Raw genomic sequence first — 288,358 nt, forward strand, 5'->3', positions numbered from 1 at the left:
TTGTGTGTTATTTGTTGTTTTTCCCTTGCTGCTTTTAATATGCTTTCTTTGTATTTAATTTTTGACAGTTTGATTAATATGTGTCTTGGCGTGTTTCTCCTTGTATTTATCCTGTATGGGACCCTCTGTGCTTCCTGGACTTGATTAATTATTTCCTTTCCCATATTAGGGAAGTTTTCAACTATAATCTCTTCAAATATTTTCTCAGTCCCTTTCTTTCTTTCTTCTTCTTCTGGAACCCCTATAATTCGAATGTTGGTGTGTTTAATGTTGTCCCAGAGGTCTCTGAGACTGTCCTCAGTTCTTTTCATTCTTTTTTCTTTATTCTGCTCTGCAGTAGTTATTTCCACTACTTTATCTTCCAGGTCACTTATCCGTTCTTCTGCCTCAGTTATTCTGCTATTGATCCTATCTAGAGTGATTTTAATTTCATTTATTGCATTGTTCATCGTTGCTTGTTTCATCTTTAGTTCTTGTAGGTCCTTGTTAACTGTTTCTTGCATTTTGTCCATTCTACTTCCAAGATTTCGGATCATCCTTACTATCATTATTCTGAATTCTTTTTCAGGTAGATTGCCTATTTCCTCTTCATTTGTTAGGTCTGGTGGGTTTTTATCTTGCTCCTTCATCTGCTGTGTGTTTTTCTGTCTTCTCATTTTGCTTATCTTACTGTGTTTGGGGTCTCCTTTTTGCAGGCTGCAGGTTCGTAGTTCCCGTTGTTTTTGATGTCTGTCTCCAGTGGCTAAGGTTGTTTCAGTGGGTTGTGTAGGCTTCCTGGTGGAGGGGACTAGTGTCTGTGTTGTGCTGGATGAGGCTGGATCTTGTCTCTCTAGTGGGCAGGTTCACGTCTGGTGGTGTGTTTTGGGGTGTCTGTGGCCTTATTATGATTTTAGGCAGCCTCTCTGCTAATGGGTGGGGTTGTGTTCCTGTTTTGCTGGTTGTTTGGCATAGGTTGTCCAGCACTGTGGCTTGCTGGTCGTTGAGTGAAGCTGGGTGCTGGTGTTAAGATGGAGGTCTCTGGGATATTTCCACCGTTTAATATTATGTGGAGCTGGGAGGTCTCTTGTTGACCAGTGTCCTGAAGTTGGCTCTCCTACCTCAGAGGCAGAGCCCTGACTCTTGGCTGGAGCACCAAGAGCCTTTCATCCACACAGCTCAGAATAAAAGGGAGAAAAAGTAGGGAGAATTAGTAGAAGTATGAGTAAAGAAAGAAGAAAAGGAGGAAAGGAAGGAAGGAAGAAAGAAGCAAAGAAGGAAAGAAAGGAGGGAGGGAGCGAGGGAGGGAGGAAGGAAGGAAGGAGGGAAAGAAGGAAAAAAGACAGAAAGAAAGATGATACAGTAAAAATAAAATAAAGTATAATATAGTTATTGAATTAAAAAATATTTAGAAAAAAAAAAAAAGGGACGGATAGAACCTTAGGACAAATGTTGGAAGCAAAGCTATACAGAAAAAATCTTACACAGAAGCATACACATACACCTTCACAAAAAGAGGTAAAGGGGGAAAAATCATAAATCCTGCTGCCTGAGACCACCTCCTCAATTTGGGGTGATTCGTTGTCTAAAGGAGGGAAGGAAGGAAGGAAAGAAAGAACGAAGGTAAAGTATAATAAAGTTATTACAATTAAACTTAATTATTAAGAAAAAGAATTTTTTAAAAAAAGTCATGGACGGATAGAGCCCTAGGACAAATGGTGGAAGCAAGAGTATACAGACAGAATCTCACACAGAAGCATACACGTACACATTCACAAAAAGAGGAAAAGGGAAAAAAATCATAGATCTCGCTCCTAAATTCCACCTCTTCAATTTGGGATCATTCCTTGTCTATTCAGGTATTCCACAGATGCAGGGTATATCAAGTTGATTGTGGAGCTTTAATCCGCTGCTTCTGTGGCTGCTGGGAGAGATTTCCCTTTCTCTTCTTTGTTCTCACAGCTCACAGGAGCTCAGCTTTGGATTTGGCCCTGCCTCTGCGTGTAGGTCGCTGGAGGGCGTCTGTTTTTTTGCTCAGACAGGACGGGGTTAAAGGAGCCGCTGATTCGGGGCCTCCGGCTCACTCAGGCCGGGGGTTGGGGGATGGGGGTAGGAGGGGCACTACGTGCTGGGCGGGCCTGCGGCTGCAGAGGCAGCGTGACGTTGCGGCAGAGGCCGGCGTGATGTTGCACCAGCCTGAGACCCGCCGTGCGTACTCCCGGGGAAGTTGTCCCTGGATCCCGGGAACCTGGCAGTGGCGGGCTGCACAGGCTCCGCGGAAGAGGGGTGTGGAGAGTGACCTGTGCTCGCACACAGGCCCCTTGGTGGCGGCAGCAGCAGCCTTAGCGTCTCCCGCCCGTCTCTGGGGTCCGCGGTTTTAGCCGCGGCTCGCGCCCGTCTCTGGGGTTTGCGCTTTCAGCCGCGGCTCGCGCCCGTCTCGGGGGGCTCGCGCCCTCAGCCGCGGCTCGCGCCCGTCTCTGGGGTTCGCGCTTTTAGCCGCGGCTCGCGCCCGTCTCTGGAGTTCCTTTAAGCAGCGCTCTTAAACCCCTCTCCTCGCGCACCAGGAAACAAAGAGGGAAGAAAAAGTCTCTTGCCTCTTCGGCCGGTGCAGGCTTTTCCCCGAACTCCCTCCCGGCTAGTCGTGGTGCACTAACCCCTTCAGGCTATGTTCAAGCCGCCAACCCCAGTCCTCTCCCTGAGCTCCGTCCAAAACCAAAACCCGAGCCTCAGCTCGCAGCCCCGCCCGCCCCGGCGGGTGAGCAGACAAGCCACTCGGGCTGGTGAGTGCCGGTCAGCACCGATCGTCTGTGCAGGAATCTCCCCGCTTTGCCCTCCGCACCCGTCGCTGTGCACTACTCCGCGGTCCCGATACTCCCCCCTCTGCCTCCCGCAGTCTCCGCCCGCGGAGGGGCTTCCTAGTGTGTGGAAACTTTTCCTCCTTCACAGCTCCCTCCCACTGGTGCAGGTGCCGTCCTTATTCTTTTGTCTCTGTTTTTTCTTTTGCCCTACCCAGTTACGTGGGGAGTTTCTTGCCTTTTGGGAGGTCTGAGGTCTTCTGCCAGCCTTCAGTAGGAGTTCTGTAGGAGTTGTTCCACGTGTGGATGTATTTCTGGTGTATCCGTGGGGAGGAAGGCGATCTCCGCGTCTTACTCTTCCGCCATCTTCAAGGTCCCCCCAAGGATAGGTTGTTTATTCGAGATTTTTCCTGTTTCTTAAGGTAGGAATTTATTGTTATAAACTTCCCTCTTAGAACTGCTTTTGCTGCATCCCATAGGTTTTGGGTCGTCGTGTCTCCATTGTCATTTGTTTCTAGGTATTTTTAAATTTCCTCTTTGATTTCTTCAGTGATCACTTCGTTATTAAGTAGTGTATTGTTTAGCTTCCATGTGTTTGTATTTCTTACAGATCTTTTCCTGTAATTGGTATCTAGTCTCATAGCATTGTGGTTGGAAAAGATACTTGATACAATTTCAGTTTTCTTAAATTTACCAGGGCTTGATTTGTGACCCAAGATATGATTTATCCTGGAGAATGTTCCATGAGCACTTGAGAAAAATGTGTATTCTGTTGTTTTTGGATGGAATGTCCTATAAGTATCAATTAAGTCTATCTTGTTCAATGTATCATTTAAAGCTTGTGTTTCCCTATTTATTTTCATTTTGGTTGATCTGTCCATTGGCGAAAGTGGGGTGTTGAAGTCCCTACTGTGACTGTGTTCCTTTCGATTTCCCTTTTATGGCTGTTAGTATTTGCCGTATGTATTGAGGTGCTCCTATGTTGGGTGCATAAATATTTACAATTGTTATATCTTCTTCTTGGATCGATCCCTTGATCATTATGTAGTGTCCTTCTCTGTCTCTTGTAATAGTCTTTATTTTAAAGTCTATTTTGTCTGATATGAGAATTGCTACTCCCGCTTTCTTTTGGTTTCCATTTGCATGGACTGTCTTTTTCCATCCCCTTACTTTCAGTCTGCATGTGTCTCTAGTCCTGAAGTGGGTCTCTTGTAGACAGCATATATATGGGTCTTGTTTTTGTATCCATTCAGCCAGTCTGTGTCTTTTGGTGGGAGCATTTAATCCATTTAATTTAAGGTAAATATCGATATGTATGTTCCTATTCCCATTTTCTTAATTGTTTTGGGTTTGTTATTGTAGGTCTTTTCCTTCTCTTGTGTTCCTTGCCTGGAGAAGTTCGTTTAGCATTCGTTGTAAAGCTGGTTTGGTGGTGCTGAACTCTCTCAGCTTTTGCTTGTCTGTAAAGGTTTTAATATCTCCATCAAATCTGAATGAGATCCTTGCTGTTTAGAGTAATCTTGGTTGTTGGTTTTTCTCCTTCATCACTTTAAGTGTGTCCTGCCAGTCCCTTCTGGCCTGCAGAGTTTCTGCTGAAAGATCAGCTGTTAACCTTATGGGGATTCCCTTGTGGGTTATTTGTTGTTTTTCCCTTGCTGCTTTTAATATGTTTTCTTTTTATTTAATTTTTGACAGTTTGATTAATATGTGTCTTGGCATATTTCACCTCGGATTTATCCTGTATGGGACTCTCTGTGCTTCCTGGACTTGATTAACTCTTTCCTTTCCCATATTAGGGAAGTTTTCAACTCTAATCTCTTCAAATAATTTCTCAGTCCCTTTCTTTTTCTCTTCTTCTGGAACCCCTATAATTCGAATGCTGGTGCGTTTAATGTTGTCCCAGAGGTCTCTGAGACTGTCCTCGATTCTTTTCATTCTTTTTTCTTTATTCTGCTCTGCAGTAGTTATTTCCACTATTTTATCTTCCAGGTCACTTATCCGTTCTTCTGCCTCAGTTATTCTGCTATTGATCCCATCTAGAGTATTGTTAATTTCATTTATCGTGTTGTTCATTGTTGTTTGTTTCATCTTTAGTTCTTCTGGGTCCTTGTTAAATGTTTCTTGCATTTTCGCTATTCTATTTCCAAGATTTTGGATCATCTTTACTATCATTATTCTGAATTATTTTTTCAGGTAGACTGCCTATTTCCTCTTCATTTGTTAGGTCTGGTGGGTTTTTTTCCTTGCTCCTTAATGTGCTGTGTGCTTTTCTGTCTTCTCATTTTGCTTATCTTGCTGTGTTTGGGGTCTCCTTTTTGCAGGCTGCAGGTTCGTAGTTCCCATTGTTTTTGGTGTCTGTCCCCAGTGGCTAAGGTTGGTTCAGTGGGTTGTGTAGCCTTCCTGGTAGAGGGGACTAGTGCCTGTGTTCTGGTGGATGAGGCTGGATCTTGTCTTTCTGGTGGGCAGGTCCATGTCTGGTGGTGTGTTTTGGGGTGTCTGTAGACTTATTATGATTTTGGGCAGCCTCTCTGCTAATGGGTGGGGTTGTGTTCCTGTCTTGCTAGTTGTTTGGCATAGGATGTCCAGCACTGTAGCTTGCTGGTCATTGAGTGAAGCTGGGTGCTGGTGTTGAGATGGAGATCTCTGGGAGATTTTCGCCATTTGATATTATGTGGAGCTGGGAGGTCTCTTGTGAACCAGTGTCCTGAAGTTGGCTCTCCCACATCAGAGGCACAGCACTGACTCCTGGCTGCAGCACCAAGAGCCTTTCATCCACATGGCTCAGAATAAAAGGTAGAAAAAGTAGAAAGAAAGAGAGAGAGAGAGAGAGAGAGAGAGAGAGAGAGAGAGAGAGAGAGAGTGGGAGGGAGGGAGGAAGGAAGAAAGAAAAGAAAGTAAGATGAAAGAGGATAAAATAAAATAAAGTAAGATAAAATAAAATAAAGTTATTAAAATAAAAATAATTATTAAGAATAATTTTTTAACAGAAAAACAAAACAAAACAAACAATATAACGGACGGATAGAACCCTAGGACAAATGGTGAAAACAAAGCTATACAGACAAAATCTCACACAGAAGCATACACATACCCACTCAGAAAAAGAGGAAAAGGGGAAAAAATAATAAATCTTGCTCTCAAAGTCCACCTCCTCAATTTGGGATGGTTCGTTGTCTATTCATGTATTCCACAGATGCAGTGTACATCAAGTTGATTGTGGAGCTTTAATCCGCTGCTTCTGAGGCTGCTGGGAGAGATTTCCCTTTCTCTTCTTTGTTCCCACAGCTCCCGGGGCTCAGCTTTGGATTTGGCCCTGCCTCTGCGTGTAGGTCGCCGCAGGGCATCTGTTCTTCTCTCAGACAGGACGGGGTTAAAGGAGCAGCTGCTTCGGGGACTCTGGCTCACTCAGGTCTGGGGGAGGGAGGGGTGCGGATGTGGGGCGAACCTATGGCGGCAGAAGCCAGCGGGACGTTGCACCAGACTGAGGCGTGCCGTGCGTTCTCCCTCGGAAATTGTCCCTGGATCCCGGGACCCTGGCAGTGGTGGGCTGCACAGTCTCCCCCGAAGGGAGGTGTGGATAGTGACCTGTGCTCGCACACAGGGTTCTTGGTGGCGGCAGCAGCAGCCTTAGCGTCTCATGCCCGTCTTTGGGGTCCACGCTGTTAGCTGCAGCTCGCACCCGTCTCTGGAGCTCCTTTAAGCAGCGCTCTTAATCCCCTCTCCTCGCGCCCCAGGAAACAAAGAGGGAAGAAAAAGTTTCTTGCCTCTTTGGCAGGTCCAGACTTTTCCCCGGACTCCCTCCCGGCTAGCCGTGGTGCACTAACGCCCTGCAGGCTGTGTTCACGCTGCCAACCCCAGTCCTCTCCCTGGGATCCGACTGAAGCCCGAGCCTCAGCTTCCAGCCCCCGGCCACCCCAGTGGGTGAGCAGATCAGCCTCTCGGGCTGGTGAGTTGCAGTTGGCACCGATCCTCTCTGCGCGAATCTCTCCGCTTTGCTCTCCGCAGCCCTGTTACTGTGCTCTCCTCCGCGGCCCCGAACCTCTCCCCCTCCGCCACCCGCAGCCTCCGCCCGCGAAGGGGCTTCTTAGTGTGTAGAAACCTTCCCTCCTTCATAGCTCACTCCCACTGGTGCAGGTCCCGTCCCTATCCTTTTGTCTCTGTTTATTCTTTTTTATTTTACCCTACCCAGCTACGTGGAGTTTTTCTTGCCTTTTTGTAAGTCTGAGGTCTTCTGCCAGCGTTCAGTAGGTGTTCTGTAGGAGTTGTTCCACGTGTAGATATATTTCTGTTGTATCTGTGGGGAGTTAGGTGATCTCTGCGTCTTACTCTTCCCTCATCTTCCCGATTCCAAAAAACTATCTCTTCAATCTTGGAGGCAGCGATTTGCCCTGTGTCCACCACCTTCTCTTACAGATCCAATAAGAGTTGTTGATTTTCTAGTTGTTATTAGGGTGGAGTGACAGCTTCCAAGTTTCGTACACGTGGAGCTGCTAGTGTTGGATGGTCTCCTGCAGAGGCAGAGGATGGCTGTGGCTCACCGTGGGGACAAGGACACTGGCAGAATTTCTGAGAAGTACTCCTTGGTGTGAGCCCTCCGAGAGTCTGCCATTAGCCCCACCAAAGAGCTGGGTAGGCTCTAGTGTTGAGGTGCCTCAGGCCAAACAACTAGCAGGGAGGAAACCCAGCCCCACCCATCAGCCTGGACTATATACTTTTAAAATACTATTTCTGGCCGTTTATACTTTATATAGATTTTTAAAAAACATGTTTTCTCTTATTTGGTCCTCAAATGCGGTAGGTTATTATTCCAATTTTACTGATGAGGCAACTAAGTGACTTGTGCAAGGTCAATAGCTAATAAAGAGCTGATCCTGGATCAGTATCTAGGTATGTGTGTTATTGTCCTTATTGAGAATGTCTTAAATCAACTGCTTAACATAAGAGACACTTAAATTTTGTTAAATCATTGAACTAATTTAACTGGGAACGTCCATATTAAAGGAATGACTGGGAGTTGCAGGGTGGTGGGGGTGGTGATGGTTAATCTTGGCTAGTATAACCATGAATATGAGAGGAGTAAGAGAGAAAATTAGCTTCACCAAGCTAGTTTGCTCATTCTGAGAGTTACACTGACAGTTATCTTTTCTCCTCCCAGCCTTGTCCCTATCATCAATGATTACCTCCTTCAGTGACTGTCAAAGCAGTGGGTTCCAAAATTTCCTTTTGTTGTAGTTTATTGGGGTTTATTATATGCGTCTACAGTTGCTTGGAGACTCAGCCATTCCCCCCCTGAGCCCCAAAGATGACCTGACGTCCCTGAAAAGACTGTTCACAATTGGATATACGCATTTACCTCTTTTACTTTTTTAGAGAGAGGAGAATCACCAAGCAAAGATATCTCCATCTTCACCTCAGGGACCACTCAAAAAGAGGTCAGCTTTTGAAGATCTCACCAACGTGAGTATGCCAGTCTAGTCCTCTGCCATGGTGTAGCATAAGGTTTAGACAGCCTCTTCCTTGAGGGACCTTTCCAGTTTACCAAACTCTGACCCTCTCTAGAATGTTGAGAGCCAATTTTATTTGGAATCAATGACCCAATTTCAGAAACTGCAGTGGCTCTTCTGCTGCCACATACCATCTGGATTAATTGATGGAGCTCTCTGGAAGCAGTATGAGTGATTATCAGGTATGAAATTGTAGAGAAATATGAGAACTTTGGGATCTTGCATTTAGATAAAGACCAGAGGTGGCTCAGCTGGTTGCATAGGCCTTGGAGGTAAGTACTTTGGTAGATTCATTGTAGTCTAGGGCAGTGTTTATCAATTCAAGCACTATGGGCATTTTTGAACAGCAAAGTTTTTCTATTGTATATGACTGACTTCAGCCAGCATTCCTGGTCCCTAGCATTAAGTTCCAGCAGCATCCAAGTCATAGTGACAATCAAAAATGTCGTCTGATGTACAGAACCATTGATGACCACAGTTCCATGATCTGGTTTTCAACTATGGAGATCTAGAAACTCAATTTTGACTAGAATTCCTGAGTTCACTTCCAAGTTACCTCCCTTCTGGTGTTATTAAGGCGCCAGCAAAAAAATATTTACTAGTTAGAAAGTTACTAGCTGAATATAAAATTGAGTCAGAGGTAATCTTTGGTCTTAGAAAATAATAATAACTGATGTCTCCTGAGTGTTTACCACGTGTCAAGCACTATTCTAAGCATTTTCCCCTGTATCCACTCACGTAATCCTCATAAAATCTTCTGAGGCAGATACTATAATTATCTCCACTTCACAGATAAAGACTTGCCCAATGTTGTTTTTGAAGTCTGTTTCATCTAGGTTACAGAGAACCCTAGTGGACCCTATCCTGCCCTCTATAATAGTGTCCTTCTGTGGCTACCAGAATTCTTACATCTGCTAGATAATATTTTACCCCCTTGGGCAGGATTGGATAAGCATTGGCAAAGTTCTCCCCTTTGTATCTCTGCTCTTTAGATGCTATGTGACCACCTTTGTGCTAAAACAGTCTTTTCCCCATGCAGATTACAACATGTATGATTGTGTTACAGCTTCCTGCATAATCAGATTTACTCTAGATTGCTTGAAAGAGCTACCTCCCACACAGACCTGTAAGGTTAGATTCATTTCCTGACTTATTTAACCATGGCTCTAGAAACTTGCTTGAAATAAGGTAGCCACAGAAATCAGAAGCAGATGCAGCTCATCTTAATGTAGCTTCCCTTGGCCTCCAGAGTCCCTGATGGGAGTCCAGTGACACTGTGCAAAGCAAAGTCTAACCACATATGAAAAACTTTCCTGCCATGTCTCAGTCCTCTTTTTGTTGTGAAGTTTATATCATCATTCATAAAGAACAAACACAAATAAATTAATAGGAAACATGCTAGGACCCTCCTGATTCTCCAACTGAATTCAACATCTGTTAGGCCACATACTTGTCCAGGGTTGGGGAATGCAAGTCATCCCTGAGCAGTATCTCTGCCTCTAGCTTTTCAGAAGCTCAGAAAGCCCATTTCCCTTTTGTGTTCAAGTCCTGGTCACCTTGAATGATCTTTGGTGCTTTCCAGACAAAGTTCTATCATTACAGTGTACCTAAGCCATTCCAGGGTTGGGCATTTCTGCAGACGTCTGAGCTCATTTCTTTGAGGGTTGAGGACTCTTTTCTCTCTGAATTTTGGGGTTTCCCTTTATGATGATTTGCTTCTTCCTGTCAGTATTACTTCGTTTCCATGTCCCCATATCTGTCTTCTCCTCAACATTCACCACAGTGAGGTCCTGGCTTGCCAAAAGAGCTGATCTGTTTTAATTAGTTAGTCTGCTGTGAGTGTTCTTTTTTTCCCTCTCCTTTATCCTTTCAGCATGGGAAGGACTTTTGATTTGTTAGAGCTTGTCCAAAGCCAGTGGATGAGGAGATAAAGTCTATTTCCTAAATTATTTTTTGCCAGTAGGATTGTCATCTCTATTTTCCTATTTTTTGGTGAAAGAATTATGGGGAGATACTGGTAAAGGTCCCCTTGAGCTTAGATCTGAAAATATTAGTGCTTTGAACCTTCACATATGGCAAGTTGAAAATTTCACCCCTGGGGATTAGGGTCTCCACCTCTCTCCTGCCAAGAACGCACATCTTTTCCAAAGCCGGATCTCAGCCTGACACATAAGGAGTTTGTAAAACTTTAGGTGAAATTAAAATGCAAACTGTGTCAAGCTCTTTGAAGAGCAGAAGTGGACAACAACTTGAGGGCCTAAGAAAGAATTCCCTGTTGGATTGTAGTTGCTTATTATGATATGATGATACAAAGGCATAATTTTTTTATACTTCATTTGGAAATGATTTCAGATTTATAAAAAGTTGCAAAAATAAAAAACAGTACAAAGAACACACATATGCTGTTTACCTAGATTCATGTATTACTAACATTTTATCCTATCTGCTTACATACATCATGGTCCTTTACCATGAAGTACTTAGGGTATTTCAGTGTATATAGAGAAAGAGTCTCTATATACTATTTCTCCTCAGAGAAATAGTCTTACATAAACACAGTGCAGTCAACAACTTTATACATTTACATTGATAAAGCGTTTTTATGTAATCTATTGTCCATATTCCAATTTTTTTCCATTGACTTTGTAAAATCAATGTTATAAGCACTTTTTCCCCTCCAGTAATGGATCCAGTCTAGGGTCGTTTACTTGTCATGTCTCTAGCTTCTTTTAATCTGGAACACTTCCATAGCCTTTCTTTGTTTTTTATGATATTTTTGAAGAATGCAGTCCCACCCAGAACATTCCTCATTTTGTGTTTGTCTGATGTTTCCATGTGATTAGATTGATGTTATATATGCTTGGCTGGAGTACTATATAGGTGATGTTCTGTCCTTAGAGTATCACATCTGGAGGCACATGACATCCATCTGTCCCTCATTGGTGAGGTTAATTTTGATCACCCAGTCAAGATGTTGTCTGGTTTCTCCGCTGTATAATTACTGTTTATTTTTTTCCTTTTGCAACTAATAATCTGTGGGACACACCCTTAAGAGCCTCCAAATAGCCACTCTTCATCAAAATGTCCCCTAGATTTAGCATTCATTGATGATTTTTGCTTAACAATCTTTTTGATGATTTTTCCAACTCTAGCACTTGCTCCCCATTTACCAGTCTACAAGCAGAGGCCTCCCTTCTTCCCTGTTTATTTATTATTGGTACAGACTTATGAATTCCTGTTTTTTCAGTGGTTTGTTGTTCAGTATTGTATTTTATTATTTTGGTGCTCAAATTGTCCCAAATTTGGTCACTAGGGTCCCCCTTAATCTGACTACTGTGTCTTTGTGACATACTATCATCATTTTTTTGAGCATTTTCTTTCCAGCATAACAGGATGTTCCAGGATGTTCTTGTACCTATTTTATTGGCATGGAGTCAACCATTTCTGTGAAGAATTCCTGTTCCTTTTAGTGGGGAATGGTATTAGAGACCAAGATCTCAGTGCTAGGTGTGCTACTGCGGTGTCTGCTTTTTCGGCCCTTTCTGCAGACAGAGTTAGGAAATGTCTGCATGTATATATACATATAGATACACACATATCTGTACTTAAACATATATATGTATATATATACACACATATATCTATATATACAAATACACACACTCCTGTATACTCAGATGTATATACACATATACCTATTTAAGAAATCATGAGTCCACACAGCTCCCATTCCAAAACGTACAGGGTTCTTTCTTGTATTCCTCAATCCGTGTTTATATGTTCCTTCTCTACAATGAGAACAATGGTTCACAAGATCATCAACACATTTACTCAATACTATAATACATCTAAAAGAGTTTCAGAATTACTTCTTCCACACCACCATAATAAACACACCTACTAAAAAGAGTTCTAGATTTATTTGCAATATTCTCTACCATCCCACAAACACATCCTGAATGAGGATGTATATGGTGAGGGTGTATAGTCTGTGTTTACTTGGATTAGTTGTTTATTATCTTGTATTTCCTTCTGTTTTCTTTCTTTTGTCCTTCAGTGTGGTTATGGTATTTATTTGGAATATAATTAGATTCCATTTGTTTCATTTTAAAGGCATAACCTTTAAGATTATTTTTACTGACATTATTCACAGTCCCATGATCTCTTCTACTGTTTAATAGAATTAGTCATGATTAGAGTTTCTGGTGGAGCTTTCCAGAGCCCCATGTTAAATAAATATCCCCTCAGTGAGATGGGATAGATGTATCACAGGTAGTGTTGTATTAGAGGTCTATCCTGAAAAGCTAGTTGATCTTGGTATACTCAGGCAGCAAAGCCAGTTATATTACCTTTTCCCCCCCTGAACATCTTATGGGGTCAAAATGGAATGTGATGTTTACAAAACATCTTTTTGAGAATTTGCCAGCCAATATGCCTGACATTGGAGATCAGAACTACATCATATGTATCTTGAAATCACTTAGGGCTGCTATTTAGCTAATATGCACCAGGACTACTGTACTGCTAGCTTCCATCATGACTAGTTGGCACCAGTACCATACTGGTTGTAAAATGTTTTGATCAATGTTCCTGGTAACACCCGAACAAGGTGTCCAGGGTGTGGATGTGTGTCAGGACCTTCCTGTGAGAACCACCTATTGGTTAATTTGAGGTTCTCTCTCTCTCTCTCTCTCTCTCTCTCTCTCTCTCTCTCTATTTCCTTGCTTCCTCCTCCAGACCAGCCCCCCCACCTTTATTTTTTTCTTGCAGGCTTCTCAAAGTCAACCTGCCAAGCCCAAGAAAGAAGCCAGTAATGAGTTTGTTAAAGATGTTTCCAAGAAGATAAACAGGAACACACGTGCTCGTGGGTGAGTACGAGGGCAGTCAGATGGCATTGTTTTATGTGGTAAAGGAGAGGGTGTGACATCCTTTTGACTGCCTTTTGTCCCCATTGAGAACATTTTTAGTGAGCTACAGTGGTGAGTATTACATTAACTCCAGGTACTTAGATGGACTAAATTGCTGAAGAATTATAGGCCTCATCTCACCACCCCCCAAATCTTTCTCTCTCTCTCTCTTTGCCCCTCTCCCTCTCCCTCTCCCTCTCCCTCTCCCTCTCCCTCTCCCTCTCCCTCTCCCTCTCCCTCTCCCTCTCTCTCTCCCTCTCCCTCTCCCTCTCCCTCTCCCTCTCCCTCTCCCTCTCCCTCTCCCTCTCCCTCTCCCTCTCCCTCTCCCTCTCCCTCTCCCTCTCCCTCTCCCTCTCCCTCTCCCTCTCCCTCTCCCTCTCCCTCTTTCCCTCTTTCCCGTCACCCACCCACATGGTGTGTGCATATTGAAAGAGCTGTTGTCATTGAGGAATTTGCCAAAAGTTCTTGTGCTCATCTGTCTCTATTTTAGTACTTCAGTCCTTGACTGAGCTACTCTGTGGTTGAGAGTGTGGACGCAACTTAACTTTTCAGGGGATTCTCAGCAGCTGGCTGATAGCTTGCCAGTCTGCTTATCCCATTAGAAACCTTAGGGGGAGGTTTGTTCCTTTTTACTGTAGAGAAATTACTATCTCCTTAGGCCAAAAATGTGTGTTGTCCAGCTGTTATAGGGAACTGATCACAGGTTCTGCAAGTAGATAGGAGTATTCTCATCTAGGATCGGGAAAAGGATTTACTCCTAGGAAATCTTCTATTAGAAGAAGAGTTAGAAAGTGGAGTGAGACCTTTTTATATCCTCTCCTCATTCCAGTGGGAATTACTTCTTTCTGGAAGAATAGAATAGATCAGCTAGATAGCTATAACCCAGCTAAGCATGGGTTCCAAATGGTAAGGGGAAAAGTTTGGGGAACTCCAAAAAATTAACATGCCAGGTCCACAGGACACTTTGCTAATTACCCAGCAGAAAGAAATCATACCAGAAGATTAGCATTTAGCCCACTCAGTTTCTTGCTGAAATGAAATTCCTGGGATTTGCATGTGTATTTTGACCTTAATTCCCTGTGTTATTTTCTTTTGAATTTCTTTCACCATTCTGACTTTAGCAGGGAAATCCTCACAAAATGCCATAAACATTCTTGTCCTCATTCAGAGTTCAGTGAAATGAACCCTAATAATAGTGCTAGAGCTAATAGCTAACATCTATTGAGAGTTCACTGTAATCACACATTATTCTAAGTGGGGTTTTTTTTGGTAACAGCTTTATTAAGATATAATTCACATACACAATTCACCCTCTTAAAATGTACAATTCAGTGGTTTTTAGTATATTCACAGAGTTATGCAGCCATCACCACAGTGAATTTTAGGATGTTTTCATCAACCCCAAAAGGAACTCTACCTTTAGCTACCACCTCTCAGTCCTCCCCATCTGTAGGCAACCACTAGTCTACTTTCTGTCTCTATAGATTTATCCATACTGGACGTTTCCCAGAAATGGAATTGTACAATGTGTCGTCTTTTGTATCTGGCTTCTTTCACTCAGCATGATGTTTGAGGGTTCATCCATGTTGTAGCAGGTATCAGTACTTCATCCTCTTTTATTGCCAAATAATATTCCATTGTATGAATGTACCATATTTTGTCTATCCATTCATCAGTTGATGAACATTTGAATTGTTTACACCTTTTGGTTATTGTGAATAGTGCTGCTGTGAACACCTGTGTACAAGTTTTTGTTTGAACACCTGTTTTTAATTCTTTTGCATATGTAACTAGAAATTGCTGGGTCATATGGTAATTCTATGTTGAACTCATTGGGGAACTGCCAAACTGTATTCCATAGTGGTTGCACTATCTTACATTCCTACCAGCAGTGGATGAGGGTTTTGAATTTTCCACATCCTTGCCATTTTCTGGGTTTTTTGTTTGTTTGTTTGTTTTTTAAACGGCCATTCTAGTGAGTGTGGGATGGTATCTCATTGTGGTTTAGATTTGCAGTTCTCTGATGACTAATGATTTGGGAATCTTTCATGTGCTTATTGGCCACTTGCATATCTTCTTTGGAGGAATGTCTATTCAGATCCTTTGCTGATTTAAAATATTTGGTTATTGATCATTTCATTATTGAGTTGTAAGAATTCTTTATATAGTTTAGATACAAGTCCCTGATCAGATATATGATTAGCAAGTACTTTTCCTCCATTCTATAGGCCTTTTCATTTTCTTCTTGGTGTTCCTTGAGGCATAAATGTTTTAAATTGTAATGAAATCCAATTTATTCTTTTGTTGCTTATGCTTTTGGTATCATAATCTAACAAACCATTGCCAAATCCAAGGTTATGAACATTTACTTTTAAGATTTTTTTTCTTTTTAGAGTTTTAAATTTTTAGCTCTTAACTTAGATTGTTGATCCATTCTGAGTTAATTTTTATTGTTGGTGTATGTTAGGGGTCTAACTTCATTGTTTTGCATGTATTGATAGATATCCAATTGCCTCGGCACCATTTATTGAAAAGACTGATCTTTCTCCACTTAATTGTCTTGGCACCCTTGTTGAAAATCAGCTGACTGTACATGTGTTTATTTCTGAACTCTCAATTTTATTCCATTGACCTACGTGTCTTTCATTATGCCAGTACTATGGTATCTTGATTATTGTTGTTCTGTAGTGTGTTTTGAAATTGGGAAGTGTGATCCCTCCAACGTTGTTCCTCTTTTTCAAGATTGTTTTGGCTCTTCTGGGTTCCCTGCAATTCCATATAAGTTTTAGAATCAGCTTGTCAATTTCTACTAATAAGCCAGCTGGGATTCTTATAGAAGTTGCCTTGAACCTGTAAATCAATTTGGGGAGTATTACCATCTTAATACTAAGTCTTTCAATCCAGGAACATGGGATGTCTTTTCATTTATTTAGATCTTTAATTTCTTTTAACAGTTTTTTGTACTTTTCAGAGTATAAATTTCTCACCTCTTTTATTAAATTTATTTCTAAGCATTTTATTCTTCTTGATTCTATTGTAAATGGAATTGTTTTCATAATTTCATTTTCATGTTCATTGCAAGGATATAGAAATACATGTGATTTCTGTATATTGATCTTGAATCATAGAACTTTGCTGAACTTGTATATTAGTTCTAATAGTATTTGTGTGTGGGTTCCTTAGGATTTTCTATGTATAAGACTATGTCATCTGCTAATATAAGTAGTTTTACTTCTTCCTTTCCAATCTAGATCCCTTTTATTTTATTTTCTTGCCTAATTGCCCTGGCTAGAACCTTTAGTACTGTGTTGAATAGAAGTGTTCAGAGTTGAACATCCTTACCATCCAAGAGTTGAATGACTGACTTATTCTGGTTTTCCTAGGACTTTCCCAGTTTTAACATTGAAAGTCTTGAATCCCAGGAACCCTCTCAGTCCTAGACAAACAAGGACAGTTGGTCACTCTATTGAGGAAGCCTACTCTGATCACCCCAGGCTTTAGACAACATAGACACTAAATACCTACTTTCTATACCAGTGTTTTATAGAGCTGGATTTGGAGACTCAGGCAGGAGCAAGATCACCAGGGCCTTATGGACCATGGCAAAGAGTTTGTACTTTATTCAGAAAACAGAGGGGTTCAGTTCTAAAGCGTCAGCAGTGCTATATTAGTTATTCACTACTACATGACAAATCCTCCACCCACCAAAAAGAGAGTTGGACATCCTTGTGTTCTCCTTGATCTTAGGGGGAAAGCATCAGTCTTTTACAATTAGCTATGACATTAGCTTTAGGTATTTCATAGATGTTCTTTCATAGTTAAGGGATCTCCTTTCTAGTCCTAGTTTGTTCAGTGCTTTTATCATGAAAAGGTATTGAATTTTGTCAAATGATTTTTCTAGATCTGTTGAGATGGTCATGTAGCTTTCATTTTTATTCCACTATATGGTGTGATAACATGAATTGATTTTCAGGTGTTAAACTAATTTTGCATTCCTGGGATAAATCCTAGTTGGTCACAGTGTATAATCTTTTTATATACTGCTGGATTTGGTTTGCTAGTATTTTGTGGAGGATTTTTGCATCTGTGTTCATAAGATATATCAGACTTGAGTTTTCTTCTGATGTCTTTGTTTTTGGTATCAGAATAATATTGGCCTCATAGAATGACTTGGGAACTATTCTTACCTCTTCCTGAGTTCATGAAATGTTGGTATTAGTTCTTTAAATGTTTGGTAGAATTCATCAGTGAAGCCATCTGGGCTTAGATTTTTCTTTGTGGGTAGTTTTTGGTTATTAATTCAGTGTCTTTACTTGTTATAGCTCTGTTCAGATTTTCTGTTTTTGAGTCTGTTTTGGTAGTTTGTATCTCCCTAAGAATTTGTCCAGTTTGTCTAAATTATCTGATTTATTGGCATGTAATTGTTCTAACAATGATTTGTTTTACGTGTTTTTATGCATATCAATTGCTCAAATCTTTACAATAATTCTATAGAGGAGGTAATATTATGACCTTAATTTTACAGGTGAAAAAAGTGAAGCATAGAGCATTAACTTGCCCAAGGTCACCCAGCCAGTAAATGGAGGAGCCAGGGTTTGGATCCAGGCAGTCTAGATTCAGAATGCATGCTCTATCATAACTAGACTATCTGAAGACTACTTCTAAAAGTTCTCATCAGGAGGGACCTGGAACCTATCTGGTCAGATGGAACCTTTTGAGGCACTTCCTTTTCTTTTTTTAAATAATTCAGTAATTTAAAAAAATTATATTTATAGAGTTGTATAGCCATCACCACCATCTAATTTTAGAACTTTTTCAGCACCCCCCCAAAGAAACTCATACCTATAGTCCCTTCTCTTTCCCAGTCCCTTTCTACCTTCCTCCCTACCCTTTCCCAGCTTCAGGCAACCACCAACCTATTTTCTGTTATGGATATACCTCTATGGATATGTCTCCTCTGGATGTTTCATATAAAAGGAATCATATAATATCTAGTCTTTTGAAGGTACTTACTCTTGTTCAGACTGATCATATTTACCTTTAATTCTCTCCCTTTTCTTATTCTGATTTCTAGTCATCCAGAGATTTGGTCACACCAGGTTAGTCACTCTGATTGGATATGCAGTCCTATTCAAAACAAAGCTTTGCATCTGACACATGTGAACAAATGTTTATTTTGGTCTTTTTTATTATCTCCACTAGGAAAGCATCTTGTGAATAGCCTAGAGTGAAAGGAATATGGTTAGATACCATGAACAATAAGTACCAGCCCAACTTTCTCTTATAAGCCTTTTATAAGCCTCTCTCTTATAATCCTCTCTCATAAGCCTTTAAACAATATTAATTTCAACCTGAATTTTATCAGATGCCTGGTGCTGATAGACAAACACAGATAAATGCAGCTAGTGAGGGAGACATATATAAGCCAATCACTCATACAATGTGGTAAGTATTATAATAAAAGCCTTTGTATATAAATAAAGTTAATAAATCATATATGAGAAAGCATAAATAACATGGATTTCAGGGGAAATTTTTTAGAAAAGTATGGGGACCTAGGTCATAGAAACTATACTGTGTGCTACTTAGTTGATTTACTATGGTACCTATTGATTTTTACCCTCTAGTCTGTCTCTTGGGGTTGAAGCCCTTTCCACTTCCATACATTTAGTAAGTAGAGTGACAAAACGAGATGGTAGGTGAGGATTCTAGGAACTACATTCTTCTTACCCAGACATTGTTTCCTTTACAGGTATAATAAGCTGGAACTCTCACCAGTAGTAGTCTCAACCACCATGGTACCAAATATTATAGATAAACCATTCATTCTGGAGATATCTACCAGCTCCAAGACACCCACTACTGAGGAGGCATCTCTTTTCAAAAAGCCATTCATTTTAAAAGAGGAACCCACTACTGAGGATACAATCCTCATCAAGAGGTCATTAAAGAAGAGCACAAATCAGAGGGAGGTGTCCCTCTTAGAGAAGCCACTATCCTTGCAGGAGGAGACTGACAGTGATGTTGTAGAGCCAGTGACTTTTGGGGAGAAGCATAAAACTGAGAAGGCAGCCATCAACAAGAGTACATTATCTTTAAAGAATATGTGCACACATCAGGGGAAGCAGTCCTGCACGAGGGAGGAGTTGGCATTGCAGGACATCAGTGTTGAAGAGGATTCCTTCTTTATGGAGCCCATGAACTTTAGGAAGAAGCCTAAAACTGAGGAGGCAACCCCCACCAAGAAGCTGTTATCTTTAAAGAAAAAGTGTACCACTCAGGGGAAGATGTCCTGTATGAAGAAGCCACTAGTATTGCAGAAGATCACCTCTGAAGAGAAGTCACTCGCTAAGGAGCTGTTGTCTTTTAAGAGAAAGCCTACCACTGAGAAGGAGTGCCTTTTCCAGGAGCCATCTGCATTGCCAAAGAAGCACACCACTGAACAAGAGGTGTCCATCTTGAAGAAATCATTGGCCTTTCAGGAGAAGATCGACACTGAAGAGGATTCCGTCTTTAAGGAAACATTGGCTTTTAAGAAACAACCTACCACAGTGGAGACAACCTTCACCACAAGGCCATTATCTTTAAAGAAGAAGTGCACTACTCAGGGGAAGATAGCCCACTTGAAGAAGCCATTAGTATTGCAGAAGACCATCTCTGGAGAGAAGGCACTCATTAAGGAGTCATTGTCCTTTAAAAAGAAGCCTACCACTAAGGAGGAGTCCCTCTTCCAGGAGCTATCTGTGTTGCAAGAGAAGCACACCACTGACGGAGAGGTTACCCTTCTGAAGAAGCCAGAGGCATTGCAGGAGAAAAAGGATGGCGAAGATGAATTTCTTATGGAGCCAATTTCCTCGAGGAAGAAGCATACTACTAAGGAGGCAACCCTTTCCAAGAAGCCATTACCTTTAAAGAAGAAGCATACTACTCGGGGGAAGAGGTACCGCTTGAAGAAGCCACTAGTATTACAGAAGACCACCTCTGAAGAGAAGTCACTCATTAAGGAGCCGTTATCCCTTAAGAAGAAGCCTACCACTAAGGAGTCCCTTTTCCAAGAGCCATCAGCATTGCAGGAGAGGCACACCACTCAGGAGGAGTTGTCCATCTTGGAGAAGCCATTGGTATTGCAGAAGACTCCAACTGCAGAGGAGTCCCTTTTAAGGGAGGCTTTGGCTTTTAACAAGAAGCGTACCATTGAGGAGGCAACCTCCTCTAATAAGCTGTTGTCTTTAAAGAAGAAGTGTACCAGTCAGGGTAAGATGTCCTGTTTGACCAAGCCACTAGTATTGCAGACCATTTCTGAAGAGAAGTCACTCATTAAGGAGCCATTATCCTTTAAAAAAAAGCCTACCACTGAGGAGGAGTCCCTCTTGAAGAAACCATCTGCACTGCAAGAGAAGCACACCGTTCAGGGGGATGTGGTCCTCTTAAAGAAGCTATGGGCATTACAGGAGAATATAGACAGTAAAGATGAATTTCTTATGGAGCCAGTGTCATTTAGGAAGAAACATACCACAGATGTGGCAGTCTCTACCAAGGAGTCATTATCTTTAAAGAAGAAAAAGTGTACCACTCAAATGATGATGCCTATCTTCCAAGAACAGTTGGACTTGCAGAATATGATTGGTGAAGGTGAGGACTCCTCCTTTATGGAGCCAATGTCATTTAGGAAGAAGTCTTCAACTGATGAGACAATTCTAACCAAGACACCGGTATCTTTAAAAAAGAGGCAAATCACTCGGGGGAAGACGTTCCTCTTAAAGAAGCCACTGGTCATAGAGAAGACTACCTCTGAAGAGGAGTCACTCTTTAAGGAGCTGTTGCCCTTTAAAAAAAAGTCTACAACTGAAGAGTTCCTCTTCCAGGATCCATCTGTACTGAAAGAGAGGCACACCACTCTGCAAGAGGTGTTCCTCTCAGAGAAGCCATTGGCCTTGCAGGAGAATATCACCACTGAAGAAGAATCATATATTAAGGAGCCATTGACCTTGGAGGAGAGGTCTACCACTGAGGAGGAATTTCCCTTTCAGGAGCCATTTTCATTGCATGTTAAACCTACCAACAAAGATGAGTCCCTCTTCAGGAAGTCTTTTGCCTTGCAGAAGACTGATAACAAAGAGGACTCCTTGAAGGCACTGTTGGCTTTGCAGGACAAAAGCACCACTGAAGAGGAATTCCTTTTCAAGAAACCATTGGTTCTGAAGGAAGAGCTCTCCACTGAGGTGGCAGTGAGCATAGAGGGGCAATTATCTTTAAAGAAGAAGCCCACTGCTCAGGGGGAGGTGTTCCTCTTGAAAAAGCAGTTAGCCTTGCAAGAAAACATCACCATTGAAGAGGAGTCCCTTATTAAGCAGCCACAGGCCTTGCAGGAGAAGCCCAGCATTGAAAAGGAGACCATCCTGAGGGAGTCCTTGACCTTGCAGGAGAATCTCACAATTGAGGAGGAGGCTATCCTGAAGGAGGCTCTGGCCTTGCAGGAGAATCCCAGCATTGAGAAGGAAATCATCTTGAGGGAGTCCTTGGCCTTGCAGGAGAAGCCCATGAGTGAGAAAGAGACCCTCTTCGAGGAGCCCTTGGCCTTGCAGGAGAATCCCACAATTGAGGAGGAGGCTATCCTGAAGGAGCCCTTGGCCTTGCAGGAGAAGCCCAGCAGTGAGAAAGACTTGTCTTCCAAGGAGCCATTGGCCTTGCAAAAGAATCTCACTCACAAAGAAGACACCTTTATCATAGATTTCATCATCCTCCAAGTTGAAACCAGCCCACTTGTGTCTACCACTGCCCCTGACTCTAGAACAGGCTTGTCCAGCACTGTCACCATGTCCAGTGTGGGCAAGTTCAGTACCACAAGCCAGTCCAGTACTTGTGAATCCAGTTCCAATGAACCTTTCTCATCTCAGGACAAGAGATCAGAGAAGGAGGTATTCTGCTTTCTTTCTTCTTAAATTAGATGAAGTGTTCTTTGTTGTCCTGGAGGTGGCTGCTAGCAAAGAGATTTTTTTTGCCTTCCTAAGCAATTGGTATTAAATCAAGTTGGCCTTGTAGAATCTCTTGACTTTGTGATTGGCGTAGTGATGTACCTGAGCAATTAGAAAGTGTTTATTCCAGGAATACCCCCAAGGGTCTGGAATACTGTGTGTGTGTGTGTGTGTGTGTGTGTGTGTGTGTGTGTGTATGTATGTATATATATTATATATATATATATATATATATATATAATATATACGCTTTTCAGTAGTGGTTAGACAATTTCTTTCAGGAAATTGCCTTTCTTAGTAATTGCAATCTGCATTACACTGGACCTTAGCTAAAGATGGGTTAAGTTCACAGAGGCATCTTCCAAGGAAGATGGTTTTTAAGTTGTTAATTGGAAGGACTAAGGGATGAAATTTGGCAAGCAGAAGAAGAAAGACCCCTCTTGTAGGCAGAACAACCTGGTTAAATGTGTAGAAGGGAGGAAAAGGCTAACAAGAAGATGAACTGGGCCAGATCAAAGCACTGAGACATAACAAGGGACCTAGGAAGACAGGTGACATAATTTGAAAGAGTAAGACAAGAATGTCTTTCTTGGAGAATCTTGAGCTTACCTGTAAAAATAGTGTCTGTTTCTTAGGGCAGAGCATGTGTGTACAGGAGGACTAAGCATTTCTTGGTTACTCAACAGTATGAGGATTACAGGGCCAAGGGGTGCTCTGTTATGGCCCAGGACATATAAGGCTTGAGGAACCTTAGGAGAAGATGACAGTGGGAAGAAAGGAGTCATTTTTTATGTATGTGTGCTAAGCTTTCCTTGGAATCTTTCTCTTAATATGTCTTTCTGGTGATTTCCAAGCAGATGACCCCACTGGAGGATATTGACAAGGACCACAGTGATCCATTTTTCAACTCAATATATGCTAAGGATATCTTCAGTTACATGAAGGAGAGAGAGGTGTGTAGGTGGTGAGGGTGAGGGGCAATGATTTCCAGTTCTCATTTTCTCATCACACATCCTTCAAATGCAAGTTTAAAGGGGAGGTAATAATGATGATGAAAACAATATTAGCAGCAACTGACATCTACTGGTAGCATACTATGAGTTAAACATTGTGCTAAGGGATTTATAAACATTATCTTGTTTAATTTTCCCAATAACTTCATGATGGTAGGTATTATTATCTCCTTTTTATAGTTGGAGGAAACTGCTCAGTCAACACAAATAGTATGTGGTAGATCTGGGATATGAACTAAAGTCTAATTACCTTGGAGACCATAAGTCTACACCTCTAATTGCTGAGGAGCTAATCTCAGACACAAAAATTGTCAAGCGGGCTCTTTCTGAGTGACTGCTCTTAGGGATCTTTTCCTTTCTCTGTGCAAGTTTCTGGCATCATATGTAAAACCAGACCTTTTATTCCAGCTCTCCAACCTGGTGAAATTTTCTTTCTCCTTTGAAATCTGCCAGTCTCTTTTACCACTAATATTCATCAATTCCAAATTTTCTTCTGTCTCAGTAGAACAGATGGGACCAAGGTTATCTACTAACTAGAATTTTAGCAAGCCATGCATAAGAGGAAGGATGAATATCTCATCTTCTCTCTAGAGACACAGCAATAGATTAACTGACTCCAGTGCCTGTACTTTTTCTAGTATACCTTGGAGGAAGCAAGAGATTACTATACTAAAAGTGCAGGCCTTAGCTCAGCAGTATTGGTTTCATTGGGGATCTTATGGGAGATTGGGATTGACATATATATTGACATATATACACTAACTAAAATCAATAACTAATAAGAACGTGCTATATAAAAAAATAAATAAAATTAAATTAAAAAAAAAGATATGCAGAAACCTAGCCTCACCCCAGACCTTCTAAATTAGAATGTGAATTTTAAAGATCCCCAAGTATCTTTCACATATGCATGTTAAAGTTTGAGAAGGACTCCTCTACACAGCCTGGTATTGTGCTTTAGACTGAATTGCAAAGAAGGGGCAGAATCTCTTTGGTATTCATCTATAGTCATAGGTGTATTCCTGCCCATATTCCATATTCTCCTGGACTCCTCGATATCCACCCTGACACTTAAATATCATGTGTGTCCATTTCCTAAGGATAACTGAAACTTGTCTGGAAAAGGATACTTTTATCTGCCTCTATCTGATACCAGCTGAAAATAATGATTGAGAACCCTGAGGAAATTACTTAGGTTACAATTTTTTTCTGAGATATTAGTTGCAAATATTTTTTCCCAAGTTACAATTTTTGAACTACAGGAAGGGTTTATTTGTTAACACTTCTTTCTTCTTGCTGCCAGGAAAAGTTCATACTTAAAAAATACATGACCAGGCAGAATGATATCAACAGTGACATGAGGGCCATTCTCGTGGACTGGTTGGTGGAGGTGCAGGTAAGCCTGACAACTGCTGCCTTAAGGGGCTGATATTCTCTTTATCAATTATTCATTCAGCATTGCCAGGTCCCAAACGTAGTAAAAATTTACTGGGTCTACAGAGCTGAATAAGCCATGATTCCTGCCCTCAGGGAGCTTATGACCTAGGGGACAAGATAAAACAAGCAGGCAGATAAGAACAATACAAAGTAGAATATACTAAGTACTATAAGAATGTTATTAATAAGACACTCGGAGAACCCAGTGGAAGGAGAGATATTTCTAGAAAAGGCAATGATGGTATGTCAGTTTAATCATTCTCAAAATCCTGTAAAAGTATATTTTGTGATTTGGATAGGGGTTAGTGACAAAGTCTCTCAAGCTTTGGATGGGATGGGTAATAGGAAGAACATTGTAGCCCCAAACAGGGCAGATGGCTGTTTGTTGAGGGTTGGATGTTGAGGGAATATTGTTATGAATACTTAATTATCACTTTATACTAACAAAGGTAGCCCAGAATAGTACCTGGACGTAGTAGGTGTCAATAAATATTTGTTGAATGAATGGAATTGAAAGGATTGCTGTGGAGTTTGCAAGGAAATGTAAAGCATAGTATATGCCCAGCAGAGGCTTACTATATAATTGGGAAGAAAATGTAATATAGTTTAATATCCTTTAAGTACCAGAGTAATGGTTCAGGCTCACTTTGGAGTGACAGACCAGGGAAATGTGGTAGACATGGTATATTTGAACATCAGCAAAGCATGAAAATGTCATCTTATGGAAATGATGCAAAATAGTAAATTAGATAAGAGTAGAATTTGAGTAAATCTTAAATAAGTAAAATTGATCACAAAGATTGCTGATCATTACCAAGCAAGAAAGAGATTTCTAGTAGACTGCCAGTGGACTTTGTTCTGATCAATATTTTTATAAGTGATGTAGATGAGAACAGAGAAGATCATCTCATCAAATTCACAGATGGCATGAAACTGGGAGTAAGGGTAGGAAATAAATGGATAACAGATAAAACATCTCTAGCAGCTGGAATGATGAACTGAATCTTTTAATAAAAAAGCTTTTGTTGTTATTTTTATTGCACAAAATTCACAATTATTATAGCAAAGTAAGAAATTATAATTACTTATGATCCCACAACCTACAAACAGTGTTAACATTTGTGCGTGTTTATTATCCCCCGCTTTTTTTTAAACATCTTTATTGGAGTATAATTGCTTTACATTGTTGTGTTAGTTGCTGCTGTATAACAGAGTGAATCAGCTATATGTATACATATATCCCCATATCCCCTCCCTCTTGCGTCTCCCTCCCACCCTCCCTATCCCACCCCTCTAGGTGGTCACAAAGCATCGAGCTAATCTCACTGTGCGATGCAGCTGCTTCCCACTAGTTATCTGTTTTACATTTGGTAGTGTATATATGTCAGTGCCACTCTCTCACTTCGTCTCGGCTTACCCTTCCCCCTCCCCGTGTCCTCAAGTCCATTCTCTACGTCTGCATCTTTTTTTTTGTTTGTTTTTGCGGTACATAGGCCTCTCACCGTTGTGGCCCTTCCCTTTGCGGAGCACAGGCTCCGGACACGCAGGCTCAGCGGCCATGGCTCACGGGCCCAGCCGCTCCGCGGCACGTGGGATCTTCCCGGACCGGGGCACGAACCCGCGTCCCCTACATCGGCAAGCGGACTCAACCACTGCACCACCAGGGAAGCCCTATGTCTGCATCTTTATTCCTGTCCTGGCCCTAGGATCTTCAGAACCATTTTTTTTTAAAGATTCCATATATATGTGTTAGCATACGGTATTTGTTTTTCTCTTTTTGACCTTTGTAACATTTTGGGATTGACTTTTATCACTCACCATAATTCCCTTGAGGTCTGTTCAAGTTGTGTGTATCAATAGTTCATTCCTTTTTATTGCTGAGTAGTATTCCATGGTATGGATGTACCAAGGTTAGTTTAACCCTTCACCCATTGAAGGCCATTTGGGTTGTTTCCAGTTTCTGAGACTGTGAAAAGAACATCTATAAACATTAATTTACAGAGTTTTATGTGAATATAAGTTTTCATTCCTAACAACAATACCCAGGAGTGGGATTGCTGTGTCATATGATAAATGTATGTTTAACTTAATGAGAAAATGCTACAGAGTGACTGTATCATCTTGCACTCTCACCTGCAGTGTATGAGAGTTCTAGCTGCTCTGAATTCCTGGTCAGCACTGGGTATTTTTTTTTTAAACTTTAGCCATATAGATGTGTAGAGGAATCTCACCATAGTTCTAATTTGCATTTACTAATGATGTTGAACATCATACTTGTCATCTGTATATCCTCTTTGATGAAGTGTCTGTGTCTTTTGCCCAGTTTTAAATTGGGTAGTTTATTTTCTTTGTGTCAAGTTATGAGAGTTCTTTACATGTTCTGGATGCAAATCCTTTGTTGGATGTGTGATTTACAAACATAGCCTACCAATCTGTAGTCTTTTGATTCTTTTATCTGTGTCTTTCACAGAGCAAAAATTTCTAATTTTGATAGTCCAGTTTTTCAATGTTTTCTGTATGGATTGCAATTTTTGTGTCATGTCTAAGAACTCTGCTTAAACCTAGGTCATGAATATTTTCTCCCATATTTTATCTAAAAGTTTTATAGCTTTAACATTAAATCTGTAATTCATTTTGAGTTAATTTTTGTATAAGGTATGCAGGTTTTGAAGTCAAGTTTCATTGTTTTGCATATGGATGTCTAATTGTTCTAATACCATTTGTGGAAAAATGTATTTTCTCCACTAAATTGCTTTTGCACCTTTGCCAAAAATCTGTTTGCCTTATTTGTGTGGGTCTATTTCTATACTTTTTAAAAATATTCTGTTTCATTGATCTGTGTCTGTCCCTTTGCCAGTATTGCAGCCTTTATTTCTATAGTTTTATAGTCTTAAAATGAGGTAACATGATTCTTCCAACTCTATTCTGTCTTTTTTTCAAAATTGTTTTAGCTATTCTAGTGTCTTAGCCTTTCTAGACAAATTTTAGAATCAGTTTGTCTATATCTACTAAAAAATCCCGCTGAGGGTTTGATTGGAATTGAATTACATCTTGTGCAGAAAAGAGTTAACATAACAGGCATGATGCTGCTAGCCTTAGAAAGGCCTGTTTGCAAGGTTGCCCTTTGGCTGGCATCTGGGAACTTGATTGGTAAGCAGTTCCCTACACTGCTGTAAAATTCTCCCCTAATGATAACTGTGCCTAAACTCTTTGTGCAAACACTATGGTTTATTCTGAACACCTGCTTTCCTTTTGCGAGTCTGGAACTTTGGTCCATGTTAGGCAGAGTGTTTATGTGACCAGCTCCCAGTAAAATGTTAGGCACTGAGTCATTAATGAGCTTCCCTGTTACACAACACTTTACACGTATTGTTCCAGCTTATTGCTGGAGGAATTAACTGCATCCTGAGAGACTCTGCGGGAATAGGACTCTTGGAAGCTTGCTTCTGGTTTTCACCAATTTTTGCCCATGCTCCTTTTCTCTTTGCTTTGTATCTTTTGCTATAATAAATCATAGCCATGAATGTGACTATGTGCTGAGTCCTGTGAGTCATCCTAGGAATCATTGTACCTGGGGGTGGTCTTGGGGACCCCCAATACACATTTATAGGTGAATTTGAATAGAATCAACATTTTTTTCTATGTTGAATCTTCCAACCCATGAACCATGAATGTAGTATGTCTCTCATGTATTTAGATTTTCTTTGATTTTTTTTAAAAAAAACATACAGATCCTGTACATGTTTTGTTAGATTTATACCCAAATATTTTCTTTTTTGTAAGTATTGTAAATGGTATTTAAAAATTTTTTTGGTTTCCATTTGTACAGTGCCAATATGAAATATTGATATTTGTGTGTTGACCTTGTTTTCTATGATCTTGCTAAAACTCACTTATTAAATCTTAGGAGTTCTTTTTTTGGTAGATTTCTTGAAGTTATCTACATAGACAATTATGTCATTTGCAAATGGAGACAGTTTGATCCCTTTCCAGTCTGTATACATTTAACTTCATTTTTGTGTTTTATTGCACTGTGCAGGACTTCATTATGATGTTGATAGAATCAGTAAGTGTGGACAACCTTGTCTTGTCCCTGAGCTTCGGAATAAAGCAGTTAATCTTTCACCATTAGTATGATCTTAACTGTAGAGTTTTTGCTGCTACCTTTGATCAGGTTGAGAAATTTACTTTCCATTCTTAGTTTGGTGATATATATTTATCATGACAATGTTAAATTTGTCAAACGCTTTTTTCCTGCATCTATTGATTTTGTTTTTGACTTTAGCCTATTGATGTGGTGGATTATATTGATTTTTAAATATTGAAGCAGGCTCATATTCCTGGGATAAACTCCACTTGGTTCTGGAGTATTATTCTTATGTATTGCAAATCTTATATTCTAATATTTTGTTGAGGATTTTTGCATCTATGTTTATGATCGATGTTGGTCTGTAGTGTTCTTTTTAAAAATATTTGTGTACTGTATTTTTCTGGTTCTTTAGTTCTTTCTGGATGAACTAAAGAGCAAACAATGAAGAACAACAAAATAAATGAAATTAAAAATTCTCTAGAAGGAATCAATAGCAGAATAACTGAGGCAGAAGAACGGATAAGTGACCTGGAAGATAAAATAGAGGAAATAACTACAGCAGAGCAGAATAAAGAAAAAAGAATGAAAAGAATTGAGGACAGTCTCAGAGACCTCTGGGACAATATTAAACATACCAACATTTGAATTATAGGAGTCCCAGAAGAAGAAGAGAAAAAAGAAAGGGACTGAGAAAATATTTGAAGAGATTATAGTTGAAAACTTCCCTAACATGGGAAAAGAAATAGTCAGTCACATCTAGGAAGCGCAGAGAGTCCCATACAGGATAAATCCAAGCAGAGACATGCCAAGACACATATTAATAAAACTATCAAAAATTAAATACAAAATAAAAATATTAAAAGCAGCAAGGGAAAAGCAAAAAATAATATACAAGGGAATCCCCATAAGGTTAACAGCTGATCTTTCAGCAGAAACTCTGCGAGCCAGAAGGGAGCGGCAGGACATATTTAAAGTGATGAAAGGGAAAAACCTACAAACAAGATTACCCAGCAAGGATTTCATTCAGATTCGACAGAGAAATTAAAAACTTTACAGACAAGAAAAAGCTAAGAGAATTCAGCACCACCAAACCAGCTTTACAACAAACATTAAAGGAAGTTCTCTAGGCAGGAAACACAAGAGAAGGAAAAGACCTACAATAACAAACCTGAAACAATTAAGAAAATGGTAATAGGAACATACATATTGATAACTACCTTAAAGGTAAATGGATTAAATGCTCCAACCAAAAGACATAGACTGGCTGAATGCATACAAAATCAAGACCCATTTATATATGCTGTCTACAAGAGACCCACTTCAGACCTAGGGATAGATACAGACTGAAAGAGAGGGGATGGAAAAAGATATTCCATGCAAATGGCAATCAAAAGAAAGCTGGAGTAGCAATTCTCATATCAGACAAAATAGACTTTAAAACAAAGACTATTACTAGAGACAAAGAAGGACACTACATAATGATCAAAGGATCAATCCAAGAAGAAGATATAACAATTGTAAATATTTATGCACCCAGCATAGGAACACCTCAGTAAGTAAGGCAAATGCTAACAGCCATAAAAGGGGAAATCGACAGTAACACAATGATAGTAGGGGACTTTAACACCCCAGTTTCACCAATGGACAGATCATCCAAAATGAAAATAAATAAGGAAACACAAGCTTTAAATGATACATTAAAGAAGATGGACTTAATTGATATTTATAGGACATTCCATCCAAAAACAACAGAATACTCTTCTCAGGTGTTCGTGGAACATTCTCCAGGACAGATCCAAACTATACAATGGTGGAAAGACAGCCTCTTCAACAAATGGTGCAGGGAAAACTGGACAGCTACATGTAAAAGAATGAAATTAGAACACTCCCTAACACCGTATACAAAAATAAACTCAAAAGGTATTAAAGACCTAAATGTAAGGCCAGACACTGTAAAAATCTTAATGAAAACATAGGCAGAACACTCTATGACATAAATCACAGCAAGATCCTTTTTGACCCACCCCCTAGAGAAATGGAAATAAAAACAAACAAATGGGACCTAATGAAACTTAAAAGCTTTTGAACAGCAAAAGAAATCATAAAGAAGATGAAAAGATGACCCTCAGAATGGGAGAAAATATTTGCAAAGGAAGCAACTGACAAAGGATTAATCTCCAAAATTTACAAGCAGCTCATGCAGCTCAATATCAAAACAACAAACAACCCAATCCAAAAATGTGAAGAAGACCTAAATAGACATTTCTCCAAAGGAGATTTACAGATTGCGACCAAACACATGAAAGGATGCTCAACATCACTAATCATTAGACAAGTACAAATCAAAAGTACAATGAGGTATTTCCTCACACCAGTAAGAATGGCCATCATCAAAAAATCTAGAAACAATAAGTGCTGGAGAGGGTGTGGAGAAAAGGGAACCCTCTTGCACTGTTGGTGGGAATGTAAACTGATACAGCCACTATGGAGAACAGTATGCAGGTTCCTTAGAAACCTAAAAATAGAACTCCATATGACCCAGCAATCCCACTATTGGGCATATACCCCGAGAAAACCATAATTCAAAAAGTCATATACCACTATGTTCACTGCACCTCTATTTACAGTAGCCAGGATATGGAAGCAACCTAAGTGTCCATTGACAGATGAATGGATAAAGAAGTTGTGGCACTTATATACAGTGGAATATTAACTCGGCCATAAAAAATGAAATTGAGTTGTTTGTAGTGAGATTGATGGACCTAGAGTCTGTCTTACAGAGTGAAGTAAGTCATAAAGAGAAAAACAAATACTATATGCTAAAACGTATATATGGAATGTAAGCAAAAAAAAGTAAGGTTCTGAAGAACCTAAGGGCAGGACAGGAATGAAGACCCAGACGTAGAGAATGGACTTGAGGACACGGGGAGTGGGAAGGTTAAGCTGGGATGCAGTGCGAGAATAGCATTGACCTATATACACTACCAAATGTAAAATAGATAGCTAGTGGGAAGCAGCTGCATTCCAGAGGGAGATCAACTTGGTGCTTTGTTACCACCTAGATGGGTGGGATAGGGAGAGTTGGAGGGAGATGTAAGAGGGAGGGAATATGGGGATATATCTATACATATAGCTGATTCACTTTGTTATACAGCAGAAAGTAACAAAACATTGTAAACCAATTATACTCCAATAAAGATGTTAAAAATATAATTTGGGAAGTATTCCCTTCTCTTCTCTTTTCTAGAAGAGATGTGTAGAATTTATGTTATTCATTCTTTAAATGTTTGGTAGAATTCACATGTGAAACCATCTGGGCCTGAAGTTTTTTCTTTTCTCTGAAGAATTTTATCTAAGAATATAATTTCTTTAATAGTTATGAGATTATTCAAGTTATCTATTCATGTCAGATGAAATTTGGAACTTTGTGGTTTTCAAAGAATTGGTCCTTTCATTTAAGTTGTTGTATTTATGTTCATAGCATTTCCTGATTATGCTTTCATTCTTGATATTTGGTAATGTGTGTGTTCTCTCTTTTTGTTTATCAGTCTTGCTAGAGTTTATCATTTTTATTGATATTTGCAAAGAACCAGGTTTTGCTTTTATTTGTTTTCTGTTTTCAGTTTTATTGATATCTACGCTAATTTTTATTGTTTCCTTTTTCTTGTTTTGGGTTTAAGTTGCTCTTCTTTTCGTAGTTTGAGGTGGAAGATTAGATTATTGACTTCAGACTTTTCTTATTTCCTTTTCATTTAATTTACTTTTTTATTTTTTAATTTAAAAATTTTTCACACACACACGCACAGTATTTTATTTTTTACAAGAGATAAATAAACTGCCACCAAGCATTGTAAATGGATGACCACAACAAAAGCAACAATGATTGCAATTACCAAACATGAAACACACTCATACTATGTCATAATATTGACATTCAGTCCAGTAATCCTCTGCTGTAACAGCTCCTTTACTTTGCAGTGAAAATTGATTTGTATATTTTTTGCCTCTGAGTCCTTGTGGGATTTTTATTTTATTCAAACAGAAAGTCACAAAAATTATAATCATCCTCATCAGTTCACTCAGTCCCATAAAATTAATTTTTTATCTTCATCTTTTGTTAGCACTTTTATGAATTCATCAGTTTTCCATTAGAGTTCTGAAAATGCTGATTCATTCAGTTCAGCAGTATAGTCAGTTACCAGAAACCTGTACTTGTCGGAGTCTTTTCCATGAATTCCTTGAAGATGAAACCCTTTTATAGGAACATTTTTGCAAAAGCATCAGAGTACACCCAGAACTGTCTGTAAATGACAAAAGACTTAAAAATGACCATGGTTAAAGATTTGATAAAAGTTCATAATAATGCAATTGACAAGGAAATTTAGTTATTTCTGAGATATACATTTTAAAGTAATAACTAGAATTATGACTTATAACATTATAACAGAACATATAAGATTTTTAGAAATTTCAGGTAATGTCTGAAACATTTATATTAACATATTTCCATACAAATAACCCAAAGAAATTTTAGTATTAGTTGTTTTTTTAGTTTAATTTTTTTATACTGCAAGTTCTTATTAGACATCAATTTTATACACATCATTGTATACATGTCAATCCCAATCGCCCAATTCAGCACTCCACCATCCCCACCCCACTGTGGTTTCCCCCCCTTGGTGTCCATACGTTTGTTCTCTACATCTGTGTCTCAACTTCTGCCCTGCAAACTGCTTCATCTGTACCACTTTTCTAGGTTCCACATACATGTGTTAATATAAGATATTTGTTTTTCTCTTTCTGACTTACTTCACTCTGTATGACAGTCTCTAGATCCATCCACGTCTCAACAAATGACTCAACTTCGTTCCTTTTTATGGCTGAGTAATATTCCATTGTATATATGTACCACAACTTTTTTATCCATTCATCTGTTGATGGGCATTTATGTTGCTTCCATGACCTGGCTATTGTAAATAGTGCTGCAGTGAACATTGGGGTGCATGTGTCTTTTTGAATTATGGTTTTCTCTGGGTATATACCCAGTAGCAGGATTGCTGGATCATATGGTAATTCTATTTGTAGTTTTTTAAGGAACCTCCATACTGTTCTCCATAGTGGCTGTATCAATTTACATTCCCACCAACAGTGCAAGAGGGTTCCCTTTTCTCTACACCCTCTCCAGAATTTGTTGTTTGTAGATTTCCTGATGATGCACATTCTATCTGGTGTGAGGTGATACCTCATTGTAGTTTTGATTTGCGTTTCTCTAATAATTAGTGATGTTGAGCAGCTTTTCATGTGCTTCTTGGCCATCTGTATGTCTTCTTTGAAGAAATGTCTATTTAGGTCTTCTGCCCATTTTTGGATTGGGTTGTTTGTTTCTTTAATGTTGAGGTGCATGAGCTGTTTGTATATTTTGGAGATTAATCCTTTGTCCGTTGATTCATTTGTAAGTATTTTCTCCCATTCTGAGGTTTGTCTTTTTGTCTTCTTTATGGTTCCCTTTGTTGCGCAAAAGCTTTGAAGTTTCATTAGGTCCCATTTGTTTATTTTTGTTTTTATTTCCATTACTCTAGTAGGTGGATCAAAAAAGACCTTGCTGTGATTTATGTCATAGAGGGTTTTTCCTGTGTTTTCCTCTAAGAGTTTTATAGTGTCTGGTGTCACATTTAGGTCTCGAATCCATTTTGAGTTTATTTTTGTGCATGGTGTGAGGGAGTGTTCTAATTTCATTCTTTTACATGTAGCTGTCCAGTTTTCCCAGCACCACTTATTGAAGAGACTGTCTTTTCTCTGATGTATATCTTTGCCTCCTTTGTCATCGATTAATTGACCATAATTGGTTATGGTTAATCAATTGGTTAATCAATTGGTTATGGTTAATCAATTGGTTAATCAATTGGTTAATCAATTGGTTAATCAATTGGTTAATCTCTGGGCATTCTATCTTATTCCGTTGATCTATGTTTCTGCTTTTGTGCCAGTACTGTATTGTCTTGATTACTGCAGCTTTGTAGTATAGTCTGAAGTAAGGGAGTCTGATTCCTCCAGCTCCGTTTTTTTCCCTCAAGACTGCTTTGGTTATTCGGAGCCTTTTGTGTCTCCATACAAATTTTAAGATGATTTGTTCTAGTTCCGTAAATGTCATTGGTAATTTGATGGGGATTGCATTGAATCTGTAGTTTGCTTTGGGTAGTATAGTCATTTTCACAATATTGATTCTTCCAATCCAAGAACATGATATCTCTCTCCATCTGTTGATATCATCTTTAATTTCTTTCATCAGTGTCTTACAGTTTTCTGCATACAGGTCTTTGGTATCCTTAGGTAGATTTATTCCTAGGTATTTTATTGTTTTTGTTGCAATGGTAAATGGGAGTGTTTCCATAATTTCTGTTTCAGATTTTTCATCATTAGTGTATAGGAATGCAAGAGATTTCTGTGCATTAATTTTGTATCCTGCAGCTTTACCAAATTCATTGATTAGTTCTAGTAGTTTTCTGGTGGCATTTTTAGAATTCTCTATGTATAATATCGTGTCATCTACAAACAGTGACAGTTTTACTTTTTCTATTCCAGTTTCTATTCCTTTTATTTATTTTTCTTCTCTGGTTGCCGTGGCTAGGACTTCCAAAACTGTGTTGAATAATAGTGGTGAGAATGGACATCCGTGTCTCTTTCCTGATCTTAGAGGAAATGCTTTCAGTTTTTCAGCACTGAGAATGATGTTTGCTGTGGGTTTGTCATATGTGGCCTTTATTATGTTGAGGTATGTTCCCTCTATGCCCACTTTCTGGAGAGTTTTTCCATAAATGGGTGTTGAATTTTGTCAAAAGCTTTTTCTGCATCTATTGAGGTGATCATATGGATTTTAGTCTTCACTTGGTTAGTATGGTGTATCACATTGATTGATTTGCATATATTGAAGAATCCTTGCATCCCTGGGATAAATCCCACTTGATCGTGGTGTATGATCCTTTTAATGGGTTGTCGGATTCTGTTTGCTAGTATTTTGTTGAGCATTTTTGCATCTATATTCATGAGTGATATTGGTCTGTAATTTTCTTTTTTTTTCTTTTTTTAACATCTTTATTGGAGTATAATTGCTTTACAACTGTGTGTTAGTTTCTGCTTTATAACAAAGTGAATCAGTTATACATATACATATGTTTCCATATCTCTTCCCTGTTGCGTCTCCCTCCATCCCACCCTCCCTATGCCACCCCTCTAGGTGGTCACAAAGCACCGAGCTGATCTCCCTGTGCTATGTGGCTGCTTCCCACTAGCTATCTATTTTACATTTGCTAGTGTATATATGTCCATGCCACTCTCTCACTTTGTCAGAGCTTACCCTTACCCCTCCCCATATCCTGAAGTCCATTCTCTAATAGTTCTCTGTCTTTATTCCCATCTTGCCCCTGGTTCTTCATGACCGTTTTTTCTTTTTCCCTTAGATTCCATATATATGTGTTAGCATGCACTATTTGTTTTTCTCTTTCTGACTTACTTCACTCTGTATGACAGACTCTAGGTCCAACCACCTCACTACAAATAACTCAGTTTCAATCGTTTTTATGCCTGAGTAATATTCCATTGTATATATGTGCCACATCTTCTTTATCCATTCATCTGTTGATGGACACTTAGGTTGCTTCAGTGTCCTAGGTATTGTAAATAGAGCTGCAATGAACATTTTGGTCCATGACTCTTTTTGAATTATGGTTTTCTCAGGGTATATTCCCAGTAGTGGGATTGCTGGGTCGTATGGTAATTCTATTTTTAGTTTTTTAAGGAACTTCCATACTGTCCTTTATAGTGGCTGTATGGATTTACATTCCCACCAACAGTGCAAGAGGGTTCCCTTTTCTCCACATCCTCTCCAGCATTTACTGTTTCTAGATTTTTTGATGATGGCCATTCTGACCGATATGAGATGCTATGTAATTGTAGTTTTGATTTGCGTGTCTCTAATGATTAATGATGTTGAGCATTCTTTCATGTGTTTGTTGGCAATCTGTAAATCTTCTTTGGATAAATGTCTGTTTAGGTCTTCAACCCATTTTTGGATTGGGTTGTTTGTTTTTTGATATTGAGCTGCATGAGCTGCTTGTAAATTTTGGAGATTAATCCTTTGTCAGTTGTTTCATTGGCAAATATTTTCTCCCATTCTGAGGGTTCTCATTTGGTCTTGTTTATGGTTCCCTTTGCTGTGCAAAAGCCTTTAAGTTTCATTAGGTCCCATTTGTTGATTTTTGTTTTTATTTCCATTACTCTAGGAGGTGGGTCAAAAGGATCTTGCTGTGATTTATGTCATAGAGTGTTCTTCCTATGTTTTCCTCTAAGAGTTTGATAGTGTCTGGCCTTACATTTAGGTCTTTAATACCTTTTGAGTTTATTTTTGTGTATGGTGTTAGGGAGTGTTCTGATTTCATAGTTTTACATGTATCTGTCCAGTTTCCCAGCACCAATTATTGAAGAGGCTGTCTTTTCTCCGCTGTGTATTCTTGCCTCCTTTATCAAAGATAAGGTGACTATGTGTGTGGGTTTATCTCTGGGCTTTCTATCCTGTTCCATTGATCTATATTTCTGTTTTTGTGCCAGTAGCATACTGTCTTGATTACTGTAGCTTTGTAGGATAGTCTGAAGTCGGGGAGCCTGATTCCTCCAGCTCCATTTTTTTTCCTCAAGATTGCTTTGGCTATTCGGGGTCTTTTGTGTTTCCATACAAATTGTGAAATTTTTTGTTCTAGTTCTGTGAAAAATGCCATTGGTAGTTTGATAGGGATTGCACTGAATCTGTAGATTGCTTTGGGTAGTAAAGGCATTTTCACAATGTTGATTCTTCCAATCCAAGAATATGGTATATCTCTCCATCTATTGTATCACCTTTAAACTTTTTCATCAGTGTCTTATAATTTTCTGCATACAGGTCTTTTATCTCCTTAGGTAGGTATATTCCTAGATATTTTACTCTTTTTGTTGCAGTGGTAAATGAGAGTGTTTTCTTAATATCACTTTCAGATATTTTATCATTAGTGTATAGGAATGCCAGAGATTTCTGTGCATTAATTTTGTGTCATGCTACTTAACCAAATTCCTTGATTAGCTCTGGTTGTTTTCTGGTGGCATATTTAGGATTCTCTATGTATAGTATCATGTCATCTGCAAACAGTGACCGCTTTACTTCTTCTTTTCCAATTTGGATTCCTTTTATTTCTTTTTCTTCTCTGATTGCTGGGGCTAAAACTTCCAAAACTATGTTGAATAAGAGTGGTGAGAGTGGGCAACCTTGTCTTGTTCCTGATCTTAATGGAAATGGTTTCAGTTTTAAACCATTGAGGAGGATGTTGTCTGTGGGTTTGTCATATATGGCCTTTATTATGTTGAGAAAACTTCCCTCTATGCCTACTTTCTGCAGGGTTTTTATCATAAATGGGTGTTGAATTTTGTCAAAAGCTTTCTCTGCATCTATTGAGATGATCATATGGTTTTTCTCCTTCAATTTTTTAATATGGTGTATCACATTGATTGATTTCCATATATTGAAGAATCCTTGCATTCCTGAAATAAACCCCACTTGATCGTGGTGTATGATCCTTTTAATGTGTTGTTGGATTCTGTTTGCTAGTATTTTGTTGAGGATTTTTGCGTCTATGTTCATCAGTGATATTGGCCTTTAGTTTTCTTTCTCTTTGGCATCTTTGTCTGGTTTTGGTAGGGTGATGGTGGCCTCATAGAATGCGTTTGGGAGTGTTCCTTCCTCTGCTACGTTTTGGAAGTGTTTGAGAAGGACAGGTGTTAGCTCTTCTCTAAATGTTTGATAGAATTTGCCTGTGAAGCCATATGGTCCTGGGCTTTTGTTTGTTGGAAGATTTTTAATCACAGTTTCAATTTCAGTGCTTGTGGTTGGTCTGTGCATATTTCCTATTTCTTCCTGGTTCAGTCTCGGCACGTTGTGCATTTCTAAGAATTTGTCCATTTCTTCCAGGTTGTCCATTTTTTCGGCATAGATTTGCTTGTAGTAGTCTCTCATGATCCTTTGCATTTCTGCAGTGTCAGTTGTTACTTCTCCTTTTTCATTTCTAATTCTATTGATTTGAGTCTTCTCCCTTTTTATCTTGATGAGTCCAGTGAATGGTTTATCCATTTGGTTTATCTTCTTAAAAAACCAGCTTTTAGTTTTTTTGATCTTTGCTTTCGTTTCCTTCATTTCTTTTTCATTTATTTCTGATCTGATCTTCATGATTTCTTTCCTTCTGCTAACTTTGGGCTTTTTTTTTTCTTCTTTCTCAATTGCTTTAGGTGCAAGGTTAGGTTGTTTATTTGAGATTTTTCCTGTTTCTTAAGGTAGGATTGTATTGCTATAAACTTCCCTCTTAGAATTGCTTTTGCTGCATCCCATAGGTTTTGTGTCATCGTGTCTTCATTATCATTTGTTTTTAGGTATGTTTTTATTTCCTCTTTGATTTCTTCAGTGATCACTTGGTTATTAAGTAGTGTATTGTTTAGCCTCCATGTGTGTGTATTTTTTACTGATCTTTTCCTGTAATTGATATCTAGTCTCATAGCATTGTTGTCGGAAAAGATAGTTGATACGATTTCAATTTTCTTAAATTTACCAGGGCTTGATTTGTGACCCAAGATATGCTCTATCCTGGAGAATGTTCCATGAGCACTTGAGAAGAATGTATATTCTGTTGTTTTTGGATGGAATGTCCTATAAATATCAATTGAGTCCATCTTGTTTAACGTATCATTTAAAGCTTTTGTTTCTTATTTATTTTGTTTTTGGATGATGTTTCCATTGTTGAAAGTGGGGTGTTAAAGTCCCCTACTATGATTGTCAGTTTTACTGTCGATTTCTCCTTTTATGGCTGTTAGCCATTGCCGTATGTATTGAGGTGCTCGTATGTTGGGTGCATATAAATTTATAATTTTTATATCTTTTTCTTGCATTGATCCCTTGATCATTATGTAGTGTCCTTCCTTGTCTCTTGTAACATTCTGTTTCCAAGGTTGTTCATCTTTGCTATCATTATTCTGAATTCTTTTTCAGGTAGACTGCCTATTTCCTCTTCATTCCCAAAGTCCACTGCCTCAATTTTGGGTGATTCATAGTCTATTCAGGTGGTCCAGAGATACAGGTTACATCAAGTTGATTGTGGAGGTTTAATGGGCTGCTTCTGAGGCTGCAAGGAAAAAATTCCTTTTCTCTTCTTTGTTTGCACAGCTCCTGGAGCTCAGCTTCAGATTTGGCCCTGCCTCTGCATATAGGTTGCCCTCTGGTGTCAACAGGAGGGAGTTAAAGGGGAACTACCATACGACCCAGCAATCCCACTACTGGGCATATACCCTGAGAAAACTATAATTCAGAAAGAGTCATGTAGCAAAATGTTCATTGCAGGTCTATTTACAATAGCCAGGAGATGGAAGCAACTTAAGTATCCATCATCAGATGAATGGATAAAGAAGTTGTGGCACATATATACAGTGGAATATTACTCAGCCATAAAAAGAAACGAAATTGAGCTATTTGTAATGAGGTGGATGGACCTAGATAGAGTCTGTCATACAGAGTGAAGTCAGAAAGAGAAAAACAAATAATGTATGCTAACACATATATATGGAATTTAAGAAAAAAAAAGGTCATGAAGAACCTAGGGGTAAGACAGGAATAAAGACACAGACCTACTAGAGAATGAACTTGAGGATATGGGGAGGGGTAAGGGTAAGCTGTGACAAAGTGAGAGAGTGGCATGGGCATATATACACTACCAAACGTAAGGTAGATAGCTAGTGGGAAGCAGCCTCATGGCACAGGGAGATCAGCTCAGTGCTTTGTGACCACCTGGATGGGTGGGATAGGGAGGGTGGGAGGGAGGGAGACGCAAGAGGGAAGAGGTATGGGAACATATGTATATCTATAACTGATTCACTTTGTTATCAAGCAGAAACTAACACACCATTGTAAAGCAATTGTACGCCAATAAAGATGTTAAAAAAAAAAGAGGAGTGGCTGATTCGCGGGCTCTTGCCTCCTCAGGCTGCTGGGAGGGAGGTGTATAGAAGGTGGGGTGAGCCTGTGGAGGCAGAGGCCCAAGTGACATTGCAACAGCCTGAGGTGTGCTTTGTGTTCTCCTGGGGAAGTTTTCCCTGGATCACAGGACGCTGGCAGTGGTGGGCTGCATAGGCTTCTTGGAGGGGAGCTGTGGATAGTGATCTGTGCTTGCACACAGGAGTTTTGGTGGCTTCAGGAGCAGCGTTAGCAATTCATGCCCATCTCTGTTGTCTGCGGTGGTTGCCAGCGGTTTGTGCCCATCTCTGAAGCTCTTTTAAGCAGTGTTCTGAATCTCCTCTCCTCGTGCACCCTGAAACAATGGTCTCTTGCCTCTTAGGCAGTTCCGGACCTTTTCCCGGACTCCCTCCCTGCTAGCTGTGGCGCACTAGCCTCATTCAGGCTGTGTTCCCTCAGCCAACCCCAGTCCTCTCCCTGGGATCTGACCCACCGGAGCCTCTGCTCCTAGTCCCCACCCACCCTGGCGGGTGAGTAGAGAAGCATGTCAGGCTGGTGAGTGCTGGTCGGCACCGATCCTCTGTGCGGGGATCACTCTGGTTTGTCCTCTGCACCCCTGTTGCTGCGCTCTCCTCTGTGGCGCCGAAGCGTCCCCCCCACCCACCCACATCCCGTCTCCACCAGTGAAGGGGCTTCCTAGTGTGTGGAAACTTTTCCTCCTTCACAGCTCCCTCCCAGAGGTGCAGGTCCCATCCCTATTCTATTGTCTTTTTTTTCTTTTTTCTGTTTGCCCTACCCAGGTACGTGGGGAGTTTCTTGCCTTTTCGGAAGTCTGAGGTCTTCTGCCAGCATTCAGTAGCTGTTCTGTAGGAGTTGTTCCACATGTAGATGTATTTTCGATGTATTTGTGGGGAGGAAGGTTATCTCCACGTCTTACTCCTCTGACATCTTGAAGATGTCTCCCTATTATCTGAATGCCTCTTTGAAGTGGATGCTTTGGCAATCAGAGCTTAAGTCAGGCACTTGCATTACAAAAAGTCAACCTTCAGGGTTTACACTACAAAGTAGCAAATGGGGAAAGCAAGAATCTAAGTTTTGGAGATGAAAGAGAGAGGGTGTGTTCACTCAAGGTGCTCATAGAGAAGGCAGAGCATCTCCCTCTGATGTAAGATTGGTCACTTACCCAAATGTGTAGGGATAGATAATGCCAGGGTCCTCAAAGGCACTAGAGATGTAGCCAGACCCCTAACTGAATGAGTTCTTGCATTCATAGCAGAGTTTCAGCTGGCCAGGCCTGGTAGCACCACTGTCCTCAATATCACAGACCAGGTAGTTACACCTATCTGGATGTGCCTTTGGAGTTGGACAATATGTGGATTCCTGCCCTGTTTGTGTGTTCCTCCAGATGACCTTTGAGATGAGTCATGAGACCCTGTACTTGGCAGTGAAGCTGGTAGATCACTACCTTATGGAGGTAATATGCAAGAGGGACAAGCTACAACTCCTTGGTTCCACTGCTTTTCTGATTGCAGCAAAATTTGAGGTGAGCCTGAGTCCATAGGACCTGGAGAAAACTAATCAATCGGTTTCTGTCCAAGCCAGATATATATGTATGTATGTATGTATGTATGTGCATTTACATATGTATGTATATGTGTGTATATGCATGCATGTGTATAATGTGTATGTATATATTATATACATGTATATACATATATATACGCATGTGTGTACATTCGCATGTGTATATTTGTGTGTGTATACAATTACATACATGCACACAAATAACTTTTCCTACCGATTTTTTGTCTTCCTAAACAGGGAAACTGGTGTTGGGTGCAAATGGTGGTGTATTTGTTTCCTGGCGTCAACAAAATTCTCCCTTTTCCTCTTTGAAGATGTGTGTAGGTGGACATATTACTAGTTAGATGGATTGTTCTTTTTAAAACTTCCTTCTGGACCATAATTTTCTGTCCCCACCCCATTTTCTTCTTCCAGCAACTCCACCTCTGTCTAGTGGAGTCTTGAATTGCTTATATAAGGAGGCATCTCCAAATCTAGGTGCTGGAGACATTTAAGAGAAAATGGCCTTGTGTAGATGGTAGTGAGTCCAAGTAAATTAGTTATTTTTGAAGTAGCAGTATAAAAGCAAGTAGCTGGCCTTTGCTTCATAACCATATCCATCTAACTACTTTATCTGAGTCTTTCCTCTTCCTTAGATGCTAAATGTTCTTGTTCTACTCTCATTTTTCCTTCAGATAGGCTAATAGTATAAAACCTTAGGGTTTAGGAACAGAGAAGTAGCAACTTTTATGAGTACAAAAACCTTTAGAACTGTGGATTTGTCTTTGTGTTCCCTACTCAGCTCTATCCCTAACTAGCTTTCTGTTTCCCTTCTTCATTCTCTCCTTTACTCACTAGCTCCTACCTCTATCAGTACCTCCCTCTCTAACTCCACCCCTCCTTTGCTCCTTACTTGCCTCCCTCTCTTGCCACTTCCGGCCCTCCACTTCCGGCCCTCACTGCACTTCCACCCTCCCTTCACTTCTGCTCTCTCTCCACTTCTGCCCTTGCTCCACTTCCACCCTCGCTCCACTTCTGCCCTTTTCCACTTCGGCCCTTGCTCGGTAGCTCCCTTCTTTCCTCCAGCCTTCTTTCAATCCCTTCCTTGATCCCTCAATCCCTGTTTTGTACACTTGCTCACTCCATGCTGGGTCCCTCCCTCCATCCCACCCACCCACTCTCTGTTGCTCTTTCTAACTCTCCTTTTCTCTATCCTTCTCTCGCTCACTCCTTCCCCTCCTCACTTGATCCCTCCTTCCATGACCCTCTCCCTTCCACCCTGGTTCTATCCCTCACTCCTCCATGCCTTCCCACCCACCTACCCACCCCATCACGCCTTCCCTTCTACTCCACCCTCCTCTCTTCCACCCTCCCTCCCTTCCTCCCTTCCTGTCCCTTTCCTTTGTTCACTCTCTTCTCTCCTTCCCTAGCTAATGCTCTTCCCTCTGTCACATCCTCTCTCCCTTCCTCCTCCTTCCCTCTCCTCCCTGTTGCTTCTCTAGTATGTGCTCCCCTCCCTCCTCCTTTGCTTCCTCCTCCCCTCCTCCCTCACCCTTCCTCTTCTGCTGGTTCCTTCTCTCCCCTTCCTGCTTGCTCCTTCCCTCCGTATCTCCCATCCTTGCTCCATGGTACTCTGGCACCATGACTCCCCCCACCTTAACTTCCTTACACCCTCCTTCCCTGTCTCCTTCCTTTGTCCTCCTTCTCTCTCTTCTTCCTTCCTCCCTCCCTCCCTCCCTTGTTCTCCCCATTTCCCTCTCTGGCTCACTTCCTTCTCTACTGTCTTGCTCCCTGGTTCCCTTGCTCCCCCTCACTCCCTGCTCCCTCTCTGCTCAGCTCCCTCTCACTCACTTCCGTGGTCACTCCCTCCCACCCACTCATGCTTGTTCCCTTCCACCCTCTTTCCCTCCCTGGCTCCTTTTCTCCTTGGTTCTCTCCCTCCTTCCCATCCTCCCTCCCTCCTGATTGCCGTTGCTCCCTAGCCTCCTCCTTCCCTTTCTTCCTCTTTCCCTTCCTCCTCCCTCACTCTCTCCCTTGTTCCCTGCTTCCCTCTCTAGCTCATTTCCTTCCCTGCTCACTGGCTTCCTGGTTCATTCCCTTGCTCCCCTTCCTTTCTCTTTTCACGTCTCTCCCTTTCTCCTCCTCCCTCCACCTACCTAGGGATGTCCTTGTGGCTTAAGCAAGTGCTCCCTGTCTCAGCCTCAAGGGGGTTAAAAAAGCAGCTGGGGGTTCCTGGACAACCAAGAGCAGGAGGGAGAAGGAGTGTGCAAGGTGCTCTCGTTAGCAAATTTTGGAACAAGGAGCACCCCCTTCTGGTTATCAGGACAAAGGACCTCCACTAAGTTTTTTGGAGCAGGGGTGTCTTCCCCTCACAGGATTGAGAAGTACAGAAAGACTTTTGCAAGGGGAGGTATGGAGATGATATGAGAAGAGAAGAAAGGAAGGAGCCACTGGTGAGTAGAGCAGTAGAAGGGAGAGTTTCTTGTCCTGGTCTTGTCACTAGGTTGCTGTGTGACCTTGAGCAAGTCACTTCCTCTCTCTGGGCCTCAATTTTCCTGTCTGCAAACCCAGAGGGTTGGTCCAGTTTGTGATCTGAAAATAAAGGTGTGAGAAGAAGGCTGGGGTGGGCAGTGAGGTGCAGCTAGAGAAAAGATTCAGGGATCTTCCCGCCTCCTAGTCCTTTCCCCCAAGCTAAGGTTCAACCTGTAGAGGGCAGGACATGGAAAGGTACCCCAGATTGTGGGGGGGGGGTTTCTTCTCACCCTTGGCTTGGCTTGGACCTTCCCAGTCTAGCCCCCTTGCACATCTCCCATCCCTTGGTCTTCAGTCTCTGCTTAGGTTCCCTCTGTGCCTATCTCTCTCTGTCTCTCACTGCCTATTACCCCGGCAGTGCCCCCTCCCAAACATCTTTATTCATTCCTTAGACAAGAAAACAAAGTGCGGGCTTATTTTCCATCTCTAGCTCCCTTCCTGTGGTCTCCTTCCCTCTGTTCCCCCAAGAGTAGGCCTTAGATTTCCCATTTCTGGCTCTCACTCATTAGAAGAGAGATCAGTGCTTCCAGTCCCTGTGCCATATTATGCCGCTTCCAGTGCTATAAGAATCTACCACAAGAGGCCCTATCCTCTCTCCTCCTATCTCTGATTTTGTTTTTCAGATGTACTACTCAAAAACCAGAAGCTGGCTCTCACTCATTAGAAGAGAGATCAGTGCTTCCAGTCCCTGTGCCATATTATGCCGCTTCCAGTGCTATAAGAATCTACCACAAGAGGCCCTATCCTCTCTCCTCCTATCTCTCTGATTTTGTTTTTCAAATGTACTACTCAAAAACCAGAAGCTGGCTCTCAGAGCTACCCTGAAGGTTCATGCCAGGGAATATTATTACCTCCTATCCTTCACCCCTCTCCTCCCCTGCCTTTCATCTCCAAGCAGAGAGGAGTGAGCTGTCTTTGCCTGGTTGTGACTGCCTCTCCTCTCCACCCATAGGAGCCCAGCCCACCTTGTGTGGATGACTTCCTGTACATCTGTGATGATATTTATAAGCGAGATGAGATGCTCGCCATGGAAATCAGCATCCTAAAAACCCTCAAATTTGATATCAACATTCCCATCGCCTATCATTTTCTGCGCAGATATGCTAAGGTAAGACAGGGCAGGTACATCTTCATTTTACCACTGCTGGGTTAGTCCCCTCCATTCCCAGAGTGGCTGCTTGAGTGGTAGGAAAAGGGAAAGGGACAACTGGGGACAGGGGAATTTCTTCTTCAGTCCACCCTCCTAGATTGGCAATCTTTATGGAGTGTGGGGGGAAGAAAATTGCATATTTCCATGGTATGCCTATAAAGTTTTGAGGTGAGGGCAGAGTAGGGGAGGGGAAGAAGATTCTTTGATCAGGAAGGGACACTTGGGAAGTTTAGGGGAGATGCTGTCAAAGTTCTCTTCCTTCACCTGAATATTGGTTACAGGGGAAATCACTTTGTATTATAAAAGTGTGTCTTGTTGTAGGATTTGTGTGTGTGCGCGCATGTGTGTATACACACATGCGCGCACACACACACACACACACACATATTCAAACAAGAAAAGGGAAGGAGTTCTTTTGGAGCATGAAATACCTCCTAGTCTGGAACCCAGTGAAAAGTCAACAGTTGGAGGCCTTCGGCTCTTCAAAGGATGGCATGTACAGAAAGGGGAGGTGGAGGGTACCACAATCACACTTGATAATTTGGTTTAAAACCCTGAAAATGGCAAGTACCATTGCCAATTTCATAATCGCCCCTCCTAAAGATTCTGTGCTTTGGGGGCAGGGTCCTTAGTGTGAGTCATGGTGGCAAAAGAGGTACATTGTTCAGGCAGAGAGCCATTTAGGCCCAAGGTGGGATAACTGGAGTGAGTGAGTGCAGGGGGTTTTCTGCTTGGTGCCAGTGTTCTGAATTGATTGCTGAGCCAGTCTTCTTCCTGCCTTTAGTGTGTCCATGCCAGCATGAAGACACTGACCTTATCCCGCTTCATCTGTGAAATGACCCTGCAGGAATACGACTATGTCCAGGAGAGGGCTTCCAAGCTAGCTGCTGGCTCCTTCCTCCTGGCCCTTTACATGAAGAAGCTCGGACACTTGGTAAACATTTGTGGGCGGTGGGGAAGAAGGAGTAGGGATTTTAAAAAACATATTTATTTATTTATTTTATTTTTGGCTGCATCGGGTCTTAGTTGCAGGATGTGGGCTCTTCATGTAGCACGCGGGCTTCTCTTTAGTTGTGGCACATGGGCCCCAGAGTGTGTGGGCTCAGTAATTGCTGCACGTGGGCTTAGTTGCCCCGTGGCATGTGGGATCTTAGTTCCCTGCCCAGGGATCGAACCCCCATCCCCTGCATTGGAAGGCAGATTCTTAACCAGTGGACCACCAGGAAAGTCCCAGGGATAGGGATTTAAAAGCACAGGGTCAGCTCAGGAGGAAGGTGTAAACTAGGGCTGTGGGAAACTCTGTGACAAAACTACTACATACCTGCCATTATGAATCCTTTAACATCTTGACATCTTAGGGGCCTGGCTGCCTAAAGTGTTTCTAGAGCCATGGTTTTAAAGTATTTTATTTCACTTTCTTCATCACAGTACCCTTTCTTCCAAAGACAGCTTACCTGAAAGCCCAGTATCACAAAACAGACTAATGTGAAATTATACTGATTGCAGCAGGCGGTGGTGTGGACCCACTTCTTGCCTGACCCCATTCCACCCCTGCTCCTTGCAGCCCCCTCAGCAAGGTTGGCCCCCCAAGGGAGCTCATTGGAACAGGATTTGGAAAGCACTGACCCAGAGAACAGAGTAGTGAAAGCAACTGTCCATGTGTATAACAGGGGACTCAGATATACAATTGTGCTCTTCTCTGAGGAGGAAGGCCCCCACAGCCTCCTTCCCCAATACAAATAAAATGCGTATTTGATACTTTCTCAATTTTATAAAAAATTGCGAATAAAAGTAACTTTAGAAAACTGTGAATTTTTACTGATGTGTAACATGCAATCCAATAGAAAAAGTATGCTTGCAAATGAGCATACTCTTCCCAACCACTCCTAAGACCCTGCGGCCTAGAAATTCTAGCACCACTACTGATGGAGAAACCTCTGTGTGCTGAGGAAGAACCCTATATACAGTTGTGTGAATTTGGACAAGGCACTGATATTTCTTGGGACAGAGAAAGCATTAAGTAAATGGCAGGGATGACGATGAGAAAGAATACGTAATAATAATGGCTAGCATTTATTGAGTGCTTAGACAGTGAACTAAACACTTTGTCTATTAACTCAATCTTCACAACAACCCTATGAGATCAGCACTATTATCCCTATTGTACAGATAAGAAATAATTTCCCATGTTTGGCTAATGAGAGGCAGAGCTAGGATTTGGGAACTAGGAGTCTGTTCAAAGAATATACCTACTCTATAATCAGAATGGATGTGGCCGTAGCCCTGGAGCCATGATCTTGGAGGCCCCATGCTGACCCAGGCTTTTACCCTTGGATCCTGGGGAAGGCTGGTAGGTCCTGAGGGAGGACAGTTGAGAGGCTCAGGGCAGCAAACTGCTTGCCAACCAGTATAAAAATATTTCAGTGTTTTAACACTTGGCATGGCTGTACCAGTGAGTATCAGCTAAGTGTCAGCCCTGATCTGAACCCAGGTAGTCTGGATCCATAGTCCTCTACACTATATATACTGCTATAGATGCGAAAGGCTTCACACAGGAGGTGACTTTTGAGTTGGGTCTTGAGAGGTGAGTAGGAACCTTGAGAAGAGACGTTCTAGGCAGAGGGAACAACAATTGAAAAGATGTGAAGGCAATATGAAAACAGTGTGATGTATTCAGGGCAGAATAAGACATTTCCTATGGATAGAGCAGAGGACGTATGAGTAGGGAATGGTGAGAGGTGAGACCAGAATGGTAGAGTGTGGTCAGATTGTGAGAGGCCTTTGATGCCATGCTGAAAGATCCATTTTACACTAAGGCATTGCAAGTTTTTAAGGCAGGGGAGTGACATCTTCCTGTTTGTATGTTTTGGAAACAGTACTAGTATATAGCAGCACGGAAGGTATATTAGATGAGAAAGCGTATTTGAACGTATCAACACCAGTGAGTGGGCTTTTATAATAATCAATGTGAAGTGTTGGGGCAGTGAACAATTAAACAATGTGAACAATTGGGGCAGTGACAGTAGGGCTGTTAATCTTAATTAACACACCCAATATGATGTGTTAATCCCATGTGTTACTCCCCTGCTCAGCATGCCAATGACTGCCCTTTGCCTGTGGCAGTGGTTTCCAAAGAGTATTCAGTAGAGCCCTGGGATCCTGCAGAAGTATCTCAGGGGCCATGTAAAAGGTAAAGGGATCCAAATTGGTGGGCTTCTTAGTTCCCACCCCCAATTCCAGGTAAGATATTTGGGCTTCCAGGTAAGATATTTGGGAAAACATGAGTTCAGGGAAAATAATTTAAGACATTTTAAGAAAACCACTTCCTCACAGAATAATGAATTTTCTTTTCTCTACCTGTGGAACTCCCACTAGACTTTCAGTACCTATTGCAGATGTGCCCTCCTCTGCAAAGCTTTTTGTGACTTTCCCAGCCAAAATTCATGGGTCCTGCAGCTCTGTTCCTCCACTGTCCCATGCTCCCTTCCATTGTAGCACTTCCCATATTTTGTAATTCTATGTGTGCATGTCTGTCTCCCCAACTAGACTACAGACTCCTCAAGAGCAGGAGCCTTAGTCATCTCTTAGTCATCTTTGTATTCCCAGCATCCTGTATGTGGCTTGGTAATATCCTAGCTAGCATTGTTTGGGTATGTGCTAGACTCTGTTCTGTGTGCTTTATGTCTATTAACTCATTTAAGCCTATTATATAATTACTGTAATCGTCCCTATTTGGCAGATTTGGAAACTGAGGCACCTAGAGGTTAAGTAACTGGCTCAAGGCCATGCTGTTAATGGAGCTGGAATTTGAACCCAGGCAGTTTGCCTCCAGAGCCTTTGCTCTTAAACACTCTGCTATATTCCTTTTGCCACATGATAGGCATCCTTAAAGTTAACTGAGAAAATGAATGCATGAAATGATAGCTGTTTGAACCAGAGAGGAGAAACAGCCTTAAGTTCCTGCTGGCTATTTAGTTGGGACCGCAAGTTTGTTCTGAGTTTTGCCTGGCCATTGGCTCTTAACCTGAGAGTAAGTAACAAAGTCAGTCCTGTTCCTTAAATTCTTTGGTGGATTTCAGTTTAAATACCTATGGCTAGGGCTAATATCCAGCTGGTACATATGGATATAGCCATACCACTAGCCTGCAGCTGGAACATAGTCTTCTAGGTAGTACCCTATGATTATTGGTCAGTGTCTGTGCTCTATGAGTCTTTGAATTGTTTGACTTTCTTCCCTGCCCGTACTATGGATAGGAAGTTTCGATTTGGGTATTGGAGACAGGAAGTATCTGCTTCCTGTTGTAAAAGTCACTGTCCATGTTGCTTCTTCCAGGCTCCTACCCTGGAGTATTACAGTGGCTACAAGACCTCTGATCTTCACCCCTTGGTCAGGCAGCTGAACATCCTGCTGACTTTGCGTCTGTGCAATAGGCTCAAGACTGTGCATTCCAAGTATTCCCACCAGTAAGTACCAAGCTCCAGTTGAGGCTGGGTTTGTGCTCAGTCATGGGGAGGCCCAGGCTAACCTCACTTAAGGGAAAAGAAAGATTCAGGTACTTTTTACCTTACTTTCTGCTCCAGAGTTAAAGCAAGATAGGGAACCAAGGGCATATGTCCCACTTATTCCATGGAGCCTGCTTGCTTTGGGCTATTTTACACTGAGCAGACCCCTCTTCCTTTTGCAGGGTCTTCTTTGAAGTCACCAAAATCCCACCCTTGGACGTGTTGAAACTGGAGGAGATTTTGAACTGCTGCTAATTCTGAGGCTGAGGGTCTGGTACTCTGGCAGCAGCCACCAGGGCCAGGCAGGCATGTAAATAAGCTGTATTTATTCTGTCCTTGAATTTGTCGTTTCATCACTTTTCTTCATTTTTACTGTTTGTCTATTCCCAAACTGATAATGTTGTAAATATTTGTGTTTTTTATGAAAGAGAAGAAATTATTGTATTTGATTAGAAATTTAATAAAAATTAATGATTGTTGTTAACATGGCTCACTTCCCCCCTTATTGCTCAGGAGCCCCACACGTAGCCCTGTTTTTTTTCCTGCCTAGTAAAGGCTGTGCCTCAGGGTCTAGCTTATCCAATTTCCCTCTCTGTTTGGAGACTTTCTCTTCACAGGAAGAGGAATTGAGCTAGGTGTGAACTGATGAATGAGTCTGTAGAAGGAGGATCCTGGTGGTGGGAGGGGTAGTCCAAAGAGACCCCACTACCCGACAGGCCTCAGTGTTCAGATCTGGGGCAGCTGGAAGCGTGGGCCAATACCCTTTGGTCCCCATTTCAGGTTGCCAGCTTTCCTTGCTTCTTCCTAGATGATGAAAAGGTAGGGATAAGGATTTTCACTGAAATGTACCCCTACTTTTGTAGTAAGGTGTCTTTCTAGAGTCTAAATTTGAAAAAAACTTTGAGTGGTGCACTGAAGTCTCTTTTGGTCCTTCAGTAAAGAGGAGAAATTTCCACCTGTGAAATCAGCAAGATGTCCCATGAATGTAAGCATCAACCAGTTGCTCAATCCTTCATTCATAAAGCTTTAAGGAGGTTCTACTCTCTCTCTCTCTACCCTATCTTTGGGGTAATGTGTACTGGTACAGGTACTTCAGTTGTTAACAGAGGACTTGAACATCTTCTGTGCTGGTTGATGAAGAGCCACTGCCTCAATCTTGCCTCTAGGACCTCTGGGACCTCCCCACAATCTAGCAACTGAATCAAGTAATGTCTGTCATAGCAGGAGACCTCCAAGACTCTGTTCTAGTACTGTGGCTGGCAACTGTTGTGATTGCTCTGTGGCTGATTGTTATCACTTGTCAAATATTTTGAAAATTAGTCCTGGAGGTGGATATCTGGTGGGGGGGCAGTCATTGAAGACTCCCCAATTCTGACCCAAGAATCTCTATGCTAGTCTGGTCATATCTCCTTTTCTGAAGGGTTGGACACAGGAGGGAGAGCATGTCATGACCTTAGATGTCTTAGTGCTTTCTATTTTTAAAAAACGTTTTATTTTTTTTGTTTCCTCAAATTTTATTTTTTAAAAACTTTTATTGGAGTATAGTTAATTTACAATGTTATGTTAGTTTCAGTAAAGTGATTCAGTTATACATATACATATATGTATATGTTCTTTTTCAGATTCTTTACCCATATAGGTTATTACAGAATATTGAGTAGAGTTCCCTGTGCTATACAGTAGATTCTCATTGGTTATTTTGTATATAGTAGTGTGTGTATGTTAATCCAAAGCTCCTAGTTTATCCCTTCCCCCTCCATGTTTCCCTTTTGGTAACCATAAGTTTGTTTTCAAAATCTGTGTCTGTTTTAGTTTTTAATTGGAGTATAGTTGATTTACAATGTTGTGTTAGTTTCAGGTGTACAGCAAAGTGAATCAGTTATACATATACCCGCTCTTTTTTTTTTTTTTTTTAAACTTTATTTTATTTTTGGCTGTGTTGGGTCTTCACCGCTGCATGCAGGCTTTCTCTAGTTGCAGTGAGCGGGGGCTACTCCCAGCTGCGGTGAGCAGCCTACTGTGGCGGCTTCTCCCGTTGCGGAGCACGGGCCCCAGCCGCCCGGGCTTCAGTAGCTGCAGCACGCAGGCTCAGTAGTTGTGGCCCGCGGGCCTAGTTGCCCCACAGCATGTGGGATCTTCCCGGACCAGGGATCGAACCCGTGTCCCCTGCATCGGCAGGCGGACTCCCAACCACCGCGCCACCAGGGAAGCCCCTACCCGCTCTTTTTTATTTTTATTCTTATTTTATTTTCTTTTTGCGGTACGCGGGCCTCTCACTGTTGTGGCCTCTCCCGTTGCGGAGCACAGGCTCTGGACGCGCAGGCTCAGCGGCCATGGCTCACAGGCCCAGCCGCTCCGCAGCATGTGGGATCTTCCCGGACCGGGGCATGAACCCGTGTCCCCTGCATCAGCAGGCGGACTCTCAACCACTGCGCCACCAGGGAAGCCCCCCACTCTTTTTTAGATTCTTTTCCCATATAGGTCATTAAAGAGTATTGACTAGAGTTCCCTGTGCTATACAGCAGGTTCTTATTAGTTATCTATTTTATATACAGTAGTGTGTATATGTCAATCCCAATCTCCCAATTTTATCCTTCCCTCCCTTTCCCCCCTGGTAACCATAAGTTTGTTTTCTACATCTATGCCTCTATTTCTGTTTTGTAAGTAAGATTGTTTGTATTATTTTTTTGGTTCCACATATAAACGATATCATATGGTATGTCTTTCTCTGTATGACTTTCTTAGTATGATAATCTCTCGGCCCATCCATGTTGCTGTAAATGGCATAATTTCATTCTTTTTTTTTTTTTTTTTTTTTTTTTTTGCAATACGCGGGCCTCTCACTGTTGTGGCCTCTCCCGTTGCGGAGCACAGGCTCCGGACGCGCAGGCTCAGCGGCCATGGCTCACAGGCCCAGCCGCTCCGCGGCATGTGGGATCTTCCCGGACCGGGGCATGAACCCGTGTCCCCTGCATCAGCAGGCGGACTCTCAACCACTGCGCTCCCAGGGAAGCCCCATTCTTCTTATTTATTTAATTTTTTGGCCATGTTGGGTCTTTGTTGCTGCGCACAGTCTTCCTCTAGTTACAGTGAGTGGGGGCTACTCTTCGTTGCAGTGTGTGGGCTTCTCATCGTGGTGGCTTCTCTTGTTGCGGAGCACGGGCTCTAGGCCCATGGGCTTCAGTAGTTGTAGCACGTGGGCCCAGTATTTCACTTAGTATGAGAATCTCTAGGTCCATCCACGTTGCTACAAATGGCATTATTTTGTTCATTTTTATGGTTCATTGTATATGTACCACATCTTCTTTATCATTTAGGTTGCTTCCATGTCTTGACTATTGTAAATAGTGCTGCAGTGAACATTGGGGTGCATGTATCTCTTTGAAGTATGGTTTTCTCTGGATATATGCCCAGGAGTGGGATTGCTAGATCATATGGTAGTTCCATTATTAGTTTTTTAAGGAACCTCCATACTGTTCTCCATAGTGGCTGTACCAGTTTACATTCCTACCAACAGTGTAGGAGGGTTCCCTTTTTCCCACACCCTCTCCAGCATTTATTGTTTGTATACTTTTTGATGATGGCCATTCTGACCAGTGTGAGGTGATACCTCGTAGTTTTGATTTGCATTTCTCTGATAATTAGTGATATTGAGCGTCGTTTCATGTGTTTGTTGGCCATCTGTGTATCTTCTTTGGAGAAATGTCTATTTAAATCTTGTGTCCATTTTTTGATTAGGTTGTTTGTTTTTTTGACACAGAGCTGCATGAGCTGTTTGTATTTTTTGGAGATTAAACCCTTGTTGGTCGCTTTGTTTGCAAATAGTCTTAGTGCTTTCTTACCCATTGTGTCAATTTTCCATTCTCCCTCCCAACTTGCTTTGCCTTGATGACCAGATATCATTAGGTTCCCTCTTGCCCCATCCCCCTGCCTTGCAGGATGACTAAAGGGTACAGCCACAGAGGTCCAAGCTGCTTGGCAGTGATTTAGCTGGTACAGCCAACTAAGTGTAAACATGCTAAAAGCACTAGGCTGGAAGCTGTCTTGCAAATCTCCAGCCTCACTAAAAGGAAGTGTCTTGTTTGTACCTGTGTTTTAATTCTGGAGCTTCATCAGGGAAACAACTGGTTTATTTCCTCTCCTTTTTTCCAACTCCATTGTTCTTTAGAGGTGCTAGTGGAACCATCAATCATTTTTGTTATAATCATTGCACATGTCTCAAAATTTATTTTACACTCATCGCTACTTCAGAGTTAAGGTAACTATTAGATCTGGATCTTGTTGTTTAATGCCTTTCTAAAGAAGCACATCTATTTCTTTATCAAGAATTTGTGTTTATATTTTGATTCTTCTAGTTCAGTATAACTGGTTTTCTTTGTAACCTTATGGATTTTTAACAGTTTTATTGAGATATAATTCATATATCATACAATTCACCCACTTAAAGTGTACAATTCTATAGTTTTTCATATATTCACAGAGTTGTACATATATCACCATGATCTAATTTTGGAACATTTACATCACCCCAAAAAGAAACCCCATACCCAGTTGCAGTCAGTCTCCATCCCCACCCTCCAACCCTAGACAGCTACTGATTTACTTTCTGTCTCTATAGATTTTTCTGTTCTGGACATTGCGTATAAATTAAATCTTACAATGTGTAACCTTTTGTGTTTAGGTTCTTCCACTTAGCATAATGTTTTCAGGGTTCATCCACATTGTAGCATGTGTCAGTATTTCATTTCCTTTCATTGCTGAAAAACATTCCATTGTATGGATATACCACATTTTGTTTATCCAGTCATCAGTTGATGGAAGTGTGGATTTTTTCCACTTTTTGGCTATTATGAATAATTCTGCTTTGAACATTCATGTACAAGTTTTTGTGTAGACATGTGTTTTCATTTCTCTTGGGTATATACTGAAGAGGGAAATTGCTGGACCACTTTACATTACCACCAGCAGTGTATGAGAGTTCCAGTTTCTCCACAGCCTCTGCAACATTCTTTATTATCTGTTATGGCAGTTCTAATGGGCATGAAGTGGTATCTTACTGTGGTTTTGATTCACATTTCCCTGATGGCTAATGATGTTGGACATTTTTTTTCTTGTGCTTATTCACCATATATGTATCTTCTTTGGAGAGATGTCTGTTCAAATTATTTGCCCATTCTTAATTGGGTTATTTATTTCTTTATTATTGAGTGGTAAGAATTCTTTATATAATCTGGATCATATATATGATTTGCAAACATTTTCTCTGATTTTGTGGATTGTCTTTTCACATTCTTGATTGTGTTATTTGAAGCATAAAAGTTTTTAATTTTGATGAAGTTTAATTTATCTAGAAACCATTACCTAGTTTAAGGTCATGAAGATTTATCCCCAATATTTCTTCTCGGAATTTTATAGTTTTAGCTCTTACATTTAGGTCTTAAATCTATTTTGAATTAATTTTTGTATACGATGTGATATAGGGGTCCAACTTCATTTTCTTGAATGTGGACATGTTACTGAATTGGTCGCCTGGACCCACGCCAGGGTCCTAGCCCAGGCCAAGTCCTGTTGTCTTGGCCAGGGAGGTTCTTTTTACAATCCGATTCGCCAGTAATGAAACCGATGCTGAGACTGGAACAGCACAAGCTTTATTCAATAGCCAAAGAATGGGGAAGTGGGAACCTCATTTGCAAATCACCTTCTCAACCCAATTTGGGTGGAGACACCATATATATAGGAGGGTTGATGTAAAATGGAGGGAATTGGAAAGAGAGGGAGGAATATTCATGATTTATCTGAGAACAGAAGTGTGGTTTGGACCAGAACTGAGGCAACACTCCTTTTTAGTCCTTGTATGGACTTTTCTGATTGTTGTCATGGCAATTGTTAACTGTCAAGGCACTGGTGGGTGTGTCATTTAGCCTACTAATGTATTACAATGAGCATATCGTGAGGCTCAAGGCCTACTGGAAGTCAAATCTTCCACCTTATTGGGCCTAGCTGGTTCTAACCAGTTCTCGTTTTTCTCTTTGCAGCTTCCTCCTGAAACTTAGGTAAGAGCACTTGGTTTACATTCAAGGAAGGGACAGGGGTATGATTCTGGGGCAACAGCCTTGGTAACATATCCAGTTGCCCCAGTACCATTTGTTGAAAAAACTATTCTTTCTCCACTTAATTATCTTGGCACCCTTGTTGAAGATTAATTGACTATAAATGTGAAAGCTTACTTCTGGACTCTCAATTCTCTTCCATTTACCTATATGTCTATCCTTATGCCAGTACCATAACATTTTGATTATTAGCTTTTTAGTAAGCTTTTTAGTAAGTTTTGAAATTGGGAAATGTGAGTTCTTCAACTTCATTCCTCTTTTCTTAAGATTGTTTTGGCTATTCTGGGTCCCTTGCATTTTTATATGAATTTTGGCATCAACCTGTCAATTTCTGAAAAGAAAGTTGAGATTTTGGTAGAGATTGCATCAAATTTATTGGTCAGTTTGGGGAGAACTGCCATCTTAACCATATTAAGTCTTCTAATCTATGAAAATGTCTTTTGTGCTGGTCTCAACCTGTTCAAAACCAATGTTGTGGCTTGACTTGCCCTGTGGTTCTTATGATTGCAAGATCCCCCCAGCAATAACCGTCAGAAAAACTTTGAAGGAGACAAGTTTTTTGCTTACAGGTCCTGGAAAATACACAGCACACCTGGGGCCACACAGCAAGGTCAAGTGTTGGGGGAGAGAGAGACAAACACAGAGACAGAAAGGGGAAGATGGAGACAGAGAGACATACAGAGAGACAGAGAATGAGTGAGCAAGCCTAGCGGGCTGCTTTTATTGAAGGTGGGAAACTAGGGATTCTGGGGCTCACTCATTATTGGTGAATTGAAAATAGAAGAGGGGAATTTGAAGCTAGAGAAGAGAAAAAACAAGCAGCCCAAATGGTCAGTTATCGAAATCAAGCAAGATTGCTAAAACAAAGGAGTAGGAACTGGGGTGGGGGTGACTAGCAATGTGTTTTTTGAGGTAGCCATCTTTGAAGTGGGTGCCTCTTTGAAGTGATGTCTGGGCAATCAAAGCTTAAGTCAGACATTTGCATTACAAAAAAGAGAAAATCCAAATGTCAGGACTTATACTGCAACATGGTATGTCTTTCCATTTATTTAAGTATTTCTTTTCAACAATGTTCTATAGTTATCAGAGTGTAACTTTTATATGTCTATTGTTATATTTATCCCTAAGTATATTTTTTTTAATGGAGCCATCAGTCTTGATCACTGTCAGTTCCTTTCTTACATATTTCAATTATGGTCTTGTAAGAGGGTCACCTCGTTAAGTCTCATCAATTTTACCTCCCAAATATTTCTTGAATTGCCATTTTCATCATAATCTCTATTATCACTGCCCAGGTTTGAGATCTCATCTATTGCCTAGATTACTAGAGTACTTTCCTAACTGGTCTCCACATCTTCAATCTTGTTCCCTTCTACTTCACCCTCCATATAACCACCAGAGTGATTTATTTAAAATTCGATTCTAGATTACAGTTCTGGGTAAGATGGTTAAGTACTTGCTACTCTTTATCTGTCACTGAGCACAATCATAAACCTGGACAGAATTCATGGCACAGCTGTTTGAGAGTTCTGAAAAGTAAGTAGCTGCAGGAAGATTGAATAAGGACACCAGCATTTGAGAAGCCAACAAACAAATGGTGAGTTTCCCACTCCCCCCACCCCATTCCCTGACCTGAACTTCATGCATTTGGAAACCTGGAAGTGAGTACTATACTACAGGCAGAGAACTCTAGGAGAAGCCCTCTAGTTCTTGCTTGAGAATGAGAGAAGGGGGGAAATCCTCCATTTTCCCCTTTATTTCTCTTCTCTCATATCCCAACCCTCAGGCAGTCATGCAGTGGCAGCAACAGTGGCAGCAGTGAGAGCCTTCAGGAACCAATACTCTTGGAGAGGGGAACCCTTAGTCTCTGATGGAGCTCTGGCCACAAGAGAGCTGAGCCACACACTGTTGCTTTTTTATCTCTCTTTTCCCACTGCTTGTTTCCAGATGTGGCACAGCTGCAGAAGTGAACAATTTCCAACTGGAGGACTGAAAGGGAAGTCCCAGGAATTGAGTAGCACTGGGGAGACTGTGGAGAGGTAGGAGGAAAGTGACCCCATAATGTTTTTTGTTAATGACCTCCTAGATACCCACCACTAACCTGTGCCTATGTTGATCAGATCCGAATGAGCATACCAAAGAACTGAGATAACAGGCATCCATCTAGATTCCAGACTGACCACTTAGTCACACACAAACACACACACCAGACAGATCTGAATAACACTGCAAAAGCTTTGAAAACTGAGCTGACATTGAAGCATCAGCCCACGGAAGGCTGGTGGGAACGTGTGACCTGAACCTAATCAGATTGACTGCTAAAGCAAAAACGTAAATGTTTTCCATACAATTTAAGCAAGATTTAGAGTTTTATAATGTCATATTCAAAATGTCCAGGATATACTCCAGGTTTACCAGGCATACAAAGAACCACGATCATCTCAAGTTGCATGGCAAGAGGCAATCAATAGATATTAACAAGAGGATGCAGATGTTGCACTTATCTGACAAAGACTTTAAATCAGCTACTATTAAAAACTCAAATGAATGGCACAAACACTCTTGGAACAAATGTTAAAATACAGAGTCTAATTAGATAAATAGAAGATATAAAGAAGTAGAAACCAAGTGGAAACTCAGAATTGAAAAATACAATAACTGAAATTTTAAAAAAACCTCACTGGATGGGCTTAATAGCAGAAGTGAGATGTCAGGAAAGAGTCAATAAACTTGAAGGTAGATAAATAGAAATTATATAATGTGAACAACAGAGAAAAAAAGATTAGAAAAAAAAATAAACAGCGCCTTAGGGACACATGGGACAATGATAAAATGTCTATCAGTCATGCCACTGGAGATCCAGAAGGAAAGGAGAAAGAAGCAGTGCTGAAAAAAAGAAATCTTTGAAGAAATAATGGCTTGAAAAATTTCCAAGTTTGGTGAAAGACACCAACCTACAGATTCAAGAAAATGAGTAAATCCCTACCAGGATAAGCCAAAGGAAACCCATAGATAGATACATCATAAGAAAACCACTGAAAAATAAAGGTAAAAAAATCTTGAAAGCATTCAGAGAGAAATGATGCATTATGTATAGGGGCACATTGATTTGAATGACTAGATTTCTTATCAGAAACTCTAGATCAGAAAGAAGCAACAAACAATTTTTCAGATGTTGAAAGATTTATCAATCCAGAGAATCCAGCAAAAAATACCCTTCAGGAATGAAGGTAAAATTTAAAACACAATTTTAGATAAAGGAAAACTAAGAAAATTCACAGCAAGCAGACCTGCGAAAAAGAATTGCTAAAGGAATTTCTTCATACAGAAGTGAAATGATACCAGAAGGGAGAGTGGAACATTACAAATGATGGAAGAAGACAAAAATGGTAAAAATCTACGTACATATAATAGACTATTTTTCTTCTCCTGAGTTTTGATTGAAAGCGAATTACAGCATTTTCTGATGGGATTTTCAGTGTATGTAGATGTAATACATAAGGAAATGATAGCATAAAGTGGAGAGGGTAAAGGGCCCAAAATGCTGGAAAGGGTTTTACATTGCAAATAAAGTGGTAAAATATTGATTCTAAATAGACTGTGAAAAGTGTGTGTTTTGTAATCCCTAGAGCAACTACTAAAAAAATTAGAGATGTCAAAGTGACAATAAATAAATTAAAATTTGTTACTAAAAAAGTTTAAATAATTCTAAAGAAGGCAGGAGAAGGGAAACAGGAATAATAATTCAGAGGAACCAAACAGAATATAAATAGTAAAATGGAAAACCTAAATCCAGTCATATCAATAAATATATTAAATGGTCTAAACACCAACGAAAAGACAAAAATTAAAATGGATTAAAAACACAACCCAACTGTATGTCACCTACAGAAACTCATTTCAAATATAATAGGTTGAGAGCAAAAGGAAAAAATAGCATTCAAAAATGAATGAGGAGGAGCTTCAAGATGGCGGAAGAGGGCTTCCTTGGTGGCACAGTGGTTGAGAGTCTGCCTGCTGATGCAGGGGACATGGGTTTGTGCCCCAGTCTGGGAAGATAAAACATGCTGCAGAGAGGCTGGGCCTGTGAGCCATGGCCACTGAGCCTATGCATCTGGAGCCTGTATTACGCAACGGGAGAGGCCACAACAGTGAGAGGCCCACATACTGCAAAAAAAAACCCCACAAAACAAAAACAAAAAAGATGGTGGAAGAGTAAGATGCAGAGATCAACTTCCTCCCCACAAATACATCAGAAATACATCTACATGTGGAACAACTACTACAGAACACCTACTGAATGCTGGCAGAAGACCTCAGACCTGCAAAAGGCAAGAAAATCCCCACGTACCTGGGTAGGGCAAAAGAAAAAATAAACAGACGAAAGAATAGGGACGGGACCTGTACCAGTGGGAGGGAGCTGTGAAGAAGGAAAGGTTTCCACACACTAGGAAGCCCCTCCGTGGGCGGGGACTGTGGGTGGCAGACGGGGGAAGCTTCAGAGCCATGGAGGAGAGCGCAGCAACACGGGTGCAGAGGGCAAAATGGAGAGGTTCCCGCACAAAGGATCGGTGCCGACCGGCACTCACCAGCCCGAGAGGCTTGTCTGCACACCCTCCGGGTTGGGTGGGGGCTGAGAGCTGAGGCTTAGGCTTCAGAGGTCAGATCCCAGGGAGAGGACTGGGGTTGGCTGTGTGAACACAGCCTTAAGGGGGCTAGTGCACCACAGCTAGCTGGGAGGGAGTCCGGGAAAAAGTCTGGAGCTGCCGAAGAGCCAAGAGACTTTTTCTTGCCTCTTTGTTTCCTGGTGCGTGAGGAGAGGGGATTAAGAGCCCCGATTAAAGGAGCTCCAGAGACAGGCCTGAGCTGCGGCTGACAGTATAAAATTACAGATCGGTATCGCCCATAAACATAGACTCAAGATCTTTAACAAATCCAATCCAGAAATAGTATGACTGAAACAGATGAAGTTCATCTTGGGAATGCAAACCTGGTTCAATATTTGAAAATAAAAGTCAATGTAATCAATCATATTAGCAGTTTAAAGAAGAAAAATCATACATCAATTGATATGAAAAAAGCATTCGACAAAATTCAGCATTCATCCATGATAAAAGTTATCAACAAACTAAGGATAGAAACGTTCTCAACCTGATAAAGGTTGTCTCCAAAGATCTACATGTAACATCATGTTTAATGGTGAAAGACTGAATACTTTCCCCTTGCCTTAGAAACAAGGCAAGGATGTCTAATCTCACCAGTCCTATTCAACATTATACTAGAAGTTTTATCCAGTGCAATGAGACAAGAAAAAGAAGTAAAAAGAATACAGATTTGAAAAGAATAAGTAAAACTGACTTCTTTTGGGCAGCTGACATAACCATATGTGTAGAAAATATCAAGGGATCTACAATAAAAAAGAGAGAAAAACTAGAACTAACATGTTTGCTTAACAAAGTAACAAGAACACAAAATCAACACATAAAAATCAATCCCATTTCTGTATCCTGACAATGTACATACAAGGAAATTAAAACTTTAAAATACCATTTATAGTAGGTCCCCAAAATGAAATGCTTAGGTATAAATCTGATAAAACATCTACAAAATCTATGTGGCGGAAACTACAAAATGCTGATAAAAGAAATCATGCAAATTGAGAAACATGGTATTCATGGAATGGAAGTGTCAACTGAGTAAAGGTGTCACTTCTGAATTGGTCTGTAGATTGAACTCAATACCAGTCAAAATCCCAGCAGGATTTTTTTTTGTACATACAGACAAACTGATTCTCAAATTTCATGGGCAAATGAACTAGAATAGCTAAGACAATTTTGAAAAAGAATAAAGTTGAAAGAATCACACCATCCAATTTGAAAATTTGCTACAAAGCTTACAAAGTAATGAATATGGTGTGGTTATTGGGGAAGAGAGAGACAGAACAATGTAAGAGAGTAGAGAGTTCAGAATTAGACCCACACAATTATGGCTGTTTGATTTTTGAGAAAGGTGCAAAAAATTCAGTGATAAAAGCAGTCTTTTTTACTATAATACATGATGTTGGAACAGTTGGATATCCATATGCTAAAGAATGAACCTTCACCTAAACCTCATTCATTATACAAAAATTAACTCAAAGTGAGTCATAGATCTAAAATTAAAACATAAAGCTATAAAACCTTTAGAAATCAATGTAAAAGAAAATCTTTGTGACATAGGGTTAAATCGGGGTTTCTGAGCAGCAGCACCACTGACATTTTGGGCTTGATAATTCTTTGTCATGGAAACTTTGCTGTGCATTGTAGGATATATAGTAGCATCCCCAGCCTTTACCCATGAGAGACCAGTAACACCATGCCCCGCAAGTCATGACAACCAAAAATGTATCCAGACATTGCCCAATGTTCCTGGGGACAAAGTCCCCCCTGGTTAAGAACCACTGAGTTGGAGAAAGAATTTTTAGATATAATGCAAAAAAGCACAGTCCATAGAAGAAAAAAAATGATGAATTGTTTTTTTATAAAAATGTAAAACTAGGGACTTCCCTGGTGGTCCAGTGGTTAAGACACCACACTCCCAGTGCAGGGGGCATGTGTTTGATCCCTGTTTTGGGAACTAAGATCCTGCATGCTGCATGGCGTGGCCTAAAAAATAAATAAATAAAATGGAAAACTTTTCCTCTGAAAGATATTGTTGAGAGAATGAAAAGACAAACTATGGATTGGCAGAAGATATTTCTAAATCATATATCTGACAAAGGATTTGGATCCAGGATATTTAAAGAATTCTGAAAACTCAACAATAAGTAAATGAAAAACACAATTACAAAAGAGAGAAAAGAATTTGCAGCCATTTTACCAAAGAGGATTTAAGTATGACAAATAAGCACGTAAAAAGATGTTCAACATCATTAGCTATTAGGGAAAAACTATGATGAGGTATCACTAAACACCTATTAGAATGGCTAAGATAAAAATTACTGAATTCCAAGAGCTGGTAAAGATGTGGAGCAAGTGGAACTTTCTAAGCATTGCTGGTTTGGATGCAAAATGGTACAGCCACTATGGAAAATAATTTGGAAGTTTCTTATCAAGTTAAACACAATTTTACTATATAATCCAGCAATCACACTCCTGGGTATTTATCCTAGAGAAGTGGATACAATAACCTGGATATAAATGTTCATAACAGCTTTATTCATAATTGCCAAAAACTGGAAACAACTTAAAGGTCCTTCAATGGCTAAATGGATAAACAAACTGGTAGATCAATACAATGGAATGCTATTCAGCAATAAACGGAACAAACTGTTGATCACAAAACAACAGAAGAACCTGAAAGGCATTATGCTGAGTTAAAGAAGCTTGCCTCAAAAGGTTACATATTCTATGACATTCATTCCTTAAACTATAAGGATGGAAAAATAGATCAGTGGTTAGAGGTAGGGTTAAGGTGTAGCTATAAAGGAATGATAGAAAGGAGATTAATGGGATAGTGGAAACTTCTGTATCCTGGTATTGGTGGTGGTTACATGAATATCTACATGTGTTAAAATTCATTGAATTATACACCGAAAGAAAAAAAAAGCAATTTTATCGTATGATAATTTAAAAAACAGACAAGTTCAATTCTGATGGTACTTTACTAGCTTTATAGGATGTAGTCTAAACTTCTTAGCAGGAATTACAGGGCCCACCCTGGTGGTAGCTCCTCAGAAATAGGGCTGTTTCCCTCATAAAGCATAAGAATGTTGTTTTTATGGAGGTAGACTGTGGTCCTGAAGGTCACAACTGTTTTGTCTCTAAGTAAGAGACAGTTTCTAGTATTGGAAAGTCGAGGATTTAGAATATCTGAGTTCTCACACCGGTGTAGCATTTTGTGGAATCCTGGTCTAGTACAGCCTCAGTTGCCTCCCTATTAAATGTGACAAATAACTGGTTCCCTCGGGGTCACTGTTAGTAGGGCAGAAATTGAACCACTTTCGATCCCAGGCCTAGCCAATGTTGCATCTGAACAGAATACTCCTTCCCACTTCAACCTTTATGGAAGGGAGAGGAGTATGTGATGTATGGTTTAGGGGAGCAGATTTTATTGTAGAAAGTTTTTCGAGGTACTTTTTGCATGTATGCATCTAGTTAGCCATCTGGGTTGTACTCTACCTCAGTTCACCTCCCCTGTAACTAATTCATTTCATTGGAATCTGGATCCTGCAGAGAGTTGGCTTCTAAAACAAAAACAGTGGCGGGTATTCCCCCATAGGATTGTCCTGAGTTGTTTCAGGTTTTAGAACTTTTTGTAGCAGCCCTTTTAGTGTTATGATCACCCTGATGGAGAGTCCTGGTTTGTGCTGCTGCTGTTCCCCGCCCCTCGCCACCTGCCATCCCTACATGCATGCGGCTTGTTTAGAGCTTGGATGACAACCCAAGCCCACTCCCCATTTCCACCACCATTCAACTCCTCCCATGCTGAGGTAAATGATGAGACACTGGTGTTGATTATATTTATCCATTTATTAAAATACTTTAAGAAGCAAAACTTTATTAACTTTGAAGACTGGTGTTCCATTTTGTGGGGAGGAGGAATAGGCACACTTTGTGGACCTTTTCTTTCTGCTTTTTCCTGTTACCCCATAAATACCCCAGTTTCCTCCCCCAATCAGCCCCTGGCCCTGCTGCTTACTTGCAGAGGCCTCTGAGGGAACAAAACAAATAAACAAAATAACAGATTAAAGATTAGCAGACAAGTAGACAAATGCAATTCCACAAACCATAAAGCCAATCAAGGTCCTTTACAGGATGGAATGGTGCTAATGGGTTTGGTTGTTTTGGTATTAGTTTCTACTTCTTATGAAACTAAAATTCTTCTACTTGTGTCCTGAGGGAAGATGACATTAACCCCAACTGTTTCTTCTGATCAACTTTAACCTAATTTATTAAATTGAAAATGTCTTCCTTATTCTTCCCTTGCCCCTTTGGACACAACACAGGCCCTTTTCCAGTGAGGTGGATGATAGCTTCTGACCTCATGTAGTATTGACACCAAAAGCAGATGATGGCAGTCCAAATCCACTGGCATTCTCCTTCCCCACTGTTCTTCTTGCTAGGAATTGCCCATTCAATCAGTCCCTCAGAAAGTGCTCCAAAGATGCAACCAAACCCCAGAACTTTGGCTCTTGATGTCAACTTTGAACATAATCGAGATGGATATTTGCTGTCTGGTCCCACCACCTGAACAATTATATTACTGCAAGTAGTTAACCATGAAGTCCTGAAAGGAGCTTATGCTTCCAGAGGATGGGCCACCTCCCTTGAGAAAGAGATCACCACTTCTTGCTTTGTTTTCAAGCTAGTATGTGCAAGAACAGGTGCTCAGCAAAGCTGTCTTCCTTGTTTTGGGAAACAACTGGTAACTAAGCAGTTTAGGAGGTAACCAAGGGATTTAGCAAGCCACACCTGCTCCTGGGCCTCATCCCCTATCAATTCTGCTCCATGAGTTGACTCCAGCCTCCAATCTTAGTGGTTTCATTCAATATCATTCTGATTCAGGGTGGGAGGATAGGGTGGGTGAAAGGGAATCCAGATGGTACAACAGAGCAAGAGTAGCATTACAACATACAAAGATGGATAGTAAGTCAGCAAAGTAAACACAAGAGTTGGAGTACTATTACAGTTTACTGTCATTGGTGATAAAAATAATTACAAGACACAGCCCTGCTTAGGCACTGCCAAGTAAAAGCTACCCTCTCCCAGGACTTCCTTTTGTTTCCTTAAATTTGCTCGTTTGGAAATTTTTCATTTTGAAAAAGGTTCTTCTGAAAAATATGCAACTTGGTTCCCAACTCTGTGAGTGAACATGTGTGTGCAGCTGTTAATGTGTGCAGCCACGGAGGAGCCAAGTTGGGCTGCAACGGTGACCTTATTGATTTGATCTAATACCTCCTCCTGGGAAGAAAGAGTAATACGGAGAAAGCCAAAGACACAGCAACAGCACATTCCCCACTTAAATACATACAGTAAGTTAACATATTCTGATGCTTAAATAAGTTTTAATTGTTTTCTCTCAATGTTTTTCCATTAACTTTCTTCCCTAGTTGTAGAGCTAGGACATTTTTGTTTGTTTGGCACAGCAATCAGACGTCTGGGGACTATCCCCTTGTTAGTATTTTTCTCCTCACCCCTGCAGAGGTGGAACACAGGTGGCTGGTTTAAGTGGGCTAGGCTGGTGGAGTTCCAGAGTTGAGAACCAGTGCTTAGAGTTGGATTGTGCACCTCGATAAACCAGCGATTGGACTGAGTCAGGTAATTGAGCACGCTGTTTTTCTGAGAAGTAGGGAGAGGCCAGTTTCCTGGCTTTCTGTTGATAAATGGGAAGGGACACTTACTCAAAGGTATAAGTTGAGGGTGGGTGGGGATACAAGGCAGACATGAGAGAACCACTGGAGAAATACTGGAGTTTGATTAGATTTGCCTGACTGGGCGCAGGCATTCAAAAAAATGCTAATTGGGATCTGGAGCAATTTTGGCCTGGTTTGTTTTCATGAGAAATTTGGAAGAAGAACCATGGGAGAAGCAGAAGCTTTTAGTCTCCATTTTCCCAGGCCCGTGTTCTTTCTGGTCACTTTGAATGTCCCTCTGTACTCAAGGGAAATGAGCAAGAAGGGAGATTCAAAAGTGATTTGGGGACTTAACCAACAGCCTGCCCAGAAGATGCAGGCCAAGATGGAGCTTGTGGGGAAGGGCCTAGGCTGTGACTTGATTGTCAGGCAGTCCCTAGCTCAGACATCTGAGTCACACAGCTCAAGGCCTGGTTGCTCCATATAGTGTTTATTGGGGAAGGGGACAGCACAGGTTGGGGCAGTTGCTGATGTAGAGTCCAGGACAGATAGAGCGAAAAAGGCAGCATGCCAGCTTAGCCCCCTTCTCTAGGGCATTGGTGTTTTTGTTCCCCTTTCTGTGGCCTGGCTCAGAATTTTAAGGGGGCATCAGAATCAGCTGGGCCATAGGTAGATCCCAGCCACTTCTAAGACACTGAAAATGCACCAAAAGATTAGAAGCTCCACCAAGAACTAGGGCAGTTGGTAGAGGCATATGTGTGTGTAGGGTAATGGGGGTGGAGGATGGGATCAGGGTGGGGAGGGATTCCTGGGTTAGCACAATAAATTATAGGGTCATTTAGAGGTCGAGTTGTATTTTCAGTTCTTAAAAATATATATATATATATATATATTTTTATATATATACATCTTTATATGTCTCTATACATAACTATACTGCAGCACAGCAGCAAAACATTTAGTTTAAAAATCCAGCGAGAATGCAGGCAAACACTCCATGGAGGCATGCAGGCTAGGATCAAGGCAGTAGGAGGGGAGCCTGTATGGTTGCCATAGGGGTGAGTTCCAACCAATGGGCCCACCCAGCCACCAGAGCACCACCTGGACATGTGCAAAGACATACATGCGCACATGGACAAACAGAAAGGGTCTGCAGAGAGAGCAGTCACCACAAGAAAAGATTTCACATGGTCATTGTAAGAGGCAAGTGGACAAGCCCCCAGGACCTAGTTCTCATCTTAATAGGCCAACTAGGAGAGACCTTCTGAAGTCACAATTTGCAATTGACAGGGATTGGGGGAGAAACACCACCAAGCCTGGCTGTCCTGACCCCACTCCTCATCTCCCTGAGAGTATTTCTTTCATTCATTCCCTAGCATCAGCAGTTTCTCTGCCAGTCAGAGAAAAACATTCCCCAACTCCCTGAAAAGGTGAACTCCCTTGAATCTTTTGTAGATCCCAGGCCATTCACAAAAAGCTTAGTTCAATTAAATACTGTAGTTGCTCAAGATGCACGAAGAGAAGGAGAACTGAACAAGACAACTCGGAACAAGAATCTTTGGCCAATGAGAAAATGTAAACCTCTAAGGAGACCTGATTGAGTCCAGGAAAAAAATGTATTAGTGTAAAGAATTGGAGGATCTTTCTTGGTGGTGCTCATGTTTGTTCTGAAATAATTTAGTCTAGCCTGTATTGAGGTTTCAAGAGTTTTTAGTAGAATCCTAAATGTTGTGAGTTCTCCTTCCAGCTTTCAAGGGTTATAGTTGAGATCCTGATGGTGTTGGAGGATCATCATCTTTTGCTTCATCTTCATGATGTCTGCGGTGCCACAAATTTCCTTTATAGAAAAAAAAGCAAGTATAGAAATAATGAGGTTAGCACATTGCCAGATGCCTAAATTTACGGACACTAAAGAGAGCAAACAAAGAGTCCTTTAGGAGACAGACTGGTTTGTTCCTATTGTACCAACCATTTTTAAACCATCTTAGAAAACCAGCTGATGTCATGCAAGCCAAACACAAATGGGATGAGTTCTCAGAACCTGATAATCCATGAAACTGCTATTGACCCTTTCAGAGTCTTCAGAAAGACTCTCAAGCACCATGGGTCTCCCAACTGGCAGATTCTTAGGGACTCAAACCAGTTGGACCAAACATAACTTGGTCCAGGAGATTCTCTCTTGGCATCTGTATGAAGTCTCAGTTCCTCAAAAAACAAAACAAACTGCCACCCTCCATCCCTTTCCTCCCATGTCCACTATGGTCATCTCTCTCAAGCTTCCAGGTCATCTAGGCTCAGAATTTAGGAGAGACCATTGACATCAGAATTGGCATAGCTGACAATTCTAAGAGAACCTTCTTTTGAGCCCCACTGATATATCAAGAACATTTAAGTCCAATTCTGAAGAAGGGGTGGAACCAAAATTCAAATAATGAAACAAATTTTGCATTTCCAGGGATTTACTATAAAAGGTAAAGAATAAGAGTGTTTAGATAGGTCATGGAACCTGTTCCTGACCCTGTAGGTGCCCAGCACTGACACCCCCAACCCATCTCAAATAATAGTGCTTTCTGGAGCAGGACCAAAAGCTTTTAGTTGTATTTGACTGGGAAATAGATCTAAATATGACTGTTTTGCCATACTTTATCCACTGAGGAAAGGAATGGGTCAAGCAGAAAGGTAACTGGCTGTTCTCATTTTTCTCTTCAGCTGTTTATATCACAGAGATCACAAAGCAAGGTTGCCTCTCAGGTTCTCGGGATCTTAGTTCCCCAACCAGTGATGGAACCCGTGACCCTGCAGTGGAACCGTGGAGTCCTAACCACTGGACAGCCAGGGAATTCCCTCCATATCACTTTCTAACTCACACCTTGTCCAAGAGACTGCTTGGCATCCCCTAATGTTGGCTCCCAGCCGGCCACCTCCTCCATCACCACCATACCCGTGCACATTTCTGATGTGAGCTTCAGGTCTTTGGGAAGTACCCAGGCTGCTGGGGAATTCTTTATGACCTCGATGCCTGTGGGAGAAACTTACCAATAAAGCCCTGGATGCCTTGGCCTGATTTAGGTTTGTCTTCCTCTTCTGGCTTCTTCTTTCCCAATTTGGGGAACTTAACTTTCAATCCGAGGCTTCTATTGTCAGTATCTGAAGACTTTTCCTGGCAAACCACAACAAGAGGAAGGTCAAAATGTTAGTTGCCTAATAGAAACAATTCCTAGAGGCCTGGCAAGGTGGTGAACAAGGATGCTGCAAGAAGCAGGCAGATCTGCTATCTATCCAGGTATGGGAGATACCTCTACTCACTAGTCTTGTGCCCTAGAAGGCATCTGATCTTTACCAAGATCCTACTCTGTGCCAGGTACTTTGCTAAATGCTTTAATAAATGATCTCATATTAATAAATGCTCTTCTGAATTGCCTTTCAGAAGAAACCTAAAGGAAGGGCACAGGACCTTCCCTTGGAACCAAAGCTTTGGAAAGTCCAATAACTAATTGACTCTCCTTCTGCTTTTCCCTACCAAAGTGGATCTGCGCCTTCTGTGGCCTTAAGGTGAGCAAGTTTGGTATCAAGTGAATGAGCAACATCTTCTTGTCTTTCTTTCAACCTACTCTGCCCTTCTTTAGAGCCTCACTTCTTCATCTTTATGGAAATGCTGAAGTCCAGAAAAGAGATTATGCCCAGGCCAGGCAGACTCCCATATCGAGACCTCAGAGCATGGACTGTTTGCTTCATTTCTCTCAATATCCAGTCTGTTTGCCTAGGTCAGGAGCTTGGTGCAAGATAGCTGAACTGAGTAGGAACGGGGTGCTACAAGAGTGTGCTTCCTTTTCTGCATAACAGCATGTTTTTCTTCCCCAGGGGGCTACTGGTCAAGAGCAGCAAAGGCATATGAGAAAGTTATTAAATCCTTTAAGACCTGAATTTGCCTATGGCTTTTTCTCTTAAATGGTAGCCCAATTGCTGCACTAGTGCAAACATGCTTGTATGGCTTGCTCACATGCATATAACTGGTGTATGAAGCCAGAAAACAGGAATAATGAGTAGGAGAACCAAGTATCCCTACAGGTTGAAGTGAGCAGTTCCATGGTGGAGAAATTTAAAGAAAAACCCTGTCAGACCGTAAAAGGTATAATTTACCTGGTGGTAGGTGGACATCTTTGAGTCATTTGATTTATGAAATGGGACTATTTTTCAATCTCAGGAGAGCACTCAGAATTGTCAAAAAATGATGACATCCACACAGCTATATTATAGCTACAGCTGCCATGCTTGATTTTCTTTTAAGCCACACACCTGCTAGGGGAAAGCATTGAGATAGCCTACTTTCCTCCCAGAGTGGGAGGGGCAGAAAGCAGCAAGGAGAGGTGATATTTGGTAGATTTAACCACCAGTATGGCCTGGGCACCAACTATTTAGAACAGATGTTGGCTGTAAACACCTGGTATTGGCCATAATGGTATGTACCAGACAAAATTCAGTCCCAGCAGCAGGTACTGAGCAGGGGAGGGGAATTGCAGCCAGGAGAACGGCACAGAAAAAGACCATTCTTCCTTATTCTTTCCCAATCTTCTGACACAGAGTGGTTCTTCTTTCTGGTTATGTTCTCATGGTCATCTAGTTTTTCAGTGTGCCTTCTGCCTTGTCCTGTATACTTATGGTGGGGAGATGGGAGGAGGAGGCTCCATTGAACTCAAGCTGAAAGCCACTACTGGCCTCCCTATGCTACATCAGTCACTGTGTCCTGGCCCACACTGGAAGGCAAAGCGCCAAGGAAGAATCCCTCTTCCCCTTTATTTCCCAATCCACAGGTCACATACCTCTGGAGAAAGGATTGAATTCATCCAGTCAATCTCGGATAGCTTTTCAAACTCCTTATTCATGGCATCCAGGGAAGTTTGCAGTGTGGCCTCATACTCAGCATTTCTCAGCTGGTGAAGACAGGAAAACGAGTGAGTATCCAATGCTTAGCACCCTACCTTCATAGACTCTTGCCTTCTCCCCAACTCCCAGTCCCTGCTAGTGGCCATGAGACCACAGGGTGCCAACTTATATCTCCTTTGGCTCATGGTGTCGGTGGAAAGTATAGCCAGCTCTTTACTTTCTCAATAGGGAGATCCAGGAGACAACCAGACAGTGATGCTTTCCTTAGGGCTTGGCATGCTCACAGTTTGGCAAGCAGAGAGGCCCTTTGACCACTATCAATTAATGCTGAAGTTGTACCCCTACAGCTTAGGGTCCAGGATAAGGGTCCTACCCTTGACCCTCAAGCCTCTGGAGACACCTAAGTGGCCCCCTAATAATAGCTACCAATTTTTGAGCAAATACTATATGCCAGGCACTGTGCATACATAGTTTCATTCCATCTTCCCAATAGCTCGATAATACCTTACAAAGTACTATTGTTCTCATTTTATAGGTAGGAAAACAGACTCAAAGAAGTTTAGTGCTCAAGATCACATGATTAGACAGAAACCCAGATCTATTCAACTCTATAGCCTACCCTCTATACCACACCATCCCAGAAAGGGTATGTGGGGTGGCCAGATGCTGGGGTGGGGGGAATCTTTATTACACAGTTACCATAATTTAAAGGCTGCTTGTGAAGCAAGGGGAGGGCTAGAGAGAGATTGGCTCAAATTTTCCCTTCCTGGCAAAGAGGGTCTGCCTCCCCAGGCTGTGCTTTTAGCCCCTAGCTATTCACTCTTAGTGAATGATGGCTTGTCCCATGGGTCTAGGAAACAAAGCTCAAGCATTCCCTAGTAATCCCCAGCACCCACAGGATGAACTCTGTATGCTCCATGGGAGAGTTAAAATAGATTATTCTGGGACCATCTCCAACTCAGAAGAACCAAGTTCTAAACCAACAACATAAGTGAGATAGTTCATGTTCCATCGAACAGTGAGCTGGGAGAACAGATGCATGCTGATATCATCAGCTCTGACACACTTTCCAGCCCACCTACTTTGGCTTCATCTCTCCTCTCTGGCATGTGCTCTACTTTCACTCTGGCACTTATGTAGCTTCTTGCTGTGCATGGGCCAGCCTTAAGTGGAACCCTGCTGTCTGTCACAAATAGGTGACAGGTGAATGAGCGAGGGATGGGATTGGAGGTTATGACCAATCAGGATGGGATATGAGAGTGGAACAAGTCATGTTGACAAATAATCTCTTGCTTTTGCTTTACAATGAATGATTTAGGACAGTACGGAGTAGCCCAGATGCACAGGACACGTGTGTGTACATGGTGGTGGGATGGGGAACAGTGGTATCAAGTAGAAATGGCCATCACTTCAAGGTAAGGGGGAAAGGGGCAGGGATTCTTAGGGGCATATTTACCAGCAGTGCTCAAAAGGGATTTGATAGTCAAACCCAAAGCCACAGAGAAGAAAGAGGAATTGGGGTCTTAGAAAATGATTCCTAATCATAATAGGAGAGGAATAAAATGGCTTCCTAATGACTTCCTATTTGGCACCTAGAGTCTCGGGCTCTGAAAAATAGTATATGGTTGGGCCTGAATCTTATGCTCTGTTCTCTTGTCCTTCTGGCTTCAATAGAGACCTTGTTCAGGACTCCTCTCTGAGATAAATGTGCAAACTGACTCAGGGGACTTCGTTACTCACTTCCTGGTTTCTGTTCTAACACATCACTAAGCCAGTTTGCCACATAAGGGAAGTGGGAGTTACTGGGTGGGATTTTCTTCATCAAAAGGCTACATCCCGGGCTTCCCTGGTGGCGCAGTGGTTGAGAGTCCGCCTGCCGATGCAGGGGACACGGGTTCGTGCCCCGGTCTGGGAAGATCCCACATGCCGCGGAGCGGCTGGGCCCATGAGCCATGGCTGATGAGCCTGCACGTCCAGGGCCTGTGCTCCGCAACGGGAGAGGCCACAACAGTGAGAGGACCGCGTACCGAAAGAAAAAAAAAAAAAAAAGGCTACATCCCTCCCCCAACACTGACTGTTCTCCTCCTTCAAGGGGAGGAATAACAATATTCAAATGAAATAAACCTGGACTTCCCCGGTGGTGCAGTGGTTAAGAATTCGCCTGCCAATGCAGGGGACACGGGTTCGAGCCCCGGTCCGGGAAGATCCCACAAGCCGCGGAGCAACTAAGACTGTGTGCCACAACTACTAAGGCTGCATGCTGCAACTACTGAAGCCTGCATACCTAGAGCCCATGCTCCACAAGAAGAGAAGCCACCGCCATGAGAAGCCTGTGCACCGTAATGAAGAGTAGCCCCCACTCGCCACAACTAGAGAAAGCTTGCATGCAGCAACAAAGACTCAATGCAGCCAAAATAAATAAATAAAATAAAAATAAATTTAAACAAATGAAATAAGCCTTACATCCATGCCACCTCTATGATATGGCCTTTCTGGAGATACATGGTCATTCTTAGCAGCCGTTTGCACCCAGGTCTCATTTGGATGTGTGTATGTGTGTGTGGGGGGTCCTTACCAGGTTCTATATTAAGTATGATATGTGCTCAATTTGGGTTGTTGGCTGGCACAAACCAATTTTCATGAGCCCATGAGCCTCGAGAAATCCTGAGTGGCAATAAGAGGCTAAGCTTCCATATTTCCTGCTGCCCAAATTGGCAAGGCCATTTAGCTCTGCCTATATATAGAAGGTACTTCTGTTGCTGTCGCTGAAGGCTGAAGGACTCTAGCCTGGGGCTCAGATGCTGGGACAGCCTGGCCTGACTGCCTCAACCACTCTTCCACCTGTGCAGTGTGCCAGTTAGATGTGCAAATGGAAAAGGGGAAGTGGCTGCACTTCTTGCAAAAATCAACTCAGAGGCCCCTCTTCAAATAAACCTTAATTAGATGAGAGGCAAGAACAGTACCTTCCTAGGGGCCTTAGCAGCAAACCTCAAAGTGGAGTGGTCATGATCAGTTGACTCATTAAAGCACACTCACCAGGTGTGCCTATGGGCTTCACATTATGAGAAACAGCAACTCTTCCTGTAGCTCAAAAACTGAGCCTCAGTCCATTTTCCCTAACACTAATAAAATCTACCATCTGTCAAGCTGCTAGGAAGAGCTAGGCACATAATATACAGTAGTTTGTTTAATCCTCACAACAACCTGGATAGGTAGAGATTTTAATTCCTATTTTGTAGGTAGGGAAACTGAGACCCAGAGAGGTGAAGTTACCTCACGTACCTACTGTTATGGATTCATTTGTGTCCCCTCCAAAAAGATATCTTGAAATCCTAACCCTCAGTACCTCAGTTTTTTGGAAATAGGGTCATTGCACATGTAATTATTAAGATGGGATCATTGGTCTGGTCTGGACTCTGGAGTGGGGTGGGCCCTGATCCGGTAAGACTGGTATTGTTTAAGGAGATGGCCATGGGAAGACAGAGAGACACAGGGAGAGCACCATGTGAATATGGAGGATTGGAGTAATGCATCTACAAGCCAAGGAACACAGCAAAGATTGCCAGCAAGTCACCAGAAGCTAGGAAGAGGCAAGGAAGGATTTCCCTACAGGTTTCAGAAGGAACATGGCCCTGCTGACACCTTGATTTCAGGCTTCTAGCCTACAGAACTGTGAGACAATAAAGTTCTGTTGTCCTAAGTCACCCAGGTTTTAGTGCTTTGTTACAGCAGCCTTAGGAAACTAATATAGCTAGTAATGGGCAGATTTGGGATTTGAACTCAGAGACCCCCAACTTTTCCCACTATTCCTTACTGTCTTTCCACATGGTGAGAGACGTATGTGGAAACTTGGGAGATGCAGAGCAGCTCAAAAGAGCTCACCCTTTTCTACTGAAACTATATGAGGTATGATGAGAAAACGCTGCTTTTGTTTGGCCTAGTCTGGACCCAAGAGACATTTGCCAAAGGAGATAGACTTTTCTTCAAGAATATGGTAGTCCCTATAGATTCGCATAACTTATAAAGTGACATGATCAATGACAACTCTGGGTGAAGATGACACAGCAGGGACTGCCAGGTAAGCACCTGGCCAAAATGCTCCTACATGTCTTCCAGTGCTCTAGGACCAAGCACAGGCTGTGATGGGATACTTTGCCCTCCCTGTTCCAACCCCATCCACTCACCAAGTTTTCATCCAGGAAAGCTTTGGTGTCATCGTAGAGCCCTTTAAGACTAAATGTAACATCTACTGCGTCATTTCTGGTTAGAGTCTGAGAGGAGAAGAAAGGAAAAGAAAGGAAGGGAAAGGACAAAGACAGAGGAGTTGTTGGTTAGTAAGCATGCAGCTGGCTTCTCTGTGGGAGGGTAGGAGCAGGCTAGTAGGATGTGGCTATAAGTGAAAAAGTAATATTCACAATATAGCACAACTAGTAGTTCAGCATGGGCACCAACCAGTCAAAACTGATGCCAGCTATCAACTACCAGTACAGCTGTATTGGTGTGTTGTATGCTGTGGCACAGCACAACTTGGCATTTGGCATCACTGATTGAGTGCTATGGGTATAGGGAAACAGGGAATATGCAAACCAGATAGTAAGTTTCAGGCCACTTGTTGCCACTAGGCTGAAGCCACCTTTCCCATGGTACATGAAGTTAGGCCTAACCATCTGTCTTCTTGAAACTCCAGGCCTGGAGCTCCAGGCCTCTTCCAACTAAGATCCGGCCCCAAATAAATAGGTAACCTACATTTTAGGAGGCCCTGACCCTGTATGTGGCCCTTTTGTATTGTTTGCCTAGCACTAAAGTTACTTTATAAAAGCATCACTTAAAAATCTTCTGCCAGTGGGTAAAGTCACAGGATGGCACATTTAACATCAGGAATCTAATCTAGACCTTCCCCTCAAGAGGAAAACCAAGGCAGCCTGGAGCACAAGTTTCAATGACAAGTGTCACCTTAACAGGTTATATAGGGATCCTCCTGGAATGAGGAAGGGCCTAAGCCAAGTTCCTCCCCATTCTCAGGCTATTTCTCCTTGAGGCCAGTGTGGTAGATAGCTATCAGGCTGATGAAATCTGCTATGGGATTCTCCCAGTAACCACTCTGGACCAGTAACCATTCTCCCAGCAACCATTCTCCCAGTAACAAGTCAAACAATATCTGCCTCCCCCTCTACTCTATCCATCAGTTTCCTGCCACGTCATTTGCCCAGTTTCTCTACCCAGCCTCCAGCTCCTCTTCCTTCCCTTTCCTATTTGGTTTGACTCCTTTCCTTCATCTGCCCCTTCCCCCCTTACCTCAATGGGAGTGCAGGAAGCTGCACCTGCCTCATTGCTACTGTCTTGGTTGTAAAATATAACATTCAGGATGTTAGCACTGGCATTCACAGAATCCATGAGGACAGACACATGCTGGTGGACCTTACTCAGGTCAGTAAGTCTGTAATAAAGCAAGGACAGATAAATGAGTCTAGAGTTCTGAAGGATGTCTGGCCTGAGGTGCTGGTGAGGGTTGGGATTAAGGGTAAATTGTATTCTTTACTCTCTCCTGTTATTTCTTCTCATTTCTAGGGAGGCACCTATGCCAGAAAATGTTTCTACTCTTCTCTAGGTATTCACTTTTGTCCATCCTTGTCTCACCAGAATTAGATACTGGGTGCTTTGGGAGAGTGGGAGGCTAGAATAGAGGAAGGAGCTGACTCCAGAAACTCTAAGGCCCTCCTGATATTTAAGGGCAAGGATAAGCATTTTTAGTCCTGTTGGGTCTGGGGCAGCAAGAGGAGATCAAAATTTATCTCTGGGCCTAATGGGAGAGGTCCAAGCTGGCTTACTGCTGACCACAAAGACTATTTCCCACCTAGAATGTCAGAGTCCCTGTCAATCCTCAGAGCTCTGAGCAATACTCCTTTCTGAGGCCAGGCTCTCCAGTAGCCAATAAATACAAGTTGGCTTCTTCTCCCTATCTCTTCTTGGGATTCCCAGCCCTGTATCTGGGCCAGTCCACTTACCTGCTGATGAGGTTTTCTGCAAGCTGAGCTAAGTGCTGCATCTGGGCATACTCCTCATCAGAGAGGCTATCTTGAGATTCCTGGGAGTCCAGCTGGGGTTGAGAGGCAGCCTGGATTTCAGAATGCTTGCACTTCCACATTTTCATTGAGTTCTCAAAGTCCTGGTGATAAAGACAGAGGCAGAGCCTAAAGATTGCTGTAGCTAAGACGGCATGTGACAGATCTGTCTGTGAGTCTGATATTTGTGGGTACTGTGGGGAAAGGGGAAAGAGGGCCTCATCCATTCCCCCATACACCTATCTCCACACCCATACATCTGTCCAACATTTTATTCAATGTCTCTTTCATACTAAGCAATTTTAGTTTTTTGTTGTTGTTGTCGTTGTTGCTGTTACCATGCCAAGCCTTGGGACAACATACTTGAATCAGACAGATGTCTGCCTTCCAGAAGCTCCTATAGGTAGGTATCATGACCAATAAGAAAGTGGAGCCCTTTTCAGCTCCCTTCTTTGCCAAATCTAGGCAATATATTCTGATGGATTTTAGAGTTAGACATATCTCATTTAATTTTGAATTGTGCTTCTGTCATTGACTAGCTGTGTGACCTTTAGCAAAGTATTTAACCTCTCTGGTCCTCATTTTCCTCACCTATAAAATGGGAATAAGTGTATCTACCTCATAGGATTGTTGAGAGGACCTGTTTGAGAGAATATATGTAAAGTGCCCAACACAAAGTAGGTAGCTTATAAACTAGACATCGCATTCCTTCTCTATTGCTGTGTCTATGGACTGTCCACAGGCCAGAGTGGAAGAAAGCCTCTAAGCATTGAACATCTGATTAATAATCGCTCCTTTCTAGCGTTAGGTGGTTTAGCTGAGGTGAGTGACATTTGTGAATGCAGTATTTTAAGACGCCTTAGAGGAACCTAAAGACCATATTCAATGAAGACTCTCTTGTTGAGGGAGCAGATTTCTCCATAACCACCTGAGGCCTTTAACTCTGTGCAGTGGAGGGAGGAGTACAACTTTGTTGAAAACTACAGAAGGGAGCTTCTTGTCTCACTCTCTTGGACAGTGCTTTGCAAGTGTCTATGTATATCAGAATGTCTCAGGGAGCTTGTCTGCAAATGCAAGTTCCCAGGAAATACCCATCTCCATTCTGATGCAGTGGGCCTGTGTGGGTCCCAGGGATGTGCATTTCTAACAAGCACCCAAGGTGACTCTGAGATAAGTATCATGCAGACCTCTCTTTAAGGAATTCTGCCTGACTGGAAGTATTCAGTACTCAAGTGATAGCTATAGATGAGACAACGTAGGAGCCCCAGATGAGCCTTTCCCTTCTTACCCGATCTCTTGCCAGCATCTGGGCAGTGTTCTTGTATCTAATCTTGATAAGGCCTGGCCTCTGAACCCAGGCCTCCCCATCCACCTGCACTGGGATACCTTCTTCACCATCGATGGTTATCATCAACTCACGGCACTGCCAGAGAAGAGGAGGAGGGAGAATGGGGGAGAAAAATGAGGTAACGACTGTAGACCAATCTGATAATCTCACAGTCATGGCCAAATGTGTATCTGAACAGGACTGGCAAAAATGTGAATCAGATTGTCCCAGGGAGGAAACACATGTTTGCTATGGGCTTTTTGCTCCTTTGGTCCCTACCACCTGTTTCCAACTTCAGCCAGTACCTTGCTTCCCACCAGATAACCTGCTCCCTCCACCCTGTCATTCTTATACCTGGTTAATTCCTGAGACTACCCCACATCCTGGATTGTAGCCACAGGGCTCAAACCCTTTCTGGTGCCCACCAGGCCCGTGCCTACCTGGGCGATGCGATGATGATGCAGGTTGATGATACGGGACATTGCCATCTGTACAGAACCAAAGATTGCCACTACCTCTAGCTTCCCATCATCTATCGCAGGAGCCTCATATTCCTGAGGAGGAAGAACTGTGTCACACATCTCACCCTTGAGAAACCACACCTTGCCTATCACAAGCAGGTATGCTTTGAAAGCTCCTGGTGAGAATTTTTCTAGCTAATGAAAAGTGGAGAAACTACTATATTATTAAGAGGAGAAGAATGAGGTCAGGAAGCCAACTTGGGAAAAGGGCACTGAGATAAAAACTCAGTCCCTTTTGAGATCACAACTCTTAACTGGTTCTCTCCCTGTCCAATCTAGCATCATAAATCCCCAAGGCCAGTCCCACTGGTCCCATGACCTTCTTGGGTGAGCTCAGATGAAAGGATTCATGGCCAATTTCTCAGGAGATTTTATTGACAGACCTCCTTAGAGAAAAGGGCATGGCCTAGGTAACCTTTCAAGGATCTTTCAAACGTGAGGAATGGAAAATTCAAAGTCCAGGCAACACCGAAGAATTTATCTGATCCTGAGGTTTTTGGTTGATTCTTGTGCTCTGGGGTGGTAATTGCCTTAAAAAAAAAAAACCTCATCATACAGCTGCTGCCAATAAAGGTCCCCAGCCCACCTCCTCTTCCCCTACACTCCAGTCTGTTCAACTCTCCTTTCTGATAGACTTTAGAGGGGTCAAGCCTTTCTTCCTCCCTGTTCCTTGTTCCATACTCACTGTGGTAGCTGTGCTGCTTCCCCAAAAGTTGACACCTCCAGCATAGCTGGTAATGTTGAGCACTACAATGCCTTGCAGGTTTGGCAAGGAGATGGCTTCTCCATCACACTGAAAGAAAAGAGTAGCCCTTATTGGCTGGCTCTTCAGATACCAATGTGAAGGGCCATTTACAGAGATGGGGGAAGGGCTCTGTCTTCTCTTCATACTATTATTTTCTCATCCATAAAATGGAAATCTATCTTCGTGATTTCCTACCATGAGCAATGAGTGAGGATCAGAGTTAAAGCTTGGGAAGAACTAAGGATATAGAGGAAAGTTGATTCCCAGGGTCATGATATTTCCTTTCTTCATGCCCAGGAAGGATCACCCTCTTTTCCACTAACCTCCAGGTGCACTCGTTCTTCCAGTTTTCTGTAAGAGCGCTGAAAAAGTTCCTTGCTTCCCAGAAGGCCATACCACATCTTGTTCTTAAGGCGGCTACTACAGGGAGATAAAGGTAGAGAAAAGTAGTCAGAGGGTGAATAATATAAAGATAAGTGGATGAAGAAAAGTAAGAGGAGACACCATCTTATTCATCAAGTGCCTTCTTATAGAGAGGAGTCATGTTTAATGGTAACTGGACACAAGAGGGAATGCTAGGATAGTGTAACTGGTATCCTTATGCGAACACCAGCTGCAATGGGTTCCTGGGTCTCCTTGAGGCATCAGCATCCCATTGATTTGTCACTTTTACTTGCTTATGATGTTGGTTCAGGCTTGGAAGAGACAGGCTATATTTAGAAAGTAAGGCTCATAAAAAGCTGTGAGCATAACTGGCTAGTACACATCAACTACCCTGGCAAGTACCATTCTGGGAGCTCAAGATTTCAGCCACTTGGAATCAATTTCATTTGAAACATGTGACTCTTAGACTGCAGTTTCTTTGAAGCATAACTTTTCTGGCAAAGTGGAGGGATTTCCAAGACCTGTATGTTAAACACTTAATTCAATGCTACAGAATAGAAATAAGCTTACTAGGAAGACTGTAGAGTAGGAGCCAGTGGAGAGAATATGGGACAGGCAAGAATATCAGGAGACCTGTGGTGGAGGTGGGAAGGACAAGGTCCTGTTGACTGCAGAGTCTCTGATAAAAACAGGCAGGGTACTTAACAATCACTATAAAGGCTGGATAGAGTTTACTGTGAGCTTTTAAAGTAGAGCCACAGAAATGAGCCACCACAGGGCATGGGTTTTGAAATGTAAGAAGGCTAGCACATAGCACAAAGTTATTTGCACTCTGTTTTAAACCATAAGTTCTCTGGGCACTTCAGTTTCCTTATCTATTAAAAATTGGAGTTTGGTTATGTGGAAATGCAAAATACCTAGAACAACCAAAACAATTCTGAAAAAAGAACAAAGTCGGAGGACTTTCATCTCCCAATTTCAAAACTTACTATAAAGCTACAGTTATCAAGACAGCGTGGTGCTTGCACAGGATAGACACATAGATCAATGGAACATGGTGAGAGTCATAGGAAAACAACCCTTACATTTAGGGTCAATTGATTTTCAACAAAGGTGCCAACACACTTCAGTGGGGGAAAGGATAGTTTTAAAAGGTGGTGCTGTGGTAAATGGATATCCATGTGCAAAAAGATGAACTCAGATTCTTACCTAATACCATACATAAAAAGTAACTCGAAACAGATCACAGACTTAAATGTAAGAGCAAAACCAAAAATTTTAGAAGAAAACAGCAAATTTTTAAGATCTTGGGTTAGGCAAATATTTCTTAAACATGGCATCAAAAGCATGGTCTGTAAAAAAAAAATTGATCAATTGGAACTCATCAAAATTCAAAACTTTTGTATTTCAAAAGAGACCGTTAAAAATGAAAAGACAAGCAATAATAACAAAAAAGACAAGCAACTGGGAAGCAATATTTGCAAGACACATCTGATAAAGTACTTGTTCCTCAGCCCAGGCCTGCTCTGAGAAAGAAGTTCTGGTGGCAGGTGGGCAGGGGGTGGTGATGATGGGTGGAGGGTGTGCTTCTTTTTACTCGTAATTTCAATTTACCACAAGAACTCTGAGGCTGCCTTAGTGTATGTCTGTAGTACAAAAGTACCAGAAGGTGCCAAGCAGAGCAAACAAGATGGGGTAAAATCAGTAGGTCCTGGGGAACCAAGTTAGGAACACTAAGAACCAGTAGGGCGATCTTTGATACTTTGCAGCCTTGCCAAGCAAACAGACCTAAAACCACTACTAGGACCTCATCAAGTTCTTGGAGACAGAACAAAGATAGGCAATTCGCTGAACTGAGTCAATGTAATCTGTTTTCAGTAACAGTAACACAGTTAGCTGAACACAGGTCAAGACTATGAAAGCAGCTCCAAGTTCAGGATGCCAGTGCAGCATCATCACCGATCTGGTCAATATTTGGGGCGAGATATCCCACTAGACTAACCTTGGGACTAATGTGTTTTACTTCCAAAGGATGGACTCTTTCTGTTTCTTGTCTGTAAGGTAGGGGATGTGGGAATACATGTGTATATTGTGATTGTGTGTTTGTATGTAGGGAGGGGAGTTTCTTTTCCTTACTTGTATTGTCCTGGGTGTTCATCTCTTCTGGTGTTGAATTCCAGAGAAATTTTAGCATCTAGTCCAATTCCAAAATAGTTGTTCATGACACACCTTTCTTTGAAGCGTCTGAAATTAGCCAAAGGGAAGAAGAGAATAGACACTGGTGCAGGAAAGAAGTGCTGTTATCATTGGGCTGCAGACTTTATCTGCGTGATCAACAACCACTGAGGGAAGTCCCCCTCTACACTGGGCACGAGGCTTAATGTTCTTGAGAGGCACATGTAGATGTCCTATTGTGTTAACAACGAACTTGTTAGCTGTAAGAGAGGACACCCAGCCAGTAGGGTGGATTCAGTGGAATTGGGATTCATAATAAAGAAGTCATCTTTGGAGGCTGTCAGATATGAGTGGCCATTATCTTCTCCACATAAAATAAAGGGAAGTAAGAGTCATTGACTGATTCCCATAAAGAAAGAAGATTTAAGTATCTCAGATAAAAATATATGATGAGAGTAAAGTCTGTATTACTGTTTCCAGAGATGTCTGAACTCCTTTGTAGCACTTTCACATCAAAGGGCAAAGTGATCATACATTTGAAGGAAAAAAAAAACTGTTAAAAGAGGGTAGATACATATACAACAACAACAAAACCAAGCAGTTTGTTTTATTCTTCTGCATCCATCCATTAAAACCAGTGGTGTGCTGGAGCCAGTTCATACCAGTTTATGTAAGCTGATTATGCCTATAATTCCCAACTCTGCATTCAATGACACTATATCAGTAGCTTGAAATAGGCCATGATGGAAAGGTTTACGCCAGGAATAAATCAGGGCTTTCCTCCCCACAGAGAGCTGGTTGTTAAACATTTTCCAGCACACCATTGATCAAAACTCATTAGGTAGGTCCATTGAGACCTCATATATGAGCTTAAGCCAATGGTAAAGTGGAGGGGAATGGGAGTTGAATATAGGAATAACTGGGAAGCTGCAGAAAACTTAAATAATTGCTAGCTGTGTCCTTCTTTTGAGAAACTGAAAATAGGTACAATTTAGCTACTTAACCACAGATTTTTTTTATTCATTACTAAACTGACCTTACATCTCTCACATGAGATTTGCCTTCCTTGACCACGGTCCAGAAATTGGGGATTCTCTAACTGATGTAACTGATTTTCTTAATGGAACTCAAAATAAGTGAATGTGACGGAACTTGGCTCTAAAGAGGTAGGGCTATTGAGACAGATGTCTTTAGATTTGCTAGCTAGTCCCCTCAATGCCCACTTACTTCTTAGCAACTCCAATCATTTACTGTTAAAGGCAACAGTGAAAAACAGGTTCTTTGAAATGAAATGAAGTTGTTTTAATTTAAAAAAATAATAACAACTGTAACACATATAGCACCTAACTATGGGTGCCAAACACTGCCCAATGCAAGTACTTTGGATATATAAACTCAATAAATACAGCAAACCTATCTGGCAAGTTCTACAATTATCTCCATTTTATACATGAGGAAACTGAGGTTTGGTTGAATTACTTGTGTAAGGTCACACAACTAGTAAGTATAGTCAGCATTTGACTCTGGGTATCCTTAGACTATTCTCTTAACCAGAGAAAGGGAGAAGCCACAGGAAGGTGATAGGCTTAAATACTTACATAGTTTCAGGTGTAAAATATAAGTGCTCCAAATTGAGGTTATCCAGGTCTTCACTTTTGAGAGAAGATATAGAAGACAGAGTACCAAGACGAGAACCTAGACACAAAAGATGTCACCTTGGTGTCAGATACAAACAAGAAAGCCCTTCCCCCCAGTTGTATTTCACCCCACTTTCTCTGTTGGAGCAGAATCAAGCTCAATGACTTTCTCCTCGATAATATTCAGGGTTCTCATTCCAAAGAGGGATCATCTTGGATGGACAGGGACTTCCACTGACAGAATAGTAAGGTTGGGCTGCTTGCTTGCTGGCAGTGAAACAGCTTCAAATCTTGGGTTTCATCAGGCCAGCCTTTTCAAAGTATCTAATGGGGTCATTACTTCTGGACATAGGCATGGGGTCTTATAGTGTGAGGTTTCTGGAGAAGAGGGAGGGATATCTACTGCAGAGTAGGATTATGGCTAAAGGAAGATGCATGAAAATACATCTTTATTCTTTGGGAACTAGAAGACAGAGATGAAGCTTAGAGTAAAGGAAGGAAGGAGAAGAGAAAGATCATTACGGTGTCTTGGGCTCATCTGGTTAATATCTTCTGAGTCATCTTCCAGGAAGAAAGTTGAACTAAAGTTCTTGACTGATATTGTCTGTCGGCTTTGCTCATCAAGAACTATAGAGAAAAAGTGGAAGGAAGGAGGGAAGGAAGGAAGGAGAGGAAGGAAAGGAAGGAAGAAAAGGAGGAAAGGAGGGAGGGAGGGTTGGTCACATTTCTTGAGCATCTCTTTTGTTCAGTTAATACCAGTCAGTGTGTGGGGAGACAATGGAGACTCCCATTTGATCATCACATCTCCTCCATGATGCTGTTTGTGGTTTCAGCTTTCTTACAGTATTGCCATGTCTCTTCACATCCGTGCCTGAGCTTTCTCTGTTTTACTTGTTACTCTTTTCCTATCGTCCAGTAAATGTGGCTGTGAGTAGAAGCTTGGGGCCAGGGGTAGGGGGAGCAGGGTGGGAAACTTTCTGTTCTTCTACCTCCATTCTCGCCTCTTATTTAATTCATTTACTCACATGACCTTTGTTCTAAACTTAAGCCTCTAGGAACAGGCCGTTCTTTCAAGCAAATGTCTCACCAATACCCAGAATATTTGAGAAATCTCCTTTCTTTTACCAGCCTATATATTGTATAGCTCAGGTGCTCAGCCTATGCCAAAGCTCATAGGTTCAATCCCTGGGCTGCCAGGGGAGCCTTTCTCTGTCCCAGGGCCACAAGTTGCACTCCTAAATCTGATTTATGTATTGATGGAGCAGGCTGAGGATTAGTTGTGACAGGGTTATGGCTATATCAGATTGATCTGATCCCGGCTACTTGGAAACTACCTACAGAAATAGAGGCAAACTGGCTGTTTAATGATTTCACAGTGCAGAAGGGTTATTTCCTTTCTTTCTTAGAAACTTGGCTGAGGTTGTACCTAAAGGTACCAAGGCAGGAGAAGGTACTCTAGCTAAAGGTACCAAGGCAGGAGAAGGTACTGTAGCTAAAGGTACCAAGGCAGGAGAAGGTATTGTAGCTAAAGGTCAAAGGCCAGCCAAAAGGACTTCCCTGCTACATGGACTTCTGTTCAATTCCAATAGCTCAGGTAGAACACACTTGGTGTTATATTTTCTGATCTGTTTTCCAAAGAAGCATTGTGGAGAAGTGGGAGCCAAAATGTTAAAGTAAGAAGTTGGAGGAGTTGAAAGAGTTTTCTTACTGAGTTGGAAGCTTGCAGATTGTCATGAGTTATGGGAAATGGCAATCAATGCTAGAGCTGCCAGGACCACTCTCAGAGCCCTTGTGCCTGATTAATACTGTGCGAGACATGCAGAGATAAACACTATTTTCTTTCTAAAATCATCATAGGCTCAGTGGTTGGAAGATTCCATGGCTGGAGGTTGAAGCTGACAGACCTTTGCGCAAAGCCACTTAACAGCTGTAATTGTTTAGGATGATTGTTAGTTCCAAAAATAAATAAGTAGCAAGAGTTGAGTGCCTGGGAGGTAGGAGGAGCCAAAGGGGCAGCTTATCAGGACTGAGGCTTTTCAAATCAGTGGAGACTGAGGATGGGCTTTGGATGCTTTATGAATGCAGAATCTAGTCAAGTTTTGGTAGTGTTGTCAAATAGTAGACCCAGAGCGAGGGAGACCATTAAACTACCCACAGGAACCTTCTCTTTACCCTGCCTCAATCACCACAACCCTGGGGCCTTTACCTTGTTCAACTTGGAATATGATGAGTTTCAAGGACTTTTGGAGATTCTGGGCCTTTGTGGCCAGCTCCAACTTGCACTTGGCTATGTGGTCTATTTGAGGGATGAAGGGCTTTCCATCTGCCTTGGCACTGTCTGCATGTGCTGTGGTACTCTTCTCAACTGCTGCATCCTCAGCAAGGATATCAATCAGGACACTGAGCTTGTCATACATTAAGTCGCTCTATATGGGGAAGGAGACAGGGCATTGTTATGAGGGATTTGTGCCTGAAAGGACAGAATGAGGAGTCAGATGGTATGGGGAGAGGTAGGGAGGGGTACTAGTTGGCCGGAAACACTGCGCATAGAAAGCTACATGTGGGGAGATGAAAGTTTAGGGAAAGAACGGCTTGGGTAGATGTGATAAGATAGCCAAAGGGTGTAAGGGGGTCAAAGAGACACTATTTGTTACAGAACAGCTGCAGGCATCAATATATGTTGCCTAGTCTTTCTCATGTCAGAGTGGCCTGTAAAATGATGTGTAATATGGCAAAACTAAGGAAAGATAAACATTTCTGGATTGGTGTTTTCATGGGCATGCTCCTATGAATGTGGATGTGGCTCTGCATGGGTTCCTTGTGTCTGCCTTTGTCTGTGTGTATGTTTGGGGGTGTACTACATGATTCCCAGCTCCATCACTTAATAGTTTGTAAACTTAGGCAAGTCACTTAATCTATTTGTGCTTTTATATTCTAGGGTAGTTGTGAAGATTAAATAAGTTAATACATTATAAGTGCTTAGAACAGTTCCTGGCACAGAGTAAGTGCTATATAATTGTTAGCTGTTATTGTTACTGTGGTTGTTATAGAGGTGACTGTGGGTGTATTTCTAGCATGAATTTGTATGTATTTTCAAGAATGTTCTGGTATACAACCATGTGCCTACACGTTGGTGTACGCTTGTGTCTCGGTGTGGACAGATGCTTGGCATAGGCTTAGGTACATGGTACATGGATAAGTGTGTATAGTGCCACTCTTCATTTGGTGAAAGGTGGAAGTTTGATGAGGATTTCCCCCATCAGGGAGGCTTACCAGCTGCTCCTCCTTGCTCTTTTACAATTCCCAGTGAGAGGCACATTTGCTTTTATTAAAAATGGGGCCCTGGCACCACAAAGAGTACAAGAAAAAAGGATGGAAACTTACTTTCAAAATCACAGACTCTATTGCTGTATTGTTCTGTTTTATCCGGCTCCAGGCCTTTACAATATCAACTACAAAATCTTCCACTGCTGAGCACAGGAATCTGGAAATATAAGATAGATGACACAATGTGACATGGACCATGAGGTCCAGAGACCTTCTCTCTTATAATGTCATTAGTTTCCATCTTCCTCCTCTTCCTTCTCCCTCTGTCTTTCCTGATCTCTCCTCCCTCCCTCTCTTTGTCCCTCTCCCCCCACTCCCTCTCCCCTCTTTGTTTATTCTGATTCTTCATGTGTATACGGTGAAATATGCCAGTACCTAAGAGAATTTAACTAGCATTTCTTAGCCCAAATTCCAAATTTCCAGGAAACAGAATTCAGTCAGTCCAACATGGGTCAGGATTTCACCCTGGGTCAAATCAGCTATGGTTCAAGGGCCTGGCTAATTTAGTACAAACATAATGACTTTGGGACGATGGTCCCTGTAGGGACTGTTTCTCAAAAGAGAATGTGGTAGATTTGGAAGGAACCCACCAGAGTCCCAGGAGAAATGAATGACCCACGTATTTAGAAGGGGGAGAATGTATTGCTCAGCTATGAGAAAGCAGCTGTAGCAGGTACTACAGAGAATTTTCCAGGTATTAAATGGAAAACAAAGTCTCCCTACTGTAGGGAGCTATGCTATGCTCTTGAATGGTATGGAATGTTGTGTTTCCCTTCTGTAACGCTTCTTCCAAATCTGTGGCTTACAATTTTGTCTTTTTGGAGTAGCAAGAGCCCTCACCCCAATCTCATCTTTTTTTTTTCCCCCCGTAAACTTTCTATTCAGGAGGTTTGAGTTGGAAGAAATTTGATTTGGGAAGGTAAACATATGCTTTCCTTGGCCTCAACCCCCCAAGCTATTAAAATGAGCCCCATCTCTGACTGAGGAACAGCCCATGAGGGGCAAAAACATCCCAAAGGTAGAGAGCCAAAGGAAGACTGACCTGGTTGCAATGATCATCTCTGTCGGGTACTTGGCCTTCAGGATTTTATTCAACTCAGTGGTTGCAGATTCTAAGTGTTGGATGGCAGCAGCCTAGGGGGAAAAGGAGTGTTTGGCCCTGGAATCTTAGCGCTGTGACATAGTGTGCTACCCATCCTCACCCCCCTCATTACTTCCTACTGATGCTTTACCAGCAACCCAACTGTCTCTCTGAAAATAATCACAATTAAAGAATTCTTGTGGAAGATCTCCACAGATAATCTTAGATCTGTGGTCATTCTAAAAATAAGACGTATATTGTTTCCTCTCATTTAAATTAATACTCAAAAACTCATATGAAGGAGTTACTATTTGTTCCATGTTTCAAATGAAAAACCAATCTCATATTACATAGCTAGTAAATAATAGATCTGGGATTTGAACCCACATCTTTCCAACCAGAGGGTCACCTCTTATATATAATGTTAAATATAATAATAGTATCCACTTATATAGAAGTTACTATGTGCTAGGTTCTGTTCTAAGATACATATATATTTTTTCAGGTAACCCTTATAACAATCTTATGAAATAAGGATTATTATCCCCATTTCACAGAACAGAAAACTGAGGCATAGGGAAGGGACAGCTGATAGATGTCACAGCCAGGATTTGATTTTAGGTAGTCTGGCTCTTGAGTCTGTACTCCTAACTACAACTTATACTCATCCCTCTCCATCAGCCCCCACATTCAAACATCTACCAAGTCCTGATGATTCTATCTCTTCAATATGTTTTTTTTTTTTTTTTTTTTTAAATTATTTATTTATTTATTTTTGCAGTACGCGGGCCTCTCACTGTTGTGGCCTCTCCCGTTGTGGAGCACAGGCTCTGGACGCGCAGGCTCAGCGGCCATGGCTCACGGGCCCAGCCGCTCAACGGCATGTGGGATCCTCCCGGACCGGGGCACGAACCCGCGTCCCCTGCATCAGCAGGTGGACTCTCAACCACTGCGCCACCAGGGAAGCCCTTCAATATGTTTTAACTATGTCCACTTCTTCTTATTCCTATTACCACTTCACCAGTCCAAATCACCATCATCTTTTGCCTAGACAATTACATCACTGCCTATCTTTTTCCCTTGCCTCTAGTCTTTATTCCTTCAATTTTTTCTCCACGTAACATGTAAATATTCTGTTTTAAACCTTTCTATTAGATAGAAGAATAGATAGATGGATAGATATGTGATAAAGAAAGTATAGTGAAATATTAATGATAGAAGCTACCATTTAAAATTTCCTATATATTTGAAAATTTTATAATAAGAAAAATCCTTATATAATTCTTATTGCTTTTAGATAGAAGTTCAAACTTCCTGGGGGAAGATATCAAGATGGCAGATTAGGAGGACATGGAACTCAATTCCCCCATGAACACATCAAAAATGCATCTAAATGTGGAGAAATTATCACTGAAAACTAACTGGAGACTGGCAGAAAGACTCCTGTACAACCAATGTTGTAATAAAGATCCACACAAAATTGGATAAGAAGGGAAGAGAAGTGATCAGGTTGGGACCTGTGCCCCTGGGAGGGGACACAAAAGAAGGAGAGGATTACAAAGACAGAGAGCCTCCCTGGGGAGTGAGCAGCTCCAGCCACATATTGGGCACCACAGCCCTGGAATCTGACATCAGGAACACAAGTCCCCTTAGCTGGTTAGAAAACCAGTGGGACTAACAGGAGGGCTGTAAGAAACTTAGACTTGGAGGGACTCAAGATGGAGGAGTAGGAGGAAGTGGAACTCACCTTCCCCCATGAATACATCAAAAATACATCTACATGTGGAACAATTCTCACTGAAAACTAACAGGAGACTGGCAGAAAGACTCATATACTCAAGGCTGTAAGAAAGATCCACATAGAATCAGATAGTAAGGGAAGAGAATCGATCAGGTTGGGACCTGTGCCCCTAGGAGGGGACTCAGAAGAGAAAGGGGATTACACAGGTAGAGATCCTCCCTGGGGAGTGGTGGGTTGAGCCACAGATTGGGTGCCACAGACCTTGGGTCCAACAAAGGGAAGATGAGCCCCCTTGGCTGGTTGAAGGACCAGTGGGACTAATAGGACAGCTATGGGATGCCTGGACTCTGCTTAGGAAGAGGCCGTGAAAACTTGCTAGCTCCCAAAGCAGGGCAGAAAGGGTGGATTGAAACCACCCAGCTGGCTGACTGGTTTCCTGTGACCACTCTGGCATGCATCCTAGCCTGAGCCAAGCAAATGCTCCAGCACAGTTTGCCTCATATGGCAGCTCCACATGGGACTAAGGGCTGCCACAACAAGGAAAAAGCTTGGCTGTAAGATGCTATGGTGTACCAACTTATACTGGAAAAGAATCTGAAAAAGAACATGTGTGTGTGTGTGTGTGTGTGTGTGTGTATTACACCTGAAACATTGTAAATCAACTATACGTCAATAAAAAAAAAGATGTTATGGTGACTCAAACCCTAAGTGGCATCTGGGCACAGGGGGCAGCTGTTACTGGCAGTTGCACAGGTGTAGCATCAGGGGCAGACCAGATCTCTGATGGCAATCAGACTACCACAGCCCATGCCCCCACCACTGTTGAATACCCACACCAGCCCCTCTTTCTCCAGCATTGCTCCACTCGGGTGAGGGTGCCAGTGCTGGGAGGGAAAAGAGCACACACTTAAAAGGAACTGAGCCAGCTCAGACCCAAACCTCAGGGCTTTTGCTCCAGCGCCTTGGGACCTGACCCTGCTCCCAATAGGGTGGTGATGACCACTGAACAGAGGGGAAGCCCTGACTCACACATTGCTCTGGCCCTAGCATCTCCACCTCCAGCCCCACCTCCTATCAAGGTGACAGCTACCAGCACACCCTGAGGAAAGGTGTGACTTGTGCTCACATCAAATCCAGCTCTGCCACCAAAGCCACTGGGGCCTTGTAGACTGTATAGGGATACTCCCACATAAGGACATCCCTCTAAAACCACCATAGGTAATTGTTTCACCTAATTTCACAGAGACAGAGAAAGATAAGCAAAATGAGAAGACAGAAGAATTTGTCTCAATTGAAAGAGAAAGAGAAAAGCCCTGATAAAACAGCTAATGGAACATAAATAACTTACTAGATAAAAAATTCAAAGCATTCGTAATAAGAAAGCTAACTGAATTAGGGAAAAGAATAGATGAACACAGTGAGAATTTTAACAAGGAATTAGAAAATATAAGAAAAGAACTAGTCAGAACTGAAGAATACAATAACTGAAATGAAAAACACACTGGAAGGTATTAACAGCAGACTAGGTGATACAGAAAAACACATTAGTGATCTGGAAGATAGAAAATGGAAATCACAAACAGAACAGCAAAAAGTATATATACGTGTGTGTGTGTGTGTGTGTGTGTGTGTGTATGTGTGCGTGTGTGTGTGGAATTTTTCACATTATAGGGGTCCCAAAATGAGAGGAGAGAGAGAAGACTGAAAATTATGGCTGAAAACTTCCCAAGCCTGAAGAAAGAAACAGATATCCAGGTACAAGAAGCACAGAGCGTCTCAAATAAGATGAACCCAAACAGACCCACACCACACCAAGACACATAATTAAAATGTCAAAACTGAAAGAGGATTCTAAAGGCAGCAAGAGAAGAAAAATAGTCAGTTACCAGGGAACCCCCATAAGACTATCAGCTGATTTCTTCACAGAAACATTGCTGGCCAGAAGGTAATGACAAGATATATTCAAAGTCCTGAAAGGGAAAAAGCTGCAACCTATAGGACACTCTACCCAGCAAGGTTATCATTTAGACTAGAAGGAGAGATAAAGAACTTCTCACACAAGCAAAAACTAAAAGAAATGAGCAATACTAAGCCTACTCTAAAAGAGATGTTGAAGGGTCTTCTCTAAATAGAAAAGAAGTAAGAATCTATAGGAAACGGAAATTCCCAAATAAGAAAGGCAAATATATAGTAAGGATTTAAGATCAATTAAATAAGCAAGAATGTAGATTAAAAGAAGAAAAAATGCAAAATCAAGTATAAAGACAATTAACAGTAAAGGGATAAGCATGAAGATATAAAATATGATTAAAAAAACACAAAATGTTGGGGAGGGGAATAAAAAATGTAGATCTTTTAGAATGTGTTTAAACTTAAATGACTATCAGTTTAAGTCACATAGACATAATTATGGGTCAGTATACTTGAACCCCATGGTAACCACAAATCATGGTAGCCATGGTAAAGACACACAAAAACCAAAAGAAAGGAACCCAAGCATAGTACTAAGGAAAATGATTAAATCACAATGGGAGAAACAAAAAGAAGAAGTGACCAGAGAAGAACTATAAAAACAAGTGGAAAACAAGTAATAAAATGGCAATAAGTACATACCTATCAATAATTACTTTCAATGTCAAGAGACTAAGTGTTCCAATCAAAAGACATAGGGTGGTTGACTGGATTAAAAGACAAGACTGTTCAATATGCTGCTATAAGGGAATCTCTTCAGGCCAAATACACACAGAACAAAAGAGAGGGGACAGAAAATGATATTTCATGAAATCATTAATGACAAGAAAGTGGTGATATCAATATTCATAAAGGACAAAAAAGACTTTAAAATAAAGACTATAACAAAAGACAAGGGCATTGTATAATGATAAAGGGATCAATACAAGAAGATATTACAATTGTTAACATATATGCACCTACATAGGAGCACCTAAATATATAAAGCAAATACTAGCAGACATAAAGGGAGAATTTGACAAAGATACAATAATAGTAGAGGACTTTAACATTCCACTGACATCAATGGACATATCATCCAGACAGATAATAAGACAACAGTGGATTTAAATGACAATGTAGACTAGTTGGACTTAATAGATATCTACAGGACATTCCATCCAAAACCAGCAGATTACATATTCTTTTCAAGTGCACATGGAATGTTCTCCAGGACAAATCACATGCTAGGCCACAAATGAAGTCTCAATAAATTTAAGATAGAAATTATATCAAGTATTTCCTATGACCAAAACAATATGAAACTAGAAATCAACTACAGAAAGAAAAATGGGAAAAGAACAAACACATGGAGACTACACAACATGCTACTAAAAAACCAGTTCCACTAAGATCAGGAGCAAGACAAGGTTGCCCACTCTCACCACTCTTATTCAACAGAGTTTTGGAAGTTTTAGCCACAGCAATCAGAGAAGAAAAAGAAATAAAAGGAAACCAAATTGGAAAAGAAGAAGTAAAGCTGTCACTGTTTGCAAATGACATGATACCATATACAGAGAATCCTAAAGATGCTACCACAAAACTACTACAGCTAATCAATGAATTTGGTAAAGTAGCAGGATACAAAATTAATGCACAGAAATCTCTGGCATTCTTATACACTAATTATGAAAAATCTGAAAGTGAAATTAAGAAAACACTCCCATTTACAATTGCAACAAAAAGAATAAAATATCTAGGAATAAACCTACCTAAGGAGACAAAAGACCTATATGCAGAAAATTATAAGACACTGATGAAAGAAATTAAAGATGACACAAATAGATGGAGAGATATACCATGTTCTTGGATTGCAAGAATCAACATTGTGAAAATGACTCTACTACCCAAAGCAATGTACAGATTCAATGCAATCCCTATCAAACTACCACTGGCATTTTTCACAGAACTAGAACAAAAAATTTCACAATTTGTATGGAAAAACAAAAGACCCCGAATAGCCAAAACAATCTTGAGAACGAAAAATGGAGCTGGAGGAATCAGGCTCCCAGACTTCAGACTATACTGTAGCTTCAGACTACAAAGCTACAGTAATCAAGACAGTATGGTACTGGCAAAAAAACAGAAATACAGATCAATGGAACAGGATAGAAAGCCCAGAGATAAACCCACGCACATATGGTCACCTTATCTTTGATTAAGAAGGCAAGAATATACAGTGGAGAAAAGACAGCCTCTTCAATAAGTGGTGCTAGGAAAACTGGACAGGTAGATGTAAAAGTATGAAATTAGAACACTCCCTAACACCATACACAAAAGTAAACTCAAAATGGATTAAAGACCTAAATGTAAGGCCAGACACTATCAAACTCTTAGAGGAAAACATAGGCAGAATGCTATATGACATAAATCACAGCAAGATCCTTTTAGACCCACCTCCTAGAGAAATAGAAATAAAAACAAAAATAAACAAATGGGACCTAATGAAACTTCAAAGCTTTTGCACAGCAAAGGAAACCATAAACAAGACAAAAAGACAACCCTCAGAATGGGAGAAAATATTTGCAAATGAAGCAACTGACAGAAGATTAATCTCCAAAATTTACAAGCAGCTCGTGCAGCTCAATAACAAAACAACAAGCAACCCAATCCAAAAACGGGCAGAAGACCTAAATAGACATTTCTCCAAAGAAGATATACAGATTGACAACAAAACACATGAAAGAATGCTCAACATCATTAATCATTAGAGAAATGCAAATCAAAACTACAATGAGATATCATCTCACACTGGTCAGAATGGTCATCATCAAAAAATCTAGAAAGAATAAATGCTGGAGAGGGTGTGGAGAAAAGGGAACCCTCTTGCACTGTTGGTGGGAATGTAAATTGATACAGCCACTATGGAGAACAGTATGGAGGTTCCTTAAAACACTAAAATTAGAACTACCATACAACCCAGCAATCTCACTACTGGGCATATACCCTGAGAAAACCATAACTAAAAAAGAGTCATGTACCACAATGTTCATTGCAGCTCTATTTACAATAGTCAGGAGATGGAAGCAACCTAAGTGTCCATCATCAGATGAATGGATAAAGAAGATGTGGCACATATATACAATGGAATATTAGCCATAAAAAGAAAGGAAATTGAGTTTTTTGTAGTGAGGTGGATGGACCTAGAGTCTGTCATACAGAGTGAAGTAAGTCAGAAAGAGAAAAACAAATACCGTATGTTAACACGTATATATGGAATCTAAGAAAAAAAAAAGGTTATGAAGTACCTAGGGGTAAGACGGGAATAAAGACACAGACCTACTAGAGAATGGACTTGAGGATATGGGGAGGGGGAAGGGTAAGCTTTGACAAAGTGAGAGAGTGGCATGGACATATATACACTACCAAACATAAAATAGATAGCTAGTGGGAAGCAGCCGCATAGCACAGGGAGATCAGCTAGGTGGTTTGTGATCACCTAGAGGGGTGGGATAGGGAGGTTGGGAGGAAGGGAGACGTAAGAGATATGGGAACATTTGTATATGTATAACTGATTCACTTTGTTATCAAGCAGAAACTAACACACCACTGTAAAGCAATTATACTGCAATAAAGATGTTTAAAAAAAACACAATGGGACATGATGAAACCAAAGAGGAAATCAGAAAATACCTCAAGACAAATGAAAACGGAAACACAACTTCCTAAGATCTATGAGATGCAGCAAAAGCAGTTCTAAGGGGGAAGTTAGAACCAATACAGGTCTTCCTCAAGAAACAGGAAAAATCTTGAGTAAACATCTTGCCACCTAAAAGCATTAGAAAAAGAAGAACAAACAAAGCCCAAAGTCAGGAGAAGGAAGGCAATAATAATAATATAATAAAATAATAATAATATAATAATAAACATAATAATCATAGGGGAAATAAATAAAATAGAGATCCAAAAAAACAATAGAAAAGATCAATAAAACTAAGAGCTGGTTCTTTAAAAAGATAAATAAAATTCATAAACCTTTAGCTAAGGTCACCCAGAAGAAAAGAGAGGGGATCCAAATAAACAAAATAAGAAATGAAAGAGGAGACATAACAATCAATAACACAGAAATGTAAAAAATCATAAGAGAACACTATGAGCAGTTATACGCCAAGAAATTGGACAACCTAGAAGAAATGAACAAATTTCTAGAAAGATACAGCCTGCTGAGACTGCTTCAAGAAGAAACAGACAATTTGAACAGACTAATCACTACAAGTAAAATTGAATCTGTAATAAAAGAAAAAACTTCCAGCAAACAGCAATCCAGGACCAGATGGCTTCAGAGGGGAATTCTAACAAACATATAGAGAAGAGCTAATACTTATCCCTCTCAAACTATTCCAAAAACTTGAAGAGGAAGGAACACTCACAGATTTATTCTACAAGGCCACCATTACTCTGATACCAAAACCAGACAAGGAAACTACACACACACAAAAAGAAATTATAGGTCAATATCTTTGATGAATATAGATGCAAAAATCCTCAATGAAATATTAGCAAACTGAATACAGCAGTATATAAAAGGGATCAAACACCATGATCAAGTTGGATTTATTCCAGGGTCAAGAGGGTGAATCAACATTCACAAATCAATCAATGTGATGCACATTAACAAAAGGAAGGATAAAAATCAAATTATCATCTCAGTAGATGCAGGAAAAGCATTTGAAAAATTTCAACATCCATTCATGATAAAAATTCTTATCCAAGTGGGTATAGAGGGAACACATCAGCATAATTAAGGCCATTATGATAAACCCATAGCCAACATCATACTCAATGGTGAAAAGCTGAAAGACTTCCCACTAAGTTCTGGACGAAGACAAGGATGCCCACTCTTACCACTTCTGTTTAACATAGTAATGGAAGTTCTAGCCACAGCAATCAGAGAAGTAAAAGAAAGAAAAGGCATCCAAATTGGAAGGGCAGAAGTAAAACTGTCACTATTTGCAGATGACATGATACTTTATATTGGGAACTCTAAAGTCTCCACCCCCAAATATTAGGACTAATAAATGAATTCAGCAAGGTTGAAGGATACAAGATTACCATACAGAAATCTGTTGCATTTATATACACTAATAATGAAATTTCAGAAACAGAAAGTAAAAAATCACCCTGTTTAAAATCATACCAAAAAGATGAAAATACCAAGAATAAACTTAACCAAGGAGGTGAAACACCTATAATCTGAAAACTATAAAACATTGATGAAAGGAATTGAAGATAATTCAAAGAAATGGAAAGACATCATCCTGTGCCCTTGGGTTGGAAGAATTAATATCGTTAAAATGGCCATAATACATAAAGGAATCTACAGATTTAATGAAATCCCTATAAAAATATCCATGACATTTTTCACAGAATGAGAACAAATAAAAATCCATAGGGAACCACAAAAAACTCCAAATTGCCAAAGTCATCTTGAGAGAAAAGAACAAAGCTGGAGGTATAACCCTCCCAGATTTCAGAATATACTACAAAGCTACAGAAATCAAAACAGCATGGTACTGGCACTAAAACAGACACATAGATCAAAGGAGCAGAATAGAGAACCAGAAGTGAACCCACGCACCTATTGTCAATTACTTTATGACAAAGGAGGTAAGAATATACAATGGAGAAAAGACAGTCTCTTCAGCAAGTGGTAGTGGGAAAACTGAACAGCCACATGTAAAACAATGAGATTAGAACATTCCCTCAGAACATGTATAGAAGTAAGCTCAAAGTGGTTCAAAGACCTAAATGTAAGACATGACACCATGAAACTCCTAGAAGAGAACATAGGCAGAACACTCTTTGACAAAAATCGTAACAATATTTTTTTGGGTCCGTCTCCTAAGCCAAAGGAAATAAAGCAAAAATAAAGTAATAGGGCCTAATTAAGCTTAAAAAGCTTTTGCACAGCAAAGGAAACTATCAATAACATGAAAATACAACCTATGAAAAGGGAGAAAATATTTGCAAATGGTGTGGCTGACAAGGGGTTAATATCCAAAATACACAAACAGCTCATACAACTCAATATCAAAAAAATAAAAAACCCAGTCAACAAACGGGCAGAAGACCTGAATAGAAAGTTTTCCAAAGAAGACACACATATGGCTAACAGGCACATGAAAAGATGCTCAACATTGCTAATTATTAGAGAAATGCAAAACAAAAATGAGATATCACCTCACCTGTCAGAATGGCTATCATCAAAATGTCTACAAATAACAAATGTTGGAGAGGATGTGGAGAAATGGGAACCCTAGTACACTATTGGTGGGGTTGTACATTGTTTCCAGCCACTATAGAAAATAGTACAGAGTTTCTTTAAAAAACTAAAAATAGAACTATGATATGATCCAGGAATTTCAGTGCTGGGTATGTATTTGTAGAAAATAAAAACACTAATTTGAAAAGATGCATGTACCTCAATGTTCATAGCAGCACTATCTACAATAGTCAAGATATGGAAGCAACCTAAGTGCCCATCAACAGATGAATGGATACAGATGTGGTTTATATATACAATGGAATACTACTCAGCCCCCCACAAAAGAATGGAATTCTGTCATTTGCAACAATGTGATGGACCATGAGGGTATTATGCTTAGTGAAATACGTCAGTGAGAAAAATCAAATACTCTATTTTATCGCTTACATGTGGAATGTGAAAAACAAAACAAATGTATATTTATTTAAAAAACAGAAACAGACTTATAGACGTAGAGAACAAACTAGTGGTTACCAGTGTAGAGGGAATAGGGAGGGGTGAGATAGGGGTATCAGATTAAAAGATACAAAGCACTATGTATAAAATAAATAAGCAACTTTGATATATTGTACAGCAAACAAACAAACAAAAGAAACCTACACTCTGCTAGTGAAGAGCACACACACACTTGCTTATTCCTGAAACAAGGCAGAAAAAAACAGGTTGAAACTGAATGGGACTCTGGCCAGTTTCCTGCAACCACTCTGGCACACAGCCAGCCTGAACCAAGCACCTGTTCTACCCCACTTGCTTCACCATAACAGCTCTACGCTAGGGTGAGGGTGGCTGAGGGGAGTGCTCAGATTTGAGGGACTATGCCAGCCCAGACCCCAAATGGCATCTGAATGGGGCAGGGGCAGCAACCTGGCATTTATGGAGGCACCACATCAGAAGTATTCCAGGATTCCAAGTGGAACTGGGGACATCACAGCCTGAGCCCAGGCCCACACCCATGCAAAATGCCTGCTCCAGCCCCTCTTGCTCCAGCACTGTTCCCCTCTGGGGCTAGTGTGCTGGTGCTGGGATGGGGGAAAGAACACACTTAGAGGGAATGGAGCCATCATGGACTTGACCCTCAGTGCTTCTGCTCCAGCAATTTGGGACCCACCCCCAGCCCCAAGAGGGTGGTGTTGGCCACTGAAAAAGGGAGAAGCCCTGGCTCACACATGACTCTAGCTCTCGCTGCTCCATCTGCAGCACCACCTCCTACCAAGGTGATAGCTGCCAGCACACTCTAGGGAAAGACATGACTTGTGTTCAAGTCAGATCTCGCTCTCTCACCAAAGTCACTGGGCACATGCAGACTGTATGGGGATGCTCATACACAAGGACACACCTTCAAGACTGGAAAAGGTAACTGTTTCATCTAATTTCATAGAATAGAGACAGCAAAAGTTAAGAACAATGAGAAGACAGAGGGATTTATTTCATTGAAAGAACAGGAGAAAACCCCTGAAAAAAAAACAACTAATAAAACAGAAATAAACAATTTACTAGATAAAGAATTCAAAGCATTAGTAATAGATAGGCTAACTGAATTAGGGAAAAGAATAGATGAACACAGAATTTTAACAAGGAAATTAAAAAATTTAAAAGGTGAAATGAAAAACACACTAGAAGGAATTAACAGCAGACTAGGTGATACAGAAGAATGAATAAGTGATCTGGAAGATAGAATAATGGAAATCATGCAATCAGAATAGTAAAAAGTAAATTAAAAAAAATGAGAACAGTTTAAGGGACATTTGGGACAACACAAAGCATACCAACATAAGCATTATAGAGGTCCCAGAAGAAGAGAGAGGGAGAGGGGGCTTAAAAATGTTTTTGATGAAGCTATGGCTGAAAATTTATTGAAACTGAAGAAGGAAACCAATATCCAGGTACAAGAAGCATAGAGTGTCCCAAAGAAGATGAACCCAAACAGATGCATACCAAGACATAATAATTAAAATGGCAAAAGTTTAAGATAAAGAATTCTAAAGGCAGCAAGAGAAAATCAAAGAGTCATATATAAGGGAATCCCCATAAGGCTATCAGCTGATATTTTGCAGAAAACTTGCAGGCCAGAAGGAAGGACATGATATACATATAAAGTTCTAAAAGGGAAAAACCTGCAAGCTAGGATGCTCTCCCAGCAAGATTATCATTTAGAATTGAAGGAGAGATAAAGAACTTCTCAGACAAGCAAAAACTAAAAGAATTGAGCAATACTAAACCTACCCTAAAAGAAATGTTAAAGGGTTTTCTCTAATTGAAAAGGCTATAACAAAAAGTAAATTTCTATGGGAAAGGAACAAATTCCACTAGTAAAGGCAAAAATATAATAAAGGCTGAGGATCAACCAAGTAAGTAAGCTAGTACAAAGATTTAAAGAAAAAAATTTTAAATCAAGTATAACTACAATAAACTGTGAAGGGATAAATATGGAGATGTAAAATATGACATTAAAAACACAAAATGTGGGGGAGGGGAGTAAAAAAAGTAGATATTTTAGAATGTGTTTGAAGTTAAATGAGTAACAGTTTTTAAAAAGTAGATACAGCTGTAGGTCAACATATAGGAACCCCTTGGTAACCACAAATTAAAAACCTACAATAGATATATAAAACTAGAGAGAAAGGAACAGAAGCAAACCAATAAAGAAAACCATCAAACTACAAAGGAAGAAACTAAAAGAAGAAGAAAAGAACAGAGAAGTACAAACACAACCAGAATACAGCTAACAAAATGGCAATAAGTACATACCTATCAATAATCACTTTAAAGGTCATTGGACAAAATACTCCAATTGAAAGACATAGGGTGGCTGATTGGATGAAAAAAGAAGACCCATCTATATGCTGCTTACAAGAGACTCACTTCGAGTTAGACACACACACAGACTGAAAGTCAGAGGATGGAAAAAGATATTTCATGTAAATGGAAACAACAAGAAAACGGGGGTAGTAGTATTCATATAGGACAAAATAATCTTTAAAACAAAGTCTATAACAAAAGATTAAGGGTATTATATAATGATAAAATGATCAATACAATAAGAGGATATAACACTCTTTATCATATACACACCTAATACAGGAACACCTAAATATATAAAGCAAATATTAACAAACATGAAGGGAGAAATTGACAATAATACAAAAATGGTAGGGGACTTTAACACTTCACTTTTTTTTTTTTTTTTGCGGTACGCGGGCCTCTCACTGTTGTGGCCTCTCCCATTGCAGAGCACAGGCTCCGGACGCGCAGGCTCAGCGGCCATGGCTCACGGGCCTAGCTGCTCTGTGGCATGTGGGATCTTCCCAGGCCGGGTCACAAACCCATGTCCCCTGCATCGGCAGGCGGACTCTCAACAACTGCACCACCAGGGAAGCCCAACAGTTCACTTATTTTAATGGACAGATCATCCAGAGAGAAAATCAATAAGGAAATGGTGTCTTAAATGACACAATAGAACAGTTGGACTTATCTACAGGACATTCCATCCAAAAGCAGCAGAATACACATTCTTTTCAATTGCACATGGAATGTTCTCCAGGATAGATCACATGCTAGGCCATAAAACAAGTCTCAACAAATTTAAGAAGATAGAAATTATATCAAGCATTTTTTCTGACCACAACAGTATGAAACTAGAAATCAATTACAGGAAGTAAAATGGAAAAACACAAACAGGAGACTAAACAACAGGCTACTAAATAAACCAATGGGACATAATTCAAAAAGAGTCATGTACCACAATGTTCATTGCAGCTCTATTTACAATAGCCAGGACATGGAAGCAACCTAAGTGTCCTTCATCAGATGAATGGATAAAGAAGATGTGGCACATATATACAATGGAATATTACTCAGCCATAAAAAGAAATGAAATTGAGTTATTTTTAGTGGGGTGGTTGGACCTAGAGTCTGTCATACAGAGTGAAGTAAGTCAGAAAGAAAAACAAATACCGTATGCTAACACATATATATGAAATCTAAAAAAAAATTTTTAAAAGGTTCTGAAGAACCTAGAGGCAGGACAGGAATAAAGACACAGACATAGAGAATGGACTTAAGCACACTGGGAGTGGGAAGGGTAAGCTGGGATGAAGTGAGAGAGTGGCATGGACATATATACACTACCAAATGTAAAATAGATAGCTAGTGGGAATCAGCCACATAGCACAGGGAGATCAGCTCAGTGCTTTGTGATCACCTAGAGGGGTGGGATAGGGAGTGTGGGAGGGATACACAAGAGGGAGGAGATATGGGGATATATGTATATGTATAGCTGATTCACTTTGTTATAAAGCAGAAACTAACACACCTTGTAAACAATTATACTCCAATAAAGATGTTAAAAAAAAAAAGATGAGACAATGATGAAATCAAAGAGGAAATCAGAAAATACCTCGATACAAATGAAAGTGGAGGCACAACATTCCAAAATCTGTGGGATGCAGCAAAGCAGTTCTAAGAGGGAAGTTTACAGTGATACAGGCCTACCTCAACAAACAAGAAAAATCTCAAACAACTTATATTACCAACTAAAAGAATTAGAAAAAGAGCAAACAAAGCTCAAAGTCATCAGAAGGCAGGAAATAATAAAGATCAGAGAGGAAATAAATAAAACAGAGACCAAAAAAACAATAGAAAAGATCAATGAAACCAAGATCTGGTCCTTTGAAAAGATAAAATTGATAAACCTTTAGTGAGGCTCACCAAGAAGAAAAGAGAGAGGACCCAAATAAAATAAGAAATTAAAGAGGAGACATAACAACCAATACCACAGAGATTCAAAAAAATCATAAAAGAATAGTATGAACAGTTATATGCCAACAAACTGAACAACCTAGAAGAAATAGACACATTTCTAGAAGTATACAATCTTTAAAGACTGAATCAGGAAGAAATAGACAATCTGAACAGACTGATCACTAATAGTGAAACTGAATTTGTAATTTTAAAAACTCCCAGCTAACCAAAGTCCATGACTGGATGGCTTCACAGGGGAGTTCTACCAAACATACAAAGAAGAGTTAATACATATTCTTCTCAAACTATTCCAAAAGTTGAAGAGGAAGGAACACACTGTAGTTAATCCATACTTTCCATAAATATTTTGAGTGAATGCATAAGTAGATGGCTGACTGAATTATATCCCCAACACCTAACACAGCTTTTGGTAAATAACTGCTAATTGAAATGTCCCCAATCCTGAATGATCTCATCCTTATCAAGCCCATGGACTATACAAAAGCTTCTCTCTGGGTTTAGCCTATTATTTCAATGTGTAATAAAGATGTTGGCCTGAATTATAGCTAGGCAGTTGTTACCTCAAATCGGGGTACATCCATTTCAACTTGTCCTCTTAGCAATGGGGTTTGTCTGGGAGTCTCACGGATCATCACACTCCATCTGAAATGAAGTTTAAAGACAGATATTTAGGGCTCTGTTTCATCACAGGTTGGCACCAATGCTTCACATGTCACGAAAGGGGTCAAAATATTTATGTGATGGGTAGGGATGAGTTGTAGGGGTTGCCCAAGTTATCTCAGGTCACCTGATCTCAAGGTATACCCCAAGAGAGACCTCTGCTTCATGACTTCTCAAGGCCAGTGTGATGGAAGGAATTCCACCACAGAGTTCTCAGAGAGCAGTGCTTCTCAAGCAGTGGTAACTACCAAGATCACCTGAGGTGCTTTTGTAAAATACACATACCAGGGCTCTACCCAAGACCTACTGAATAAGAATATTTGTGGTAGGGCCCAGCTTGGTACCTTGAAAAAGCTCCCCAGGTTATCCTTATGAGCAGCCATAAATCAAATACTATGCCCCCACATAGAAAGTCTTTCTTCTCAGAGGATTGGAGGAGAATACTGTCTCTTCTCTAGGGCACAGATAATCCAGGCCAGTTGTTTATGAGCCCTCTTTTTTTGAGTTTCTTTGAGTACCTGATGAAGCTATAGAATAGTTTCTATACTATCCTAGAATAGAACAGAAAGATGGAAACTTTCCCAAGGAAAAAATATGCTTACATGGATAATTAGCTATGCAATTTGAAGTAGGTTTATAGAACCCTTGAAATTTACCAATGGGTGCTCCTGCTCTAGGATCTTTTAAGTTTGAAGAGGGGCTTCAGTGATGTTTAAAGGATACACAGTAGACCCTGGCTTCTTAATAGGCAAAGTCCCCCAAATTTCCTTGCACCGAAGCCAGAAAGGCAATGAAGCTCTGTGAGGGAGTTTAGAACATTCCTGATTGAGATGATGTCACTGGGAGTAACTGGCAAGGGAATGGAAGAGCCACAACGACCTCATCTTTCAGCTACTCACCTGTCTAGAATCCTCACACTAGCTTGCTCCACTCTGTTGAGGATGTTCAGGGGTGATTTGTTTTTGTTCCAGAACGCACCCCAGCCGAGGACACGGGCCAGATCATTACCGGTTCCAAGAGGGATGACTGCCAGCTGACACTGCAAGAACAAAACCGGGCACCCTTTTCAGACAATCCTACCAAGATCCACCCATAAAAGAACCCAGAAGGTGCTTTTTGGGGAAAAAAATATGGTCTCAAAACTAGTGGCAATAAGGGACCTATGATTTTAGGAAGTGTAATAGGAAGATGTTTGAAGTTGAGTGAAATTTTCCCTAAGGAGTTGGGTCCCACTCTTGGCAATACAGAACCTACTCAGTAAGGGGACACGTTGCTGGAATATGACAATATTTGTAGCCATGCTTTTAAAAGAGATATATAGCCACAAATTTCTATCTAGGCTGGGCCAAAGAGGTAAGGTGCCTTAAGGAGACAAAGCCACTGCAGTCAGAAGAGCAGGGGGCTGCTTAGGGAGAGGGGGGAGAGGTACATTTCTGCTACTCTAGAGACTCAGGGAAGAAACTCAGTGGCCTCAGGAGGGGTAGGGAATTGGGAATTGAATGCTGCCTGATGCCACTTCTGTTTTTCTTGCTTTCCTCCCCTTCAAATCTTCATTTTGGGGCTTGGGAAATAGAGCACTGCTCATTTTTTTCTGCTAACTTCCTCTTTCTTCCTTCCTACTATTAGATAACCAGAAAATGGTATAGGTGAGCAGGCTTAGATTGGGAATCTACCAGTCAGGTTGACTGTGAAACCAGTAGGAAACGTGTATTTTACAGACAAGGAGAGTAAAGACCAGGGACTTCTTGGGATAAGCAGCTCCACACTGCCAGTCTCTTTAGCAATGGCTAAATTAAGTCAGCTAGGGACTCACCCGTTCCTGTAATCCAAAGGCATCAATCAGAGATAAGACCCAGCTCACGCTGCCATCTCCACCACAAACCACAATGCGAAAGCGAACAAAGTTCTTGAACATGCAGAGCCTGGAAGGAAGAGGGGAAAGGGGAGTTATTTCATGAGCTGATGAGTTTTACAACTCTTTCCTACAATGTGCCAGGAGCTAAGGACTGCTGCTTCTGCACCCTGCTATCAGGCTACATGTTTTCCTTTCCCTTAACCCCTATCTCTCTGTGTACCTAAGATCATAGGGAATGCTCCCACAGGCAATCCTGGAAATCAGGCCTTGCCTCAACCTACACTCTTCTTTGCCCAACCTTGTTCTGGAAGTTACTAGCTGCCTAGCCTAATCTACTTGCTGAGGCCCAGGAAGAATATCTTGCACAGTTGCCAGTGGGTTCACAGAAACCAGGGCTGAACAGCCAGATGGTCTCTAAATAAAACAGGCCTGTAGTAGAGATGTATCTACTTGCCCCCAAGAAAAAGAGTGAGTGACAGGAATGGTGGAAAATAATATCCATTTGCCTCCTCCTCTGAAGTCAGGAGACATAGTTACCTTTTCCAACTGGAAAAGGTGAAGCAAATCTGAGAGCAGGACATAGGCTTGAAAGGATTTCTGGGAGAGGGCTAAAAGTCCTCCAGCCAGCCAACTCAAGATGCTGTGGAGTTGTGTTTGTGTCCTGACTTGAGAAAATAGAACTTTCCTGCCCAGGTATTAGAACTAATTCCAGGAAGCCTATCCTACTCTAGAATGTGTAGAGGGGGGAGTCCCTTCTATACCCACAACTACATCCCTTACCCCATGCTTACCCGGCTTCAGGTCCACCCTTCGAAAGGTCAAACACTTGAGACGGGTTAAGGTATTGCTTGAATTTCCGGAGGAAGACGATCCCTTGGTGATCGCCACTTTTGGAGTTGATGAAGATGAGAAGGGGGCATGAACAGGCTGAAGACCAATCAAGATTCCAGAAATCTGGAGATACTACTAATTGGCCTAATAATGCATACAACAGAAAGAAAAGGGAAAAAAAGAAAAAGGCCATTTAGATGGAAGCAAGGCATGACTTAACATCAAATTTTGCAAAGACTTTTTAAAAACAACTTTATTGAGGTATAATTGATATACAAAGAACTGCATACATTTAATGTGTACAATTTAATGAGTTCAGACATATGCAAACACCTATGATACCATCACCACAATCAAGATAATAGACATCCAACACCTCCCACAGCTTCCCTGTGCCTCTGAGACTGAGGGACAGAGGGGAAGTTAGATGCAAACCAAAGGGGCTTTTACTTAAGAAAACAACAATAGCTGGTCTTTGCCCAGCTGTTGCCAGGTAACCAACATTTGCTGAGCAACTACTATATGCCAATCATCATGCTACATACTGCTAGGGGTCTAGCTCTTGCCCTCAAGCTGGGGAGACAGATTCATACACAGCAGTGTATTGGAACACAAGGAATAAAAATAATTAGTGCCACAACCAAAGATCAATAAAATGTCAAGGGAAAACTGAAGAAGGAGAAGGTTGAGAGCCCAGGAGGAGGATCAGCACACCCAACTTGTCCTCTCTCTGCCTGGGATAGCTCAGTTCTTACACTGAGAAGATACAAGGTCAGGAAAGATGGGGAGAAAAGGCTGCCTTTCAGCCAGGAGCTAATGACAGAACATATCAATGTGGAGTGAAGCAGGGAGCTTTAATCGCTCCTCTAATGTTCTGGCAGAGCAATCTAAGTTATCATACCAATTATCAGGGGAAACAAGACTATAGGGAAATTGTCTGGACAAGAGAGAGGCTTTTAATAATCCCCAATGCTGAAGTTCCCCATAGAGAAGTGGAGTTATAGCAGTCTAAATTGCCATAGCCTGCCAGCTCATACTGGGTCATAGAGCCTGTTGGCAGGGAGACAGGCAGTGAGCAATGGCCTCATAGGAGATGCAAGACAAATTGTGAGCCTCCAAACCTCTGAGCTCGTGGCTTGCCAGGGATGCCCAGCAAAAATAAATGCAAAGCGAAAAAAGCATGTGGCTTGCTCCTGAATGGTGTGTGCCACAGGGAGAGAGGCAAGTTGAAGTGTCCCATTTGTTGTAACCTGGGTAAAAGGGAGCCTGAAGAGGAAGACTGCTGACTTGAGCAGATTTCATGGCTGTTTTGCCTGGAAAAATCTAAAGCAAGCTTCCTCTATGGGCCAATTTCTACTCACTGGCCAGTGGAACTTGAAGACCTCCTAAGCCAGCTAGCCTGTCATGCACCAAACCTTCAGGGCTTGCCAGGGCTCATAGCTGCAAGGGGAGTCTGCTATGTCCCTTCAGTAGCATAGCTTGGAAGTAGTTACCCTCCCTGAACATGTTATCCCTTTTCAACATTTTATTTTACAAAATATATGTTAACACAATGGTAGTTAAGACATTCATTCATTCATTCAACATATATGTATTGAGGGCATTCTTTGTGCCTGTCCTTGTTATGTTCCGATATACAGTGATAGACAAGATATAAATGATCTTTGCTCTTGTGGAATTTATATTCTAATGGAAGGATGCAGACCATAAATAAATACACAAATAAATATAGAAAATAATGCGATATGAAGAAAAATAAAGCAGGAAAAGGGGAATGGAGACTGATGGGGGTGTTGTTTTAGACAGGTGGCCAGGGATGGCTTCTCTGGTGAGATGACATTTGAATGAAATGAGGTAGTGAGCAATGCAGGTATCTGGGGGAAGAGTTTTTTGGGGGTCAAGAGGAAGAATAAGAACCCGCCCAGAGAAGGGAGACTGCCTGGGATGTTTGTGGACAGTGAAGAGAATAGCATGGCTGCTGTGGAGTAAGTGAGGGAGGGAGGTCACAGGGCCCACATAAAATGACAACAAAATGTTAGACGAATCTGGTGAACAAGGTGACAAAAATGGTATTGTGGGCTGGAATATAGTGATATTAGGCAGATTCATAACCAGGTAAATGATCATGTCCACAAGGTTGCTTTTGAATAGGCTGATGTTAATTGTAAGGGAATGTCCAGTACTATTCAACAATTTTAAGCAATTTAAATAAAAACATGGAAGGCTAGCTTGTCAACTTTGAAGTACCTAAAGCAGGAGGGAGAGCCACTGGATGACAGAATGGTCATTGAAAAATGACCTTAACAGGCAGTAGGGTCAAAGTCAACTAGCTGAAAAGGGGATAAATGTGAAGCTTGGCCTTTAGGCATAAGGACGTAAGTTGCAGCAGAACAAGACAATAGGAACTTGGCTTGGCAGCATCAAGCGTGAAAAGGGCTTAGGGGATTTACTTGACTTTAAGCTCCAGATGAGTCAACAGTCTGAAAGAGCTTAAAAAAAAAAAAAAGGATCGTGCTTCTTTGAGCTAAGTTAATATAATCACAGTGTCCAAAACCAAGGAGCCAAGAGTCCCTCTCAAATTTGTTCAGTTCATACCACAGAAAGATGCTAAATTAGCATAAGGTTGGCTTCCTGTTCCCCTTCCTGTATTTTAAGATCCTCTTTTAAGATACTTACTCATTTAACACACATAACGCACTTGAGTATAACTTTTATTCCCTATTGGCAGAAAACGAATGATACATGAGGCACAGAGAGGTTAAGTAACTTGCCCAAGGTCACACAGATAGTAAATGATGGAGTATGCTCCCGGGAGTAGTAGTATCAGCATCATTTCTTGTAAGAAATGGAAATTCTTGTGCCCTACGCAGATCTACTGAATCAAAAGCTCTGGGGCAGGGGCATAGGGCCTAGAAATCTGTGTTTTAAAAAGCCTTCTGGATGATTCTGAGGCATTCTTGTATTTGACAAATACTGCATTATACTGTTTTGCCCCCATATAAATCAGGGATCCTGTCTTAGTCATATCTTTTTCTGTACATTGTTCATCACTGAGCCTTACATATACACAGTATTCAGTAAATGTATTAATGAATTCATGTAACAAATCTTGACTGTGGATATACCATGTATCGGGTTTGAGTTAAGTGCTAGTGATACAAGAGCTCACAGTCTGGAGTGGGAGACATACATGTGACGAACTATAATATAGTGTGTTAAGTGCTCTGAGATATGTGTTCTGGGTTTACAGCAAAGGAAGTGATTTATTTGTCTGGAGAAATGGGGAGGGGCAATTACAGAAGCCTTTAAACAGGAGACAATGTTTGACGTTGTTCTCACCCTCTAGGATGAGAGAAGAAATTTACCAAGCAGATCGGGTAGGAAAAAGGGAAATTAGAAGACATCAGAAATTAGAGTTTGTTGACTGAATAAATAATGAATGAATGCTAATCAGCAATGGCATGTGCTACCTCAGAAAGTCATCAAATGGATGCCTCCACCTTGGATGCTGGAGAAGGGATTCCCTAGCCTGGCCAGAGGGTTGGACCAGATCATCTTTAATGACCTCATCATCTCTAAGATGGGTGAGACTTCCCAACAGGGAACATTAAAGAGTGTATTTGCCTAGGCCAAGAAGCCAGAAGGAGTCAAGAAGATATGGAGGTTTCAAAAGATACTCCTAAGAAACCACAGGCCAAGTAACACATGATAGAAAGAAGGGCTCTCAAGAGTGACATTCAATTGGATCAAGATTGCAGATGACTAGGATGAAAGGCTAAAAGTTAACTCATGGGGCATTGTATGAGACATTACACAAAAAGAATGGCTTAGCACAGGTGCTTCTAAGCAATAATATGTCATTGGTGGAAAGCAAAAGAAAATAGTAGTGCTATCAGTTGACCATCTATAACAAGAATAAGAAATGATATAAGATGGGAAAAAACAAACTAAAAAACCCAATTTCCACAAGAACACAGAACCTGTTGGGCCAATTACAAAGGAGAGGTGGCAGCCCCTTAACACCTATTTGGGGGTGATTTATAAGATGCTGAGGCGGCCATCCTTCAGTCTGCCCAAAGACATCTTCCCCAGGTCCCTGTGGTGTTGAGCAAAGTCTCAGATTCAAGACTTCATTGACTTTCATTAGCAGCCTGAGTAGACTTGGCTGACTAGTTTGATACTTTTCCATCTTGCCCCTAGGCGCTTCTTTCTCCTAGCCAGTCAAGTGTCTCTTATATACCAAGTCATCAATCTCATCATCTCTCTAGTCAGCTATCTGGTAAGTGACTCTATGTGGATAAATATTTGAGTAGTTCTGAGAATAATATATGCATGCATCCCTGAGTGAGGTATGTGTGTCTGTGCATGTCATTATGGGGACATATGAGTATGCTTGCCTGCAGAAAACTGTGTGAGTGGCTCATTCCATGTACCAATGTCTGTCTGTATCTGTGTTGGGGTTGGGAAATGAACTGGAAGAGACTAGAGTGGCTCAGAGTGTATGTACATGTATGTGCACACACGTACACATGTGCTGTATCTAGTTCTAAAACTGTTGTAATGGTTACAGGAATCCTTGCCCCCTAGCTAATGCTGGCTTTTCCTTGGCAATGAAGTAGGCAGCAAGCAAAAAAAAATATTTCATGGATTATCTACTGTCTCGAAATCATGTAAAAGCTGAAATCAATTCTGATCATTTGGAAACAATTTTGACAGAGGCTACAAAGAACATGCCCACATACATATACACCATAAGCAATATTCACCATCCCAAAAGTCTAAAGGAAAACATGAGCTGTCTATACACATATGCACACTCGTACTCCCGGAAATGTTTGATTGGTTGACCAGATTAATTTAATTGCAGTCTTTTTCTCTAGGCTTTACATCTTCCCTCCCTCCCCAGTGTATTCCCCAATGTATTAAAGTTTAGCTACTCACCATCACCCTTGGGGTCGCTGAGGGCAGTGGGAGGAATGACTGATGATCGATGACTTCCAAACCAGCATTCCTTGGAAAACCGTCTCCTGCAGTCATCATGCACCTGGAACAACAGGAGAAGAAAGAAAAAACTTGAGTGGGGTGAGAAAAGGATAAGATAGATCAGCATTTTGTCCCAATTCCAAAATTTAAGTGCTCAGTATTCAAAACTCCCTTTCTGAGATTTGGTGCCATACACATACCCCTGACTCAATCTCTCTTTCCACTCTGAGCCTGCACCATCCCTGAGTGTGACCTCTGAACTCTGTTCCTTTCAAAGGTGGCTTTCAGAAGATACATATCACAGGCACTGCATAGATGCCAGTCCTAGGGCACAATTTTAGTGACCTACAGAATGGGTAGTTTACTTGCAGTATAAGAGTGCAAATCCTGATAACATGTTGTTATGCTTCATTCCTTACAACAACTGTGTGCTGTAGGGAAGACATATTAAGTTTGTTTTAGAAATGAAGAAACCAAAGCTCAGAGAGGTAAAGGATCTTGCTCAAGGTCACGCAACTGGGAAGTGAAAAGGTGGAGACTCTGCTGCCTTCCCCACTAATGGCATATTTCCCAGATTTCTGATATCTTCAAGCATCACTTCCTGGAAAACTACACAGTTCCTAGAAGACATGAATCTGGCGTAATTATGCAAAACAATTAAAAGAGATCCAGAGGACAATCAGAGTCATCTTCTTTTTTATTACAATATAACTGAGATAAGCATTACACTAATTTCAGGTGTACGGCATAATGATTTGATATTTGTATAAACTGTGAAATGGTCACCATAATAAGTCTAGTTAACATCCATCACTATACATAGTTACATTTTTTTTCCTTGTGATGAGAACGTTTAAGATTTACTCTCTTTTTTAAAAAATTTTAAATTTTATATTAGAGTATAATTGATTAACAATGTTGTGTAAATTTCAGGTATACAGCAAAGTGATTCAGTTATACATATACATGTATCTATTCTTTTTCACATTCTTTTCCCATTTGGGTTATTACAGAATATTTAACAGAGTTCCCTGTGCTATACTGTAGGTCCTTGTTGGTTATAAAATTTACTTTCTTAAGGAAACCTAACATCATACTAAAGGAATCCATCAAAACACAAGGAAAGAAACTGGGAGGAGTAGACAAGAACAGAGAAGAACTACAAAAACAACCAGCAAACAATGAACAAAATAGCTATAAGTAAATACCTATCAATAATCACTTTAAATTTAAATGAACTAATGCTCCAATCAGAAGACGTAGAGTGGCTGAATGGATACAAAAACAAGGCCGATATATATGCTGTCTGCAAGAAACTCACTTCAGATCTAAAGACACACACAGACTGAAAGTTATAGGATAGAAAAGGGTATTCAATGCAAATGGAAATTAAAAGAAAGCCACGGTAGCAGTACTTATATCAGACAAAATAGACTTTAAAGCAAAGACTGTAACAAAACAAGGAGGGACATTAAGTTATGATAAAGGGGTCAATCTAACAAGATGATATAACATTTGTAAACATTTATGCACTCAACAGAAGAGCACCTAAATATATAAAGCAAATATTAACAGAAATAACTGAAGAAATAGACAGAAATACAATAATAGTAGGGGACCATAATACCCCAGTTACACTAATGGATATATCATCTGACAGAAAATCAATAAAGAAACACTGGTCTTAACACATTATATGAGATTACCTTAATATATACACCTATAGAACATTCCATCAAAAAGCAGCAGAACACACATTCTTTTCAAGTACACATGGAACATTCTCCAGATACATCACATGTTAGGCCACAAAACAAGTCACATTAAATATAAAAAGATTAAAATCATATTAATCATCTTTTCAGAAAACAACACTATGAAACTAGAAATCAACTACAATAAGAGAACTGGAAAAAACACAAACACATGGAGACTAAACAGCATGATGCTAAACAACCAATGGTCAGTGAAGAAATCAAAGAAGAAATAATAATATACCTTGAGACAAATGAAAATGGAAACATAACTGTCCAAAATCTATGGGACATACGGTTAACAGCTGATCTTTCAGCAGAAACTCTGCAAGCCAGAAGGGACTGGCAGGACATACTTAAAGTGACGAAGGAGAAAAACCTACAACCAAGATTACTCTACCCAGCAAGGATCTCATTCAGATTTGATGGAGAAATTAAAACCTGTAGAGACAAGCAAAAGCTGAGACAATTCAGCACCACCAAACCAGCTTTACAACAAATGCTAAAGTAACTACTCTAGGCAAGAAACACAAGAGAAGGAAAAGACCTACAATAACAAACCCAAAACAATTAAGAATATGGGACTAGGAACATACATACTGATAATTACCTTAAATGTAAATGGATAAAATACTCCCACCAAAAGACACAAACTCGCTGAATGGATACAAAAACAAGACCTGTATATATGCTGTCTACAAGAGACCCACTTCAGACCTAGAGACACATACAGACTGAAAGTAAGGGGATGGAAAAAGATATTCCATGCAAATGGAAACCAAAAGAAAGCTGGAGTAGCAATTCTCATATCAGACAAAATAGACTTTAAAATAAAGACTGTTATAAGAGACAAAGAAGGACGCTACATAATGATCAAGGGATCGATACAAGAAGAAGATATAACAATTGTAAATATTTATGCACCCAACATAGGAGCAACTCAATACATAAGGCAAATACTAACAGCCACAAAAGGGGAAATCGACAGTAACACAATCATAATAGGGAACTTTAACATCTCACTTTCACCAATGGACAGATCATCCAAAATGAAAATAAATAAGGAAACACAAGCTTTAAATGATACATTAAACAAGATGGACTTAATTGATATTTATATGACAATCCATCCAAAAACAACAGAATACACATTCTTCTCAAGTGCTCACGGAACATTCTCCAGGATAGATCACATCTTGGGTCACAAATCAAGTCGTGGTAAATTTAAGAAAATTGAAATCATATCAAGTATCTTTTTGGACCACAATGCTATGAGACTAGATATCAATTACAGGAAAAGATCTGTAAGAATACAAACACATGGGGGCTAAACAATACACTACTTAATAACCAAGTGATCACTGAAGAAATCAAAGAGGAAATCAAAAAATACCTAGAAACAAATGACAATGGAGGCACGACAACCCAAAACCTATGGGATGCAGCAAAAGCAGTCCTAAGAGGGAAGTTTATAGCAATACAATCCTAGCTTAAGAAACAGGAAACATCTCAAATAAACAACCTAACCTTGCAACTAAAACAATGAGAGAAAGAAGAATAAAAAAAACCCAAATTTAGCATAAGGAAAATCTATGGGACAAAGCAAAAGTAGTCCTAAGAGGGAAGCTCCTACTGATACAGCCCTACCTCAAGAAACAAAAATCTCAAATAAAGAATCTAAATATACATTTAAAGGAATTACAAAAAGAAGAATAAGCAAAGACCAAAGTTAGAAGAAGGAAAAAAATAATAGATCACAGAGGAAATAAATGAAATAGAGACAAAAATACAAGAGATCAATAAACGTAACAGTTGGTCTTTTGAAAAGATGAACAAAATCAAGAAACTTATTTAGCCAGCCTCATTAAGAAAAAAAGAGATTACCTAAATAAGTAGAATCAGAAATTAAAGAGGAAAATTTACAACTTGACACCACAGAAATATGAAGGATCATAAGAGACTACTATGAAAAATTATATGTCAACAAATTAAACAACCTAGAAGAAATGGAAAAATTTCTAGATCATATAATCTTCCAACACTGAATCATGAAGAAATAGAAAATCTGAATAGACAGATTATTAGTAATGAAATTGAATCAGTAATCAAAAAACTCCCCCAAAACAAAAGTTAAGGTCCAGATGGCTTCACAGGTGAATTCTACCAAATATTTTAAAATACTTAATATCTATCACTTTCAAATTATTGCAAAAAATGAAGACAAAGGAATACTCTCAAACTCATTCTACAAGGCCACCATTAACGTGATACCAAAACCAGACAAAAACACTGCAAGAAAGAAAATTACAGGCCAATATCTTTGCTAAATATAGATACAAAAGTTCTCAACAAAATATTAGCAAATCAAACTTAACAATACATTAAAAGACTTATACACCATGATCAAGTGGGATTCATTCCAGAGATGTGAGGATGGCTTAACATCCATAAATCAATAAATGTGATATGCCAAACTAACAAAAGGAAGGATAAAAATCACATGATCATCTCAATAGATTCAGAAAAGCATTTGATAAAATTCAATATCAGTTTATGATAAAAAAAATTCTTAACAAAGTGGGTATAGAGGGAACATACTTCAACATAATAAAAGGCCATATATGACAAACTCACAGTTAACATTATATTCAATGTGAAAAGCGGAAAGCTTTTTTTTTTAAGATTAGGAATGAGACAAGGATGCTCACTCTTGCCACTTTCATTCAACATAGTATTGGAAGTTCTAGCCACAGAAATGAGGCAAGAAAAAGAAATAAAAGGCATCAAAACCAGAAAGTCAGAAGTAAAACAATCAGTATTTTCAGATGACAGAATACTATATACAGAAAACACCAAACACTCCACCAAAAATCTATTAAAGCTAATGAATGAATTCAGAAACTTGCAGGTACAAAATTAATATACAGGACTTCCCTGGTGGCACAGTGGTTAAGAATCCACCTGCCAATGCAGGGGACACAGGTTTGAGCCCTGGTCCAAGAAGATCCCACATGCCACAGAGAAACTAAGCCTGTGCACCACAACTACTGAGCCTGAACTCTAGAGCCTATGAGCCACAACTACTGAGCCCTCGTGCCACAACTACTGAAGCCTGCATACCTAGAGCCCACACTCCACAACAATAGAAGCCACTGCAATGAGAAGCCTGCACACCTCAATGAAGAATAGCCCCAGCTCACTGCAACTAGAGAAAGCCTGGGTGCAGCAATGAAGACCCAATGCAGCCCAAAATAAATGAATAAATAAATTTATTTAAAAAATTAATATACAGAAACGTGTTGCATTTCTATACAATAATGATGAACCAACAGAAAGAGAAATGAAGGAAACAATCCCATTTATAATTGCATCTGAAATAATAAAATACCTAGGAATAAATTTAACCAAGGAGTTAAAAGACCTGTAGCCTCAAAACAATAAGACAATGATTAAAGAAATTGAAGATAACACATCAATAAATTGGAAAATATGCCACACTCATGGACTGAATGATTCAATATCACTAAAATGTCCATACTACCAAAAGAAATCAACAGATTCAATGCAATCTCTATCAAAATACCAGTGGCACTTTTCACAGAACTAGAAAAAATAAATATAATTTTTAATGAAAACACAAAAGGCTCCAAATAGCCAAAACAATCTTGAGAGAGAAGAACAAAACTACAGGTGTCACACTCCCATACTTGAAAGTATACCACATAGCTATAGAATTCAAAACAGTATGGTACTGGCACAAAAACAAGATGCATAGATTAATGGAACAGAACAGAGAGTCCAGAAATAAGTCCACACTCATACAATTAATCTATAATAAAGAGAGACTATACAATGGAGAAAGGACAGTCTCTTAAAAAAACGGTGCTGGGAAAACTGGACAGCTACATGTAAAAAAATGAAATTACAACATTCCTTAACACCATACACAAAAATAAACTCAAAATGGATTAAAGACCTAAATGTAAGACTGGACACTATAAAAGTTTTAGAGGATCAATGGTGAAAAACAGAAACCATTTCCACTAAGATAAGGAACAAGATAAGGTTGCGCACTCTCACCATTATTTTTCCAACAGAGTTTTGGGAGTTTTAGCCACAGCAATCAGAAAAGAAAAAGAAATAAAAGGAATCCAAATCGGAAAAGAAGAAGTAAAACTGTCACTGTGGGCAGATGACATGATACTATACATAGAGAATCCTAAAGATGCTACCAGAAAACTACTAGAGCTAATCAATGAATTTGGTAAAGTAGCAGGATACAAAATTAATGCACAGAAATCTCCTGCATTCCTATACACTAATGATGAAAAATCTGAAAGAGAATTTATGGAAACACTCCCATTTACCATTGCAACAAAAAGAATAAAATACCTACGAATAAACCTGCCTAAGGAGACAAAAGACCTTATAGAAAACTATAAGACACTGATGAAAGAAATTAAAGATGAAAAAAACAGATGGAGAGATATACCATGTTCTTGGATTGGAAGAATGAACATTGTGAAAATGGCTGTATTCCCCAAAGCAATCTACAGATTAAATGCAATCCCTATCAAACTACCAATGGCATTTTTTCACAGAACTAGAACAAAAAAATTCGCAATTTGTATGGAAACACAAAAGACTCTGAATACCCAAAGCAATCTTGAGAAAGAAAAATGGAGTTGGAGGAATCAGGCTCCCTGACTTCAGATTATACTACAAAGCTACAGTATTCAAGACAGTACGGTACTGGCACAAAAACAGAAATATAGATCAATGGAATAGGGTAGAAAGCCTAGAGATAAACCCATACACATATGGTCACCTTATCTTTGATAAAGGAGGCAGGAAAGTACAGTGGAGAAAGGACAGACTCTTCAATAAGTGGTGCTGGGAAAACTGGACAGCTACATGTAAAAGAATGAAATTAGAACACTCCTTAACACCATACACAAAAATAAACTCAAAATGGATTAAAGACCTAAATGTAAGGCCAGAAACTATAAAATTCTTAGAGGAAAACATTGGCAGAACACTCTATGACATACATCATAGCAAGATCCTTTTTGACCCACCTCCTAGAGAAATGGAAATAAAAACAAAAATAAACAAATGGGCCCTAATGAAACTTCAAAGCTTTTACACAGCAAAAGCAACCATAAACAAGATGAAAAGACAACCCACAGAATGGGAGAAAATATTTGGAATCGAAGCAACTGACAAAGGGTTAATTTCCAAAATTTACAAGCATCTCATGCAGCTTAATATCAAAAAAGCAAACAACCCAATCCATAAATGGGCAGAAGACCTAAATAGACATTTCTCCAAAGAAGATATACAGATTGCCAACAAACACATGAAAGAATGCTCAACATCAGTAATCATTAGAGAAATGCAAATCAAAACTATAATGAGGTATCACCTCACACCAGTCAGAATTGTCATCATCAAAAAATCTACAAACAATAAATGCTGGAGAGGGTGTGGAGAAAAGGGAACCCTCTTGCACTGCTGGTGGGAATGTGAATTGGTACAGCCACTATGGAGAACAGTATGGAGGTTCCTTAAAAAACTACAAATAGAACTACCATACGACCCAGCAATCCCACTACTGGGCATTTACCCTGAGAAAACCATAATTCAAAAAGAGTCATGTACCACAATGTTCATTGCAGCACCATTTACAACAGCCAGGACATGGAAGCAAGCTAAGTGTCCACTGACAGATGAATGGATAAAGAATATGTGGCACATATATACAATGGAATATTATTCAGCCATAAAAAGAAACAAAATTGAGTTATTTTTAGTGAGGTGGATGGACCTAGAATCTATCATACAGAGTGAAGTAAATCAGAAACAGAAAAACAAAGACTGTATGCTAACACCTATATATGGAATCATGGAAAAAAAAAGGTTCTGAAGAACCTAGGGGCAGGACAAGAATAAAGACGCAGACATAGAGAATGGACTTGAGTACACGGGGAGGGGGGAGGGTAAGCTGGGATGAAGTGAGGGAGTGGTATTGACATATATACACTACCAAAAGTAAAACGGAGAGCTAGTGGGAAGCAGCCACATAGCACAGCGAGATCAGCTCTGTGCTTTGCAGCCACCTAGAGGGGTGGGATAGGGAGGATGGGAGGGAGACTCAAGAGGGAGGGGTTATGAGGATATATGTATACGTATAGCTGATTCACTTTGTTATACAGCAGAAACTAATACAACATTGTAAAGCAATTATACTTCAATAAAGATGTTAAAAAAATAAAAATACAACTAAAAAACAACCAAAACTCTTAGAGGAAATCATAGGCAGAGCACTCTTTGACATAAATTGCAGCAATATCTTTTTCTAGCTATCTCCCAGATTAATGGAAATAAAATCAAAAATAAAGGAATGGGACCTAATTAAACTCTAAAGCTTTTGCACAGCAAAAGAAACCATAGACAAAATGAAATGAAAACCCACAGAATGGGAGAAAATACTTGCAAACAATGCAACTGACAAGGGATTACTCTCCAATATTTACAAACAGCTCACGAGGCTCAATATCAAAAAAACAGGGCTTCCCTAGTGGCACAGTGGTTGAGAATCTGCCTGCCAATGCAGGGGACATGGGTTCATGCCCCAGTCTGTGAAGATCCCACATGCCGCGGAGCAGCTGGGCCCGTGCACCATGGCCGCTGAGCCTGCGTGTCCGGAGCCTGTGCTCCACAACGGGAGAGGCCACAACAGTGAGAGGCCCGCATACAGCAAAACAAAACAAAACAAACAAACAAACAAAAGAAACAAACAACCCAATTGAAAAATGGGCAGAAAACCTAAATAGACATTTCCCCAAAGAAGACATACAGGTGGCCAGGAGGCACATGAAAAGATGCTCAACATTGATAATTATTAGGGAAATATAAATCAAAACTACAATGAGATATCACTTCACACCAGTCAGATTGGGCATCATTAAAATATCTATAAACAATAAATGCTGGAGAGGGTGCGGAGAAATGGGAACCCTCTTATACTTTTTGTCGGAATGTAAATTGGTACAGCCACTACAGAGAACAGTATGGAGGTTTCTTAGAAAACTAAGAATAAAGCTGCCCTATGACCCAGCAATTGCACTCCTGGGCATATACCCAGAGAAAACCATAATTCAAAAAGATACATGCACCCCAATGTTCATTGCAGCACTGTTTACAATAGCCAAGACATGGAAGCGACCTAAATGTATATTGATTTTGAATCCTACAACTTTACAGAATTTTTTTTAATGCTAACAGTTTTTTGGTGGAGTCTTTATGGTTTTCTCTATATAAAATTGTATCATCAACAGTCGGGATTGGTCAAGATGGCAGAGAAGGAACACCCTGAGCTTGCCTCCTTGAACAGGCACACTAGAAATTAGAACTACTTACAGAGCAATTATTGATTAGAAAGACCAGAAGATTAGCATGAAAGTGTTACAATTAAAGAGATAAAGAATGAACCACAATGAAATGGTTAGGGGAGTGGAGATGCAGTACAGTCGAGAGCCATATCCCTGTGTGGGTGACCTACAAGTGGGAGGATAATTATAACTGTAGAGGTTCTCCCCATAGAGCAAAGGGCCTCAGCCCCTCGTTGGGCTCCCAAGCCCAGGGGTCCTGCAGCAGGAAGACAAGCCCCCAGACAGTTTGGCTTTGAAGGCCAGCAGCAATTTTGGGGAGAGCCAGAGGAATGTGGGGAAAGAGACTCCACTCTTAAAGGGTGCACATAAAATCTCACATGCTCTGGGAATGAAGTCAGAAGTGGTAGTTTGAAAGCATCCTGGGTCAGACCCACCTGCTGATCTTAGAGATCCTCCCAGAGAGGGTCAACTGGAACTCATGCTGGGGACATAGACACTGGCAGCACCCATTATTGGGAGTGTGTTATACCACATGGACACTGGTGCTGGCAAGGGCCATTTTGGCATCTTCATTCCAGCTTATTAGCACACAGACGTAGCCCCAACTGTCAGCCTCTTGGCACCAGTACTGAGATGCTTCAGAAGAAATAGCTAGTCAGGCATGGACACTGCCCCACCCAAAAGCAGGGGGGCTGCATTAAGACCTCCTGAGCCCACAACCACCCTGTGATCCAACCCTTACATCAGAGGGCCCAGGACCCGGCCCCACACACCAGTGCACTGGACCTAGCCACTGGACTCCATAGGGGCGCTCACAGCTAGCCATAGGGACCCAGTCTCACCACCAATGGACCAGCACCAACTCCAGGAAAATCAGGGCCCTGCATCCAGAGACCCCAGAACTGGTCCTTCAAATCAGTGGTCCAGCACTGGGAGCAGCCTCACCAACGAGTGGGCACACACCAGCCCCAGGGCACCCTGGGCCCCAACTCTGCCCAACAAGGAGGTCAACACACCAACTCCAGGACCCCCAAGGCCCTGCAGCCAGAGACCCTGGGACATGGATATACCAAACAGTGAACTGGCACTAGCCCCAGAACCCCTTGAGCCTCAGCCCTGCCCAACAGCAGACCAACACCAGCTCTGAGACACCTTGGACCCCTCAGACAATCACCCTGGGATACAGCCACACTCAGCACACTGACACCAGCTTTGGGACACCCCAGATGCTGCAGTCAGCTGTGTCAGGAAGCAGCCCTGCCTACTAGCAAGCCAACACTAGACCAAGGACCACTGATTCTGCAACCTACCACCACAGAACCCAGCTTTGCTGACCAGTAGGCCAGCACTAGCCCTGCCACCCCCCAAAATGGCTTGATAGCCAGCTGCTTCATACACATGACCTGGTCCCACCCACCTGCAACTGGCAGTCTGCACACAAGGTGAGGCCTGGCAACCAACCAGACCAGGTGCCAACCAGCCTACCAGACCATGCACAGCAGTCAGCACACCACAACAGAAAGACCCATGAAGCCCACATAGGGGACAACACTAGAGCATATAGTTCTGATGACCAGAGCAGAGTGCACTGCTGGGACACATAAGATGTCTCCTACAAAAGGCCAGTTCTCTAAGGTCGGGAAATATAACCAACCTACGAATACATAGAAATAACAGCAAATTTTAGGCAAAATAAGGTGACAGAGGAACATATTCAAAATGAAGGAACAAGATAAAATCCAGGAAAAAGAACTAAATGAAGTGGAAGTAAGCAACCTACACAATAAAGAGTTCAAGGTAATGACGTAAAGATGTTCAATGAACTCAGGAAAAGATTGGATGAACAGAGTGAAAAGTTAGAAGTATTCAACAAAGAGTTACACAACATAGAGAAGAACCAAACAGAGATGAAGAAGAAAACAATAACTGAAATAAAAAATACGCTAGAAGGAATCAGCAGTAGCTTAAGTGATACAGAGGAACATATCAGCAATTTGGAAGACAGAGGAGTGGAAATCACTGAAGCTGAACAGAATAAAGAAAAATGAATAAAAAGAAATGAGGACAGTTTAAGAAACCTCTGAAACAACATCAAGTGTAGTAACATTCACATTATAGGGGTCTCAGAAGGAAAAAGAGAAAGAGGCAAAGAACTAATCTGAAGACATAATAGCTGAAAACTTCCCTAACCTGGGAAAGGAAACAAATATCCAAGTTGAGGATTAACAGAGAGTCCCAAACAAGCTTGACCTCAAGAGGACCACACCAAGACACATTGTAATTAAAATGGAAAACTTAAAGATAAGAGGGAATATTAAAAGCAGCAAGGGAAAAGCAACAAGTTACATACAAGGGAACTCCCATAAGGCTATCAGCTGACTTTTCAGCAGAAACTGCAGGCCAGAAGGGAGTGGCACAATATGTTTAAAGTGATGAAAGGAGGAAACCTACAACCAAGGATTTTCTACCTGGCCAGGATTTTATTTGGATTTGATGGAGAGATCAAAAGGGTTACAGATAAGCAAAAGCTAAGAGTTCAGCATCACAAAACCACCTTTACAAGAAACGTTGAAGGGACTTCTGTAAGCAGACAAGGCCACAACTAGAGATATGAAAATCACAAAAGGAAAAATCTCATTGGTAAAGGCAAATATATAGTAAAGGTAGTATTAATGATGTATAAGGGTAGTAGGAAGGCTAAAAGACAAAAGTAGGAAAACCATATATATCCACAATAAGCAGTTAAGGGATAAACAAAACAAAAAATGTAAAATCTGATGTCAAAAAGAGCAAACTTGAAGGGTGAAATGCAGGGTTGTTAAAATGCATATGTGCTTAAGAGATCAAAACCAAAATAATTATATATATATATATATATATATATATATATATATATATATATAATACACACACACACACACAGCTATATCTAAACCTCATGGTACCCTCAAACCAAAAATCTATAATAGATACATACAAAAAAGAGAAAGGAATCCAAACATAACACTAAAGGTAGTCTTCAAATCACAAGGGAAGGGAGCAAAAGAAGAAGAAAGGAACAAAATGAACTACAAAACACAACCCTAAAACAATTAACAAAATAGCAATAAGTACATACCTATCAATAATCACTCTAAGTTTAAATGGACTAACTGCTCCAAACAGAATATACAGAGTGGCTGAAGGGATACAAAAACAAGGCACATATATATGCACCTACAAGAAACTCACTTCAGATCTAAAGACACACACAGACTGAAAGTGAGAGGATGAAAAACACTATCCAATGCAAATGAAAATTAAAAGAAAGCCAGGGTATCAATACTTATATCAGACAAAATAGAGTTTACAACAAAGACTGTAACAAGAGACAAAGAAGGACATTATGTAATGATATAGGGATCAATCCAAGAAGAAGATATAATAATTGAAAATATATATACACTCAACATAAGAGCAAATAAATACATGAAGCAAATATTAGCAGGCATGAAGGGAGAAATTTACAATAATAGGAGGGGTTTTTAACAACCCATTTACATCAATGAAGAGATCATCCAGATAGGAAATAGAAAACCAATAAGGAAATGCTGTCCTTAACAAATCAGACAAAATGGATATATATATACATATATAAATTCCATTCAAAAGCAGCAGAAAATAAATTATTTTCAACTGCACATGGAAAATTCTCCAGAATAGATCACATGTTAGACTGAAAAAGAAATCTCAGTATATTTTAGAAAATTGAAATTATATCAAACATCTTTTCCAACCACAACACTATGAGACTAGAAATCAACTATGAGAAAAAACTGCAAAATACTTAAACATGTGGAAACTAAATATTATACTATTAAACGACCAATGGATCACTGAAAAAATTAAAGAGGAAATTAAAAAATACCTGGAGACAAATGAAAATGAAAACACAATGATCCAAAATCTATGGGATGCAGCACAAGCAGTTCTAAGGGTGAAGCTTATAGTGATACAAGCCTGCCCCAGGAAAGAGGAAAAATCTCATATAAACAATCTAACTTTACACCTAAAGGAGCTAGAAAAAGAAAAACAAACATAACCCAAAGTTAGTAGAAGGACATAAATGAGAAAGATCAGAGAAGAAATACATGAAATAGAAACTAAAAAATGGAAAAGGTCAATGAAACTAAAAGCTGGTTCTTTTAAAAGATAAAATTGATAAAACTTTAGCCAGACTAAAAAAGAAAAGGAGAGTGTCCAAGTAGATAAAATCAGAAATGAAAAAGGAGAATTTACAACTGACAGCACAGAAATACAAAGGATCATAAGAGACTCGTATGAACAATTATATGACAATGTAGAAGAAATGGACAAATTCCTAGAAATGTACAATTTCCCAAGACTGAACCAGGAAGAAATAGAAAATATGAATAGACCACTTACTAGTAATGAAATTGAATCAGTAATAAAACATTACTCTCAAAAAAAAAAAGTTCAGGACCAGATAGCTTCACAAGTGAATTCTACCAAACATTTAGAGAAGAGTTAACACCTATATTCTCAAACTATTCCAAAATATTGAAGAAGAGGGAACACTCCCAAATTCAGTCTATAAGGCCACCATTACCCTGATACCAAAACCAGACAAAACACTACAAAAAAGAAAATCATGGGCCAATATCTTTGATGAATGTAGGTGCAAAAAGCCTCAACCAAATATTAGAAAACCAAATCTTACAATACATAAAAAGGATCATACATGACGATAAATTTGTATTCATTCCAGGGTCACAAGAGTGGTGCAACATACACAAATCAATCAATGTGTTGAGATGGAGTTCTCTGGGTCTTGGTGTTGAGACGCAGTTCTCAATGGAACAGGATAGAAAGTCTAGAGATAAACCCACACACATATGGTCACCTTATCTTTGATAAAGGAGGCAAGAATATAAAGTGGAGAAAAGACAGCCTCTTCAATAAGTGGTGCTGGGAAAACTGGACAGGTACATGTAAAAGTATGAGATTAGAACACTCACTAACATCATACACAAAAATAAGCTCAAAATGGATTAAAGACCTAAATGTAAGGCCAGAAACTATCAAACTTTTAGAGGAAAACATAGGCAGAACACTCTATGACATAAATCACAGCAAGATCCTTTTTGACCCACCTCCTAGAGAAATGGAAATAAAAACAAAAATAAACAAATGGGCCCTAATGAAACTTCAAAGCTTTTGCACAGCAAAGGAAACCATAAAAAAGAGCAAAAGACAACCCTCAGAATGCGAGAAAATATTTGCAAATGAAGCAATTGACAAAGGATTAATCTCCAAAATTTACAAGCAGCTCATGCAGCTCAATAACAAAAAAACAAACAACCCAGGGCTTCCCTGGTGGCGCAGTGGTTGAGAGTCTGCCTGCTGATGCAGGGGACATGGGTTCGTGCCCCGGATGGGGAAGATCCCACATGCCGCAGAGCGGCTGGGCCCGTGAGCCATGGTTGCTGAGCCTGCATGTCCAGAGCCTGTGCTCTGCAATGGGAGAGGCCACAACAGTGAGAGACCCATGTACCACAAAAACAAACAAACAAACAAAACAAAACAAAACAAAACAAAAAACAACCCAATCCAAAACTGGGCAGAAGACCTAATTAGACATTTCTGCAAAGAAGATATACAGATTGCCAACAAACACATGAAAGAATGCTCAACATCATTAATCATTAGAGAAATGCAAATAAAAACTACAATGAGATATCATCTCACATCGGTCCGAATGGCCATCATCAAAAAATCTAGAAACAATAAATGCTGGAGAGGGTGTGGAGAAAAGGGAACCCTCTTGCACTGCTGGTGGGAATGTAAACTGATACAGCCACTATGGAGAACAGTATGGAGGTTCCTTAAAAAACTAAAAATAGAACTACCATCCAACCCAGCAATCTCACTACTGGGCATATACCCTGAGAAAACCATAATTCAAAAAGAGTCATGTACCAAAATGTTCATTGCAGCTCTATTTACAATAGCCAGGAGATGGAAGCAACCTAAGTGTCCATCATCGGATGAATGGATAAAGAAGATGTGGCACATATATACAATGGAATATTACTCAGCCAGAAAAAGAAATGAAATTGAGTTATTTTTAGTGAGGTGGATGGACCTAGAGTCTGTCATACAGAGTGAAATAAGTCAGAAAGAGAAAGACAAATACCGTATGTTAACACGTATATATGGAATCTAAGGAAAAAAATGTTATGAAGAAGCCAGTGTTTAGACGGGCATAAAGACACAGACCTACTAGAGAATGGACATGAGGATATGGTGAGGGGGAAGGGTAAGCTGTGCCAAAGTGAGAGAGTGGCATGGACATATATACACTACCAAACATAAAATAGATAGCTAGTGGGAAGCAGCCACACGGAGATCAGCTCGGTGCTTTGTGACCACCTAGAGGGGTGGGATAGGGAGAGTGGGAGGGAGGGAGATGCAAAAGGGAAGAGATATGGGAACATATGTATATGTATAACTGATTCACTTTGTTATAAAGCAGAACCTAACACACCATTGTAAAGCAATTATACTCCAATAAAGATGTTAAAAAATCAATGTGATATAGCACATTAGCAAAAAGAAACACAAATATCACATGATCATCTCAATAGATGCATAAAAAGCATTTGACAAAATTCAACATAACAATTCTCATCAAAGTGGGTATAGAGGGAACATATCTCAATATAATAAAGGCTGTTTATAGCCAACTCACAGCAAACTTAATACTCAATGGAGAAAAGCTGAAAGCCTTCCTGCCAAATTCAGGAATAAGACAAGTATGGCCAGTCTCACCACTTCTATTTAAGATAGTATTAGAAGTTCTGGCCACAGCATTGAGACAAGAAAAAGAAATAAAAGGTATCCAGATTGGAAGGGAAGGGGTAAAACTGTCATTATTTGCAGATGACATTATACTTTATATAGAGAACACTAAAGTCTCCACACAAAAACTATTAAACTAATAAATCACGTCAGCAAAGTACTAGGATATGAGATTAATACACAGAAATCTGTTGCATTTCTATACACGAATATTGAAATAGTAGAAAGAGAAAGCAAAAAAAAATCTTGTTTAAAATAGTATCAAAAAATACCTAGGAGAGGGGGAAGATGGCGGAAGAGTAAGACGCAGAGATCACCTTCCTCCCCACAGATACATCAGAAATACATCTACACGTGGAACAACTCCTAGAGAAAACCCACTGAATGCTGGCAGAAGACCTCAGACCTCCCAAAAGGCAAGAAACTCCCCACCCACCTGGGTAGGGCGAAATAAAAAAGAATAAACAGAGACAAAAGAATAGGGGCGGGACCTGCACCAGTGGGAGGGAGCTGTGAAGGAGGAAAGGTTTCCACACACTAGGAAGCCCCTTGGCGGGCAGAGACTGTGGGTGGCGGAGGGGGAAGCTTCAGAGCCGCAGAGGAGAGCACAGCAAAAGGGGTGCCGAGGGCAAAGTGGAGAGATTCCCGCCCAGAGGATCGGTTCCGACTGGCACTCACCAGCCCAAGAGGCTTATCTGCTCACGTGCCAGGGTGGGCGGGGCTGGGAGCTGAGGTTTGGGCTTCGGAGAGAGCGCAGGGAGAGGACTGGCAGCATGAACACAGCCTACAGGGGGTTAGTGCACCACGGCTAGATGGGAGGGAGTCCAGGAAAAAGTCTGGACCTGCTGAAGAGGCAAAGGACTTTTTCTTCCCTCTTTGTTTCCTGGTGCGCGAGGAGAGGGGATTAAGAGCGCTGCGTAAAGAAGCTCCAGAGACGGGCGTGAGCTGCGGCTAACAGCGCAGACTTCAGAGACAGGCATGAGACCCTAAGTCTGCTGCTGCTGCCACCAAGAAGCCTGTGTGTGAGCACAGGTCACTAACCACACCTCCGTTCCGGGGAGCCTGTGCAGCTCGCCACTGCCAGGGTCCCGGGATCCAGGGACAACTTTGCCAGGAGAATGCACAGCGTGCCTCAGGCTGGTGCAACGGTCCCATCAGCCTCTGTAGCCGCAGGCTCGCCTTACATCCGTACCCCTCCCTCCCCCCGGCCTGAGTGAGGCAGAGCCCCTGAATAAGCTGCTCCTTTAACCCTGTCCTGTCTGAGCGAAGAACAGATGCCCTCCGGTGACCTACACGCAGAGGCATGGCCATATCCAAAGCTGAGCCCCGGCAACAGTGCGAAAAAAGAGAAAGGGAAATTTCTCCCAGCAGCCTCAGGAGCAGCAGATTAAATCTCCACAATCAACTTGATGTACCCTGCATTGGTGGAATAACTGAACAACGAATAATCCCAAATTGAAGAGGTGGACTTTGAGAGCAAGATTTTCCTTTTCCTCTTTTTATGAGTGTGTATGTGTATTCTTCTGTTTGAGATTTTGTCTGTATAGCTTTGCTTTCATCATTTGTCCTAGGGTTCTGTCCATCGGTATTTTTTCTTACATTAAAAAATTTTGTTTTCTTAATTATTTTTTTTATTTTAATAACTTTATTTTATCTTACTTTATTTAATTTCATTTTAACCTCATTCTTTCTTTCTTTCTTTATACTTTTTCTCGCTTTTATTCTGAGCCGTGTGGATGAAAGGCTCTTAGTGCTGCAGCCAGGAGTCAGTGCTGTGCCTCTGAGATGGGACAGCCAACTTCAGGATACTGGTCCACAAGAGACCTCCCAGTTCCACGTAATATCAAACGGCGGAAATCTCCCAGAGATCTCCATTTCAACACAAACACCCAGCTTCACTCAATGACCAGCAAGTGACAGTGCTGGACACACAATGCCAAACAACTAGCAAGGCAGGAACACAACCCCACCCATTAGCAGAGAGGCTGCTTAAAATCACAATAAGGCCACAGACACCCCAAAATACACCACCAGACGTGGACCTGCCCACCAGAAAGACAAGATCCAGCCTCATCCACCAGAACACAGGCACTAGTCCCCTCCACCAGGAAGCCTACGCAACCCACTGAGCCAACTTTAGCCACTGGGGACAGACACCAAAAACAACGGGAACTACGAACCTGCAGCCTGCAAAAAGGAGACCCCAAAAACAGTAAGATAAGCAAAATGAGAAGGCAAAAAAACACACAACAGAGGAAGGAGCAAGATAAAAACCCACCAGACCTAACAAATGAAGAGGAAATAGGCAGTCTACCTGAAAAAGTAATTCAGAACACTGATAGTAAAGATGATCCAAAATCTTGGAAATAGAACAGAGAAAATTCAAGAAACATTTAATAAGGACCTAGAAGAACTAAAGGTGAAATGAGCAATGATGAACAACACAATAAATGAAATTAAAAATACTCTAGAGGGGATCAATAGCAGAATAACTGAGGCAGAAGAACGGACAAATGACCTGGAAGATAAAATAGTGGAAATAACTACTGCAGAGCAGAATAAAGAAAAAAGAATGAAAAGAACTGAGGACAGTCTCAGAGACCTCTGGGACAACATTAAACGCACCAACATTCGAATTATAAGGGTCTCAGAAGAAGAAGAGAAAAAGAAAGGGACTGAGAAAATATTTGAAGAGATTATAGTTGAAAACTTCCCTAATATGGGAAAGGAAATAGTTAATCAACTCCAGGAAGCACAGAGAGTCCCATACAGGAAAAATCCAAGGAGAAACATGCCAAGACATAGTAATCAAACTGTCAAAAATTAAATACAAAGAAAACATATTAAAAGCAGCAAGGGAAAAACAACAAATAACACACAAGAGAATCCACATAAGGTTAACAGCTGATCTTTCAGCAGAAACTCTGCAAGCCAGAAGGGACTGGCAGGACATATTTAAAGTGATGAAGGAGAAAAACCTACAACCAAGATTACTCTATCCAGCTAGGATCTCATTCAGATTTGATGGAGAAATTAAAAACTCTTACAGACAAGCAAAAGCTGAGAGAGTTCAGCACCATCCAGCTTTACAACAAATGCTAAGGGAACTTCTCTAGGCAAGAAACACAAGAGAAGGAAAAGATCTACAATAACAAACCTGAAACAATTAATAAAATGGTAATAGGAACATACATACTGATAATTACCTTAAATGTAAATGGATTAAATGGTCCCACCAAAAGAAACAGATTGGCTGAACAGATACAAAAACAAGAACCATATATATGCTGTCTACAAGAGACCCACTTCAGACCTAGGGACACATACAGACTGAATGTGAGGAGATGTTAAAAGATATACCATGCAAATGGAAACCAAAAAAAGCTGGAGTAGCACTTCTCGTATCAGACAAAACAGACATTAAAATAAAGACTATTACAAGAGACAAAGAAGGACACTACATAATGATCAAGGGATTGATCCAAGAAGAAGATATAACAATTGTAAATATTTATGCACCCAACATAAGAGCACTGCAATACATAAGGCAAATGCTAACAGCCATAAAGGGGGAAATCGACAGTAACACATTCATAGTAGTGGACTTTAACACCCCACTTTCACCAATGGACTGATGGACTGATCATCCAAAATGAAAATAAATAAGGAAACACAAGCTTTAAATGATACATTAAAGAAGATGGACTTAATTAATATTTATAGGACATTCCATCCAAAAACAGCAGAATAAACATTTTTCTCAAGTGCTCATGGAACATTCTCCAGGATAGATCACATCTTGGGTCACAAATCAAGCCTTGGTAACTTTAAGAAAACTGAAATCGTATCAAGTATCTTTTCCGACCACAGCGCTATGAGACTAGATATCAATTACAGGAAAAGATCTGTAAAAAAACACAAACACATGGAGGATAAACAATACACTAATGGATAAAGAAGAAGTGGCACATATATACAATGGAATATTACTCAGCCATAAAAAGAAACGAAATTGGGTTATTTGTACTGAGGTGGATGGATCTAGAGTCTGTCATACAGAGTGAAGTAAGTCAGAAAGAGAAAAACAAATACCGTATGCTAACAGATACATATGGAATCTAAGAAAAAAAATGTCATGAAGAACCTACAGGTAAGATGGGAATAAAGACACAGACCTACTAGAGAATGGCCTTGAGGATATGGGGAGGGGGAAGGGTAAGCTGTGCCAAAGTGAGAGAGTGGCATGGACATATATACACTGCCAAACGTAAAATAAATAGCTAGTGGGAAGCAGCTGCATAGCACAGGGAGATCAACTCGGTGCTTTGTGACCACCTAGAGGGGTGGGATAGGGAGGGTGGGAGGGAGGGAGATGCAAGAGCAAAGAGATATGGGAACATATGTATATGTATAACTGATTCACTTGTTATAAATCAGAAACTAACACACAATTTTAAAGCAATTATACTCCAATAAAGATGTAAAAAAATAATAAACAATACACTACTTATAACGAAGTGATCACTGAAGACATCAAAGAGGGAATCAAAAAATACCTAGAAACAAATCACAATGGAGACACGATGACCCAAAATCTATGGGATGCAGCAAAAGCAGTTCTAAGAGGGAAGTTTATAGCAATACAATCCTACCTTAAGAAACAGAAAACATCTCGAATAAACAACCTAACCTTACACCTAAAGCAATTAGAGAAAGAAGAACAAAAAAACTCCAAAGTTAGCAGAAGGAAAGAAATCATAAAGATTAGATCAGAAATAAATGAAAAAGAAATGAACAAAATGATAGCAAAGATCAATAAAACTAAAAGCTGGTTCTCTGAGAAGATAAACACATTTGATAAACCATTAGCCAGACTCAAGAAGAAAAACAGGGAGAAGACTCAAATCAATAGAATTAGAAATGAAAAAGGAGAAGTAACAACTGACACTGCAGAAATACAAAAGATCATGAGAGATTATTACAAGCAACTCTATGCCAATACAATGTACCACCTGGAAGAAATGGACAAATTCTTAAAAATGCATAACATGCCAAGACTGAATCAGGAAGAAATAGAAAATGTGAACAGACCAATCACAAGTACTGAGATCGAAACTGTGATTAAAAATCTTCCAACAAGCAAAAGCTCAGGACTAGATGCCTTCACAGGAGAATTCTACCAAACATTTAGAGACGAGCTAACATCTATCCTTCGCAAACTCTTCCAAAATATAGCAGAGGGAGGAACACTCCCAAACTCATTCTATGAGGCCACCATCACTCTGATACCAAAACCAGACAAGGATGTCACAAAGAAAGAAAACTACATGCCAATATCACTGATGAACATAGATGCAAAAATCCTCAACAAAATACTAGCAAACAGAACCCAACAGCACATTAAAAGGATAATACACCATGATCAAGTGGGGTTTATTCCAGGAAAGCAAGGATTCTTCAATATACGCAAATCAATCAATGTGATACACCATATTAACAAATTGAAGGAGAAAAACCATATGATCATCTCAGTAGATGCAGACAAAGCTTTCAACAAAATTCAACACCCATTTATGGTAAAAACTCTACAGAAAGTAGACATAGAGGGAACTTACCTCAACATAATAAAGGCCATATATGAGAAATCCACAGCCAACATCATTCTCAGTGGTGAAAAACTGAAACCATTTCCACTAAGGTGGAACAAGACAAGGTTGCCCACTGTCATCACTATTATTCACCATAGTTTTCGATATTTTAGCCACGGCAATCAGAGAAGACAAAAAAATAAAAGGACTCCAAATCGGAAAAGAAGAAGTAAAACAGTCACTGTTTGCAGATCACATGATACTACACATAGAAAATCCTAAAGATGCTACCAGAAAACTAGTAGAGCTAATCAATGAATTTGGTAGAGTAGCAGGATACAAAATTAGTGCACAGAAGTCTCTGGCATTCCTATACACTAATGGTGAAAAATCTGAAAGAGAAATTAAGGAAACCCTCTCACTTACCATTGCAATAAAAAGAATAAAACACCTAGGAATAAAACTCCTAAGGAGACCAAAGTCCTGTATGCAGAAAACTATAAAACACTGATGAAAGAAATTAAAGATGAACAAACAGGTGGAGAGATATATTATGTTCTTGGATAGGAAGAATCAACATGTGAAAATGACTATACTTCCCAAAGCAATCTACAGATTCAATGCAATCTCTATCAAACTACCAGTGGCATTTTTCACAGAAGTAGAACAAAAAATTTTACAATTGGTATGGAAACACATAAGACACCGAATAGCCAAAGCAATCTTGAGAAAGAGAAATGGATCTGGAGGAATCAGGCTGCCTGACTTCAGATTATACTACAAAGCTACAGTAATCAAGACAGTATGTTACTGGCACAGAAACAGAAATATAGAACAATGGAACAGGATAGAAAGCCCAGAGATAAACCCATGCACATACAGTCACCTTATCTTTGCCAAAGGAGGCAAGAATATAAAATGGAGAAAAGACAGCCTCTTCAATAAGTGGTGCTGGGAAAACTGGACAGCTACATGGAAAAGAATGAAATGAGAACACTCCATAACACCATTCACAAAAATAAACTCAAAATGTATTAAAGACCTAAATGTAAGGCCAGACACTATCAAACTCTTAGAGGAAAACATGGGCAGAACACTCTGTGACATACATCATAGCAAGATCCTTTTTGACCCACCTCCTAGAGAAATGGAAATTAAAAAAAAATTAAACAAATGGGATGTGATGAAACTTAAAAGCTTTTGCACAGCAATGGAAACCATAAACAAGATGAAAGGACAACCCTCAGAATGGGAGAAAATATTTGCAAAAGAAGCAACTGACAAAGGATTAATTTCCAAAATTTACAAGCATCTCATTCAGCTCAATATCAAAAAAACAAACAACTCAATCCAAAAACTGGCAGAAAAACTTAAATAGACATTTTTCCAAAGAAGATATACAGATTACCAACAAGTACATGAAAGGATGTTCAACATCACTAATCATTAGAGAAATGCAAATCAAAACTCCAATGAGGTATCACCTCACACCAGTCAGAATGGCCATCATCAAAACATCTACAAACAATAAATGCTGGAGAGGGTGTGGAGAAAAGGGAACCCTCTTGCACTGTTGGTGGGAATGTAAATTGATAGAGGCACTATGGAGAACATTATGGATGTGCCTTAAAAAACTAAAAGTAGAGGAATCCTATGATCCTGCAATCCTGCTCCTGGGCATATATCTGTAGAAAAACATGTTTTAAAAGGATACATGCACCCCAATGTTCATTGCAGTGCTGTTTACAATAGCCAAGACATGGGAGCAACCTAAATGTCCATCGACAGATGAATGGATAAGGAAGATGTGGTACATATATACAGTGGAATATTACTCAGCCATTAAAAAGAATGAAATAATGCCTTTTGAGGCAACATGGATGGACCCGGAGATTATCATACTAAGTGAAGTAAGTCAGACAGTGGAAGACAAATATCATATGATATCTCTCATATGCGGAATCTAAATAAAGTGATACAAATGAATTTGTTTACAAAATAGAAACAGATTCACAGACTTAGAGAACGAACTTATGGTTACCAGTGGGGAAGGGTCGGGGGGAGAGATAGACTGGGAGTTTAGGATTGACATGTACACACTGCTGTATTTGAAATAGATAACCAAAAAGGACCTACTGTATAGCACAGGGAATGCTGCTCAATATTCTGTAATAACCTAAATGGGAAAAGAATTTGAAAAAGAATAGATACATCTATATGAATAACTGAACCACTTTGCTGTATCCCTGAAACTAACACAACACTGTTAATCAATTAAGCTCCAATATAAAATGAAAAAATATTTTTATAGTGGGCAGAAGGCCTAAATAGACTTTTTTTTCCAAAGGAGACATACAGAATGCCAACAGGAACATGAAAAGATGCTCAACATTGCTAATCATCAGGGAAATGCACATGAAAACTGCAACGAGGCATCACCTCACACCAGTCAGAATGGCCATCACCAAAATATCTACAAATACTAAATGCTGGAGAGGATGTAGAGAAAAGTGAACCCTCCTACACTGTTTTTGGGAATGTTATTTAGTGCAGCCACTATGAAGAACGGTATGGACGTTCCTCAGAAAACTAAAAATAGAGCTACCACATGATCCAGCAATTCTGCTTCTGGGTATACATCTGAAGAAAAAGAAAACACTAATTCAAAAAGATACATGCACCCCAATGTTCATAGCAGCATTCTTTGTAATAGTGAAGATATGGAAGCAACCTTAGTGTCTATCAACAGATGAATGGATAAAGAACAAGTGTCACACACACACGCACACACACACACACACACACACACACACAATGGAATACTACTCAGCCATAAATAAGAGTGAAAATTTGCCATCTGCAACAACATGGATGGACCTGCAGGGTATTATCCTAAGAGAAATAAGTCAGACAGAGAAAGACAAATATTGTATGTTATCACTTATATATGAAATCTAAAAAATAAAGAAAACTAGTTAATATAACAAAAAATATATACTCACAGGTATAGAGAACAAACTAGTGTTTACTAGTTTGGGGGAGGTATAAAATAGGGGTAGGGGATTAAGAGGTACAAATTATTATGCATAAAATAAATAAGCTACAAGGATATACAGTACAGCACAGGGAATATAGCCAATATTTTATAATATATATAAATAGAGTATAATCTTTAAAAATTGTGAATCACTATGTTGTACACCTAAAACTTACATAATATTGTAAATCAACTATACCTTGATAAATAAAAAAATTCCATCAGAATATCATTAGATTAAAAAATATCTCCAGACATTGTCAAATGTGTCCTGTGGGTGGGGGAATATACCCCCAGTTGAGAACCACTGGTTTAAAGGCATGGTAATGTTGTAGTTAAGAGCACAGTTTTTACACAATTATGTATGAATCAAGACTCTTTTTCTTACTGGCTTCATGACCTTGAGCAAATCACTTCACTTTTCTGAACCTCATTTTCCTCTCTTCTGTAAATGGGAACAAGGAGGCCTGGTTTAGGGTTGTTGTAAGGATTTAATGAGATCATGTATATAAAACACTCAATACATAGTGGCAATAATAATGTGCTAATATTATTAACCATTATTAATTAACAAAGATTGCAATTTCCTAGGAAATGGTGAATGAGGAAAGGAAGTGGTTTCTTAAGGGTATACTCAGAACTAACTTTTTAATTGCCCCTACTGTCATAAGAGAATTCAGCTCTTCCCATTTGCTAGTAGTCCTCACCTTCAAAGATAAGAGGGAGTATTAAATCTTTCTCTCAAAGATTCCATAGCTAATTCTGGAAAGGCAGGATACTGAGCTCTATACTATAGAATCTGTATAGTCTATTTTGGGGTAAGGGTCTCTGAGATTTCTATCTATGTGTAGGCGCAATCAAACTCCAACCCACCCCTTCTCTAGAAGTGAGCTCTCTAAGTATCAAAGAGATGAGAAGCGTCTTACCGTAGAATTACACCAGAGACACTGGAAATCTTGAAGTCTCTGATAACTGCCACAGTTCTCGTGACATACTGCGCACTGAGAACTGACAGATATGTTTCCTTCTACCCACTGATGAGGCATAGTTTTCTGAAGGATAAAAAGAGACAAGAAGTAGAAGTTAGAGATATAAGGAGAGGAAGGGCCAGCTGGAATAACTATACTATCCCATGGAGGACACTAGACAACCCCAAGGAAGTTTCCCATCATCCTTCCCTCCCCACTCCCATGCTAGTGACAAATGACAGGTGGGAGCTGCGGGGGAGGCTTTCATTCTTCTAGATTTGTTGGATCATAAGCCTGGGAATGAAGCCTACTTGGGTTGTCTGGAAATAGGAAGAAGTCTTCCTCCCGCTGTGTGTCGTGACTGAAGGGGAGATGGAAAAGGGTGATTATGAGAAAGCATGGCTGGTACTCACTACTTCATCTGCAGGCATGAGGAGGTCATCAGTAATGGATAATGTATTCCATTTGCAATCTTTGCTTGCTCTTAAAGCACATAATCTGTGAGACTTTACTTTGCACACTGTGAAAGAGGAAGAAAAAAAGATGGATGTGAATCTGGTGACAATGAAGATTCTAAATTCCTTCCCTAAGCTGCTCTAAAAGTTAGAACCTAGATGCATCTAAGTAGTTGTGACTTAACTCCAAAGTCTTATTTTCCATATATTTCAGTTTCTTTGTATTCTTCCCGGCCAAATTTTCTATTACCTGACTTGAATTGAAATTGATGGTAAGAATGAGGTGATTTCTATTTTTCCAAACCTGTGACTGCACTGTCCAATCCTCCCAGACCCAACCCTCCCTTTTGATTAATGAGAATTCCCCCTCATGCCAGTTTCCTCCCGTCTCCTTTCCCCTGTCTGTTAAGTGTCAGGGTTAACCTTACACTAGAATCAGTGACCTAGTGTGAGTCAATGATACTAAAGCCTCATGAGCTCCTTCACACCCATCTCCACCCATTGAGCTCCACTTCCTAAAGGAATCAGAAATGTACCTTCACAGATGATAACATTTCGAGATAAGGCAGGAATGGTCCCTCGACAAACATTGCAGTGCTGGGTCCGGGGACTGTGGCTTGAGTACCAATAGTGCATTCCAACAAGAAAAGGGTTGTTTTCTGCTGCAGGTATCTAAAATAAATCAAAGAGAAGAAAGAATAGAGAGTTAATCACAGAGACGGATTAGGGAAGGCCAGAAGATCTGAATGCTAAGGCTGAAATGGCCAGCTACATAAGGTGTCAGAGCATGTGAAGAGGAAGAATCAAAGTTGAGCCAATGATTAACAAATCTCCCATCTCTGTTTTATCCCAGTGGTTTTAAAAAGGGAAAAGGAATGAGGGGGTGGTAGATCCTGGAATAGGGACTGAAGGCAGGAGTGATGATCTTTATACTCCTTGGCTAAACCATTTCATTGGTTTAGCCTAAGCAAAATTAGTTCTGTTAGTCTTGGCCTTGGCCCTCTTTGAGTAGTCAGCAAAAGGAGGTTGTGAGTAGGAAATTCAGTGATATCCAAGCCCTCTTGCCAGGCAAGAAAGGGAGGAGGCAGGGCTCTGACTCTAGGCTAAGGAATGCTTGTCAGGCTTTAGCTACCTCCTGGAGATATACATTACCCTTCCTGGACCTGCTGCTGCCAAGTGAGAAGAGCATTGCATTGTTGGGACAACAATTTCATTTCAGAGGCTTCTGGTTCCAGTATTCTTTTCTGAATAACATGTTCTGACTGCCTATAGCAATTTCCTGGTTAATCAATTTAATTTATTCAAAATTCATTAAATTTTTACTGAGTAACTGCTATGTGCTTGGCAATTTTCAAGGCACTGATGAACAAGATAAAGTCTCTGCCCTCATGGAATGGCATTCTGTTTGGTGTCCTCTTTCATGGTATTCAATTTGACATTTACTATTAACCTCCCTATAAATGCTACATTTGTTTATCACAGCCTGACTCTCATGACTGTGGGGCTGGCACAGGGCATACCAGAAACTAGTTTTGGGGTTAAAAGGGGAAGGGGAGGAGTGGGCACCAAAAACTTCCAAATTTGTTCTGGGTGTGCATTCCACAGGACACTTCCACCTTTTCTATAATTCCTGTGAATGTCTGATCTCTTCCTTCTCTGCCTTCCTCTGGAATGTAGACATAAGTATATGCATTCAGCTTTTTATTCTGGATGTTATAATCGGTTGGGTGTGTAAAGGCATAAGACTTTAAAATGAACTATATATTCTTCCTGATGCTAGCTGATACTGGTCCACTAGAGAGAGAGAGACAGAGAGGGAAAGAGAGAAAGCGCTATTGAGGGATCTGCCATATTTAGTGTTCAACCTTGATCAATTTATAGGAATTCATCACAAAACATAGCCTGTACATGGTATTCCCTGATCCCTCCTTCCCCCTCTGGCATGCTGTTTATGTGCTAAGCTGCTGTTGGAATGACCAGGAAGCTTCTGGAAGGAAAAGCTACTTTGATGCACTAAAGGCTCACCTAGTATGGAGTCACTTTGTGATTGTATTATTTTTTGCATACTGAAACCCTGGCAAAGTTCCGAGAAGATCAAAGTAGAGAGTGGAGAGTCCTGAGGAAGTGACATAATCTTGGCTTTGACATGCTGAGCAACTAGCACCTTACTACTTCCCACTAGATTATAACTTTACAAGTACCTTCCTTCCTTCCAACCTCCTTCTTTCCTCCAATAATTACTAAGAGCGACTTTGTGTCATCTATAAAGCTAGGCACTGGAGATTCAGAGATGAATGATCCATAGTTCTTGCCCTCACGGAGCTCATAGTCTACTGTAGGAGACAACTTCCTAAACAGATGACTCCAGTGTAGAGTGAAAAGTGAGCTCTCCTATAATGTTCAAGATTCTACAGGACAAATGAAAGAAATGATGAACTCTGCCTGGGTGGAATATTGAATGTCATGCTCCAATTATTTACAGAATATAAAAATATATAAAATGGACATTGCTTTGGTTCAGCAGTGGAGGAGGTGGGACTTTTATTCCTTAAGTGCATCCTATTGTATAAGAAAACTTTGGTGCATACCACCCTGGATGAGTACATGTTGTATGCTGAATTGTGTCCCCTGCCAAAATATGTTCAAGTACCTGGTACCTGTGAATGTGACCTTATTTGAAAATAGAATCTTTATAGATATAATCAATTTAAGATGTTGTCATAATGGATTAGTGACTGGTGTCCTTTCCCTCTTTTTTTTAAATTAAAAAAATTTTTTAACATCTTTATTGGAGTATAATTGCTTTACAATGGTGTGCTAGTTTCTGCTTTATAACAAAGTGAATCAGTTATACATATACATATGTTCCCATATCGCTTCCCTCTTGCATCTCCCTCCCTCCCACCCTCCTTATCCCACCCCTCTAGGTGGTCACAAAGCACTGAGCTGATCTCCCTGTGCTATGTGGCTGCTTCCCACTAGCTATCTATTTTACGTTTGGTTGTGTATATATGTCCATTCCACTCCTTTACTTTGTCCCAGTTTACCCTTCCCCCTCCCTGTATCTTCAAGTCCATTCTCTAGTAGGTCTGCGTCTTTATTCCCATCTTGCCCCTAGGTTCTTCATGACCATTTTTTTGTTTGTTTTTTAGATTCCATATATATGTGTTCGCATACAGTATTTGTTTTTCTCTTTCTGATTTACTTCACTCTGTATGACAGACTCTATGTCCATCCACCTCACTAAAAATAACTCAATTTCGTTTCTTTTTATGGCTGAGTAATATTCCATTGTATATATGTGCCATATCTTCTTTATCCATTCATCTGTTGAAGGACATTTAGGTTGATTCCATGTCCTGGCTATTGTAAATAGAGCTGCAATGAACATTTTGGTACACAACTCTTTGAATTACGTTTTTCTCAGGGTATATGCCCAGTAGTGGGATCACTGGGTCATATGGTAGTTCTATTTTTAGTTTTTTAAGGAACCTCCATACTGGTCTCCATAGTGGCTGTATCAATTTACATTCCCACCAACAGTGCAAGAGGGTTCCCTTTTCTCCACACCCTCTCCAGCATTTATTGTTTGTAGATGTTTTGATGATGGCCATTATGACCGGTGTGAGATGGTATCTCATTGTAGAAGAGGGAAATTTGGACAGACACAGGAGAGACGTCATGTGATAATAGAGGCAGAGATTGGAATGATGCATCTACAAGCCAAGGTATGCCTGCAATCACCAGAAGCTAAGAAGAGGCAAAGAAGGATTCTCTTCTAGAGCCTTCAGAAAGAGCACAGTCCTGCCAACCCATTGATTTTGTACTTCTAGACTCCAGAACTGTGAGAGAGGTATCTTAATTCACCCAGTTTGTGGATTTGATATGGCAGTCCTGGGAAACTAACACAGTATGTCATTACAGGCCTTTCTATTAATGGACACAGATTAAAAATTGACTTTGAAGACAGATGAAGAACTGTGGCATGTATACAAACCACTGATCTCTGAAAGTTAAGGCTTTTAATGTGTGGTTGTTGGGTTTTATGTTTGATTTTTATGCTCTCTAAAATACATAGGTTAATACATTCATGCAGAGATCATCACTCCAATCTGATTCTTCACTGTTTTAGAGCAGCTAAGGCTATTTTCTCCATCTCCTGAATCCCTTTCAGTATAATCCAGAACCCAGATAGGTTCATTAATTATTTGTCTATTCATTAAAGGAGATCTTGTCAGTCCAGGTGTTTGGTAAACTCTAAAACACTGTTCAAGCGTGAGGACTTAATAATATTAAGTATTTTCAAAGTGCATAAAAGTCTCAAGTGAAACATCCCATAAAGCATAAAATCTTCTAAAGATGTGTTTCCTTAAAAGAATCTTGTTTGGGATGGTTTATTTGATGAAAGGCTGTGTTTAGATAAAACAAAACTAGTAGTTTGTACTGTAACTTGAAGCCAACTTCTTTGTTATATCAAGGTTTTGGAAACTACAGAATGTTAGGGCCTCCCAGGTTGGCCATTGGTAGGGTGACCATATCATCCAAATCAGGACACTTTGAACAGTGAAAGGGGGAGGTATAGTATGTAATTATGCTGGAACAATAAGTGTAAATTGTGTTCATCCTGAGAAAACCACTAGCCATGGAGATGCTACACATGAGCTAGAGAGTCATTTATCCAATTTGAATCTATTTGTTGATCTATACAGCCTAGCTGTCTGGCTTAGTATCACTTAGTTGCCTATCGGGCTACCACATACAAGGGGTGGGGACTAGAGGAGAGAAAAGATAATTAGGTAAAATTTAAGATGTCTTTCCAAGAGCATGGATTTAGAGTTAGGAGAGCTAAGATCTCAATTCTGTCACAATAAATTACGTGACTTCAGGCAAGGCAACTGAACTCCTCTGAGGTTTCTTTCTCACCTACTTAATGAAATCTTAGAATCATAAGCTTTTCAAGTTGAAAGGAATGCTTGAATTCATCTAGTCTACCCACCAGAAAAACTAATTTTCTTTTTTAAATTGAATTTTAAAATTGAGGTATATTTGACAATTAAAATTGTACATATTGAATTTAATGATTTGATATACATATGTAGTGAAATAATCACCACAATCAAGCTAATTAACTTATCACCTAGGATAGTTACCACTTTCTTTCCTTCTTTTTTTCTTTTGTATGTGTGTTAGAGCACTTAAGATCTTCTCTCTTAGCAAATTTTAGTATAAAATAAATGATTGTTCCTTACGGTCACATTGTTGTACATTAGACCTTCAGAACTTATTCTCCTGCATAACTGAAACTTTGTACCGCTTAACCAACATCTCCCCATTTCCCCTTCTCCTCAGCACTTGGTAACCACCATTCTTCTCTCTGCTTCTAGAGTTCCAACGATTTTAGATTCCACATATAAATGAGAACATACAGTATTGTCTTTCTCTGGCTTATTTAATGTAGCATACTTTCTTCAGGTTTATCTGTGTTGTTACAACTGGCAAGATTTCCTTCTTTTTTTCAGGCTGAACAATATTTGATTGTATTTGTGTATGTATATATCTATATCTATACCACATTTTAAAAATCCATTTTATCCATTGAGGGACAGTTAGGTTGTGTCTGTATCTTGGCTGTTGTGAATAATGATGAAAGAAACATGGGAGTTCTGATATCTCTTCAAGATGCTGATTTCATTTCCTTTAGATATATACCCAGAAGTGAGATTGCTGGGTCATAAGGTAGTTATATTTTTAATACTTTGAGAAACCTCAGTACTACTTTCCATAATGGCTGTACCAATTTATAGTCCCATCAAAAGTGCACAAGTTTTCTCTTTTCTCCACATTCTTGCCAGCACTTGTTGTCTCATCTTTTTTTTTTTTTTGCCATATCACACGGCATGAGGGATCTTAGTTCCCCAACCAGGGATTAAACCTGCACCCCCTACAGTGTAAGCTCAGAGTCTTAACCATTGGACTACCAGGGAAGTTCCTCTTTTTTGCTTTTCTTTTTCTTCTTTTTTAATTTGAAGTATAGTTGATTTACATATTGTGTTAGTTTCAGGTGTACAGCAAAGTGATTTAGTTATACATACATATATATCTATTTTTTTCAGATCTTTTAAAAATAATTATATATTTTTTATTTTAGCAAAGATTCAGAATATATCTCTTTAAGAAAAAGGAGTTACATCATACAATCTTTTGAAAATATACATTCATATATTGGTTTTGTCCTATGATTAATTTGATTACTAAAAGTTGTAAAGTGCAGCTAAATTTGAGAGCCAAGTTATTAGTAGTTAAAGACTGATTTGCTTTTTTTAAATTGAAGTATAGAAAAAAAAATTGAAGTATAGTTGATTTACAATATTGTGTTAGTTTCGGGTGTACAGCAAAGTGATTCAATTATATAGATATATATTCTTTCAGATTATTTTCCATTATAGGTTATTATAAGATATTGAATATGGTTCCCTGTGCAAACAGTAAATCCTTTTTGCTTATCTATTTTATGTATAGTAGTTTGTATCTATTAATCCCATACTTCTTTTTGTAAGTTTATTGTGAAGTTATTTTACATTATTTTATCATTATGTGGCACTAGGAGATTTTCAAAAATTTATTTATTTATTTTCATTGAAGTATAGTTGATTTACAATGTTGTGTTAGTTTCAGATGTACAGCAAAGTGATTCAGTTATACATACATATATATCTATTTTTTCAGATCTTTTAAAAATATATTATTTTTATTTTAGCAAAGAGTCAGAATATATCTCTTTAAGAAAAAAGAGTTACATCATACAATCTTTTGAAAATATACATTCATGTATTGGCTTTGCCCTACAACTAATTTGATTACTGAAAGTTGTAAAGTGCAGCTAAATTTGGGAGCCAAGTTATTAATAGTTAAAGACTGATTTGCTTTTTTAAATTGAAGTATAGTTGATTTACAACATTGTATTAGTTTCAGGTATACAGCAAAGTGATTCAGTTATATATTATATATATGTTACATATAATATATATATTCATTCTTTTTCAGATTCTTTTCCCGTATAGGTTATTACAGAATATTGAGTATAGTTCCCTGTGCTATACAGTAGGTCTTTGTTGGTTATCTATTTTATATATAGTAGTGTATATATGTTAATCCCATACTTCTAATTTATCCCTCCCCACTCCCTTTCCCCTTTGATAACCATAAGTTTGTTTTCTATGTCTGTCAGTCTGTTTCTGTTGTGTACACAGATTCATTAGTATTGCTTTTTAGATTCCACATATAAGTGATACAATATTTGTCTTTGTCTGACTTACTCCACTAAGTATAATATTCTCTAGGGCCATTCATGTTGCTGCAAATGACAATCTTTCATTCTTTTTTTATGGCTGAGTAATATACCAATGTATATATATCTCACATCTTCTTAAGCCAATAGTTTGTTGATGGACACTTGGGTTGTTTCCATGTCTTGGCTATTGTAAATAGTGCTGCTATGAACGTTGGAGTGCATGTATCTTTTTGAATTAGAGTTTTCATCTACCCAGGAATGGGACTGCTGTGTCATATGGTAGTTCTATTTTTAGTTTTTAAAGGAACCTCTGTACTGTTTTCCATAGTGGTTGCACCAATTTGCATTCCTTTCAACAGTGTAGGAAGGTTTCTTATTCTTCAACCCTCTCCAGCATTTATTATGTGTAGACTTTTTGATGATAGCTATTCTGATGATAAGAGCCATTTTAACAAGAGTGAGATGATATCTCATTGTGATTTTGATTTGCATTTCCCTAATGATTAATGGTGTTGAGCACTTAACTTTTTATCCATTTTTATGTCTTCTTTGGAAAAATATCTATACAGGTCCCTCACCAATTTTAAAAACAGATTATTTGTGGGTTTTTTAAACTATTGAGTTGTAGGTGTTCCTTATGTATTTTAGATATAAACCTCATATCAGGTATATAGCTTGTAAATATTTTCTCCCATTTCTAGGTTGCCTGTTCACTCAGTTGATTTAGCTTGATGTAATCTCACTTGTTTATTTTAGTTTTTGTTCCTTGTGCTTTTGGTGTCATATCCAAGAACTCATTGTCCCAGTCAATGTCAAGAAGGTTTTTCTCTGTTTTATTCTGGTAGTTTTATAGTTTTAGGTCTTACACGTAAGTCTTTATTCAGCCTGAGTTGATTTTTTGTACATGGTGTGAGGTAATGGTCCAATTTCATTCTCCTTCATGTTGATATCTAATTTTCCCAACACCATTTATTGAAGACTACCCTTCCCCAATTTTGTGTTCTTGGCCCCCTTCTGAAAATCAGTTGACTGTAAAAGCATGGATTTATTTCTGTGCTCTCTATTTTGTTCCATTGGTCTGTATGTCTGTTTTTATGCCAGTACAATATTGTTTTGATTACTATAGCTTTGTAATGTATGTTGATATCAGGAAGTGTGATGCCTCTAGATTTGCACTTCTTGCTCAAAACTGCTTTGGCTATTTGGGGTTGTTTTTGGCTCCATATGAATTTTAGGATTGCTCTTTCTATTTATGTAGGGAATACCATTGGATTTTGATTGGGATTGTATTAAATCTGCAGATTGCTTTGTGTAGTATGGGCATTTTAACAATATTAATTCTTACGATCCATGAACATGGGATGTCTATCCATTTATCTATGTATTCTTTACTTTCCTTCATCAATGTTTTATAATTTTCAGTGTATGTTTTTCACCTCTTTGTTTAAGTTTATTACTAAATATTTTATTCTTTTTGCTGCTATTGTGAATGGTCTTATTTTCTTAACTTTCCTTTCAAATAGTTCATTGTTTGTGTATAGAAAACTGAGTGATTTTTTGTATGTTGATTTTGTACCCTATGACTTTACTGAATTTTTTTGTTAGTTGTAACAATTATTTTGTTCAGTCTTTAGGTTGTGCTACATATATGATCATGTTGTCTGCAAACAGAGACAATTTTACTTCTTCCTTTCCAGTTTGGGTGCCTTTTAATTCTTTTTCTTGCCCAATTGCTCTGGCTTGGATTTCTAGCACTATGTTGAAAAGAAGTGGTGAGAGTATGCAGACTTGCCTTGTACCAGATCTTAAAGGGCAAGCTTTCAGTTTTTTTCCCATTAATTATAATGTTGTCTATGGGCTTTTCATATATGGTCTTTATTGTGTTGAGGTAAGATCTTTCTATACTTACTTTGTTGAAAGGTTTAATGATGAATTGGTGTTGAACTTTGTCAAATGCTTTGCTTGCATCTATTGAGATGATCATGTGGTTTTTTTCTTTCATTTTGTTAATGTATTGTAAGACATTGTTTGACTATGTATATTGAAATATTATTGCATCCTTGGGATAAATCCCTCTTGGTTACAGTGTATAATCCTTTAAATGTGCTATTGAATTCGGTTTCCTAGTATTTCATTAAGAATTTTTGCATCTGTGCCTCTGAGGTGGGACAGCCGACTTCAGGAAACTGGCCCACGAGAGACCTCCTAAGTCCACATAATATCAAATGGCGAAAGATATCCCACAGATCTCCATATCAATGCTAAGACCCAGCTCCACTCAACAACCAGCAAGCTACAGTGTTGGACACCCTATGCCAAAGAACTAGCAAGATAGGAACACAACCCCACCTATTAGCAGAGAGGCTGCCTAAAACCATAATAAGTTCACAGACACCCCAAAACACACCACCAGATGCGGTGCTGACTACCAGAAAGACAAGATCCAGACTCATCCACCAGAACACAGGCACTAGTCCCCTCCACTAGGGAGCCTACACAACACACTGAACTAATTTTAGCCGCTGGGGACAGACAGCAAAAACAATGGGAACTATGAACATGCAGCCTGCAAAAAGGAGACCCTAAACACAGAATGTTAAGCAAAATGAGAAGACAGAAAAACACACAGTAGATGAAGGAGCAAGGTAAAAACCCACGAGACCAAACAAATGAAGAGGAAATAGGAAGTCTACCAGAAAAAGAACTCAGAGTAATGATAGTAAAGATGATCCAAAATCTTGGAAATAGAATGGAGAAAATACAAGAAACATTTAACAAGGACTTAGAAGAATTAAAGAGCAAACAAACAATGATGAACAACACAATAAATGAAGTTAAAAATTCTCTAGAAGGAAGCAAAAGCAGAATAACTGAAGCAGAAGAACAGATAAGTGGCCTGGAAGATAAAACAGTGGAAATAACTACTGCAGAGCAGAAAAAAGAATGAAAAGAATTGAGGACAGTCTCAGAGACCTCTGGGACAACATTAAATGCACCAACATTCGAATTATAGGGATCCCAGAAGAAGAAGAGAAAAGGAAATGGACTGAGAAAATATTTTAAGAGAGTATAGTTGAGGGGCAGAGGGGAAGATGGCAGAAGAGTAAGACACAGAGATCACCTTCCTCCCCACAGATACACCAGAAGTACATCTACACATGGAGCAACTCCTACAGAACACTTACTGAATGCTGGCAGAAGACCTCAGACCTCCCAAAAGGCAAGAAACTCCCCACGTACCTGGGTAGGGCAAAAGAAAAAAAGAAAAAAACAGAGACAAAACAGTAGGGATGGGACCTGCACCAGTGGGAGGGAGCTGTGAAGGAGGAAAGGTTTCCACACACTAGGAAGCCCCTTCACGGGCGGAGACTGCGGGAGGTGGAGGGGGGAGCTTCAGAGCCCCGGAGGAGAGCAAGCAACAGGGGTGCGGAGGGCAAAGCGGCGAGATTCCCGCCCAGAGGATCGGTGCCGACCGGCACTCACCAGCCCAAGAGGCTTGTCTGCTCACCCGCCGGGGTGTGTGGGGCTGCAAGCTGAGGCTCGGGCTTTGGTCGGAGTGCAGGGAGGGCACTGGGGTTGGCTGCGTGAACACAGCCTGAAGGGGTTAGTGCACCACAGCTAGCCGGGAGGGAGTCCGGGAAAAGGTCTGGAGCTGCTGAAGAGGCAAGAGATTTTTCTTCCCTCTGTTTCCTGGTGCGCGAGGAGAGGGGTTTAAGAGCGCTGCTGAAAGGAACTCCAGAGATGGGCACGAGCCACGGCTAAAAGCATGGACTCCAGAGATGGGCGTGAGCCGCGGCTAAAAGCGCGGACCCCAGAGACAGGCGCGAGCCGCCGCTAAAAGCATGGACTCCAGAAATGGGCACGAGCCGCGGCTAAAAGCACGGGCAGGAGATGCTAAGGCTGCTGCTGCCACCACCAAGGGGCCTGTGTACGAGCACAGGTCGCTATCCACACTCCTCTTCCGGGGAGTCTGTGCAGCCCGCCACTGCCAGATTCCCGGGATCCAGGGACAACTTCCCCGGGAGAACGCACGGCGGGCCTCAGGCTGGTGCAACGTCATGCTGGCCTCTGCCGCCACAGGCTCGCCCCACACTCCGCGCCCCACCCTCTCCCCGGCCTGAGTGAGCCAGAGTCCCCGAATCAGCGGCTCCTTTAACCCCGTCCTGTCTGACCAAAAATCAGATGCCCTCCAGCAACCTACATGTAGATGCGGGGCCAAATCCAAAGCTGAGCCCCTGGGAGCTGTGAGAACAAAGAAGAGAAAGGGAAATCTCTCCCAGCAGCCTCAGAAGCAGCGGATTAAAGCTCCACAATCAACTTGATGTACCCTGCATCTCTGGAATACACGAATAGACAACGAATCATCCCAAATTGAGGAGGTGGACTTCAGAGCAAGATTTATGATTTTTTCCCCTTTTCCTCTTTTTGTGAGTGTGTATGTGTATGCTTCTGTGTGAGATTTTGTCTGTATATCTTTGCTTCCACCATTTGTCCTAGGGTTCTCTCCGTCCGTTTATTTAAAAAAATTTTTTTAATAATTAATTTTAATAATTTTATTTTACTTTACCTTCTTTCTTCCTTCCTTCCTTCCTTTCTTTCTTTCTCTTTCTTTCTTTCTTTCTTTCTTTCTTTCTTTCTTTCTTTCTTTCTTTCCTTCTTTCTTTCCTTCCTTCCTTCTTTCCTTCCCTCCTTTAGACAATGAATCATCCCAAATTGAAGAGTTGGACTTTGAGAGCAAGATTTATGGATTTTTCCCCTTTTCCTCTTTTTGTAAGGGTGTATGTGTATGCTTCTGTGTGAGATTTTGTCTGTATAGCTTTGCTTCCACCATTTGTCCTAAGGTTCTATCCATCCCTTTTTTTCTAAATAATTATTTTGTAATTTAATAATTTTATTATATTTTACTTTATTTTATTTTACTGTATCTTCTTTCTTTCTTTCCTTTTTCCTTCCTTCCCTCCTTCCTTCCTTCCTTCCTCCCTCCCTCCTTCCTTTCTTTTTTTCTTCTTTCCTTTTCTTCTTTCTTTCTTTCTTCCTTTCTACCTTCCTTCCTTCCTTCCTTCCCTCCTTTCTTTCTTTCCTTCTTTGCTTCTTTCTTTCTTTCTTCCTACTTCTACTAATTCTTTCTCTCTACTTTTTCTCCCTTTTATTCTGAGCCATATGGATGAAAGGCTCTTGGTGCTGCAGCCAGGAGTCAGTGCTGTGCCTCTGAGGTGGGAGAGCCAACTTCAGGACACTGGTCAACAAGAGACCTCCCAGCTCCACATAATATCAAAGGGCAAAAATCTCCCAGAAATCTCCATCTCAACACCAGCACCCAGCTTCATTCAACAACCAGCAAGCTACAGTGCTGGACACCGTATGCCAAACAACTAGCAAAACAGGAACACAACCCCACCCATTAGCAGAGAGGCTGCCTAAAATCATAATAAGGCCACAGACACCCCAAAACACACCACCAGATGTGGACCTGCCCACCAGAGAGAAAAGATCCAGCCTCATCCACCAGAACACAGGCACTAGTCCCCTCCACCAAGAAGCCTACACAATCCACTGAACCAACCTTAGCCACTGGGGACAGACATCAAAAACAATGGGAACTATGAATCTGCAGCCTGCAAAAAGGAGACCCCAAACACAGTAAGATAAGCAAAATGAGAGTACAGAAAAACACACAGCAGATGAAGGAGCAAGATAAAAACCCACCAGACCTAAGAAATGAAGAGGAAATAGGCAGTCTACATCAAAAAGAGTTCAGAATAATGATAGTAAAGATGATCCAAAATATTGGAAATAGAATGGAGAAAATGCAAGAAACATTTAACAAGGACCTAGAAGAACTAAAGATGAAACAGACAATGATGAACAACACAATAAATGAAATGAAAAATACTCTAGATGGGATCAATAGCAGAATAACTGAGGCAGAATGGATAAGTGACCTGGAAGATAAAATAGTGGAAATAACTACTGCAGAGAATAATAAAGAAAAAAGAATGAAAACAACTGAGGACAGTCTCAAAGACCTCTGGGACAACATTAAATGCACGAACATTTGAATTATAGGGGTTCCAGAAGAAGAACAGAAAAAGGAAGGGACTGAGAAAATATTTGAAGAGATTATAGTTGAAAACTTCCCTAATATGGGAAAGGAAATAGTTAATCAACTCCAGGAAGCACAGAGAGTCCCATACAGGATAAATCCAAGGAGAAATACACCAAGACACATATCAATAAAACTGTCAAAAATTAAATACAAAGAAAGCATATTAAAAGCAGCAAGGGAAAACAACAAATAACACACAAGGGAATCCCCATAAGGTTAACAGCTGATCTCTCAGCAGAAACCCTGCAAGCCAGAAGGGAGTGGCAGAACATACTGAAAGTGATGAAAGAGAAAAACCTGCAACCAAGATTACTCTACCCAGCAAGGATCTCATTCAGATTTGATAGAGAAATTAAAACCTTTACAGACAAGCAAAAGCTGAGAGAGTTCAGCACCACCAAACGAGCTTTACAACAAATTCTAAAGGAATTTCTCTAGGCAAGTAACACAAGAGAAGGAAAAGACCAATAATAACGAACCCAAAGCAATTAAAAAAATGGGAATAGGAACATACATATCGATAATTACCTTAAATGTAAATGGACTAAATGCTCCCACCAAAAGACACAGATTGGCTTAATGGATACAGAAACAAGATCCATATATATGCTGTCTACAAGAGACCCACTTCAGACCTGGACACACATACAGACTGAAAGTAAGGGGATGGAAAAAGATATTCCATGCAAATGGAAACCAAACGAAAGCTGGAGTAGCAATTCTCATATCAGACAAAATACACTTTAAAATAATGACTATTAGAAACGACAAAGAAGGACACTACATAATGATCCAGAGACAGATCCAAGAAGAAGATATAACAATTGTAAATATTTATGAACCCAACATAGTAGCATATCAATACATAAGGCAAATACTAACAGCCATAAAAGGGGAAATCAACAGTAAAACATTCATAGTAGGGGACTTTAACACCCCACTTTCACCAATGGACAGATCATCCAAAATAAAAATAAATAAGGAAACACAAGCTTTAAATGATACATTAAACAAGATGGACTTAATTGATATTTATTGGACACTCCATCCAAGAACAACAGAATACACATTTTTCTCAAGTGTTCAAGGAACATTCTCTAGGACAGATCATATCTTGGGTCACAAATCAAGCCTTGGTAAATTTAAGAAAATTGAAACTGTATCAAGTATCTTTTCTGACCACAACGCCATGGGACTAGATATCAATTACAGGAAAAGATTTGTAAAAAATACAAACACATGGAGGCTAAACAATACACTACTTAATAATGAAGTGATCACTGAAGAAATCAAAGAGGAAATAAAAAAATACCTAGAAACAAATGACAGTGGAGACACAACGACCCAAAACCTATGGGATGCAGCAAAAGCAGTTCTAAGGGGGAAGTTTATAGCAATACAAGCCCACCTTAAGAATCAGGAAACACCTCGAATAAACAACCTAACCTTGCATCTCAAGCAATTAGAGAAAGAAGAACAAAAAAACCCCAAAGCTAGCAGAAGGAAAGAAATCATAAAAATCAGATCACAAATAAATGAAAAAGAAATGAAGGAAACGATAGCAAACATCAATAAAACTAAAAGCTGGTTCTTTGAGAACATAAACAAAATTGATAAACCATTATCCAGACTCATCAAGAAAAAAAGGGAGAAGACTCAAATCAATAGAATTAGAAATGAAAAAGGAGAAGTAACAACTGACACTGCAGAAATATAAAAGACCCTGAGAGATTACTACAAGCAACTCTATGCCAATAAAATGGACAACCTGGAAGAAATGGACAATTTCTTACAAATACACAACCTGCCAAGACTGAATCAGGAAGAAATAGAAAATATGAACAGACCAATCAGAAGCACTGAAATTGAAACTGTGATTAAAAATCTTCCAACAAACAAAAGCCCAGGACGAGATGGCTTCACAGGCGAAATCTGTCAAACATTTAGAGAAGAGCTAACACCTATCCTCAAACTCTTCCAAAATATAGAAGAGGGAGGAACACTCCCAAATTCATTCTACGAGGCCACCATCACATTGATACCAAAACCAGACAAGGATGTCACTAAGAAAGAAAACTACAGGCCAATATCACTGATGAACATAGATGCAGAAATCCTCAACAAAATCTAGCAAACAGAATCCAACAGCACATTATAAGGATCAAACACCATGATCAAGTGGGGTTTATTCCAGGAATGCAAGGATTCTTCAATATACCCAAATCTATCAATGTGATAAACCATATTAACAAATTGAAGGAGAAAATCCATATGATCATCTCAATAGATGCAGAGAAAGCTTTCAACAAATTCCAACACCCATTTATGATAAAAATCCTGCTGAAAGTAGTCATAAAGGGGAATTTCCTCAACATAATAAAGGCCATATATGACAAACCCTCAGCCAACATCATCCTCAATGGTGAAAAACTGAATGCATTTCCACTAAGATCAGGAACAAGACAAGGTTGCCCACTCTCACCACTCTTATTCAATATAGTTTTGGAAGTTTTAGCCACAGCAAACAGAGAAGAAAAGGAAATAAAAGGAATCCAAGTCTGAAAAGAATAAATAAAGCTGTCACTGTTTGCAGATGACATGAAACTATGCATAGAGAATCCCAAAGATGCTACCAGAAATCTACTAGAGCTAATCAATGAATTTGGTAAAGTAGCAGGATACAAAATTAATGCACAGAAATCTCTGGCATTCCTATACACTAATGATGAAAAATCTGAAAGTGAAATCAAGAAAACACTCCCATTCACCATTGCAACAAAAAGAATAAAATATCTAGGAATAAACATACCTAAGGTGACAAAAGAACTGTATGCAGAAAATTATAAGACACTGATGAAAGAAATTAAAGGTGATACAAATAGATGAAGAGATATACCATGTTCTTGGATTGGAAGAATCGACATTGTGAAAATGACTCTACTACCCAAAGCAATGTACAGATTCAATGCAATCCCTATCAAACTACCACTGGCATTTTTCACAGAACTAGAACAAAAAATTTCACAATTTCTATGGAAATGCAAAAGACCCTGAATAGCCAAAGTAATCTTGAGAACGATAAATGGAGCTGGAGGAATAAGGCTCCCTGACTTCAGACACTTCTACAAAACTACAGTAATGAAGACAGTATGGTACTGGCACAAAAACAGAAAGATAGATCAATGGAACAGGATAGAAAGCCCAGAGATAAACCCACACATGTATGGTCACCTTATCTTTGATAAAGGAGGCAAGAATATACAATGGAGAAAAGACAGACTCTTCAATAAGTGGTACTGGGAAAACTGGACAGCTACATGTAAAAGAATGAAATTAGAACACTCCCTAACACCATATACAAAAGTAAGCTCAAAATGGATTAAAGACCTAAATGTAAGGCCAGACACTATAAAACTCTTAGAGGAAAACATAGGCAGAACACTCTATGAAATAAATCACAGCAAGATCCTTTTTGACCCACCTCCTAGAGAAATGGAAATAAAAACAAAAATAAACAAATGGGACCTAATGAAACTTCAAAGCTTTTCCACAGCAAAGGAAACCATAAAGAAGACGAAAAGACAACCCTCAGAATGGGAGAAAATATTTGCAAATGAAGCAATTGACAAAGGATTAATCTCCACAATTTACAAGCAGCACATGCAGCTCAATATGAAAAAACAAACAGCCCAATCCAAAAATGGGCAGAAGACCTAAATAGACATTTCTTCAAAGAAGATACACAGACTGCCAAGAAGCACATGAAAGAATGCTCAACATCATTAATCTTTAGATAAATGTAAATCAAAACTACAATTAGATATCATCTCACACCAGTCACAATGGCCATCATCAAAACATCTAGAAATAATAAATACTGGAGAGGATGTGGGGAAAAGGAAACCCTCTTGCACTGCTGGTGGGAATGTGAAATGGTTTAGCCACTATGGAGGACAGTATGGAGGTTCCTTAAAAAACTACAAATAGAACTACCATATGACCCAACAATCCCAGTACTGGGCATATACCCTGAGAAAACCAAAATTCAAATAGAGTCATGTACCAAAATGTTCATTGTAACTCAATTTACAATAGCCCGGAGATGGAAGCAACCTAAGTGCCCATCATTGGATGAATGGATAAAGAAGATGTGGCACATATATACAATGGAATATTACTCAGCCATAAAAAGAAATGAAATTGAGCTATTTGTAATGAGGTGGAAAGACCTAGAGTCTGTCATACAGAGTGAAGTAAGTAAGAAAGAGAAAGACAAATACCGTATGCTAACATACATATATGGAATTTAAGAAAAAAAATGTCATGAAACACCTAGGGGTAAGACAGGAATAAAGACGCAGACCTACTGGAGAACGGACTTGAGGATATGGGGAGGGGGTAGCGTGAGCTGTGATAAAGTGAGAGAGAGGCATGGACATATGTACAATAACAAACGTAAGGTAGATAGCTAGTGGGAAACAGCCACATAGCACAGGGATATCAGCTCGGTGTTTTGTGACCACCTAGAGGGGTGGGATAGGGAGGGTGGGAGGGAGGGAGACCCAAGAGGGAAGAGATATGGGAACATAAGTATATGTATAACTGATTCACTTTGTTATAAAGCAGAAACTAACACACCATTGTAAAGCAATTATACCCCAATAAAGTTGTTAAAAAAAAAAAAGAGAGAGTATAGTTGAAAACTTCCCTAATATGGGAAAGGAAATAGTCAATCAAGCCCAGGAAGTACAGAGAGTCCAATACAGGGTAAATCCAAGGAGAAACATGCCAAGACACATATTAATCAAGCTGTCAAAAATTAAATACAAAGAAAAAATATTAAATGTAGCAAGGGAAAAACAACAAATAACATACAAGGGGATTGCACAGGAGGAGCTTCAAGAACGTGGAAGAGTAAGATATGGAGATCACCTTCCTCCCCACAAATACATCAGAAATACATCTACATTGTGGAACAACTCCTACAGAACACCTACTGAATGCTGGGAGAAGATCTTAGAACTCCCAAAAGGCAAGAAACTCCCCACGTACCTGGGTAGGGCAAAAAAAAAAGAAAAAACAGAGACAAAAGAATAGGGACGGGACCTGCACCAGTGGGAGGGAGCTGTGAAGGTGGAAAGGTTTCCACACACTAGGAAGCCCCTTCACGGGTGGAGACTGCGGGTGGTGGAGGGAGGATGCTTCAGAGCCATGGAGGAGAGCGCAGCAACAGGGGTGCAGAGGGCAAAGCAGAGAGATTACCTCACAGAGTATCGGTGCTGACCAGCACACACCAGCCCGAGAGGCTTGTCTGCTCACCTGCCGGGATGGGTGGGAGTTGGGAGCTGAGGCTCTGGCTTCGGTCAGATCCCAGGGATAGGACTGGGGTCGGCTGCATGAACACAGCCTTAAGGGGGCTAGTGAGCCACCACTAGCTGGGAGGTAGTCCGGGAAAATGTCTGGAGCTGCCGAAGAGACAAGAGACTTTTTCTTCCCTCTTTGTTTCCTGAGCGCGAGGAGAGGGGATTAAAAGCACCACTTAAAGGAGTTCCAGAGATGGGCACGAGCTGCCGCTATCAGCATGGACCCCACAGACGGGCATGAGATGCCAAGGCTGGTGCTGCAGCCACCAAGAAGCCTGTGTGCAAGCACAGGTCACTATCCACAGCTCCCCTCCTGGGAGCCTGTGCAGTCTGCCACTGCCAGCGTCCCGTGATCCAGGGAAAACTTTCCCGGGAGAACACATGGTGTGCCTCAGGCTGGAGCAATATTATGCCGGCCTTTGCCACTGCAGGCTCACCCCGCAATCCTTACCCCTCCCTCCTCCCGGCCTGAGAGGGCCAGAGCTCCCGAATCAGCTGCTCCTTTAACACCCTCCTGTCTGAGTGAAGAATAGACACCCTCAGGTGACCTACATGAAGAGGCGGGTCCAAATCCAAAGCTGAACCGCGGGAGCTGTGTGAACAAAGAAGAGAAAGGGAAATCTCTCCCAGCAGCCTCAGGAGCAGCGGATTAAATCTCCACAATCAACTTGATGTACCCTGCATCTGTGGAATACCTGAGTAGACAACGAATCATCCCAAATTGAGAAGGCAACTTTGGGAGCAACGATATATTTTTTTTTTCCTTTTTCTCTTTTTGTGAGTGTGTATGTGTATTCTTCTGTGTGTGATTTTGTCTGTATAGCTTTGCTTTTACCATTTGTCCTAGGGTTCTGTCTCTTTTTTTTTTATGACTTAAAAAATTTTGTTCTTAATAATTATTTTTTATTTTAATAAATTTACTTTATTTTATCTTCTTTCTTTCTTTCTTTTTTTCCTCCCTTTTATTTTGAGACGTGCGGAGGACAGGCTCTTGGTGCTCCAGCTGGGCAGCAGGGCTGTGCCACAGAGGTGTGACCGCCAAGTTCAGTACACTGGTCCACAAGAGACCTCCCAGCTCCATGTAACCTCAAAACAGCAAAAATCTCCCAGAGATCTCCATCTCAACACCAAGACCCAGCTCCATTCAATGACCAGCAATCTACGGTGCTAGACACCCAATGCCAAACAACTAGCAAGACAGTAACACAAACCCATCCATTAGAACAGAGGCTGCCTAAAATCATAAGGCCACAAACACACCCAAACACACCACCAGGCGTGGACCTGCCCACCAGAAAAACAAGATCCAGCCTCATACACCAGAACACAGGCACTAGTCCCCTCCACCAGGAAGCCTAAACAAGCCACTGAACTAACCTTAGCCACTGGGGACTGACACCAAAAACATCAGGAACTACGAACCTGCAGCCTGCGAAAAGGAGACCCCAAACACAGTAAGTTAAGCAAAATGAGAAGACAGAGAAACACACAGCAGATGAAGGAGCAAGGCAAAAACCCACAAGACATAACAGATGAAGAGGAAATAGGCAGTCTAATTGATAAAGAATTCAGAATAACGATAGTAAAGATGATCCAAAATCTTTGAAAGAGAATGGAGAAAATACAATAAACGTTTATCAAGGAACTAGAAGAAATAAAGAGCAAAGAAACAGTGATGAACAACACAATAAATGAAATTAAAAATTCTCTAGAAGGGATCAATAGTGGAATAACTGAGGCAGAAGAACGGATACGTGACCTGCAAGATAAAATAGTGGAAATAACTACTGCAGAGCAGAAAGAAGAAAAAAGAATGAAAAGAAGTGAGGACAGCCTCAGAGACCTCTGGGACAACATTAAATGCAACAACATTCGAAGTATAGGGGTCCCAGAAGAAGAAGACAAAAAGAAGGGACTGAGAAAATATTTGAAGAGATTATAGTTGAAAACTTCCCTAATATGGGAAAGGAAATAGTCAATAAAGTCCAGTAAGTGCAGAGAGTCCCATATAGGATAAATCCAATAAAAAACACATCAAGACACATATTAATCAAACTATCAAAAATTAAATACAAAGAACAAATATTAAAAGCAACAAGGGAAAAACAACAAATAACACATAAGGGAATCCCCATAAGGTTAGCAGCTGAACTTTCAGCAGAAACTCTGCAGGCCAGAAGGGACTGGCAGGACATATTTAAAGAGATGAAGGAGAAAAAACTACAACCGAGATTACTGTACCCAGCAAGGATCTCATTCAGATTTGATGGAGAAATTAAAACGTTAACAGACAAGCAAAAGCTTAGAGAATTCAGCACCACCAAAAAGCTTTACAACAAATGCTAAAGGAACTTCCCTAGGCAGGAAACACAAGAGAAGGTAAAGACCTACAATAATAAACCCAAAACAATTAAGAAAATGGTAATAGGAAAATACATATCGATAATTACCTTAAATGTAAATGGATTTAGTGCTCCAAACAAAAGACATAGATTGTTTGAATGGATCCAAACACAAGACCCGTATATATGTTCTCTACAAGAGACCCACTTCAGACCTAGGGACACATACATACTGAAAGTGAGGAGATGGAAAAAGATATTCCATGCAAATGGGATCAAAAGAAAGCTGCAGTAGCAATTCTCATATCAGAAAAAAACAGACTTTAAAACAAAGACTAATATAAGAGACAAAGAAGGGCACTATATATGATCAAGGGATCAATCCAAGAAGAAGATATAAAACTTGTAAATATTTATGCACCCAATATCGGATCAACTAAATACATAAGGCAAATACTAAGAGCCATAAAAGGGCAAATCGACAGTAATACAATCATAGTAGGGGACTTTAACACTCCACTTTCACCAATGGACAGATCATCCAAAAAGAAAATAAATAAGGAAAGACAAGCTTTAAATGATGCATTAAACAAGATAGATTTAATTGATATTAATAGGACATTCCATCCAAAGAAACACCAAAATACACATTCTTCTCAAGTGCTCATGGAACATTCTCCAGGATAGATCATATCTTGGGTCACAAATCAAGCCTTTGTAAATTTAAGAAAATTGAAATCGTATCAAGTATCTTTTCCAACCACAATGCTATGAGACTAGATATCAATTACAGGAAAAAATCTGTAAGAAATACAAACACATGGAGGCTAAACAACACACTACTTAATAACCAAGAGATCACTGAAGACTTCAAAGAGGAAATCAAAGAACACCTAGAAACAAATGACAAGGAAAACACGACGACCCAAAATCTATGGGATGCAGAAAAAGCAGCCTAAGAGGGAAGATTATAGCAATACAATCTTACCTTAAGAAACAAGAAACATCTAAAATAAACAACCTAACCTTACACCTAAAGCAATTAGAGAAAGAAGAACAAACAAACAAAAAAAACCCCCAGAGTTAGCAGAAGGAGAGAAATCATAAAGATCAGATCAGAAATAAATGAAAAAGAAATGTAGGAAACGATAGCAAAGATCAATAAAACTAAAATCTGGTTCTTTGAGAACATAAACAAAATTGATAAACCATTAGCCAGACTTATAAAGAAAAAAGGGAGAAGACTCAAATTGATAGAATTAGAAATGAAAAAGAAGTAACAACTGACACTGCAGAAATACAAAGGATGGTGAGAGATTAGTACAAGCAACTATATGCCAATAAAATGGACAACAAGGAGGAAATGGACAAATTCTTAGAAATGCACAGCCTTCTGAGACTGGATCAGAAAGAAATAGAAAATATTAAAAGACCAATCAAAAACACTGATATTGAAAGTGTGATAAAAAAAATCTTCCAACAAATAAAAGCCCAGGACCAGATGGCTTCACAGGGGAATTCTATCAAACATTTAGAGAAGAGACAACAGCTCTCCTCAAACTCTTCCAAAATATAGCAGAGGGAAATACACTCCCAAACTGATTCTACGAGTCCACCATCACTCTGATACCAAAACCAGAAAAAATATGTCACAAAGAAAGAAAACTGCAGGCTAATATCACTGGTGAACATAGATGCAAAAATCCTTAACAAAATAGTAGCAAACAGAATCTAACAGCACATTAAAAGGCTCATACACTATGATCAAGTGGGGTTTAACCCAGGAATGCAAGGATTCTTCATTTTACACAAATCAATCAATATGATACACCATATTAAAAATTGAAGGAGAAAATCCATATGATCATCTCAATAGATGCAGAGAAAGCTTTCAAAAAAATTCAACAACCATTTATAATAACCCTCCATAACGTAAGCATACAGGGAACTTTCCTCAACATAATAAAGGCCATATATGACGAAACCAGAGCCAACACCGTCCTCAATGGTGAAAAACTGAACCCATTTCAATTAAGATCAGGAACAAGATAAGGTTGCCTACTCTCACCACTCTTATTCAACACAGTTTTGGAAGTTTTAGCCACAGCAATCAGAAAATAAAAAGAAATAAAAGGAATCCAAACTGTAAAAGTAGAAGTAAAGCTGTCACTGTTTGCAGATGACATGATACTATAAATAGAGATTCTTAAAGATGCTGCCACAAAATTACTAGAGCTAATCAATGAATTTGGTAAAGTAGCAGGATACAGAATTAATGCACAGAAATCTCTTGCATTCCTATACACTAATGATGAAAAATCTGAAAGTGAAATTAAGAAAACACTCCCATTTACCATTGCAACAAAAAGAAAAATATCTAGGAATAAACCTACCTAAGGCGAGAAAAGAATTGTATGCAGAAAATCATAAGACACTGATAAAAGAAATTAAAGATGATACAAATAGATGGAGAGATATACCATTTTCTTGGATTGGAAGAATCAACATTGTGAAAATGACTCTACTACCCAAAACAATCTACAGATACAAGGAAATCCCTATCAAACTACCACTGGCATTTATCACAGAACTAGAACAAAAAATTTCACAGTTTGTTGGGAAACACAAAAAACACGGAATAGTCAAAGCAATCTTTTTTTAAAATATCTTTATTGGAGTATAATTGCTTTACAATGGTCTGTTAGCTTCTGCTTTATAACAAAGTGAATCAGTTATACATATATACATATTCCCATATCTCTTCCCTCTTGCGTCTCCCTCCCTCCCACCCTCCCTATCTCACCCCTCTAGGTGGTCACAAAGCACCAAGCTGATCTCCCTGTGCTATGTGGTTGCTTCCCACTAGCTATCTATTTTACGTTTGGTACTGAATATATGTCCAGGCCACACTCTCGCTTTGTCACAGCTTACCCTTCTCCCTCCCCATATCCTCAAGTCTATTCTCTAGTAGGTCTGTGTCTTACCCCTAGGTTCTTCATGACATTTTTTTCTTAGATTCCATATATATGTGTTAGCATACGGAATTTGCCTTTCTCTTTCTGACATAATTCACTCTGTATGACAGACTCTAGGTCCATTCACCTCACTACAAATAAATCAATTTCGTTTCTTTTTATGGCTGAGTAATATTCCATTGTATATATGTGCCACATCTTCTTTATCCATTCATCCCATGATGCACACTTAGGTTGTTTCCATCTCTGGGCTATTGTAAATAGAGCTGCAATGAACATTTTGGTACATGACTCTTTTAGAATTATGGTTTTCTCAGGGTATATGCCCAGTAGTGGGATTGCTAGGTCATATGGTAGTTCTATATGTAGTTTCTTAAGGAACTTCCATACTGTTCTCCATAGTGGCTGAACCAATTCACATTCCCACCAGCAGTGTAAGAGGGTTCCCTTTTCTCCACACCCTCTCCAGAATTTATTGTTTCTAGCTTTTTTGATGATGGCCATTCTAAATGGTATGAGGTGATACCTCAGTGTAGTTTTGATTTGCATTTGAGCATTCTTTCATGCGTTTGTTGGCAGTCTGTATATCTTCTTTGGAGAAATGTCTATTTGGTCTTCTGCCCACTTTTTGATTCGGTTGTTTGACTTTTTGTTATTGAGCTGCATGAGCTGCTTGTAAATATTGGAGATTAATGCTTTGTCAGTTGCTTTATTTGCAAATATTTTAGCCCATTCTGAGGGTTGTCTTTTGGTCTTGTTTATGGTTTCCTTTGCTGTGCAAAAGCTTTGAAGTTTCATTAGGTCCCATTTGTTTATTTTTGTTTTTATTTCCATTTCCCTAGGAGGTGGGTCCAAAATGATCTTGCTGTAATTTTTCTCATAGAGTGTTCTGCCTATGTTTTCCACTAAGAGTTAGTTTCTGGCCTTACATTTAGGTCTTTAATCCATTTTGAGCCTATTTCTCTGTATGGTGTTAGGGAGTGTTCTAATCTCATAGTTTTACATGTACCTGTCCAGTGTTCCCAGCACCACTTATTGAAGAGGCTGTCCGTTCTCCACTGTATATTAGTGCTTCCTTTATCAAAGATAAGTTGACCATATGTGCGTGGGTTTATCTCTTGGCTTTCGATCCTTTTCCATTGATCTATATTTCCATTTTTGTGCCAGAACCATACTGTCTTGATTACTGTAGCTTTGTAGTATAGTCTGAAGTCAGGGAGTCTGATTCCTCCAGGTTCGTTTTTCGTTCTCAAGATTGTTTTAGCAGTTCGGGGTCTTTTGTGTTTCCATACACATTGTGAAATTTTTTGTTCTAGTTCTGTGAAAAATGCCAGTGGTAGTTTGATAGGGATTGCATTGAATCTGTAGATTGCTTTGGGTAGTAGAGTCATTTTCACAATTTTGATTCTTCCCATCCAAGAACATGATATATCTCTCCATCTATCTGTATCATCTTTAATTTCTTTCATCAGTATCTTATAATTTTCTGCATACAGGTCTTTTGTCTCCTTAGGTAGGTTTTTTCCTAGATATTTTATTCTTTTTGTTGCAATGGTAAATGGGAGTGTTTTCTTGATTTCACTTTCAGAGTTTTCATCATTAGTGTATAGGAATTCCAGAGATTTCTGTGCACTTATTTTGTATCCTGCTACTTTACCAAATTCATTGATTAGCTCTAGTAGTTTTCTGGTAGCATCTTTAGGATTCTCTATGTATAGTATCATGTCATCTGCAAACAGTGACAGCTTTACTTCTTTTCCAAGTTGGATTCCTTTTATTTCCTTTCCTTTTCTGATCTCTGTGGCTAAAACTTCCAGAACTATGTTGAATAAGAGCGGTGAGAGTGGGCAACCTTGTCTTGTTCCTGATCTTAGTGGAAATGCTTTCAGTTTCTCACCATTGAGGACAATGTTGGCTGTGGGTTTGTCATATATGGCGTTTATTATGTTGAGGAAAGTTCCTTCTATGTCTACTTTCTGTAGGGTATTTTTTTTATCATAAATGGGTGTTGAATTTTGTGGAAAGCTTTCTCTGCATCTATTGAGATGACCATATGGTTTTTCGCCTTCAATTTGTTAATATCTTGTATAACATTGATTAATTTGCATATATTGAAGAGTCCTTCCATTCCTGGGATAAACCCAACTGGATCATGGTGTATCATCCTTTAAGTGTGCTGTTGGATTCTGTTTGCTCGTATTTTGTTGAGGATTCTTGCATCTATGTTCATCAGTGATACTGGCCTGTAGTTTTCTTTCTTTCCGACATCCTTGTCTTGTTTTGGTATCAGGGTGATGGTGGTCTCATAGAATGAGTTTGGGAGTGTTCTTCCCTCTGCTATATTTTGGAAGAGTCTGAGAAGGATAGCTGCTACCTTGTCTCTACATGTTTGATAGAATTCACCTGTGAAGCCATCTGGTCCTGGGCTTTTGTTTGTTGGAAGATTTTTAATCACAGTTTCAATTTCACTGCTTGTGATTGGTCTCTTCATATTTTCTGTTTCTTCCTGATTCAGTCTTGGCAGGTTGTGTATTTGTAAGAAATTGTCTTACAATTTCTTTCAGGTTTTCCATTTTATTGGCATAGAGTTGCTTGTAGTAATCACTCATGATCTTTTGTATTTCTGCAGTGTCAGTTGTTACTTCTCCTTTTTCATTTCTAATTCTATTGATTTGAGTCTTCTCCCTTTTTTTCTTGATGAGTCTGGCTAATGGTTTATCAATTTTGTTTATGTTCTCAAAGAACCAGCTTTTAGTTTTATTGATCTTTGCTATCATTTCCTTCATTTCTTTTTCATTTATTTCTGCACTGATCTTTATGATTTCTTTCCTTCTGCTAAGTTTTGGGATTTTTTATTCTTTCTCTAATTGCTTTAGGTGCAAGGTAGGTTGTTTATACGAGATGTTTCCTGTTTTTTAAGGTAGGATTGTATTGCTGTAAACTTCCCTCTTAGAACTGCTTTTGTTGCATCCCATAGGTTTTGGGTCGTCATGTCTCCATTGTCACTTGTTTCTAGGTATTTTTTTGATTTCCTCTTTGATTTCTTCAGTGATCACTTCGTTATTAAGTAGTGTATTGCTTAGCCTCCTTGTGTTTGTATTTTTTACAGACCTTTTCCTGTAAATGATATCTAGTCTCATAGTGTTGTGTTCGGAAAAGATACTTGATACAATTTCAGTTTTCTTAAGCTTACCAAGGCTTGATTTGTGACCCAAGATATGATCTATCCTGGAGAATGTTCCATGAGCACTTGAGAAAAATGTGTATTCTGTTGTTTTTGGATGGATTGTCATATAAATATCAATTAAGTCCATCTTGTTTAATGTATCATTTGGGGCTTGTGTTTCCTTATTTATTTTCATTTTGGTTGATCTGTCCATTGGTGAAAGTGGGGTGTTAAAGTCCCCTACTATGAATGTGTTACTGTCGATTTCCCTTTTTATGGCTGTTAGTATTTGCCTTATGTATTGAGGTGCTCCTATGTTGGGTGCATAAATATTTACAATTGTTATATCCTCTTCTTGGATCTATCTCTTGATCATTATGTAGTGTCCTTCTTTGTCTCTTATAATAGTCTTTATTTTAAAGTCTATTTTGTCTGATATGAGAATTGCTACTCCAGCTTTCTTTTGGTTTCCATTTGCATGGAATATCTTTTTCCATCCCCTCACTTTCAATCTGTATGTGTCTCTAGTCCTGAAGTGGGTCTCCTGTAGACAGCATATATATGGGTCTTGTTTTTGTATCCATTCAGCCAGTCTGTGTCTTCAAAGCAATCTTGTGAAAGAAAAACGGAGCTGGAGGAATTAGGCTCCCTGACTTCAGACTATACTACAAATGTACAGTAATCAAGACCGTATGGTATTGGCACAGAAACAGAAATATAGAACAATGAAACAGGATAGAAAGCCCAGATATAAACCCATGCACATATGGTCACCTTATCTTTGATAAAGGAGGCAAGAATGTACAGTGGAGAAAAGACAGCCTCTTCAATAAGTGGTGCTGGGAAACTGGACAGCTACATGGAAAAGAATGAAATTAGAACATTCCCTACCCCCATACACAAAAATAAACTCAAAATGATTGAAGACCTAAATGTAAAGACCTAATGAAACTTAAGCGCTTTTGCACAGCAATGGAAACCGTAAAAAAGACAAGCCTCAGAATGGGAGAAAATATTTGTAAATGAATCAACTGACAAGGGAGTAATCTCCAAAATTTACAAGCATCTCATGCAGGTCAATATCAAAAAAGCAAACAATCCAATCCAAAAATTGGTAGAAGACCTAAATAGACATTTCTCCAAAGAAGATATACAGATTGCCAGCAAACACATGAAAAGATGCTCAACATCACTAATCATTAGAGAAATGAAAATTGAAACTACAATGAAGTATCACCTCACACCAGTCAGAATGGCCATCATCAAAAAACCTACAATGAATGCTGGAGAGGGTGTGGAGAAAAGGGTACCCTTTTGCATTGTTGGTGAGAATGTAAATTGATACAGTCACTGTGGAGAAGAATATGGAGGTTCCTTAAAAAACTAAAAGTAGAACTACCATACGACCCAGCAATCCCACTACTGGGTATATACCCTGAGGAAATGATAATTCAAAAAGAGTTATGTACTACAATGTTCATTGCAGCTGTACTTACAATAGCCAGGACATGGAAGCAACCTAAGAGTCCATTAACAGATGAATGGATAAAGGAGATGTGGCACATATATACAATGGAATATTAATCAGCCTTAAAAAAATGAAATTGAGTTCTTGGTAGTATGGTGGATGTACCTAGAGACTGTCACACAGAGTGAAGTAAGTCAGAAAGAGAAAAACAAATACCTTATGCTAACACATATATATGGAATTAAAAAAAAATAAAAAGGTTATCAAGAACCTAGGGGCCGGTAGGAATAATGACGCAGATGTAGAGAATGGAATTGAGGACCTGTGGAGGGGGAATTGTAAGCTGGAACAAAGTGAGAGAGTGGCATGGACTTACATATACTACCAAATGTAAAACAGATAGCTAGTGGGAAGTGGCCACATAGCACAGGGAGATCAGCTCAGTGTTTTGTGACCACCTAGAATGGTGGGATAGGGAGGGTGGGAGGGATATGCAAGGGGGAGGAGATATGTATATGTATAGCTGATTCACTTTGCTATAAAGCAGAAACTAACACACCATTGTAAAGCAGTTATATAAATATGTTAACAAAATTATTTTAAACATGCTAAATTTCAATCAAAGGCCGATGGCCAAATAAATTATAGTTGATCTAACTAATGGAAAACAAGAAATTCATTAAAAATCACAATCTCATAAGCTTTAAATATTGGAAAACATCAAATGAAACAAAAATATAGTGTAAAGTCGATTACACAGTGTCATAGCAATTTATTTGTGCATACTTATATGCATATAAATTGTACTAGAAAATTTAAAAAAATTAACAGCTTTTAAATTTCTTTTGTTTTGTTTCTGTAGGTTTCAACATTTTCTAACTTTTTATTTATAAATTATATATCAAAAAGTACCATTATGATAATGTTTATTTTGTGTATACTTCCCCTAAGACCTTTTTCATCCCATTGGGTACTATTATGTCAGACTTTCATTGTAATAGAGAATAGAACATGCTGATATCTATGAAACAGAAGTATAAGTGATTGGTGTAATGTCTGTACAAGGCTTAGTAGATGGGCCGCCATTGTGAAGAAATGAAAGAGGTATCATTAAAAAGAAAAAAAAAGAATTTTTGCATCTATATTCATCAGGAATACTGACATGTATCTTTCTTTTCTTTAGTATCTTTGTTTAGTTTTGGTAACAGGTGATGCTGGCCTTATAAAATGAGTTTGGAAGTATTCCCTTTTCTATTTCTTGGAAGAGTTTAAGAAGGATTAGTATTAACTCTTCTTTGAATGTTTGGTAGAATTCACACATGAAGCCATCAGGTCCTGGGCTTTTCTTTGTTGTGAGATTTTTGATTTCTGATTCAATCTCCCTATTTATTATTGGTATGTTCAGGCTTTCCATTTCTTTCTGATTTAATTTTTAGTAGTTTGTATGTTTCTAGGAATTTATCCATTGCTAGGTTATCTAGTTTGTTTATAATAGGTCTTTATGATCCTTTTTATTTCTGAAGAATCTTTTGTAATGTCTTCTCTTTCATTTCTGATTTTATTTGAATCTTCTCTCCTTTTTTTTATCTAAGAGTTTGTCAATTTTGTTTATCTTTTAAATAATTGCCTCTAGTTTTGTTGACTTGTTATAATTTTTTTCCCTAATTGATTTAGTTCTGCTCTGATCGTTATTATTTCCTTTGTTCTGCTAACTCTGGGCTTATTTTGTTGTTTTTCCTGCTCATCAATGTGTAAAGTTATGTTGTTTATTTAAGATCCTTCTTTCTTAATGGAGGTGTTTACTGCTATAAACTTCCATCTTATAACTGCTTTTGTTACATCCCTATTTTTATTATGTTGTGTTTTCATTTTTGTTTTTCTCAAGATACTTTTAAAATTCCCTATGGATTTCCTCTTTGATCTAATGGTTGTTCAAGAGTATATTATTTAGTTTCCATGTATTTGTGAATTTTTCTATTTCCCTGCTGTTATTGATTTCTATTTCATTTTCTGTCATGGTCAGAGGAGATACTTAGAATTATTTCCATTATCTTAAATTTGTTGTGACTTGTTTTGTGACCTAAAATGTTATCTTTCTGGAGAATGTCCTATGTGCCCTTGAGAAGAACGTGTCTTCTGCTGCTGTTGGGCAGAAATTTCTGTCTATGTCAGTTAGGTCAATATTGTTATTCAAGTCAGCTGTTTGTTTATTGATTTTCTGTCTGCATGGCCTACACATTATAAGTGGAGTATCGAAGCTCCCTACTATTATTGTATTGCTGTCAATTCCTGCCTTCAAATCTGTCATTGTTTGCTTTATATATTTAGGTACTCTGATCTTGGGTGCATATATGTTTATAATTGTTATATTTTCCAGTTGAATTGACCCTTCTATCATTATATAATGTCCTTTGTTTCTAGAGACAGTTTTAGATTTAAAGTCTATTTTGCCTGATATAAGTATAGCCACCCCTGTTTCTTTCGGTTACCATTTGCATGCAGTATCTTTTTCCATCCCTTCACTTTCAGGCTATGGTGTCTTTATTCTAAAGTGAGTCTTTTGTAGACAGAGTATTTCTGATCTTGTTTTTTAAAATCAATTCAGCCACTCTGTGCTCTTTGAATGATGAGTTTAATTCATTTACATTTAAGATAATTATTGATAAGTGAGGGTTTACTATTACCATTTTGATAATTGATTTCTTGCAGTTCTTTTGACCCTCTCTTCCTCTCTTGCTGTCTTCCTTTGTTATTTGATGATTTTTTTTTTATAGTGATCTGCTTTGGTTTCCTTCTCTATGTCTTTTGTTTATTATAGGTGTTATTTTGTGTGTGTATGTGTGTGTGTGGTTAACTCGAGGTTTGCATAAAATATCTTGTAGTTATATCTTTCTATTTTAAGTTGTTAAAAACTTAAATTTAATAGCATATCAAAATACTTTTACTTCCCCCAGCACTTATACTTTATGTTCTTTTGGTCAGAGTTTGATCTTTTTATATTGTGTATCCGCTAACAAATTTTTATCTACTAACTTTTATATTAGGGTTAAAAGTAATTCATGCACCATTATCATTAATGAAACACTTCAGACTGATGAAAGGTGTGAGCCTGGGAGACTTAAAGAAAGAATAAAAAGGAGAAAATTGGAAATAATGAGCTGCTTAGAAGACTAGATTAAAAGGTTAGCTCCTTCTGATGAATTCTAATGGAACCATTGACTATGAGAACAGGAATGAACCTTAAAGTCATCTAGGGACTTCCCTGGTGGTCAAGTGGTTAGGATTCCATGCTTTCAGTGCTGAGGGCCAGGGTTTGATCCCTGGTTGGGGAACTAAGATCCTACAAGCCACACAGCTCAGCTAAAAAAATGTCATCTAGACTCCAGATTCTAGATTCTAAAGCATCTTTAGATCAAGTCATGTAGCCTTTATTTGAATGCTTCCAAGGTGGAGGACTAGGTTTCTTGCAAAAGAGTCCATTCAATGTTCCTAAAGCTCTAAATTTTAGAAAGATTTTCCCAAATCTTTGGCCTAGTAGAAGAACTTTCTAACATTCAGTGTGAGCTTTGAGAACGTCATCAGCTGTCTCTTGAGGTAGAAAGCTCCCTGTCATTGGAAATACTTAAAGCAAACTATGTACATAATTGCTTCTGAGCATGTTGTATAGAAAATTAATTTTTCATAGTGACATCAGCAAGATGATGGACTAGAAGCTCCCAATGCTCTTCCCCTCCCCCACAAAAACAACAAATAAACAACTACATGCCATCTAGAATATTCTGGAGTTGAAAGAGCTCCAGAATACAACAAAAAAAGCTGCAAAAACTCATGGAGCACAGAGACAGAATGGTCACATAGAAAAGTGTAGTAAGCAGTTTAACTTCATTGCTCCATCCCTCAGTCTGACAGAGCTTGGGGCCAAGAGGAACCCCCTTGGCCTGACCTCTCCCAACAAGTGGAAAGAAGAGCAGGAGGACTCCAGTAGCCTACATCATTGCTGTGGACACAAGCATCTTTCAACATGGTGGTGCCCTGAATTCTTCATTGCCATTGAATCCAGGTGATGTAGCTGCCTGGAACCCAAACTGCTGCGACCACTCCCCAGAAAGAGGTACTGCAGTATCCCTTCCCAGAGAAGCTGCCACCACTGCACCCCCACTGGGAAAGTGCTGATGCATCCCTCCAATCAAAGCTGACACCACTGCATCCTGCTCCCCCTGCCAGAGTCACAGTCCTCCCATCTGAAAGCATGTACACACCCAGGACCCCAGTTCCATGGCTGATCAGCACACACCCATGCCTCACATACTAAGGCTACCATCATGGTGAACACACCTGCCCAACAGCCCCAGGTACCAAAGTTGTTCTAGATGCTCCTGAGCTCCAACCCTGGTACCATGGCCACTTTGCAGGTGCCCACTCCCCAGACACCAACACTATTGCCTCCACAAATGTGTCTGTGCCCCTGATCCTGGCATCATTGCTACCACATGTGTAACTGTGTGCTGGACCCAGCAACAACAGGGATCCCCTTGGCAATGACTTCCTCCTGTGGAGGAAAAGGAGAATAGGAGGACCAAGCAGTCTTCACCAGCAAGGAACACAATAGCCCTTACCATCACTATGTAAACTCACAACCTTGGTCACTGAGGTCCTCTGCAGTTTTTGCTGACACTGACCTCAGCTGATGGAGCTCTACAAGGACTATGCCTCTGTGCCCTCCCTGAAGCCAGAACCACTGCTGCACACCCTGGAGCTGGAGTCACCATATCCAAACCAGTTGGCACTCTCACACCCACCTATAGGTAAAAGTCTTTACCCCTGAAGACAGTTCATAAAGTCCTGAAAAGGCAATTGCTCCCTCAAATGTGCAAACATCAACACAAGGCTACCAGAAACACACAAAAAAATCAAGGAAACATGACATCACCAAAGAATAACAATAATTTTCCAATAACTGATCTAAAAGAAATAGAGATCTATGAGTTTCCTGGAAGTGAATTCAAAATAATTGTTTTAAGGAAGTTCAGTGAGCTATAAGAGAACACAGATGGACAACTCAATGAAACCAGGAAAGCAATACCTGAAAAAATGAGAGGTTCAACAATAAGACAGAAATCATAAAAAAGAACCAAACAGAAATTCTGGAGCTGCAGAATACAGTGAATGAAATGAAAAAATGCAAAAGGGAGTTTCAACAGCAGACTTGATCAAGCAGAAGAAAGAATCTGAAAACAGGTCATTTGAAATTATCTAGTTAGAGAAGAAAAAGAAGAATGAAAAAGTGTGAAAGAAAGCAAACCTATATATACATTATGGGAGACTCAGAAGGAGAAGAGTGAGAAAGAAAGGGGCAGAAAGCTATTTAAAGAAATAATGGTTAAAAACTTTCCAAATCTTGAGAGGGAAATGGACATCCAGATTCATGAAGCTCAAAAATTTCCAAACAATATCAACCCAAAGAAGACTACACCGAGACACAATATAATCAGACTGTCAAAAGTCAAGAACAAAGAGAGAATTCTGAAAGCATCAAGAGAAAATTAGCTCATCACATGTAAGGGAACCCCCATAAGACTATAAGCAGTTTTCTCAACAGAAACCTTGCAGGTCAGGAAAGAGTGAGATGATGTAATCCAAGTATTGAAAGAAAAAAAACTTACATCTGAGAATACTATACCTGGCAAAATTATCATTTAAAATGAAGGACAAATAAAGTCTTTCCCAGACAAACAAAAACTGAGGGAATTTGTCACCACTAGACCTACCTTACAAGAAATGCTCAAGGGAGTTCTTCAAATTGAAATTAAAAAAACATGCTAAACAGCAACATGAAAGTATAAATCTCACAGGTAAAGGTAAATATATAGACATATACAGATTAATGAAGTTCTTCCCCACTCTTTATTCTGGCATTGATAATCCTCCACAATCAGGCCTGATCTACCTCTTCAGACATATTTAAACTTTCCCAAACTCTTCTGGTCAAATGGAGTCCCCATTTTACTCTATTCCAAAAAGGTTCTGTTTTGTTACTTAGCTTTTCCTTATACCAAGTCCCCTGTTCAGGACTTCCTCCTGTCCCTAATCCCCTACCACCAATAAAATCCTATTCATCTTTCAAGGTCAGTCTCAAATCTCTTCTTTATTAACTCTTCCTAGGGGACTCCAGACCATATTAATCTCTTCCTCCCCTGAACTCCCATATCACTATACTGTCTGTTTCATTCGTCTGGCAATCAAGCATCTGCCTTGTAACATCTTTGAAAACTTATTTGTCTCGAATATTTTCATTTAACTGTTTCTTTGGTGTGTATCTTATCTCCCTAACTATCTAAAAAGCTCATTGAGATCAGGAACCAAGGCTACACCTTCTTTTCAACTCTCTATGGAACAGAACTGGGCACCTAGTAGGGGCTCACTTCTTAATGTGTACTGACTGGTTTTAGATAGGTTACCCCATTACTTCACAGTGACTTTAGTAGTCCACTAAGTCCATGATTAACCTTTTTTCACCCCGTGTCAGGCATTGACAGCTGATAAGGTGCATATGAGAGAAAGCATATTTGACTCTTCAAGCCTCAAGCAGGACAAATTGCTAAGATGCGGGTAGTGAGATATTTTACTATTGGCTAAAAGTGTTCCTTAATAGATCTAGGTCCCTGGAGCAGCTCCACAGAGGTTGTGATTATAAACTGAAATTCACAACTCTTTCAAGAGAGTTAACAGGCAGATTTTTTTCCTTTCTAGTTTGTGCTGGGTAGTCAACAAGAAGGTGTTTAATTCAGTTGAGTCAGGAATGGCACATCAATGCTCTGATGGCTTTCTCTAGAAGTTCCTGCATTCCTGGACTGATGATAATTAAAATTCAAGATCTTCTATGTGACCTTTTATGACAAATTAAAATTGAGAAGTCCTCCAGTGTGGGTAGAGATAAGCCAAGGAAATGAAAGAGATTGGTCTACAGGGGTGAGAATAGGAGAGGAGTGTGGAAATCATAACTTTTTGTGGCTACCTTTAATGCTGAGCCATAGTGACTGTATTGGGGGTGGGCAGGAGGGACAGGATGTGCTTCTCCATTAGGAAAAGAAGAAGAAAATAACAAAGGAGTGAAATGCTGAGTGCTAAGTCATGTAAAGACCATCATCAGATTCTAAGCAAAGAAGCTCTCAATTAAGCATTTACAATGTGGGACTGGGAGAGGTCTCAATGATATGTGGAGACGTACCTAGTCCCTAGTTCAGTCAACTTGTCATATACTCATAGCCATGAGTAGTAGAATGAATAGTTATGAAAGTAAGTGGTCAAAAGCCTGAGAAGTCCTAGGGGAGTGAGGACAGATGGTTTTTCTCCATGGCATTGTTTTTATATCTAAAACCCATTATTACCCATTATTTTACACTGCTCCACCCCAAATGTTTACAAAAATCCTCTACCCTTTGCTAGTTACTTAAAACATCAGGTTCTTTTTAAGAGAGGATTCATCTCCCCCTTTATCTCTAAGACCTTCACAGCAGAACTTTGCTTTAGGATGAACCATGTATCATTCTCTTTCTAAATCCTGGCTCCAAGATTACCCTCAGATTCATTTATTCATTCAAAAAATATTTATTGAGCCTCTACTATGTGGCAGACACTGTGCTAAGTAAATAAATGACAAAATCCCTCCCCTCTTGAAACTTACATAACTTGTACTGTTAAGGAGAAAAGGAATCCTGCCATTCTTTGGGGAGGACTGCTCCTTGCTTTTCCCTCTACATTTCCTTTGTTGTAGATGGCAAATAGAGAGGCAGAATGGCATAATGGTTAAGGACATAGGCTTTGGAGTCACACAGCCTGGGTCCAAATCTTGGCTTTGCTACTGAGTAATTATTTCATCTTGGTCTGGTTCCTTCTCTTTTTTTGAGCCTCAATTTCCTTAGCTGTTACTGTAGTCACTCAGCAGACCCAAGTGAAGACTGCTGATTGCAGCTAAGCTAACAGAAGAACATCTAAGTTAGCTGCTCACATACATCTTGAGTGCCTCATACATTGAGCATACAGTGACATCTACATATCAAGTGGATGTGTACAGAGGTATCTAAACCACATACTTACCAAGGTTTGAGTCTAAGTGAATTACTCCTGTTTATAAACAGGTTTCCTAATGATATCCATCCACAATTCCTGACCAGATGGTATCTGCTTCCATCTTATTAGTTCCCTGTTGGAAAGGTGGCTTAGCTAATGCAATCAATTGTTTACCCGTGAGAGTTGTGTAGATTCTCTATTATTTCCCTTACCTTACGAATTTCTCCCTGTTGCACGGTTTTTATGACGTTAATCCATTCTTCCATATCTTTCCGGTTGGGTGCAGCCAGTGTAACTTTTCGTTGTGGTGTGATCACCTACACAAAAACACATTATTAGCTGGTTCCCACTCCAAAACTTTGCCCCCAAACAAAGCCTTTGAACTCTCCAAGAAACTAGACAGATCTACTAAGCACATCCCAAGCCATTTCTTAAATATAAGACAGAAGCTCCCAGAGCCACTCACAGTTCCTTAGATAACCACCCCAACTAATAATAATGGTAATAATAATAAACAACACTTTAATGGCACTTACTACGTACTGGGCATTGTTCTATTGTACTTTATGTATATTGTTTATTTCAATCTTCCTTACAACCCCTTGATCTGGGCATTATTATTTTTCCCACTTAATAGGATATTTTTCCATGGCAAAGGGAGTTAAATGACTTGCCCACGTCCACCTAGCAGGTAAAAAGCTAAGCCAGAATTCGAACCCAGATTCTTTGGCTCCAGCACACATGCTCTTAAACACTAAGCCATGTACCCATCTGTTATTCAAATGAGGTTGTGTGAAAATCCTACTTGCTTACTGCTGCTCTATCTACTTGAAAAGGGTGAAAGGGTATATTTTTCATCAGGGTGTGCCTCTTTCTGCTTGAGGGGAGAGTGAGAATGGAGTGGGGAAACTACAAATCCAGTTTCTTTCTTTCTTATGGTCTGGGACAACCTGAAGAGGATTTTACTATCATCTCTCTTAATCCCGCATGGTGCAAAAACCTTGCAGGAACAATGAGAAAGCCATGCTGAGGGTCTAGCAGAGGTAGGCCATGATCAGGGCTTCATCTTCTCACAGAGGACAGGAGGGAGCATGGATAGCTGTAGCATCAGTCATTGCTTCAATGGCCCTACTTGCCTTCACTACCAGCGGCCCCCACCCCAAGCCCAAATCTTGGAGCTAGAGCTTACCACACCAACAAGCAACTTCTTTCTCCTTGTGCATGTGTCTGTGATAAATGGCAATAGGAACTAGTGGGAATTGTGACAATAGCCGCTCCTTTGGTCCAAACCCATTCTTGTGTGGGGCTGATGAATAGTGCCTCTGTGTTTTAATTAGGCTAAGGGGCAACCTAACCCTTGGAATTTCTTTGTAGAATGGAGACCAAAAACATTATCTTGCATGTTCATCACCCAAAGGTTAAGATTTTTGGGACTGGGTCAACAGAACCCTCAGCTTTGTCCTGGGTCAGTATGATGTAATAAGAGAGAAATGAGAGTAGGATCTTCCTCTTATATCCAACTGCTCTCCCTTCAAAGGAGAATAGACTGTGGACCAGCCATGGAATCAGGGTATTGGGCCCATAGCTCTTTAGTCTGCTAAGTACCACTCTCTACCTGCCTGAAGAGGAACCCTGGTCTCCATAACCCACAACTGAGGCTGAGAAAAAGCATTTCTGGGAGGAGGTGGGTAGGAGGATTCCTGGGCCAATGGACTTGCTATTTTTCAGTGAGCTTTCTATTCTGGATTTACGTGAATGACCAAAGCCTTATGACATTTCAGCAGTGACAAGCCCTTGAATACTTCCCTAGAAAATCCTCTGCTTTCTTTGAAGTACTCTCATCAGTAATCTCAGCATAGGATAGCTTTCAGTTTGGATTTACGTTCTTATCTATTTCATCAAAGGAGAGAATGTCATGTAGTTTGATTATCCTGATATATTCTACAACATATTGGCAGTCTCTTGAAAGCCTCCCAATGACACTCACTTAAATTATCTTCACCAGGAGGATTGATTTTTGTAATAGTCACTCCTCCCGCCCCCAAATCAGCTCAGCTTTATATCAGGCTGGTAATAGGGAACAGGGCCATCACTTTTTTTCCCATCAGTGGGCTGGTAGAAAATATTCACATGAATAATCTTTAGCATTCATTTGCAAAGCTACTTTAAGTGGATTTCCATACGCACTTTGGGATCAAAGGAAACTTGGGAAATCTGAACTCTAAAGAGGCAACAGGTGGTTATGGCAACCCCTCCTCCCAGCTAGCTCCCACCCCTGCCCATTCAGTCGTTCCTAATCTTACTTACGCAAAAACTGTGGCAAAGGTTTCTACAGCTGCTTTCTGCCAAGGCAACTTGAGACAGATCAATTGTTTCAAAGCGTGCAAACTGGAAAGGTATAAGAGGGAGAGGGAAAAGGAACCATCTGGTTAATAAGGCAAAGAGACACTAAAAGGTAAACACACACACACACACACACACACACGCACACACTATTAGGCATTTTTGGCAGTCATGATCCCATTATTTCTTTGGCTTGAGCTGGGATTTATTTAGCATCATGGTTTTTATTGATATGTCATGGGACAAACAAAAACCAAACCAAACTAAACCAAAAACACAACTCTTCGCAAAACTTTTATGTGGATTTATAGGAAGGCTTAGGTCGTTCAGCTACCTAAAGGTTTACGCTGGAGAAGATAATGGGATATGGTCTATCTAGGGGCCTAGTGGAGCAGGTAAGGGTTAGCCACCTTAATGCTTGCCAACATGTTGGCCCATCTCCCCACAAAACATTTCCTGGTACCCACCTATTAACCCAATTGACAAGAATATATATATATATATGTATATATATATATATATATATATACATATATATATATATATATATGTTCTCTTACCGCAGGATGGTGTGCAAAGCAGAGCCTTTGTCCTCGAACCAGAAAATATCTGAGTTTCCACCTCTTGAAGGAGTTACAGTTCTTCAGCAGAGGTCCTTCCTTCAATATTTTCTGAAAGATAGCAGCATAGTGTTGAGTAATTAGATCAATTTGCAAGACCATATCATTTGTCCTCTCATTTGAGAAGATCAGATATCTGGAAAGCTCTCTGTTACATATCTGAGGAATGGCCCAAGGTCCAGGCAAGAAGACGAGGAAGTTAGTTCAATCAGAAAGGGTATTGGTTACCCTTGGATAACACATTCAGGATGATATAGGCTCTAAGTTTCTAAGGATACATGGCCCAAGAACCATGGAGGACATTGCCATTGGTGGTGGGAGGTGGGAAGGAGGGACGGAACACATAAATATAAGAACTACATTCCTAGGGAAGAACAAATGGTCGGGAAAGAGGCTGAATTCAGTAAAGGCAGATCTTCTGGAAGTCTCGATTGTAGGCCTGGACAGGGCCTTCCTCTCTGCTCTTTTAGAGTGTTCCTTTTAGAATGTTAAGTTGGATCACATTCCTTCCCTGCTCACAAGCCTCCTATGGCTTCCCAACACTTTTAGAACCAAATCTCAAGTCTTTACCATGGCCTTCAAGCGATTCATGATCTGGTGAGAGCAAAAAGGACACCAAAAAGGAACTACCATTTGATTACTTTCTTTACATATCTCATAGTCTGACCAACTGATTTTTCAGTTACTTGTCAGATAGACTGACTCTAACCAAGCATAGAGTCTACTTACCACTGTTACAATTGGGGAGGTTCTCAGTTACATTTATAGAATACAAATCAATATGCAAGTCTACCATTTGGGAGAAGTACTCAAACCCACCAAGCTGGAACAAAGCCCATGCTGAATGGATGAAGAGACAGACATTAAGTCATCGGATCAAAGCTCTACCATGAATTCCATCCAACATCTAAATTAGAATTCACCATTTGGTGGTTGTGGAAGGGTTTTATTTGGCCCATCTGATGTTTTTTCAGTTTTTAATTAGTTCATAATATTTAAAAGGCAGAAATTTTCAAATAAAAATCCAAGTTTCCATTTTTTTAAAAAATCAGAACAGCTGGTAACAGTGGACCTATCTTCTCACATGGCAACAATCTGCTGGAACAGAGTAGCAGCTGCTCCCTTCAGATGGGGCACCCGACTCCAGCAGGTATTTAAGTTTGGAACCCTGTCTGAACAATCTTTTACTACTCCCATTCTCCCAAATATACACACATCTATTACATTACCTGTTCAATTATTTAACCAGTAAGTTAGTACCAATGGACAGAACCTCTGTATGTCAATTGAAACGTAGTTCATAGCATTCAAAGTTTACGTGAATTGTCTTGATAACTTATGGGAGTTTCAAGGTTATTGTACCACCCTGGATATGTTTACAAAAGAATGGTGCCAAGGAGTCAAGACAAGAAATCAATAAGATCTTGTGGGAAGGTTGAAGGTGGCATGGAGACTGAGAAATTACATTTAAATTGTTGAAATTGAGTCATCAATGAGAAAACAACTCTTGTGTAGACACTGTGATTACATCACTCTTTCCTTTTTCTGGTCAGATAGCCTATGGAATACACTCTCAATTATGGTGTTTGGTATTCTCTATCCAACCTTCTCACCTTTATGCCATATATTCTTCTACACTAAGTCTTCATGAGACCTAGACAGTCATATTTACCCCTTTCTGCTAAAGACTTAAGTTCAAAATTTTAACTGCTCCAACTTTGTACAACTGAAGCCACACCCATTCTGCCCCTTTCCCAAGTTATTCTACTTTGTCAATTACTAAACGCTTCCATTGTTCTTATTTTATCATGTATAGTATCCCTCATAATAGCCCATTTACAGTTTTTGGCTGAATATTTTACCCTTCCTTCCATTTTCAACTATTTTTTGTTACCCTTGCTGCCATGCCTAACTCTCTTCTCCTCCTGTTGCTTTCAGGGGTAGGATGATGGGGTGAGGTGGCAATGATGAAACAAGGAAGAGGATTTGTTTCTCCAGAAGATTCCCACAACCCTGGGCCTTCTGGTTCCTTCAGAAAATTCCCATACCCTGTTCATTTGACATACTAAAGTAAGTAGAATTCAGCCTCTTCTCCCCAGCTACTTCCTTCTGTCAACCTGTAGTAATGAGCGCTATTTAATTCCCCTTCCTGGTACTTAAGAAATGTTCCCTTTTCTTCCCTTACTTGTGCCCTGCTAATAAATAACATCCTGTTATCCATCTAAGGACACAGCAAACCAATTAATTAATTAGTTAATTAATCCATTAATCTGAGGACACAGCAAGTCATCAAAACCTTCAGTTCTCATTCCATGAACTCAGCATTTGTCACAGTCAAGAAAACAAAGACTTCATGGTGCATCTATAATTGGATAGAGTGCTTCATTTGTATTTTCTGAGCTTCTACTATTGACTCTACCTTTTGCTAGGCCCTTCAGAGCAGCTAAAGAAGTTACAGGCATATTCCCTGTCACAAAGATATGGAGATATGGACAGTGGGAGTGGAGAGGGAGGGACTGATAATCCATGTAGACAAACACGAGGTTATGTGAGCTCAGAGAACAATTTGAAAAAGCCCTGGGTCTTCTCTGGTGGCGCAGTGGCTGAGAGTCTGCCTGCCGAGGCAGGGGACATGGGTTAGAGCCCTGGTCTGGGAAGACCCCACATGCTGTGGAGCAACTAGGCCCATGAGCCACAACTACTGAGCCTGCGCGTTTGGAGCCTGTGCTCCGCAACAAGAGAGGCCGCGATAGTGAGAGGCCCGCGCACCGTGATGAAGAGTGGCCCCCACTTGCCGCAACTGGAGAAAGCCCTCACACAGAAACGAAGACCCAATACAACCAGAAATAAATAAATAAATAAATAATAAATACAAGCAAAAAAAAAGCCCTGGGAGCTTCATGTTCATTGTGCTAAATGTTTACCTTCTGGTTCAAATGAGAGGTTCCACTAAGACAGTGGCTATCCACTCACACATCCTGCCATTGGGCACACCAGCCAAATCACAATTATCTCCTCTCCTTTCCATGATATTAAACTGGTTGCTTTGTATGCACTAGCTTTAAGTGCAGGACTGTCTACTCAATGCCCATAGGAGGCTAGCTGGTAACAGAAGTCAACAACCTAGCAGGGGAACTGAGGAGCCCAAGCCCAGCTGCTGCTAAGTTCTAGGTGATTGTGATTGAATGCTGACTGGTGTTACCAGTTCATTCCATTTTTCAAGACAAGCTGGCAATCCAAGTGAAAATTTGTGTGAAGTTTTGGAATATGGAAATACTAGCTACTAATTAAATTAAAACAACAAAAAACTTGTGAGGGCCAAACAAAACATGGATGAGGCCAAAATCTGCCCATAGGCAACCAATTTGCAATTTCTGAACTGAACTATAACTACTGTGAATTTCTCAAGATGACAAAGTGAGTGAGTGGTAGGTATTCCTGGCGATAGAAGAGGTTGCAGTGTATGAGTTCAGAGTTTGTGTGCGAGGAGCCTGTACATGTGAGATATATATTACCAAGTTGGTAACAGATAACTTTATTTATGTATTGGAGGGAGAAAGGTTAGAAGACAATATAAGAGTTTCTTAAGTTCTAAACACAAGCTCTATATTGTCAACTCTGAACTTCTACAAATGTCCAAACCTGGGTTGGGAGAAGGTAAAGTTCCTGTAGTTTCTTTCCCTTTAAACTCTGTCCCCCTTTGGGAGATGTTTCTAAATAAACCGTGGTTTACTTAAAAACCCAACAAGCATCCCCTGGAAGCCAGTTTAAACAAGCAGAAGCTAAAAATCACTCAATCAGTATATTACAAGTCAAGAAAATATGCATGCAAATGAACCTTTACCTGCCTAGGGTCACTAAGCTTAACAAGGACATGAGACAAAAATTGGAAGAGACAAACAAACAAACAAATACATCCTGTAAAGTGAGGCATTAGTAGAAGAGCCCTCACCTATCCTGTAACAGGATTTTCACAGTGCTTTCCAGTTCCTGGTTTCTTGCAGATAACATCATTTCATTGACTCCTTGCCACAACCATGTGGAGTGTTACTTCCAATTTCTAGATCAGTAGTTCTCCTGTTTCTTTAAAGTGACTGTCCAAGAATAACTAGAAGAGTAAGGAGAATTCACATGTATACAGCACTTTGGAATGGATAAAGTGCTTTTACTTTTGTTATTGAATCTTCCCAGCACCCCTCTGAACTAGGTAGTGAAAGGCATCTAACTCAGTTCTGTCCTGTGAAAGACACCCTGAACTCCGGTTTAAGTGGCATATATATATATATGCGTGTGTGTTTTTTTCTGGATGCTTTGGGTCTTCGTTGCTGCACGTGGGCTTTCTCTAGTTGTGGCAAGTGGGGGCTACTTTTCGTTGCGGGCTTCTCATAGCTGTGGCTTCTCTTGTTGCAGAGCACGGGCTCTAGGTGTGCGGGCTTCAGTAGTTGTGGCACACGGGCTCAGCAGTTGTGGCTCACGGGCTCTAGAGCTCAGGCTCAGTAGTTGTGGTGCACGGGCTTAGTTACTCCATGACATGTGGGATCTTCCCAGACCAGGGCTCGAACCTGTGTCCCCTGCATTGGCAGGTGGATTCTTAACCACTGTGCCACCAGGGAAGTCCAGGTGGCTTATATTTTTATTTCTAAGACATTATCAAGATATTTGACATTTTTCCTTTCAAGTAAGATTGTCAATGTTTGACATTTTTAAGATTTTGCAGCATCTTGGGGCTACAATATTTGTCAGAAGAATGCATCTCCAGTGTTATTATGGAAGGCAATGAGGAACAGGATTCTATACGGGAATTGTTTTTTGGTGGCCAAGTTTACAGGCACACAGCTAGTTCATAAAATGAGGCACACCTGTAACCCTCTTGGTCCAAGCTGTCACATTCCTGTAACAGTAGTTGTGATGCTGCAGATAGGAAGAAGTTAGGAAGGGTCATTGGATCCTTGTACATACTGAAATGCCACGTGACCCACCTAATGCTTCTTAAACCAGAACATATTGCAGGCAGTTCTATGTGATATTAAAATCCAAATAACACTGACGTCTCTAAAACTCTCAAGGCTGTAAGTTTAGTAGTGGGAGTGAGTGTGGTGCTGAATTCAATCACCACAGTCATCAATTGACTTCATTCAAATCCAAGAGCACAGGATTTATCAAGGCATGGTTCATTCAGGTCTTGAGTACAGCGTTCACACAAAATGTCTTTGCCTAACCTGTGGCAGCTCTTGCAGAGAAAGCAGTTTCTTTTTGCATCATCTTTAATAAGCCAATCCCCCAATTCATCATTCCCAGAAACTCCTGCACTCTGGTACCAGTGATCTCTCTCCCCAGTGCTCTGCAACTCAGCATGTACAAATTAATTGCCAACAGTGATGGTAAGCATTTCCCTTGCTCCATATTTATAAAATATATTCTATAGAATATCTCAACAGGGTCTATAAAGCAGTCCAATTGCCTATATATAATTAACACCTGCCTGCTGCTTAATTGGGAAAGGGCAAGTACAGCTGCTTCTATGACCTTTTCCTGTGCTACTCTGAAATCCCCCAAAGCTTCTACTATCTGCTAGGTCTGTTTTTCTGTGGCTCGGTGGGTTTTTGATGTATGAGGCTTTGGAGGATTCTCTTACCCTTTCCTAGCAAAAGAAGCCCCTATTACATAGCCAAATTGAATTCCACCCCCACCCAATCAAAAAGTAAGCAAGCATCATAACATACACCACTACCTGTTATTAGCTGGCTGCTCTGCTGTTTTACTTTCTCATGCGGCTCTTGGGAGGGAGGCTGGATCAAGTTGGGATGAGTAGGTTATCATTCCTCCAGTGAAAACCAGACTTCCACTATGAGCACAGCTAGAGAAGCCAGCTTTCTGTCTATGGCTCCAAAACCTGGAACAAGTATTCTCTTTGCTTTGGGGGCTGGGGTGATGGGAAGAAAGCCATTTCCTAACACAGGACTGCCAAAGTTGATTCAGAGAAACAATGTTTGATTTGGTTAAAATGCAACTATGGGTGCTTTAGGCTTTAAGAAAGGCCAGGCCCTCTGCTTTCCTGAAAGCTTTACATTCCCCAGGGTCCTGTTGACATAGCTGGAGTCAGACAGACTGGCTCCAGCACTTACTAGCTGTGTGACCTTGGGAAAATCACTTAACCTCTCTGAGCCTCAATTTCCTTGTCTGTTAGATGAGAATACCTTGCACAGCATGTGCCTGCTAGCCATTCTATAACTGTGAGTCCCTTGTGGATTGTGGAGGCAAGCACTCCATTCATCTCACTACTGGGAGCTCCCCTCTCTGGCACTAGCAAGCCGGGCTGGCTAAAGACTGAAGCAGAAGAATGAGGAATAGGGCGACAAACTGTCCCAGTTTTCCCAGGACTTTCAGTGCTAAAACCAGAAGAGTCATGGGCAAACTGAGACCTTTTGTCACCGTAGCACTCAGGTGCTAGGTCTTCCTGCTGCTCATGTCTGCAAGGGCTATAGCTGCAAATCCCTCCCACTGCTTCCTGTGCTAAGGAAGAACTATAGAGCCTCAACCACATCCCTGCTCTCTATGAATGAAATAAAAGACAGTTGAAAATGATGTTACATTTTTCTCTGACTATGTAAAAGCTTTAGCCAGTTCTTCCATATCATTCCAAAGATATTTTATACACATATATTCTTTCTTCACGTAAATCATAACCTTCTAAGCATGATGTTTTGTCTCTTGCTTTCTACACTTAATATATCGTGGAGCCCTTTCAATATCTGTACATACTGAGCTGCCTCATTTCTTTTTACAGTTGCATAGCATTCTGCTGTATGGATATAATATGATTTATTTAAACAGTTCCCTATTGATGGACAATGGTTTAAAATCTTATTCTATTACAAACAATACTGCAATGACTCTCTGTATATACATGTCATTTTGCATTGGTGTGAGTACATTGATAAGATAAATATCAATGGCTGGTAACTTTAAAACTAGTCCACTGGGACCATAAAGCCTAAAAAGATATGTCTTCTCAAATCTCTCTCTTTTCTTTTTCTGTTATTGGAGTTTTCTAGGAATGGTAAGAACCATTAATTGCTTGTGGATTGGGGAGGAGATGAGCAATTTGGACCCAGGATGACAAACTGCAGAAAGCAGTAACCTGGCTCTTGGTAATTGCCCTGGGACTAGCACCAGCCACAAAGTGGGAAGAGCTTGGCTGAGTCCTTCCAGACCTACACACAGGTTTGAACTGTGTAGCCTTGAACAAGCCATTTCACTGCTAGGAGAGATTATAAGTAACTTGGCTCTGGGTGGGGATACAAGCTTTGGTCTATGTAGTTCAAAGTCTGTGCTCTTGCCACAAAACAGCCTTTTAACTTTCAGAGCTAACCTGACCTTAGCAATGAGTAATATCCCTCCCCACCCTGTTAAAGATGATGAAAATAGGGCTGCAGAGGGGCTACACTTCAAGTCAAACAGCAAATTTGTGACAGAACCAGTACTGGGCTTCTGGCCACTCTATTTCAGTGATGTGGGGAATCCTCTCTGACCTCCTTCATGTGAGTGGAGGGGCCCTATAACCACAGCCATTGAGTTTGCTCTATATTGGCAGCACCTCCTGGAACGGGTGTATAGTTTTGAGGGGCTTCAGAGGAAGAGCATGGAAAGGGGTGCGAGGATACCAGCAGGAACATGGCTTGACTCCAAGACTGGGATCAAGAGGACAGACTGGGTCAGAGCTTTGGAAGTTTGAGAAGAGTGGCTAATGGGAATGCTTCCTGCCAAAATGTTGGTTTTGCTCTGCAAATGCAGGGAAGATGAAAGGTGTCAACTAGGGGGAGGAGGATTGTTTTTGAGCCTTGGGAGAACCAAAATCTCAGAAGTAGGAAATCCAGTTAAAGGAGTGGTATAAGAGAAGCTTAGCAGAAGGCCCCTGTTGCTACAGCTGCAGTTGCTGCTGCCTAGAAAAGGAAGTTCTGTGGTCACACAAAGTCCCTAAAGGAAAGATATCATGGAATTTTGGACATAGGTCTTCAGCTTAACCAAGGTCACAGAGGCCAGGACAGCAACTATCATATCTAGTGTCACTGAATTACAAGGAATGACAAAACATGCCTGCTTCCAACTGCTTTCTTCCCCATCCTTTCACCTGACCATCAGCAGCCAGAGATGGATAGGTTCTTTTAATATCCTGTGGATGTTTCTTCTCTCAGAGACACTCTCCCCATTGCTTCTAGCCCTTGGGTCCCACCACCAAGCCACATGCCTTCTTTATCCTAACCACCTTCTGTGAGACCAGTGGCTCCTGTTCAGACTCTGGCGATGTCCTCATAGAGGCAGACAAGGCAGCATCTTCTCTAAGTTTCTTTTCAATTATCCCACTCCAGAGGAAGAGAGTTGTTCCTGGATGACAAATGTCTGCTATTTGCTCTTGCTTTACATGCATTATCTCATTTAATGCCCACAGAAACAGTCCTGTTGGGGAGGTGGAGAAGTTGAGGATCAGAGAGGTTAAGTGATTAGTTCTAAGTCACAGTGAGTGGCAGAGATGGGGTTTAAAGCCAGGTCTGTTTGACTCTACTGCCTCTCCCCTCCAAATCCTAAGCATCTACAGGATGATAGTCATAATGATCTGGCTTGGGTGTCAGGTCCAACCTGAGGATCACTTCAGTCCACTTATTTCTTCCCCTAGGGACCACAATTTCACCTAGGAGGAAAAGCCATGGCCAGTAATATCTGCAGATTTCCCACTTGTTTAGCTGAGAGAGACCATGTACTACAAATGATTTCACAAAGGGGAGGAAAAAACTGTTTTTTGGAGAGATGCCTGAAATGTCATAATCCCATATTTTGCATATTTTGATACTTTGTGACAATATGCTGGACCATCTAGGAGCTCCTAAACGTGGGAACTTCAGCCTTTAGAGGTATTTTTAAATGTTTGCAACCTAAGGCCAAAATGAACCTTGCAAGTATGCAAATATGTAGTTCATTTGGCTACAACTCACTCAAAGAGCAAAGCAATGAAGACTCAATTGGTGCTTCCTGTGCTTTGGTCTTTAGAGCTACCTCTTTCCAATCGTGGCTTCAAGTGCCTATAATAAAGTAGGCGTGGTGAGCCCATATCACCTAACCACATGTTCTTAGGGAGTTGGGGACATTGTCTTATTGCCAAACTGGCCCCATGCAGATAGCCATCTGAAGATGCACACAGGATCTAAAACTACATTCACTAACAGGTCCTCTGGGGATGAAGTGGTTAGATAATAAAGAGGGGATGTGTGACTTTTCATTTTTTTCTCAGCCTTATGAACTGGTGTTGACAAGAATCATGAAGTTGGAAGACAGAAACTGATGCTAGAACCAGTTGGTTTGCTTGCTTCTTGCAGCAATAGTAGTCTAGGGAAGATTAAATTCAGTAATTCACTAGTGGTTGTGTGTTGGGGGGAATGGGCAACCTGTGTGCATGTGGTGTGTGTGTGTGCTTGCCCAATTTGCCCCATCAGTGGTAGGTGAGAGCAGGAACAAGGTCTCAGGTAAGGACACCTCAGGGGTAGGAAGAGCTTGGGGGCAGGGTGAGGGAGAGACCCATGGGAGACTCCACCCAATGCCTAAAGCTATGGATAGCCTTGCTGCCTCTGAGCAGAGGACTGTCCCTGGCTGAACAAAATTGCCTCATGTGGAGGCAAGAGGGTATGAGGTATGGTAATTTGACAGCCCACAAAACCTGGAGGGAAAATGGAGGAAAGAGCTGTGATTGCAGGAGACACTAATCTGTCAAGGAGGAAACTATGTTGTGGGCCTTGGTTATAGAGAAATTACTGGCCAGGTAACAAAGTTGAAAAGCTGTGCCAGTTGGTAAAAGGAGGCCACCAGGGATAAGCTTTCTTGAGTAGTAGTAGCAGTAGTAATAGTAGTAGTAATATGAATTACTAACAGTTGGTGAGTCTTCACTATGTGGGAAGCACTGTGTTAAATCATGTTACACAGGGTATGTCATTTGAGCCCAATAACAATTCCAAAAAGTAGGTGCCATAACAACCTTCACTTTATAGATTGAGAAACTGAGGCTTAGAGAGATTAGGTAACTTCCCTTAATAGGTTAATAAATGGCAGAGCTAATATCTCTCTTGGATTTTACAGGACATGGAAGACCAGTTATTCCTTCACTGAAAGAAAAAAAGTAAGGTTTAAACCACTGGTCTTATTGCAAGATATACCCTATCCTACGTCAATTGACTGAAGGAGGCAGAATGGCGGGGGGAGACTGATGGTGTGAATCGCAGGTATTTGGTTCAGTTCGGTTTTTTTTTTTTAACAACTTTATTGAAGTATAATTGCTTAACATTGTTGTGTTAGTTGCTGCTGTATAACAAAGTGAGGCCAAACCCTTTCCCTTCCCCAGGGGGTGCTGCTAAGCCCTGGTTGAGCTTGCTCACTCATCCACACCAAAGGATCTAATTTTGCTGGGCCCTGGGGTTTCACAGGAACAATTACCTTCAACAATAGCCAGAAAACAAGTTCCACCAGTCTAGGCATTTGCAAGTGAATACAGCTGTCTGGTGGGGGGCCCAGGGCCCAGGAAATGAGCTCTGTTGTGATTCTGGAGCAGAACTAGAAAAGTGAGCAGCTATGTGGCTAACAGGGTCTTGGTGCTCCAGCCAGGTGTCAGGCCTGTGCCACTGAGGTGGGAGAGCCAAGTTCAGGACATTGGTCCACCAGAGACCTCCCGGATCCATGTAATATCAAATGGCGAAAGCTCTCCCAGAGACCTCCATCGCAACGCTAAGACCGAGCTCCATTCAACAACCAGCAAGCTACAGTGCTGGAGACCCTATGCCAAACAACTAGCAAGACAGGAACACAGCCCCGACCATTAGCAGAGAGGATGCCTAAAATCATAATAAGGTCACAGACACCACAAAACACACCATCAGACACAGTTCTGCACACCAGAAAGACAAGATCCAGCCTCATACACCAGAACACAGGCACTAGTCCCCTCTACCAGGAAGCCTACACAACCCACTGAACCAACCTTAGCCACTGGGGGAAGACAGCAAAAACAATGGGAACTATGAACCTGCAGCCTGCAAAAAGGAGACCCCAAACACAGTAAGTTAAGCAAAATGAGAAGACAGAAAAACACACAGCAGATAAAGGAGCAAGGTAAAAACCAACCAGACCAAACAAATGAAGAGGAAATAGGCAGTCTACCTGAAAAAGAATTCAGAATAATGATAGTAAAGATGATCCAAAATCTTGGAAATAGAATAGAGAAAATACAAGAAGCGTTTAACAGGACCAAGAAGAAATAAAGAGCAAACAAACAGAGATGAACAACACAATAAATGAAATTTAAAATTCTCTAGAAGGAATCAATAGCAGAATAACTGAGGCAGATGAATGGATAAGTGACCTGGAAGATAAAATAGTGGAAAAAAACTACCACAGAGCAGAATAAAGAAAAAAGAATGAAAAGAATTGAGGACAGTCTCAGAGACCTTTGGGACAACATTAAATGCAACAACATTCGAATTATAGGGGTCCCAGAAGAAGAAGAGAAAAAGAAAGGGACTGAGAAAATATTTGAAGAGATTATAGTAGAAAACTTCCCTAATATGGGAAAGGAAATAGTCAATCAAGTCCAGGAAGCACAGAGTCCCATACAGGATAAATCCAAGGAGACACATGCAAGCCATATATTAATCAAACTAGCAAAAATTAAATACAAAGACAAAAATTAAAGGCAGCAAGGGAAAAGCAACAAATAACGTACAAGAGAATCCACATAAGGTTAAGAGCTGATCTTTCAGCAGAAACTCTGCAGGCCAGAAGGGAATGGCAAGACATATTTAAAGTGATGAAAGGGGAAAACCTACAACCAAGATTACTCTACCCAGCAAGAATCTCACTCACATTCGATGGAGAAATTAAAACCTTTACAGACAAGCAAAAGCTAAGAGAATTCAGCACAACAAAACCAGCTTTACAACAAATGCTAAAGGAGCTTCTCTAGGCAGGAAACACAAGAGAAGGAAAAGACCTACAATAACTAACCCAAAACAATTAAGAAAATGGTAACAGGAGCATACATACTGATAATTACCTTAAATGTAAATGGATTAAATGCTTCCACCAAAAGACATAGACTGGATTAATGGATACAAAAACAAGACCCATATATATATGCTGTCTACAAGAGACCCACTTCAGACCTAGGGATAGATACAGACTGAAAGTGAGGGGATGGAAAAAGATATTCCATGAAAATGGAAATTAAAACAAAGCTGGATTAGCAATTCTCACATCAGAACAGATAGACTTTGAAATAAAGACTATTACAAGAGACAAAGAAGGACACTACATAATGATCAAGGGATCGATCCAAGAAGAAGACATAACAATTGTAAATATTTATACACCCAAACAGGAGCACCTCAATACATTAGGCAAATACTAACAGCCATAAAACGGGAAATCAACAGTAACACAATCATAGTAGGGGCATTTAACACCCCATTTTCACCCATGGACAGATCATCCAAACCGAAAATAAATAAGGAAACACAAACTTTAAATGATACATTAAGCAAGATGGACCTAATTGATATTTATAGGACATTCCATCCAAAAATAACAGAATATTCTTTCTTCTCAAGTGCTCACGAAACATTCTCCAGCATAGATCATATCATGGGTCACAAATTGAGCCCTGTGAAATTTAACAAAAGTGAAATCATACCAAGTATCTTTTCCGACCACAATGCTATGATATTAGACATCAATTACAGGGAAAAATCTGTAAAAAATACAAACACATGGAGGCTAAACAATATACTACTTAATAACCAAGAAATCACTGAAGAAATCAAAGAGGAAATAAAAAATACCTAGAAACAAATAACAATGAAAACACGATGACCCAAAACCTATGGGATGCAGCAAAAGCATTTCTAAGAGGGAAGGCTATAGCAATACAATCCTACCTCAAGAAACAGAAAACATCTCAAATAAAAAACCTAACCTTACATCTAAAGCAATTAGAGAAAGAAGAACAAAATAATCCCAAAGTTTGCAGAAGGAAAGAAATCATAAAGATCAGATCAGAAATAAATGAAAAAGAAATGAAGGAAATGATAGCAAAGATCAATAAAACTAAAAGCTGGTTCTTTGAGAAGATAAACAAAATTGATAAACCATTAGACAGACTCATCAAGAAAAAAGGGAGAAGACTCAAATCAATAGAATTAGAAATGAAAAAGGAGAAGTAACAACTGACACTGCGGAAATACAAAGGATCATGAGAGATTACAAGAGGCAACTCTATGTCAATAAAATGGACAATCTGGGAGAAATGGAAAAATTCTTCAAAAAGCAGAACCTTCCGAGACTGAACCAGGAAGAAATAGAAAATATAAACAGGTCAATCACAAGCACTGAAATTAAAACTATGTTTAAAAATCTTCCAACAAACAGAAACCAAGAACCAGATGGCTTCACAGGCAAATTCTATCAAACATTTAGAGAAGAGCTAACACCTATCCTTCTCAAACTCTTCCAAAATATAGCAGAGGGAGGAACATACCCAAACTCATTCTATGAGGCCACCATTACCCCGATACCAAAACCAGAAAAAGATGTCACAAAGAAAGAAAACTACAGGCCAGTATCACTGATGAATATAGATGCAAAAATCCTCAACCAAATGCCACAAACAGAATCAAACAACACACTAAAAGGATCATACACCATGATCAAGTGGGGCCTATCCCAGGAATGCAAGGATTCTTCAATACACACAAATCAATCAATGTGATACACTATATAACAAATTGAAGGAGAAAAACCATGTGATCATCTCAATAGATGCAGAAGATGCTTTTGACAAAATTCAACACCAATTTATGATAAAAACCCTGCAGAAAGTATGCATAGAGGGAACTTAGCTCAACATGATAAAGGCCATATATGACAAACCCACAGCCACCATCATCCTCAAGGGTGAAAAATTGAAAGCATTTCCTCTATGATCAGGAAGAAGCCAAGGTTGTCCACTCTCACCACTATTATTCAACATAGTTTTGGAAGTTTAAGCAACAGCAACCAGAAAAGAAAAACAAATAAAAGGAATTCAAATCAGAAAAGAAGAAGTAGAGCTGTCACTGTTTGCAGATGACATGGTACTATACATAGAGAATCCTAAAAATGCTACCAGTAAACTACAGAGCTAATCAATGAATTTGGTAAAGTAGCAGGATACAAAATTAATGCACAGAAATCTCTGGCATTCCTATACACTAAAGATAAAAAAATCTGAAAGAGAAATTAAGGAAACACTCCCATTTACCATTGCAATAAAAAGAATAAAATATCTAGGCATAAACCTACCTAAGGAGACAAAGTACCTGTACGCAGAAAACTATAAGACACTGATGAAAGAAGTTAAAGATGATACAAACAGATGGAGAGATATGCCATGTTCTTGGATTGGAAGAATCGACATTGTGAAAACGACTCTACTACCCAAAGCAACCTACAGATTCAGTGCAATCCCTATCAACTACCAATGGCATTTTTCACAGAACTAGAAGAAAAAATTTCGCAATTTGTATGCAAACAGTAATGACACCGACAAGCCAATTCAATCTTGAGAAAGAAAAACGGAGCTGGAGGAATCAGGTTCCCTGCCCTCACACTATAGTACCAAGCGACAGTAATCAAGACAGTATGGTACTGTTACAAAAACAGAAATACAGATTAGTGGAACAGGATAGAAAGCCCAGGAATAAACCGTCACACACATGGTCATCTTATTTTTGATAAAGGAGGCAAGAATATACAATGGAGAAAAGACAGCCTCTTCAATAAGTGGTACTGTGAAAGCTGGACAGCTACATGGAAAAGAATGAAATGAGAACATTCTCTAACACCATACACAGAAATAAACACCATAGTCAAAATGGATTATAGACCTAAAATGTAAGACCAGATACTTTAAAACTCAGAGGAAAACATAGGCAGAGCACTCTATGACATAAATCACAGCAAGATCCTTTTTGACCCACCTCCTAGAGAAATGGAAATAAAAACAAAAATAAACAAATGGGACCTAATGAAACTTAAAAACTTTTGCACAGCAAAGGAAAACATAAACAAGATGAAAAGATATCCCTTAGGATGGGAGAAACTATTTGCAAATGAAGCAATTGACAAAGGATTAATCTCCAAAAGTTACAAGCAGCTCAATATCAAAAAAACAAACAACCTAATCCAAAAATGGGCAGAAGACTTAAATAGACATTTCTCCAAAGAAGATATACAGATTGCCAACAAACACATGAAAGGATGCTCAACATCACTTATCATTAGAGAAATGTAAATCAAAACTACAATGAGGTATCACCTCACACCATTTAGAATGGCCATCATCAAAAAATGTACAAAGAATAAATGCTGGAGAGGGTGTGGAGAAAAACCCTCTTGCACCGTTGGTGGGAATGTAAATTGATACAGCCACTATGGAGAACAGTATGAAGTTCCTTAATAAACTAAAAATAGAACTACCATACAACCCAGCAGTCTCACTACTGAGCATATACCCTGAGAAAACCATAATTCAAAAAGAGTCATGTACCACAATGTTCATTGCAGCTCTATTTACAATAGCCAGGACATGGAAGCCATCTAAGTGTCCACTGACAGATGAACAGATAAATAAGATGTGGCAAATGTATATAAGGAATATTACTCAGCCATAGAAAGAAATGAAATTGAGTTATTTGTAATGAGGTGGATGGACCCAGTGACTGTCATACAGAGTGACGTAAGTCAGAAAGAGAAAAATAAATACCGTTTGTGAACACATATATATGCAATCTAAAAAAAATAAATGGTTCTGAAGAACATAGGGGCAGGAGAGGAATAAATTCGCAGAGGTAGAGAATGGACTTGAGGGCACAGGGATGGGGAAGGGCAAGCTGGGACAAAGTGAGAGAGTGGCATGGACATATATACACTACCAAATGTAAAATAGATAGCTAGTGGGAAGCAGCCACATAGCACAGGGGTATCAGCTCAATGCATTGTGACCTCCTAGAGGGGTGGGATAGTGAGGGTGGGAGGGAGACGCAAGAGGGAGGAGATATGGGGATATATGTATATGTATAGCTGATTCACTTTGTTATAAAGCAGAAACTAAGACACCATTGTAAAGCAATTATGCTCCAATAAAGATGTTAAAAAAAGAAAAAGTAAAGTGAATCAGCTATACGACTCTTTTCCAGATAAGAACACTGTGACTCAGGGAAGTAAAGTGACTTGCCCAAGGTCACCATGTTGTAAACTGGCTCTGGCACAAGGCTCTTTTCACTGTATCTCTATATTTTATGTTTTCTGTGTTGTTTGATATCATTTTAATTAGTAGTCTGTATTTTCAAAGCCTAATTTTGCCTTCTCATCCCTTTTCTGCCATCCAGCAGTATAAATCTCTGCCATCACTGTTGGTAAAGAAGTATAGGCATAGTCAAGTGTGCCATTTTTATGCATACTCATGGTTAATGATGGTAGTGTCATGCTGGGCCCTGAGGGAAGCTCTTCTCTGACCTGGATGATTCTTAGTAGCAATAATGAAAAATTAACATGGCAGTGCATCTACTGCAGAAAAGCATTCTACAAGGATCTTACTAGGAAAGACTGAGAACATTGCTGGTACTGTTCCCCTCCCTTCCCAGGGGCCATTTCCCACGTCTTGTTCAGATACTTTAACCTAAGACCTACTGCTAAGATTTTCATAGTTTTAGACCTTCATTTATTTCCCTGTTGAAACACCATCCAGACCTGCATCCTTCTCTAATTTCTCCCTGCAGGCAAACACCTGGTAGAACAACACCACTCTCTCTAGCCAGGCTATGTTTAAGGGATTAAGACTGCTCAACTCCTAAATGTCTACTAACTACAGCAATCAAATTCTAACACCCACTGGCCAAGGCTTACAGCAATGCTGACTGTTATCATCTGGACTTTGTGCTGCTCAACTCTTGATAGCTTATACAGAAGGGGCCACATAAAAGTACAAATGCACTAAGAGAGAGGGAAAGAGAGAGAGGAATAAAGAGATCAGTGGTATTCTAAGTCAAGCTGACAGGCCTGGAAAGGGGGAAGAGAGGAGGAGTAGAAAAGAAATGACTAGTTTGAGCACGGAGGGGTGGCTGGGGGTGGCTTAAAACACTCACAGACTTACAGATGACACAAGAGGTTCATTTCCCCACCAGTGATGCATAGGACTCTCACTCGTCCTGGAACCATCTCTCAACCACCATTTCATTGGCTCTGAGACTGTGCCCTAACCAGTGTGTGCAACTATCTATTTTAAGTTTGCTGGGGAGAAGGCAGTGCTGACTAAAATGGGAAGAGGAGGATTATCAAATGAGATCTGGGGAACAGCTAGACCTGTAGGCAAAATTGTCTTCTTGTAGGGGGAGGGGACTGTCCTGTCATTGGAAACAGGACCTAAAAACTAGGATTGCTTAAGAAAGGGAAGGAGTAGAGGAGATGGCAGGGGAGAGTCAGTGTTAAACAGTCTCACTAATAGCAATATACATACACCAAAATTGATACAGAGAAATATGGAGACACAGCTAACCCCTTTGGCCCCTCATAATATGATTAACAAGTAATGTACTCACAGACATAAGTCTGAAATCCACACCTTTTCTGAAATATCCACTATGGTTAGGTATCCTGCTAAGCAACTTGTATCCATTAGTGCTAATACAATACTGCAAGGTAAGTATTATTAGCCTCATATTACAGATGAAGCACTGAAGCTCAGAATGATCTACCAAGTTTTCCAAGGTCACACACAGTTACAAAGGAGGATGACTTTGAACCCAGGTCTGTCTGATTCTAAAGCCTACAAGCATTTCTATTCATTATACTGTACACCTAGCCTCTCTCTCCTAGAAAGTGAGGATTGATTTGGGGTGAGAGAGAGAGTGGATAGTTGGCAAAACCACAGGAGATCTGAATGATCCAACTTGTGAGTTTTCACAGAAATATTTGTACATGGGTGCAGTATGGGCAGCGATGTGGCACTAGGAGAAGACAGTGGATTAATGGACTATGAATTGCATACAGTTTGGGTAGCTCCAGTAAACTGCTATGTAAGCAAGTCATGCCCCTTCCCCAAGCTGCCATCTCCTTACTAAGAGCTGCGGATAAATATGCTAAAATTTGGCACTTGCTTCAGCAAGGGAAGACAAAGACATAACAGAACAAAACTGCTAACGTTGCTCAGGTCTATTGCCATAAAGTAACCTCCTACCAAATTAAACATGGCAGCAAAAGATAGGGCCTGGGCCCAGGAATAGAAATTATTTCAAAACTGAGCAGGTCAGGAAGGCAAACCTCAGTATAAAGCTTTCTTGGTAAATCACAAAATATGTCATAGCCGAGTTATGTCCGATAGGCAAAGTGCCCAGAGTGCCACAACCTATGCATAGTAGGTACTTGATAAATGTTTATAAAATGAAATTGAGTGAAGTAAAACACACATAGGCAGGACAATGAAAAAAGTTGTTCTCAAATGTTCAGGGATCCATGTCCTATCACTTGGCTTCTAAAAGCCAGTTGCTGTTGTAGGAAACACATGAAGATCCTTATATTTCTAAGCACAACTGGCAAAACCCAATTTGTGCAGTGAAAAGGAGCGTAGATTTTGGAATCAGATAAACCTGGATTTGAAACTCAGCTCCATCTCTTATTATGTGTCTGTCTTTGGGCAAGTAATTTAACTTACAAACCTCAGCATTTTTACCTACAAAACCACATACAGTGACACTCAACTCTTAATAAAGATCAAGGGAATACATGAAAGTGCTTAGTGCCAAGTAGAAATTCAATACATATTTCTTCTTTCCTTCTGTGAATATGGTGGCAATATTTTTGACTCCTAAATTGGACCACAAGACTTATCAAGTGTAAGTATATATGTGGTTGCAATGGGGTATTGGGGGATTGATTTGAAATCAGTATTTGAGCCAAAATTGGGAGCATAATTTACATACTAATAATCTAAGCCCAGTGGGTCTTTAGTACCAGCTATTAGTGTGCTTTTGATTTTTGTGGATTATTCCATGCAAGCACAGACTCTCTCCTTCCCATGAGTAACAGAACACGGATGGCTGAGAAAGGAAACAAAGACTATAAATAGAAAATCAAATTTAAGTCTGGAGAAGAATCTGTGCCTGCTGTCCCCATAAAGATACTCATAATGCTGGGACTTTTGAACTCTCCTCTCTCAAAAAAAAAAAGAATCTTAGAACATCAGAAGGGCTTCTGATGGTAGGTTTGAATATTTAAGGCAAGTTAAGAGGAATGTTCTATTCAAGCCTGGAAGAGAAACCAGTGTGAGAACAAGTGGTGATTAGAAAAGTTAGGATTAGTGAATCCAAGTGTTTGTATCTTTTTAAATTTAGCACATAGACATTTCAAATCTAATCCTCTCTAGTGTTTATGTTAAAACAGCGAGGCAATTTTTGAAGGACAAGAAGGATAACTGAGTTGAAAACATCCTCTTCTGTTGTATTCCATTAACCACAACTATGGGAAATGCAGTTTCAAGAGCAGCTATAGTCTTCCATGTGTAAAGCACCACCATTTACCTGGTGGCATTTTATCCTACTGATAGTATTCTTAATTCAGGGCCAATTATCTAGGAAGAAATCATTTGCTTTTAGAGGTATAAACTTGCAAACTTAGAACTAGTTAAATGAAATAAAGGTAAATATCACAGGGCCATTTTCCCACATAAATAACTAAAATCAGGGTTTTATCATGCCAACTGACTAGATCTTTTACAATGGACAGAACGTAGAAATCTGCAACTACCCACATAACAGCTTCTGCCATGTACTTATCCTAAAGTAAAAATTCCAATCCCTTCTTATTCTACTTTGCCATTCATGTGCCTTGGGCTTTCAAGGGACGTCTAAATGCACAGCTATGCAACAAACACTGGCAAATGTATCTTTGCATTTTATCTGTGTTCCTTTCAAAAGCTTAAGATGGTTGGATTGGACTTCACAGTCAACAAATCCATCTACTTGCCCATGCTATGTGAGATGACTATATATGTAAGCTAGCCCCTCCAAATGGCTGTTCTTACTTTTCTTAAAAGTTACTTCTCCTCCTTTTACTCTTGATGCAGAGAAATGAGACGCTCATTCTTCTTAGCTCTCCATGTCTGCCTGCAATCCCTGGGGTTTTCCTGATGGGCAGAAATTCCCACATTGGTATGCCCAACTGATGGGCTTTTTGATTTCTCCAGGTCCTCCTCGCCTGGAGAAATGGTAAGACTCTTTTCCAGGCTCATGATTTGCTGAACCATTTTTAGCCAGGAGAAGCAAATTACATGATGAAAAATAACAAGGGAAATGCAAACTGAAAACCTCATGAAGCTTGAGTAAGTGTGAAAGGAGACAATTTTTATGACCCCCAAATCTGTACTTTACAAAATGTGTAAAATACATATACATGTCATCTCCTCACTCAAGGACCCAGGGGTGCCTTGGCATGCCCTTTGATCTATCTCAATTTCCTAATTTAGACCCACATATACATGTCCTCCAAATAGCATGTTCAGAGGTGAGAGAAGATGTGGATTGATGGCTTCAAACTAGGGTGGGTATATGGACATTTGGATGAAAGAAGGTAGTTCTGGAGTGAGTGGATAGGCGAATCAAAGAGAAAAATCTAAATTAGAGGAAAAAGTGTCAGTGAAGTGATTTTAGGAAGGCACAATTCAGTGTGTAAGCCAACATTATTCTCAATGGTGAAAAACTGAAAACATTTCCTCTAAGATCAGGAACAAGACAAGGTTGTCCACTCTCACCAGTATTACTCAACATAGTTTTGGAATTTTAAGCAACAGCAATCAGAGAAGAAAAAGAAATAAAAGGAATCCAAATGGGAAAAGAAGAAGTAAAGCTGTCACTGTTTGCAGATGACATGATACTATACATAGAGAATCCTAAAGATGCCACCAGAAAACAATTACAGCTAATCAATGAATTTGGTAAAGTAGCAGGATACAAACTTAATGCACAGAAATCTCTTGTATTCCTATACACGACTGATGAAAAACCTGAAAGTGAAATTAAGGAAACACTGCCATTTACCATTGCAACAAAAAGAATAAAATATCTAGGAATAAACTTACCTAAGGAGACAAAAGACCTGTACGCAGAAAACTATAAGACACTGATGAAAGAAATTAAAGATGATACAAACAGATGGAGACATATACCATGTTCTTGGATTGGAAGAATTAACATTGTGGAAATGACTCTACTACCCAAAGCAATCTACAGATTCAATGCAACCCCTATCAAACTACCAATGGCATTTTTCACAGAACTAGAACAAAAAAAACTTCACAATTTGTACAAAAACACAAAAGACCCTGAATAGCCAAAGCAATTTTGAGAAAGAAAAGTGGAGTTGGAGGAATCAGGTTCCCAGACTGCAGACTACATTACAAAGCTACAGTAATCAAGACAGTATGGTACTGGCACAGAAACAGAAATATAGATTAGTGGAACAGGATAGAAAGCCCAGAGATAAACCCACACACGTATGGTCACCTTATCTTTGATAAAGGAGGCAAGAATATACAATGGAGAAAAGACAGACTCTTCAATAAGTGGTACTGGGAAAACTGGACAGCTACATGTAAAAGAATGAAATTAGAACACTCCCTAACACCATATACAAAAGTAAGCTCAAAATGGATTAAAGACCTAAATGTAAGGCCAGACACTATAAAACTCTTAGAGGAAATCATAGGCAGAACATTCTATGACATACATCACAGCAAGATCATTTTTGACCCACCTCCTAGAGAAATGGAAATAAAATAAAAAATAAACAAATGGGACCTAATGAAACTTCAAAGCTTTTGCACAGCAAAGGAAACCATAAAAAAGATGAAAAGACAACCCTCAGGATGGGAGAAATTATTTGCAGATGAAGCAACTGACAAAGGCTTAATCTCCAAAATTTACAAGCAGCTCATGCAGCTCAACATCAAAAAAACAAACAAACAACCCAATCCAAAAATGGGCAGAAGACCAAAATAGACATTTCTCCAAAGAAGATATACAGATCATCAACAAACACATGAAAGGATGCTCAACACCACTAATTATTAGAAAAATGCAAATCAAAACTACAATGAGGTATCACCTCATACCATTTAGAATGGCCATCATCAAAAAATCTACAAACAATAAGTGCTGGAGAGGGTGTGGAGAAAAGGGAACCTTCTTGCACTGTTGGTGGGAATGTAAATTGATACAGCCACTATGAAGAACACTATGGAGGTTCCTTAGAAAACTAGAAATAGACCTACCATACGACCCAGCAATCCCACTACCGGGCATATACCCTGAGAAAATGATAATTCAAAAAGAGTCATGTACCACAATGTTCATTGAAGCTCTATTTACAATAGCCAGGACATGGAAGCGACCTAAATGTCCACTGACAGATGAATGGAGAAAGAAGATGTGGCACATATATACATTGGAATCTTACTCAACCATAAAAAAAACCGAAATTGAGTTATTTGTAGTGCGGTGGATGGACCAAGAGTCTGTCATACAGAGTGAAGTAAGTCAGAAATAGAAAAACAAATACCGTATGCTAACACATATATATGGAATCTAAAAAAAAAAAAATGGTCATGAAGAACTTAGGGGGCAGGATAGGAATAAAGACGCAGACCTACTAGAGAATGGACTTGAGGAACGGGTAGGGGGAAGGGTAAGCTGGGACAAAGTGAGAGAGTGGCATGGACATATACACAATACCAAATGTAAAACCGATAGCTAGTGGGAAGCAGCTGCATAGCACAGGGAGATCAGCTCAGTGCTTTGTGACTACCTAGAGGGGTGGGATAGGCAGGGTGGGAGGGAGATGCAAGAGGGAGGAGATATGGGGATATATGTATATGTATGGCTGATTCACTTTTTTATAAAGCAGAAACTAACACACCATTGTAGAGCAATTATACTGCAATAAAGATGTTAAAAAAATAAAGAATTCATTGCGTAAAATCTTTTATTGTATGGAAAAATGTTTCAAGCATACATTTTACCTGAAGCTTAAATATCCTTACAACATCACACAAAGCCATTGAGAAAGTAGGTTATCATCTTTGTAACTCATTGCCTCAATAGGTACACTTAGTGCTTTTCCTTCTCCAAGTTTAATGTGAGTAAAATGTCATATTTTCTCAATAGCATCTATTTCTAAGAAGTGTCAAAGTGTGTTATAGACCACGTTAATTTTGTAGTATCACCACTTATATGCTTTTTTCAAAATATGTGTGTATATATATATTAGTCAAAGGTATAAACCTTTTAGTAAATTGATATAAATAAATAAAAATGATCTCATTCTCCTAGGCCCAAATGCTTTCTGGAACTCATTGATAGAATTCAACAAAGAATCTTGAGAAAGTTTACTGATAACATTCTGTATTCTCTTCTTGAATTCTAATGCAACCAAAAGAGGCTTCTTGAATCAAAATGTTTGATTAATTTCCTCATGGTAAATGTCACAAAGCCATTTCTCCACGTCATAAACAACCAAGAGCAACTAAGAGCTAAGAAATATGTGAAATATACATTTTTCAAGTCTCAAGAAGGTATTCTGTACTTTGCATGAAATTACGATGTAATCTATTGCCATCTATTTTCTGAATGGAATATGAAGTCACTCAGGCTTATATAAGCATATTTAAGTGAAAGCATAAAACCAGTGCTAAAAGCCAAATATAAATGTATTTTAATTAGCTATAACACAACTGAGGACTGATCATTACAAAATCCTAAACAAAAAATCCTATTAAATTTGTCAATTACCGTTTAACAATGAGCTATAAAACTCTGAGTTTGGCTGTGTTAGATATCTCCCATTTCCACAATCACATCCCTACAGCAGAGAATTAACATATTTTTACATTAGAAGCTATATTTTAAAAAAATATTATGCTATATTTTGGCAAAAAAAGACAAAATTAATTTTAATACACAGGATTTATTTGTAATGCACAAAATAAAGAAATTAATTGTGCCTTACATATGAAACAAAATATACAGCATCCAAAAAATATTACCCTTGTTTTTTTAAAAAACATTAAAATTTTTTTGAAATAATTACAGATTCACAGAAAGGTACAAAGAAATGTACAGGGAAGTCCTGTGTACTCTTCACCCATCCTCCCCCACTGTTAACATCTTTTATAACTATAGTACAATATCAAAAGCAGGAGATTGACATTAGTACAATCCATAGATCTTATCTGGATTTCACCAGTTATACATGAACCCATTTTGTATGTGTTGTGTGTGTACCTCTATGCAATTTTATCACATTTGTAGCTTTGAGTAAAGATCATGCCAGTCAAGATATTGAATTGTGCCATCACCACTATTGTGGTACCATCACCACTCCCTTGTGCTACTCCTTTATAGCCACACCTACTTCCTCTGCACCCCTGCCTCCATCCTTGACCCATGGCATCCACAAATCTGTTCTCCATCTAATTTTTTATTTCACAATTGTTACATAAATGGAATCATTCAGTATATATCCTTTTAAGATTGGCTTTTTACACGTAGGATAGTTTCCTTGAGGTTCATCAAAGTTGTATTGTTGAATAGTATTCTATGGTATGCATGTACCACAATTTGTTTAGCCATTCAATCTAATGAAAGACATCTGGGTAGATTCCAGTATTTGGCTATTATGAATAAAGCTGCTATGAACATATGTGTACACATTTCTGCGCGAAAGTAAGTTTTCATTTCTCTGGCATATAGGCCCAAGTGTGCAATTGCCGGGCCGTATGGCAAACCTATTTTAGTTTGAAAAGAAACTGTCAAGCTATTTTTCAGAGTGCCTGTACCATTTTACATTCCTACCAGCGATGTATGAATGATCAAGTTTTTCTATATCCTCTCTAGAATTTGGTGGTGTCACTACTCTTTTATTTTATAGGTGTGTAGTGACATCTTACTGTGGTCTTAATTGTATTTCCCTAATGACTAATGATATTGAACATCTTTTCATACACTTATTTGCCATCTGTATATTCTCTTGGATGAAATGTCTATGTATGTCTTTTGCCCATTTTCTAATTGGACTTTTCTGGTTTTAAAATGTTGAGTTTTTAGAGTTCTTTATAATTCCAAAAACAAGTCCTTTGTTAAATATGTGATTTGAAAATATTTTCTCCCAGTCTGTAATTAGCCTTTTCATCCTCTTAACAAGTTTCACAGAGCAAAAGTTTTACATTTTGATGAGGTCCAGTATATCAATTTTTATTTTTATGAATCATGCTTTTGGTATCATATTGTTATATGCCTATTATATAACACCTTTGGAGAAACATTCACCATGACTTTCTGCTATCTTTAATGCCTTTGGACGATTTTCCGCGTGTGTGTGCGCGTGCGTGCATGCACGCTGACTGGCCTGACTAAAAGATTTTGAGCTTATTGCTTGTGCATAATTACTAATGCATTTGTACTACTATGCAGCTCCTGGAGCTGAGTATAATACTACAAAATACACATAGTGAATTTTGAGAGTTTATCTACCATGCCTGATGTGAGCAGGGGAGAAATAGCTCATAAAGTTACAATTCCTCTTTGAATTATACTGTCTTCCATTTAGAAAAAATAGAGAAGCATGACTAGTATATATACAATGTTATATAATAAATCTGTGAAATTTCTACCTTGAAAATTATGTAGTCAGACATTGGCAAAAAATACAAAAGCTAAAATTCTTTAGCTTCTAGGAGAAGCAGTGTATACTTTTGCAGAAATCGAGACTTGAGGGCTACTGTACAACAAATGCTTGAAACACCTACTTTAGTAAGTAGATAACAAGAATCAACATTGAGTAAAAAGAGACACAGCAGGACACTGGTTTTAGGTGTTCCATATGGGGACCGTCAGATTCCATGAGTTTATATCACCAAGCACTGACTAGTTGTCATTATCAGCCGTTGAAACTCAACTTAGTGTAAGGTAGGGCTAGATCTCTGATATGTTGCCTTAGGTTTTACCACTATTTGACCAATTCCAGTTATTTGAGCAATAATTCTTTGAGATCAGGGCAAACAGAGAGTCCAAGTGACTTACTCGGATTCCCAGTGGGAAATCTTTTCAGAGTCAGGAATGAAGGGGGCAGTAACCCAGCTTTTCTGTATTCTTTTCAGAAATCCTTCAGGACATAAATGCTGCTTTCTTCCAAAGGAGTGACTTAAAGGTGATCTAAAAATAACTTAAGTACCGGATAAACCTCCTCTACCTCGGTCCACTCCCAGATAAACATGGTGGAAATTTTATTCAGAACCCTTAGGCAAAAACATCAGCAAAGATCCTTTGACCCTTGGTTAAATGCAAAATAAATAGATCTCCAGCCACCTGGACAACTCAAATGCAAGAGCTATTTGTGTGGTATTTCCAAACATTGAAAGAGAAATTAAGCATCTGACAGGGGCTATGTCCTTTTTTGTTGTTCTTTTTAACCTTTTACCAAACCTCCTTTCTCTCCTCCTCTTTTTCCATCCCATCCTCAGTACCTCCATTTTGTAGGCTCTAGTCCCAATATCTTTCCCTAGACCACAAATGGCTGATCTGATATTGGGCTATTTGATCTTCTGGAAACTCCTCAAAGAGTTCTGATTTGAACTGGTCCTTTTTGTAATCAGCTTGGTCTGCTTAGGGACATCTGGAGGTGGGAAGTTCTTTTTAAACAAATTGCTCCATTAATTCTCCTGAGAATGCCCCTCACAGGACTTGACTTAAAAATATAATGCTGGACTCCTACACAAAAACACTAACTCACACTGGTAGGAAGAGAAGCACACATACATCAGCAGGGGCAAATCCATATGAATGTGCATAAGTATACAGCAAGCCACAAATGGACTCAATAATGCATAGAGGGGGTGCAGTAGCGGGTGGTGAGATTCAAAATAGATTCTCCTGTACTTCTTAGGGTCTGTAAAGTCTGCATAGCTATCAGGGGCTCATAATGAGCACTGGATGACCATGCTCCCTTAATAGTGGTGAGTCAGAAGATCAGGCGCCTACTATGAGTCACTGTGGAAGGTGCCCCAGCAGTAAACCAAGCTGCATTCCATAAAAGCTAAGGGCTCCATCCTGCCCCCTGACCTGCAACTCCTCCTGCAGGATTCGCTACAAATAATGATCTTCACTGCCCCAGAGGAACTGCAGGGGCATATGAAGTTGGGAGAGATGACTCTGTATCCAACCTGAGAAAATAATTGTCAGGATATTAGAATGAACTGAGTGCTATCTTTACCTATAATGATTTGTTGGGCCCTTTTTCTTAGAGCAGGGGCAGGTTAAGGCGGAGGTCATTGTCATCAGCCCATAGCATCAGCAGCCTGCCCACACTAGTTCTGTTTCTCACAAAGAATATCAGCTTCCTTCTTTGTTGAGGTCACCACTACACTGCTGCTGCTAGGCAGGAAGTCCAAGCTCTGGAGTATGAGTAACATGCTAAACCACATGGTGACACTAAAACCCAGGAACCATGTGCGCCTTAGGATGGCAGCCCAGGGAGTGGTCAGAAGGGGAAAATAGCAGAATCTGAGATATTACCCACTTGGAGCCTCCTCTCCTCCCTTACTCCTCCCACATTTCCCCTCCTCAAGCGGAAACTGGGAAAGGCCTGCCTGAAGGTGATTACATAGCCAAATGCCCCACCAACAGCCATCCCACAAAGGAAATGTCTGCTGTGGTGGAAGCCTTGATTAAAACAGCTAAGACAAAGTTCAACACCAATAGGACTAGAAGACACTGAGGAAAGAGAAGGCCAACTACTACTTTAATTGTTTGCTTTTCCTCCCTCCACTCCAGACTTAGAAAGAAGCTACATGCCAGAGAACAGATATCCTATGCCGTCACTGAGCAAAGAATGCAATGGGTCATGCATATACCCCAGTTACCAGGCTCCCTAGAAAGAAAAACCAATAATAAAGCACTCTGGTCATAAGAGCTAGGCTGGCTCACAACCACCCCAGTGCTGCTGTTTACACTGTTGGTATGATGCCCACCCTTGCTCAGACACACTTAGAGTGTAGAGTGATTAAACAGCTCCTACAGTGAGTTGAAGCTTTCATGCCTGACTTCTCCAGCTACACTACTGTAACTTTTTCCATAAAACTCCCCCTGGCAACCAAGAGTCAGTTCCTAGGATTGACTTCAGCCTAGAAAGGATGACTAGGTTTGTGTGGTGTTTTTTTCTTTTCTTTTCTCTTCCTCTCCACTTCCCCCAAGTCATAGAAAATGTGTATATCAGCCTTCTGAAATGTGGACTTGAGAAACAAGGCACACATAGTTGTCCTTCATGCTGGAAGGTGGCACAGGTGAGAGTAATGACTAGTCATGTATACACATGGCTGTAAATATTTAGTGTGGGGGCAATCTCTCCCATGTTCTACACATGAACCCTATCCTTGAGGCTGGCCTTATCCACTACTCATGCCAGGTGTTTTTCATAACTTTGCTACTAAGATTTATATTTGTAGTAGAAAATATCAATATGTAAAAAGATATGCTACTTCTGAGAATTCCTGACTAGAATGGCCTGTACATACACTCTCATTTGCTAGAAGTCCAAGGTCTAGTCATGCTATGCTTCAGTGTGTCTTGGAAGCTTCTCTTTATCCTGTAGGCTTCTGATTACCTCACCTCATCACATAACGGTTGTTGAATTTCCAGCTTCCATTTGTAATCCACAGAGTACCAACTCAGAGGAGTTGAGGTGTGATGGGAACTCAGATGTTGCTGCCCTGACTTTTTGATACTGCCCTCCTTGTTCCATTGGTGGATTTTAAGTGGTAGCTTTCCACTGAGTGTCATCTGTGGACAGAACTTGATCCTGTTGCAGGATGACACATAAGCTGGATTTGTTCATGCTTCCCAGAAGTGCAGTGCTGCATCTGTACTGTTATTTGTAATCATTTGCCTGTCTCCTGAGGTGTGTGCCTAGCAAATACGACCACTTAACCACGGCAGTATCTAAATGACTATCTTTGGAATTCTAATGTTATTTTTAAACTACAGAGTCCAAGAATTTCTCAGAAGACAGGAGACGTGCTCAGACATGAGCCTCCTCCATAAAATCTCAAGGCTACTTGGCACCATGGATTAAATACCTAAATCTGTCTTCATTTCACCTAGAGATGGAGAGTTGGTTATACATGATATTGTTCACTATGAGGAGCCTTAGGATCTGAGAGACCTTGTCAATGCAGCCAAACTTGATATCCGAGCTCAGGTCTCTTAATAGCAAATATTGTAGTAATATCAGTGCATAAACATCCTTGTTCCCTCCACTTCTCCTCGTAGATATAAATCCATGCATCAGAGTTTGTGCCTGCCATGTTTGCTATGCTGCAACCTCAAATTACAAAGCAATACTAGGAAAATCCTATCTGCTTGAAAAATCTCCCTAGGAGAGTCTCCAAATGAAAAAAGTCTCTTTCAGGACTTAGGTTTCTGCAGCAACTTCTTCAAAAGTTGGAATAAAGTTAACACTGGACTTTGTAAATTCTCATTCCTTTATCATGAAAGTTCATCATCTCCTTTGATGTTTGAAGGAAGATCACTCAAGTGTTACCGACATTCTTGCTGGAGGCCCGCCCAAATTAAATTGGTGCCAATTCTATGTACCCTGGAGATTATCTATCTATCTATCTATCTATCTATCATCTATCTCTATATCTATGTATCTATCTGTATCTATCATCTAGATCTATCTATGTATCTATCTATCATCTATATGTCACCTATCTATCGTCTCTCTTTATCATTTCTATGTATCTATGTATTGTCTATCATCTATTTATCTATTTATGTATCTATCTATCATCTATATCTATGTATCTGTCTGTATATCTATCTATCTTCTATCTATCTATCTATCTATCTATCATCTATTATCTCTCTCTCTCTTTCTCTCTGTCTCTGCAGGTCTGCAGAGATAGGGTGCTGCAGCTGAATGATTTTTGCCCTGCAGCTCTTCGGGGGTTCCTTTTTCCTCTCTTTCACTCATACATAAAATTGCTTTCAAATTAAAATTGCTGCTTTTCTGGGAGAAAAAATCTTGAGAGGTATCAGTGACTCAAATGTCAGGAAGGATTGAAATAATTAACTAGAAACTTAGAATTCTATAATTAATTAATATGAATGAAATACCTGTCCATTACCAATAAATTATAGAAAGAAGAGAGAACTTATTATGAAAGAAGTCAAAGATGCGATTACTAAGTCCTCAAAAATACTTGTTGAATTGAATTGCAAGTCTCTCTCTTGACATGCCCCTTTAACCAGAAGAAAACAGCAGTAAGTAAAGGGGGTCCATGACTGTGATATTAAGATGCAGTGTTAAAAAGCTATGATAGCCACTCTTGTCGTTCCCATGTTTTCCTTATTTTGCGTGGAACATTCACCCCTTTTGAACAGGAAGGGGAGCAGAGACAGTGAGCGAGTATAGTACTTGCTTGAAATGAAACCAGTGTCTTTCATATCATAGCAGCTACCATTTTTTTAAAAGAACTAACCAGGTACCAGGCACTGAACTTAAACACTTTCTATGCCATGGATCCTTAGAGCAACCACACAAAGTGGGAATTATTAATTTCATATGATAATTGAGGAAAATGAGACTCAGAGAGGTGAGTGAAGGTCTTTGCCCAAGGTCACAGAGCTAGGAAATGACAGAGCTGGAATTTCAACCCAAATGTGTCTGACTGTGAAGCTCACTATGTTACACTGCAACTCCCATGGTTAGGCTCACATATTGCCTCTGCAGGTAGAAGCAGATCTTAGTAACTCCATTTTATAGACAGGGACATTAAGGCATAGGACAGAGAAGTATTATTACAAAAGGTCTAAAACATTTTCCCTTCCACACAATCCAGCCTTCAAAGGGGAAAAATGAAATAGAGAATTAACCTTCTCCACTAGGCTTCTACCTTAGAAAAATCTCTACCCAGGGATATTAGTTGTAGTGACATGTGACCCTGCAGGAGATGGCATGCAGGATGAGCCAACTTGCTGTGGCAACACCACATTGTGGCAGATATGAAAGGGGAACACAGACTTCAGCTGTGCCTATTAAAAACAGTAGTAGACAGGCAGAAATCTGTGCTTTAACCCTGTCTCCATATACTCGTTTTTAATTAACTAATTCCACCGTGTATTGATGTCACAGTCATTTTGAAGCTGTGCAAAGTGCTTTACAGAAGTTTTAAGGCTTTAAAATACCTTTGAGCTTAGAATTTTAAAGTGCTTCCCAGTTACTATATGGTGGGAATTATGCTTATTTACCAATGGATAAATAAGTGAGAGGTTAAAGGATTTACCTCAAATCACAAAGGCACAGCTAGGAATAGAATCAGCCTCTTAAATCTCAATTCTGGGCCCAAACATCTAGACTGGTGTGTTTTTTAATCTCTTAAGAATTATAGAACCTTCTGAGCATTCTGATCTTAGGAAGTTCCAAACTATTTACACGATGAATCATCATTATAAGCATCCAAAAGAGTTTTATATGAAACAACCATTACAACCACCTTAAAACTGTGTCTCATCTTAAGCCTGTGGATTTTGTTAGCTTTAATGAAGGTAATTAGTCCTGAGATAAAGTCAGATGGCCCCCATTACCCTACTTTGTTTAGAGGAACCTAGATCATTTTGGGGCTCAAGAGGACTGCTTTGAAAACCTGGTACTAACTAGCCTGACATGGATTAGGGATTGGTTTTGGAGTCAGGAGCCTTGGGCTTGAATCTTGACTCTGATTATCCTTTAGCCTCATTTTTCTCATATGCACAATGGGGGTGAAACCAATACCACATACAGAGTTGTGGTGAGAATTCAAGGACATAGGACATGGGAAATATGGAAGCATTTTAGAAGGCTGTAGAGTATGATACAAATATCAAGTAGTAGTCTAGAAAGACCACTACTCTTTATGGCTATAACGTAACTGATTGAGAAGTGTCTCTGAAGGCTCAGTTTGAAATGTACTGAGAAACATATTAGGAACAGTTCTCCTTACACGCATGACAAGGCATTCCAAAGGTATGTGAAACAGGTATATACAGGCAGCAAAACCGAGACTGAGAGATGTCCCTGAAGACCAAAGATTGAATATAGATACTACTTAGTGTCGAAACTAGCCTTGTATGAGATGCATGCGGGAATCAGTTCCTTTCTCAGACTAGGGCACCTCTATCAGTCAGGACCTTATGCTCCCACATCAGAGAAGATGGTGCATAGAAGTGGGTAGGCCAGGGATGAAACAAAAGCATCCCAGACCCTTGGAAAGAATACAGACAGAGTTTGAGCAAAGTGTGAGTTGCAAAGCAGAAATAACATTAGAAATTATTAATGTCCTATGCTATCTTCCCTGACCATTTCCCCTCCTCCTTACTCATCCACCTCCATTCACTTGTCCTACCCCCACCTTCTCCTAGCTCTTCATTTCTGTCTGCATCCCCAAGCTTCACATGCTCTTGTCTCCAAAAAATACCCAGTGTTTTCTCACCTTGGTTCCTTTGCTCACACTGTTTTATTTGCCTAGAATTCCCTTCTTATCACTCTTCCCAGCATCTTTTCTCAAATAAGAAAACTTTTAGAATGTCCTTTTACTCATCTCCGAACTCAAGTCTACCCCATCCTGCTAAGGCTCCAATCAGTTCTTATCTCCTTTGAACTCAGAGTTTCTCTCATGGCCATTGTCATTTTCTACTTGGGGTTGTAGTTATTTGTATACTTGGTCTTATTTTCTTTACTTAGCTATAATTTCCTTCAGTTAATTTACAGTTACTGGCACAGTGCCTGACACAGAGTAGGTGTTCAAGAAATGATTTTAAGTGAATGAATGAATGATCATCATTGCTTTCAATAAGCAGGCCACCATCATCTCTCACCTGGATTTTTGCAACAGCCTAGGTAATCTCCCTGCCTCCTATCTTATCCCCCTCCAATCTGTCTTTCTCACTATCACAATATATATCAGAAAAATTACTTTTATTATGTTACTCTCCTACTCAAGAACATTAAATAATACTCTGCTGTACAGAATAAAGTCCAAATCCTTCTGCCTTTCTCTCAAAACTCTTTGATATCAGTTGAATAGAGTCCTTGCTGCATCCAAGTCTTTGTGTATGTTGCTCTCAGATCTAGGTTTGATTGATCTCACCTCCATCAGGAAGCCTTCCTTAACTACTCCATCCCTTATTGTTCCCCTCTTTTATAATCATACAGCATTACTCTCTGACCTACACTTGCTGTAACCTAATCGTATATTTTCTTGTATTGTTATGTACCTGTCTCTGGTGTACATGTTTTGTTTTCCAAGTGAGATTGCAGACTTCACATCTACCCTTGTTCTTTCCACACCAACTAGCAAAGGGCTGGGGTCTTACCAAGCTTTCGGTTCACACTTTCAAACATTTGTCAATTTATTCCCTGATTATTCCATCTGGCTTGCCCTTTGTTTCCTCCACTTTCTGCTGCTATGTTAAGGGGCTTATTATTCAGTTCATACCTAAAAGACAAAGTTTACCTGGTAAGAATAGTTTTCTTTAAGAAAATCCCTACCTCCCCTCAACATTTTCAGAGCTAATCTTACAATACCCTAAGTATATATTAGCTTGCTGTCTTTGGAGATATCTTAATATCTATATATTTATATCTCTATCTATCTATCTATCTATGACTGTTTTGTTATTTCTTATAAATTCAACAGTTATTAAGTGTCTACTATCTATGAAGAGCTTTAAAATAGAATCTTTGTTATAGAGAATATATTCTTCTTTAACACAAGAGAAATGTTCTCATGCTCCTCCTATTAATAACTAGATAACTGTTAAAATTACTGGTTTCCAAAAACACACTATATTCCTAGGCTTACAAATAAAGACTTGGGTAATAAGAGAAAAGCTACTTGCATTCTATCCGAGGACAACACATGAACAATATCTCCTCTCCTTTCAAGACCATTCAGAGGATTTTTCTCAACAAAGAGAAAACAGCCAAAGGAGAGGATAGAAAAGTTGTTGAAAAAAATTACTCAGGATTGACACTTTCAAAGAAAATGTTCCTGTAAAAAAAATTACACATTCTCTTCTTTCTCCCTTATTGTTCAATACTTCAACTTCAAAATCAATAACTTTTTCTCTGCCTATTTCCCCAAACATTATTTGTCCATGTTCATCTCTCTTCCATTATCTGATTCTATTGATTTTGTTCATTGCTTTCAATTAGTGTGTATGCAGTGAGGGGAGCAACAAACTTTTTCCACCCTGCTTACTTTTCATGGCAAAACATACATACTTTGGTCCTTTAACCCTTAAGTTCTCATCCTTCTCTCATCACTGTACTCATGATCTTCCTCTGGAAACTCTCTAAGCCTGCTCTTGCTCCTGTCATTTTTATAATTTTAACAACTCCAGGCTAGAAAGTTTAGAGTCACCTTCCATTCTTCTCTTTCCCCACCATCCACTCTTAATCAATTACAAACCAAATCCCAACAGCATCTCTTCTATCCACTTTTTCCCATACTGATTGCATTAGGTCCTCAATATATCTTGTATAGATTGATGCCCCTTTCTCTAGAGTCTTCCTGGCTAACCCATCCTATATATTGACAGTTTTCTTAAATCTAAGCCTAGTCATGTTACTCTTAATCAAAAACCTTCCATGATTCTCCACTGCTTATGGAATAAAACACGTGTTCCTTCACATGGCATTCAAGGCCTTCTGCAATTTACCTCCCAACTAAGTTTTCTAGCCTTTCTTCCCGATGCACTAAATGTTCCAAACGTCTTTGTGGGATTCTCAGAGCATCGTCCTTTCTAATTCTTCCATGTCTATGCTTAAGATAGTCCCTCTGCCTCCTGTCTGTTTTCCCAAATTTACTTATCAAAGTCCTACTTAAACTTCAGACACAGTTCAGATCTTACCTCCCTCAAATAACCTTCCAAGACTGAGTGGGTCCCTATATCTACTTAGCACAGTTCTTTGTCACTAGTACGCCCTAAAAGTGGTTTGTTGAAATGAACTCACATGAGAGCATGCAAACTTTAGGGAACTCATTGCCTTGTGGGAGTGAAACAGGCTGAAAATAGGTTAAATAGGAGAGCTGGGCAAGAGCTTGGCGCCACACTGAGCAGCCAGAGCCTCCTCCTTCATATGCTTCAATGTCCAACTAAATCTCTATTTCTGTGTGTGTGTGTGTGTGTGTGTGTGTGTGCGCGCACACGTGTGCATTTGTGCCTACCTACCAGGCTGTTCAGCTATTGGAGTATGTATACTTGGGTATGTTCCTGGGAGCAAATGTACCACTGTGTACCTGTGGATGCATGCCTGCCCACGACTGTGCCCTTATAAATTCCTGGTTCAAATCCTTGTCCCAATTTTTTGTTTTAAAATGATGGTCACACCTAGCAGAGTGGCACAGTGGAAGCATGCTGGGCCCATAAAATGATGCCTAAGGTAAATGTGATATGAAATAAAATAGGATATTTTGGAAATCAGTTCTGAGCATATGGTTTATAGGCTTCTAGGGAGTTACAAAGAGAGCCATTGTATTTAAATGTAAAGAATTAGTATCAGGATCAGCCCATAAGGCACATCAGGAAAAGGCACCATTTGCTAAAAATATTTTAGTTCCATTTGTCAGAAAATTGTCATAATACAGTTGACTCTTGAACAACATGGGTTTGACTGTGCAGGTCCACTTACACGTGGACATTTTTTCAATAGTAAATACTACAGTACTACACGATTTGTGGTTGGTTGAATCCACAGATGCGGAACCTTGGATATGGAGGAAGTGCATATAAGGAGGAAGCCCGGATGTGGAGGGCCAACTATAAATTATATGAGGATTTTCGACGGCGTGGAAGGTTGGTGCCCTTAACCTCAGAGTTGTTCAGGGGTCAACTGATTCTGTTAGCATGAGGCACTTGACTGCCATCTTCAGGAAAACTGTTTAGAATAAATATCTATCTATATCTATATCTATATCATCTATATCCATCTTTACGATGTCTACTTTGTGAAAGGTGTTCCCCTTAGTCATGGCAGCCTCACATAGTATACAACCTGTACAACTTTATGTGGTGATCCTGCCCAGTAGCTATTCTAGAAAGGGTAGAAGTTTTCTACCTCCTTTAATGGAAAAGTTCCTTCTGATTGGAAACAAGATGGTCATTAAGGTTTCCTGCTGTCTAAGTAGAGACTCTGTATTCACTTTCTTGATCAGACCATTTTCAAGCTCAGGGTGCTCAGGCATTGGTGACACAAATTAAGGCTTTTCCTGTAACTAGTAGAAAGCTATTTTGGATAAAACTTGGACTGCCAAGGGGACATCAAAGCTTAGTTGTTGCTTTTTATTCCTCACAAGAAAGGGAGAACCTCAGAATAGTCATATTGACACCTAGCTCCAAATTCAAGTGTCAGATACAGGAGAAATTTAACACCAAGGCAATGAGTCAGGAGCTTTTCAATTATGGTTAAAAGAGTACCATAAGTAGATTAAATCCTAATTAACAGTTAAGATTAGTGATAAGACTACCAACTGGTACCTAGTTATGTGTTTAACCCTGCTCTCTATATACTATAATTAAGTATAATATTCTTTAGTGTTGCTATACTTGAGTGTTTTAATAAATTTGCATTTTTTTTTTAAAAGAACTGACTAGATAACTCATCATTCTCATTTTTGTCAAGATTACTATGCATATAACCAAAGACTAGTAATTCAAATCCACATGATCAATACACGGCTGCTACTAATGTGTAGGGTCCCTCTGTCTGAGTTAGAAAAAACTACAGCCCTCTGGGAGGATATGAGGCAGCCCTGCCTACAATCACCTACAGGCAATGCACCTGAGTTGTTAAGTCCATGTTTTGAGGGGTGAATATATTAAAACTTACCTAAATACCTAAAGATAGAAAGTGATGATAGCAAATATCATGGCATATATACAAACGATACTAAAATAAGCTAGCATTTGCATATTTCTTATTTTTGAAATATATGTTTAAAATCTAATTTCTCATTCAGCCTTTATGGCATTTTCATAAAGTAGTTCAGACACCATGTATTGAGTGGCAGGCAGTATGTTAGGCCCTAAGAGCTTTATCCTTATAGCCCTAATGGGATATTCAAGTTGATAATCTCAGTTTATGAGAAGCAAATGAGAAGCAGAAGTTTGTACAGGGTTGTAGGGAGCCCAGAAGAGCACCCAGCCTAGATGGGATAACAGTGAAGACTTGCTGGAGGAGACTGCTGAGCTGAGCTGAGTCAGCTGCACATTATTGGCTTAATTTAAGAGACACAAAAGCTAAGCCATGGAAAGATTAAGCAATTTACCCCACATTACACAGCTACGTAAAGTGGAATCAGGCCTAGAATCAATGTGATGTAACTCCCAATCCAAGAAAGAGTCCAAACTATTGAATGTCTGGCTGCAAGGTACCATTTGGACTTATTTCAGAAATAAATTTTATTTGAAATAGAATTTTATTTGAGAAGGTCCCATACTCATATGCCTCACAGTTGCATACATGCATTAGAATATTAGAAAAATTCAGGCACACCAAAACAACCCAAACCTATGTTAATTAGGACAACTAATTAACACCTGTACCACAATCCTGGCAACATTTTGTTCTTCATTCTGTGGTTGCTGCAGCTTGCTACAGGAAGATGTATTGCATAAAAATGGGGCATTAGCTCAGACTTCCTCAGATACCAACTTTAAGAGGCCTGAGTCATTCAAATCATTCCCCAAAGTTTTTCTACCACCAAAGGCAGCAAACAAAAGTACTGCTAATTAAATGTGTCATTAGGGTTTATTACAACTAGCATATATTAAAGTCTCATTCACCACTGCTTTGAATTGGTTTTGTTCTGTTTTTATTTGTGCTTAATTGTCCTATTTTATATGTGTTTAATTTTGTAGGATACTTTATATCCTTTTTGGATGCGGGCAGAGTGCAAATTCTAAGTAAATAATAAAAATAGATTAAATTTATGTAGAATCGGCTCTTTTATGTGCTGCATGTACATTTTATAGTACACTGGGGTCCCTTACAAAATCAGTGTGTATGGTACATTTATGCCCATTTTATAGGTGTTGGAACAATTTTGCTGTTTTAAATTATTACAGAAGCTTACAGTTATATATTAGCTTTTATTACATATTTTTAGTTATATCTACAATTTACTTGGTGTGGTGTCCTTGGTCGGGAACACAATCCCCAATAATAAAAATGTTCCTACAAGCAAAGACAGTGTACATTATGACAACCCACTTTATAAGATAGTGGTAATACATTCCTAGGGTGAGTGAGGAGGGAGAAACTCTAAAATGACATGTTTCCAGGACAGTATTATCTACTCTCTGGAATATTTTAGGCCAAATGTTAAACTCTGACTTGTTTCTTTTTACTATATAGTGTATTCCTACCCCACCAGCATCCTTGCTAAGAAGCCAGTAATAAACAGGGAGTACAAACTCACTTTCCTGTTAGCTTAAAATAAAGAGCTGGGAAGGCATGTCAGTTACAAACCCAAACTAGCATAGAGGAGGACTAATGAAATACTTCTTGTAGGCTTTCACTTGATTTCATTGAGAAAAACATAAAAAGATTCTACGGCTAAAAAGGTTTTTAAAACACTGGACTAGCTGATCTCCAAAGGTCCCTTTCAGGACAGTCTGGAATTTGGTATACAAGGAAATTGAAAGTTCTGTAGTGTTTAATTATATGCCCCATCAGCCAACCCTCTGCTTCAGTCATTATTTTACTAATCAACAGCCCTCCAATGGTTATACCTCATCAATTAGATGATATACACAATTTTGCAGGTTGCCTTCAAAGTTTCAATAGGACTTTCCCCAATCTACTTTATTTTCCACAAGATTTCAATCTGTACTCTACAATTTTATCAAAGTCACCTTTTTTCTAAGTCCATATACCTCACTCTCCTGTCTGTAGGCCCTGGCCTAACCTGCCCAAATCAGGCATAGCTGCACCTCTGTCTGATACTTTTCACTGTCACTGCTTAATTTAATTTAATTCCACTTTTCTCTAGGTTTTAGGAAGATATATTGTTCCCACTTACCTCAGACAACTTCATTCTTTCCCCTAAATTTCTTATGTCAACGTGAATTTGCTATCAGGTTATCCCTCATATCTGAATCTAGTCCATCCCCGAAAACGCTGGATAGTGAATTTCAGATAGTGGGCAACTTTATTCCATTCTTCTCAATTGAAAAAGTAATAATGCCTTCCCATTGCATCTTCCAAACCCCCAACCAGTTTCCTCAAATACCAGTAAAGCACTCTAAAATACTTCTGTAACAGTCCTCCAAATATGTATCATATTGTAAAGCATTTAAAACACCAATGCCTAATTATTAACATTTAATGAATTAATTAGCAGATATGTGTAGTTCACAATGATGCTTATACTATAGTGGATACAAACCAAAATAAATAAATAAATGAAAAGCAGGCTTTCAAGCTGCCTGGGAATGTCTATCTTTGTTTTGCACCATTAGAAGGAAAGACTTTTTCATCTTTTTAAAAACTTTTAAAAGTTTAGTTCTGATGAGGGATGATGGAAAGACAAAATAAAGCTTTTCCAAGAACTTCTAGACAGAGGACTCACTAGTGAGAAGCAATATAATAGGAAAACCATGAAGAGAGCCACTGAGGGGGTGCTTTGATTCCATGTGAAACCAAAGTGAAGCCAAAAACAAAACTGCCCTGGAGGTCTTGTCACTGAGTTGAGTACATTAAAGCAAAGGAGACCACAGCAAACACCAAAATTATCATTTTAATTAGTCTTAACAGTCAAACCGATTAAAGTGAGGGAGAAAGTGACAACAATATCCAAATTATGGGTAAGAGAAAAGTTATGTTCTACTCAAGCCTGGCAGGAGGGAAATTGTCACAGTAAGCATTAATTGAGGTTAGTGAGAAGGGCACTAACTTGTTAATTTTCTGAAATCAATAATCTTGTTTTGTAGCCTCATTTACTTTCCTCTCTGCTGTTTATGCTTAGCTGTTTTAGTAAAGCTACATCACATTTTCCTTTTATACTGAAAGGGAGATGTACAGTGATGTAAGTAAACCATGAAATAATATGTTAAAGGTAGATAATGGATGCAAATGACACTTATTAAGGGAAAGCTAACAATCAAGGTAATTCTAAAATGGGATGCAGAGACTACTGTTAGAGTTGGGGTTTGGAGGATGGTGCTGTCATGCTGGAGCCACTTCAGGAGAATGGGGACTCAATTGACAAAGCCTGGGCTTAATGAAAATTTCCCTGGTTTCAAGTATCTGTACTCACAGCCAAGGAGATTAACAAATTTTACTCAGCAGGTACCTTTCATTTCCTGCCTCAAGCTGCAAAATCCCAGAAGGGATATTAGCTGCAGGAGAAAGCAAATGAATGAACATTCAGGATTCTGGATGTTCTTACTTGAGCCCTGCACACAGTGCTTCCAGCCCTCTCCTACTCTTGTAGGCAGGGGCCAGGCTCAGTCCCCATGCCCATCACCTCTCCTTTCAGAAGAACTGACAAAACTCTGGGTGGGAGCATCATGCCTATCTCTCAGAATCCCACAGTATCACATGCCTCGCCTTGTGCTGCTGGGAGGGAAAAAAGGCAACGGGAATCCTTGCTCTCAGGGGCCAATATCTCTTTTATAGGCTCTTTAAAAGCAAAAGGCTTAAACAGCAAATGCCTGTAATGCTTTGGAAGATGAAAATCTGTAAGTGCTGCAGACAAGGCTGAAGATTCTGATCTTAAAAGAAGTGCATTACACTCGCCTTTTAAATTACTGATTCAACCCTGGTTGGATTGTATACAGTTTATTAACTCTCTCAATTTTCTACCACATTTGGTTAATGAAAGCTGGATGAATTAAATAGCCTTTCTCCTAATAATTGTTGTTAATGTCCTCACACATACGTATTTCCCTTCTGGGTAGGAGGCACCCAGAAGAGCATGATGCTGTGACTTTGTGTTAAAGAGACAAAACCATCAGTACATCTTTGCATATGGCTAAAAGTGACCCAATAGAGTCTCAGAAATTTAGATTTTCCTTTTGGGAATTTAACAGTAGGAAGAAGGTGGATTTTGTTCTGGGTCTCCTTCTCGAAACACAAGTCACAAAAGCTAGCTGGACAAATGAAATCTAGATGACCAAGAAAGTGCTGTTAGTAAACGTGAGCTCAGTCAACTATTTATATATGGGACATTTGTTTGTGTAGATACAACAATTGTATCTACATAAAATGTATACTCTCATTGCTTTACACTGCAAATACATCCCTGAACAGTTATGTTTCAAGCACATGTTTATCAAGCAGATCATACAGGTAGATACACTTTAAGCTGAAATTAATTAGTGTTTCCTAAATATAATGTAGAACAATGTACATAATCTAATAATTAAGTGGGAAAGGTGACTGGGACAGGGGGAAGCCTCAGACATAATTGCACATTCCCTAAAGTCTTACTATTGTAGACTATAAGCATATATTCAGAGAAAATAAATGGAAAAAATATATCAAAATATTAACAGTAATTATCCCTTGAATGGCAGGGTGCTACATAATTTTTATTTACTTTCTGGAAGCTTTCATGATTTTCCACATTCTCTGAAATTAGCATATATCCCATTATTTTATTACATTACATTTTTGTTTAAGAAGAGGTATGCTGAGAGAATTGACTGAGTGAATACCTTGGTAAAGCACATCTGGTAAAACAAATAATCACTCCCTGTACATCTGTTTTGGTAATTGGGTCCCTCATTTACCATTGCTGCTTAAAGGAAATCTCATCTATGTGATTTTGCCCACCATGGATTTCTCAGTGCTAAGCATGTAGTACATAGAGCAGGTACTCAATTTAATTTTTAAAATATTTTAACCATTTTTAAAATTGAAGTACAGTTAGTTTACAATGTTGTGTTAGTTTCAGGTGTACAGCAAAGTGATTCAGTTTATATATATATATATATATATATATATATATATATATACATACATATCCTTTTCATATTATTTTTCATTATAGGTTACAAGATATTGAATATAATTCCCTGTGCTATACAGTAGGTCCTTCACTTTAATTTTTAAATAAGTAAATGAATTTAAAAATTTGGAAAACATTGAGTCTTATTCTCTGCTTATAAATCTGACTTGCAAATTGTATGTATTTGTGAGTCAAGCCCTTTATCGCTCTATGAGAACAGACATTTAAGTGAGCACATGATTAAACCACTGTCAGAACCCCATTATTGAATTGGCTAAGCTCCTTCTGTGCTAGGTAGGGGTGTTTATCTAATTTGAAAATTAATAGTAAGCGTGTCATTGCTTTAAAGTTTATCATCAACTCTTGAGTTTCTATAGTATTAGAGCAGAATGATGATGCAGCTAATTCCCAAATCACTTCTGTTTGGTCTGGAAAAGAGGTATATGATTTATCCTCAGAAGCTTTGCCTTCTTAATTCTGTTTTCCATGGACAGGGTTTTCCTTTCCTGAGTGTACAGCCTGAATGACGGATTGGAAAGGTAACCAGAAATGGGCTGGGGGCAGAGGGAAGCCAGCCTGGGATTAACCATTGACTACCCTTCAGCCTCACGTGCTGAATTTAAGGTTCACTGGTACTTTTCTGGAATGATATTACCTTTTCTTTGTATAACACTTTCTAGTCTTTAGAGTGGGGTGGGTGGTGAGGATACTTTTTCTTAAAAGACAGGCCTTTTTTTTCTCTTTTTGGCTCTTTCTTTAAAAAAAATTTTAGGGGAATAAAGTTCAATGGTGTTGGTGAGATTATGGCCAACTTGCCTTAGGAGGGTTTCTCTTCTTTTCCTGTTAAATTTCTCTTTTTCTTTTTTTCCTTTTGGGTGTGGAGAGGAATAAGGTCTATTGATTTTAGTGAAGGTGAAGGCATCTCGTATGATGGAAGTATTTTTCTTTAAAAATCATCTCTGGGGAAAAGGTTCATTGTTTTTGGTAGGGTCGAGGGAGCACCTGTCTTCAGGTTTGGAGGATTTTCATTTTTTGAAAACTAGGTTTTGTGGAGAGGAGCTATAAAGGCCACTGGCTTTAATGAGGTTGGGGAGCCCTTCTTAGGAGGATTTTTCTTTCCTTTTCTTTAAAATAAATTATTTGGAGGAAATAAGATTGGGAACATCTCTCTTTGAAAGGATTTCTTTCCCTTTCCTTTTATTAAAAAAATAAATATTTGAAGGCTGGAAGACAGATAAGGCACCTAGGTTTGGGTGAGATTGGGTGCATCTCCCTTTGAAGAAGCTTTAGGAGATTTTGTGGGTTTTTCTCCTTTTTATGGGGGGTGGAATGCGTTGATTATCAGGAATAACATTCATTATTTTCAATAACATTCATTATTTTCATTGGTTCATCTTCCCTGAGAATTTCTTCTTCTTAAAAATTATCCCTTAATTAATTTTCTTCTTCCTCCTCTTCCATCCGTTCCTCCCTTTCTACCCCCTTTTTTCCCTCCTTTCCTTTCTCTCCCTTTCCTCCTCCTCTTCTCTCACCTCCCTCTTTGTTTCTCTCTCTCTCTCTTTTTTCTTGGAGAAAAAATGTTCAGGGACTTGGTGAGTTTGGGGGCTTCTTCATTCCCTAAAAAGGAGGTTTCTCTTTTAAAATATATTCATTTTCTTCCTTCTTTCCCCTCTAATTCTAAATGTATGTACTTGTTTTGAGAAAAGGGAGCTTTGTGGAGACTGGGGACATCTTTCCTTAAGAGGGTTTTCCTGGTTTTGTTTCTGTTTCTCTCCTACCTTTCTCTTCCAAGTTAAAATTTTCCTATATCAAAAATAAAGCTTTTGGGTTTGGAGGAATTCAGGTCACCTCTCATTAGAGGGATTTCCTTTTATTTTTTTCTGCTTTTCTGCATTTGTCTTCGTTGTGTTTGAACAGAAAAGTTCATGTGTCTTTGCGAGGTTGGAGCACTTCTTTTTAAGAGGATTTTGTTTTCGTTTCATTGGTATTATCCCCTCCACCGATATACACATCCTTCCATCATTAATTTTCTTTTAAATCTTAAAGAAATTGTAAAATATTTCAATAAAGAAATTGAAATAATATTCACGTGCTTTGGTGAGGATGGGGCATCTCCCTTTGGGGGGATTTATTTCTTTTGTTCCTTTTTTTTCCTTTTATGGGAATTAAAAATTCAGGAGATTTGGTAAGATTAGGGACCCTATCCTTTAATATTTCATTCTTTTTGTTAAGTAAATATGTTTGTGTGTATCTGGGTGGAGGGATTAGTAAGTTTCATCGATTTTGATGATTTTGAAAGTATCTGCTCTTGAAGAGATTTCCTTTTTTGTTTGTTTTTCTCAAAAGAAAAAAAAATTGGGGGTGAATAAAAGTTATTTTTCTTGGTGAGGTTGGAGGCCCTTAAGAGGATCCCCTCTTTTAAAATTTCTTTTTTTCCTTATTTATTCATTTGTTTTGTTTGCTTATTTGTGGGAAGGTAGTAGGTTCATTATCATATAGTTGGATGAACGATCTTTACTTATTTTTTAAATTGAGATATAATTTGCATAACATAAAATTCACCATTTTACAGCATACAAGTCAGTGGTTTTTAGTGTATTCACAAGTCGTGCAAACATCACCACTGTCTAATTTCAGAACATTTTTATCATCTCCCAAAGAAACCCTGTACCCTTTAGCTATCACCCACACTTCCCCTCCCCCCTTCCTTCACCTCCTGGCAACCACTAATCTACTTTCTGTCTCTAAGGATTTGCCTATTTTGGACATTTCGTATAATTGGAAGAAATAACTGTAGGGAGCTTTGGTGAGATTGGTGAACATTTGGGAGACTTATTTTTGCTCCCATAATTTTTGTGAGAGATTGGGCATGGGCCATGAGGTGCAAATAAAGTTTATAAATTTCAAGAAAAATTTAGGGTTAAAAATACTGTTTACCTTGAGATGATTTCTCATCCTTTTCATTAAAAATTTTTCTCTTGGGGATATGTTTCATGGGCTTTGGAAAGGGCAAGGAGCTCCTCCTTTTAGAATTTCTTTTTTTTTTCTTAAAATAATTTTCAGGGGAGGTATAAGTTTCATTATCTGGGGTCACTGTCCCTTTCTTTTTTAAAAAATTTGTAAATTTGTTTTTCTATTTTGAGAATAAGGTTTATTTGCTTTGGTGAGGGTGGGGGCATCTCCCTTTAGGAATGGCTGCTTTCCTTTTTAAATGCTTTAAGTTTTTATTTTTCCACTGAGAGAATTACAGTCGGCGGGCTTTGGAAAGGTTGGGAACTGTATCCCTAGCAGAATTTCTATTTATTTTCTTTCCAAAAAAAAAAAAGGCCTTCTTTGGGAGTAATAGGTTCAGGGTCTTGTGCCCCTTCTTCTTCCTTCTCAGGCTCCTGTTCTATGATGGCCTCCTCTGGGAGTATCAGACAGGGAACAGCAATCACTGCTTTGGAAAAAAATCAAGGCTGATGGAATGTCAGCTAAAAGATTGTTTTTAGACAAATGAGTATCCTACATGTCACAGAAAGCCATATGTTGGATATTTTAAAAAATCCGTAATAGATAAATTAATAGTTATATCTTATTAGGCGTCAAGTTCTATTTTTGCTCTCTCCCACCCTGCTGCCTTCTTCAGGGGAATAAAAGAGTTAATAATGCAGAGGAAAGCATTCTGCAAACTGTAAAGTGCCATACTAGCAGTAGGGATTATATAATCCTTATTATAATGCCCCTGAATGCTTTCCTGGCCTCTATGGATTTTTCCCCTTTTCTTGGAAGCACTTTGGGTAACTGATGGCTCAGCCTTGCCTTTTGGGCTGCAGATCTGCAGAAGCCCCAGTTGGAGATTTTAATAAACATAAAAGAACTGTATTCTCAGAAAAGAAAGACCACTGGACAAATATCTCATTATCGTTTCTAAAACATCCTGCAGCAAATGCTCAGGAGCTCTCAGAATATACCAAATAAATCAGATGGTATCATCAAAACCTGGCAAGGAGGGGAGAAAGAATCTATGAGGAAAGAAAGTAATTTCATCCTGACCTTCAACAGGTTAAACATTAGAACTACATCCTGAAGTTGTTTACAGTCACTGCAGATATTCTGTTCACTTAGGAAAAAAATTTATTACCCCTGAAACCAACAACATCATCATTAGTCTGCTGCTGCCAGGACTGCAGGGGATAAGGACACTTTCCAAATCATTTTTTTTTAATTGTTAGTAATTTTCTTCTTAATTATGGTTCTAACATCCACTCTGAAAATGGAGAGATTGACTGCATTTCCTAAGGGCTATATATTCCAGGCTATTTAAATAAGCATTTACTTCTCACTCTGAAACGAGTGAGAATGCGTTTTTAAATTCATTCACAGCAGCAGTCTCTACGTCATTGTTGAAAATGGAATTGCTAGGTTTCAAGCTTCAGCAAGTGTATTGAGCAAAAATAGGGAGGGCTGAATTATATTAGGCACTGGGAAGGAGAGACAATATCTACCTTTGAGAAGCTCAGACGTAGGTAAGATATGAAGCATTCAGGCAAGAATTACCAGATGTCATATAAGCAAATGCTTGCTACTTTGCAAGAAAATGTGTGCAAAAAATACCAGGAAACTGTTCTGTTATAGTTTGGGATGTAATAGTAATTGCTGTGTAGTCATTAGGAGTGAGAGATACAGAGACCCCTCTCTAACCCAGAAATAAAAGCCATAATAGTGTATTTCATTAATCACCTGTATGGTGTGATTATAATTTCATAGCTGGTCAAAACCCAATGAATAAAAATATAAACTGTCTTTCTTCAACCACAGCTGAGTGAAGGGAAGCAAATATGGTGTACATGTAAACCCCCACCCCCAAAGAGAGTTATAGCATTGTTAAAGAACCAATTCACACATCTTTACTTACACTTGTTGCCACCAGGTGGGAGACCACGGCTCATTTCCTGGAAATTAAACCATTTCAGAAAGGAAGGAAATAGGTTTGGTTCACAGACTGTTATCCAAGTAGGCATTCAGAAAGAAAACATGCGCCCCCTTTTCTCAGTCCCTACCCTCATGCTTGTCATAGATTTGCAACCAGCAGGTTCTGAAACCCCCAAAGAGAGCAGACCACACACTGGAAGATGTTGGGTTTTTTACTGCAGTATTGGTCGGCAAAGTTATCTGGGAGAAATCTGTAGTCACATTCAAACCCTTTGTTTTGCTCATTTTATCCTTTGACTTATCAGGCTAGTTTCATGCTACTGGTACTGACTGTGTCTTACCACGTGGGATTTCATTGTACGATGAGAGCTATATTTAGTTTTGAGCTCTAAGATTCTGTGTGTGCGTGTGTGCGTGTACACACACACACACACACACACACACACACACACACACGTATGTCATTCCCTAAGCTTGCCTCAAGGAGGCAGTGTCTGAGAATAATGCAACCCTAGCTAAGATGGCAACCTGTTTGCCTTGAATGTTAAGATGCAAGTCAGCTGGCTATGGGTGCTATTTGCCTGAGGAGAATGCAGCAGAGAATGGTCCTATCACTGAAGATCAGATGTTCTCATCTGCATCAGAGAGCAATAGCATAGCAACACCTAAAGTGTTGGAGAAGGGCTCCTCCCAGGAATTTTAGCATTTACCCAGATCTTTGCATCCTTCAAAACCCTCTAGGGTTCATTTATATGGCCCTTTTGAAGCCCACTCTGCAAGATAAGTGACTGAACAAAAGACCAGCTCTACTTGGCAAAATGAAACTGGGGGAGGTGGTCCTGGTCCCCTGCCAGGGCTGCCAAGTGCCCGTGGGTCAGTTGGCCAGCACGCCTGAATGGATACTATGTAGAGGAAGCTAACCTGCTTCCCCTTACCTTGATCCTCCTTATCTGTCTGGCAATAGAAATTTTCTTGTCAAGCTGCTGGGAGATGCTTTCCCACTGTCACAGGGCTCATCTCTGGAGCTCCGGACCTCCAGTCAGTCTTCCAGAGGCCAAAGAGGCCATACATTCACTGACTATCCTGGTAATTAAGCCCTCAGGTATCAGTTTCTCAGTCACGTTCGTGGAATGTCACTTAAGAAGGCCACAAGTTAGGTGGTCCTTATTGGTCTCCCTCTCACCAGCTTTATGCAAACTCTTCCAAAAAGACAAGAGCAAGCACCTGGTTAGGGTGACCTCCCAGGTCTAGTTGCCCCGCCCCTTCTTGAGATCACTGAAGGGAAGGGCTGCTCTGATGCCAGAAGGGTGTGTGTGTGTGTGTGTGTGTGTGTGTGTGTGTGTGTGTGCGTGGAGATCCACCCTTTGGTGAGAGCGGGGTTGTTGGATTAATATATATATATTAGTTCCCTACAGTTCTATTTTATTTCTTTTGAAACCTCTGCACCCTTTTTTCCCTGTGAAACTTTTCCCTTTAGAGTTCCTCTTTCTCAGTCGTTTATCATTTCAGTTATTTTGCAAATTCAAGCCTCCCTAGTCATAACTCAGGAAGCAACCAGCCCTTCCATTTCCATTTAGAGATGCCAACCCCTACCCCCTTCCCCTACATTCTACAAGTGTACAGTCCAGAACAGAAGGATTCTGAGCTGTGTCCCTATGCCCTGCTAAGCAGCAGGATGGATGGGCATCATTGGTGTGATGTGTTGTTTCTGTGTTTTGTTGTTTTTCTCTGGGGGGAAGCTAAATGAAGGTGTATGTATGCATTATTATGATTTTCACAATCTTGTGGAACAAAGTTTAGGAAAAACGAAGAGTAGGGGGAGCACAGAGAAAGTAAGAAAGACTCCTTCTGAAGAGCATACTGGGTTTCGGGGTTTCAGGGTCCAACGCAAGGACTGAAAACCTTCTTCCTCCTCCCTCCCCCGTGGGCGGGTGCCCGAGGATTCTCCACTGGTCTTCTTCCAGCTAAGTGCAACGTTTAAGAAGTCGTCTCTGAAGACTGGAAGAGATGAGGGTTCCCATTCACATGCTCTCAAATACCAACTCATTTTCGTGTATCTAAACTGGGGCTCCTGTACCATTCCAATTGGCACCCGTGCGGGATGCCAGTTGACCGTTTGTGACGCGGCCCATCACTGTATCACCGTGTTTGCACCTACCTGCCGGGAATCCTGCAGACAGATGGAATGGTGGCTTCGACATACGCATGCTCTCCCCCTCCTCCCCTGTGAACCCTGCCCTTCCCCTGCAGTGCGCGTGGGCGCCGCCCAACCCCTCATCCCCACGCGGAGTACCAGCACCCAGCAGCCAACTGAGGCTCCGGGCCCCTCCCTGGAGCGTTGCCAGCTGTGCCCCAGCTGAGGAACCCCTCCCCAGTGGCAGGGAGGGGGCCAAGCAGACGCTGCTGTTCCGCAGCTTGGGCCTCTGCGGCAGTGACCGCGGCTAAGAGGTGTATCCCACCGTCCACCCCCTCCCCAATCCCGTCCCTGTGTACCTTGGGCCAGCCCCTAACACCTCTCTAGGTCTCTTGCGCTCCCTGGGCTTCCTCTTCTTTTTCAAGATATAGGCGCTCACCGCACTGTCACTTCTCCTCATGAGGAAAACTGCTCCGACTCCCAACCGGTGCTATCACCCCCGTTTCTAGCCCCAAACAGCCCACTCTCACTTCCACATGTTGCTTCCCGCCTCCCAACCGCTTCCCACTCCCCTGGGCTCCCCCATCCCCGCATCTTTCCCAGCATCTTTGCTAGTCGGTGGCAACCAAATGGGATGCTAAGGGTGCCCAGAGTCTCGCAAGCTGGATAGCCATCCGGCCTCGCCTGGGTTCTTTCCCTCCCGCCCCAGGGGATCTTTTTCTTACCTTTATATTGGACAACGGCACTGGCACTAGCGTTCGCGGCGATGGCGAGGTCCTTAGACCTTTCTCTGGAGCGACCACCGGACACTGCAATAGATGTGGTGCTGGGCTCGGCTCCGGACAGGACACTTGAGCCGGCTCAGGGCAGGACTCTGTGGCTGGTTCTGTGGCTGGTTCTGGGGCCGGCTCGGGGGCCGGTCCTACGGCTGGTACTGGGATCGGCTCAGGGGCCGAATCTGTGGCTGGTTCTGGGGCCGGCTCGGGGGCTGGTTCCGTGGCTGGTTCTGAGATCGCTTGTGTGTCTAGTTCTGGGGCTGGTTCTGGGATCGCCTCCGGACCGGGTTCTGGAGCAGGCTCTGGACAGAACTGCGGTGCCGGTGCCGGCGAAGGCGCGTGGAGCAGCTGAGGAGCTCGCGCCGGCGGTGACGGCGGCGGCTTCGGTGGTGGCCACGGCGGCGGCGGCTCTGGAGACTCCGCGGGCTGCTCGCCAACCTGAGGCGGGGCAGTGCCCTGGGCCGCGGCAACTCCGCGGTCCATGGCCGCACACCGCCTCAGGTCCGGGCAGCGGGGGACCCTGAATTCGGAGGGCTAAAGTACCCTCGGGCGCCCCGCCCACCCCAGTTTGACAACCCCTTCCAGGGTGCCAAACTTTCCCCCGCCCCGCTCCATGGCTGGCTCCGCTCTGAGGTCTAACCCGGGGGCGCTCGGCGTCTCCCAGTGCTGGAACACGCCCCTCGGTGAGCGCACACCTCTTCGTAAGCAGCCACGGGCCCGATGGGCGGGAAGCAGAGGGGCTTGCGAACGCGGACTGGACAGAGCGCTTGATGACCTCCTAGCGACGCGCGGGGTGGGGGGGGACAAAAAGGGGAGGGGGAGTGGGGAGGCGTTGGGGGGGGGAGTGTTTGAAGCCCGGCCGCGTTTAACCCTTTAGTGACGCGAATGCAAAAAAAAAAAAAAAAAAAAAGCTAGAGGCGAACTTGAGGGTCTTTGCAATCCCCCTAACCACTCAGTGTGAGCTGCTGCTCAGAACAGCTTCCATCCTGTGTCTGCTCTCTCACCTCAGCAGCAGGTGATCCTAGCCTCGGACCAACCTCTTGCCCCTCATCTCCAAGCCTCTGTGGGCAAGTAATCCTTTTTTCTAACCCGGGAAAAGAAATTAAGCGGCGCGGGGTTGGGGGTGTTGCATGTGTGTGTGTGTGTGTGTGTGTGTGTGTGTGTGCTCAATCCTTTGGATTGAAGTAAAATTTGTCCCCCGCCGCAGTTTTTGCATTTCTGAGCTTTGCCAGATCCGAGAGGTTTGCCGTTGGGTCCAGGGTTTGGGGGTGCTTCGGGAAAGGTGTATGGTGAGGGTGGGCGGCAGCCCTGGCTTTCCGCAGCCTGCTGATGTAGCCCAGAGAGCCAGGCAAGAGTGCCCGGGTAGCGGCGGCTGTGTTGCGCGCTCCGGAGCTGAGGTTGCGCGGGTCTCCGCAGCGATCCGGGCGTCTGTCTGGCTCGCCTTCGCCATGGGAGACTGCCTTTTGCCTTTAGCTGGACTTCCCAGGCATCACGAAGACTTTTTACTGAACTCCTTAATGTGTGTGTGTGTGTGTGTGTGTGTGTGTGTGTGTGTGTGTGTGTGTGTTGGGCTAGGGAAATTCACTGCAACACCCACACCTTTTTCACCTCCTGATACCTCGGAAGCACTCTGACATTAGGGATGGAAGATTCTCTTGCGAAGAGAACGGCCGGTCCCTGCCGCAACACCCTTCCCACCACATCGGGAGACTTCAGCAGCTCTCTCATTGACATATATACACTACCAAATGTTAGTCATGTACACGTTCACATACATACAAACCATCACTTCAGTCGGACCTAGACTTTAGATGCCAATATACTGCAAAATTTCAATTAAAAATTGAGAAAACCACCCGTTGAGCCACTGCTGTGTGGGGGTGGGGGACGGAGCACCTATAAACCTAATTTGAAATATGACAAGTGAATTTATCTCCGACACATATAATGCTGCAGTTGTGGATGACAGGCTTCCTTGTGCAGCCCCTCCTTTCACCCTGTCCTCTCAGACCATATCCTACTCTAATCCCTCTTCTTCTGCCAAATGACAGTGACCCACCTGGAATTTTCTAGAACCTGCAGCATTTTTCTGTTCCCTACACCACATCCCAGCAGTAGATAACACCGTTGAAGACAGTCTCACCTAGCCCCCTCCAAAGATCATAATCTCTGATGAGACCTGCGTTTCCCAGATCCTCACTAAAGCATCCCAGCTTAAGTCCACTCTTCCGGAGAAGGGTTACACTGGTTGGCAGCTACTAAGCTAGTGGGGGATCATCCTTAACCTCTGGGGCTGGGGAAGTCCAGGGGAGGTGAACCCTGTCTATCAAGTTCCTCACTGATGGCAGGTCTCCTTCCAGTAGACCCACACAAACGGCTCATCTTCTTCATCCTCCTTGTTGTCTTTCTCCTCTCTTCTATCCCACACTCCTCTTCTATCCCACACTCAAGCAGCCAAGCTGCTTTTAACCCTAAGGGTTCAGGACAGAAACATACAGATGCCAGGTCTGACCAGCCAGTAAACCTATGCTTGGAGCTCACTTCTCAGGCTTTCAGACTTTGGTGAAATCTTTGTCCTCAGAAGGGGCCAATATCTCACATTTAAATCTTATTTTCACTAAGCCCTGGCATATTAGTTAGGAAGGCTGAAGGCAGAGGAGTCACTGAGTAGAATGGACTCTTGGGTTAGAGAGTGATGGAGTGGGGTTTGGCATAGACCGGGTGTCATCAAGCAGGACACCACCAGGGGACAACTTGGAGCTATTGCTTTATATATGTTCATTGATACTCTTGTCTATAATTCTATACTTAATCACAAGGAGTCCAAAATGTATGATGTAAACTCTTGCTGCAAGATCAGTTTGAGGGTGAATGTTAAAATAATTTTTTGTGTCTGGCTTTTGCTCCATTAGGGTGGGTTACTAGACATATACTGGCTAGATTGTATTATGATTAATTTAATTAAAAAATTCTCAGCACATCACAAGCTGCCTTATTGCCTTATGTTACAGCAACATTTTGTTTTGCTTTTTATTCTTTCCTCAGACCAGTGTTGAACATAATGCTTTGCATAGACCATGGTGTGGCGGTGGGGGGGGGGGGAAGGGGAGGATGGTTAGAATGCATTGATTAGTGTCTGACTTAGGGAGACACTTTTGCCATATCTTGTCTATACCTTCCTCTCCTCCATAGTTTACTATTCTCTTAACAGAGGAAGCTTTACTTGGATGCTTGTGTATTTTCTTCAAAACCTAACCCAAGGCTGAGGCCATAGTAGGGATTCAAGAAATGTCTGATAGACATAGAGAATGGACTTGAGGACATGAGTAGGGGGAAGGGTAAGCTGGGACGAAGTGAGAGAGTAGCATTGACATATATACACTACCAAATGTAAAATAGATAGCTAGTGGGAAGCAGCCGCATAGCACAGGGAGATAAGCTCAGTGCTTTGTGACCACCTAGAGGGGTGGGATGGGGGGGTGGGAGGAAGGGAGACACAAGAGGGAAGAGATATGGGGACATATGTATATGTATAACTGATTCACTTTGTTATAAAGCAGAAACTAACACACCATTGTAAAGCAATTATATGCCAATAAAGATGTTAAAAACAAAAAAAAGAAATGGGCTTCCCTGGTGTCGCAGTGGTTGAGAGTCCGACTGCCGATGCAGGGGACACGGGTTCGTGCCCCGGTCCTGGAAGATCCCACATGCCGCGGAGAGGCTGGGCCTGTGACCCATGGCCGCTGAGCCTGAGCCTCCGGAGCCTGTGCTCCACAACGGGAGGGACCACAACAGTGAGAGGCCCGCATACCGCAAAAACACACACACACACACAAAACAAAATAAAAAAAGAAATGTCTGCTAAATAGATGATTCATTACAGGTTACTGGTTAGGGTGTCTTTTTTTTTTTTTTTTTTTTTTTTACTGCATTGCTTTCAAACAGTATTTGATATTTTAGATGATTGATGATCTCCTAAGAGGCTCTTTTCTAGTTGAACAATACTGACATATGGGCCAAGAGCTACATAAGAGTAAGAATGATGACCATCTCCACAGAGGCTTGTGTGGACATGGTTCTGGCTGTCCCGGGGCAGACATGGTCCCTAATCTGGGACTTTTGGTCATGTTATATATGTTGCCCAATCGCGCTGGATGAAGGATAGATCAGTACTGTGGGCTCATATCTTTGAGCATGCAATGTGCTATCTCACACCCACCCCCAGCGTTTATTTATCCTGATTCCACTCAAAATAAAGTCCATCCAAGTCAGAACAGAGATCCTTGATTTCAGGCATGTTAGGAGTTCTGGAGAGGCAAAGGAGAGAAAACCCGAGAAATGTGGTAAAATTAAAGCTCTTATCCCTCCTTTTTAAAAATTTTCTTTTCACTGTTGAATGAGAGTGTGACACTGCAGAGCTAGAGTGCAAGCCCTTTTTTCCTTGACCAATAGCTTCCATTTTCCTAAACCCTCCCTTTAGGGAAGAAATAAGTGCCTCTCCAGAGTCTTAGCAGCTGCCAACCTCCCCCACTTCTGCCACCTTGGCAATGTGCAAAGCCAAAATAGCAACATTTATAATACTCTACTAAATAAAATAAAGAGATGGGATGAAGAACAGCATTTACTGAGGAAGGTAGAGGATTCAGACAATTAATTTCAATGGGATTAACATGCAAACCCATCATCCTTCACTTGCTCTAGTCTCTTAGGATTTAATTGATCCAGGGTTGGGAGTTTAAAGTTAATACCTTGTATTCATATAATGCTTTTGCTTTTTAAAGTACGTTCACATATATTATCTCACTTGAGCCTCACAACAAATGTGTGAGGCAAAGCAAGTCTGGACTTCCATCCCACAACCCCACCCCCTAACCTTTTACAGACGAGAAAACACAAGTCCCTTGAGATTAAGTGATATGTCTTAGGTCACAGAGATAATTAGTGGTGGAACAGACATTTAGGACTTGTGTCACTCAACTCCCAGAGCATAGTGCTGAGTTGGGGGTTGTGAGACAGAGGCTGCATAAATCCTCTCCATGGCAAAGTGGGAAGCCTACCTTAATGCCTTCCTATTTCTCGAGTCTGTAAGAGGAGAAGTGATTCTTACATTTTTATCCTGAGGTTTCTCAGCTCTCACTCTTTCTCTGGATGGTAGTTAATGATCTGTAACCAAGCTCACTATAGGAGGTCACTGTTTAGAGGAACCTTTTTGAATATGTATATTATATAATAATCCACCCAGAGCATAATTCTTTTATTGGTTCTGTTTTTATATTTTCTTGAAGTGAAGCACTCCACAGTTAAGATGCATTTACTGCCAGTCTGAGGTATATACAGCCCTCTTAGGTGCCATGGGGAAAGAGAAGATGGGGCAGAAATATTAGACACTATCCCTTCCCTCAAGAATTTTTAGAACTTGGTGGTTGAGATAAGACAAATACAGGTGAAAAACAATCCAAACACAGATATCAGTTTACAATTATGACACCACACTTTGTATTGTGTGTGGAGGGTGTGACAGTGGGAACAAAGTGTGACAGTGTGGAAAGGAAATTGCAAAGGGAGTCAGGAACTCTGGCTTCAGATTAAGTTTCTACCATTAAACTCACAGCATGACCTTATACATATCATTTAATATCTTTGTGCCTCAAGTTTTCTCATCTGAAAAATGGGGGGGGGAGGATAAAGTTGAACTTGATCAGCTAGCTTTAAAGTCTTTTCTAGCACAAAATATCAGTGACACTGTGAGTGAATCAGGGAAAGCTTCTTGGAAGGGCGCATACTTGAAGTGGGTCTTGAATGATGCAGTGTAATATGGATCAGTAAGAAGGAAGTGGAAAGGAGAGGAGCAAGAACTGAAACCCGGTGGTGAGAATACGCCAGGCTGGTTGAGGTAGGGGAACAGACCAAGGATTGTTGAGAGATGAGGTTAGAGCAGAGTAAGTGGTAGAAAGAAGGGAAGATGTAAAAGGCACTGAATGCCAGACTGAAGGGTTTGAAGATTTGATTTTAAAGGTAATTGGGAGCCAATGAATATTGAGTATAGGGGTGACATGGTAAAACTAACTAGTAAAAAAAATTATCCTTGACAGTGTACTTAGTTTTGGAAGCATGTACAAATCTGCTTTGTTCCCCTTGAGCTGGCATCCAGTTAATTTGGGGTCATTTGTGAAATTATGATTCTTTCTTGATTTTTGTTTCAACCTCTAGTTTCGGGTTTGCATTGCCAAGGCTGCTGGCCTGACCTGCATAACCACCTGCCTATACATTTGGATTCAGTCCATAATGTGTCATTTGGCTTCAATGGACTCAACATGCTAATGGAATTCCTAATTTGAAATTCTAACTGATGATGAATGACCAGCAGAATGGAGGAGATGAGAGAAAAGTCTTCTTAGGCAGGCAGGAGTGGGATGGCTGTGGACCTGAAAACATATTAAGTGATCGAGGACAATTTGAAGGAGGATAAGAAAAATGGATCTTTGTAGAAGCTTTGACTTACTATGGTTTAGATATGGGGAAAAGCTGATGAGAAACAGCCATCCAGTCCAGAACTGCCAAGGACCTAAACTGAGCTTGGAGTAATAAGAGAAAACAGATTGCTCTAATGTCATAGAGAAAGTAGTGGTACAATTTGGTGTGACAGGTCACAGGTGTGTGGGAGGGTAGGATGCGGGTGAGGGAGAGCATAGAGCTGATAGTATTCCTGAGGTGATGGTGTTTAGAAAGACTGGAAAAGATTCTTAGAACCCTCGTGGTATGTATGTCTTTATCCAAAAATGAAAAAATATTCTTTTAGTAAGGATTGTCCCTACACAAAATTAATTTATTATGCCACCACTGTCCACAAACACTTCTTTCTGGCACCAGCCTGGTGGAGAGGGATGATGGAGGAGGAAGAAACAGGTAGGGAAAGGAAATTAAGAAAAAGAGAGGCTGGGGAGTTCCCTGGCTGTCCAGTGGTTAGAATGCAGAGCTTTCACTGCCATGGGCCCGGGTTCAATCCCTGGTCAGGGAAATGAGATCCTGCAAAAAAAAAAAAAAAAAAAAAAAAAAAAAAAAAAAAAGGAGACATTAATAAGCAGAACTGTTGTGATGAAAAGACTTGGGGAGTAAGGGAGCTTTCCTTTCCTCCAAAGAATTACCTACTGCGCTCTTAGGTGTCTCGTTCTCTCTCCCCCTGCAGTTCTCTTCTATTCTTGAGCATTAGCTCGAAATGCACAGTTCATTGGCTCTGTGGGAAGAGGGAATTTCAGGCAAGAGTCTTTTTTTTTTTTTACATCTTTATTGGAGTATAATTGCTTTACAATGGTGTGTTAGTTTCTGCTTTATAACAAAGCGAATCAGCTATACATATACATATGTTCCCATATCTCTTCCCTCTTACGTCACCCTCCCTCCCACCCTCCCTATCCCACCCCTCCAGGCGGTCACAAAGCACCGAGCTGATTCCCTGTGCTACGCGGCTGCTTCCCACTAGCTATCTTCCTTACATTTGGTAACGTATATTCTTTACACAATTGAAGTGACTTGCAAGGACAAGGTGTTACATAACTCAGTTGTCTTGGATGCAGATTAAAGCATTGAAAAGTCATTTCCAGGACGTCCCCATCATATTCACCTTTTAGTTTTAAGTCCCTATCCTGTAGTTGTAACCTTTGGGGTCACTCCCACTTTGAGTAGGTTTTATTCCCTTTAACCACATTCCAAATGCCAGAACGAGGCTGAGTTCCCTCTCCTTTTCCTCTCTCAACTTCACAGGTCTCTGCAATAACAAGACCCTTTCCCAACTGAGCCTCAGAACCTTAACTTAGCCCTAGGGGCAAAATTGCAGCTGCCTGACCATTGTTTCTACCCAAGGGTTTTGGGGATTGCTTCATTCATTCATTCATTCTACAAGTAATTATTGAACATTTATTATGTGCTAAGTAGGCACTTGTTTGAATCCTGGGGATTCGCAAGTAAATTAGACAGACACCATCTCTGCTCAAATAACATTTATGGGATAGGGGCTGACATTAAACAGACAAGCAAATACAAAAACAAAATAAATGTTTTAGAGATGATAAATATGATGAAGAAAACAAAACAGGATGGTGTGGTAGAAAGTGCCTAGAGGGCTACTTTGGTCGATATTTTTACTCATTTGCCTAATCCTATAACATATGCAAAATATCAGTAGTTTGGAATTACCTCACCAATACTACTATCAACAAACCTGCTAAATAAAGTTCGAGATTTTTTCCACCAACTTTTGATTTGGTAAGTTTTCAGTTCTACAGAAAAGTTGCAGGAATGAAACAGTGAACACATATATTCTTCATTAATATTCACCAGTTGTCAACATTTTGTCACATTTACTTGATATCTATAAACTATCAAATTTCTCTCTCTCTCGCTCTCTCTGTCTCTGCTTTGAATCATTTGAAAATTAGTTGCAGACAAGATGACACTCCACCCAAAAGCATTTCAGCATATATCTCATAAGAACAAAAACATTCTTGTACATACACAATATAATTACCATATTCAGGAAGTTTAACAATGACACATTAATATTATCTAATATACAATATATATTAAAATTTCTCCAATCATCCCAATAATGCTTTGTATAGCTTTTTAAAAATAGAAATAGTCAAATCATAAATTGCATGTAATTTTTCTTGTCTCTTTAGTTTCCTTTAATGGAGACTAGCCCCAGCTTTTATTTCTCTTTCATGATATTGACATTTTTGAAGAGTCCAGGTCAGTTGACTTTTAGACTGTCCCTCAGTTTGGATTTGTTTGACTGTGGAAGGCATCTCTAAAGGGGCAGCTTTTAGCTGAGTCCTGAATGAAAAGAAGGATCCAGCCATTCAAAGATCTGGGGAGAGTGATTCCTGGCAGAGGGAACAGCAAGCACAAAGGCTCTGAGATGGAGACAAGTTTGTTGTGTTTGAGGAAGAGAAAGTAGACCACAGGGCCTAGAGTCTAGATATTAGTGGAGCAGGGGAGTGGTATGAGATGAAGTAAGATAGTTAGGCATGATTCAGATCATGATGAGCCATATATGTCATGGGGAAGAGTTAGGATTTTATTCTAATTGTAATGGTAAACTACTAGGAGTTTTAAGCAATTTGGTAACATAATCTGATTTGAATTTTCTTTTAAAAGTAGTTTTTATTTTCTAAATTTTTTACTTTATATGCAGTTTAAAGAAACAAATAGTTATTTGTCACAGCTGTCAGTGTCCCCTCCCCCCATTATCTACTCCTCAAAGGCAACTACTTTGAACTCCTTTAGCCAAATAACATACTTATAAAGCTAATACATAATTTTCAGATTAAAGCATTCTATGGAAAAGGAGAGTTTGGCTCGTCATCACCATCAACTCCCATGCACACACAAACACAAACTTCCCATTTCACCACTCTCCCGGTATAGTTTATGTCATAATTTGATTATGTCCATATTCAGTGTTTACATTATTATTACTATGGAAATTCTATTCACAGTCAAGTTATGTAGCATGCTATGATTACCTTTCCTTTCTTGCACATCTGTTTGTTTTTAATGGAGCTGATAATTGTCTTGTTTATTCAATTTCTTAATTTTCTATATACTTAACATTACTTCATGTATAACTTGTTCTCCAACTGACTAAATCTTCTCCTAATATGTGAAGATTGAAAGATTGAGAACATTGGCTCTTCTATCAATTTCATCTTCTGGGACACATCCTTTTGAATTTCTCCAACATGACATATTTGCTCTCTAGATCTGTGGCACTGCGCTCATCCTGCAATATCCCTAATAATTTTGAAAGCATTGCTTCATTGCCTCTAGTTCCTAACTTTTGAGAAACCTGAAGCCATTCTTATATCTGATCTCTTATAAGTGACCTTTAATTTTTTTCTTCTCTGGAAGCTGTTAGGTTCTTTGTTTTGCCTTTAATGTACAATGTCACACTGATATACCTTAGTGCTTGTCTTCCATTGTGCTGGGCATTTTTGTGGACCCTTTAAATTTTAAAACTGTCTTTTAATTCTGATAAATTTTCTTGAGTTATTTACTTCATATTTTTCTCTCCAATTTTTCTGACTTCTTTTTCTAGAAGTCATATTATTTTTATGTTGGACTTCCTGGACTGATCCTATAATTTGCTTATATTTTATTTTCTGTTTCTCTTTGTCTGTTTGTCTGTTTGCTCTACTGCTAGGAGATTTCCTCAGTTTTATCTTCCAACCCTTCTGCAATACTACAATGCGATTCTGACTCTAACTATACAGAGTTAGCACAGACTTCACTGGTTAGGTGCATAGTTCCCAACAAAATTGCCCTCTTTTCATATACCAGCCGCAAATTCAGGGGTCCCCAGGTTACTCACATTTCTGACCAACTGACTACAAACTTAGGGGTTCCCAGTACCCCCTCAGATTTGGTAATTCCCTAGAAGAACTCACAGAACTCAGGAAAGTGCTATATTTACAATTACATTTTTATTATAAAGGATGCAAATCAGGACTAGTCAATTGAGGAGACCCATAGGTTGAGGTCTGAGAGGGTCCCAAAAGTGGAGCTTCCATGCCTTCCCTCCCCTGACTCCGTGGGATCAGTATGCGTCATTTTCCTGGCATACCAATGTACTCACCAACCAGGAAGCTCACCTGAACTTTGGTGTCCAGAGTTTTATTGTGGTTTCATTATACAGACATGTTTGATTGAATTATTGAACTCATTCTCCAGCTCCCCTTTCCCTCCCCAGATATCAAGTTGGGCTTATATAATCTGACTCAAAGCCCTACCTCTCTAATCATGTGGTTGGTCATTCGAGCATGAGCAGTGCCCATTCTGAAACCATCTAGGGGCCCACCATCAGTCACCTCATTAGCATAAATTCAGGCACAGTCCCAGAGGTCTACCATGAATAACAAAACACTCCTATCACTCAAGAAATTCCAAGGGTTTAGAAGCTCCTTCCCAGGAATCTGGGGTAGAGACCAGACAAATTCCTTATTATACAACACTTTCTAATAAGAAATTCAAGATCAGGAATTTTTAAGAGTAAGTTTTTGTTCTCTGAGTATCCTTTTCTTCCCTTTATATATCATCCAATTCTTGGTTGGTGGATGCAATAGCTTCTTGAATCTCTTTGAGGATAATAATGGTTATTTTTTTCTCTATATTTCTTTTAAATTTTTTGTTTATTTGTTGGTTTAGATCTCTATCCTTGACATCAGAGGCTTTCCTCAGATACCTCAGTATCCTTGGCTTTCTGCTCATATTTATGAGTAGGTTCCTAAAAAATGTGATTAGAAGTGCTTAGTTGAGACTTGTAGACTATGAGTGCGCTAGTTTTCAATTGCTGTGTAACAAATTACCACAAACGTTGTGGCTTAAAATAAGACACACTGATTTTGTCACAGTTTCTATGCATCAGGAGCCTGGCACTGCTGGGTCTTCTGTTCAGGGTCTCACAGACTGAATCAAAGTGTTGGTCAGGATGCATTCTTGTCTAAAAATTTGACTGGGGAAGAATTTTCTTTCAGGCTCATTCAGGTTTTTGGCAAAATTTATTTTCTTGTGCCTGTATAACTGAGGGCCCTGGCTTATTGCTAGCTGTTGGCTGAAGGTCACCCTTAGGTCTTAGAGGCCACCCACAGTTCCTTAAGGCTACTGGCAGTTCCTTGCCATGTGGGCTTACCCAGCATGAGCTCTTATTTCATCTAGCCCAGAAGAAGAGACCCTGTCTCAGCAGAACCTTATATAGCATAACTTAACGATGGGAATATATCTCATCACCTTTGCCATATTCTTTTAGTTAGAAGCAAGTCACAGGTCCAACAGCATTCAAAAGAAGAGAATTACACAAAGGTATGAATATCAGGAAGTGGGACTCATTGAAGATTACCTTAGGGTCTATTTACCACAATGGGCTTCACTGCAATATGATCTGGCTGAGTCATTTCATTGGACAACCCCTTATGCAAGCATCTTGAAGGCTTTTCTTGAATTTCTCATATTGCCAAAGAATAATATTCCAATACCCTGCCTGGTGGTTGTAAGTCTGACTGCTAGCATTCTGAGAACCAAGTGGGATAAAGGGCTAGAAGTCTCAACAATCAAAATGTAAAATTTTTAATTTTTCTGTTTCCCATATAGTACCTCTGCCTCAACTGTGCTCAATGTTCCCCCAGTCCAGAGAACCTCTGTTTTACTCTTCTCCAGAGAATAAACCTCACATCTTCTGGGGGGGGGAGGGCAGAGAAGTTGTAGAGGGGATCTTGGGATCTAACTGCTTACTAAAAATTTCAAGCAATATTCTTCTTTTCAGCCTCATGTTCACCTTCACTTACAGATGTACTTCTACCACCAATTGCTGAGCCTTTGGAAGTTTTTTGTTTTGAATTGTGTAGCTTATCAACTTTCCCCACTTTGGATTCAATTTCCTTAGGTCTGCTAAGGCAGTTTTACTTGTATTTCTATTTTCTAGCTTCAAAAATTATATTGTTATCGTCATCTCTCCCCAAGTTACTGTCATTTTAGTGAGTTTGCCAAAGGAGTGGAGGTAAATGCATGTGTTCAAATTTTTATGGTCAATGGGATGTCATAATTTACATGCTAAGCAGATTACACTGACCTTTTTTGTGAAGAATGGACTATGAGGGAGGAATAAGAGAAGTTGGGAGAACAGTTATGTATCTAGTCAAGAGATATTTAAGAGGATAAATAAATAGAGCTTCGTGGTAGATTGAGTGTGTGTATGTGTGTGTGTGTGTGTGTGTGAGAGAGAGAGAGAGAGAGAGAGAATGTCACTGATGACTCTTAAGCTCATGTAGCAGGATGGATGGTACATTTCATCTATTTCTTGCTTCTCTGTTTGTCAGGTTATTTTCCAGGACTGCTATCAACTCACTTGTATCCGCTCACTACCAAAACTGATGTCACCACAAAACTGACTCAGAGCAAACCTAACATTGCCAGGAACACAGTTACCATGGCAAGGAAAGCTTAATTTAAACACCACCACCACCAGCAACAACAACTACAACAACAGCTCCAATTTATGGAGTGATTACTATAAGCCATGCTAAACCCTTTCCATATATCATTTCATTTAATTTACCCAACAGCCCTGTGAGGTAAATACCAACTATGATTCATTACCATTGGATCCTTCAAGTGGATACTTTCTAAATCAATAAAGTTCTGGGGAGAATAGTTTTTACTACAAATTGTGTTCGGGTCTCTAGAAGTGATAGAAGGGCATTACATTGGCCACTGCGATTCCTACTATTTGCTGTACACTCCATACCTGTGGTAGAAGACATCTGCTCTTTATCAATACTGCCTCCCCCTCCCATTAACCACTTCCTCCCATTCTTGCCTTGCCATTCTTTCCTTTTAAAATCCTCTCTTATGCTTTATTCCAACTGCAGCACAGAACTGCAGCCTTATTCTACTCCACAACTTGTTCATAGAAGAAATAGGGGCTTGGAGTGGAGGAGAACTTTGCCCAATCTGCAAACTTCTGTACAACTTTAGGAATAAAAAGCATAAGAATGGACATTATTTAAATTGTTCATAGCCTAGAGGAGGAAAAACAAGGGGATCAAGAAGTGATTTTAATGCATTTTGAAACTTTTCCTGAGCTTCTTGAGAAATGGAAGAGTTGAGGGAACTGGGAGCACACAGTATACACTAAATTAACCCACTGCTAATTACTTGGGGTTGTAACCTGTGGGAAAGCCTAGGAGGATGTCTTAGTCAGCTTGGGTTGCAATAACAAAATGCCATAGACTGTGTGGCTTAAACAATATAAGTTTATTTCTCACAGTTCTGTAGGCTGGAAGTCTGAGATCAAGATGGTTGGGTTCTGGCGAGAGCTCTCTTCCTGGCTTGCAGATGGCTGCCTTCTCACTATGCCCTCATATGGTGAAGAGAGAGCAAGCTCTCTGGTGTCTCTTCTTTGAAGGGCATTAACGCCTCCACGCTCATGACCTCATCTAAACCTAATTACCTTCCAGAGGCCCCACTTCCAAATGCCATCACATTAAGTGTTAGGGCTTCAACATATCCATGATTCATGGCAAAGGATCACACTCTGCTTTTCTGGGCCCTCATTGAATCTTCTCCCTAGTATTAATCAATACAGAGAGAATATAGAGCATTGACAACAAAGTCAGTCAGCAAGCATAGGTGATATTTGCATGGATGTCCATGTTTTCCTAGGTACCACTAGCTATGGTAGTGCTTGTAGGGATGACTCACTCTTTGCCGTTAACCATTTTCTTTCTGCTGAGTTCTGGTTAGATTTTTACTCTTTCTCTGTAAATCTGTTTCTTCTGTGCTATATGAAGTTTCATCAAGACATACTTCTGGTATGATGATAAAAGAGGTGAGTAGATTGGCTGACTACATACTGAAATATCATAGATTTTCATCCCCTGATAAAGGTTCTTTTTTGTGTGACTAGTGAATGTTGGTGAGTGTAAGTCAGAGGATAGAGTTCTTAAAAGAGGTTTGACTTCTTTGGAGACAAGAATGACGAGGAAAGATTTTGTAGTCTTGACGACATCACACATGTGCTCTCTCTTTCCTCCATGGAAACCAAAAAGTGTGAATGAGACTGAAGGAGTCAGCTAATCCTCACTCCCCCCTCCACTCCCACTTCCACCACTAGACTTAAGGGTTAGTGTTTTTCTTCTTCAGTGCCGCCGAGCATGAATGTACTAAAGAATAAAAAGGAATACCACAGTGCCATAAGTAACTAAGTAACTTAGTTTCTTAGTTATTGTAGTTCTGGTTGCTGCTATAGAATCCTCCATTATTGCCCTAGGCACCTTTAGAATACAGTTCATATAGCCATTGACTGTGACCCCAGATGTTTGAGTACCACCTAATTCATGGGTCTCAATGCATACATGCAACTCTGGGTAGGGGGCTGTTTTATTACGTTATTATTTTTTTTATTTAGTGCCTTTCTAGGCAGCTAACCGTATTCATCCTTTCACCAAAAGTCTATTGAGCATCTACTCTGTGCCAGGCACTGTAATAGGTATTGAAGGTATAAAGACACATAACATACAATTTACTGCCTTCGATGCAACTACAGCTGTACAGACAGATCTCTCTTTAAGACAAGGCCACACACAAATCACTGAAATACAGAGTAATAAGTGTGATGATTAGTTGCCTAGACAAAATGTTAACTCAGAAGAGAAATAATCTATCTTTGCTGCAGGGGAACCAGAGAAGTGTTCACAAAGGAGGTGACATTTGAGTTATGTTTCAAAGAAAGAGAAAAAGTCATTCCAGGCATAAGAAACAGTATTTGTAAAGAAACAGAAATGTAAAGGGTCATAGAATGTTCAAGGATCTGCAAGAAGTTCAGTTTGACTGAAGCAATGTCAGGTGATCTTGCTAAAAAGGTAAATTAGGGTGATTATGAAGGACCTCCTTAAAGAGCTTGGATTTAGCATTGAATATTTGTGGACAGAAGAGTGACATAATATTATTGACAACTGATAAAATTCACTCCAGCAAATACATGGAGGACAGTTTGGAAAGAGGCAAGAATGAATGCAGGGAGACCGATTAGAAGCCTGTCAAAAATCCAAGTGAGAGGTGATAAGTGTCACAACAAAGGCAGTGACAGTGGAAATAATGAGGAAGGAATATGATTAAGAGGCAATTATAAAGAAGATTATAATAGTATCTTGTGGCCAATTGAATGTGCTTACCGGGGAGAAGAGAAAGTTTTGTGTGACTCCCAGATTTCCAGTTTAGGTGACTTGATAGATGACAGGGCCATTAATAGAGATCAGTTGAAGAAATCCAGTAGATAGTTGAACACATGGGTCTAGAGTAGAGGAGAGATGTGTAGGTTGGAGATTAAAATGTATGTATCATTAATGTAGTAGTTGTGGCCATGGGAGTGGAAAATATTTCCCTGGGAAAGTTTGCAGACATATGAAAAGGGCATTATGAATAGGACCTCAAGAAACAGCAACATTTAAGGGATAGGCACAGGAAGAGAAGTTGTTGAAGGAGGAGAATGAATAATGAGAGAGATAGAAGGAAAACCTGGAGAGATGAAAGGTCTTGTTCACAGTGTCAAATACTGCACAGAGGTCAAGAAAGATGATGATAGGAGCAGAGCCCACTTGATTCAGTACTTGGGGTTTTGGTGACCTTACAGAGAGCATATTCAGTAGAACTGTGCCAGAAGCAGCCCAGGCCAAGGGGGTTGAGACACAAATGGGAGGGAAGGAAGTAGAGACTGAGAGATTACCCTTTTGTTTTTACTTTGAAATATGGATTTATAAACATTCTAATAACAATGAACCTTGCCCTGAGGGTCTGTTGCACAGTGAGGTACAATGATTAGTAACAGATGCTTTTAATCTGTATCTCATATTTAGTATTTATTTTTGTATATTTTACTGTGGTTTATATAATATACACATAAATGAAGATACATATATGAGGGTGTCTTTTGTTTCTGATAGGGTAAGCAATCAGTTACAGTTTAGGAGCTCCCATCTGGAGAGTAAGGTCCACAGACTTACTGACTCCTTTGGTTTTGGAAAAGCTCCTACTTTCCTTAAAGCAGCCCCAGCCCCAGAATGGAGGGAATGTTATCCTGTAGGGTATGAATCCTTCCTGGGAGCATCTGAATTTATGCATGCTGGGAATTCTCCTCTTTCTGTGTGACTTTACTGGGCATAAAGATTTCTCTGCAAATCAAAACTAGGGAGCACTCCTGAGTCCAGGGATCCTCAAGGCAGTTATGAAAACTAAACTCTGAAATCCATGGAGACATCATCTCAGACAGTGGTACTTATTCCTTTTCTCACTCTAGCACACCTGGGGGAGGTAGTCTGACTTGCACTATCTGTAATAGTAATTCAGTGATAGCCAGGAAGAGAGATAATAATGATGGACTACTTTCATTAAATAGCCAGACATTGTCCTCAACATTTTACATCAATTATGTAAACTACTGTGTCCCCAGGATACAGGTGTGCAAACTAAGTCAGAGAGGTAGAAAGACTTGTCCTGACAGACTACTCTTTTAAGAAGTGTGGTGGTGAAGGAAGAGAGAAAGTGAAAGGAACAACTATGGAGAACATAGTTTTATTTTTCCAGTTAGCTGAATTCTTATTTGAACCCTGTCCTCTTCTTTGGAGAAGATGTAAGCAGTGTGCCTGGCCTAGTGTTGAGGAAACACTGGGGAGGGATAAGAGATGAAAATGGCAAGTTCCCTAACTTTGAGGTTCAAATGGACTATTTGATGAAGGAAGAAACAAACATATAGAAAAGTAAAGATTAGGTGGTGTCTTTAAAGGTGGGTTGTAAGGCGGTTGCTTAGAACTTAGAGTGCATTTTATATCAGGAACTTGCTAAAGATGGGCACTTTTATATGTGCATCTATAAATCCAATTTGTCCTGTGACATAGCTGAAATGCTGTACATTTGTTATAAAAATTAGTATGAGAAATAATGTTGTACTAATAATTAAATAAAATGAACTACAAAGTTGAATAAGATGTGGGTTTTAATGCTGGTACTTGAAGAGAAGCTGGTTTAATTAGGAGTGGGATAAATAAGGTGAAGGCTTCAGTAGAGCTTCTGAATAGGACTTGTGACACTTTCAAGGACTTTAGAAGATGATGCACATTTTTTTTATCATGTTTAATTTCACTTTAAAGCACATGGCTGTCAATTTGTTAATTTGGTTGCATCAGCACTGCTTTTACACTCATCAACCATAATTAGAGCTTTTGGTTGAATCACGAACATAACAAAGAAGAAAATGTTAAGGCCGTTATAGATTCTTCGATACCTAGGAGTGGTAACATTTTCACCTCCTAAACACTTGGTCCTTAGTTTCCATCCAGCCTGTTTTCTCCATACAAGAACCTTAGTTGCATAGCTGCTCCAATTTCTGCCTTGGTTTTTCCCTTCCCCAGACTGCTTCATCCATTTCTTTCATCTGGAACTCCTGGGGTGACTTCTACCCATTTTTATACCTAAGCTCTGCCCTCTTTTATGAAATTCCCAAGAACTCTCACACATGACCACAAAATCTTTGCTGCTCCCACTTTCCTTGAAGTAGCAACAGTTATGATCTTCCATCCTTACCCATTTGACCCTAATTTGGACAAGAGAAGATGAGAGAATCAGTGGAAAAGAGCCAGAAGAGAAAGAGCAGCTGTGCTTGAAGATATGAGAATATTTATGAAAAAAAGTACGAAAAGGAGAACTATGAGCGGTGGAAGAGAGACAAAAAGGAGGTAACACAGGACTCCTAAGTGGGAAGAAAATAGATGTATGGTAGAAAATCTCAGAACAGACGATGTAGTGAGGCAGGAAAGCTATCTTATTCTACAGAAAGGTCTTGATGTGGGTGGTGGTATGAAACATTGCTCGAAAGGTTAAAAACCAGAGAGTGTCCATGAGCCAAATGAGGAAATAAAGGTGCTGAAGGAATTTGTGGACTTGGAGATTCCAGTGAGGTAAACTGGTCAGAAATAGTTTCACAGAAGAGAGAGGGTATGATATTGGTCCTAAAAGATAGTAGGACTCAGATAAATAAAGAAGGGGAGGAAAAAAGCAGCATTGTAAATATAGGCAGCAAATTCAGATTTAAGGGAAGGTATTTCCGATTGAAATGGAGTTTCTTTGGGGAAGTAACTAATGTCAGAGTTGGAAGGTAGAAAGGGACTAGATTGTGACCTTAAGTGGCACGTCAAGGAGTTTATATTTTATCTTATATGGAATGAGGAGCTAATGATCATTTCTTTCTTTCTTTTTTTTTTTTTTTTTTTTTTTTGTGTTACACGGGCCTCTCACTGTTGTGGCCTCTCCCATTGCGGAGCACACAGGCTCCGGACGCGCAGGCTCAGCGGCCATGGCTCATGGGCCCAGCCGCTCCACGGCATGTGGGATCTTCCCGGACCGGGGTACGAACCCGTGTCCCCTGCATCGGCAGGCGGACTCTCAACCACTGCGCCACCAGGGAAGCCCTAATGATCATTTCTTGATCAAAGTGGAGGTTTATGAAACTTAGATCATCTATGGTTGTGAGAATCGATTAGAGTGGGTAGAGGACTGAGGCAGTGAGACCAGATAGGAGGTTGAGGCCTTGACCTCGGTTGATATTACAAGGGGTGGGAGAAGGAGAAATGTAAGAGACATTATCAAGTAAAAATTACCAAAACTTTGAAACTAATTGGATGGGGAGGAGGGCAAAAATTGGGAATAGTTAACAATGACCATGAGGTTTGAGCCAGAGCAGAGGATAAAGTGTAGAAAGGAATTTATCACAGGAAAACAACTGGACATGTGCAAAAGTTGTTCATTGTGACATTGTTTGAAGTGACAAAAATTCAAAAGCAACCTAAAGGTATATATTGGTTAGGATAATAAATAATAGATACTGTAATGAGCAACCCTAAAATCTCAGTGACTTAATGCCATAAAGATATATTGTTCATTCATATGGCAATGATATATTGTTTGCTCAGATGGTCCAATGCAGTCAGTGAGGGATCATCTACTCCTCACAGTCATTCAGAGATCCAGTTTCACACATCTTGTAATACCACCATCTTCCACACATGGCCCCCATGGTCACAATAGAAGGGAAAGAGAGAGAGCCGAGGAACTTGTTGTATTTTAGCACCAAGGCTTAGAAGTAGACTGTATTGCTTCCATCCACATTCCATTGACCAGAACTAGTCATATTGTCCACCTGTAACTTTTTCTGTGCCCAGGAGGAAAATAGAGTGCGTCTATTTTCACTGCTATGAGGACATAGTGTCTCTGACACAAGGTCCATCAATAGGAAACGACTAAATAAGCTGTGGATGTCTTTTCCATAGAATAGTTTTCAGCACTTAAAAAAAGAGAATGAGACATATCTATGTAGATTGACATGGAAAGATCTACAGAATATTTTGTTGATTGAAAAGAACAATTTGAGAATGATACATTGCAATATAACACTGAGATTAAAAAACCCAAATGCCGTTTTCTATAAGTACATATTCTGTGTGTATATATATATATATATATATATATATATATATATATATATATAAATGTGTAGAGAAAGATCTAGAAGTATACCAAAATCTAAACTGTCAACAAGGGTTATTTCTGAGGAGGAGAGGAGTGGACCTTGACTGTTGATGGTACGCAAAATGAGTCTTATCTGTAACTTCAAAAATTTTTATAAGGAAAATGAATTTACATATTATGCATATGATTAAAATGTATATTAAAAGACATATCTGGAGACGTGTAGTTTTGTTTATTTGTTTCAAAAAAGGATTTTAGGTATGAGTTTCATTTTTGACTTGTTGAGTTTAAAGAGCTAATGTAATATCCAGGTTGTTGATGGTGGTTGGGATCTAACAGGCAGCTAGAGATGCAGGTTTGGAGCTCTGGGGAGAAGCTGGGGTTAGAGATGTTGAATGGAGGCAGTACTGAAGCCATAACAATGTCAAGGACCTCAAAGGCAATAGTACTCATGGCACCAGACAGTGAGGAGAGGAGACGCTTTTGGCAGAATGTAAATCAATACACTGTTTACTTCATTGAGAAAGCTTTGTTACCAAAAAATACCAGCTGAACTAATCTATGTGCTTAGTGATGTGAGTGATTCTGGACAAGACTCTTATATCATTGTGGACTACTAACTAACAGTGTGAGGATCAGCACTGGTACATGGACTATGGTTTGAGTAGCAGTGCTCTATGGGAGAGACAATGTAGAGAGATAAGGGATTTCCATTGTGAACCTTGGGCTGTGACTATATTTTGAGGGGATAGGAGGAAAAGAGAAAAAACTTCAGAGATGGAAGGAGAGTGGTCAACAGTGTCAAATGCCACAAAGAGGTAAAGAATGAAAGAGGGAAAGTCATTGGAGTTGACCCTGTGTGTTTGTGTGTGTGTGTGTGTGTGTGTGTGTGTGTGTGTATGCACATGCATGGGTGCACACATATACTTGTTTATGTTTGAGAAAACCTACAGTGTCATCAAGCATGTATTCTGTGCCATGAACTGTGCTATATGCTCTACAACTGTCATTTCATTTCATGGGTTTACTGATGAAAGTAGAAGAGTATAGGAGAGTGGTGAGACTAAGAAGCCGGAGGGCTGGAGGTTAAGGAAAGGGCAAGTATATGGACATAGGCAGTTGTTTCCGAGAAGGTAGGTGATAAAAAAAGGGAACAGAATGTTGCATAGAAATGTAGGGAGAAGGGAATTCTATGGCGCTCACTTAGAATGACTTTGTTTTCAGTAAGGTGGGAGGCAAGATTGAGTAGAGGGGGCTTGACTGAGCAGAGAAGGTATGTGAAAGATACTCTAGGGAATGCAATGGAGGAGCCAAAATCTATGTATAAAATGACTTCGGCATAATTATATGACCTCTGCTATAAAAGCACAGAAGGGCAGAAATCACAAATGCACACAGTAGGGGTTATTGGCAGAAGGTTAAGGTGGTTGAGTAATCGATGCTACGTGCCCCCTAGCCATTTTTTCTTAATCTTGAATTTATAATACCTTGATTTCTTTCAGAATCGTATTTCAAACAGACAATTGTGACAGCTAAAAAATCCCTCCTTTCAATTGGGATGTCATTGATGTGTTGATAGAAAAAGCTTTGGAGCCTTTCAGTTCCCTCCTTTCCCCAAATAAATCTGAAAAGAAAACTAACTCATGTAAGTAGGTCCATGGGGACATTGTCTCTGCCCATCCATAAGTGGCTTTAACACAGAAAGGATAGATGGAAGCCTGCCTGACCCACAAAGAGACAGAAAATTGGGTAGGATTCAGTGTGGGGTGAAAGTGTCACATAGCACAGCCTGGGGATTAGGACAGTTGAAGAGATTATACTGGGGGATGGAAGACCAAGCTAAGGTGACTAATAGCAATACAAACATGACGGCGACTGAGCTCATGGATCGTATAGCTCCCAATAGTGTATGCAGTGTGACTCTCAAATAGTTTCTGTGCAGATTCTGTCCAGTTAGTAAGTATTGGAAATTTCAGACCTTCCCAGGTTCTTATCCCCATCTAAGCCCTTGAATCGTTTGAAATCCACTGTGTTTTCTTTTTCCTTCTCCCCGTTTTTCCTTTATCCCTTCTCTTCGTGTCCTTTCTTTTATAGCTTTTGTTGGGTACACTTAAGTACCAACAAGAGACAGAGCAGTTCTGGACAAAGTTGTGAGTCAAGGCAATGAATTGGCTATTTCAAGATTGGACTGAGGAGTCAGTTCTGCCACTAACTAACTGGCTGTGTAACTTTGTACAAGTGCCTTCCCTCCCTGGATTTCAGGTTCTACATTTTTAAACTGAAGAGCTTGAATTAGATCAACAAAGTGTGTGCATTAGAAGCAACAGGAGGTACGTTTTTTGCAGATCTGGTTGCCCAGGTCCCTTTGTTGGAGCCTCAGTAGATATGGAGTAAGGCCTAGGTGTCTGTGGTTTTAAAAAGTGACCTAGATGATTTTAATACATGCCTCCAATTGAGAAACACTGGCAATAGATGATCGTTAAGGAATTCCCAGTTGTAACATTACATGAGGAGATGTGTGTATGTGTGTGTGGTGTGTGTGTGTGTGTGTGTGTGTGTGTGAGAGAGAGAGAGAGAGAGAGAGAGAGAGAGAAAGAGTCAGAGAGGACTTTCACTCTCTGGAAAGCCAGCTATCTATTGTATATAAAATTCAAAACTGGAGACCTGGGACAGTAACGTAAAATTTCTACATTTTCAATGTACAGTGTGTGTGCCTTTCCCAAAGAAATAACAAAATATGAAAATAAACAGGGCAAAATAAAAGCAGGGCCTTCCTGGGAGTATGAATATGGAGATATGTCAATCACAGACCCAGCTCTCCAGAAGCTTGTGTTGTATGCCCCATCTTTTCCTAGTTTGCTGGCACTTGGAAAGGACTCCCAGAATCACTGACATTAAGGTATTAAGACTTATTGTGTTTTGGAGTGTTATTCTGCCAAGGATACTTGCATTTTGAGGAACCTATGCCCAAGAACTACATTTTGAACAAGGGTTTCTGAGAAAATTTGGGAAATATTGTCTATCAGTAGATCGAAATCTGGTTTCTGGTTGCCTATGATGGTGTTGTTATAAGGGGGAACTAAATAATTGAGGGTCTACAATAGAAGTGGGTAGCTGCTATGGGTATTAATCATAGGACAGAGGGCCTTAAGAAGCAGCGGGGAGAGGGACTTTGCATAAGCCCTGTGTGATGCATTATTAACTCCAATGGTAGCTAGACTAGAGATAGGAGTTTAGGAAGGGTGATATGAATGTTTCAGGGTGCAGAATTCCTAAGCATGGACTTTAGTTAGTGGGAGAACTGAGAAGGCCTATGTATCAAAGTTCTATCCTTTTTGAAATGAATTGTTGGTGAGGCAGTATTTTGTAGCTGTTGCACTGAAAGGAAAAGCCCATCCCAGCCAAAAGGATTCACTGTTAAAACAGACCTATAGGCTCCATATTTTCCATTATCCCCCAAATCCCCAAGGTGTGAGCTAGGGCTTGAACCAGTGCCAACAATGTGGTTTGGACATGGCTAGAAAAGACCCAAACACCTCCCCTCCAGGGTTGGCTGTTTGTCACTGTGGCTCCGAGGAGCAGTCAAGAGAAGATTCTCCCCTAGGGCCTTCTTATGTTGCACACAATAGCTGCATAGTCTCTGGATGAAGAGTGGGCTTACAGCTTTCTTTGACTGGAGGGGCAAGTTCCTGGCGCTAAAAAAGCTGCAGTTTCTCAGCTTCCATAATCCCCTATTTAAAATGCAGTTGCTCTGAAAGCATTCACACCTTATTATCTTGAGCCGCTTTTAGATGTTCTTTGAGAGCAAAGCTTCAACTTAGGAGTTTTGTGCAGTGGTCCTTAGCATGGTCCCCAGGCCAGCAGCAGCAGCAGCAGCTGGGAACTTGTTAGAAATGTAAATTCTCAGGCTCCACCCAGACCTAAAACTTTAGGGGTGAAGCCTAGTAACCTGCTCTTTAACCAAGTGCTCTAAGTCATTCTGATGCATGCTAAGGTTTGAAAAACCTGGGTATAATGGAAGGAATTTGGGCTTTGGGGCCTGACAGACCTGGGTTTGAGTCTGGGCTCTACACTACTTAGGTAACCTTGGAAATGACAACAGCTAATATTTATTGAGCAATGATGTACTATTTACTAGATAATGTGCTAAGCAGTTTCAAGGGATTAGTGTGCATGTGTGTGTGTGTGTGTGTGTAATCTCTGTGGAGTTATGTATTATTTTTACCCTGACTTTAGAGATGAGGAAGCTGAGGCTCTGAAGGGTTAAGTGATAGAGCTCAGCTCAGGTAGTCTGGTTTCAGAGTCTGAGCTTTTAAACTTAACTTGAGTCTCAGTTCTCTCATTTGTAAAATGGGGCCAGTATTATCCTACTTTGGAGAGTTTGGAGAAATAGAAGTAATATATCTTGGGGCCAATTCTTCATAGGTAGTCCAGCTCAGCCCTGCTCAACTAGTTCTTTTAGAAAGAACCTTTCTGTAAAATCTACAGTATAGATGGTGCTTTTCCAAAAGATGTCACCAATAGTGTAACTAGGGCAGCAGGGGAGAGATATAGCTATAGGAAGAGCCCCAGAGGTGGCACAGAACCTGTCTCTTGCTTCCCAAGTTGCAGCTTTAATCTAGGCTAGGCCCCTTCCCCCTTGCCATCCCTACCTTTCACCTAGGCCTAATGGAGTTAAGGGAAGCAGCCCTCTCCATGGAAACTCTTCCTCCGCAGCGATTCAGGTAGGCCTCAAGGGATCCCCTTACTAGAAAACTGGCTCTGTGCTGTATTCCTCCATCAGTGAGCTCTGGTGGGAACAAGATTGATGGAAAGGCCCTTCCCCAAACAGACCCCGTAAGCAGTTTGAAGATCCACAGTCTGTTAGCGGAAAAGAGAGGTGACGTGGAGCCTTGGAAAAAATTCTTCTCCTTTTTTCATCTATCTTTCTTATAGCTCCTATTTGGCCTGGGGAAAAGGTATAAGATAGATTCCTTCCTATGCTTTCTATTGAAAGGTTGCCATGGAGACCAGGCCCAGCCTCTGCCTTTGGCCAGTTGGCAGTCAGCAAATAGTTCCTGGGCTGCTTTTCTCGTTATTGTGGCCCTCTTCCCCAGTGGCTACCCCTATCTCAATGCTGCACACAGTAGGTACACAGTTCACTCCTTCATTTAACCATTGTTAGTTGAGCATCTACAATGTGCCAGGCCCTTTTCCTAGGTTCTGGAGATTCAGAGGTGAATAACACAAATAAATGCTTGCTGAACTAAATTAAATCGAATCAGATTGAATTTCTCAGCCTTTGGCAAGGCACTGAACTAGCTCAGTTACTGAAAAGGATCCCAACTGATTTTCACAATAATTTATTTCATGAATATTTATTAAGCACTTACTCTGTATGAGGCACTATTCTAGCTGCAGAGGATACAGCAATGTGTAAGGCCTCTGCTTTAATAGAACTTACTTTCTTAAAGAAGAAGACACACAATAAGCAAGTATATAAATAAGATAATGATATTAGACAGTGACAAATGTTATAAAGGTAATGACTTTAGAAAGTGACCAATGTTGGGATGGAGGGTTTCCCTAAATAGAGTGGTCAGGGAATGGTGTTTGACTGGGGACCCGGAAGATGGAAAGGAACTAGCCCTGGGAAGATCTAAGGGAAGAGCATTCCAGACAAGGGAACAGTATTTGCAAAGTCTCTAAACTGAGAATAGCTTGGCTTGTTCAAGTAACTGAACAAAAATCAGAGCGAGGTGGAAAACAGTTAAGAGAGGTAGGTAGGGGTTGTGTCAGCTGAGGTCTGCTAGACTGAGATAGGGAGTTTGGATTTTTGTTCTCATGTTATGTGAACCCATTGGAGAGTTGCAAGCAGTATACATATATGATACAATTTGTGTTTTCATTAGAACACTCTGGCAAACTGTATGGAAAATGGACTGTGTAAGGGAAAGTTTCTACTGGGAGACCAGTGGAGTAGAGATGGCAATGTTCCATTTAATTTTTCAAAGTTGTGACCAGACAAGTATGCAATATAAGCAACAAATTAAAAAGACTGAATATGCATGCCTTGACTTTAAATTAGTGCCTTGCAAAAGTGTCAGGCTATATTCATTATGCTGCCTCTCATCTAAGTTAACTGGGACCCTCTCAGGTTAGAGCTGAGACTAAAAAGTTCTCTCTAATTTATAACCCTTTTCCCATCTGTGTGTGTGTGTGTGTGTGCATATGACATCTCAGTGTCTTTTCATTTAGTTCTCTAAAATTAATTCTGTCCCTCCCTAATATATATATGCTAATTCTGGACCTTGCAAGGGAGGGACAGAATTAATTCCAAGAAGCCAAAACAGTAAAATAGTAAAATTGCAAAATTTAAAGTAATCACAGGAGTATGTTTCTACTTGCAAGAAGAAAAACATGTTTATGAAATATTGGATTTACAAACAAGATAAGCTAAGAGATAATTATTCACAATATACAACATTCTTTTTTTTCTTTTTCTTTTTTTGCTATCCCAAAACATTCGCTAACTGGTTCTTTTAAGTAGTAATTTCCCTAGTGCAGTTAAATTTTTGTTTACAGATCGTGAACCAATCATTACTAATCATTAACTGTGTGATAGTGGGGCTAGAGGGCAGAGAAATTCAATTCAATTCAACAAACATTTATTGAGGTCTACTTTGTACAAATAAGGAGGTCCTAGGGAAAATACAAAGATAAATAAGGTTAATTCCTTGCCACCTGGAAGCATGAAACATTGTGAGGGAAGACATCTAGTACACAACTAGTTATAACATGAGACAGCCTAGAATAGAGGTCTGTAAAAAAGTGCTATGAAACATGGAAAGAGCAATTTGTTCTGACTGGGAGAGATGGGGAAGGCTTCATAGAAATGAATTTTCTTTCATTTATTCATTCAACAACCTTCATTGAACACCCACTAAGTGCCAGAAACTGTGATGGATGCTGGGACTACTATGGTGAACCAGACCACAAGCAAGCCACTACAATCTGCTGTGATCAGGGCTATGAGAGAGGTAGTACAGGGTGCTATGGGAGTACAGAGGAATGGCATCAAGTCTAGCCTTGGGTAGCCTTCAATAGGCTTTTTGGAGGTGTCATTTAAGCTGAGATAGAAGATGAGTATAGGTTAGCCAAGTAAGAGCTGGGGTAGGAATGGGAGACAGTGTTCTAGGCAGAGGAAGCAGCATGTGGTAAGGATTAGAGGTGTATATAGGGAGGGGAAGACAGAGAGGATATGATGACTGAAGATAATAATTTCCTGATATTTTATTGTGTTGCCATAATTTGAATCTGCAGCAGGATATTTTGTACAACTGCTCCTTAGCAATCATGTTCTTTTCCACTAGCCACTCTTAATGAATTGTCTTCAGTTAAGACAAAGAAATATCTAATAACAAATAGTGCAGTAGGCTACCACTATTCTTATATTCCCAACTAGTCCTGAGTAGGTTGGGAAAGAGAGGTGATATGACCATTCTTGGATGTTTGTTTTTTCCATGGCAGCATTGTATTGAATTAGTCATTTGGCTCCAGATAATGTCAACAGGATCCTAGAGGACAGCAACACCCACACATACACAATTTTTTTCAGAGGTTTGTACCCCAAACCAATCCTTATGGATCTGCTAGAGGTGATTGCCTTCATTTAATAGGGGCAAAGTATGGGCTTTTATGGGCTTTCAGAGTTAATGGAGGTCTTATCATTTGTGACATGTTGTTCCAGAGATAATAAAGACAATTGATTACTTTTATATATTTCAGAAGCACTGTGTTATAATCATTTACTACATTTTAACACTTCAAACAATCTCCACAAGTACATACTTCACTTTGTCAATTGGAAACAACAGAACTTTAAAAATACTTTTTGTGTGTGAAATATAGCATACATACAGAAAAATGCATGAAACATAAATAAACAGCTTAACATTATTTTAATGTAAACTGGCTAACCCCCACCCATTCAACCGTTGGAAATATGGATTTGGAATATGTGCGCATGTGTGTGTGTACATGCATGTGTGCACATGTATGAGCATGTGTTTCTGTGTGTATGTGTCATATTTTCTTAAATGAAACATGGCTAATCACATAGTCTGACAACAATTGTTGTCATTGCTGTCAGTACTGTGCTGGAAGGTTGACGAGCATTGTCACACTTTATCCTCATAACCGCCCCATGGAGGTGAGATGAGGCTCATAGTGGTTAAGTGACTTGTTCATGTTCATCCAGCCAGACCTTACACAGACAACTCACCTGCATCCAAGAGAAAGACTGGGCCCTCCAAAAGAAGGCTAGTGGGTGAGGGGGATAAGCCAGGCTGTGGCTTAGACTTCTTATGGAGGAATAGAAGAGTTCCTGAAGGAAAGAGCTTTAAATCATAGCTTCAGAAGGGCATGACAAGCTGCTCTTGAAGGTGGGACTGGGCAGCAAAAGTTTCTAGGTAGGGCTGATCCTAGCAATATATGCAGCTTCAGATCCTACATCTACCATTTGCCCTCAAGTCACTTCAATTCTCCAAAACCTCAGTTTATTGAAGCATAGTTGATTTACAGGGTTGTTTTAATTTCTTTTATACAACAAAGTGACTCAGTTATACATACATATATATATATATATTCTTTTTCATATTCTTTTCCATTGTGGTTCAGTTTTTTTAAAAAATCTGTAAAATGGTAGTGTAAACTGTACCTCACATTTGCTGTGAGAATTAAATGTGACAATTGACATGAGGAACCTTTGCAAACTAGATTGTGTTACACAAATGTTAGGTGTCATTATCATCTCCTAATCCTATTTCTGTTAAGACATTTCTAAGGGCCATTTTGATTGTGTGCAAGATGAGATTCATCCCTGCAAACTGCATAGGAACTCTTAAACATAATACACAGAGATATATTTGTTTTCTTGAAAAAATAAGAATGCCTTAAAATTGGCCTTTGTCCTAAAATGTGAGGTCACACTGCATGTAGAAGAGCTGTCGTCATGCAGTAGGAATATATTAAGGGGTACGTTTAGGAAGGTAGGTTGAATAAGAACAGAGATTGTGATTCCCCATATGACCTTTGGGATCAGGATGCTCTGGGAGGAGAAGGTAGAGGGAGCGAGCAAGCAGCCCCATCTGCTGTGTTCTCTGAAGCAATAAGCAGCCTTCAGTCACCATTGCTGGGAAGTTGCCATTCCTTTTTACCTTAAGACAGTTTCTTGTTGAATCAGATCAATATGCTATTTATCTTAAAAATACTGGGATTTTCCACTTATTTAATTCACTCTATACATTTTTGTGAGTACCTACTATGTGTCTAGCTCTGTTCCAGGAAGTGCTGTGGGCAACTGCTCTCTACGCTCAATGACTGCACAGAAAAGGCAACGATCCATATAATCAGACTCTCAGAGCACTATGGATACCATTAACAGGGCAGCTGGGGTCCCAAGAAGGGGAGCATGATTGAGGCTTGATGTGATCTGGAGGACCAAGCATTCATGCAGATAGATACAGGAATAAACTCTGCTAGATTTGTCATATCTCTGAAGAGAATTTTATTTTTTAGCTCACACCTAACTTTCTACAGAAGTATGCATGTGTACGTGCATGCCCATGCGCACACATACCTATCCCGAATTGTACAAAATCCTTGTGAACACTCACAATGTGCCAGGCACTGAACTAGGCATTGAGGGCGTAATGATGACTAAGGCTGTGTCTCATTTGGCTCTCAAAATCAGGCACCTCTTAAAATAGCTGGACCTCAAGTACTTTTTAGCTTGAATCTTCACCACATGCTTCTCTTTGTCCTGGTCCCAGTCTCTTTAGGGTGGCGTTTTCTCATTTTCTTTTTACTCATCACTTTGTTTTACCATTTTTTCCCCATCTCTTGCTTGTCTTTTTAAATTTTGAGCCTGTTGAAAAATGAATGCAAATACCTATAGCTCATCCCTGTAGACGGCCCTGAACCGCCCCTTGCTAACTACAGTCACCCCAGAGTGTGTACTACCCTGGAGTCCCCTTCATTACCCTAGTCTGCAGCAGAAGTCTCCATCTTCATCATTGTTACCATCTAACATCCCCAGGGTGTCTACAAGTATTTCTCCCATCCCTTTTTCTTCTTCCCCTCCTTTCCTCTACCTTATTTGTTAGTTCTTCATCTCCCCACCCCAACTTCAGCATCTATAAATCTTTTATTTTTCAGTGGCAGTGAGCTTTCAGACCATTCCAATCTTTTTCTCTGGGGTTTTATCTAGTCCTCTGATTTCTAGTCTATTCTCAGCCAGATATCAAACGTGATCTACTTCTGGACAGCTACAATATATACAGTGCCTATTTTCGCTGCATGAATTTCATCAGATTACATGTTAGTATGTACCTCAGCGTGCCTTCAGAGAATCAAGCCCACTCTTAATTATATGCACTACTCGAGGTTATCATTGGTACTGATATGCTCTGAATTCTCTTCTTTTGGCTTAGAGATGGATTTAAGAATTTCTTTTATAGCCACTTCTGTTCCTAATTCTGTTTTTCTTGGGCCAGTATTAGAATGAGTTTGCATTTCTTGAGCACACATGAATTGTTGGCAAAGGGAGGGGGGTGGCCTTGTGGTTGGAAGTGGAGGTGCCTGGATGCAGCCTCTGCAATTGGGAGGAGGAGCAAACAAGGGCTCTAAATGACCACAGATAATTCACATAATAAATGATCCACAGGCTGATAATCAAGCGGCGAATGTGCTTTAAACACTGCGGCAGGCTTCAAGCCATGATGAAGTGTTTTTTGGAGCAGCTCTTGTCGCAGCTGTGAGGCTGATTTTCATAGAGGAGCAGAGCAGTACTGTGGACCCTAACTGGGCTGCAGAGGCCAGACTTTGAGGGATCATCAGTGGGTCTAATGCATTGTGTCCAAAGGATAGGGCACGCTTCAGGCCACCAGAAAAAGCTGGTTGAGAGTCAGAAACCCAAAGGATGTAGGGGTCTTCAATACCAGTATTAACTGTAAATTGCATTTGGGGACTGGAAGGTTCAGAGATCTGGGTTCAGTCTCATCCACATAGACTTTGGTTTTGGAGTAGGTCCTTAGCACCAGAGGAATAGAATCTTAAGAAACAAATGGGGAAGGACAGACACCCTGTTGTAGTGCCTGGACGAATATCGAGAAGTGGGAACAAGTGGGAAAAGGGAAATAAATTTTAATAAAGTGCTGTAACTCAGAGGTTATACAAAAGCTTTGTGTTTAGCCTTAGCATTGCCAATGGATTGCTAGTGAGGCTCCTTTAGGTCCCATCAAGTGGTAGGGCTAAGACTGCAAATACTCATGTTTTAACTGTAAGATGTATGCTTTTCTTTTCTTTGAAGAAAGAATGGGTCTTAAAGTCAATGGCATCTTACAATGGCCCTCAGCAATTTTTCATTTGATGTTTTTGAAATTTGGAAGTATCTCCCACTTGATGCCATCTTAGAGTTGCAATGTACTACCATGCCTTGCCTAAGTCAGGAAGGCTCATGATGAGGACAGAGCTGAGTTGCAGTGATTCTAGCCTTGAGGGGTTGAGCTAATGAGCATTGCCATTCCTTTATATTTTTGGACAGCTACATCATACAGTTGGCTGGATTGTGGGTCACTGTCAAACCACACATCTACATGGTTCTTATACAGGCTAGTGTGTGAAGACACGCTGCCCATCCTACATTGTATAGCTGGTTCTTGGGAGTCAAGAGAAGTTCCTTACATTCATTCCTATTAAATTTCATTTTGTTTCATTCAGCTCATTAACTCATTTCCCACTCAGAAAACATTTAATGGGCTGGGTCCTATGCTGGGGCTGGGATACAAAAACAGTCTCATAACTTCCATGTATTGTGGGAGAAATAGACAATAAAAAGACTGATAGATAAATGCCAAGTTAAAAGTGTGTTTATATTTTTTTAAACAATAAGTGTTGGAGAGGGAGTGGAGAGAAGGGAACCCTCTTATACTGCCAGTGGGAATGTAAATTGATATAGCCACTATGGAGAACAGTATGGAGGTTCCTTAAAAAACTAAAAATAGAACTACCATGTGACCCAACTATCCCACTACTGAACGTATACCCAGGGAAAACCGTAATTCAAAAAGACATATGCACCCCAATGTTCATTGCAGCACTATTTACAGTAGCCAGCTCATGGAAGCAACCTAAATGCCCTTTGACAGATGAATGGATAAAGAAGATGTGGTACATACATACAATGTAATATTACTCAGCCATAAAAAGAAATGGAATTGGGTCATTTGTAGAGACATGGATGGACCTAGAGACTGTCATACAGAGTGAAGTAAGTCAGAAAGAGAAAAACAAATATGGTGTATTAACGCATATGTGTTGAATCTGAAAAAATTGGTGTAGATGATCTCATTTACAAAGCAGAAATAGAGACACAAACATAGAGAACAAACATATGGATACAAAGGAGGAAAGGGGGAGGTGTGATGAATCAGGAAATTGGGATTGACATGTATACACCACTATGTATAAAATAGATAACTAATGAAAACCTACTGTATAGCACAGGGAACTCTACTCAGTGCTCTGTGGTGACCTAAATGGGAAGGAAATCCAAAAAAGGGGATATGTGTATACATATAGCTGATTCACTTTGCTGTATGGTATAAACTAACACAACATTGTAAAGCAACTATACTCCAATAAAAATTTTTAATAAGTATGTTGAGAGTTATGTAGAAGCACATAAAAGTGGTGCCAATTCTAAGCTTCAGTTTGGGAAGGATGAGCCTAGAGTGGTATATTCAGTTATCCTCTTATTAGTTGTGTGATCCTTCAGTGCCTCATTCTCTTTATCAATAAAATAAGGCTAATTATATCACCCATCCATGGAACAGTAAGAATAAAATGAGTTAATGCATGTGGAGATTTTAGAATACTTCCTGGGGCATGGTAAGCATTATATAAGCGTTAAATAAATCAAGGAAGGCTCTTCAGAAGTTTGAGTTTGAGTGCTTGTGTAGTTTCTTAAAAGATGGGAAGAGTTATTTTAAAACGGCAGGACAAAACCTTTCAGGCAGTAGGGATAGGAAGAACATGGTACATTCTGAAAGCTGCAAATTTATTAGAGCAGAGTATAGACTGTATTAGCAATGACAGAGGAGGAAGTGACAGGGAGGGTGTCAAAAGATGGGACTGAACCTTGTTTGCTGTGGTAATGGGTTTCAGATGATGAAGGAGGGAAAAGCTTTTGAAATTTATTTTTTGGGGGGTACACGGGTATCTCACTGTTGTGGCCTCCCCGTTGTGGAGCACAGGCTCCAGACACGCAGGTTCAGCAGCCATGGCTCACGGGCCCAGCCGCTCCGCGGCATGTGGGATCTTCCCAGACCGGGGCACGAACCCGTGTCCCCTGCATTGCAGGCGGACTCTCAACCACTGCGCCACCAGAAGCCCGAAAAATTTTAAGTCATAATGATCCATCCTACAACCTATGAGATAATTGCTACCCCACGTTTCAGATGATGAAGCTGATGTACTGAAAAATTAAATAACTTGCCCATAGCTATGTAGCTAGTAATAAACTGAACTTTGGAATCTAGGCTACAGAGTGTGTATGATTAACCACTATATCCTTAACTACCTCTCCAAGAATATGGGCAAAAAATCAGATTTCAGGTGAAAAATGATGAGCTTAATTTTTTTTAACGTTTTTATTGGAGTATAATTGCTTTACAATGGTGTGTTAGTTTCTGCTTTATAACAAAGTGAGTCAGTTATACATATACATATATCCCCAGAGGGTGGGAGGGAGGGAGACGCAAGAGGGATGAGCTTAATTTTTGATATGTTAAGTTTCCAAAACCTGTGAGATATTCAAGTGTTTATGTCCTGTAGGCAATTGGATATACGGATGGAGAGTTTGACCAAAGAAACGGAGCTTGATAGTTAGATCTGGAAGTCAATCTTGATAGGGCATAGAGTGAAAAATTAGAAATCAGATGTGTAACCTGGGAAACCCCCAAATCTATCAGATGAGTGGGGAAAAGGAGCCCATAATGTCAATAAAGAATGAGCAAGAAGATGATTCGGAAGAAAAGCAGGGAGTAGGATAACAATCAAAATATGAGAATTTCAAGAAGGAAGGTGTAGTTGACAGAGTTAAATGCTACAGGGAGGTCAAATAAGTCAAAGATATAAGATAATCATTTGGGATTATGGGACTCGTACTTCAAGTAAGATGGAGTAGACATAGTTTCCCCTATTCTGTCCGCTAAATGTAGCAAAAAGCCCTGGAAATTTTCTATAGAACAAAAATAAGACTACAAGGTAAAAAAAAGAAGGCAGGTTAGCTAGAGACCTTGGACCCCAAGGAATAATATAGAGGTGAATCCTCTGGGTTTACTTCGTGTTTCATATATCCCAGATTGGGTGCTGAAGAGGCCAACAACAATAGGCACAGAAAATAAAAAGGCCTAGAAAAGCTTGTTGTCTCCAGACAAAGGACCAGGAAAGAGGGAAAGTAGCAAGACAGAAATCTCCAGTCAAATACCATAGAAAAATCTGTGGACCACCTCCCCACCATTGTCAGCAAAGACAAAATGGGGAGTCCAGGCTTCCACCCTGGCCAGGCTATAACAAGGCACCCAACCCCACGCCACCACCTGCCAGGGAAGTGTCAGAGAATGTGAATGGGAAGCTGGGATTTTCATCATCACCAAGAGGTGACAGGACCACCCTTCCATGGTGTCAGTGAAAAATCACAGGGAGAGCTTGGACTTTCATTTCCACCTGGCAGTAATGAGGAACCTCACCTTCTACTTGCTGGAGTGATGTCAGAGGAAGGCTTGTGGAGAGTTGAGACTTTAAAAAATGCACCCCCTGAGTATCAACGTGGGCCTAATGGAGAACCTGGACTTTAATTCCGGTGTGGAAGTACCCGTCCCACACCAGAGTGGTATCAGAGAGGGCCTGCAAAACAAAACACTTAAGTAAGATCCTGAGTCTCATAATAAAATACCTTAAATGTCTAGGCTTCACTAAGAAAAAAGACTCATCATACTAAGAACCAGGGTGATCTCCACTTGAATGACAAAAGACTATCAACAGACACCAACAACACGATGGCACAGATGTTAGAATTATCAAAAAATTAAAAATAGATATTGTTAAAGAGCTTCAATGAGCAATTACAAATATGCTTGAGACAAATGAAAAAAGAGAAAGTTTCAGCAAAGAAATAGAAATTCTCAGCAAAGAAATGGAAGACATAAAGAAAAAGCAAATGGAGATTTTAGAACTTGAAAAATACAATAACCAAATTAAAAAACTCAGCGGATGGACTCAATATCAGAAGAGAGAAGGCAGAGAAAAGACTCTGTGGAATTGAAAATAGAGCAATAGAAAATACCGAATGTGAATAATAGGCTGAAAAAAAAAAAAAGCCTCGGGCTTCCCTGGTGGCACAGTGGTTAAGAATCTGCCTGCCAATGCGGGGGACACAGGTTTGAGCCCTGGTCCAGGAAGATCCCACATGCTGCAGAGCAACTGGGCCCGTGAGCCACAACTACTGAGCCTGCGCGTCTGGAGCCTGTGCTCCGCAACAAGAGAGGCCACGATAGTGAGAGGCCTGCACATCACGATGAGGAGTGGCCCCCACTTGCCACAACTAGAGAAGGCCCTCGCACAGAAACGAAGACCCAACACAGCCAAAAAAAAAAAAAAAAAAGGCCTCACTAACTTCCATGTCATTGGCGTTCCAGAAGGAGAGGGGAAAAAAGGGTGGGACTAAGAAAGTATTTGCAGAAAAATACAGCTGAAATTTCCTCTAATTTGGCAAAAGACACAAACCTACAGATTCAAGATGCTAAATGAACTCAAAACATCCATGCCAAGACACATCATAGTCAAACTTTTGAAAACTGAAGACAAATAAAAACAGTCTTGAAAGCAGCATTAGAAAAATGATGTTTCCTATAGGAGAAAAACAATTAGAATGACAGTGAATTTCTCATTAAGGTTGGGAGGAAATGGCACAAGATTTCTTTAAGAGCTAAAAGAAAATAACGTCAGAATTGGAATTCTATACCTAGTAAAATATCCTTTAGATATGATGGAGAAATAAAGACATTCTCAGAGGAAGGAAGCTAAGAAAATACATGGCTGGCAGACCTATTTACCTTAAAAGAATGGCAAGGGAAGTTCTCAAAACAGAAAGAAAATTATAAAATAAGTAATTGTGAAACATCAGGAAGGAAGAAAGAACAGCCAAAAGAGCAAAAATATGGGTAAATACAATAAGCTTTCTGTTATGGACTGAGCTGTGTCTCCCCAAAATTCGTATGTTGATGTCTTAACCCACAGGACCTCAGAAAGTGACTGTATTGGAGCCTTTAAAGAGGTGATTAACGTAAAATAAGGCCATATGGGTGGACACTGATCCAATGTGACTGGTGATCTTATGAGAAGAGGAGATTAGGACACAGAAATGCACACAAAGGAAAGACCATGTGAGTACACAGCAAGACGACGGTCATCTGCAAGCTAAGCAGAGAGGCCTCACAGGAAACCAAACCTGAAAAATGCCTTGATTTTGGACTTCTAGCCTCCATAACTGTAAGAAAATAAATTTCTGTTGTTTAAACCACCCAGTTTATGGTATTTTGTTATGGCAACCCTTGTAAACTAATACACTTTCCTTCTCACAAGTTTATAAATTATATTTGATGGTTGAAGAAGAATGGTAACACTGATGTTGTGCTCAATGTATAGAGAGGAAATATTTAAGACAATTATGTTATAAATGGAGGAGAGCAAAGGAACATAAAGGGAAGTAAGGTCTCTATATTTAACTGTAACTAGAAAAAATATTGACACCAGTAGAATGTGATGTTATACATGTATAGCAGAGAACTAAGATTAATCACTAAAATGCTATACAAAGAGATAAATTAAAAACTAAACTAAAAATGTTCAAGTAACTTACAGAGAGATAAGAAAAAAACAGAGAACTGAAAAACCAAATAACAAAAAACCAGATTTGTTAAAAATAAAATTGTAGGCTTAAGCCCTAACATCAATAATTACATTAAATGCAAATAGTCTAAACACATCAATTCAATGACAGAGATTGACAGAGTGAATTGAAAAAAAAATGTTCTAACTAAATGCTGTCTACAAGAAACTCACTTCAAATATAATGATATACATAGAGTGAAAGTAAAAGTATGGAAAAAGATATACCATGAGAACATTACTAAAAAGAAAGCAAGAGTGGCTAAATTAATTTTATATAAAAGTAGACTTCAGAGCAAAGAAAATCACTGGGAACAAAGAGGAATATTTCATAAAAATAAAAGGGTCAATCCACCAAGAAGACATAAGAATACTAAATGTATATAAACAAACCTACAAAGTACATAATATGTGAAGCAAAAATTGGTAGAGCTGAAAGAAGAAATAGACAAATCCCTCATAGTTGGAGACTTCAACACTCTTCTGTTAGCAATCAATAGAACAACTTTTCAGAACATTAACAAGGATATAGAAGAACTCAACAGGATCTAACTGATGTTTATAAAGCACTTTACCCCAAAACATCAGCATACACATTCTTTTCAAGTGTTCAAATAACATACACCAAAAAGAGCCCATGCCCTGGGTTATAAAGCAAACCAACATATTTAAAAGAAATGAAATCATACAGAGTTTGTTCTATGACTGCAATAGAATCAAACTAGAAATCACTAACAGAAAGACAACTGGTGTTTATTTCAGGTATTCAAGACTGTTTCAATATTTGAAAATCAATCAATGTCATCCACCACATTGAGGTTAAATAATAAAAATCACATGATCATATCTATTGATGGAGAAATACAGTTCACTAAATTCAACACTCTTTTACAACAGGAACTCTTAGCAAACTAAGAATAGAGGGAGATATCCTAAGGTTGATAAAGAACATATACAAAAGACCCACAGGTAATATCATACTTAATGGTTAAAGACTGAATGTTCTCCTAAGATCTAAAACAAGGCAAGGATTTCTGTTCTCATCATTGCTATTCAACACAGCACTGGAAGTTCTAATCAGTTCAATAAGGAAATAAAAGGCACACAGATAGGAAAGGAAGAAATAAAACTGTCTGTATTTGCAGAGGACATGATTGTCTATGTATCAAATCCCAAGGAAGCTACAATAAAACTCCTAGAACTAATGAGTAAGTTCAGCAAAGTCACAGGATATGAGATCAACTACAAAAGTCAATTTTATTCCTATATACTAGCAATGAACATGTAGAAACCAAAATTCAAAATACAAAACCATTTATAATATCATTTAAAAAATAAAAATTAAACACTTAGGTGTAAATCTAACAAAACATGTATAAGATATGTATGTTGAAATTACAAAATGCTGATGAAAGACTTAAAAAAAAGATTTAAATGGAGATATATACCGTGTTCATGGATTGGAAGATTCAACATAGTAAGGATGACAGTTCTCCCCAGAGTATTATATAGGTTTAACGCAACCCTATCAAAATCCCAACAAGATTGTTTGTAGACATTAGACAAATTTGTTATAAAATTTATATGGAAATGAACAGGTTCTAGAATAGTTTTAAAAACTTTGTTTTTAATATCCCCAAACTGGAAGCAACCACAATGTCCTACACAGGTGAATGGGTAAACTATAGTATATTAATATCATAGAATACTATTCAGCAATGAAAATGAATGAACTACTGATACATTCAACAACTTGGATGGATCTCAAAGGAATTATGTTGAGTGAAAAAAACGAATTTCAAAAAGTCACATACTGTATGATTCCATTTATTTGACATTCTCAAATCACAAAATTATAGAGATGGAAAACAGTTCAATGGTTAACTGAGTTAAGGATAACAGGGGTAAGGGGATGTTTGGAGTATAAAGGGGTAGCATGATGAACACCCTTATGGTGATGGTATTGTTCTATATCTTGATTGCAGTGGTTATTGCAGGAATACATACATATGATAAAATGACATTAAACTATCCACACACATTGTACCAATGTCAATTTCCTATTTTGATATTATACTATAATTAAGATATAATCATTGGGAGAAACTGGGTGAAGGGTACACGGGACCACTCTGTACTATCTTTGCAATTTCCTGTGAATCTGTAATTATTTCAAAATAAGTTAAACAAATTTTGAAGAAAATGACTGTGTCCAAGTTGAAGACATTGAAAATGGCCATTTCAGTAGAAAGGGAGATGTTGAAGGTAGAGAAGAGAGAAAAGATAATGGAGCAAGGTTCTTGAGGAAACAGAATGTGAGATAAAGAGCACTGATGAAGAAATAAACCTTGGTTAGAAGGAGACACCTCTTTTTCTCTGAGGCATGAGGGATGAGGTTAGGGTAGTTGCAGGTGAAGATAAGTTTCTAGGTAGAGGAATAAAGTTGAGAGAGTTTCTGTCCTGATGATGTCTGATTTCTTAGTGAAATAGGAGGCAAGTTCATCTACTGAATGTATTGGGAGATATGGTGGGTAGGGGACTTGAAGTGCTTGGTGAAAGTTTCAAATAGCCACTGAGGGTATTGAAAAGGGAATCTGATTAGGGTCACATAGGAAGATTTTCTGATCATTTGAAGATCAGGCAAAGGTTGGAGATCAAGATTTTATAGTGGTAGTAATCCACACGCTTGTATGATTTTTCTCCAGTCATACTCAGCCTAGGATAGGTGAAAAAAGGGCAGGTGCGTTGTTAGGGTACAGTGGAGGGACAAGTTGGAAAGGGAGTAGCAGAGAGAGGACAGTAAAGAGGCAAAGTTATTGCTCAGGGGTTCTACGCTGGTTGAAGAATGTAACTTAAAGTCTCAATGAGACTGAAGAATTGATATCCTAGGAGTAAGGGAGTGAGAGAGTTAGAAGCATAGGAAAGCATGGTCAGATAATAGGATATTCAAGTTCAAGTTTTAGAAATGGAGCAGTTCCAAGTGCCAACAAAGTCTAAGGCATGGTTACAATTGAAGCAGAAAAGAGAAGGTCACCAGAATTAAAGAGAGAAAAAAGAACTGTGAGACCACATGGACGAATGGGTTAGTGACCAATGAAGTCCCCTGAGGATGGCAGTGAACCTTGTGTGAGAGAGGGAGATATTAGGGGTAGGTTCCAAAGTCTTCAATAAATGTGGAAGAATGACCAGGAGATTTTTACATGGTACTGAAAATACGAACCTCAAAAAAGGATATTTACATGAGGAGTAATTCTTTGGAAGCAGCAGTGGAGAATTAGAAAGATACTTGATACCATCTCCTGACTGTGGCACACTTAAAAGGACTTAAGGAGAAGTGGTGTTCTTAGATGAGATTCATTCATGCATTTGTTCATTCATTCGTTTGATAAATTACTACAGATCAGGGACCGTATACCCCGGTCTGCCTGGGAGCAGTCCAGGTTTATGCATATTTCACTGACATAATTGTTAAAAATGACCCCTGTCACTCTCAAAATGTTCCAGTTTGGATGATAAATTATATGGTCATTCTAGTTATAGAGTACTTATGGCCTCATTTCTCCAACTGTTGAAAAAAATATATCAGGAGAGACTGTCTGGCACACAGATATGCCCTGCTTGTAGCATTTCCCTGAGTTAATAATTCCATAAACAGGGAAAATGAAGTTAGCCTGCCATGGGTAACACTTGGTGAGGTCTGCTTTGGTTTGTTTTTTTTTTTAAATATGTTTTTAAACTAGTCCATTAACAATACATTTAGAAATATGGATCTGGATTAACACGAAACACACTGGTCAATAGTTTGCAGAATCCTTCTTTTTCCATTTTTTGAAAGTCAAAATTATATTTGCCAACATCCGTTATTTTGGAATTTCTCCCAGACTTCATTCCTACTCACCGCCTCCTCCCCTGCAAAAACCCCTTTAGTTTCCCCTCTTTCTGATATACTTAATATTTGCAACCCACGATTTGACACTTAGTTGATCTTAAATAATTTCCATATTTTGCTTTCTTGCCTTGGGGACTTTGCACATGCTATTTCCTTTGCCAGGAATATCCTTCCATCCCCTTCACTCTCTTTTGCCTTGTTAATTTCTGTTTGTCCTTCAGTCTTTACCTTAGCCATCACCACCTCTCAGAAGTCTTTTCAGCCTCCAGGAAGCATGAAAGTGTCCCCTCCTCTATGTTCCTGTAGCACTGTTTAACTCCATATCCCATGACTGTAACTGTGTGTTTACTTGTCTGTGTCTCTCACCAGATTACGAGCTCCATGAAGCCAGAGACTTTGTCTTGCTCATCACTGTATCCCTAGCACCTTGTACAGTGCTTGTCACACAGCAGACACCCAATAAATATATGTTGAATGACTGAAAAGCCAAACTTTCTAAAACAAGTCATTTAAGATGCTGTTTTGCAGCTATGAATATACAATGGGGATCATGGAGCAGAATATTTTAAATGAGGACTGATCTGGAAAACCCAGGCCTTTGGTAGCCAGATTCACTTGCTAGACCTGTTTTCCCCACCCACATGGAGATCTCCTTTGAGAGAGCAAATTAAGTATTATGTCTCACCTACATCTCTCACAGACTTACACAGTATGGAACACATAAAAGCACCTTAAAAATACTTTTCAATTTATCAATGATGCTAGACTGTCATTTTGACTGCATATTATGTGATGCTGTTTCTATTTAATTAATTCAGATAATGAGATGAAAAGCCCATTTATCTCTCGCTATGATGGCCCAACCTTTCTCACAGGCATTTTTCTCTTTTGTTTACACCTATTTCAGGATCTATCCACTTCCTGATTCCTGGAGATGAGTTTGGTGGTGGGAGATTGCATTTGGTTCTAGTGTCTCTTTGTCCCAATTCTCCTCAATCCTAGACCCACACAGATGGCACCAGTGACCAATTGTATGTGGATGAGCACTGGTTCCTGGCTTAAAAGCCCAGATCTCACAGTAATTCACAAGGCAAATACCTTTCCCTTGTGAAACACAGTGTCTTTATCTGTCAAGGGGAGGATTCAATTAGCTGATTTCTTAGTTCTAAAATTTATCTGATTCTCTCCTTTGTAGCTTTATTTCTAACCCCACAATAGGCAGCCATCCCTGGGGCCTCCAACTTACATCAAATTCTGTCACGCCTCAGATTTGAATCGTAGCAAATAGATCCCTGGGAAGCAACCCAATGTATGAATTATTAATGTTCCCACCACACAGTCTCTGTGTGAATATTTACTTATATCACTGGGTATCTAATCCTGACAACAAATCATCATTTGAATGGTTTACTGATGTTTTCTCTTCCCCTCAGTGATTTGGCACATGTCTTTCTTTCACCTTGAGGATTGTATAATTCTTTCTTCCTCTGCAAGACTCTGACATTGAACAGCAAAGAAAATGTCAACATCTGAATCCCACCTTTAATGTTTGTTTTCTATTCTTTTACAGATTGTTGCATCTTTCCCTCTATTCTCTATCTTCCTCTACCCCCCGACCCCATCAAGTCATTCCCACATCCAGGAGATTGTCTTTTGCCTTCCCGGAAGGAAGCTCCAAGCGGCTGTAGCCACAGTTCTGCTCAATGAGGTTCTTAATATGCTCACTGATCTGGTTATTTCCCAGAGGAAAAAAAAAAAAACTTCCAGATATATTGGCTCTGTGCTATGGGGCTTGATCAGCAGCTGTTGCATCCTTCACCTTCTCTCTGGTCTTAGCTATCCAGTATTTCACTTACTCTCACCCTTCTCCATGAGCCTCTTATCTCCCTTCCCCCTCCCCCTTCCTCTCTCCCTTTCCTTTCACACAACACTTGCTGCAGGCTTGGTTTCAGCCAACACTTTTTTCTGCCTACAGGTTGGAGAAGCACTTTATTTCCTCAGAAATCCTCGGGGTTAACCTCCATTCATCACCTCTACCGGGGGTTGGTGCCACAACATTGGTTTAATTCAAGGTGTAATAAAGTCAAGCTGCAGAAAACACTTAGAATGGTAATTCTCTGGCTTGTTACAAACCACTCTCTGCACTGCCTTGCAGAATGGAAACTTGGGGGGCAGTGATCAAGTATATGGGCCATTTCTTATTCATGGTAGGATTAGGGAGTGCCCACTTCAATTAGTGTATGCCTTTCTGTAAGCCGGGGTATCCTAGTCAGCTTAGTCGGGATCTGGCAAGATGAACTCAATTCCGAATGTGTGGGGGAACCTGAGTTGAATGTCACTGACTGGCATGCAGCGTGTGATTGGTATATCAGATGGAAGTGCCTTTAGGAGGCACAGTCGGGACCAGCCCCTCCTGTCTGCTCTACTTGACTATCTATTAAAACCAACTAACAGGGCTTCCCTGGTGGTGCAGTGGTTGAGAATCTGCCTGCCAATGCAGGGGACATGGGTTCGAGCCCTGGTCTGGGAAGATCCCACATGCCGCGGAGAAACTGGGCCCGTGAGCCACAATTACTGAGCCTGCGCATCTGGAGCCTGTGCTCCACAACAAGAGAGGCCCGCGCACCACGATGAAGAGTGGCCCCCGCTTGCCACAACTAGAGAAAGCCCTTGCACAGAAACAAAGACCCAACATAGCCATAAATAAATAAATTAATTAATTAAAAAAAAAACTTTTAAAAAAAAAAAAAAACCAACTAACAAACATTACTGAAACTCATTTACCAAAGTGACCTGACAAATGTTGATGACATACAGTCAGCTACTTTGTCAAAAACCAAGGCAACAGAAGTGAAAGGTAAGTTGGATAGTGAGGGGGTCAGGGAAGACATTAATTTTGACAACCTATATGAGGACAAATCAACAGGCTCGTTGCTGGAAGGACAGTGAGTTCTCACGGGGCTTGCTTTGGTCTAGGACTTTCTTTCACTCCTTACCTTGGGTCCATGCAGTTCAGAACTAGAAAATGTCATGCTTCCCCTCAAACTTCCTTAAAGGGGACACCCCCATCATGAGTTAACTCTGACATTTCTCTTTGGCATGGTACATCCTGGGCAGAAAATAGGGCAAACTGAGGAGAAATTTAAGGATCCAGCACCAATCATTGTGCCTTTCTCTAGGATGAGGTTGAGGGGGTTCATCATGGAGTATCTCTAGAAAGATTGACTATGCCCTTGTTAGACTCAGCGACAAGGGTGAGGGAGAGGTTTGTGACCTCTGTGCCCCTTGGCTGCCACCCACCACCTCTCTGACCTTGGAGTAAAGCAGGGGAAGAAAAGAGGTAGTAAGAAATGCTGATTTCCCCTGCTGACTCCAGATCTCTTTTCCTATTCTCTATCATACCTACCCCAGTCACTCACCTTTATGGGAAGAATTTGCGCTAATGGTCTGGTAGAATTGGGAAGGCAAATGACTCCTCCTAGCTAATAAGGCCTAACATATTGGAAGCAGCCTAGTATACATGGTTTGAGAGACAGATGACTTGTGTTTGAATTCTGGATCTATCCTTTTTTGCTATATGATCTAGAGCAAATTGCTTAATTTCCTTGTGTTTCAATTTCATTCTCTGTAAAATAGCATGGTAATATTAGTACCTACCTCATTGGAGTGTTGAGAGGATTAAATAGCTCAATAAATGTAACACCCTAAGAAACATGTTTTGTAATTAATAAGGTCTATATGAGAGTTTGCTCCCAGTATTCATGGAAGAATCACTGAAACTGAAGTTAAACTGATCTTCACCATTTATAAATCACTTCACTTTCCTGTCCTCAGCGTTATTACTATAAAATAGTAGGAAAAACTCATCACTTCTGATTCTTTTGGGTACTAAATGAAATAATATACATCAAATATATGGCATGTAAGAGGCAACTGGGGATTCTTCTTTTATTCCCCCATCTTTTATTTCTTATAAAGAACCAATGCTTTAAGCCCTGGCAAATCCCATACCCTTAAGCCTCGAGATCCTTTCCCTAACTTGCTTTCACTAAGAATTCTAAAATCAAGTGATCTCTGCCAACTCTATTCCATTTCCATTATTTATTTAGGTAATGGTATTATTACTGCCATTTATTACGCATTCACTTATTGAAATGGCACTGCAGTGGCTGCTGAACGAGGCTATGCCACCGTCTATGAGAAATATTTTCTAACACCCTCCCCTTACCCACCCCACCCTCCAGTGAGTTCTTTTCTCTGTGCTCCCACAGTACCCTATGCATGATTTTACCTCTATTACAGTTTGTTGAATGAGTGAGTGAAGAAAGACAAAAAGAAGCTTATCTCAGGTTCCAGAATATGCAGACATCACCCTGCCACTAATGACTAATGGAAGTGATGATCAAGCCACACTCCCTTGCCTAATTTCATCCATAAACATGATTCATGTTTGTTTCTGTTTGATTTTCAAGGTGAAATTGTGGATTAAGTTGGAAGCCGATTCTTATTAAAGACATTTATGATACCCATTCCTTGCCAAGCACTATGCTACTAGGCACACTGGAACTATAAAGATAAATAAGACATGGTTGTTTCCTTCAGTCAGCTCAGAATCAAGCTAGGGAGCTGAGAGAAACATGTGAAGAGAAGCCTAAGGACACCAGCCAGTGGAATAGTATGGGGAAAAGTGTGGTCTTAGGGATCACATAGCCTAGATGGGAACACCGTCTCCTCCACTTATTAACCATGAACAAATAACTTAGCCTTCCTGAGCCTCAGTTTCCTCATTTATAAAATGAGGCTGTTAAAGTACTTAGCTCTGGGCTTCTTGGGAGGATTAAATGAGATCATGCATTTAATTTATCATGCTTAGCATGATATCTGAGCACACGCTAGGCACTCAGTAAGTGTTAGTCACTAGTAATAATGTCAGAAGTTTGATGAAGACACTGAGAATTCCAGAGTCGAGAGAAAAAGAGATCAGTGTGGGCTGGAGACCAAGTCACTGAGGCTCCATTTTGCAAGGTAGAATTTCATTTAGACTCTGATTAAGAGAGGTGTTAAGGAAGGGGAAAGGACATTTCAAACAAGGGATACAGTGTGTGCAAAGGTGTCCTGGGGAAAGGTACATTTGAGGACCAGTGGATATAATACTCCGAAGAAGGCAGTTCATGCAAGGGAGAATTAGGGAATAAGGGAAGGGAAAAAAGGCTCTAGGAAAAAAGTACATTCAGACTATGCTCAAATCCTGAATTCACCACTTCTAGCTATAAGATTTTAGACTAGTTACTTAATCTCTTTGTATTCCAGTTTCCTCATCTTTTTTCTTTTAACATCTTTATTGGGGTATAATTTCTTTACAATGGTGTGTTAGTTTCTGCTTTATAACAAAGTGAATCAGTTATACATATACTTATGTTCCCATATCTCTTCCCTCTTGCGTCTCCCTCCCTCCCACCCTCCCTATCCCACCCCTCCAGGCGGTCACAAAGCACCGAGCTGATCTCCCTGTGCTATGCGGCTGCTTCCCACTAGCTATCTACCTTACGTTTGGTAGTGTATATATGTCCATGCCTCTCTCTCGCTTTGTCACAGCTCACCCTTCCCCCTCCCCATATCCTCAAGTCCGTTCTCTAGTAGGTCTGTTTATTCCTGTCTTACCCCTACGTTCTTCATGACATTTTTTTTCTTAAATTCCATATATATGTGTTAGCATACGGTATTTGTCTTTCTCTTTCTGACTAACTTCACTCTGTATGACAGACTCTAGGTCTATCCACCTCGTTACAAATAGGTCAATTTCATTTCTTTTTATGGCTAATATTCCATTGTATATATGTGCCATATCTTATTTATCCATTCACCCGATGATGGGCACTTAGGTTGTTTCCATCTCCGGGCTATTGTAAACAGAGCTGCAATGAATATTTTGGTACATGACTCTTTATGAATTATGGTTTTCTCAGGGTATATGCCCAGTAATAGGGTTGCTGGGTCATATGGTAGTTCTATTTGTAGTTTTTTAAGGAACCTCCATACTGTTCTCCATAGTGGTTGTACCAATTCACATTCCCACCAGCAGTGCAACAGTGTTCCCTTTTCTCCACACCCTCTCCAGCATTTATTCTTTCTAGATTTTTTCATGATGGCCATTCTGACTGGTGTGAGATGATATCTCATTGTAGCTTTGATTTGCATTTCTCTAATGATTAATGATGTTGAGCATTCTTTCATGTGTTTGTTTGCAGTCTGTATATCTTCTTTGGAGAAATGTCTATTTAGGTCTTCTGCCCATGTTTGTATTGGGTTGTTTGTTTTTATGTTATTGAGCTGCATGAGCTGATTGTAAATTTTGAAAATTAATTCTTTGTCAGTTGCTTCATTTGCAAATATTTTCTCCCATTCTGAGGGTTGTCTTTTGGTCTTGTTTATGGTTTCCTTTGCTATGCAAAAGCTTTTAAGTTTCATTAGGTCCCATTTGTTTATTTATGTTTTTATTTCCATTTCTCTAGGAGGTGGGTCAAAAAGGATCTTGCTGTGATTTGTGTCATAGAGTGTTCTGCCTATGTTTTTCTCTAAGAGTTTGATAGTTTCTGGCCCTTTCCCGGGCTTTCTTCAATCTTTCCCCTGTCCCACTCAGTCTTCCTAGAAGGCATTGCTTTAAGGATTTTGTGTGAAATAGCCCACTTAATCTTCACCATGACCTTATCATGAAGGTGCTCTTATTATAATTTTTTTGTAAGCAAAGAAACGGAGACAGAGAGCTTAAGTAACTTAATGAATATCACACAGATAGTAAATGGTATGGATGCAAGTTGAATTCAAGTCTTTTTAAAAAAATTTGAAAGCTAAGGGGAAAGAAAGCAGCATGCCAGTATATTGAAAGAAATAAGTTTACAAATCATGGCTGTCTGATCTTAAGTTTAGGCATACTTTGTCTTGGCTCATACAGCTAATTAATTACCCTACCCCTTAGGTAAATAATAACAATAGCTACCCTTTATTGAACATCAAAGTCCTGTAAGTTAGGCACTGCATTAAGTCCTTTATAAACATATTTTTTTGTCACAGAAGCCCTAGGAAATAGGTACTGTTAGTCTCCCCATTTTACAGAGGAGGAAACGGGCACACAGAGGTTAACTCATTTGCCCAAGGCTCACATGGCAGAACTGAAATTTGAATTGAAGCAGCCTGGTTCCAGATACTGCTAACTGAGTCATAAGGCAGGATAGTTAATAACAGAGGAGTTGGGTTTTGGGGATACCTTTGAGAAAACAAAACAAAAACAATTATGAAAGATGATGAAGTTGGTTTCTTATTCTGTATGATTGTTCTGGTTTCCTAGTCCATTTCCCTTTCCTGATTACACATCGGACATTCCCTTGTCCGTATATTTGGGAGCATTTTAATATGTGTCTCACATGTCAGAACAGGCTTATAGGTGACTAGCATGTGGATGGGGGTTAGCTCTACAGGAGATTAGAAGCTACCAAGAATCAATTCACAGTATCAATGCAGGCCCCTGCCTGGCACCTTTTTCATACTCACACATTAGGACCATTGTAAATGGGCCTGGTAGGTTGAAGGCTTTGAATGGCATATATTGTGGTGTTTGGTTCTTTCCCTAGTGTAACTGCCTGTCAGCTCTATAAAGACAGCCTGGCGATGCTCAGTTGATGTCTTATCTTTACACGAATAAAGGAAAAGACATCCACTGCCTTTCCTCTTGTTGCTGAAATAATTAGGAAGAATAGTTAGGGGTAGTTTGAGGTCATATTCACCCAAGAGCCCAAAGTCTGGCTATTTGCATTTCGTAGTCATTATTCTGTTATATTCTGTTTAAGGAGCTTGAAAGGACACACAACTCATGGAAGAGCAAACAAACAAAGAAAATCTTACGTCTGTTAACAAGTAACCTCAGGAAAAATGAAAACTTTCTTTTAGCACACTTTGTATTTTGTCTTTGATGTCTGAACCATACTCAGGGCCCCATGATACTGATTAGATGAATCCTACAGTCCCTTCTCTCAATGATATGAATTATGAACCTTGCTATAGAGTTGTGAATTGGTTCCATCATTTGTTTCCAGCAATAATTTTAGTTATGAAGTCCAATATCCTTTGTATCCATTGAGAAGAAGCTATAGCTCTCTTAACTATATTAAGAAATACATCTCTAGTCTATTTCTGTAATATACTAATTTGACCATATGTGGAAAAAAAACAGTATTCTTATTCAACTGAGAACACTCAGAGATTATCTCTGTAGTAATAATTACAGCTCCATTCCTCTCTTCCCACGACTTCTAGTATTTCTGGAGAAAGGGGAGAAAAAGGGAAATGGAGCACTGGTCCAAACAAAAGCAAAGAGGATGCTTCAGAAGCATCTCCCTAAATGGGGCTCACTCCATGTGTTTTGGCACCTATTGAGTCTCTCCTAGAGACAAGAGGGAAATATAGTCACTTGCCTCAAGGAATTTACACTGTATAGTAGTTAGGAAGATCAGACTAATCCCTATGAGAACAACTTTTAAGTCAGTGTTAGGTAATCCTGGGAGGAAGACAATATAAGCTGAGAAATTCTTCATACCCAAACTTGACTCTCTGAGAGACCTCAAGATGTTTCCCTCAATAATAGAAGCTAAGTTCAAGAGAATCTCCAAGAACTGGTAAATCTTCAGACATTTCCTCCTCACACAAATTGTTTCAGATGGCTTCCCACTAATTTTCCAGTGATCTTCATTTTTCAATGGTCTTTCAAATTGTGCTATTGTATAATATAGACAGGTTTGGCTAGGTGCCTGGAATAACCCAATGTTTGCAACAAATATTTGTTGAGTACCAACTATATATCAGGTGCTGTTTTAGGAGCTGGGGATATAGCAGTGAAAAAAAAAACAGATCAAAATCTCTGCTCTCATGAAGCTCATATTTCACTGGGACTGTGTTAATAATCCTCACCATCACCTATAGCAACATTTTATGCAAGGGTTCACACCACGGATACTTGCTCAAAGGGGAGACATTTGAGCCTAGACCTGAATAATGCAAGAGAGTGAGTTGGGGGAAGAGTTTTACAGGTATGAGAACAGCAAGTGACAAAGCTCCCACATGGGAGTGTTCAAGGAACAGGTTCGTAGAACAGAAAGGGGGCTAATATAGCTGGAATGCAAGGGATCAAGGAGATTGGATTCAAATTTCTCTTGAGCATCCACTGTTATGTTTCTCACTGTGCTAAACATCAGTGATACAATGGAAAGTGAAACAAATACAATCCCTGCCCCCCCACCCCCGGAGCTTACAGTCTAATGGGGGAGACAGACATCAATTAAATAATCACTCAGGCAAATCTAAAGGTCCAACTTTGAAAGTGCTGGGAAGGAAAACTTTCACGTGCTGTGAGAGAATAATTATGAGGGCCTAATTGAGACTGGGGAATTGCTATGTAGTAGAGATCTGAAGAATGAATAAAAGCTAAGTAGGTGAAGAATGAAGAAAAAGAAGAACACTTTAGGCTGAAGGAACAACGTGTTCAAAGACCCCATGGCAGTTGAGGCATTGAAAGGAGGAAAGTCTGAAAGAAAGCTAGTGTGACTGAGTGTAGAGAGTAGGGGGTGTATGCTTTGAGGTGTGGTTGGAGATATAGCAGGGGACAAACCATGGAAAGCCATGTTAAGAAGTTTTCTAAAAGTAGTGGGAAAACACTGAGTAGTTTAAAACGTGTGTATCACGATCAGATTGGCTTTCTGTAAAGGTCACTCTGACTGCAGTGTGGAGTGGATTGGTCGAAGGTGGCAAGTATGAACGTGGGAGGATACTGAGGTAGTCAGATGAGAGATGTTGGTGACTTGGACTATGGAGGCAGCAGTGGAGGTTTGTATAGCAGGAGAGAAGTGGGTGAATATGTTTGTGGGGTTGAGCTTACAGGATTCGCCGAATGAAGCAGGAATGAAGAAGTAGGATGTATCAAGGAAAATTTCCTAGGTTTTTCACCTGGTACAGATAGGTGGGTGGTGGTATTATTTATTGAGTTTAGGAGTACAGGAAAAAGACAGACCATAATGTGGAGGGGAATGTAATGATTTCCATACACATATATGCAGAACACAGTATTGCCCTGTGTTCAATTTGGTTGAGAGTACTAACAGGGGAGATCATATAAATTCTGCATACTACTTCTATTACTTGCTGTAGTAAAGTCTGAGGATCTAATGTATAACAGGGTGGCTATATTTGATACATATATTTGACTACTGTATAATTGAAACTTGTTAAAAGAGTAGAACTTAAATGTTCTCATTTTAAAAAGGTAAATATGTAAGGTGATGAAGGGAATCCTTTTACAATGTAAATGTACATAAAATCATCATGTTGTACACTTTAAATATCTTACAATTTTGTTAATTATTCCTAAATAAATCTGGGGGAAAAAGACTAAAGTACTGAAATTCAAAACCCATTATCAGAGAAAATATTCTAAAATATTTCTTGAATTAGATAGTAATAAACATGTCTGTGTAAAAAAAAGAAAGAAAATCTTTTATAATTGATTTAGTTATGGAAACTTTTGTGATGCAAAAAAAAGAAAGTTATACTCTTAAATGAGTAAATGAGAAAACAATAAAATTGAATATGAAATTATTTTACCTATTTGGAATGTTAGTGCTTGAGGAAAATCAGGTTTAATTAGAGGAGGATGAAGTGGTAGATTGAGAGTTTTGTGGAAATTCTGAAGAGGACTTCTGAAAAGTTTCAAGTGCATTAGAGCCTGATGATGCTAGTTATACTTTATGTTTAATTTCACTTCAAAACTTATTCAAAAGTTATCCTGGTGCAGGTGTGTTTTAACACTATACATATGTGTATCGATTATGATTAGGGTTTCTTTATTTTTCAGTTTGAATTTTTCCTTTGCTCACAAAGGCAGCAAATGCATACAGATTTTTATTCAGGAGGTTATAAAATTTCTTTAATCTAGAAAGTACAATTATTTGTATTTTATCTCAGATTCTTTCTATCTGCTTATGGTCCTTCTCTGTGTTTATCTCTTTCTGACTACTTTTGGGCAGTATCATGTAGTCTTGGTTTTACAGTCCCACAGCAAAGTATCTCTTAGAAGTAATTAACCAACCAGACTCAGAATTCAGATCCATCCCCCACCTTATGTCCTGCCTTCACACTTACTAGCTTCTCTCATCTAGTATGACCTTCAGCCAACAGACTGGGACATTTAGGACCTTCCTTTGAGGCTAGAACAAGCTGAGGGACCTATTCCATAACGTGGTGTTATGCATCCTGATCCCCCTAAAAGTCAGCCTCAGGGAGTTAAAGGATGGGAAGTCACGAGCAAAAGCAGAAAGGGAAGAATCTTGGCGGTGGGGATGGCTCCCTGATGTTGATATAGAGATGCCCATAAGGGAATTTAAATCAGTTCAGGAGTCAGACACAGTTTGTACAAGTGAAATTACAGACATCACTCACAAATGGATCCTGCTCTTACAAACATTTAAAAATTTTGTACACTGCCATTTTCAATTTAGTTGTTAAAATTTAGGTTCTGTGAGAGCAGAGACTTTGTTTTGTTCACTGCTATATCCCCAGAACTTAAAACAAGGCATGGTATGGTGTAGTAACCCAATAAATATATTTTAAATAAGTCAATGAATGAATTCCACTTCTCAGTTAAAATGAGAGCATTCTCTTACAGCTTTCCTGATGACTCAAAAAATAAGGCCCTTTCTGTACAATTTTGAATATTGTAGTTTCCTACAGAATCAACTAGAGCAAAGCCCCTTCCCTATATACCAGCGCCTGAAGAAACTGGTCCTGTTTTAAAGCTTTCATCATTAATTTCAAAACCCACATTTTCTCCAACAGCTCTCATCTCTCTGTCTCCTCCTTACCAGTCTTTCTAGGTGTCACTGAGGCAAGGTTTCTTACTCTACAGACTTTGGTTTTCACACACAGTATTTGCCTGAGCCAGAACACATTTACATATTAATTTCATTTTGTAATTCTAGTAGAAGATAAAAAGGAGACTATTTTCAAACCACAGTTGATTGAATAAGAAGTAGAGCACTTTATGCTGTCGAATCCGTTTTCTTGCACCATCAACTCATGCACAGTCCACCACCCACACTACAAAGATATGAGAAGGGGACTTACTAATCACATCCCTTTGTGCATTTCTTTGGCCATTTCTTTCAACAAGTAGGATTTAACAAAGCTTTTTTCAAAACCACAAATTTGGGACTGATGATTTGTCTTGAAATTGTTAAAGCATTTCTTCTCTCATTCTGCTGTTTCATAATAACCTCGGTCTTATTTTGAATGTTGAACTTGGCTTTGATTTAGTTTATTTCTAATTTGGAGGTGAGCAATAAATAGCAGTTGTGTGTTGTTGAAGCAGAAATATTTATAATCAAGCTGTGAATATCTGTTTATGTTACATTTATACACACTGAAGAGAAAACTGTCACCAGGGTTGCTGGTTGACTGAATCTGAATAAGTTGGTGCACATTTAATCAACAGATTGGATGGAAATGGATTGTCACCTGCTAATTGAATGGAATAACAGAGGAGGAAAGATTCAAAACTTACCTTTATTTTGCCAAAGGCGTAAATCTGAAGAAAGCTTTTTAAAAAATGTATTTTTTTAAAGCTGAAATAGCAATTTTCAACTCATTGCTTTTGTGGCAAGTGACATGAAAATGCATTTTTTTGTCCAATTCCTCTACATTGTTTTGCTGCTGTAAAGCTTCTGGGTGCCAACTGGGATGCCTTCTTGCCAAGGGAAGGAAGGGTTCTTGTCTGATAGAGAATATCAGTTGGCCAATTATCATTTTGATCTGCTTATTTGGAAAGTTGAAGTTTACCTGCATTATCTGCATATCTGTTGCCAAACAAAGAAATTCAGCAAAAGGAAGGTGAGGATTGAGAGGGACAAGTGTTCTGTTAAGATACTTAAAGGTCTGCTTGAGACTTTTCTCCCAATAGCAGGGTTTCAACTGTTTCCAGAAAAGTCCAGCCATTCTCTACTCAAGACCCCAAACCTTCCAGCCTCTTTTAGCTACATGATGTGTTTTTTTCTATATTATTGAATTTATTCCTTGCTTTGCTCCATTCTATTCCAAATATCCAAATAGTTGGGAGTGCCTTTTATTCAACCTCTAACATTGGACTGGACTCATGAGTCAGGAAGATACTTTACCAATACTGCACTGACTAGGTAAAAAACATGCATTTCTCACTTGTGCAGTCAACAGAGAGTCAGCAAAGGGATTGTGTGGGCAGTCATCTACCAAGTTGAACACTCAAGCCTCTGGCCAACACTACACCCAAATCATCCCAGTATGCTCCTACTTTAAAATTCTTAAAATGTTTATTTTTTCTAATTACAAAGGCAATTACTGATCCCTATAAGAGAAAAAAAGGTTGGAAAATAAACAAAACCCAAAAATCACAAAGGAGATATGCAACTTTGGCTTAGCATATTATCTTACTTTTGGTTTTTCATGGATGTTAGGACTTATTTCAGTTACTGCTGAAAAACTTAGTGGCTTAAAACAACAATGGTTTATTACATTTCATTATTCTGTGTGTTGACTTGGCAGTTCTGTTTCATGTGCTGGGATGATTAGAAGGTCCAAAATGGTCTCATTCACATTACTAACTGTTGACTGGGAACTCAGCTGGACTGTCGGCTGAGGGCTTGGTTTTCCTTCACTCAGGCCTCTTCACAAGACTGCTTGGGCTTCCACACAGCCAGACAGCTGGGTTCAAGAAGGAGAGTACTAAGTGGTGAAAACAAAAACTTCAGATCCCTTAAGACCCGACTTCAGGAGTTACAAAGCATTATTTCTGCTGCTTACTATTGGTGAAAATGAGTCACGGTGCCAGCCCAGAATCAATGTGGGATGGGGACTATACAAGGGTGTGAACACTGGGAAGTATCATTCATTGGGGATCATCTTTGGAAACTAGCCACCACAAAGCACATCCTATCCCCTAATTCCAATAGTCTTTGCTTCTCTGCAGCTACAACTGGATGGATTTGTGGGAATGGGGATGATGGTGGTGGTGGTATGTATGGGAGTGAGGTTGAGAGGATCAGTTGGATGTGCAACTGAGCTCCCCGACATTAAATGATTCCTAATTTATGGTTCTGCCCTATTTCTAAGTAGCTGACTATTTAGAAAGTTGATGAAAATTAAGGTCTCAGCTTAAATATCACTTCTTCAAAGAATTCCTAGGGAATTCCCCCAGTTATTCTCTACTTTTATGACATCATAGTTTTCATAACTTTTAATTTATATTTCTTTTATATAAACCCACGTGATTATTTGTTTTATAGTGTTTTGCTAACAATCTCATGTATCACATGAAGGCAGGCACTTAATCTGTCTTGTTCAGACCAGCACCTGGCACAGATTCTGGTAGAAAGTAGGTGCTTGCTGAATATTTGTTGAATAAATGGGTGACTGAAAGGGAACCTGGATGTCTGTCCTCAACACTCATTCACTCACACACGTGCAACCACAGTAATCTGGTTCTGGTTTATAAATAGGAAGGTCTTAATAACTATCTTCCCCAAATCTGTGGGAGATAAGAAAGTGATACAGGGAAATTTCAATCAAACTAAATCCTGTTATGACATCTGTTTTCTATGAGAGAGGGCTATTTCCAGGTTATTGGAAACCTCAACTTTATTCCCAAGCTTTGTCTCTTTATTTCCAATGGCTCTGAATTTCAACCTGGATGTGCCATGTTTACATTCAAAATAACAAGTCCTATTTCAGCATTTTTTGCTTCAAGCCTATTAGCCTTCCATTCTCTGTCATTGATACCAACATTTCCAATTATCTTTGCTGCTTTGTTCATCTTCTCTTTTCCATACCCAGTCAAAGCCTATTGTCTCTTCTATTTTATATTCCTATGGCTGCTATCATAGGCTGGGTCTCTGCTGTTTTATACATATGGACATTCATTATATATATATGGACATTCACTATATATATGTATATAATTCATATATATATATATAATTCATTCTTTAACTTCAACATTCATTGAGCATCTACTATGTAGCAGGCACTGAAGATAAAACAATGTTTATGACTCAGTTTGTCTTTGAGGAATTACCAGTCTCATTAGGGCATATAATGATCGTTATTGGAATCTGTTAGTGCTATTAGAGGTACTGTTTTGAAATACAAGGAAAAGCAACAAAATGTGTCTGGCAGATTGGGACATGCGGAAGAGGCAGGAGTGGAGAGGTTGCAGGAAGGGGAATCAGATAGAACAAAGGAAACTACATTTGAACTGAGTCTTGAAGGAAGAGAATTTCAACCAGTGACCAGGGAGAAGAAATGTGTGAAAAAAGAGGGTGCAAAGCACATGTAAAGGCATGAGGGTATGAAGAATCAAGACATTAAATATGGCTGGAACACAGAGTGTGCAGGAAGGAGAGGAGAAAGATGAAGCTGAAAGACAAAGAAGTGTCATAATTCTATAAGAACCATGTATAATGAACTATGTAGTTTTGTATTTGAATTGAAGGATTTTAAGCAGGGCAATAATATAGTGAGATTTACATTTTAGAGAGTTCACTTTTATGGCCTGTGTGGAGAATGGATTAGAGATGGTAAGAGTGGAGAAAGATTTATCCAGACAAGCAATGATGAGGATCTGAAGGATCTGAAGTAAAGTAGTGGTATGGAAGTTGAGAATAGAGGACACAGTGGAAGAGGGACAAAGAGGAAAAGACTGGAACAGAGAGACTAGGTAATATGAGGACTGAACTAAGATTTGTCAGTTTGGTGGATTTAGCAAAAGTGATATCATGTAGTGGTAGAGACTGAAACCAGATTCCAGTGTGGGAGGTGAGGAAGTAGAGACAGGGTAGACAAACATTTATAGGCACATGGAATAAAGAGTATGAACTAGGATTACAGGGAAAAGTGGGTGAAATTGGCTCTTTTGTTGGCTTGATATTGTTTTTTAGTACATGAAACTTTAGGGTATATATTCACTAAGAGCAAAAAGTCCACAGAAATAGAGAGGTTGACTTTGCTGGAGAAAGACAAGGGATAGTTGTTGGAAAAGGACCCCAAGGAGGTGGAAGGAAATGAGTAGAATGGAGCCCAAGAGGAGAGTGGTATGGATATGTTTCACTCCCAGGCTGTAGTAGTAATAAGGTGATCTTGGAATCAGACAGCCCTAGGTTCAAATCCCAAATACCACTTGCTATCTGGGAGAACTTGAGAAGCACTGAACCACTCCAGTCCTCATTTTCTCGGTTACTAATTGAGGATAACTAAACGTTTCTCACAGTGTAGTTGTAAGGATTACGTGAGACAGTAAGTGCTCGATATGGTAGCTAGTATTACTAAGGAAGATAGGTTAGGGACAAGCTAGAGATAAATTTAGCAGTAGAGAGTCAAGAATGGAAGGCATTCCTACCTAAGTCCTTTAATTTCTTCTCAATAAAGGTAAGTTGCTGAAAGTACAAGGAATGAGGGCAGTTAAGGGGCTGAATAAAATTGTTAAAAAGCTTGGAACATGATGAGAAGAAGGAGAGAGGGAAGTGCTGAGGAACAAGATTGCTGAACAGCATCAAGGGCCCTGACTTATTTCCTGTCCTTCAGTCTCTTGGCCTCAAATCCATCTTGCACAGGCACCTGATTAATATTCTCAAAAGGACACATTCATCATGTAACTCCTATATATGTCTGCTAAATAAAGCCCACGCTTCTCTGTTTGGCATTTGAGGTCAGCTGCATTCAGCTCTCTTCCTACTATGCCATCTTCTGCAAATCTATAAACCAGCTGAACTCTTTACTGTTTCCCATATATGTATTTTATCTTCTCAGTTCTGCACCTCTGTTTATGCTACTCACTATACCCCCAAGCTGAGGTTCATTCCAGAAGTTTATAAAGAGTAGGCTTCAGAGTCCTGAAGAATTAAGCTCCAATTCAGACACTGCCACTGATCAGCCATATGATCTTAGGCAAGGGGTTTTGCTTCTCTGTGCCTCAGTTTCCTTACATATAAAAGAGAGATAATAATAATACAAATTGTGCAGGGTTATTGACAGAGTTGTACTAACAGATATAAAAAAAAGCAATGGTATAGCACCCTGCACATAATGGAAACTCATTAAGTGGTAGCTATCACTCATGTATCTATGAAACATTTACAGAACACCTGTTATATACTAGGCACTGTTCTAGGACTCATGGATACAGAGGTGAACACTACACTTGGAAACCCACAGGTCTAGTGAAGGAGAAAATACCTAATTTAGTACAGGAGTGTCAAGGATAGCCTCACGGAGGAACTGGTATTAGAATGAATCTTGAAGAATTTGTAGATATTGTCAGGCAGTCAAGATATGTAAGTGGGGTACTCTAACTTTTTGAAGAGCTTCTGAGAAGATGAGGAAGCAATCAAAAGCCTGGTTCATTTGCTGAGTAAGACAAAGAGATCATGAATTGATTGGAATTGTTATCCTAAGGAACAGAGATCTAACCTAAAGGAGAAAACATGTTTGTTAAAAAGGGGATATGTGATGGGAAGGGATGGAGGAGGGAAGAAATTGGTAAGAAATGAAACCATATAAGTGGTCAGGGTCAGGGTCATGAAGGGCTTTATAGAACATAAGAAATTTGAATATTATCTTATTGGTGATGAGGAGCTGTCATAGGGTTTTTACAAAGGTAATGACAACATCATTTGTATATTATAGATACATCATTATGGCTGCTGTGTGAAGGATGGGGAGGTGTTAGGGCTAGACTAGAAAATGGAGACCATTAAGTCAAAGTTAGTTGTAATGGTTGTTGAATTAAGGCAGGGGCAGTAAAACTAGAGACAAAAGAATAAATTTGACTGTTATTTAGGGGATAAAATCAATAGGACTTGGTGACTTGATTGGATTGGTGGGGGAATAAGGGAGAGCAATTAAGGATGATTTATTGGTTTCTGTCCTGAGGGGCTAGGTGGATATTGGTGCAATTTATTGAAACTGAAAATACAGAAGAAGGAAGAGGTTGAAGTGAGGTAGATGATAAGGCCTGTTTTGTAGATGTTAAATTTGAAGAGCCCAGGAAATATCTCTGTGAAAATTTTTAGCAGGCTTTTGGATACACAAGTATCAAGTTCCAGGCAAGGTAATATAGATGCAGATTTGGGAGGCACTTTAATATCAGTAGTACTTGAAACCAAGAGGGTGAATTTGATTACCTAGTGAGAGTTTATAGAGGAAGAAGCAACAGGGAGAGAAGTTTGGGAAAACCCATCATTTAAGAGGAAGGTAAGTAAAGAAGCATCTAAAAGATAGAATATCAAAGTATAGTTTGAAAAGTAGGGCTTCCGTGGTGGGACAGTGGTTGAGAATCCACCTGCCAGTGTAGGAGACATGGGTTCGAGCCCTGGTCTGGGAAGATTCCACATGCTGCAGAGCAGCTGGTCCTGTGAGCCACAACTGCTGAGCCTGCATGCCACAACTACTGAAGCCTGTGTGCCTGGAGCCCATGCTCCGCAACAAGAGAAGCCACAGCAATAAGCCTGTGCACTACAGTGAAGAGTAGCCCCCACTTGCCACAACTAGAGAAAAGCCCATGTGCAGCAACAGAGACCCAGTGCAGCTAAAAATAAAATTAAATTAAAAAAAAGAAAAAGAAAGAAAAGGGGGAGACTCAGGAGAGGATTGCATCACATAAAACAAGATGGGAGAGACTTCAAAAGTCAAATTCTGCTAAGAGTTGTAGATGAAATTAGAACTGAAAAGTGTCCACTGATTTGACAGATAGGAGTTCACCAGGAACCTTACCATGTGGGAATAGTAGGAGCAGGAGCCAGACTTCAATAGGTTGAGGAGGGAATGAAAGGAGGAATTGGAGAGACTAAGTGTAAACAACTTATTCTACAAGAGTGGCTATAAAAGGAAAAAGGAGGATTTTCCAACTTCCAGAGTGGTTAAGTAAGGAGCTCAAGGAAATCTCTCCCCCAGAAAAACACTTAGTAAGCTGGTCAAAATTATCAAAGTCTTTGGAGATTGAGCAAAGTGCTTACAAAAAGTTAAGAAGCATTTTTAAAAAAAATATATAGAAACTCAATAAGAACAGTGGGAAGCCATAGTATTTGAGCTAGAGACTGCAGCCATCCCTGACAGCTCTGCCATGCAGAAGAACTATTTCATCAGTCTCCACTGCCAAGTGGCAATTCTCTCTCCCCAGACCCCTGGAGTGGAAAAGCTATTTTGTGTGCTTTCAGAAGTTGTTAAACATCGTCAGATTCCATTTTCCACAGCTCTGTTACATGGAAGATCTATATAGAATGGGTGGCAGTAGCCAGGAGGCACTTGTTCTCCACCCCAACTCCCACAATATAGGGAGAATCCAGGCAGGACAGCTGATGAAGAAAATAGTCCCTCTTTCCTGCAGAGGTCTGTCT

The 288,358-nt window shown here is 40.0% G+C and overlaps 2 protein-coding genes across 2 annotated transcripts in view; one reads left to right on the plus strand and one right to left on the minus strand.

The window, feature by feature from the left end:
• Positions 1-50,716, plus strand: part of CCNB3 (cyclin B3) — a 61,695-nt gene extending 10,979 nt beyond the window's left edge. Inside the window, 11 exon segments of the mRNA XM_065901025.1 lie at positions 8,142-8,228; positions 13,046-13,158; positions 18,917-20,465; positions 20,508-22,100; positions 23,015-23,110; positions 24,474-24,566; positions 42,119-42,256; positions 45,761-45,916; positions 46,743-46,892; positions 50,292-50,422; positions 50,644-50,716. Coding sequence (XP_065757097.1) covers positions 8,142-8,228; positions 13,046-13,158; positions 18,917-20,465; positions 20,508-22,100; positions 23,015-23,110; positions 24,474-24,566; positions 42,119-42,256; positions 45,761-45,916; positions 46,743-46,892; positions 50,292-50,422; positions 50,644-50,716 — 4,179 coding nt within the window.
• Positions 50,717-68,661: 17,945 nt separating this feature from the next.
• DGKK (diacylglycerol kinase kappa) lies at positions 68,662-228,430 on the minus strand. Its single transcript, XM_065901241.1, has 28 exons — positions 227,897-228,430; positions 177,895-178,005; positions 177,299-177,379; positions 175,204-175,308; positions 138,747-138,882; positions 138,172-138,275; positions 137,714-137,839; positions 112,112-112,214; positions 107,131-107,314; positions 106,298-106,406; positions 105,384-105,523; positions 104,385-104,466; positions 89,009-89,100; positions 88,024-88,123; positions 86,846-87,065; positions 85,162-85,266; positions 84,601-84,697; positions 82,964-83,071; positions 80,767-80,863; positions 80,384-80,491; positions 79,618-79,731; positions 79,139-79,273; positions 77,794-77,954; positions 77,084-77,225; positions 75,973-76,059; positions 71,725-71,835; positions 69,941-70,064; positions 68,662-68,741 (listed from the first exon to the last, which is right to left on the minus strand). Exons 1-28 carry the CDS (start codon positions 228,428-228,430, stop codon positions 68,662-68,664), a joined length of 3,696 nt encoding a protein of 1,231 aa, XP_065757313.1.
• Between the last annotated feature and the right edge of the window lie 59,928 nt (positions 228,431-288,358).

The sequence above is a fragment of the Phocoena phocoena genome, chromosome X (genome assembly GCF_963924675.1).
Source record: "Phocoena phocoena chromosome X, mPhoPho1.1, whole genome shotgun sequence".
Lineage (NCBI taxonomy): Eukaryota > Metazoa > Chordata > Mammalia > Artiodactyla > Phocoenidae > Phocoena > Phocoena phocoena.

Excerpts from the sequence above, each read along its gene's own strand:
- DGKK (XM_065901241.1), bottom strand. The coding sequence starts at position 228,430 with ATGGACCGCGGAGTTGCCGCGGCCCAGGGCACTGCCCCGCCTCAGGTT. Across the intron at positions 137,840-138,171 it reads TCCTCATGCCTGCAGATGAA|AAAACTATGCCTCATCAGTG; the intron begins GTAGTGAGTACC and ends TTTATCCTTCAG. Across the intron at positions 112,215-137,713 it reads GTCTCTGGTGTAATTCTACG|GTGCATGATGACTGCAGGAG; the intron begins GTAAGACGCTTC and ends CTGTTGTTCCAG.